The sequence below is a fragment of the Rhineura floridana genome, chromosome 3, assembly GCF_030035675.1.
Source record: "Rhineura floridana isolate rRhiFlo1 chromosome 3, rRhiFlo1.hap2, whole genome shotgun sequence".
Classification (NCBI taxonomy): Eukaryota; Metazoa; Chordata; class Lepidosauria; order Squamata; family Rhineuridae; genus Rhineura; species Rhineura floridana.
This window is the reverse complement of record NC_084482.1, coordinates 70,853,567-71,066,126: the sequence shown is the minus strand read 5'-3', so window position 1 is coordinate 71,066,126 and position 212,560 is coordinate 70,853,567. Positions and strand designations below refer to the sequence as shown.

The following is a 212,560-nucleotide window of genomic DNA, read 5'->3' as shown; positions in this document are numbered from 1 at the left end:
GTTTTGTTCACAAGAGTCTACCATGTTCATGTGACCAAGGCATCACTATGCATGGTAGTTCTTTTTTGCCTTCCTAGTTTGCTCAGTGATACAGCACTGCAAGCAAAAGGTCCCAAGCTGAATCCTTGACATCTCCAGGTAAGCCTGGAAATGTCCTCTGCTTGAAACCCTGGAGAGCCACTGCTAAGTTAGGTTAGACAATACTAAGCTAGAGGGACTAATGGTCTGACACAGTATACGGCAACTTCCTGTGTTCCCATGCTGTTTTGGCTATTGCAAGGCAACACCCTTATGATGTCAACAGAAAAAAACCATCTTTTTTAGATCAATAATTTTCAAGCATTTCCTGTGCTGGTTTTTCCAGAGGAGACCAGATGCCCAAAAGCTGCTTACATCTAGGGAGGGCTGAACAAGAAGACTCTTGATTGACACATCTTCTCCTTCCAGAACCCATCTTCTTTTTCAAAGGGATTATAGAGTACTTATCTTGGTTTGATCTAGGATTTCTCATCTTTGCATTATAACACCCACCCTGAAGCATTTTATTAGACGTTCACTACTCATTGTAGCATGGCCTAAAGCACATGCTCTAGAGACTGAAGTAGTGACTAAAAATGGATTTGCACAACTCTTTCCTGTATTGTCCTTGAGGTGGGTACATAAGTCTTAATGCAATTTTCTTCAGAAACCTGGTAATCTCATAGAAATACATTTCCCAGAATTTGGGTAGTCAACACGTATCAGAACTAAGTGGGCTGAGAACCATTAATCACAGAGGCAAAGTAACCAAAGGAAGTCTTTAAAATTCCCTAAACTTAAAAGTTCCTTGATCCATAGGAAAACAAAACAAAACAAAAAATGTAATGGCCGAGAATGAAATAATGATGAGCTCCAAAAGGGTAATGTAGAAATTAAGTAGTTTTTATTCAGACTTGTCACTGTGCTAAAATCAGTCAATCAAACTGGTACGTATGTAGCAAAATAATGATTTCTGGAGATGAATGAGCATTAAAGTGACTTTTTTGTATTGCCATTCTTTCTATTTTCATGTTTTCCCCCTGCTATTAATGTAGTTAGGGGAATGACTATACAACATAGTCTGTATTTTGAGACAGAAATATTATCTAACTTTCCAAACAATACCCATTCGCTATGGTTTATATAAATGAACAATTGTAGTTTTCTGCCTCAAACCAAAGATTATCCAGGATTTCTGAGCATCTGAAGGGTACCTGCAAATTTCCATGTGCAACAGAACTTCAATCACAGCAGTAGTTTGCTCCAAATCACGCCCAAATCCATTGCCATTTCATCCAGAATGAAGATGTATTAATTTCAGCTTCAAGAAGTCATGTTAGAAAGAAAACTCCAATACTTTCGCCTGGCACTCTAGAGAATAATAGTGGATCCCAGCTTGCATTCTCAAAAGCAGAGAGTTTGTCAGACACCACTTCTTGGGCCTTAATTGTATTTATGCCATATTCATTAGGAGATCTGTCCCCAACCAGTCACATTCTTGAAATACAAAGTCCTACTGGATAGAAAGTTTTGCAAAATGAAATCCTCCACCAGCTGTGCTTCTGCCAGTGTACTCAGAATGGGTCAAATAGAGCCAAGTCCACAGAAAGTGTAAACAAGATGGAAATGTTCTTGCATCAGAGTGCTATTGACAAGTTGTTGCAAAGGGATTGTGTCCATTGATTATTTTGTAGGCCACACAGCGACGACAATGATTGCAATCAGCAGCAATACGATCACCACCATCATCCCTGAAAGTAATCAAAACAAAATCTAATTATCTCTGTATTTACTTTTAAATTTCAAACAAACAAAACAGTTTCCAGAAATTTTTAAAGGAAAATCAATTCTAGAAGAATGGCTTCATTCATAAAAGACTTTTGTTTTTCAATTGTGCCATCTGAGTTCTGTATAGCAATTTTAAAGATAATTCATCAAGTGTTGGATTTGTTTGCTTGGAGCGAGTGAGCATATTACTGTATTTTATCAAACAAACTTTTGATTCTTCCCTTTGATTCATGTTAAATAGAAGTGGGAAGCTATGAAAACGGTGCTTCCTTCAAATATGTTGCTGCAGACAACAAATGAATCAGACCTGTGGCCCCTTCTTATGCTCTGCTGGTGGTATGGGGAGTTGCTGCAGTGCAACTTCTTCCCATGTACCTGATGTAACACAAGAAGGGGGCCTATGTGGATTCAGGTGCTTCCAGCCAAGGACTTTCAGCAAGCATCACTCACTCAGCCCTAGTTTGAAATGGAAACAAAACTGATCTCTGCTAATAAGGATACTATGACTGAAAGTCACATTAAAAGTTTAAAAGAGATTTGCATGTGAAAAATGCCATGTATACATTCTCAGTAATTGACAAAAGACAAATGAGTTCTAGAACTTAACTCTGATCTCAAGCAACTCAAGCATCTGGACCACTACTCTTCTCGTCCTGCCTCCCTGACCTGCAGGTTTACAGACAGATTCCACTGAAGATTGTAGACACTGAGCATATGAAAGCACTATATAAATGCTAGGCATAATACTAATTATTATTATTAGTAGTAGTAGTAGTAGGTTTGTGTGTAGAGACATAAGATATATTAATTAAGAATAAACTAAACAGAATAAAATATTTCTGCTAAAGTGGATTCTAAACCAAAACAGTTGTGCTGCTACCACATTAAAACAGATGATGCAATACCTGCCTCTTACTGACCCAGTTCCCAGGGATTCCATAATTATTTCCAACAGTAAATGATTTTGCTCTTAGAGCTAAAACAGTACTTCATTAAGCATTTAAAAGGAGTACAGCAGGTGGATTTGAAGCTGATATATTCAAAAAAGTTACCTAAATGTGAGCTTTTCAGCTCTATTCTCTAATAATAGAGTGAGGAAGAACAAAACTTCACATTTAGACAACTTTTATCATAGAATCATAGAATAGTAGAGTTGGAAGGGGCCTATAAGGCCATCAAGTACAACCCCCTGCTCAATGCAGGAATCCAGATCAAAGTATTCCCGACAGATATCTGTCCAACTGCCTCTTGAATGCCTCCAGTGTCGGAGAGCCCACTACCTCTTTAGGTAATTGGTTTCATAGTCGTATGGCTCTAACAGTTAGGACGTTTTTCCTGATGTCCAGTCGAAATCTGACTTCCTGCAACCTGAGCGCATTATTCTGTGTCCTGCACTCTGGGACGATCGAGAAGAGATCCCGGCCCTCCTCTGTGTGACTACCTTTCTTGTACTTGAAGAGTGCTATCATATCTACCCTCAGTCTTCTCTTCTCCAGGCTAAACATACCCAGTTCTTTCAGTCTCTCCTCATAGGGCTTTGTTTCCAGTCCCCTGATCTTCCTTGTTGCCCTCCTCTGAACCTGATCCAGTTTGTCTGCAACCTGCTTGAAGTGCAGAGACCAGAACTGGATGCAGTATTCAAGATGAGGCCTAACCAGTGCTGAATAGAGGGGAACTAATACTTCATGCGATTTGGAAACTATATTTCTGTTAATGCAGCCTAAAATAGCATTTTTTGCAGTCACATCGTGCTGTTGGCTCATGTTCAGCTTGTGATCAACAACAATTCCAAGATCCTTCTCACATATTGTGTTGCTGAGCCAAGTATCCCCCATCTTATAGCTGTGCATTTGGTTTCTTTTTCCTAGTGTAGAACTTTGCATTTATCCCTGTTGAATTTCATTCTGTTGTTTTCAGCCTAATGCTCCAGCCTATCAATGTCCCTTTGAATTTTGTTTCTGTCTTCCACGGTATTAGCTGTGCCCCCCAATTTTGTATCATCTGCAAATTTGAAAAGCATGCTCTGTACCTCCTCATCCAAATCATTAATAAAAATGTTGAAGAGCACTGGGCCCAGGACCGAGCCCTGTGGTACACCACTCGTTACTTCTGCCCAGTTTGAGAAGGAACCATTGATAAGCACTCTTTAAGTACGATTCTGGAGCCAGCTGTGGATCCACCTGATGGTTGTTCCATCCAGCCCACATTTAGCTAGTTTGCTAATCAGAATATCCTGTCAAAAGCTTGCTGAAGTTGAGATATATTATGTCCACAGCATTCCCACAGTCTACAAGGGAGGTTACCTGATCAAAAACCGAGGTAAGATTAATTTGGCAGGATTTGTTCTTCATAAATCCATGTTGGCTCCTAGTAATCACTGCATTGTTATCAAGGTGCTTACAGACTGACTGCTTTATAATCTGCTCCAGAGTTTTTCCAGGGATTGATATTAGGCTGACTGGTCTGTAGTTCTCCGGTTCCTCCTTTTTGAAGATAGGGACAACATTAGCTCTCCTCCAGTCATCCGGCACTTCACCAGTCTGCCATGATTTCGCAAAGATAATAGACAGCAGTTCTGAGACTTCTTCAGCCAGTTCCTTCAATACTCTGGGATGCAGTTTATCAGCCCTGCTGATTTGAACTCGTTCAAAGCTATTATGTTTTCCTTGACCATTTGTCTACTAATCTCAAACTCTAATTCTGCCCCTTCTACTTCATGTTTCCTGGGAGGGTCATAGATCCTTTTTTGGGAGAAGACTGAGCCAAAGTAGGAATTGAGCACTTCTGTCTTTTCTTTGTCATTTTGCTATCCTCATTGAGTAGCTGTGCCACCGTTTCCTTTCTCTGTCTTTTACTATGGACATACCTGAAGAAAGCTTTTTTTGTTGCTTTTAGCATCCCTTGCTAACCTCAGCTTATTCTCAGCTTTAGCCTTCCTGATGCCATCCCTGCAATTCCGCGATACCTGCCTGTACTCTTCCTTTGTGGCCTGGCCTTCTTTCCACTTCCTGTATGTGTCCTTTTTTGTTTTCAGGTCAGCTCTAAGCTTTTTGTGAAGCCACATTGGCTTCTTCTGTTGTTTTCCCCCTTTTTTCCTTGTTGGAATTGCTTGCCATTGCGCTTTTAGAATTTCCTTTTTTAGAAACTCCCACCCACCTTGGACTCCTTTTCTCATTAGGGTCGCTTGCCATGGAACCGTACTTACAATTGTTCTGAGTTTATTAAAATCAGCTGTCCTGAAGTCCAAGGTGTACTCTCAGCTTTTGCTTCTATTAAAATCAAGAATTCAAGTACAGTGTGGTCACTTTCCCCCAGAGTTCCTGTAACTGCCACTTCATCCACCAAATCATCTCTATTGGTTAGAATCAAGTCCAGGATAGCTGATCCTCTGGTTGCTTCCTCCACTTTCTGTAGGAGAAAGTTATCTCCAACACAAGTCAGACATTTCTTGGAGGGGGCATGTTTGGCAGAATTTGTCTCCCAACAGATATCGGGATAATTGAAGTCTCCCATTACTATAACATCATTCCTCCTCGAAACATTGGCAATTTGCTTTTTAAAAGTTACATTCTCATCTTCTCCTTGATTGGGTGGTCGGTAGTAGACTCCAAGCACCACATTCCTTGTATTACTTGCCCCATTATTTTTAATCCAGATACTCTCGGTGGAGCTACCAAGCTCATCTTCCTGTATTTCTGTGAAGGGATATATATTTTTAACATATAGCGTGAGTGCACCTCCCTTTTTATTCCTTTGGTTCTTTTTGAACAAGTTATATCCTTCGTATATCAGCTTCTATATCAGCTTCAAATCTACCTGCTACTGTTCATTTTAAGTGGTTATTGAAGTACTGTTTTAGCTGAATAGTTGCTTTTAAAATAATTTTGTACACTTAAATGTTGTTTTTTAAAGAGATAAATTGTGGCTTCAGAGTAAACTGAAGAAACTGTTATTGACAAAAATGGTCAGAACAGAGTCCCTGGATATATCAGACAACTCTCACAGAACACTGATCTCATATTTCTGTGATGGATGTTGGCGTGAGAGAGGTTGGGGAACTTTAAAAAAACATATTCAGGAGAAAAAAGGTACTATTCTGTACAAAAACTCAAACTCAGTACAATCTGAATTATTTCCAACCTGATATAACATCGTGGACCCAGTTCTCACTGAGGTAGTAAATCTGTTTCTGGGCTGTACCACTTCAGCTAGCAGATGAGCACATTCACATAAATGAATGATCCTCTATACCAAACAAATGCCCTCCACAGAAAGTATGAGCATGTCAGTAAGAAGATCCCCCTCCACAAAATGTGCAGAGATTTAAATATATATATATAAGGAAGAAGAATATTCAGTCATGTGAGCTGCCATCTTGCAGCTTGAAGTATGATTATTATTAGCAGCTGCTTGTTACAGAAAAAGTCTCCAGCCCTGATATAAAATCATTGCCTCAGAAAAATTCTAAGGCCAAACTATACATGATTTTGGAGATTCATAATTGCATCTCCTGGCTCGTTTTCTCAAATTATATGCCCCAGTCTCCAAAGTGGCAATTGTCTGGCTGGGGAAAAATACATGAGCCTTTTTCAGGATGCGTGTGCAGGTGTTAGAAGGCAAACCTGTGCAAAGGGAATGGCTGAAGACCCCCATTCCCTCAAAGCAGAGTCCTAGAGAAAGGGATAAGCAGTGATGATACCAAATTGTCCAGGGTGGTTAAAACAAAGAGGAATTGCAAGTTGTCCCAAAATGATCTGTCTAAACTGGGTGATTGGGCAGTAAAATGGCAAATGCAATTTAATGGAAACAAGTATAAAGGGATGCACATCAGAGCAATTTTTGTTTTGTAATTTCACATAAATGCTTTCTGGTGACTGATCAGGAATGAGAGACCTTGGGGTTGTAATGGATAGCTCTGTGAAAATATTGACCCAGTGTGCAGCACCTGCAAAAAAAAAAAAAGGGATGGAACCAGACTGTTGGCGCTGAAAATTGAAAAGGTGTTAGCTTTTAAACTGATGGAGGTGGGAAAGCCAACAGGAACTGAAGAGGGTCTAGTTTGGAACAAATCTCCCCCTTGGAATAAAGACAAAAAGAAAAAGAAAAAAAGAAAATGTAAATGGCATAAGCCCAGAACTAGGCATTGTGAGTGTAGGGCAAGGGATAGCAAACCAAAAGTGCCAAAGATACTTGAAAAGAGATACCGTATACAAGGGTTTGTATGCTAATGCCAAAAGTCTCCAAGACAAGATGGGAGAACTGGAGTGCTTGGCCTTAAGAGGACAGCACTAATACAGTGAGCATTATGGTGGAATGGAGAAAACCAGTGGGACATAGTTATTGGAAGGGCAGGGGAGGACGTATTGGAGGAGGCGTATACCGCAGATCAGAAAAGTGCCTCCAGGGCCAAGAGGATGCTGTCATGGTTAACAAGCAGAGTCAAACAAGCTATAATTAGAGGCTAGTAGAGGCAAGAAGGCTTCCTTCAAAAAATGAAAGTCTTGACTGAGTGAGAAAAACAAAAAGGAACACAAGCCACCCTGAGCTCCTACTGGGAGGAAGGGTGGGATATACATCTAATAAATAAATAAATGAATGAATAAATAAACAAAAATACGCCTGGACTATAAAATGAATGTATAAGCCTAATTTTAACTCCAAGTCACCCAAAGAGGCAAATATAAACCCCTCTTCCTGCCTGCCATTTTCCTGAGATTAAGTACCCAATTTGTATCACCTCTGCAATTATTTTAACCAAAATCCCACACTCTCATGGTGGCTTATTTGTAAATACCCTCCCCCCCCTCCCCTGATTCTTAGTCTTTTATTAAACTGCAGTACTAGGGGATTGGAGAAGACCTGCCCTGGGAGTGAGTACTTGACCATCTGGGTGCTTGCCTGCTTGCTCCCCTGGGTTGCTTTCTCTTGAGACAGCTGAGGTCCCTGGTAGGGGCTGTAAGGACAGGGACCCCCTGTCTGACTCTGAATCCAGAGAGAGGCTGCAGTCAATCTTGCAGCCTCTTGCATCAGCTCTTGGCTGGGTCAGGGGTCATAAAAGCCTGGTAACGTTTGGGTGGTGGGTCTGCTGCTGCCAGGCTCACCACTGAAGGGACGACACCAAAGGGGATCATCCCTTGGGGATCCGAGACTCCTGAGGGCAAACGTTCTTCCCCTTCTATTTTTAAGAAAACCCAATCTAGAGGAGATTGGTAGCGGGGACGGTATAAGGGGCATGTATCGTTCCTGCGCAGGGTGAGAGCCTGTGCAGTGAACTGAATGAAAGGGGAAAGTCGCCAGATGCAGAATGAAAGTCTGCAACTGGCAGAAGGCTGGCCCTCCCTGGGTGTGAGATGGTGATGGTGTAGATGTGCCCTGTGTGAAGATATTGAGTGAGTATGGTTGTTCCCAATTCCCTCAGAGGCATACTGAGATAACTGGTTCTGGCAGGTTTTGTTGGTAGGCTCTTGTGTCCATATGAGGTGTTTAGGAGGAGTCTTGGAAAGGAAGAACATGGGTGATATCACCCCAATTGCAGTGATCATGGGTAGAGGGAGGTTTAGACATGGGGAGGTGATGGGCTACCATAGAAGATGAGAGCAAGTCTACCTACACCTTTTTCCTTGCTCTTACTCCTCCCATGTACAGGTTCCTGGTTGCTCATCTGCTGGGCCTACCAGCCTGTGTGTGCTGTTGTTTAACATAAGATCTGTACACAAGAAACTCACACCCATCATGGATGAATGTGCCAGTCTGGTGTGCGTTACTGAGACCTGGGTGGGTGAGCTGGGAGGAGTTGATCTGACCCAGCTTTGCCCATATGGGTACTTGGTGCAACACCAGCACAGGCTGCATGGATGGGGGGGAGGGGTTGCTGTAGTCCACAGAACTTCCATCTCTGTCACCAGTAATCCACTCTGTCTTGGAACTGGCTGCGAAAGCCTGCACCTGGTGTCAAGCCAAGGAGACAGTAAACTAGAGGAGAGGGCTTTTTCAATCGTGGCCCCCACCCTCTGGAACTTGCTTCCCTTTGACCTTCGGCATGCCCCCTCCCTGATGACCTTTCGCCACGCCTTAAAAACCTGGCTTTTCAGGCAGGCCTATGGGATCTCTGGGGTGGGTTAGGTTTTATACTGTATCAGTGTAGGATGGTTTTTTAGATGATATATTAATACTGTGATTGTTATGAATATGTTGATATTGTATTTTATATTGTGTACGTCGCCCAGAGTGTCCGTTAAGTCAGACAGATGGGCGACTAATAAATAAAATTTTATTATTATTATTATAGAGTTGCTGCTGGTGTACTGTCCCACCCTGCTGCCCAGCAGCTTCTCTGGTTGAGCTGGTGGAGGCCATCGCATCTGTGGTATTGGAGGAACCTGAACTGTTTGTCCATGCACTGGTAACCTCCAGGTTAATTAGTGTAATGCACTCTATTTGGGGCTGCCCTTGAGGTTGGTCCAGAAGCTGCAGCTGGTGCAAACTGCGGCAGCAAGACTAACTTATCACCCCACTGCTGAAAGAATTCCACCAGCTGTCCATTAGCTACTGGGCCAAGCTCAAGATTCTGGTTTTGTTCAAAGGGCTATACAGCTTGGAACAAGGATATCTGAAAGATCATGTTACCCCTTATATACCTAGTTGATCACTGCGCTCTGCAGGTGAGGGCCTCCTGCAGATACCATCTTATCAGGAGGTCCGTTCCGCACAACATAGGGAGTGGACTTTTAGTGTTGTGGCACCTACCCTTTGGAATACCCTCCTATTAAATATTTGACAGGCAACATCTGTGTTATCTTTTCAGCGCCTACTGAAGACATTCCTCTTTCAACAAGCCTTTTAAGTAGAGATCTCAGCCTGCATCTGCATTGGAATTGCTTTTTAAGATGTTTTTAAAGATGTTTTGTTTTAATATATTTTAAAGTCTGTTTTTAAGATGTTTTAGAGTATTTTTAGTGTTTTGTTTGCAGCTTTGGGCTCCTTCCGGTAGGAAGGGCAGGATATTAATTTTGTGGCAGCCCAATTCTTTCACCTGAATGAGGTGTCAGTATAAACATTTCCACTACACATATGACTCCTGCCCCAAAGAAACAGACATGTTATTACTTTTGACCTCCTTTTTAACTTACTGCTTGGGAAACAATGTTAACAATTGTTAACAATTTAGCCTCTCTGCCTTGGTATCAAGAACAGGCTTGGGTGACCGGCTGTTGAAGATTCAGAAAAATGGGTCTAATGGCAAACAAACTTGATGACTGTTATGGAAATTTGTATATATGCAGAGATCCTCAGCGTCTGAGCTGCATGTGTGCCAGTGTGTATTTACCTAAGAGGCAGGCTTTTACCCCGCATTCTCTGCTATCTCTGCTATCTTTTCAGTGCCTTTTATTTATTTAGTTATTTAGTTATTGCACTTGTATACCACCCCATAGCTGAAGCTCTCTGGGCGGTTTACAGCAATCAAAAACATTAAAACAAATACACAATTTAAAAACATATTTTAAAAACAATTTAAAATACAATTTTAAAATTCAAACCAATATAAAAACAATTTAAAAACACATGCTAAAACACCTGGGAGAAGAGGAAAGTCTTTGACCTGGTGCCGAAAAGATAACAGTGTTGGCGCCAGGCACACCTCGTCAAGAGAATAATTCCATAATTTGGGGGCCACCACTGAGAAGGCCCTCTCCCTTGTTGCCACCCTCCGAGCTTCCCTTGGAGTAGGCACGCAGAGGAGGGCCTTTGATCTTGAACCTAGTGTACGGGTGGGTTCGTATCGGGAGAGGCGTTCCATCAGGTATTGTGGTCCCAAGCCGTGTAAGGCTTTATAGGTCAAAACCAGCACCTTGAATCGAGCTCGGAAACATATAGGCAGCCAATGCAAAGGGGCCAGAATCGGTTTTATATGTTTGGACCGTCTGGTCCCTGTTACCAATCTGGCCGCTGCATTTTGCACAAGCTGCAGTTTCCGAACCGTCTTCAAAGGCAGCCCCACGTAGAGTGCATTGCAGCAATCTAATTTGGAGGTTACCAGAGCATGGACAACTGAAGCCAGGTTATCCCTGTCCAGATAGGGACTTAGTTGGGCCACCAACCGAAGTTGGTAGAAGGCATTCCGTGCCACCGAGGCTACCTGAGCCTCAAGTGACAGAGATGGTTCTAGGAGAACCCCCAAGCTACGAACCTGCTCCTTCAGGGGGAGTGCAACTCCATCCAGAACAGGTTGGACATCCACCATCTGGTCAGAAGAACCACCCACTAGCAGCATCTCAGTCTTGTCTGGATTGAGCCTCAGTTTATTAGCCCTCATCCAGTCCATTGTCGCAGCGAGGCACCGGTTCAGCACATTGACAGCCCCACCTGAAGAAGATGAAAAGGAGAAATACAGCTGTGTGTCATCAGCATACTGATGGCAACACACTCCAAAGCTCCGGATGACCGCACCCAACGGTTTCATGTAGATGTTGAACAGCATGGGTGACAGAACTGACCCCTGCAGAACCCCATACTGGAGAGTCCAGGGTGCTGAGTAATGTTCCCCAAGCACCACCTTCTGGAGGCGACCTGCTAAGTAGGAGTGGAACCACCACAATGCAGTCCCTCCCACTCCCAACTCAGCTAGTCTCCCCAGAAGGATACCATGGTCGATGGTATCGAAAGCTGCTGAGAGATCAAGGAGAATCAACAGAGTCACACTCCCCCTGTCTCTCTCCCGACAAAGGTCATCATACAGGGCAACCAAGGCTGTTTCCATGCCAAAACCAGGCCTGAAACCCGACTGAAATGGATCCAGATAATCGGTCTCATCCAAGAGTGTCTGGAGCTGGCGTGCAACCACTCGTTCCAGGACCTTGCCCAGGAATGGAACATTTGCTACCAGCCTATAGTTATTAAGATTTTCTGGGTCCAGGGAGGGCCTCTTCAGGAGTGGTCTCACTACCACCTCTTTCAGGCAGCCAGGGACCACCCCCTCTCGCAGAGAGGCATTAATCACCTCCCTGGCCCAGCCGGCTGTTCCATCCCTGCTAGCTTTTATTAGCCAAGAAGGGCAAGGATCCAGCACAGGAGTGGTTGCACAAACCTGTCCAAGCACCTTTTCAATGTCCTCAAGCTGCACCAAATGAAACTCATCCAAGAAATTGGGACAAGGCTGCGCTCTGGATACCTCGCTTGATTCACCTGCTATAACACTGGAGTCTAAGTCCTGGCGGATGCTAAAGATTTTATCCTGGAAGTGCCTAGCAAATTCATTACAGCGGGCCTCTTGTTGAAAGACTTTCCTCTTTCAACAAGTCTTTTAAGTTGAGACCTATCCCAGTCTGTGTCTGTGTTAGAATTGCTTGTTAATATGTGTCTTTTTAATAATATGTCTTAGCCCTTTTCTAAAAGATGTTTTAAAGCTTTTTAAAAAAATGTTTTTAACATTTTGTTTTAATGTATTTCAAGGTCTGTTATGGATGTTTTAAAGTATTTTTAGCATTTCTGTTTGCCGCCCTGGGCTCCTGCTGGGAGGAAGGGTGGGATGTAAATCAAATAATTAATAAATAAATTTAGTTCACTGAAACTTAAGACTTAGTAAAATAAGAAAAGCTACTTTATTTATAGAAATAAATAGTAGGTAGGAAAGGTATGCCTAGCTCTAAATAAATAAATAAATAATCTAAATAAACAATTAAGTTAAGGCGCAATGCCCAAACGTGGGTATTGCCCTCATGGCTCAGGAGAGAGAGCAAAGACAAAGATGTCTCCTCTCTCCTCAGACAGTCGAAGAAGACGACAAAGGAAGGAGGGGCAGGTCAGCTTCCCTGAGCATATTCGTTTACAACAGAAGGAAGTTAGGTAGAGAACAGCACAGGTAAAGGTAGGCAAGCCTAGCCAGCTGGAGGACTCTAACTCTATCTTCCTTCTGGAATACAAACAAAAGAATGCAAACAGCAGGCGCTCTTGCCCCACTTTCAACAATGATGAAGGCCAATTCCTGGAGAATCAGGTTTTTGGGTTGACTCCTAACTCAATCCCCACATCTGCGGGTAAAGAGCAGGCCTTTCCTTATTCAATTATCTTTAAAAGAATCCAGGGTACAATTCACCCCAGAGGCAAGTCATATTCAAATCAGCCAACATTCTCTTGCACATTTCCCACCAGAGGTTCTGGGTAGATTTTGCTCCCAAAGTCAAATCTGTGATAAAGGAATACATTATTTTGCATCATTTTTAGAATGTGAAATTGGAAGTTGAAAAACTATTATATAAACAGTATATGTGATGCACAAATGGGCAACAGCCGCTGCCATGATGATAAAAAAATGGGATTGTTCTGTATTCTATTTTTCTTAAAGGCAAGTTTTGTGGCTTGACTACTGACCAAAGTATGAAAACATTCATTAAAGGATCCATATCCCAAAAGCTAAATAAAATAGTAAACATTTATTTATAAGCCATATGATTTTAAAGTAAATATTATGGTTATATTTGAAGTTAGCACTGCCACAGCATCCCCTCTAATATGAAGGGGTTTGTCAAATCTAACACACTGTGCAAGACTTAAGTGAAGCCATTGTTTCTTCCATGTTTAAAAGGTGAAAGTTAAGAGTATTTGTATGTATATTACTAATACATTTTCTGCAACACCTGTGGATGCTAGCTGGAACTACAAATCAAGTTTGCAACACAGGTTGGTTGACAAGCACTTAATCAGAGACTGGTGCTCTTGCTACAATTCTCCCTGCCTTTAGTCAGATAAATGCAGATGTTGTGCAATATTATTTTTAAACCATTTATCTTTTTGGCACTTTTATATTTCTTAACCATATAAATAAATATATAAACTGGTATTTCAATTAATGGCTGAGCCCCTCCAACAAACAAACAAACAAACCCCTATATGAATTATCAATTCTAGTCTTGCACTGGAAATCTCTAAAGCCACCAGAGAATAAATGCAGTATTTTCCTCAGGTTTGAACTGCCATTTTTCTTTCATTTTTATTGAGATTTTAAATGACTATAATACTTTCATAAAATAGCCACAGTCTCCAACTCAGGATATATTGTAAAATAGTTCTCATTGTGCTAGGCGCTGTACACAACCCAAGTGTGAGACAGAGTCTGTCCAGAGAGGTTACAACCTGCACCTCTGATTTAATAACATCTTCCTCCAACTTCACCATCACCTTTGTTGTACTAGCCATTGGCCCTGGCAGCTCCTCTAAGGTCAAACATGTAAAGCTGCATCCTTTCATCACAGAAGCACCTGAGTTTCTTTTATAAATCTATTTCTTATCTCCATTCCAGTATGAAAGATTAAACTTGTTTAAAGCTAGAATTGCTCAACAGGAATGGTGATCAGAAATAAATGTGTGCCGATACAATAGAGTCTCAAAATTTTCACAGCACCATGCAAAAGTTAGCAAGCAAAGCTCTCTGCTTTTTCACTGAGACTGGCTGGCAAAGAATACAGAATATGAGAAAATAAAAAGCAGAAGTCCAAGAGAATTCCTACAAGTTAAAACTCGGTCAGAAAAAGTGTTCAGTGAATTTTCAGTCCAAAATGTTTATTGCATCTATGATGAAATAACCCCTAGAATTTATGGTCCCAAACCACAGGCACAACCCGACTGAATGAGAGGAAATGAGATAAGTGTTTCCCCTCATCTATCATTGTTAGACCTCCATTTCTGGTTCTTTATTTATTTTTTTTAAAAAAATGTTGCTACTTTTGTAAAAGAGAAATCAATGCCAGATAATATGCACTGCTATTTCCAACTGGAATTTCAAAGCCTTTCCATTCTCTTTCCAGAAACAAGCGTTACTAAAAACCCTCCATTTTGAAGAAGCCTTTCCAGTCAAAGGATTGCTTGCTTTGAGCATATTTTAAAACATTTCCATCCTTGTACTGGTCCAGTCAATACCACTTTGTCTCTCTCTCATAATTTGGATACCCAGAATATGTGTATTTGAAATCCTTGCTGTGTATTTGTTCCCCTCCCTTTCTTTGTTGTCCTCATTTTATTTTATTTAGATTAAAATCCTTTTGGGGCCAGGTTTTGCTTTTATTGTTTTATTTTATGTACAGAGCCATGTGTATCTGATGGCATTATGTAAACAAACAATATATATATATACACACACACCCCTCTATTTTTAAAATGAAAAGAAACTAAACAAAGACAACAAATATGATTCAGAGACAACTATATAAGGAGGTTAAACAAAAGCAGCCACTTACTGGATAGCATCACAGCAACTTCTGTATGGCTTACAGGAAAAGGAATAGTTTCAAATTACTATAACCTACAGTCCAGAGCTCCACACTGCTGGCTATTGAATGGGCAAAGCCATGAACAATTATGGGTGATTGTTGACCACCACCACCACCAAGCGTAGAAGCGGCAACACAAGTGCACATGTAAATAAACTCACTACTGCCAGTTAAGATCCACTGGAGACCATGAGAACCACTTTTTCCTGTACTTACCTCGTCTTTTAGCAGGTAAGGATGGGAGTAGCATGTGCCCACCCTTGGAAAGATACAGCACTTTCCACTTCCCACCTCCATGTGCTGGAGATAACAAGTGGGCTTCCTGTGATGGCGCTGGGGACAGAAGTAGGACATACAGACTCAGACTAATTTTGGCCTTGGGATCATTGCCAAGGCCCAAGACACAATGCTTCCAAAGACAGCACTTGCATACCATTCCATGGCTGCTGGGGACACTCTGCTGTGGTTAGAGCAAAGCATGCATACTCTTTCCTCGACTACCACGGTTTGGGGATGGAAGGAATCTATTTGACTCCTTGCTATTTTTCTTTTCTTTTCTAAAGGCACAGAGATAGAGACCCTTCCTTGACTTAGGAACCCCCTTCCAGACTGCCTTCCTAACTTGTTGAGGGTGATATTCTCACACTGATTTTGGAAACAGGTAAAGTCCTAAGCTATCTTCATATGCTGCTTACACCAGTGAAAAGCACTGGCAAAAAGAATTTAAGCCAATATCCTCAACCCCATTCCTCCACTCTGGGATTGTTTTAATGACGAGGTAGCTATTGCCTAAATAAATAAATATATCTGAACACACCAGTTACAGGAGTGTACGACTCCATCCAGAACAATATTGGAAGTTTAGTAAATGCATTCAAGCATGCACACATATGCGAGTTCTGCTTTGCATGCATTCTTGTGGACTCAACTACTCATTTCGACATCCAAACTTTACAGTTATTTAGTATAAGAGAATAACTGTGCAGGCTTAAGAGACATCCTTTGGTTACATTCCCCTGCTGAGCTAGCAGCCATGAAGCACTAACGTGAAGATGCTGCATGTATGAACTAGCACCCCCACATGAGGACTGTTCATGTGGCCATCACAGAAGCCCTTTTTTGAGCTACAATTGCTCAGATTGGAGCGGTGATGAGTCCCCAGGACACCCCCATGACACCTCCAGTTCCGGGTTCAGCAATAGCCAGGCATACTCCCAAGTACATAGTGGGCTACTTGCAATCCGGTCTCTATTCCTTCCCCCCCCCCAAAAAAAAATCACAAATGTAACGAGAACACTAAGCTACAGAGGAGACATATCTTTTCTAGAATTATTGTCTTCTTAATATGCAACATATTAAGACACATGTAGACATTCCAACAAACAAAAGAATTAGCCATGACTCATGCCATGTATCAGCACAACAAAAAGAAAATATACTTTGGGAGAAATATATTGGGTGATTTTAAAAAAATATCAATGCATAAAAGACTATATCCAAATTGGGGGGCGGTATCTTGAAAATATTAGATCCTTATGGGCCTTGTGGTCCCTGGAACACTTTTACATTCTTGATTACAACATGACAATGGAAGTGATTTCTCTTTAATGCATTCTGTGTTATTGGAATACTAAAAATATCCCTCAAGCCTGATACTACTCTGTTCTCTTTTACCAAGACACAACTTCATCCTAATATAAAAGACAGCAATAAATATTTCAGCATGGGATGCCCAGTCCCCAATCTCATATTCTCTATTGCCATCACAGACCCGTTATCATAAATGAAAAACTCTTAGCCTCATTGCCATTATAAATCAGTTTCTCAGAAACTAAGCATGAAAAATTCTAGTTATACAGGTTTCCTTTTTGAAGAGTATAAATGTGTGAAACAGGCTCTTGTGAAATGGATGAATGCACTCATTCAATAGGAAATATAAATATATTATGAATCAATTCTGCTATCAGAACTATCATACACTTTGGGTTTGTGTTTGGTCTGACAATAAGAAGTTACTCTGCAAGACAGAAATGAAGGCACCATATGGAAGCAACAGAACACAAGTACATTATCTAATTGTCAATATTTTTGTTCGTAAGTCCTTATTGATAAAACTGGTGAAACCCCTAAGACCATCAACACAAAAAAATGGAAATGGACTGCCTTCAAGTCAATTCCGACTTATGGCGACCATATGAATAGGGTTTTAATGGTAGGCAGTATTCAGAGGGGGTTTACCATTGCCTTCCTCTGAGGCTGAGAGGCAGTGACTGGCCCAAAGTCACCCAGTGAGCTTCATGGCTGAGTATTCGAACCCTGGTCTCCCAGGTCGTAGTCCTACACCTTAACCACTACACCACACTGGCTCTACCCATCAACACTAGCACAAGCCTAATGCAAGAGGGGAACTGAATCCAGTATCGCTGGTTGCCAAGTGTTAATGTCCCGCTCAATAAGAATCAAACAGACTGGGATGCAATTTTTTCCAAAGCACACAAGTGAGATTTTCCTGGAATATCCAAATTGATTTGTTTCAGGCAATGTTCCTTTACTTTTCGTTTCATCAGGGCTGGAAGAATGCACAGATCACATCAACTTGGCTTCAAGAGCCATAGAATGAATCTAGACAATATAAGCCCACACCTTATCTTTACTAAGGTTTAATTATATTTGGAGGTGTTGGTATTTTGTTTTTATACCATAAAACCAAAAACATAGTCCCTCTATCACCCCTTCCCCTCCCACTTCCCACCCCACGATCTTACACCTCTGTGACTCATTTTATAAGTAGATTGCCTCAGCTCAATTTAAGATAAAATATATGCTACTTCATTTAATATACCTGCAGCTCTTAAAGGGGAACCACCAATACTTTCTAAAGTGAAGTCCCAAGAGAACCTTCTGCTGTGCTGTCCTCAATACCCATGACTGAAAGTTTGGCAGTGGCACCGCTGCAAGCCTCCTGTGACCTGCTACTGGATAATCAATACACATTAAGGAATCACTGGTCTATAAATTGTGCAACAATGCAATTCAGAGACATCTGGTACTCCAAGAATACACCTCAATTGTCTTAGAATACATGTGATAAAATGATACAGTTGTTTACGTCATTGCAAATTTGATCTCAGTTGTCTAAGAGCTTGTAACGGCTGTTACAAGTCAACTGACACAATTGCTTCAAACTCATATTCCACAACTGAACAGAATGACTTGAAATAATTCGCCTTAAACTGGTTTTTAGAATATTTTAGATAACTCAAACCAGTGCTAGCCATTCATACTACAATATGGCCTAGGCTGCACCAGCCTGTAGTTTTCCTGGAAACTGGGATGCTTTAAGCATTTAAGTTTCTATGTAAAGCTTTCAGTCATCAAGCAGATGCATCAGCATGATTATGTGCCGTCTAATAAATGTGCTGAAGACGTTAACACTTCTTCAGCAAGGGCAACTGCAATGCTTTTCAAGATAATTCTAAACTTAAATGAACTGCACACAGTTAAGTTATAGTATAGTACAATAGTCATCACCATTACCCTCTTCACAGAACGCTATGCAAAAGCTGCCTTTATATGCTGTCACATAACAATGCCTCCAAGGCAGCTTACCTATTTTAAAGTACATCAACTGTATCGGAATAAAATATTCCCCATCTCTGAGGGGAAATATTAGCTTCCTACCTTTTCATATCATGATCAGTGTCTATTCCTTTCTCACTTTACCTTTCAGATTTTGTCTGGAAGGGAGTTCTTGCCTACACATAAGTATAAATAGAGACAGTAATTTTGTTCATCATTTTTAATTGACTTACTGTAGTTTTCATCCCTCAGTTGTTACAAGCCACTTTGAACACATTGGAATAATGGCATATATATATATAGTTAAAATAAATAATTGAGCAAAGAAGAAGAGGAAAACAGGCCTTCTGAAAGTCCTAAAGAATGATTCAAATAATAAATTCTAAATCAGCAGTAAAAGATCCCCACAGCTAAATAATGTTGCCTATCTAAAGGCCACCTGAAACAGCTTTCTGAAAAGACTGGAGTGTAGCAGACTTCTCAACGTCAACAAGTAAGGAGTTCCAAAGGTATGGGGCCACCACCGAAAAAGCCTTCTCTCCTATGCCCACCAATTTGACAGACTTAGGTGGGTGGGCAAACAAGGAGGACCCCTGCTGTAGTCCTTACAGGATGGAAAAAAACTTTTATCCTTGATGATCCTCTCCATTAAAATAAATGTTCTTGATCATGCAAGCATACAATAATCTACACCAGTTAACATATGTGATATTTTTAAAAAAGGAAAAAAATGATGAAAGACCTTAAAACCACCTTAGCAAAAGATTTTTTATCCAAAAAAGAAAAAAAGACTATGCTAGAGTTCTCTCTCACACACACCCTAATCCCACCTTCCATACTTTTTCTGACAGATTCATTCATGGAGGAACCGTATGAAGAACCAGAAATTTTAGAATGAGAAGTAAAAGCTGCACTTAAAATACTTGGAAGAAACAAATCACCAGGAATAGATGGCATACCAATAGAGTTGCTACAAGTTACTGAGACTGAATCTGTCCAAATATTGACCAAATATTGTCAACAAATATGGAAAACTAAACAATGGCCCACAGACTGGAAGTGTTCAATATACATCCCAATTCCAAAGAAAGGGGATCCCAGGGAATGCAGTAATTATTGAACTATTGCCTTAATATCCCATGCTCAAGTAATGCTCAAGATTCTACAACAAAGCCTCTTACCATATATGGAGCAAGAAATGCCAGATGTCTAAGTTGGATTTAGATAGGGAAGAGGCACCAAAGATCATATTTCTTTTTTTTTTTACAATAATTTTTATTCAAATTTTCATAAAACATAGAAAACAAAATCATAAAACATTCAAAGACAAAAAACAAAACAAAACAAAAATGATTAAACAAAAAATAAAATAAAATGTTGACTTCCCATTTGTCACATATCAAATCAGTTATAGGTCTACAATATATAACAATCCTGTCTCTTAAATCATATTATAAAATCACTTTCCTCCAGTAGTTATCTTAATTAATCATCAAATCTCATAAACATTACTTTATTCTTTCCACAAAAAGTCAAAGAGAGGTTTCAATTCTTTAAGAAATATATCTATCAATTTTTCTCCAAATAAACATGTCAATTAATCCATCTCGTTAATAATTATAATAATCTTATTGTCATAATCATAGTCCAAATAAACATTTCGATTAATCCATCTCATCAGAATCTGTTAGGTCCAATAATTTCAATAGCCATTATTCCATTATCCCTATTAGTTCCATCTTCCATCTTCAATAGTCCTGTTAAGTCCAGTAATTTCAGTGTCCAATCTTCCATTATCAGTATTCCATAATAATCTTGCTGTTGTAGCCATAGTCATATAATAAGAGTCTGATGGGAATTTCCTCTATCCCAAATATTTTCTTGCCATCCATTCTGAATAAGTTGCTGAAACATTGTTGTAAATTCATATCTGTGTTCTTCTTTTTTAGAAAATGCACTGGCTCATCTCTTAAGAGTTTTTCCATTGTCACATGACTGCAGTTAATTCCATAGATTTTCTCTATATCAAGCTCCATCACATCATTCCAGTCCAGAAGATTATCCAAGCCATTGATAACTTTATCTCTAATATCTTCATTAATTTCTTCAGAGATAACGTTAAATTCCAAACAGTAGATTTTATTTCTAAAATCCATAAACTCCAGATCTTTTTCCAATTCCACATTTGTTCCAATCTCCAGGGCTTGTATCTTCCCTTTATTTTTTCTTTTCTCATCTCTGATCTCATTCTCCTCTCTCACAGGGTCCCCTATTTCTTTAAACTCCTGCGTCATTTTGCTCAGTTCAATTTTCAGCTCCTTACTACCCTGTCGCAGGGTTTGTTTCGTTATCTCAATCTCATCCATTATTTTCTGAAACATAATTACTTCCAGATTCTCAGCCACTTTCTTGATTGCCATTTTTAAAACCACGAAAACAAAGCAAAACAAAAATAAAGAAGAACCACTTCTTATTTCAGCAACAATTGGGTTAATATTCCAGGCTTGATAACATCACAGTATAAACAGAGCAACCTGCCTTATCTCTCTATGTTCAAGAATGCAAAATAAATTTAGTTCCCAGCATCAAAACAATTAGTGGCGTCGTGAAGAAGCAGATTCGTCAAAATAAAATAGACCAAAAAGAGAATAGTCCCAGACAATATAATATTCCTCGGAATAGAAATCAGGAATAGAAATCCCTCTTCTGTTTATTATCTTTAGAATGCACTTCCAGGACAGCTTTTTGCGACAGAAACAGAGATAAGCTGTTAATTTCGTGAATAACAGAGAAGAGCTATATCTCACCCAGAAGTTGTCCAAAGCCGATCAATCTGACAAATCTCCTTTTGCTGCAACAATTTAAACCAAGTAAAAAAAATAATAGAAAGAAGGGTGCTTGCCTGTTAGTCCGTTCTCTCTTTCAAGAAAAGATAAACGTATCGCTTAAGCAGATAGAGCTTGTTAGGAAGTCCGTCCGGCATTGTTGGCTGGACCTTATCTCATAAATTAATGAAATCCAGTCCTCCCAACAAAAACAGGCTTTGAGGTTGATCTCTACGTTTCTCCCTGCCCGGGAGAAATTTCATCAGTCAAAAAAAAAATGTTCTGACTGATTTATATCTGAATAAGCTTCTTTTGAGGCGGGAGCCCGTCCCAAAAGCAGGCACAAGCGAAGTCACCCTTCCCGGAAGTCTGCCAAAGATCATATTTCAAACAACAAAAGTTGTATAATGGAACAGACCAAGGAATTTCAGAGGAAAATCATGCTGTGTTTTATAGATTACAGCAAAGCCTTTGATTGTGTAGATCACAAAAAACTATGGAATGCTTTAAAAGAAATGGGGGTGCCACAGCATCTGATTGTCCTGATGTGCAACCTATACTCTGGACAAGAGGCTACTATAAGGACAGAATATGGAGAAACTGACTGGCTCCCCATCGGAAAGGGTGTGAGACAGCGGTGTATTTTATCACCCTGTTTGTTTAATTTATATCATAGAATCATACAATAGTAGTGTTGGAAGGAGCCTATAAGGCCTTCAAGTCCAACCCCCTGTTTAATGCAGGAATCCAAATCAAAGCATTCCCGACAGATGGCTGTCCAGCTGCCTCTTGAATGCCTCCAGTGTCGGACAGCCCACTACCTCTCTAGGTAATTGGTTCCATTGTCGTATGGCTCTAACAGTTAGGACGTTTTTCCTGATGTCCAATCGAAATCTGGCTTCCTGCAACTTGAGCCCATTATTCTGCGTCCTGCACTCTGGGACGATTGAGAAGAGATCCCGGCCCTCCTCTGTGTGACAACCTTTCTTGTACTTGAAGAGTGCTATCATATCTCCCCTCAGTCTTCTCCAGGCTAAACATGCCCAGTTCTTTCAGTCTCCTCACAGGGCTTTGTTTCCAGTCCCCTGATCATCCTTGTTGCCCAGAACTGGACGCAGTATTCAAGATGAGGCCTAGCCAGTGCTGAACAGAGGGGAACGAATACTTCACGCGATTTGGAAACGATACTTCTGTTAATGCAGCCTAAAATAGCATTTGCCTTTTTTGCAGCCACATCGCACTGTTGGCTCATATTCAGCTTGTGATCAATGACAATTCCAAGATCCTTCTCACATGTTGTGTTGCTGAGCCAAGTATCCCCCATCTTATAACTGTGCATTTGGTTTCTTTTTCCTAAGTGTAGAACTTTGCATTTATCCCTGTTGAATTTCATTCTGCTGTTTTCAGCCCAATGCTCCAGCCTATTAAGGTCCCTTTGAATTTTGTTTCTGTCTTCCGCAGTATTAGCTGTGCCCCCCAATTTTGTATCATCTGCAATACATCTGCAGAACATATCATACGAAAAGTGGGAATGGACCAAGATGAAGGAGATGTGAAAATTGGAGGGAGAAATATCAATAATTTAAGATATAAAGATGATACCATGCTCTCAGCAGAAAGCGGTAATAATCTGAAACGAATGCTGATGAAAGTTAAAGAGGAAAGCACAAAAGCAGGACTACAGCTGAATGTCAAGAAGCCCAAAGTAATGACAACAGAAGATTTATGTAACTTCAAAGTTGATAATGAGGAAACTGAACTTGTCAAGGATTATCAATACCTTGGCACAGTCCTTAACCAAAATGGAGACAATACTCAAGAAATCAGAAGACGGCTAGGACTGGGGAGGACAGCTATGACAGAACTAGAAAAAATCCACAAATGCAAAGCTATGTCACTGAACACTAAAGTCAGGATCATTCAGACCATGGTTTACTCGATCTCTATGTATCAATGTGAAAGTTGGACAGTGAAAAAAGCGGATAAGAGAAAAATCAACTCATTTGGAATGTGGTGTTGGAGGAGAGCTTTAAGCATACCATGGACTGCAAAAAAGACAAATAATTGGGTGTTAGAACAAATTAAATCAGGACTATCACTAGAAGCTAAAATGATGAACCTGAGGTTATCATACTTTGGACACATCATGAGAAGACATGATTCACTAGAAAAGACCACAATGCTGGAAAAAACAGAAGGGAGTAGAAAAAGAGGAAGATCAAACAAGAGATGGATTGATTCCATCAAGGAAGCCACAGACCTGAACTTATAAAATCTGAACAGGGTGGTTCATGACAGATGCTATTGGAGGTCACTGATTCATAGGGTAACCATAAGTCATAATGGAGCTGAAGGCACACCACACACACACTTTCTGAACTCTGACTCTTAAATGCCAACATGTAGTTGTTTGGGTTCTTAGAAACCTATCCTGTCCCTTTGTCAATTAGAATTCTTCCTTAAATATTACCACAGGATAAAATATACGAAACTACTGTATGAAAGGAGTGGTCGCCTTACTGCTGAAAAATAAAAATAAAAAATCTTCACACTTTAAAAAATCATTAATCTTCACACTTTTTAAAATCCTTGCTAGGTTTAATCGCTCATGGCTCTTTTCCTTGCCTTTATTCATGCCAATCAGAACCTGTCCAAACAGCTGCACACAGCTGGATATAAAGAAATAATTGCATTAAAAAAACGGAGCAAAACTTTCTGCATGACATAGTGCCAAACTCTAATGTTCATCCCCAACAACAACAATTTAATAAACTCTTAATTTCTGATCAATGTAGGTCAATCTCAGATTATCAAGAGAAATAAAGTTTACAATCAAATAGGCAACAAAAAACAAAATTCTTCTTATAGTAACACATTGAAAACTGTTCTCAGGCCACAAAAAGTGTGCAGCAAGAGCCACAAATACAGTAGGGCCCCACTCATATGGCAAGTTAGGTTCCAGACGCCAGCCGGAAAGTGAAAACCGCCGAAAAGTGGATCAGCTGTAGCACGGGGGTCTGGAACCTAACCCACTGATCACAGCAGAGGAAGAGAAGATCAGATCTTCCCCTCCTCGGGCGTGATCAGCTCCAGCGGAAGTCTGATTGCTCCAAAAGAGGAGCAGATCGGCTGTAGTGAGCTACAACTGATTTTCCCCTCCTCCGGTGCAATCAGCTGGAGTGCACAAGTCTGACCACCCCCAAGGAGAAGATCAGCTGTAGCGATCAGCTCGAGCGGAGGAGTCTGATCACGCCAGAAGAGATCGGCTCTACAGCTGATCTTCCCCTCCTCCAGAGTGATCCGCTAGAGTGTGAGAGTCTGACCACCCCCGAGGAGGAGAAGATCAGCTGTAGCACGCTACAATTGATCTTCCCCTCCTCTGGCGTGATCAGCTGGAGTGGAGGGAGCTCCAGCCCCCCCTCCAGCTGATCACCCCGCTAGCGCCGTATTAACGGAACGCCGAGAAGCGGGGTGCCAAGAAGTGGAGCTCTGCTGTATGTAAGGAGTCCCATATGACAGATAACTTGTAACTGAAAACATTAATATCCTAAAGAAAGAGAATATGAAATTAACTTGCCTTCTTGCTACATTGATTCCCCTACCAGTTTAGTTCAAAGTAATATTTTCTTATTTCTCTATGAATAGGCCAATCAGATGTGGTACGTGATCTGCCAGGTTTCTAATACATCTACTAAATTAGAGATGTCATACAAACTCTGTATTTTTCTCAAGTAGACAGCATAAGAAGCAGTCTCTTTTGTCAACTGTTCTACTCTGAGGGGTGTTAACCTTTGGCCCTCCAGTTGTCGATGGACTGGAGCTCCCATCACCTATCATTCCTGACCATTGGCCATGCTGGCCGGCCTGATGAGAGCTGGAGTCCAACATCATCTGGAGGACTACAGGGTCCACATCCCTATTCTAAACTCTGCTTTTAAAACTCAGCATACTTTAGGTCCAAGGTTACCTAGTGAATATTCAAGTCTGCTACCAGATAACTCTGAAGAATCAAATGCCTCCTATTTAAATTTAAGCAAAAGAAACAGGATGAACACAATACAGGGCTGCAGTTGTCTGGCTGATGGCTAAATGTCGAAGCTAAGATCCAAGAGGTTCCCACTTTTGAAGACTGCCCAATATTTCCACATAAGGTGACAAGGGTTCAGAGTACTGCAGAGGCAATAAAAACCGGGCATGAGGCTTCAAGGGTATCTGGTAACTGTGTGGCATCTGTTATGCTAGATTTCAAATCTCTCACCAACACCAGAACAACAACAAAAAAGGATATGAGTTTGCAGACTAATGAGGCACTGAAGAAATCAAAAAAATTAACCCAATGCTAGACAAGAGTGCACTAAAGATGTTTTAAAAAAATTATACCATAATCAATATGAATATTAAGAGTACCATTTGAACTGACATGACAAAAACTTAAACCAGATATGGAAATTCTGCTGAACCAACAGTTTTGCAGTAATTCATTGAGACCCATGCACCAGTTCATTCATTATTCCATTTATGGAACTGCTCAGTGTTAATAACAATGGAATATAGGATTGGACCCTTGATGTCTCCTTCTGACTCCATCTCCTCTCTCATTCCCTTATTCATTTTCTCACTTGCTTCACTCATACTAGCTCAACTGCAATAACCCCCTGTGGATTTTGTCTTATTCCATCAAATACGCTGGAAAGCCATGTAATAGGTACATTTATCAATGTAGCTCATTGGGTGATCTTGGACCAGTCATTATGTCTCAGCCTAACCTATCTTACAAGGATGCAGTAAGGATAAAATGGGTGGGGGAAGAGCACTGCTTCAAGCCCCTTGGATTCTATTTCTTATTAGATTATCCAGGCCTTCCTCCCAGTAGGAGCCCAGGGCAGCAAACAAAAGCACCCAAAACATCATAAAAACAGACTTTAAAATATATTTTAAAAAGCTTAAAAAATATATTAAAAGGGAATTCCAACACATATGCAGACTAGGATAAGGTCTCTACTTAAAAGGCTTGTTGAAAGAGGAAGGTCTTCAGCAAGCGCCGAAAAGATAACAGAGATGGTGGATGTTTATTTAAGGGGGGGGATTTCAAAGGGTAGGTGCCACTACACTAAAGGTCCACTTCCTATGTTGTGTGGAACAGACCTTCTGATAAGATGGTATCTGCAGGAGGCCCTCACCTGTAGAGTGTAGTGATTGACTGGGTATATAAGAGGTAAGATGGTCTTTCAGGTATCCTGGTCCCAAGCTGAATAGGGCTTTGTACACCAAAACCAGAACCTTGAACTTAGCCCAGTAGCTAATAGGTAGCCAGCAACATGTTGGCAATACCCTGCCCCAGTGAGCAATTTTGCTGCCGCATTTTGCACCAGCTGCGGCTTCCAGACCAACCTCAGATGAAGGGGGATGAAGGGAGGGGATAAACGTTCAATGTAATAAACACATTCCCTTGCCCTTTGTCTCGTGTGTGTGTGTCTCCTACATACACAGGTAAGTACTTTTATGTACAGTGAGATGGGGTTTGGTATGCACTCGGGTCCTGCTTGTGGGCTTCCCCCAGGCACCTGGTTGGCCACTGTGAGAACAGGATGCTGGACTAGATGGGCCACTGGCCTGATCCAGCAGGCTCTTCTTATGTTCTTATGTTCTTAATTACCACCTACAAATTACTCAGCTTACAGATTATTCTCCATAGTAGTTATAATGATGTTAAAAAATGTTAGACAAAAGAATATCTCCCAACTGATTTCTACTGCTTATATAGCAAGAGAAAATCCTGATGTACTATGCCCGCTATTCCTGCAAATCCATTTGCCTTAGAACATGGAGGACACTTTCCCCTAGACCAGAGAACAGTTATTAACATTTTGGCTCTTGAAACTCACAGTAATGCTCATTGCTGCACTTGAATGAAGGGTGCTTTTCAAGCTTCCTCCCTGAACTCACCAATGAACATGGGAAACCAATCTGCCACAATTAACTCTCGGTTTTCCCGTCAAAGGCTCAGAGAGTCTGAAGCTACTTATGCAAACAGCCTAGGAGCCTCATTTTCCTTGTGAGGCAACAGGAGAGGAAAACTACTGAGTTAAGTAGGTTATTGGGGAAGGAGTCACACTCAGCTACCTTATGAGATTAGACCCTGGGAAATGCATACTCCAAATCCTCTGCTCCTGACAGTGAACATTCATCAACTGCATTGGATAATCTGCAATCAAGAACCTTCACAGAAGTTTCTAATATTCTTCTCCCTGTGATATGGCAGGTGAAAACGAACATGTTTAATTTTGCAGAAAGAAAGCTTTATCACTAGCCAATGTGCTACTGCAAAAATAGCCTTTTCTAAAATGTGGATGCATCTCTGGCTAAATCAAAATATACAAATCCCCTTTGCACACAAGGGGTGTTCATCGGCGGGCATCATAGAGTTCAAGATCCAGAAATTCTTGCTAGCACTGGGCTTTCATCAAATCATATAACTCAAGAGGATGCCTTAAGAATGCTTCCTCCCACACAATCCCTTCCTCATTAATTGAGCTCTCCAATAGTGTGCAACTGCAATTGGAATTAAGACTGGTTTCTACTTGAAAAGAGACCCATTTTTGGAGATGGCACCCCTTCTATGTTATTTGCTCCTGTGAGAGCTTCATAAAACCTGACATATTAGTTAATTAGTTCACATAGTTCTCTTCTACAAACCACAAGCCAGATAAGCATGTTTCATCCCATTCTTGGCTCAGTTCCTTTGTTCTTAGATTGTTCTTACTTTATCTTTAATGATTCTTTAATCCTGGTTTTAAATGTTATATATTATTGTTTACATGATGTAAGCCCCTGCAAGGCTGACAAGTGGGAGACAAGTTTAGAAGAGCATAAATACAATGCAATGTATTCCCCTGAGCAGTTCCACTCCCCCAACTGTTCCAGCAAGCTCTTGAAAAAATTCACAAGTTTTCTGGTTCAGTAGGGGACATAGTTGAAGAGGAAATGGTTTGATGAAAGTCCATGTGGGCATGTAAATCACTTTGCTAGATCATGCCCACAAAAGTTTTTTTTAACCCTGCAAGAATGGATACTTTGAAGCAACTCTGCAGCTCAGGACTATCAAGCCAGTCTCCAATTACATTGCCTGATACTACCAGTTCTTTCCTCATTGTCATTTAGTTTCCAACCAACACTTTCAGCCACAAACTGAAACTCAAACATTCTCCCCACACCTTTTGTAATTTTCAACAGTTGCTTTGGTTGTCATTCTGTTAATACAGAAAATGAGGGAACAGGATCCCCCCCTCCAGTCCACACACACCCCATTTCCTCCGTGGTGCATTAAATGTGCATAGGATTTACCTGCAGCTGAATAACTGATAAGTCTCTTTATAAGATCTCTCTCTCTCTCTCTCTCTCTCTCACTCACACACACACACACACACACACACACACAGAAAAAGGTCAAAGCACAGTATGATGTGAAAATAGTTTGCTACTCATGTGTTATTCACCAGAAACTGTTCTACAGGAAGAGTTCAATAAAATGAAAGATTATCCATGAGAAGTAGATATGAACGGAAAGTATTCAGATAAGGATACTGAGAGGAAACCTAAACAACCTACCATAAGGAACTTCTTAAACACTTCTATGCAAGCTGCTAAGGACACTGAAGCGAGTCCAGAAGGACAAAAACAAACCAAAAGCCTTAAAGAAGTAAATCATACAGATTTTATAAAACAGACACAAAAGCGCAAACTGATTATTTAAAATTGCACTGCAATTTCCATGCCTCATTCATACCCAGTGATTGATTTTTATGCTTTCCATTTTGCCAAAGTGGGGCCTGACTTGCCCATGAGCTTCCAGCATCCAACACTTAATCCACTGAACCACCTTTCTGAAGGGAAGGAATTCAAGTACAGTGAAATGTAAGCAAGAAACCCTAAAGTGGGAAGCTGCTATTGTTGCAGAATATCAAACGCAGGGCCGGAGCAAAAGGATGGCCAGGTCGGGCCCTGGCCAAGGGCCCCTTGTTAGGGTGGGGGATTAGTGTTCCCTTTCCGCGATTCATAGTAGAGTCCCTGCCACGGATCGCAGGGACAGAGCTTTCAGGCTGCCTGCCTGCTTACTCGCTAGAACCTACCTCTCTTCTGCTTCTTCTGCTGTGCACGCAGGGCTGCCATTGACTAAGAGGGCAGCGGAGGCTTCTTTAAGGGGCTGATGCACCTACTGCCATATTGGTTGATGGCAGCCCTGCACATGGGCATAGCATACCGTGCAAGCGTGCCATCAACCAAGATGGTGGCAGGGGTATCAGCCCCTCAGACAAGTCTCTGCTGCCATCTTGGTTGATGGCAGCCCTGCACGCAGAGCCCACGCAGCACCAGGACACAGGAGAGGTTGGTGGAGCAGGAGCCACGTGCCCAGGGCAGGTTGGCTGTGTGCGTGTGGGTGCTGGGGCAGGCTGGTGCCCAAGGGCCCTGGCATGCCTGGAGCCAGCCCTGATCAAACTAGTACTATATAAGCTAAGAAATAGCATGGATCTATGTTCCGTACTTCAAACTCTTCAGATACATGAAAGATTTCCTCTACAATTCCTACAATTGCAGCACTAGGGGGGCTGAAGAAGACCTGCCTTGAGAGTGAGTACCTGAGCATCTGGGTGCTTGCTGCTCACTCCTTCGGGTTGCTGTCCCTCGAGACAGCTGAAGTCCCTGGTAAGTGCTGCAAGGACTGGGACCCCCTGCCTGACCCTGGCTCCAGAGTTAACCTTGCAGCCTCTTGCATCAGCATCTGGCTGGGTTCAGGGGGCATAAAAGCCCGTCTGCCCTTGGCGAGCCCCTTAGGGAGTGCCGAGGGCAAGGACACTACCCCTTCTCTTTCTTTCTTTCTTTCTTTCTTTCTTTCTTTCTTTCTTTCTTTCTTTCTTTCTTTCTTTCTTTCTTTCTTTCTTTCAACCAATCTAGAGGAGATTGGTAATGAGGAGGGTGTATGGCGAATGTGTAGTTCCTGCGCAGGGTGAGAGCCTTTGCAGTGAACTGAATGATAGGAGAAAGTCACCAGATGCCTTCAGAGTGAAAATCTGCAACTAGCAAAAGGCTGGCCTTCCCGGGGTGTGAAACGGGGGGGAGTAGATTTCCCCCGTGTGAAAGATATTGAGTGCATCTGACTGTTCCCAATTCTCTCAGGGGCCTACTGGGATAACTGAGTCAGGTAGGTTTTGTTGATGGGCTCTTGTTGTGTCCATATCAGGGGTTTAGGAGGAGTCTTAGTAAGGAGGAACAAGGGTGATGGCACTCCAATTGCAGTGATCATGGGTAGAGGGAGTTATAGCTATGGGGAGGTGGTGAACTACCATAGAAGACAAGGCCAAGGCTATCTATGCCTTGTTCCTTGCTCACACTCCTCTCATGGATGGGTTCCTGGTTGTTCATCTGCTGTGCCCATTGGCCTGTGTGTGTTGTTGTTTAATGCCAGATCGGTACACAATAACACCACACTCATCCATGATAAAATCATGGATGAAGGTGCCCATTTGGTGTGCATTACTGAGACCTGGGTGGGTGAGCTGGGAGGAGTTGATCTGACCCAGCTTTGCCCACCTGGATACTCAGTGCAACACCAGCACAGGTTGCAGGGGTGGGGGGGAGGAATTGTTGTGGTCTACAGAACTTCCATCTCTGTCACCAGGAAACCACTCTGTCTTGGAGCTGACTGTGAGGGCCTGCACCTGGTGTTGCGCCAAGGAGACAGTAAACTAAGGTTGCTAGTGATGTACCATCCACCCTGCTGCCCAGCAGCTTCTCTGACTGAGCTGGCAGAGGCCATCTCGGCTGTGGTATTGGAGGAGCCCAGAATGATTGTTCTGGGTGATTTCAATGTTCATGCTGAGGCTGCTTCTAGTGCTCCCGCTCAGGACTTCACGGCTTCCATGGTGACCATGGGGCTGTCTCAAGTTGTCACAGGCCCGATGCGTAGAGCAGGGCACACTCTCAACTTGATTTTTGCTCCAAGTGGAGGAAGGGTGGTCTGGAGATGGGGTGGTGGTGGATGTCACCCAATTGTCACAGTCAGAGTATGTCCTGGTGAAATTTATACTTATGGCTCTGATCCTCCCTTGGACATATTAAGATGGTCCAGCTTCGGAGACTAATGGAATCCACTGGATTCCTCAATGCCCTGGGGGAGTTCCCAGTAGATAGAGCAGGTGACCCTGTTGAAGCCCTTGTCACGCTTTGGAACAGCAAGGCATGTCGGGCTCTTGACACGGTTGCCCCAGAGTTCCCTCTCTGGCAATGTGGAGCCCTGTTTGCACCTTGGCACACCAGTGAGCTAAGGACAGTGAAACAGGCTGGACAATGGCTAGAGTACAAATGGCGAAAGACATGCTGTGAGGCTGATCGGTCACGAGTAAAACATCTTAACCATGCCTACCGTGTGGCACTGTGAATTGTTTGCAAGGCACTTTGAGGGTAAAGTTGCTTGCCTCTGTAGCAATCTTGATGCCTCTTCCACATTTACTGTAGTCCCAGTGAGATGTCCAGTGCAACGTCTGCTGCAACTTCTTGTCAATTATCAATACCTCGGCACGGTCATTAACCAAAATGGAGACAATACTCAAGAAAGCAGAAGAAGGCTAGGCTGGGGAGGGCAGCTATGAGAGAACTAGAAAAGGTCCTCAAATGCAAAGATGTATCACTGAACACTAAAGTCAGGATCATTCACACCATGGTATTCCTAATCACTATGTATCGATGTGAAAGTTGGACAGTGAAAAAAGCGGATAAGAGAAAAATCAACTCATTTCAAATGTGGTGTTGGAGGAGATCTTTGTGCATACCATAGACTGCAAAAAAGACAATTAATTGGGTGTTAGAACAAATTAAACCAGAACTGTCACTAGAAGCTAAAATGATGAAACTTTTGTCATACTTTGGATATATTCACTAGAAAAGACCATAATGCTGGGAAAAACAGAAGGAAGTAGAAAAAGAGGAAAACCAAACAAGAGATGGGTTGATTCCAACTCAGTCAGTCCATTGTAATGTTCTCCAGGCTTGCTAAATGTTCGGCCCTCAGAGATTGTAAGTTATGCTCCGCCTAGCGAAGGAGACTGTCGTCCTCGGAGATCAAGGTCGCCAACCTGGTTCCCCCTTGCTTGTCACATATGCTTTGGCACACATGTTGTCAGTGTGGACCAGAAGGTGGGCACCTCTGACTTCCGACGCCAAGGCCCTCAACCAGAGGCTTATCACCCTTAGCCCTAGAAAATTGATGCTGAGCCAAGACTCCACCTCTGACCAAGTTCCCTGCACAAAGCTTCGATGAGCTCCCCAGTCGTAAAGGCTCACGTCCGTGATGAGCACCAGACATTGAGGCTCCTCCAAGCTCACCCCTTCTGTTAGTCTCTGAGGTGCTAATCATCACTTCAACTCTTGTTTCAGTCTGTCTGGAACCTCCAGGAGTCTACGTCGATGGATCATTATCTGGTCCTAAAAGGGCAGCAAAAGATGCAGAAGGCTGAGTGAGTGGAATTGAGCACAACGGATGAGGTCGTAGGTTGAGACAAGGAGACTCTGCAGTCTCGCTAAGGACATCAGCTCCATCCTTGTCTGAATCACTGCTGTGGTGATCTTCTCCACCATCTCTGGGGTAAGAGAGATCCGGAAGGTGTTGTATCGATCTGGACCCCCAGATGAACAGTTCTTTGGGTTGGGCTCAGAAAGCTTTTTTCCCTGTTCACAATGAACCCCAGACACGGAAGACAGGACAGGGTGGTCTTGGTATCCCTTTCACAGGCATCCCAGGATGGACTTTGCACCAAAATGTCATCCAGATAAGGATGAAGGCGGACTAATCCTTTCCGGAGAAAGGCCACCAGGGCCACTAGTACTTTTGTGAAAACCCTCGGTGCTGAGGAGAGGCCGAAGAGTAATGCCTGATACTAAAAGTGCCACCCATCATACCTGAACCTGAGGAACTGATGATAGGAATTCTGTATAGGGATGTGAAGGTAAGTCTTGGACAGGTCAATAGAGGACATCCAGTCCTCCCTCTTTAGTGCTGACACAACTGACCTCAGAGTCTCCATCTTGAATCATTTTTTGGCTACCCAGGAATTTAGCCATTTGAGGTCTAGGAAAGCCCTGATATCACTGCTTTTTTTCAAGACCAAGAAAAAGATGGAATAGACCCCATATCTCCTCTCCAAGGGAGGGACCTCCTCTATGGCTAGAACGCTGATCAAATGTTTTATGGCCTGCACATAATTTTTGTGCTTGCCAGGGTCCTGGGAGTGTGGAGTGGGAACAAAGAGCTTGTGTAGTCTGTTGGTAAACTCTATGGCATACCCACGAGTGACTGTTTCCAAAACTCATCTGTCCAAGATCACCTCCCTCCATAGATGGGAGAACTGTAACAGGTGAGCCCCCAGCGGGGAACCCAGGGAGTCATGCCAAAGGGGCCTTCTTGGACAGTTTGGGAAACTTTGGAGAGAAGGAAGAGGATCCTCCTCCTCTGGCTGAGGGACAGCTGCCTCCCCTTCCTTGTTGGCCCCAATGTGGCTTGAAGGGTGGAAATTGGTGATAGGGATGAAAAAAATGCATCTGGCGTTCCTTATGCTCTTCCTTCGTAGTGGGTGGTAGGGCTTTCTCTTGTCTCTTCTCTCAACCAAATGCACCTGCAAGGGTGTTGGCCTATTATGCCTTCTGTGTTTCTCACAGAAAGAGATTCTGCAATAAAGGGGTTAAAAAGTACTGGAACTTGTACCTGGACTGTCAAGGCCAGCAGATGGTTGGCAAGGGCAACCGCTCAGATAAGAGGCATAACTCACGGACAGTTCAGTGTGGGGGATTGTGTATGGAAGGAGAACTGTGTCTAACAAACCTTAATGTCAGTAAAGGCTCTTAAAAGTACTTTGCCTAGCCTGGATCATTTCTAACCGATCTGCATTGGCACCTCTTTATGGATCACACACACACGCACTGCCAACAGAAGGGTTATGGGCCCAGGATCCGGTCCACAAACAGAGGTTCCGAAGCTGATCCAATCCGTAATTGAAGAGAAAAGGAGCAGTAAACGAAAGCAAAGCAAAGTAAAGGAGTGAGCAACATGGCGATAAACCTGTCAACCGGGATGCCGATGGAAAGATTGAGTGCCGTTAATTATGCCAGTTGGAAGTGGAGAATGAAAGCAGTTCTAGTCAAAGAGGATTTATATGACGTGGTGGAAAATCCCCCTCCGGCCGCTCCATCAGCAGCGTGGACGAAGAAAGACGAGAAAGCGAAAGCGTTTATTACTTTAGGGCTGTCTGATTCTCAACTGCTACACGTAAGGAATGAGCCGACAGCACATCAAATGTGGGAAACGTTAAGGGCTGCTCATGTGCAGCAAACAGCAGGGAGCCGGCTGTGTTTAGCGCGGAAATTATATCAGATGCGTTTTACAGAAGAAGTGACTATGAGTGAGCATCTTGCTGAATTTCGTCATTTGTTTGCTGAGTTACAGGACCGTGGAGTAAATCACAGCGATCTGCAAATGGTTTATATCGTGTTATCTTCATTTAATCAAAAATGGGACAATCTGGTTACTACTATGGAAACATTACCTGATGGGACATTAAATTTGGACTTTGTAGAACAAAAGTTGCAGCAGGAATGGAACAGAAGACAGGAGAGCAAAAGGACTGAGTCTAAAGAGGCTGAAACAGCACAACAGAATTACTCAAGAAACAGGCAAGAAATCAAAACGTGTTATTTTTGTGGTTCTCGAGGACATATCCAAAGAAATTGTTTGAGCAAGAAAAGAAGAAACAGGGACTATGGATGGCAGAATCCAAGTGTAAACTTTGTCACTAAGGAGAGCAATAAAACACTTAACTCTAAATGGCTCTTAGACAGCGGAGCGTCAAATTGCCTAATTACCGAAGCAAGACTGCTTCACACTTCAAAGCCTGTTCAGGAGAAGATTTGTTTAGCCGACGGATCGACGCGTGACGTAATTGCCAGGGGAACTTTAAGGCTGAGTAATCTTAAGACTATTATTACAGATGTACTTTTAGTGCCGAAATTAAATTATAATGTGCTTTCAGTGACGAAATTAACTGAAATAGGTTATAGAGTGGTGTTTGAAAGAAAGAAATGTTTTGTGCAGAAAGGCAATGAAATATGCATGCAAGGGAAATTGCAGGATGCAATGTTTATAATACAAAGTGAGCACGCTGAACTAGAATGTGCTTGGTTAAGAGTAAATAAACAAATACACGAAAATTGCATCCATGAGTGGCATAGAAAGCTGGGACACGCCAACTTTGAAAAGATTAAAAACACACCAAAGCATAGTAGTGACTTAACGCTGAAAAGTTGTGAGCATGTAGATGATTGTGATGCATGTTATAAAACAAAAATGACAGTGGCACCCATAAATAAGAGCGTTGAAAGCACTACCACTGAACCATATCAGCTTATTCATGTTGATTTAGCAGGACCTCTGCAGTGTTCCAAAGGAGGAGCGAGATTCTTCATAGTGATAGTGGATGATTTTTCTAGATTTAGTCACGTGTACTTATTGAAAAAGAAAAGTGAAGCAGAGGACAAATTACGCACATTCATACAGAAAACAGAGACACAACATGGGGTCGTTATTAAAAATATTAGATCAGACCAGGGGGGTGAATTCACGAGTAATGCATTGAAAAAATATCTGGAAAAGAAGGGAATAGTCCAAAGTCTCACTGCTCCCTTCTCCCCACATTCTAACGGATTGGCAGAGAGGAAAAACAGATCTCTGCAGGATTCCATGAGAGCTATGCTAGCAGATGCAGAATTAAACAACACATATTGGGGTGAATGTATTCTTTATGCTGTGTACATACAGAACCGTCTAATGCACAGAATGATAGGAATGTCTCCATACGAAAAGCTGACAGGGAGAAAGCCCAGACTAACACACATTGAACGTTTTGGCGCAAAATGTTGGGTTCATGTTCCTAAACAGAAAAGACGTGGAAAAATAGCTTCAAGGGCTCAAGAAGGCCGTGTTTTGGGGTTTCAGAATGCATTCTATAGAATCTGGGTTCCTGAAGCGCAACAAGTGGTACTTAGTAGAAGTATCAAAGTAATTGAGCATACATGGAAACAAAGTCAAACAGTTGATCTGGAAGACACACACAGACAGAGTGCAGCAGATGTACCACAAATACCTTTAAGAGATGCTTTAACAGATTTAATTAGAGGTGGCAAGCGCAACATTAAGAGAATTAGAAGTGAGGACATGGGAATGCAGGATACAGAAGTGCCAGGAACAAGTGCTAGCACAAGTGCAGGAGCAATAAAAGATGAGAGTGAAGAAATGGAAACAGATAGTTTAAGACGTTCAGAAAGAGCAAACAAAGGAAAACCACCACATAGGTTCACATTTAGTGTAACACAACACAAGGAAAATGAGACAGATGAATATCCTACAGAATGGAAAAAAGAAGGGCCTATAGATGCTGAAACAATGGATTTAATGTGGAAATGCTGTATGGAAGAATGAAATGTAAATTAATTCTGAGAAAAATGTTGTCAAATAAAATCCAACAGAAATGTATATTGTATGAATAAAGGAGAACAAGGAAAAAGAGACTGTATCAAAGTGATGGAAAACAAAATGATATGTAAAATTGTTTACTGAAATGAATTGAACTTGTATTATATTGTAAATGTAAAATAAGATAATGGTTATTTGTGCTTTCTGTGAGCAACAGGTGGAGGCTGTTTGCCTATTATGCCTTCTGTGTTTCTCACAGAAAGAGATTCTGCAATAAAGGGGTTAAAAAGTACTGGAACTTGTACCTGGACTGTCAAGGCCAGCAGATGGTTGGCAAGGGCAACCGCCCAGATAAGAGGCATAACTCACGGACAGTTCAGTGTGGGGGATTGTGTATGGAAGGAGAACTGTGTCTAACAAACCTTAATGTCAGTAAAGGCTCTTAAAAGTACTTTGCCTAGCCTGGATCATTTCTAACCGATCTGCATTGGCACCTCTTTATGGATCACACACACACGCACTGCCAACAAAGGGCTCGTTGAACAGTTTGTCACCTGAAAAAATCATACAAGTTTCAGTTGTGAGGCTGTCTCTACCTCCCACTGGAGGAGCCAGATATTACGCCTAGCCACTGTGGTAGCAGCCATACAGCAGGCATCAAACTGGAAAGCATCCTACACCACGTCCGCTGATAGGGCAGAAGAATGAGAGATCATTTTACATATATCCTTAACAGGCTTGGGAACATCCTCACGTGTGCCCAACTCCTTTGTCCACATAAACACAGCCCTAGAAAACAAGGATGCTGTGGCAGAGGCTGTGATGTTCCTATATATTAGTGTATATATGGTAAGTGCTGGTTGTTTAGAGTATACATGGTAAGTAGTGAAAGAGGAGGGGGAGTGAATGGGCAATAGAATGCTTGATGATTGGCTGAATGTTTAAAATGGCTGACAGTATAAATGAAAGGATGACAGGTAAATCTGGGGGAATGTGAGGTGGTGAATTGTGGAATCTGGGGGGAGAAGAGAAAGAGTGGATTGCTTGGTGGGGTTTAGAGAGTTGTTTACCAGGAGGGAGGTGGAGTTCGGATTAGTATTGAGTAAAACCATATGCTTATGTGCCTTAAGAAGAAATCTTGTTAATCTTGTTAGCTTTGTTATCTTTAATAAATACTTAATTTGGTTTACCAAAGGCCTGATCCTTGGCTGGAGTTTCACAGACCAGAAGGGAGGGTAAGGTAATGACCAAGGCTGAAGGGGAACTGTAACAAATGGTGGCAGCGGTGAAGAGAATAACAATACCAGTATTCAGAGTCTCTGGGAATACTAGTATTGGGACGTTACTGGTGGTTGCCTAGCAGGGGGATCTGTTGAGATCTGTGCTAGAGCGGGGAGAGAAAACATAAGAGAGAGCGGTCCGGACTGGTGGAGTCCCTGGTGGTGCCTAGAGACAGGCAGTAACCATGAGCAGGTAGGAACCTGACAGGGAGAGCCAGGGAAGGACGCATCACAGAGGCCCTAAAGGCCACTGTGTCCACCACAAAGCTGCACCCCAAAGAGGTCTCTACTCTCTTATCACAAGTGTCCTTGGGTCCTCCCTCCCCTTCAGAAGGCAGGACCATGGACGATGCCAGAGCTGCAACAGGAAGGTCCACTGCCGGGATGCGTAACTGTTGCATCACCTTATCACTAAAGGTATAATGCTTCTTTACGACCTTAGAAATCATTTCCCCCTTATTAGGGTGTGCCCATTCCGCTTTCTATGACGCATTAAAGGAACAGGAAAAGGGAACTAAAATGGGTTTAGACTGAGTGGAAGGAAAAGCTTTTTTAGTTCCAACAGAGTTAGTATCCACAGTCTCCTGTGGGGAAACCTCCTCGGCCGACAGTTGTAGGACCCTATAGGCCTTAACCAACAGTGGCTGCAAAACCTCCAAATTAAAGAGCCTAGGCTAATTGGAGGCTATCTCCAATTCTTCCTCTGATAGCTCTCCCTTCTCCTAGATGGTTGTGTGATTATCAACCTCAGAATCAGAAGCCCCTTCCTCAGCAGCTGCGTGGTGCACAGGAGGGATGTCTATTCTGCCTTGCTGAGAATGAGCTACCATTGCTGCTTCAGTAGCTGAAGTAGCAGCCGGTATATTGCTATTTGTCTGTGCACAGGTCAGTGTCACCCCCTCCTGTCTATATCTTTTGGGGGGAAGGGCCCCCAGAGGGTGGACTGGGTGAAGGGGAAGGAGATCTCGCAGAGCTGTTAGAAGAGGAAGATCTGTGCAATCTCCTTCTCCTGTGATGCTTAGAGCAAGTTTGTCTCTGTGTTTGAACCTGTGCCTCTCTTTGCCTGCAGGCCTTTGTTGTTCAGAAATGCCAGCTGCCCTCAAGGAGGATATGCAGGAGCACATCCATGACAGAAACCTAGGAAAGTCCCCCTCAGAAGGAAAGGAAGTTGGTGGCAAATGTGGAGGAGAGGCGCTGCCTGCCTCACTAAGTCTACCGAGTGGGAGGGAAATTGCACTGCGCTGATCAACCACACTGGGTGCTAGAATCAGAAATTTCCCCTTCTCTATGACCACATTGCTTTGCAGAACCGACTGGAGAAGACATGGTGCAGGTCTCAGTTTCCCCAGTACCTAAGCACAGATTGACAATTGTAGGTTTGTAGCATGCTCCACTCAGGAACAATGAGGGAGTCTGCCCATAGCAAACTTGATCACTTGTTAATCTGCCCCATTTGCCACAGGGGGGCAGGAACAAACAGACGAATCCGCTGAGTTCCTGAAGGGTGCAAAAAATCTGTCCCTGTCATGAATTTATCAGACTGCAGAACAAACAGGTGAATTGGCCAGACTGAAGGAGAGGTGGCTACCACCACTAGAATGCCTCTAGTGCGCGTTACCGCCAAAACAAAATGGCATTCCCACCTTTTTATGAGCTTCCCTGCTATAAACTGGCCAGGCTGAGTAGAGAAAGCATCCTCAAGAAGGCAACCAACACGCTTAAACACTGAAAAAATGGTGCTCCTGCCTTCCCTGAGGAAGCTCTAATTGCCTCCCTCAGCCTCTTCAGAATGCTCAAACGGAGTGAGGCATGAAGCTGCCAGTCAGAAAGCTATCTATAAGAGGCCGCAACCACCAGAGTGAGTGCTCTAAATGAAGCCTTTTTTGGTGCTCTGATTACAAAGCCTGAGGGAAGCTATCTAGAAGTGGCCACAACTGCCAGAGCTAGTGCTATATATATAACCTTTTTTAGCGCTCCGAACACCAAGCCTGAGGGAGGCTATCTGAAAGCGGCTGCAACTACCAGAGTGAGTACGCTCTGATTACAAAGGCTGATTGACCAATTGCCCCTGAATGCAGGGCAGACCCTGACAAGCAGCGGATAGGCAGATGGCTCTGCCTCAGGCACTACCAGTAGTTTAACAATAAAATACCAAACATAACACATAAACACACTCACACATGCAACCAAGGGAAAAAGGGAAGAGGAAACAAACTCGCAAGAGGCAAAGAACGTCTAAAGAAATTTAGACAAGGACCCTACTGTTAACGAACGCAGGCAGGGTCGAACTGGAGGGCAGGACAACTTCTGCCCCTGGAAGAGGAGGCAAAGGATTCTGGACCCTACCTGCAAGTCCAGTGGGAGGCATCTTCCCTGCAAGAGAATGTCCTCCACTGTCAACAGGTAAAAGAGAATTCACATACTGGGAAGTGTAGCTGCAATTGTTGTTGTTCCCAAGCTGCTGCCTGTGAAGGTAGACCAAACCATTTGTGTTTTTTGTCAATTATTACTGACTGAAATGGGGTTGGCTGTCAAAGTGAGTTTATAGCAGCCCACAGGGTAGACAGAAAAGGCTAGAGAATCTTCTTACTCTTACTCATTTCTCAAACTTCTTTCTGAAGTAAAGGGTCAAATCTGTAAAGAAGTTTGGAGCAGCCATGTTAAAGGTAGGGCAGAGCATTCCAGGCAAGGGGTTGCCAACCCTGCTTGGATAGGGATATCTTTTTAGAGGATCCCTACTCAAGCTTTACCAACAGCACAATCCAAACCATATCTACTCAGAAGTAAGTCCTATTGAGTTCTATTGGGCTTAGTAAGGGTGTTTAGAATTGCAGCCTTTGGGGCAACCATCATTTCTCTTTGAGTGCTCCCATCTAACACCTTCATGACACTAAGCTCCGTTCTTCCTACAATGACCTTCTGGTGACTGGCCTGGCCTGAGGACACTTAAATCCTTCTTGCCAGAGGCAAGTAGGCTAGATTAAATATTCCCTACCCAGGCTCCATCTTTTAGCTAAGATTTCTTAATTTCCAATCAGAGAAATGTTTTTTTTAATTGTATGCTCAGAGCAACTGTGGTTGATGCTTAATGTATCATGCTTAATGACATCACTTGGGACCGCCCCTGAAATCTCAGGGTTTGGGATGCTTCTCACCTGGCAACCCTAGTCACAAATCATACCCAATCTCTATAAAATATCACAGATTTTATTTTGAGCACTCATCCCTCAGACTAGGGCTTCCTCAATTAATCAGAAGTCTGTCTCTCTCCTGAAGGAATTATAAAAGGTTATTCAAAATATGGCTCATTGTGGAAATTGCATGGCAACAATTTAAGCCTCTGAATTCATCGCATGAGTAAGAATCCAAATGACTGTTAATTAGGGTCTCTGCCCAATCCAGTTGCCTTCTACCTCTCTTGCAAATGGCAATAAATTCTAGAATATGTTAATCTGTATGCAGAGATTTTTCTCTTTTCTGTGTGCACAAGTATCAGTAAAGAGAACTAAGGGCTACTGGAACTCAGCTACAGAGGGTAAACTTAGAACCCCCTGATTCTATTTTTAATACTGCTATAATAGCACAAAATTTCTTGAAACAAATGCCTCTACTAAATGCCTCCCTCTCTTCATAAAAAGAAATATACAGAGTAGGAGACTCCCTTTAAAATCTCCACATGTAGAACACTTTGATATGGCAGGTGTTCCTTGAGATACCTGTTGCCTAGCCATGCCGGGCTTAATGTATCCAATGGAATTGGTAAGTATACTGATAGTGCCAGAGATTTCATCATAGAAGGCACCGACCAGGAGAGTTTTGCGTAACAACGAGTGATTTCATTATGATTAAATACTAAAAATGAAAATTTGACTGATTCCTATACAACAACACTGTAAAGGGTATGAATTGAATATCTGGAATCATTAATACCTGGGCATGAAATTCCAGAGATTTCCCCACAGAGACAGACACAGAGCATTGACTCCTTGAGGAAAAGGGTTTGCCCTTTGTGGTTTACCCTCTGACCTTTATTAAAGCCAAACAATCACCCTGTGGAAAGTGTTATAAAACCTCTTCTACCTCCCACTGGCTTTTTGTTTACACATACGTACACACACACAAACATAAAGGTTGGTTATTCCCCAGTTCCTAAGAAAGACTCCCTCCAACTACTCCCGTTTTTCTCTTGGAAATGTGGGCTCACTTCTCTAAACAAGAGGATGACCTCAAGCAGCATGGGGTCTGCACTTGCTACTGTCTTCAGTTTGGCAACCCAATACAAAGGCAATGGACCTGTTATATACAATTTGGGGGGCAAGGCCCCTATTCACAAAACAGGCTCCCCAAGAGACAAAGCCGGCAAGGTTCTTAATTAAGTCTAAATGAAAGACAGCCTAACCACATCCCGCTCACATCTTCTGAGTACCTTCATTCTGGTCTTCAAACACCCCCAGAACACTGCCCATCAAGCACGCCATGGCATTCACAGCTAGCAACAAACAATTTTTTCTCTTTTAAAACATTGAAAGCCTAGTTTTCAGCACTGCCTCTTCAGCCTGCTCTAATTTTGTTGCTGATTTTAGACATGTCTCTGGTTTGTAAAACAGGAAACAAAGGGACTTCTTGTGTATCAGAAGCCCTCCAGAGGGTCTGCATTTCATTCCTCCCTCTCCAGGCAGTGTCTGGAGAGCTCTTTAGCCCATTTCGTCTCATTAACATTTTCATGAGGGATCAAAGAATATATTTTAAAAAATCTAAGTATTAAGTACAATTCCTGCTAGGGAAGCAGAATACACAGATATATTTAAGAAACCTGCCCAAATTCCTTTGCTTGACCCATTTCTTTATTAGATAATTGTTTCTTCATAAAAACAACAGCTTTTCTTTCCATTGAGATGCCTTTCTACAAATCCTGTGAAAATCTTGATAAATACCTTCCACTGAACACCCACTCCCCAAAACCAGCAAACAATTTCTGTTTTCCAAGCTTTGCTGTGATAATGTCCCTTGCAAACAGAAACCAATTATTTCCTGGCAGTAAGTCACCAGCGGTATGAATTGCTGTAATTTTGCCCCTTTTAGCAGCTGCTCAGGGTGGGCTGAGAGGTGGCCGTGGTAATGAAGCAAGGATGAATACTAAAGAAGCACTGAGGCATGGCATCCTGTGGAGCAGCAGCGTTGAATTTTTCTTGAAGTACTTTCTTGCTCCAGGAAGCAAATAAATGAGATTTACGTGTCAGAAAGGGAGCTTTCTACTGTATATTTGCATTCACAATCCCTACCAGAATACGAATTTCTATGCACCTGACTAGCTTGTAAAAAACTTTCACCTTATGTTTTAAAAGTGCTAATACACCCCTCCCCCTCTCTTCAATTCTTTGCTTTCTCATTAGGAATGCCCAGCAACATCCGCCAGACAAAGACACTGCAAACAAAGTGTATGGAAAAAAAAGAAGAGGGGGGGGGAATTAGAGAAAACAAAAAAGAAAGACGTGCAGAGGAATTCCTTTTTCACTGATCTGTGGAATACATTAATATCCCAAACTGTTGGCACAGACTCGAATGCTCAAATGCATGACAATACAAGCAATGACTCCGAGTCTGGGATCTTCAAATAAACCTCTGCTGCTGTCATGGCCACCGGGAAAGAGGCCGAGGGCAATATTAGCCAACCTTCATTTCGTTGTTTTACCAGACCTAACTGCTGGACCTTTGTTTGCCTGTTACTAGGAGTTCCTCTTTCAAAAATGTCAGCATTTCCTAGACGATACAAGAGCCAGTTTATTAGGTAAATAAACCCATCCTAAAGCAGTCTCTCCTGCTTTATGATGAGAATCCATGCACAGAAGAGACAAGCAGCAAATGTGAACCCTCAAAATGAAGCGGGAGACAAACCACAGCACTTTGAAGCATACTTTAAAGAAATCAGTGAATAGGCAAATGCCATATTGGGCCCTCAAAGAGTAAGGTCAGGAACAGTGAAAATTGGAATAAGAAAGCCTTTCTCAATAACCAATGGATATTTGTGTGGTTTATGGATCTTTTCATCAATCCATATGTAGCATAGAGGTCTCTGGCCTAGACCACACAGACCAGGGTGAATACTGGGATATGCGTCCTTTACTTCCAAACACTACTGCCCCACGGACATCTACAGAACAGACATAACGGATTCCCAGTGTCACTTAAGTCTGAAATTCTGTGTTGGCTATCTTAATCTGTTTGCAGTTATCTTTGTCTATTGGAGGTGCTGGACATTTATTCCATCCTTCCTTCTTTTTGAACACTCGCAAAGGTAGGATATGCAGCCGACAAAACACCATCAACAGCAGTAACAAATCAGTAAAAGCCACCATAAAATGCCATGTCTCCAAATGCAACCTTTCCATTTATTTGAAAAATGACCCAGCCCCATAGCCCAACTGGAGGCAGGGGTGGAATGGTGTGGCAAGCAGCAGCATGAGCTGGCCCCTCCCCTCTACCACACAAACAACTCCTTTAGTGTGAAACAGGCCCTCAGCATGAACAACAAACTGCACAGCCAGCCAGTTTATATAGAGACTGACCCACAGTTTTATTAAGGTTCAGATATCGTAGATCAAGCAACCTCTGTGCAGTCAGGCATTCATCAGGAAGGCCCAGTTCACATCAGATACTGCCTGTGCAGTGGAGGTGAAAACAAGCTCACTACTCCATAATGCTATTTCAATGCCACCTCCAGCCAATACTTTGAACTGGGGCTGAGCCTAATGATCTTTCAGTTTTGTTTGATATGAAAGCAAAGAGCTGCACACATGAAGGGGGAAAGGAAAAGTAGCAACAACAAAAGAACCGCAGATATTTTAAAAGCTTAAAATAAAATTTCCAAAGATTTTAGGGCAAATGTAGGTGTGGAGGGAAGTAAACAAAACCTTTTTTCATACTGGAAAGAATTAAATTATACAGACATAAGAGTGGCATGGATTTTTTGCATTCTGCAATGTTTATTATTTATTTATTTATTACATTTATATACCGCCCCATAGCCAAAGCTCTCTGGGTGGTTTACAGCAATTGAAAACAAATATACAAATTTTAAAACACAAAAAACAATTTAAAAACACAATTTAATTTTTTTTAAAAACAATTTAAAAACACATTTAAAAACACATGTTAAATTGAAAATGCCATTCTGATGCTTCCCATAATCTCATTTCAAAACAAAACCTTACAAACCTTGAACTCAGAAATGCTTGCTTAACAACCCTCAATTTTCATGGCGATACACAAAACAGTCAGAGAGAATCAAGAGTTCAAAGTGTAAAAAGAGAGAAAAACAACAACAGACCCCTGTTGGACATTTTTCTGTTAGTGTTCCCATAATTTGTTGAAATTAATTAAAAATCAGCCATATTCAGAGTACTAGTAATCCTACTACTGACCTTGCCCCATACTCTGACCTTCGTCTTCTGCTGCTTAAAAGTAAAAGAAATGCCTGGTTGATTTTTAATTAATTTAAGAAATTTAGCATTGAACTCAATGATAAGCCCGGGCATGCTCAGTAAGAACCAAATGTCAGTGTTTTAAAAGCCAGACTCACAGCTGCTTTGCTTGGTTAATCAGGAGGGCACACCCACACCAGACATTTATTTCACTTTAGACAGTCATGGCTGCCCTGAAAGAATCCTAGGAAATGTAGTTTGTGAAGAATGCTGAGAGGAGATTCCTATTCCCTTGACAGAGCTCCAGTGGCCAGAGTGGTTTAACAATCAGCAGCTCTGACTGAAGCTCTGTGAGGGCAACAGGGTGTCTCCTAGCAACTCTAAGCACCCTTCACTACACTTCCCAGGATTCTTTGGGAGAAGCAATGACTGTCTAAAGTGGAATAAAGGTCTGGTGTGGATATGGCCAATGAAAGCTTTGGTTTAAATTTAGGTGGGAGGCTACATGTGCCTGCTGTAAAATAAAAGATGGGGGAAACACTGAAAAGCAATGATACTGTTTCACAATGTTTTCCTTTTGGAAAGGAAAGGGGCTTCACTTCTGCCCAGTGCCCACCCATCCATCCAATCTCCTCCCCTTTCCCTTCCCCCTCCCCTCCCCTCCATGCCCCTCCCCCAGGTTAGTTTAAGCTATCCTAAGCGCGATTGCACATGAGTAAATTCCAGTGAACTCCAGAAGCATGCAAATGATCAAACCTGCCCTCCCCTCCTCCTCCTTCCTATTCCCTCCCTCTTGCCCCTTCCCTCTCCCCCCTCCTCCTCCCTCCTATTCCCTCCCTCTTGTCCCTTCCCTCTCCCTCCCCATTCCCCTTCCAACCCCCTTGTTACCCCTCCTCATCCTCCCCCCTCCCCCATGGTCAGTTTTGCCTATCTTAAGCATGATTGCATGGGACTAAATCCCACTGAACAATAAGCATGCAAATGATCAAACCTGCCCTCCTCCCTCCCATCACCTCGCTTTTGCCCCTTTCCCTCCTCCTTCCTTCACCCCTCCCCCCTTTATGGAAATATATATGCAGAGATCCTCAACAGTCTCAGCTGCTTGTATGCCAGTATGTATTTACCTAAGTAGCAGGTTTTACCCTGCATTTAGATAACTGAAATGTAAGCCTTGGTAAAATAAGAAAAGCTACTTTATTTATAGAAATACACAGTAGATAGGAAAGGCATACCTAGTTCTAACTAACTAAGTTGGGGGTGCAATGCCCAGACGTGGGTATTGCCCTCATGGCCCAGGAGAGAGAGCAAAGACAAAGATGTCTCCTCTCTCCTCAGACAGTCAAAGAAAAAGACAAAGGAAGGAGGGAGAGATAAGCGTCCCTGAGCATATCAGTTTACAACGGGAGGTAGGGGTAGAGAAGAGCACAGGTAAAGGTAGGGAAGCCTAGCCAGATGGAGGACCCTAACGCTATCTTCTTTCTGGAATACAAACAAAAGAACCCAAACGGGAGTTGCTCTTGCCCAACTTCCAACACCATCCCCTTCCAATCCCCTCCTTCTGCTCCCCCTCCTTCTGTTCCCCTCTCCCTTCCCTTCCTCTTTCCCTTTCCTCTCCTCTCCTCCATGGACAGTTTTACCTATCCTAACCATGATTGCACAGGAGTAAATCCCACTGGATTCAATAAGCATGCAAATGATCAGAACTGCCTTTTCCCTCTCCTCTCCCTCCCCTGGCCTCCCCTCTTCCTTCTTCCTCCTCTCCTGCCCACTCCAGTCCTCCCTCGCCTCCTCTTCTCCTCCTCACCCCCATGGACAGTTTTGCCTATCCTAAGCATGATTGCATGGGAGTAAATCCCACTGAATTCGATAAACATGCAAATGATCAAACCTGCTCTTCTTCTCCCCTCCCCCTCCTGCCTGCTCCCACCCCCCCTCTGCCCTTCCTTCCCTCCCTACTCTTCCCCTCCCCATCCCCAGTGGTCAGTGGTCAGTTTCACCTATCCCAAGCATGACTGCAAGGAAGTAAATCCCACTGAACTCAATCAGCATGCAAATGATCAATCCGTTCTCAGCAAACTTGCACAGGATCCCATTTCTTACCTTCTGGATTAAAAAGCAGAGAAATTCACTAACAGGCAAAAAACCTTGTGGTTTAAGAACATACCTATAGTCCACAGATATTTCTATCAAACTTTAAAAAGCAGGGAAATTGGGCAGCTATAGTGAATGCACCAGGGAAGCAGAGGCCTGACCTCCTCTCTCAGATATTGGACTGCCCTACAAATTTGTCAAAATGCAAACACAATTGGGTTGGTCTTTCACAGTTTAATCTACTTCCTGTGTGGCTTGGAAGAATTGGTAACATGTCCCTCTGAGCATATGGTGACTGGTGGCAACACCTGCCATCTCCAAAGATGGAGAATTACATTTGTGTATGTTTGTTGGTATTCTTCTTACTTTCGTATGTTTGTTGGTGTTCTTACTTACTTCTTCTTACTTACTATTAGTGAATAAGAATATGCAAGTAGGATTACCAACACTAGATCCTGAAATGGAAGAGATGCCTGAACCACCACAGCCAACATGCTGATGCCAAGAAGGTTCTGGCTGCATTTATGTAAGGTACTCTGGAAGAGTCACCATTCACTTGGTTTCAGTAATATTGTGTGGCAGCAGACAGGGAGCAGGACTAGGTAAAAATGTAAGCATATGTTAGAAAAATACTCTCTCATATCTTCTTTGAGGCTTGAGCACTTTATATTCACATGAAGGTGCATCAATGAGGCAAACCTTGTGAATCACAATGCAACTTGGTTCTGGCTATTAATCATTATAAACTTTCAATTTTTCTGAGAACTTGACTTGTATAAACCTGAAACAATCATCATCTCAGTGCAGAGACTGGTAGGTTGGATATGTGGCATCTTTCAAGTGAATCAAGGTATAGCTCATCCTTACTGGGTCAAGAAATCCTAAAGAATCAGCTTTAGGGTCCTTGCCTTTAGGAATGAAATGCTATGAAGCCTTGAAATCTCCATTGTGGGGGGTTGTGTGTGCCTTGAGATTGCTCTTATGGTGGGAAGATTCTTATACCAGGCCTGGATATTCACACAATGCCAGGTTTCCCCCTTTGTATTCAAATATAACTAATTACTTGGACTTTGAAATGATAGATGGTTGAGGAGGTGTCCTGGGGACTCACTGCAGCCCTCCAATGACAGAGCCAGACTGCAGGGTCCAACAGCTGCTCCAAATCCCCCACAAGGTGAGAGCAGGCACTGGCAAGGCTCTGTTTGAACAGCTGCATATGCAAATGTAATTAAGTAGGTGTTGCTGGCCTTTTCTGCTCACCCAGCCCTCAAAGGCATGTTAGGCTCCCCTTATCCATTTCCTTAAGGTGGGGGGGAAAAACCCACACAACAGTCTCTTCTCACTAGATATGTCAAATCTTCTACAGAGTTTAAAGAGTCATTAAAAAGGATAATTATGGGCATCTATACACTTAATCAGATCCAAACTGCCTAGCAGAGTAGCCCAGTCCCGGGTTTTATCAACTCTGAATTGTAGATTTCTGCTAGTGGAAGCACAATGAGATGAAATATTAACTGAACCTGGGGTTTATTTTTGTTTGGGGAGACTTTGGTGGTTGGAAAACGTTTACTGTCAAGACTATTTCTTTCTGAATGCTTTCACCATGGACTTCTGCCAACTGACAAAAAGGTTGTTCAGTGATTAAAGCATAGGGATAGAATTCCAGAGATACAGGTTTAATGAGAGCTATGCCATAGGCTGTTTGGGTGACCTTGGCAAGTCAAGTGACTTTTCCTTTATTCCACCAGGAGAGGAGAATGGGAAAAGGAGACAACACAGCTGATGGTGGTATGCTGGGGCACTTGATGCTCTTGATAAGATATATGGAAGAAATAAAAATGTATGAAATGACACTGTCCTGTGAGCATTCACTGCTGCTTAGAGTCCCGAACTCTGCAAATCATAGCACGCTGGGTAAAATTATCTGAGCTATGAAAGTTATTAACATACCACAGGTGTTGCAGACCTCAAATAGCACAAACATTTTGACAGGCATGAGGGGACGATATATTAATACAGGAGTCCTGGAGACTGAAGTAAATGCCAGCTCAGTAGTTGCAGGGCCTCAACTCAGCCACAGATCACTGTTGACCACCTGTCAGGTAAGCTCTCTTTATGCCCCAGGGCCAAATTAGGCTCCATGAATGCAATTTTTTAATTATGTAAATAGCAGTTGTGGGGAAGTTGGCGTAGCCTTAGGACCACGGGGGTAGCAATAGGAAGTTTTAACATATTTCTTGCCCTGCCACTCCTGCCAAAAATTGCCCCTCTGAAGCTACTATATGTATTTCAAGGGAAGCTCCTACCAATGACAAAGTGTAAATGTGTGCATATTGATTATTGCATTTAGGCAACTGAAGTCACATCTGGTTTGGCCCTCAGTTCCATTTGTGCTGAAGTAATCAAAACATCCTCCTCTCAAAAGAGGAAATTACTATGTATGTGTTTCTTCAAACCTGGCCTCATAGTTTATAAGTGTCAGCTTCAATATGGGAAGTGCCACACATTTTCGATAATAATTTAATGAAATAAGATGTACATATATCACAAGCAGAACTGCATTAACACCATGGAAAATGATCCAGAATACCCAGACAACTAGGGAACATGAAAAGAGGTAAAGGGAAAAAGAGGAACAGCTCATAAAGCAAGGAAAAAAGTTATTCGAGGAAAATCATCTTTTGGTTCCGATCCAAAGCAACTGTCCATACCGTTTTTGGAAGCAACACTGGCATAATCTTCTGGCGCACAGGCCACAGGAAAGGTTGACTTCATATCACACTAGATTAAGCTCTCCACTATACTAAAAATAAAGTGGATGGAGATTTTGCCCATCAAAACATATACACTTTACATTAGATGAACAAACCTGAATACTTGCAGTCCTGAATTTATCAAGCTAATTAACTTTCTGTGGGGAAAAAGACATCCAATGACAACAGGGAATGCACCAGAATGATGAATAAGGCAAGAACCTGTGCATACTATTAATTTCTAGGGAGATTCTCTTAGAATGTCACCTTGATTAAATAAATCTGCCAGTTTTTGGTTCTCTTTTTTTAAAAGTTTATAGCAAAGTTAACCTACTTTGAAGAGTAGGTTAAAAAACATAACATTCCTGTGACAAGATAATATAATGAAGCACATACTGATCAAGGTGGTAGAAATTAAAGCCATTATTTTTGTTCTCCCCCAAACTCTGTCAAAACTAAAAAGTGAAGAGGCATCTCACTGCAATGCCACCTTGTGGAATAGGAGAAAAAGGGAGACTTTAACACAACTGTTTCCTTACATGCATATACATTACTAGTGGGTTGGCAGAGTTAATGGGGGGAGCACACAGAGTGGGAAAAGTTGCCTTCAATCGTTTTTTGAAATCTTGGGTAGAAGATATCTTTGTTATCCAACTGTAGCATTTCCTAGGGCCAAATTAGTAGGCCAGATCAAATCAATTCTAAAAGCAAGTGTCCTTTGTTTTATGAAAGGTAAAAATATCATCAGCCTACACTACAGAATCCAATCTATCCATGACTAGGTAACGGCACAAATCCCTGCTTCCAGATTTAGGGTTTTGCTATATAATTTTTTTTTAAAAAAATTGTATCAAATTGCTACTTCTGCCAGGCATGAGATATCGATGCTAATAATACTACCACAAGTAACATGCTTCTAAAGCTCTCCCCCACTCCCATGATAAGGTTGTTGTTAATAAACGACATTTATAGTATCATCTAAGGCCTGGAGATTGTCATTTTCCACCAACATTCTCTTCTCCCTGCAGAGCCATCAGAAGTCACCACTATCTTGAAAAATACTTCTGCTTATTAAATATTAATTATCATTTACTATCAGCGGCATTAAAGGCTTTTTGTCAGGTAGAACATGGGATATAAATACTTTCAGCAAACACAATATTATTCTCTCTAAACATAAACAGTCTAGCAGTGTTGTCCCTCCTTTTTAGCTTAAACCACGTATGTAACATGTTTCTAGAGCAGAATGAGAGATTCAAGTAGAAGTGGCAAGTTAATACAAAGCTAAATGATGAAGATCCAAACATTTTTATCAACAAGTAGGGTTGTATCCAATGAAGTTATCCTGTTAGTGCAAGGACTTTCACCTACACAATGGGACTTCCTCCCCCACTCCTTGCACACCCATCCCAAATTTGCTCTGGAGGGCTGGGGAAAACCCAAGATCAGACTTGGTGGTGTGCATGGAGAGGAGGTTCTACTGTGCAGGTTGAAGTCATTGTACTAATGGGATGACTTGATTGGATACAGTCCTTTACTTTGAATTCAAGTCTCATAAAATTTGGCATGCACAGTTCTGTATATCTCTGAAACATGAAATGATTTTAGAGAACCATTTAATAATATTTCATCAGCCAGATCACAGTTTCATACTGTTTTGCACTAAAATGGAGTACTGTATGGTAATGAAATGGTGCTCAACAGGGCTGTCACCAGGCATGACTGGGCCCTTGGGCACCAGCCTGCCCCGGGCCCTTAGCGCACTAGCCCAAACCCCCAATACAGGCTGCGTGGGGCTAATAAGCCCACCTGCACGTCCCACCAACTCTCCTGTCCCTGTAAGTGACATGCGTGTTGTGTGCACATGCCTGCCATCAACCAAGATGGCAGCAAGGGTGTCAGTCCCTTAGGGAAGCTCCCATCACCATCTTAGTTAATGGCAGGCATGTGTGCACAGCACACACATCATTTACAGGGATTGGAGAGGTAAGTGGGGAATGTGTGTGGGCTTACTGAAGCCCACACTGACTATATAGGGGAGGTGGGGGTGCCTGGGAGCTCCCTCTCCGCGGCAGTGTCGGGAGCCAGTGCTGCCACGGATTGTGGAATGGGAGCTCTACCCTCTTACCCTAAGGAGGGGCCCTTCAGGGCCACAGGGGCCCTCAGCCAGGGTCCAACCTGGCCACCCTCTGGTGCCGACCTTGGTGCTAAATAACTATACATATCACCTGCCAGGAAAATACAAAAGTTTAAATTATCTATTTACATGGCTTAACTGGCAGCATATGATTTGCTGTGTTTGTCAATATGGAAAATATAACAGTAGAAACACAACTTGCAGCATAGGTGGCCTTCACACAGGAGAACCCTCTGCTTTGTAGAATAGCTGTATGAACAGAAATTTTACCAAATGAAATCCCTTCTATAAAGAACCCCCTTTCTCCACATGATACTGATTTTACTCCTCTTCCATCATGTCTCATTACTTTTTATCCTCACCCTCTTACTCAAAAGGAGTAGCCATTTAAATGTTCTTAATTAACTGCTACCCTGTAAACTATTTCTAGGAGTTGGTGAAAAATTAAGTAAAGGACAGTCTTGGTTAGAAACATTTTAGAGCGCTCTAAGCCAAGAATTGAAAAATGGACTGCCTTCACGGCGATTCCGACTTATGGCGACCCTATGAACAGGGTTTTCATGGTAAGCGGTACTCAGAGGGGGTTTACCATTGCCTCTCCCTGAGGCTGAGAGGCAGTGACTGGTCCAAGGTCACCCAGTGAGCTTCATGGCTGTGTGGGGATTTGAACCCTGGTCTCCCAGGTCATAGTCCAACACCTTAACCACTACACCACACTGAAGATACATAGCAGCCATTTTAAAGCCCCCCCCCCAAAAAAAATTAAGCCAAGCTGTATCTTACCACAGGAAGATGACTTTTTGTCCACCGCCATCACATGTCTGGTTTGGTTGCGCAACTTGTTGTCTGTATTGTCTACTAAATTGGCAAGATCATCGATGATTTCTAAAAAGAGTATCAAGGTATTATATTAATGTCTAATTTTCTCATCATCACACCCAAACAAAAGCAATTTTATCATTTTATGCCACCTTATTAGCATCTTAGTGCTCTGCAATTTTGATCTAGCTTATCTGCATAGCAACCCCATGAGGCAGATTAGCCAGAGGGCCATTTTAATTGTGATAGCAGCCATGCAGAAAGCACCATATATGTTTAAGTCTATGTAGATACTGAACTAACTAGCGTAATGGATTAAGAGCATGCTGACACATCTGTTGTTTTGGCCACACATAATTAGTACACAATGCTTTACAAGTTTAGAAGGGCGAAAATCTTATCTTGGCTGTTCGGAGAGCCTGCTCGGGTGAGTTTCTCCAAAACCATTTTTGCAATAGACAGTGATTTCTCAAAAGCTACCTGCAAATGAGCAGGGATTAGAAACTGGCCTTCCACATTCGGCCCTCATGCTACATTCACTGCACCAGATTGTCCCATATATTTGTCTAAACTTTCAAATGGAAAATATTTACATCTTTACATATTAGTATAATAAAATGTCTAAGGCTCAGATGTAGACAGGAAGAATCAAATAAGAATCATTGAGAATAACATCTGAAGCATGCTCCTGTTTAAACGGATTCCTTATAGAATATAGGCCTGATGAACTGCATCCCAGAGTACTGAAGGAACTTGCTGATGTACTCTCAGAACCTCTTGCCATCATCTTTGAGAAATCCTGGAGAACGGGAGAGGTGCCGGAGGATTGGAGACGGGCAAACGTCATCCCGCTCTTTAAAAAGGGTAAAAAAGAAGATCCGGGGAATTATAGGCTGGTCAGTCTGACTCCAATACCGGGAAAGATATGAGAACAGATAATAAAAGAGTCCATTGGCAACTATCTAGATGACAATGCTGTGATTGGTAGGAGCCAGCATGGGTTTGTCAAGAAAAAATCCTGTCAAACTAATCTCATTTCTTTTTTTGATCGGGTCACTAGCTTAGTAGATGGTGGAAATGCTGTAGATGTCATCTATCTAGATTTCAGCAAGGCGTTTGATAAAGTCCCCCACGACCTTTTGATTAGCAAACTGGTCAAATGCAGACTAGATGGAAATACTGTCAGGAGGATTCACAACTGGTTGGAAAACCGTACTCAAAGAGTGGTCGTCGGTGGCTCTGCTTCGGACTGGAAGGAGGTTTCGAGTGGAGTGCCACAGGGTTCTGTCCTGGGGCCGATACTCTTCAACATTTTTATCAATGACTTAGATGATGGGGTGGAGGGAATCCTTATTAAGTTTGCGGATGACACAAAACTGGAAGGGATAGCTAACACAATGGAAGACAGGAATAAGATCCAAAGGGACCTGGATAGACTAGAAAATTGGGCTGAAATTAATAAAATGAAATTCAATAAAGACAAATGCAAGATTCTGCACTTAGACCACAAAAACAAAATGCACGGGTACAGGATGGGAAATACCCGGCTTAGCAGTAGTGCGTGTGAGAAGGACCTTGGAATTGTAGTGGATCGCAGGTTGAACATGACCCAGCAGTGTGATGCTGCGGCAAAAAAGGCAAACGCGGTTTTGGGCTGCATAAACAGAGCTATAGTTTCCAGGTTGAGGGAAGTAATAGTCCCACTATATTCTGCATTAGTCAGGCCTCATCTGGAATACTGCATTCAGTTCTGGGCGCCTCATTTTAAGGAGGATATAGACAAGTTAGAGCGGGTTCAGAAGAGGGCGACGAGGATGATAGCCGGTATGGAGAATAAGTCTTATGAGGAAAGGTTGAAGGAACTTGGCATGTTCAGTCTGGTGAAGAGGAGGCTGAGGGGTGACATGATTGCACTCTTTAAGTACCTGAAGGGCTGTCACATAGAGGAGGGTACAGATTTGTTCTCTGCTGCCCCAGAGGGTAGGACTAGGTCTAATGGTTTTAAGTTGCAAGAGCATAGATTCAGACTGGATATTAGAAGGAACTTCTTGACAGTAAGGGCGGTTCGGCAATGGAACCGACTGCCTAGGGAGGTGGTGGGATCCCCTTCGCTGGATGTCTTCAAGCAGAGGCTGGACCGCTGTCTGCGGGAGATGCTCTAGCTGTGGATTTCCTGCTGTGAGCAGGGGGTTGGACTCGATGGCCTACAAGGCCCCTTCCAACTCTATGATTCTATCTCTGATGTTCGAACTTCTTTAACTCACTCCAATATTGCATTTTTCAGTAAGAGCAGCAACATCATGATTGTTGGCAAGTGTTAACCACACGGATATTATTTCCATATTAAAACATCATTACTTGCTTGTTTCCCAGCAAAACTCAAGGAGCAGGTACTTATATATATTAATAGCAAACTCAAATCTCCGAGAGTGGATTCATATGCATCCAAAATGGGAGTGGGGGCAGCCCAGTGAAGACTGAGCATGCTCAGTGACCACAGAATGCTGGCTGACTACAGGAAGGGGGGAGGGCGGATAGAAAACAGTGGGAAAGAGGAATGAAATGGAGTATCCTTAAAGAAGGCATGGCTGCCTGGCACACATTTTATTGTCAGTAAAAATATTGACTTGTTTTATTTATTTATTAAAAATGTATACTGGGTATAAAAATCTCTAAGTTGTAAGTAGATAAAAAGTTTGTTGTTCTAATTCCATATATTCTGTATCTGTGAAATAGTCTCTAATAGTTGCAAACTTACGAGCAGCATAGTATCAAGTGAAATTGGAAAACCCAAAGCACCATCCTTCATTGTTCTATTCAGCACTACAGATGAAACTGGGAGGAGGATGGCACCTTCAAGATTAACAAATTTATTATGGCCTAAGTATTTGTAGACTAGAGTCTACTTCATTACATTCATGAAACACAATCTTCAGTTCCAGATATGAACATACATGACACTGTGCTTATTTTATGCACATTCAAGCTGTAACTGAATTGCCACTGTGGTTTCTGCATTTTTTTAATCTGACCTCACCATTTACAATTCTTCCCCCCCCCCCATACATACACAGCATTATTTCACAGCTAGTGGGGATCCTATAAGCCTATAATAATTTAAGCTTAGACCACTGTTCAAGATCTATATTCATTTCTTTGTATGATTATTTATTTCTGCAAAATGGTTTAAAATCATCAGCAAGTCATACAACAAGGCTTTCTGACTTCCATGGGATGTTGCATAAGTCAGTTATGCAACTTTTTCTTGTAACGGCATATTAATCTTCCCAGATCCAATTATTTTTGTAGCTCTCCTTTTAGTTTCCACTGTCAAACTCTAATTCTTCTGTCCAAGGATTAGACATAGGTAGCTTTAGATAGCCTTTTGAATAGACAGAATAGCTTTATAAGTTTCCACAATTTTCAAGTATTGTACCCTATTTGGTGTATTAATCCAACCGTACGAGTTTACAGTTCTATTTTCTCTCACTTGCTCGTCCTCTAATTGTTGCTTTCTACTGGCTGTTTTAGTTCCTTGACCAATATTGCTCTAATAGGATCTACCACTCTTAAAGCATCTGCACTGGCTGCCCATCCACTACCGAACCAGGTTCAAGGTCCTTGTATTAATTTACAAAGCCCTGAACAACTTAGGTCCAGGGTATCTTAGGGACCACCAGAGCCCTTTTATCCCAGCTCCATCACTGAGATCATCTACAAGAGCAGCTTTGGTTGTCCCCTGAAGTGGCAAGGCTCATTTAGCATCAATAAGAAATCAAGCCTTCAGTATCATTGGCCCAGCTCTCTGGAATGCTCAGTCAGTAGAGTCTGAGCAGGTGTATTCTGTTTCTGATTTACTCTTTAAACACCTGCTGAAAACCTTTCTCTTCCACCAGGCTTATGCAGGCAATTAAGATGTCTTTTTACAATAGTTGACCTTTGTTTTTACTGTATTTTTAATGATTTTTATTGTAAGACTTTTTTTGTTCTAAACCACTTTGATTTAAAAAAAAACAAAATAGTAGTATACAAATATGTTTATAAATAAAATAAAAATAAATCTAATGCAGTAGTTGATTGAGATGCTTCATCCTTATCCAGTTTACATTCTTCTTTGGGAGAGGGGACATATTTGATATCTATCTATCTATGAAGCACTGTCTTAAATAGTTCCTAATAAATGAAGAAAATAAAGAGTTAAAATCATAGGTGCAATCTAAATTCTTCCAATGATGAGTTATGTTCCCTCTTAATATTACATTTTCTCTAATTGAAGTATTAAATTTTTTATATTTTACCCAAGTATAAACTTCAGCTTTAGCAGCACATAGAAAAATATACACTTTATATGCCAAAGAACTGCATGTTGATCAAAATATATTCTGATCATCAATTATATGAAAGAGCAAGTGCCCACAAAACCACTCATCAGGGAGAGTGCCCCAGGCCCTTTGGTGAGAATGCATACTTTTTGCTGACACTTCATCTCCATGTGCTCTATATTTTAAAGTAATATCGTAACACTTTAAATGGCCATGGCTTCCCCCAAAGAATCCTGGAAACTGATTTGCTAAGGGTGCTGAGAGTTGTTTGGAGATCCCTATTCTGTTCTACAATTCCTGGGAAGTAGGATTGCTTGTTAAGCCAATCTGAGAATGGTAACTCTGTGAGAGGAACTGGGGTTTCCTAACAACTCTCAGCACTCTTAACAAACTACAGTTCTCAGGATTCTTTGGGGAAAGCCACGGCTGTTGAAAGTGGTATGATACTATTTTAAATATATAGTGCAGATGGGGCCTTAGATATGTTAGTGCAAAAAAGACTCTTGCTATTTTATAAATTTTCCAAGTCTCAACACCTTCTTCCAAGAGAAAGAAGCACAATATTTCTTCATTTGTATTGAGGTTTGGAGAAGAAAAGAGTGCCAGAAGAAACAGTTTCTTACGTACTGCAAACTGCAAAAGTTTCCTTGCCTTCCTCCCTTAGTTCTCTGGTAACCTCAGCAAGAAGTTTGGGAGAGATGTGGGAATTTCTCTCATTTGTGCTGAAATTTGGATAAGACACCTCTATCCCAATACACATGAGAAAAATCACTGCCTCTAAACAGAAGCTCTCCAAGAGAGGAAAAATTACAGTAGATTTGTATTTTAGCTTGAGAGATGTTAACCTTGGCCTGAGACATGTGAAAGGGTGAGCCATTTCAATGGGTCTCCCAACCCTGCAGGGAAGAACTGCTACAGCCAACCCAAACCTCAACAGGGAATGATCCTCCCATGACAACATGCTCACTACAAGATCCTTACTAATGGCATTAAACCAGATGAAGCATATGTCTGGCCACATGGGTTGGGACACTGATGCACTGGGCAGCCCATGGTTGTCAGGGAGAGTCCCAATCCGCCACCCTAGAGACCACCTTGGTGTGAATGTTGAAGTTCCCCAACACAACAGTGGAGGAGTTCTCCAACACCACATCTGACCTCCACCAGGGAGGCTACAGTGCAGAGGGGTGGCCAGCACAGTAACAGCATCCAACACCATGAACCAGCCCCCCAAAACTAATTTCTGAGTGAACTGGCTTCCTGGCAAGAGAGATGGAATCCTTGTGGATGACTGCAACTTATCCCACCCCACCCCATCGATCAGGAGAAGCCCTGAGAAGTCTAAGAACATAAGCATATCTATAGAACAAGTTTAAAATTCTAGCATCTTCAAAGATACCCAGGTAAAGAGATCCTAGATAACAGGGCTGAAAGAAGAGTCTCCTAACGATCCTAAATATCCACTGCCAACAAATCAGGGGAAGGGGAGGCTAAGATTGCCTGCCTACGCCCTTCCTCCCACAACACTTGAGGTAGGCCGGTAATGTCCCAAAAATATCCAGTATGCTGCCACTACACTCCCCTTCTCAGCATCCTCTGCCCCCAGACAGGAGTGACTTTTGGGAGTCCAAGGTAATTACTTCTAAAGAGACAGCACCTCCTGCACTTCTCAAGCAATCCCCTTTCAACTTTCCAGGAAAACAGGGCTACATCCAGCTGCCTTTTCCCCTCTGGAGATGAGCACAGCTTGTTCTTTTCCCTCTTACTCATTCACACAAGTACTATGTGCCCAAAGTCTAGGCACATGGGAGAGTACAATAATCTAGATGGGATAAATAACAATAGCAGTAAGAACATACAGATAAGATTAGGTGAAGTTAAAAAATGCAGGAACAGATGTGACAAAAGACTGAGAGGAAAAATCAAGGTACCAAGTGGAGGGAGAGAGACAGACAGGGAAACTCACCCGAACCAGGGAAAGTGATTGAGAGGGTTGTGGCACATCAATTGCAAGAACTCTTGGATGAAACAGATTATCTTGACCCATTCCAAGCTGGGTTCAGGCCTGGTTATGGGACTGAATTGGCCTTGGTCGCCCTGATGAATGACCTTTATCGGGAGAAGGGCAGGGGGAGTGTTACCCTCTTATTCTTACTTGATCCCTCGACGGCTTTTGATACCATTGGCGATGGTATCCTTCTGGACCGACTTGATAAGATGGGTATTGGAGCCACTGTTTTACAGTGGTTCCAATACTATCTCCAAGGTTGTTTTCAGAGAATACCACTGGGTGATTGTCTTTTGGCCCCTGGCAGTTGTGCTGTGGGGTGCCGCAGGGTACCATCTTGTCCCCCATGCTATTTAACATCAATATGAAGCCCTTGGGAACGGTCATCAGGAGATTTGGGGTGAGGTGTCAGCAGTACACTGATGATACCCAGCTTTATTTCTCTGTAACATCTGAATCGGGAGAGGCCATGCAAGCCCTGGATCACTGTCTGGACTCGGGGGTGGGCTGGATGACGGCCAATAAACTGAGTCTGAATCCTAGCAAGACGGAGGCGCTGTGGGTTGGTTGTTCCTGAGTTCAGATAATTGGTCAGTTGTCTGCTATGGATGGGGTTGTACTTCCTCTGAAAGAGTAGGTCTGTAGTCTGGGGGTGCTCCTGGACCCATCTTTGTCACTAGAGCCCCAGATGACCTCAATGGCTAGGAGTGCCTTTTACCAGCTTCGGCTGGTAATACAGCTATGGCCATTTTTAGACTGGGATAGCCTGACCACTGTTGTCCACACACTGGTAACCTCCAGGCTGGATTACTATAATGCGCTCTATGTGGTACTACCCTTGAGGTTGGTCCAGAAGCTGCAGCTGGTGCAAAATGCAACGGCGAGACTGCTTACTGGGGCAGGGTATTGCTAACATGTTACTCCACTGCTGAAAGAATTGCACTGGTTACCTATTAGCTACCGGGCCAAGTTCAAGGTTCTAGTTTTGGTGTACAAAGCCCTATACAGCTTGGGATGAGGATACCCAAAACACAGTCTTATCCCTTATATACCCAGTTGATCACTGCGCTCTGAAGGTGAGGGCCTCTTGCAGATACGGTACCATCTTATCAGGAGGTCCATTCTGCACAACATAGGAAACGGACCTTTAGTGTAGTGGCATCTACCCTTTGGAATTCCCTCCCCTTAAATATTAGACAGGCACCATCTCTGCTATCTTTTCAACGCCTACTGAAGACTTTCCTCTTTCAACAAGCCTTTTGAGACCTTATCCCAGTCTTCATCTGTGTTGGAATTGCTTTTTAAGATGTTTTTAAACATTTTCTTTTCTTTTTTTAAAAGATATTTTTAAAGCTTTTTTAAAAATGTTTTTAAATATGTTGTATTTTAAAGTCTGTTTTTATGATGTTTTAAAGTGTTTTTAGTGCTTTTGTTTGCCGCCCTGGGCTCCTGCTGGGAGGAAGGGCAGGATAGAAATATAGTAATAACAACAACCAAAAGAGCATACTGAAAGGAGGAGGAGGAGGAGGAAGGAAAAACAGAAATCAAAACATTTAACTCAGGAAAAAGTCTGACTGAAAAAGCAAGTAAGAAAAGATCCAACCGTTACCAACTGCAGACAGAACTGGCCTGGTGAGCGGGCTGGCTTCTCCCCTTAGAGAGGAGGCAAAGGTTTTAGTGGACCCTGTCTGCTCCTTTCAGTAGGACGCATCATCCCTATCTGGAATGACATCCATCATCCTCAGGTAACGAACCTGCCAATCACAAGTCATGTCACGTCTGTCAGGTAGAGGCTTGACACCTTTTGGGTTTCGGGGGGAAGATAGTTCTCTCTGATATTAATTATCACCAGAATTTGTCTGTCTTTCTGCTAGACAGACTTAGTCAGTGACTTGTGGGTGTGACTTCTTTGCTAAAGCACAATGGAAGACAAGAGATCTGAGCTCTTTGCCACAACATGGACCACTGGGTGACTCTTTATATAAGGGTTGATTTCCATCATAGACCTTGCAGTGGACTGGGATGAAAAAATGAGTAAAATCATTAAGTAGTACAAAAAGTCGCAAAGGACAAGCTGCCAATATCTGAGTCAGGTTTCAACATGTAGTTACAAGTCTCTTGCTCTTGGCTATTGATCGACGTCTGGGCTCCTGCTGGGAGGAAGGGCGGGATATAAATCAAATAATAGATAAATAAATAAAATTCAATCGCCAGTCTCCACAGATACACTCAGTGGCAGGGGTAAGGCCAACTGGCAGGTGATAGGTTATGAAGTCATTTATGTTAAAAAGCTTATAGTATTAAGTTCACTCAGTTCAAATGATGAAAATTCAAAACTGATGGATTTCATTACACAGTAGCCCTGAACTTACCACCACCTCTTCCTCTCAGTAAGTGGCAATGATGGTGGTGCCAGGAAGCACTGGGTTTCTGAACTGTTCCATGTATAGGCAAAGAACAGCCTTAATTTCCTGTCCACATGCTTCATCTGCTCATTTCTTTTTGTACTTGTGGAAAACCTAACATGGTCCAATTTTTTGAGTCCCTCTTCCTTCAAAATTTTTACTTGAAGATCAACAACCATGTAGGAAATTTACAGAATTCAGCATGCAGCATTCCTAGGTCGGAGGCGAGGTATTCATGAGCAGCTGGTAAAGGAAGATGTTGGAGGGCAGCTTTTATCTTACACCACTTCACCAGGAAGCTCTCATACATGGCAAGTCTGGAAGTCCCTACTCCTTATGAACCCAAAATATGCAGTTTGTGTGAGGCACCAATCAGGAACCCAGGACATTACAAAATGTTAAGGAAATAAAGAGGCTTTCCTTCCATCATTCTTCTTTGTAATGGATTCACCAGGAAATAATTTGGAAGGGGAGATGGGTAGGCAGGGGAAACAGAACTGTTATGAAATTCAGGGCAGATGGGCAATGAAGAAGAAATGAAAACTGTTCAGCTTAAGAAAACAACATCTTTGTTCTGTAGGAAGTAAAGTGCTCCTTCTCTCCTCCCACACAGAAGAGGGAAGAGGATTTATTTGATTTACATTTTGTCACGCCCTGTCCTGAATCAGAGCTTCCTCCTGTGTGTTACTCAGGTGTGTCCTCTCCCAGAGACATGAGAGTTGTTATACTTCTGAGCCACACACAGAGTCCCAACAGTGGTGGAATTTCTACACCACACAGATGGAAAGCAGGCTGTTTGCCATATGACCTCTTTGTCTTTGTACTAATTGATTTTCTGATTTATTTAAAATATGTAAAAGCCTTTCATGGGTTTGGCAAGTGTCTTGAAGAACAGGCTTCACTGTTCCTGTCCTTTGAGTAAGCCAAATACAAACTGAATTTACAAAATGGGGGGAGGAAGGAAGGACATAGCAGCAGGGCTAGGTACAGGTCTGAGAGGTTCCTTGGCAAAGTGTCCTCCATGGGGCCTCTCCAATTATGATTTCCCCCACCCCTGCTGTGGGCTTACCTGGTGGCAACGGTAGGTGGCTACAAAGCACCATTTGGATGCCAGGCCTGGTTAGAAGTGTTTACTCTGGGCTGACCAAACACCCATCTCGTCTTGGAGTTTTTATCCACAAGATTTTTAGTTTCACTAGCTTGGGAAATGTTTGATACTACTTTTCTAGATTTAAATGTACTATTCTAAGACAAGTTGGGAAGACAAATGTTGCTTACAATGTTCAGTTTTCTACAAACCCCATGTAAAATGGGGTCCAAAAATCCTTGAAACATTAGCTTTCATTTTTAAAAGAGCAAACAGCAATTTACTATTCCATATTGATTGTGCAAACTTGAAAATAGTTTAATAGGTTTAAAGAGGAAACAACAAATACTTCCAAGATACTGCTTATGTCTCATGTGCAATGCAAATGGGCTACTCATTTGGTAAATGTGTTTATACATGATGGGGTATAAGTGAAACACTAATACAGACAAATATAAGTGTTCCACTCACACCCCATGTATAAACACATGTGATCATCATCACAGGAATTGTTTCCCCTACTTCCATCTGGGCTCAGGCAACCACTGCCATAACCTATAAAATAAATCCATGAGCAGTGAAGATCAAGACGAATCACATCTTAGCTAAAAACTGATTAAGACTATAGGGGTGAAGACAGGGTTTTATTTATTTATGTATCCCCCCCTTTCTTCCACACATGAGGTTCCCAGACAGGCTCTCAGTCAGGCACTGATGAAACCCAGGCCTGGTTAATTTCAGGACTTTTGGCACACCATATGTCCTTAGACCCATGTCCTGGGACCTGGCCATGAGCATAACTTACAATTCAAGGCTGGCATCTCACAAACAGATCAGATAGCAAACTCATTTCTTGAATATACCACTTCAGCCTGCAAGCAGAGGCTCACATGGACGGAATACTCTTCTATTTTATTTTTATGCCTGGGAATTTTTTTATATATATCTAGTTTTCTATGAGCAGGGAAGTTGCTGGTTTTAAAAAAATTGAGAAGCATTCAGTCACATGAACCTTCACTCACATCCAAGGTAGAAGAGTCAAGAAATGAGTTTATTGCCTCATCTGCTGTTTGTGAGAAGTAGATGCAAAAAACTGTTCCAAGGGCAAGGAACATTAGTGGGAAAAGGCAGGGCATGGCATTACCCTGAGTGCTGCAAATAACAGGTAATGGAGACAAAGAATGCCATTGTCCAAGAGAAGCATTATGCCAGCACCCCAAAGGCTTGGAGTAAAGACAGATGAAATATATGAAGGGGACAGAGCAGCTTCCTCCTAAATGATAAACATGCACACCAGCAAATCAAATACTGCTCCAAGATTCAGCTGTTCCCAAGCTGTGGAAAATTAAAAGTGCTCTGCAGCAGCAGCAATGAAGGCATAACTCCACCCCCTGATGTAGCATGTAAGCCAGATGCAAGAGGGCCATGGTGAACCTGGCCCTTTTTCTTCATACATAGAATCATAGAGTTGGAAGGGGCCTGCCTATAAGGCCAATTCAACCCTCTGTTCAGTGCAGGAATCAAATAGTATCTAGATGTGTGTATATATATTGATACAGAGCGGTGGTGGGAACCCTTTCGCCCTCCAGATGTTGTTTAGACCAGAGGTCCTCCAAATGTGGTCTGTGGACCACCACTGTTCATGCAGGTGATCCACAGTATGTCTACATTAAATATTCATGTTAATTTTTAATTGTATTTTATTGCTTCTTTTATTTCTTACATCGTATTTATTGTACTGCAGTTTGAATTGAATTGAAAAGAAATAAAAGAAGCAATAAAAATATAATTACAATAATGCTGCACCTAGCGCAGCACGCATTGCAATTGCTACAACTGGCAGAAAAGTCATTAGTCTACCAAGACCACCTGTGATTTTCAAGTGGTCCATGGGGGGGGGAAGTCTGGGTTTAGACTAAAACTCCCATCAGCCTTGACTGTGGTGGCTAGGACTGATGGGAGCTGTAGTGCAGCAACATCCAGAGGGCTAGAGGTTCTCCATTCCAATACAGACAAAAAAGCAGATTTGGGTGATATGGGCAGAGAAGCAGATGATGTGTGAAAGCCATTAACACCATACCATATTAGTATCGAGAGCCAGTGTGGTGTAGTGGTTAAGGTGTTGGACTACGACCTGGGAGACCAGGGTTTGAATCCCCACACAGCCTTGAAGCTCACTGGGTGACCTTGGGCCAGTCACTGCCTCTCAGCCTCATGAAAACCCTATTCGTAGGGTCACCATAAGTCGGAATCGACTTGAAGGCAGTACATTTACATTTTTTATATTAGTATCAGGGGTTTCTTGTGCTAATTTAGTGGCAAGAGAAGAGCACTCCATGCCTACTTTTCTGGGTACATGGAGTGGACAAATGAATTTGCTCTCAATGGGTGCCAAAACAGTCACCCTCTACATAAAGTATACCAATGGCACTGATATAGCTGGAATCAGGAAGCCTCCTAGTAGCTAGCTAGCTAGCTTAAAATCTCTTATGTTTATTCTGGAGACACACAGTGTAAAACCCTAGCTTTTCCCAATTGATCTGTATCAACAGAGTAATGTATATCTGTAAAATATACACTATAAAATTAGTCATGGAATATGGCAACTCTGTATGTACTGGAGCTAGATTTAAGAAAAACATCTTAAAACCTGAAGGTCAGAACTTTTCATATTGTACCAAGAACATTACAGTAAGACAAACTTAATCTGGAAGCAACCCAGGCTCCATAGCCACTGCCATCCAAGGGACCACCTTAGAGAAAAATGCCAAGGAAATGAAATCACACAAAATGCCAGGCTACACACATCAAAACAACACAACACTACACTCAATAGAAGAAAGCACACATTGTGCACCAGGCCAGTGATAAAAAAAGATTCCAGCAAATGTACATATACCAAGCAGAAGGCTTAAATACAGAGCCCCAAATGGAAACTAAAGCACGCACAAAAACCTAAATCCTAAAGCAAATGAAAGCCTTAAATTCTCATATATCCCCAAATAAGCTGTTAGCACCCAATTCTGGAAAATTTGAAAAACGTGTAAGAGGATGCAAACTGTAAACAGCACTTTACACAAGAGCTAATCTTAAATCATAGCAATCTGAAGCAAGTTATGCTGACGTAAACTTTGCTACCCTCAGCAAATGTTTAGTGGCAATGGGCTTGACATTATAAGATCATACAAAGAATCCTGCTGAAATCAGGCCAAAGGCCTATCCAGGCTAGCATCCTGTTCTCACAGCGGCCAACTAGATGCCAATGGGAAACCCATAAGCAGGACATGAGTGCAACGGCGCTTTCCCACACTGTGATTCCCAGCAATTGGTATTCAGAGGCATACTGCCTGCAATAGTGGAGGCAGAACATAAACGTTAGAGCTAGTAGCCACTGACAATCCTATCCTCCACGAATTTGTCTAATCCTCTTTTAAAGCAATCCAAGTTGGGGGTTATCACTACAACTTCTGGGAGCAAACTCCACTGTTCAACTATACCCTGTGTGAAGAAGTACTTTCTTTTGACTGTCTTGAATCTTCCAACATTCACCTTCATTGAATGGCCCTAGGATTATGGGGGGTGGGACCTCTCCCTATCCACTTTCTCCACACCATGCATAACTTTATATATATATATCATGTCCCCCCTTACTCGTTTTTTCTTTAAGCTAAAAAGCCCCACATGTTGTAACCTTTCCTCATAAGGGATTTGGTAGCAGCAGCAAAATTGGCTACCTCGCTGCTCACTCCAACTCTAGATTGTTCATGAACAAGTTAAAAAGCACAGGTCTCAAAACCAATCTTTGGGGGACTCCACTTTCTACATCCTTCCATTGGGAGGCTTGTCCATTTATTACTACTGTCTGCTTTCTTTTTCTTAATCAGTTACTGATCTACAAGAGGATCTCTCCTCTTACTCCATGACTCCTAAGCTTACTGTATGTGTTTGTTGACACTCTCAAAGAACTCTAAAAGATTAGTTAGGCAGGAATTACCTTTGCAGAAGCCATGCTGCTTCTGCTTCAGCAAGACTTGTTCTTCTATATGCTTTGTAATTCTGCCTTTAACAGTGCTTTCTACCAGTTTCCCCCCATAACCCTTTTTAAAAATTGGTGTTACGTTGGCCACTTTCCAGTCCTCAGGTACAGAGACCTAACTAGGAACCTATTTTTGTTAGAAGATCAGCAATTTCTCATTTGAGTTAAGAACTCTTGGGTGGATGCCATCTGCACCTAGTGAATTGTCAGTTTTTATTTTATCAATAAAAGCTAGAACTTCATCTCTCCTCACCACTACCTGTTTCAGTTCCTCAGATTCCTTTCCTGTGAAAGTTCAGGCACAGGGATCTGCCCTATATTTTCTGCTGTGAAGACAGATGCAAAAAAATTATTCAGCTTCTCTGCAATTTCTTTTTCCACCTTTAGCACACACCGTTGACTCCCTTCCTATCCAAAAGGTCCAACCACCATCCTAGTTGTTCTCCTGCTACTAATGTATTTAAATAGTTTCTTGCTGTTGGTCTTAATGTGCTTCTTTTTCAGCATCCCTTATTGTCTGCTTGAATTTCTTTTGCCAAAGTCGGGATACCTTTTTATTCTCCTCCTTTGGACAAGATTTGCATTTTCTATAGGAAGCCTTCTTGCCTCTAGTAGCTTCTTTGAGTCTGCTCATTAACCACACTGACATCCTCTTGGCCCTGGTAGTACCTTTCCTGGTCTGCAGTATACTTCTAGTATTCGGGTTTTAAACAACTCACAAACATTTTAAAGAGATATGGCCCTCGTCTTTCCTTTTCAGCTTCCTTTGTACCAATCCTCTCATTTCGGGGGGACACTTTCTCTTTTGAAGTCAGTTGTGACTGTGTTTTCTTGGCAACTGTCCATATACATGTATGTTGAATTTCATAACACTATGGTCACTGTTCCCAATTGGTTCAACAGCACTTACATGTCGCACCAGGTATTGGGCACCACTTGAGAGTAAGTCCAGGGTTGCTGCCCTTCTGGTAGACTAAATAACCAATTGTTTTAAGGCACAGTCTTTTAGGGTATCTAGAAATTTTACTTATTCACTGTGACTAGAACCATGTGCCTCTGAGCATATGGTGAGTGGTGGCAACACCTGCAATCAGCCCAAATAATAGAAAGAAGACATGTGCTGTGCCAATCTTGTTTTAGCAGGGAGGAAGCAACATTATTAAGACAGCTGATATAGTTCACATGGTCACTTTGAATATGTCTGATTTCCTTTGCAATTTTAGTGAAGTTTCCTATAGGAAATCATTTTCTTTTGCTTCTATTTTTGTGAATATGTGAAGTACAGCAACACTTTGCAAAATTTACACTAAAAATACTCCAAAAATAATTTTGGAATAATGGCACTGACTTCTGCAGAATAGTCTCCAGTGGACATCAGGAGTGTCTCAGTTTGCACAAGGTAAAACAGTGGCAGGTCAAATATATTCTAGCAAAATTCTAGGTGTGCTCTATGTTTTTAATTGACCGTGAACACCTTGCCTTAAATGAAGTGGTATAAACACAGTAGGCTAAAAACATGCATCCCCTTTTTTTCCAACAGCTAGAGTCATTGCTGAAGTAGCAACATATTGTAATCAGTCTGATTTTACATCAAACTGCAGTTTCAGATTCAACTGTTAATGCACCCAAAATAGAAATAGAACATAACCTCCAATTTGAAACACAAAAGGCTGTCTTCACCATCATATGACAGTGACCAATAAAAAGGCTTTGAAATTAATAAAAATAAATTTGACCCCGATTTCTATTTTCTAGGATGAATAATGAGGGAAATAAAGTTTTCTAGATTAGATTCTCTGTAGACACATTAGTAACACAGGAAAGAAGCAAAGTAAGAACACCAACAAACATACAAAAATATAATTCTCCATCTTTGGAGATGGCAGGTGTTGCCACCACTCACCATATGCTCAGAGGCACGTTACCAAATTCAAATATACAGGAAGTGAATTGGACTGTGAAAGACACCAAATGGTGTTTGAATTTTGACAAATTTGTAGGGCTGTACAATATCTCAGAGAGGAGGTCAGGTCTCCTGTTCCCCCGGTGCATTCACTATAGCTGTCCAACTTCCCTGCTTTTTAAAGTTTTGATAGAAATATCTGTGGGCTATAGGTACGTTCTTAAACCGCAAGGTTTTTTTTGCCTATTAGTTAATTCAACTCTTACTCTGAAGATGTGTCATCATTTGGTAGGGATGAGAACCTATATCTTCTCCCCATAAAGTTTATGTATGTATGCATGCATGCATCTCAACATATGAACCACTACCTGCACATACCACGTCTGAAAAAGCAGTGCTCACTAATGGATGAAAACATATGATGTCTCTAAGACAAATATGGATATAATATCCTATTGTCTTTTTCCTATATCACCAGCATAACCTCTATTCATCTGCTGCTATACTGTCACATTATATGTAGCAGATAAGTGTTGTTTTAGGTCACAAATAGGCCTGGCTACAGCAAATGGATGGAGCTACATCCATTCCACTGCTAACATGCAGTTCTGCCCACCTATATACACTTAAGAGATAGAAATACTTGTCTAAAGCTCCAGTCATATTGCTTACCTTTGCTATGGACAATGACCAATCTCTTGGGTAAGATATGTGAACTGGGTTATAAGCCATAGTATTAAATTTTCAGATTAAGAAACCTCAACCATCTCATGTTCCAAGTACAGCAATTAAAACAGGGATGTAGAACCTGTGGCTTTCCAGACATGGTTGCACTTCAACTCCCGTCAACCAGCTGCCATGATCAATGGTCAGGAACAATGGGAATAGGAGTCCAGTAACATCTGGAGGACCATGGGTTTCCCACCCCTAAATTAAAGTAATTATTTATATTTGCAAAAGCAAAAAGAGTGTTAGACTACAACCTGGGAATTCCCACACAGCCATGAAGCTCACTGGGTGACCTTGGGCCAGGCACTGCCTCTCAGCCTCAGAGGAAGGCAATGGTAAACCACCTCTGAATATCGCTTATCATGAAAACCCTATTCATAGGGTTGCCATAAGTCGGGATCGACTTATTTTACTACATTTTACTAAAGAATGGCAAAAAAATAGTCCTACACCATCAGCTATAGCTATATTCATCATTCAGAATCAATACTTGCTAGAAGGTAGAGTGCCGGGGAGAACACTGAGCTCAGAATCCATGAATATTAACTGGAGCCCTTGCTCTCCAACATGCACCAGGGATTTTCTTTTCCAGCTGCTTATTTTGTTTTATTCAAACAAAACACACAAGCATTAATTTTAGTTGTATTTAATTGAATAATTTCCCAGGAGAATAGTTCCGGAGAGTTTTACAGCAGCTTGTTTCCAAAACCCATTACCGACTGGCATATACCACAGCATCTGCATGCCAACCAAAATAGGATGCTTTAATATTACTGGAACTACTGTCGTTCCAGATGTGCTGAGAACTCTTGGCGATATAATGCAGGCAATAGCTATATTTACACAAGGTAGTATTTTGAGTATCCTTTTCCAGTTATCTTGGATAACAGTCCCCTTAATTGGAAGCATTTGAATATAAAGCAAGGTCACTTGTTTCTCCCCCTCATTCTTAACATTTTGCTTCTGACTAAAATTGAATGTGATACAGACCAACAGTTACTAAAGCAATGGACTATAAAAACATGAACATCTGCAATCTAAAATGCTGTAGCAAGAAGCATTGCATGGGCCATTCCAACTCATGGGGCACAATGTTGTGGCAGCATCATCTTATGGAACTCCTCAAAATAAAAGGGCCAAATCAGACATGATGCTAAACACATCTCTGCACATTTGGAACCAATGGGGGAATTTCCTTCCAACACAAAAAGCAGTTTCAGAGAAATGGTTTTCACCAAGATCGCAGCTGGGGAGAAAAGGGTTAAATTTCCCCTTCTTGCCTTCTGCAATCCCAATAATTTCCAGGAAGTCCCCCAGGTGCTATTTGCATTTTTTAAGGTGTACACGTTAAAGGCAAAAATACATTTAACATGACATCTAGTTTGACCCTTAGATGTACAGCAGCAGCCGAATTAGTTTTAGTGCTTGAGCAAGGGAAAGTTCAGGTCTCCTTTGCTTATTAAACAGAACACTACTTGACCAACGTGGCTTTGCAACAAGCTAGGACAGGGGTGGGAAACCTTTTTCAGTCTGAGGGCCACTTTCCCTTCTAGGCAACCTTTTGGGGGCCACATGCCAGTGGTGGGCAGGGCCAACAGCAAAAGTGGGTGGGGCAATGAATGTTAATTTTGCCTTTGTACAGTAGGCTAGTTTATCCCTCTCTGTCCTCCATCCAGACAAGGAAGCATTATCAGACATCAGGGATACATTCTAGCCAGACCAACACACTCGAGGAAGTTGCAAAACAGGGTCAGTGAGGGGTGTGGCCTGGGGAGAGTCCCAAGGATCAGATAGAGAGGCCTGGATGGTGATGTTCCCTATCCCCACACTAGGAAATCTTCTGATTTCAGGATGTAGCTTAAATCAGTAATGAAAGATCACTAGAGTTGGGCAGTTTTTGACCATAATCCTAGATGCAAATAAAATGAAACATGTGAAGGTGAACAAAGTAATCCTGAGTTTAAACATTAAAACTAATCTACTCAATTCTAATTTTCAAATCTAGACATCATTGTATGTTCCAGCTACAACACATGCGATACCAGCCTTCCCCAATCTGGTGCCCTCCAGATGTTTTGGACTACAACTTCCATCAGCTGCACATATATTATAATTTATTGGAAGAACTTACAATTTAATATAAAAATAATTGCTGTACCCTAACCATGACCTTGCGTCTCATGACCATGTTCATGCTTGCCCTTTTTAAAAAAGGTTTTACTGACAGCAGCTGTTGCTACTAAAGGTACATAAGAAGAGCCCTGCTAGATCAGGCCAATCTAGTCCAGCAGTCTGTTCTCACAGTAGCTAATCAGATGCCTTGTGCGCTGGAAAAGGTTCAACATAGAGCAACTGAAAAAAAACAAGCAATAGTGGCTGGTGAAGTAGCGAGTGTGGGGCTCCACTGCTCTCCCAGCTTCCAAATATGATGGGTCGCTGTTGATAGACAGGGAGAGGAGTGGGAAGCTCTATACAGTGTGGTAGGAGCAATGGATTGGCTCAGCCACAGCACACCATGCTCCCTGCGCCTTGCCCGCCCCCCTCTTGGTTAGCAGCAGTACCCCCACCCCCAGGTGTTTGGAAGCTGGGAGAGCAAGAGAGCCCCACTGGCCACTATTAGGATGAAGGGATTGGAGCATCTCTCCTATGCTGTTACAATATTTGGGGCTTTTTGGTTTAGGGCAGCCTTTCCCAACTAGTGGGCCACCAGATGTTGTTGGACCACAACTCCCATCAGCCTCAGCCAGCATTGCCAATGGTCAGGAAAGATGGGAATTGTGGTCCAACAACATCTGGTGGCCCACTAGTTGGGAAAGGCTGGTTTTGGGGGGGGGAAGAGTAAGGGAGGGCATGGTTGTAGTGTATAAAATAATGGATGGTATGAGGAAAGTGGATAGGGAGATGTTTTCCGCCCTCTCTCATAATACTAGAATTTGCGGCCATCAAACGCTGAACGTTGAAAGATTCAGAACAGGCAAAAGAAAGTACTTCTTCATACAGGGCATAGTTTAAATTGTGGCATTTGCTCCCAGAAGTTGAAGTGATGGTCTCCAACTTGGATGGCTTTAAAAGAGGATTAGAAAATTCGTGGATGATACATGTTAAAAGCTACTAGCTATGATGGCTTAATTGTACATTTGCTGTCAGAGACAGTAGTCTATGAACACCAACTGCTTGGAATTACAAGTGGGAAGAGTGCCAGTGCACTCATGTCCTGCTTGTGGGCTTCCATTGGCATCTAGTTGACCACTGTGAGAACAAAATGCTGTACTAAATGGGCCTTAAGACTGATCCAGCAGGGTTCTTCTTCTTATACAGCCAAGAGCAGCTTCAGACAATGTTTTTGGCAGGAAATAGCATGGGCCTCCTCCCACCATTTCATGATCAGACAGACGTAGTAATTTTAAACAAAATTTTTAATCACATGTTTAAACTGCCAGTTTGACCCTCAAGAATTTATTTATGGGCAAACTATTGTACACATTTATAACAAAGTTGCAGCCCATCTTTCCAGCTATGTATGGTCTCTCTACTGCTCCACTCTGGGCACACAAATCAAAACATAGAGCCATACAGATAGCAGCTGCAACAAAAGTAATTGAAACTAGTTTATTCTAAAGAATCAATGGGATTTAGGTGCTCAAATCCTATTTAATCCCAAATGGGATGCAGATGCTTTAACCCTGACTGCAGTCCATATTAAGCAACACTAACCCAAAACTGGTACATGCAAAGAATAAGGAACAGATTCCAGAAATCAAGACCAGTCCCTGGTAACATATCTCCCTTCTTTCAGGAATTTTTAAAAATATTCTGCCACTATGATAAGAAAGTTTGAAAACATGAATAGTGTCTGCCAACAGGTCAGAAATCAGAATAGATTTGAGGTGGTCTTCTAGTAATTCCTAGTTCTGCACAACTCTGTCCTGTCTATGCCCTCAATACCCATAATTGTCTCATGCTGTAGCGTACTTATGAACCTAAACTGCAGATGTGCCCACATTGTGCAAAACCCCAGATTTTGGACCTGGATTAAAATGAGCATCTAATATGTACAACTCCAGTCCACACACCTTACATTTCTCATTGCAGAACTCTTGGTAAGTACGCAACAGAAATGTACATTTATCCTTTAGTCAATGAGCTATTAAATCTGTTTTGAAATTACATTGTCTCCTCCTGGATAGTCCTTCATGAAGTATGAAAGAAGGTGGCCCCAAAGCCAATACATATATAAACTTCAAGGGGCAACAACAGATTCAGTCCAATAAATCCCCCCAGCAGTCTGAGTTGCTGGCCTGTCTGGCAATATATCACCAGTGAAAGGGCCATTAGAAAACACTCTGTGGTCAGCAAGACACAGATGTGAACTCTTCTGTTTGACCTGCCTTGGCACTGAGTGATGAAAGATATGCACTGATTGATAACTCACAAAAGGCAGGAATCCAGCTGTAATACAAAGACCTTGCCACATGGGAGTACAGTGATAGCATCTCGAACACCTTGCAAGCAGTTTACTTTGACTAGATCAAAGTAAACATCATTAGCTGCAGAACCAAGAGCTTTAAGTCACTGATTAGAGTGCTCATATCATTCTTTCCCTCAAGAAAAATTACTGGAACAATTGTCTGTGCTTGAAGACCATATTGCAATACTTAAAAGCCTTCACTTTCAAACCAGATGAGGGACAGACTCAGCTTCTGGAAAGACCTGAATTAAGAAGGCAAAGACAAGCAAGAATAAACCTGGAATTCCTGAGAAATAAGAGGGGAACTAATTTTCTTTAAAAAAAAATACAGACTCAAACAAGCACTGGGGGTTCTATAGATAAAGATGCATTACACCTCATCTGATTCCTCAACTGAAGGACATTCCAAACATGGCAGTGAATACACAGGAAATTGAAATTTAAGACTCATACATTCCAAGACACCCTGACTGCTAGTAACGTCAGAAAGGAAGTTCATACTCTCCCCCTCAAAACTTGGGATATGAAGTCTGTCTCAGCCGTAGGCAGCATGCCAGCAAAGTTCCTAAAGCAAAGGTAGGAGTGATACTTGAATCCACCTCTTTTAGAGGGAGGGGGAAACATGTAGTGGCAGCAGGAAAGAAAATCTGAAAATGGTGCAAGCAGCACATTTTGGGGAAATTTCCCTTTAATATACTTTAACAATCCTCAGGCCAGGAAGGGAATATCCTGTGGCAGCCAGGAATGTCCTCGCTTTGGAATGCAAGCTACAGATCCCAATGTCAATGTACTGCCTTCAAGTCAATTCCAACTTATGGCGACCCTATGACTAGGATTTTCATGAGGCTGAGAGGCAGTGACTGGCCCAAGGTCACCCAGTGCGCTTCATGGCTATGTGGGGATTCGAACCCTGGTCTAACTTTCAGGTAACCAGATGCTAGATTAAAACCCCTATTGTCAATGTTTATTCATAGATTATCTTAATGAAACATTACTGCTGTTTGCTGCCAAAGACAATTTGCCAATAAGGCAGATTTTGAGGCGCTAACAAAATAGATGAAACAGATGGAAGAGAGAACATTTGGCACTCAGGAATTGTAGGGGCCCTTCAAAAATATTGACAAAATATAATGCAAAAAGGCAAGTGGCACCTGCAAGCATCCAACAGGTCACAGCTCCATAGAATCCATGATCTTTGGAAACAGATTTTCAAGGGGCTATTGCTAGAAGGGGAAAAAAATGAAAAGTCCCACACACTCCTGACCACATAAGATCACAAAGGCCCTTGAGATACTGGCCAGGTCTGGCACCAGAGGAAGGCTAGACTGGGCACTGGTTGAGGGCCCAGGGGCTCAGAAGACTCCCTCATCAGCATGATTGGGCTACTCTACCACTCGCTGCCCTCTCAACTGGGCCCCTGGATAGTTGTTTTATTGGTAGACTGGCAGCAGTGAAAACAAATGAAAACAAATGCTTGTTGAATGAAAACAAAGCTTGGCTCCTAGCCGCAGAGCTCACTCACCAACTTCATTGACATAAAATGCAATGCCCCACTCTATAGATCTATAAAATCTATAGATTTCATATATCTAAGGTTGTGAAGGGCTATAAATTTCATAGATCAATAGGTCATGACACTGCATAACGGGCCAAGTTCAAGGTTCTAGTTTTGGTGTATAAAGCCCTATACAGCTTGGGACCAGGATACCTGAAAGATCATCTTACTCCTTAAATACCCAGTCGATCACTACACTCTGCAGGTGAGGGCCTCCTGCAGATACTATCTTATCAGGAGGTCCATTCCGCATAACATAAGCGGCCTTTAGTGTAGTGGCACTTACCCTTTGGAATTCCCTCCCCTCAAATATTAGACAGGTGCCATCTCTGTTATCTTTCTGGCACCTACTGAAGGTGTTCCTCTTTCAACAAGCCTTTTAAGTTGAGACCTATCCCAGTCTGCGTCTGTGTTAGAATTGCTTGTTAATATGTTTTTTAATATGTTTTAACCCCTTTTTAAAATGTTTTTAAAGTTTTTTTAAAAAATGTTTTTAACGTTGTTTTGTTTTAATGTATTTTAAGGTCTGTTTTTATGATGTTTTAAAGTGTTTTTAGCATTTCTGTTTGCAGCCCTGGGCTCCTGCTGGGAGGAAGGGCAGGATATAAATCAAATAATAAATAAATAAATAAAATTTTGGAAGCCACCACAGATGGGAGCTAGAATGCTAACTGGGGGTGGGGGTCATGGTGGGGGTATGGAGGGCAGACAGTGGTGTTGCTGCTGCCACTGGAAAAAAAATTACTGATAAGCTGTGGCTGTGTAGGTCATGGGACTATGGGAAGGACCCCCTGAGGTCTGGTGCTGGCCTTTGTTTTATACAAAATCTGTTTTTGCTAGCTTTATTTGTGTTATATTTTTAAACTACATAGTCTTGGGCACAAAAGGGAATTAAGAAATAACTATGAAGCATTAATTAAAAGATTTGGTGGCCTTCCCTCTGGTGCATACACTGGGAAAGACACAACAGGAACACTTTTATTTTAGTACTGTTAAGAAAAAATGCCTGCTACATATTTAAATAACTGCAGCTGAAGTCTACAGGTTCTCTCTGAACCAACATGAACATTTGAGGGGATTTCTTTTGCAGTGCACATTTCCAAAACATTGATTTCACACTAGAACCCTCATCAGAGAAGATTCACTATGATCACTACCTGCGTCCTAGCATCCACCACAAATGATGATACTAGCCCATTCTCATTTAAGTCTATCATTAGCCATAGGACTCCTTTTTATATAATTCAGCACTTGGTACTGAACAAAATGTTTTCTTTTTAAAAAGTCAACTGTCATATCTGAAAGATAGCTGGAAATAATAAGTATAGAGCTTCAAGTCACATTTTTAGCCTTCAAACACACACACACACACACACACACCTAATTTAATCCTTCACTTTCTTTTTAAAGGAATGGTCTGACATCTGGACGGACAATCTGCATTCCAAAGTTTCAGCCCATCACAAATTGAAACAGCTGAGTTATAAATCTTTAGGAAGAAAGTGACTGGTCATGGAAAACAGCAAACGTGCACTTAAAAACAAGCCCAGGTTGGAAAGGACATAAAACCCATGGAGCAGCTAGCTTTTCCTGGGATACCTTCTGTGAGGGACTTGAGAAAATTAACCTGACTCTTGAAAATAAATCCTGTACCTGACATCAGTAAAGTTACATCTGATCTCACAGTAGCTTGTTTCCTCCTTGTTTTTAATTAACAACAGTGCAAAACAAGCCAGGAACCTCTCCATCTGGTTGCTAAACAACTGTCACAGATATTCCTCCTCATTCCCACCCTCATATAATATATACATTGCTGATTTCTCAAGAGCCCTTTACCAAATTATTTTTATGGCATGGAATATACTTGTGTGTACATGAGAAAGGTTCAAACACATTATTACCTTGAAGAAAAACATGGGTTCTTAAGAAGGTCTAAGCTTGACTGAAGTAGCTTTTTCATGGAAGCAGTAATGAACATTACCTTTTCCCTATGGAGGGTCCACATTTTTAAGCAAACCAACCTAATTTGTAGCTCTAAGACCAGTGCACGATCAGAAAAAAGTTATTACTCAGACTGCACATTTCCAAATTTTGCAATGCAGTTTTCTTTCAAAAGATGTGCACAAAGAAATACAGTTTTAGCTATCCCTACAATTCCTAAGTGATTACTTAGAAATCCGAGTGAATTATTAAAAGCACTCTTCCCCTGTAAAAGCATATGCTGGCATAGAGTCTTGATAAATGTGAGTACTCATCTCCCACGAGCATCCCAGTGCTTCTTACTGCTTGTGCCACAATCCTGAAAATAACACTTTCCCCAGGCACTCAGTGTCACTAGAATGATGGAACAAGCAGTACAAACAGCAGAATGCCTTTGGTCCTGATAACACTATTTTCAGTGTCTGGGTGTGGGTTTGGCAAGTGTCATGGCACAGTGGACGAGCATCTGCTTTGCATGCAGAAGGTCACAGGTTCAATCCGCAGCATCTCCAGGTAGGGCTGGGACAGAACCCTGTCCAAAGCCCTGGAGAACCACTGCCAGCCAGCGTACTCATACTGAGCTAGATGGATCACTGGTTTGTCTCAGTGTAAAGCAGCTTCCCACATTCCTATGCAACAGGACTTCAGAGTCCTTTGGAGAATTTCTGCCCTTCTTCTTAGTCCAGCACCCTGGTAAAGTGGACTGTACCTCTGTGAGGGAAATAGGGGTCTCCTAACAATTCTCAGCATCCTTAACAAAATACAGTTTCCAGGATTCTTGGGGGAAGCCATGACCATTTAAAGAGGTATAATACAGCTGTATATGTGTAGTGCAGATAGGGCCTTGATTAGAGAAGATCAATAGCAAGCAACGGTGGGAAATCAACTCTCTGTAGAGAAAGTGCAGCATGGAAGCTGGAGAGAACAGATTTTGCTAACTCCAGACTGAAGACAACTTAAACAAACTTGCCCTATATATTTAAAAGGAACAGTCGGTTGGAAGTAGCCTGAGGGCACGAGATGATATAGGAAGACAGGAGAAATCATGGGGAATGAGATGATTCTCACCCAAGGTTTTTGGTAGAATGCATTTTCTTAGTAAGAGCAACCTGGAGTTTAAACAGTTCCCAGGTATTAGCATCTATACTCACACCCCTCCCCCATGCAGAACATAAAGCAAGACATGTTGTTAGTCCCAACTATGCTTTAGGAAAACAAGACAACTTTAAACTGTGATTTACAATCCCGGCTTGTTTTCCTAATTGTAGTTAAGATTAGCCACAGTTCCAGGTTTGGATGTAACAATGAGCCACAGTTAATTGGAAACTATCTATTTATTTATTTGATTTATATCCCGCCCTTCCTCCCAGTAGGAGCCCAGGGCAGCAAACAAAAGCACTAAAAACACTCTAAACACCATAAAAACAAACTTTAAAAAGCAATTCCAACACAGACACAGACTAGGATAAGGTCTCTACTTAAAAGGCTTGTTGAAAGAGGAACATCTTCAGTAGGCGCCAAAAAGATAACAGAGATGGCACCTGTCTAATATTTGAGGGGAGGGAATTCCAAAGGGTAAGTGCCACTACACTAAAGGTCCACTTCCTATGTTGTGCAGAATGGATGTCCTGATAAGATGGTATCTGCAGGAGGCCCTCACCTGCCGAGCACAGTGATCGACTGGGTATATAAAGGGATAAGACGGTCTTTCAGTTATCCTGGTCCCAAGCTGTGTAGGACTTTTTACACCGAAACCAGAACCTTGAACTTAGCCCAGTAGTGAATAGGTAGCCAATGCAATTATTTCAGCAGTGGGGTGACATGTTAGCAATACCCTGCCCCAGTGAGCAGCCTCGCTGCCACGTTATGCACCAGCTTTACCTTCTGGACCAATTTCAAGGGGAGCCCCACATAGAGTAGTAATCCAGCCTGAAGGTTGCATGGACAACAGTGGCCAGGCTATCCCAGTACAGAAATGGCTGCAGCTATCTCACCAGCTAAAGCTGGTAAAAGGCACTCCTAGCCACTGAAGTCACCTGGGCCTCTAGCAACAAAGATGGATCCAGGAGCACCCCCACACTACGGACCTGCTCTTTCAAAGGGAGTATGACCCCATCCAAAACAGACAACTGACCAATTATCTGAACTTGGCAACCACCATCCCACAGCGCCTCCGTCTTGCTAGGATTCAGACTCAGTTTGCCGGCCCTCATCCAGCCCACCACTGAGTCCAGGCAGAGGTCCAGGGCTTGCACAGCCTCTCCCGATTCAGATGTTACAGAGAAATAGAGCTGGGTATTGTCAGCGTACTGCTGACATCTCACACCAAATCTCCTGATGACTGCTCCCAAGGGTTTCATATAGATGTTAAAAGAGCATGGAAGACAAGATGGTACCCCGCAGCACCCCACAGCACAATTTCCAGGGGGCCGAAAGACAATCACCCAGTACTATTCTCTGAAAATGACCTTGAAGATAGGATCAGAACCATTGCAAAACAGTGCCTCTGATACCCATCTTACCAAGTCGGCCCAGAAGAATATCACGGTCAATGGTATCAAAAACTGCTGAGAGATCTAGTAAAAATAACAAAATCAGACTCCCCCTGTCTTTCTCCCAATAAAAGTCTTCCATCAGGGTGACCAAGGCCGATTCAGTCCCATAAGGAGGTCTGAACCCAGACTGGAATGGGTCAAGACAATCTGTTTCATCCAAAAATACTTGCAATTGCTGCACCACAACCCTCTCAATCACCTTACCTAAAAAGGGGGTATTTGTGACCGGGCGGTAGTCGTCACAAGCCAATGCGTCCAGGGTGGGCTTTTTCAGGAGTGGTCAGATCACTGCCTATTTCAGGGCAGCTGGAACCACTCTGTCCCACGACTATGTGTTGACCACACCCTGGATCCCCCCGGTCAGACCCCCTTGGCAAGCTTTAATAAGCAAAGAAGGGCAAGAGTGGAGAGGACACGTTACTGGCTGCATCATCACAAGCACCTTGTTCACATCATCAAGCCGCATCAACTGAAAGCGTTCCCAAGAAGTTGCAGCAGACATTGCACTGCACAGCACACTGGGGACTACAGTAGATGTGGATGGGACATCAAGATTGCTACAGAGGCGAGCAACTTTACCTAAAGCAAACTAAAAGCAAACTAAAGCAAAACCTTCCAAACCTTTTCCTCACAGCTACACTGAAAGAAGAGAGGGGAAGCACACTATCCCACTACTTCTACACTGTATAGCTGGTGGAAGACACATACCCTTACAAAAACTCAAAACTAAATAGTGGGTAAATAATCTGATTTAATAAGAGGTGCTAAGGCCCCATTATACATTTAAAGCAGTATCATACCACTTTAAACAGTCATGGGTTCTCTCAAAGAATGCTGGGAACTGTAATTAGTTGAGGGTGCTGACTCTTGTTCCCCTCACAGAGCTACAATTCCCAGAGTTCCCTGGAAAGGGGGATTAATTGTTAAAGCACTCTGGAACTGTAGCTCTGCGAGGGGAATAGGGGTCTCCTAATAACTCTCAGCAACATTCACGAAATACAGTTCCTCCTATTCTTTGGGGGAAGCCAATACTGTTTAAAGTGGTATGATACTGCTTTAAATGTACTGTGCAGACGGAGCCCAAGTCTTGGCATGTATCAAGCAAATGGCCTCTTCATTAGAGAATGCTAAGTGTTAATTATAGAATCTAATTCTATAATTAGTATTATCTAACTTATTTACTTATTATATAAATAAAATATAAGTAAATAAGTTAGATAATCCTAACTAAAGAATTACAGTATTTACATAAACAAATTTAAAAGCAATACAAGACAATAATTAAAATGACTGGCTGTGCAAGAGACATTTTAAACAGATACATAGGTCTGTCAAGAAAGTCAAAAGTGAGGATGCCAAATCTCTGCTGGAAGAGTGTTCCACATAATGGGGCCTGCAATACTAAATGTCTGACTTCTGATTGAGGCCAGTCAGACGTTTGTAATATTGGGGACAATTAACAGCTTTTATTTATTTATTTATAATATTTCGATCCTGCCCTTCTACCCTATAATTGGGCACTCAGGGAAGATTACAAAAATAAAATCAAAATGTACATAATAAAATTGTAAACAATAAAATCACAAAAACACTAAAATACATTAAAATACATAAAATTAAAATACATAAAATACAATATATATACACACACACACACACACACACATATACATATATATAGGGATTGGTACTAAAGGAACTACAAAGGTAAAATTTAACGTAGAAGGCTTTCCTCTGGATGATCTCAGTGATTGGGCTGGGTTATAAGGATTCAGGTGGTCCTTATGGTATCCTGGTCCTGAGTTGTTCAGGGCTTTGTTTATCAACACAAGAGCCTTGAACCTGGCCCGGTAGAATATGGCCAGCCAGTGCAGATGTTTTAGCAGAGGTGACATGCTATCAGCTGTCTGCCCCCATTATTAATGACATCGGTGTTGAGGGCAAATCTGTATGCCTGGTGAAGCTGATCAAAAGCTATGGAATGGAATGGAAGAAAACCTTGGTCAAGAGACTCTGGCTCATGATGGAAATAGGTCTGAATGCTTGTCTTGAGGGCAAAAATGTTCGTCTGTCTGGAGTGTGTGAGAAGCAGAAATGCTGGCAAGGCCTGAGTTGAGCTAAGACAATGCACCAGTAGGAAAAAGGTACAACATTTGTTACTCCACGTGGCTAACACTGTCGAATGTTCTTTGTGGGTATCCCTGTACCCCTAAAAGGCTTGGAATCACATCAACCCCTAAAACAATGGAAAACTGTTTCTATAGGTGTTTGTCCTGTGACCTGTTATTTACCAAGACTAAACTAATTTTAGTTGTGAGCAAGGGGCAAATAAAAAAGGAGCCAATCCACACACAGGAATGGGTTGCTGAGATGTTGCTAAACATCTTGGGACTCCATTTTAGCTTTCTGTCTTCTCTAGACAAGCAGGTTTTTCTGATTTTTTTTGTGCTATAATTTATCTCTTCTCTGGAACCCACACATAGAGAAGAAAATGTTGCTTTTGGATTCCATTCTTGCTGCTTGTAATAATTTTACAGAGGGTTACGTTTTCCTGTGTTGAGTTTTCCAGATACTTTTTGTATAGCTCTGATTATTTTGTTCCTTGGGTGAGGTTCAGACTTCACTATTTTATTTTTAAACATTTTTCTTTAATTTTTACCTGGACTAATTTCCAGGCTCAATAATATCCTGGGCATCAGATTGATTATACAGCCACAAGAGTGGTTGTATACTATAGTCAGCATGGGTTTTTCACATTCTGCTATGAAAATACCCTCTATGCCATTCTGCTGCTTCCCATAATCTCATTTCAAAACAAAATCTTATAAAATGTATAGGCCAGAACTCAGAAATGCTTGCTTAACAACCCTCCTAGTTTTCATGGTGATACACAGAACACTCAGAGAGAATCCAGAGTTCAAAGTCTAAAACAAGAGTAAAATAATCCACACCTGTTGCCTTTTTTCTGTCAGTGGTCTCAATATGTTGAAATTACATAAAAATCAGCCATGTTCACAGGTTATCTGTAATCCTATTACTCATCTTGCCCCATACTCTTACCTTTATCTTCTACAGTTTAAAAGTTTTTAAAAATGCATGGCTCATTTTTTATTAAGTTAAGAAAATTAACTTGGAGTTTATGATAGTGCATGCATGCTCAGCAGAAACCGAGTATCAGTGTTCTAAAAGCCAGACTAAAAGCTGTTTGGCTAAGTTAATCAGGGGGCCCACACCCACGTCAGACATTTATTCCACTTTAAACAGACACAGTTCCAGTGGCCAAAGTGGTGTAACAATCAGCCTCTCTTCCCAGAGAATTCTGGTGATTGTAGGTCTGTGAGGGGAATAGGGTGTCTCCTAACAAGTCTCAGCACCCTTCAGAAACTACACTTCCCAGGATTCTTTGGGGGAATCCATGACTGTTTAAAGTGAAATAAAGGTCTGGTGGGGAGGTGGCCAGGGACAGCTTTGGTTTAAATTTGGGTGGGAGACTACATCTGTCAACTGTAAAATAAAATGGTGGGAGAAACCCTGAAAAATAATGATGCTGTTAACAATGTTTTCCTTTTGGAAAGAAAGTGGCTTTCCCTCTGCTCAGTGCCCACCCACCAAATCTCCTCCTCTCCCCACCCACCCTTCCTGCCCCTCCCCTAGGTCAGTTTCACCTATCCTAAGCATGATTGCACAGTAGATCCCATTGAACTCAATAAGCATGCAAATAATCAAATCTGCCCTCCCATCCTCCCCCTCCTATCCCCTCCCACCCCTAAATTGTGTGCATTTTTACAAATTTGTAGGGCAGTACAATATAGAGGAGGTCAGGTCTCCTGCTTCCCTGGTGCATTCAGTACAGCTGCCCAATTTCCCTGCTTTTTACAGTTTGATAGAAATATCTGTTGGCTATAGGTACGTTCTTAAACCACAAGGGTTTTTTGCCTATTAGTGAATCTCTACTGCCATGTATCAAAGACCACCGATTCCTGGAATGTTACTCTGGACTTGTAACTAAATTCTTCATTTAAAATAAAGGCCATGTTATTAGGACAACTGGTATAGCATAGGAAGCTTTAACTAGAAAGCTGGTGGAGTTTAGGTGGACCAATGTAGGATTCAGCAATAGTTAAGTTGTAGTTAATTTTAGTCCTGCATATTGTTATTTTGAGTAGAGCTAAGTTTATAAGTTACGCTGCATATTCATATTCTATTTTATTTTTATTCTGTTTTATAATCACTATTTGCATATACTGTTCCTTATCTTCCCCTTCCCCAAGATTCAATTATGTATAATGTATATTATACAGTTATGTAGAATGGGCTATTGATTTCCGTTTGGTATTATTATGCTCATGTCTTTCATAAACTGAAATGCATTCACTGGTCTCCTGTTGATGTATTTAAAATAAACCTTTCCAAACAGATTTTAACCTCTTGAGCCTTGTCTTGTCACCACCCTCTTGTCCGTTAGGACAATTTAAGAACCTCATTTTCACCCAGCAGCAGTCTAACCATGGTATTCTGCACCAGCTGGAGCTTCTGGACAGGCCCAAGGGCAACCCCACACAAATCCCAGTATAGTAGTCTCGAGACTACCAATGCATAGACTACAGTGGCTAAATTATCCCAATCCAGATACAACCTACAGTTAAGAGTTAGATTATAAAAGCCTAGTCCTGGCAACTCTTGATGAGCATTTGCTTGTCATATATTGGCACCTCTTATTAAATCATTTTGGTACCCTAAATGTAATGACTTTTTGTCTTCACTTGGATAAAGTAGAACCACCCTCCCTCTTGGCTCATTCTGTAGACACACCATTGCCAAGCTCTTGCCAATTTTACCTACAGGTAAGGAATGTAACATAAAACATCTCTTATGGAACATAAAGCATCACTTATGTGCTACAAACCAATTACACATACCATTTACTCTAATGACAGTTTAAGTGAAAAGCATAATGATCCTTACAACTCTATCAGCAGAGGAAATAATCTAAAGCTAGGGAAACTTGCATTCACAGGCCACAATATACTGTTTAGAATGCAATCCTTTGAAGATCAACAGGGGAAAATAAAAAGGATTTTTTTTAGTCGTTTTGTGTAATTTGTTTTTAACTAACAAAAAGTGATGCACACTAGTCTGATACGTAAAGAGGTGACCTCATCGGGCTGGTAACCCAACTAAAAAGCAAGATCACCCCATGCAAGAAGATGTGCTTCTTACATACAGTTGCTTTGGACTTTGAGTGGCATTACCATTAACAGAGTATAAATGCATGCTTCATTACACAGGCAGAACATGGCGCATAGATTTCAGTCTTCCGCAAACAGTTCAACGACATTGAAAAGTGGAATTTCAGACTAGTGTCTCACGTTTTTCCCCATTTATGCTCAGACTATAGTAAGTCTTGCTGATGTATTGCTAGAAACACTGCCTGTATTATGAATTCATACAACAAAAGATGCCTTGTAAAAGGTAGCAGGCAGTGAAAGAGAAGAGTGGGGGTGGCACTTTCAGGCTCAGCAAGAATTGGAGAGAGTGGGCCACACATTATTGCCTTTAATTTTTCAATCTGGGCCACACATTTCTGCTGTTTTTTTGGGGGGGTGGAAGCTGTAAAATGAACACACTTTTAATAGGTACTGGAGCATCTATTTAAAAGAATTTGGGGGGGAGGTCAACTTTAGAACTATATGTGTGAATTGTTTGGGGTGGAAATTTTCCCCAATGCTTTATTTTTCCACAGAAAATTTTCCATTTGGCGCATTAGCAAAGAGATGCCAATTACCGTATATTCCGGCGTATAAGACGACTGGGCGTATAAGACGACCCCCAACTTTTGAGAAGATTTTCCTGGGTTAAAAAGTCATCTTATACGCCGGAATAACAGCCCCCCAACCACAGCCACAACTCTTCAACCCGCTTGCCCCCATAGCAACCCGCCCCCAGCCGCAAGAAAGACCCTGATCCCCGTTTAAAAAGCCAGCGTCCCTCTCCCCTTTCTTCCCTGCGTGGCCAGCGCCCCCTCGCCCCACAGCCCGCACCGACCTTTGCCCACCAAGAAGTGGATGTCGCTGAGCACCTCGTTCTTGAAGAGGAAGGCGAAGCACTCCTGCAGCGTCGGCTTCGTCGCCTGCCAGTTGTAGGCCGGCTCCCGCGGCGCCAGCAGGCCGGAGGCGGAGGCGGCGGTGGAGGGCGCCAAGGAGGAGGCCGCAGGGGCAGCTGTCGGCAGCGGGTTCCCGCCTCCGCTGCCTCCCGCTGCTGCTGCTGCTGCTGCCGCCCGGTGGTTGTGCGTCAGTGGAGGCGCCGGCGTGGCCTGCGGCGGCAAGAGCAGCAAAAGCGGCCCGCCGTTGGCCACCCGAGGAGGAGCAGCTGCCGCAGCCGCGGCCCCGTTGCTCGCCTGAGCAGCCGCGGGCGGAGGAGCAGCAGCAGCGGCGGGAGGCAGCGCAGGCGAGGCCGCCACGGAGGAGAAGGACGCGGGGAAGCTGCTGCTGCTGCTGCTGCCGCCCGGTGGTTCTGCGTCAGCGGAGGCGCCGGCGCGGCCTGCGGCGGCGAGAACAATGAAAGCGGCCCGCCGTTGGCCGCCCGAGGAGGAGCAGCCACCGCCGCCGCGGCCCCGTCGCTCGCCTGAGCAGCCGCGGGCGGAGGAGCAGCAGCAGCGGCGGGAGGCGGCGCAGGCGAGGCCGCCACGGAGGAGAAGGACGCGGGGAGGCTGCTGCTGCTGCTCCCCACCCCGGCCACCATTTTGCGGAGGAGGAGGCCGCGCAGGAGATGGCGGGGACGGAGGAGCAATGGGGATTCCCCTCAGGGGAGGGGACGCCGGGCCAGGCTGCAAGCAGGAGAAATACTATATTCCGGCGTATAAGACGACACCCGGCGTATAAGACGACCCCCAACTTTTGTGAAGATTTTCCTGGGTTAAAAAGTCGTCTTATACGCCGGAATATACGGTACAAATAAACTATTAGACAAGCTTGGCAGTTTCAAAGTTTTTGACTTGTTTATTAAGTAAAGTAAAATAAAAATGCTAAATTAGATCACTCAAGGAATTGGAAAACCTTCGAATACAAAGAGAAACTTCCCCAATTCAAATTACCTGGTGCAAATGACCTGAATTTGTATAGGAAGAAATTCAAGAAATTTCCCCAATTCAAAAGCTTTTCCAAAAACCCCACATCACTGATGTTAGCTGGTGACAGAATTCAGCAGTTTGACTTTAAGATTACAGAAGACCTTACATCAGCCACACTCCACCCCCTTCTCGTGCCCATCTGCTCTTAATATTACAACCTTTTATTTTAACTACCGTATATTCCGGCGTATAAGACGACTTTTTAACCCAGGAAAATCTTCTCAAAAGTTGGGGGTCGTCTTATACGCCCAGTCGTCTTATACGCCGGAATATACGGTACCTAAACAATGTAATGAATCTCTTCATCCAGTTACTTTTAATTTCCATTAAAACAACTGGGAGCATGAAAAGCTAACAGTTTTGAAAAGGAAGCTTAATGAGGGATATGCATACAGTTCTTCTAGTACTATGAAAAAATAAACTTTAACCAGTTCTAAGGTGCAGAAAACGCCCCTCGTAGGGAGACTGCAATGCCTGTTCTGTACGCCTGTGAAACATCGACAATTTATAAATGCCACTCCCAACATCTTGAAAGATTCCACCAACGCTGCCTCCAGAAAATTCTGCAAATTACTTGGGAAGACAGATGGACTAATGTTAGCGTTTTGGAAGAAGCAAAGACTACCAGTGTTGAAGCAATGATCCTTCAACATCAACTTCGCTGGACTGGCCATGTTGTTCAAATGTCTGATCACTGTCTTCCAAAGCAGCTACTTTACTCCCAAACTGGAAAACGGAATATCGGTGGACAGCAAAAGAGGTTTAAAGATATTCTTAAAGCTAATCTACAAAAATGTAACATGAGCATTGAGACATGGGAAGCTTTGGCCCATGAGCATCCCAATTGGAGGCGGCTATTAGGTGCTATGGACTTTGAAGCAGCACGAGTACAGGGTGAAAGGGATAAACAAGCTAAGCGGAAGGCACATCAAGCAAATTCTCATTGTGACTGTCTTCCATCTGGAAACCTATGTCCTCACTGTGGGAGGCTGTATGGATCTAGAATTGGCTTCCACAGTCACTCACGGACCCACAGTTAAAGACCTTATCTCGGAAGACAATCTTACTAGTCCATGAGTGAGAGCCAAGAAATGAATGACCATATGATCAAGTCAACAGAAACATGTGCAAGAGCATTAGAAAATGCTGGCACCTGTTGGATGACATTCCGGACTACAGAAAACAAACCCTATTTGCTTTTAAACGGACAAAGAACCAGAGGAATTGGCTTGTTCACCAGCAACACCAGCCTTCCCTGGGGTCCCTCTCAGTCCACTTTAGGAGGAGCCTCCCTTCCCATACAACATCATGCATGCGGCCATTATACGTTTTGCAAATACACCTGCAAGTGTTTCTCTTTCTCCAATCCTTTGGACAATATGGTCTACTTTTTACGCCATTTTTCCACATGTAGCAGTGCCTCTGTAGTTTATGCAATTGAGCGTCCCTGTAAAAAACTTTACATATGGCAAACTAAGAGACCCCCTAAAAAACACATTGGTGAGCACCTTAGTAATATTCATAACAATAGAGTGGGCTCTCCGTTGGTGACCCATTTTCAGATGCAGAGACATGCTCCCAGTGATTTGGTTTGCTGGGTCATAGCAAAAGTACAATGTGCCAATAATCAGATTTTATTGAAAAAGGAACTTTTTTGGATTCTCCAGCCTAGGTGTGTATCCCCCAAAGGTTTAAATGAAGACCTAGAAATAGCTCCCCTGCTATAGCTAGTCCTATCACATGGACTTTCACCTTTCCTCCCCCTCATTAGTTCTAATGAAGATTTCAGATCATCGCCTTTGTTGCATTTATTTTTTACCGTACACTCCAGTTAGTGCCACATATATGGATGTTTGTATCTACCTTTAAGAAGTAGTCACTCTCATTGAAATCAGGATCATATACCTTTCAGAATTCAGAAACCATCCTCCCTTCAGTAAGTGGCTACACCATGTGTTCTTTGTCTTTCTTCTTTTAAAAGCCAGCTGCTTTTAAGAATTTAGTTTGTTACATTTATGAGAAATCAGCTTGTTATTTGCACAAGGTATTCCGAACCATCTATTCTAAACCTTTTTTCCATTTTCTTTATTATGGTTTATCTTAATTAATTAATACCTCTGTTTAAATTTTCTGTGTTGAGTTCAAGTGTAACCAGTTTTGGTTTTTGAAAGGTTTTTAAGTGTTCATTTTTCATGTTTCATTTTGGGTGTCCTTATTAATTTTAGTATTTGGCCAGCATCATGCAGAGTGTTGTTTTGTTTACTTGGAGCAGATATAAGTATGTAGTTCTTTTCATATTTTAGATTTTTAGAATGTAATTGATTTTAATGGTGTTTGTATATATACTTTTGCAGATTGTCCTTGACAAAGGGTTGTGTCAACACCCGAAAGGAGTTGGGCTGCAATAAAAATTTCTCATACCCAGCTGTTTGCTGTTTTAATTTTAAAACATTTTTAAACTTTAAAGGTGGCTAGCATGAAAACCCTGGAGCAATCCACCTGCATTGTAGCAGGTTTAATCCCCTATATAGCAACTACCATGTCTCCACATTTTGTCTGTAGATAAAAAAAAGGCTATGGGCACTGCACTTTTGCAATGTTAGTACAAATCTCCAGAAATCCCATTGACTATCTGGATTGTGATCTGGATCTAGATCCAAATCAGATCGGATCGGATCTGAATTTTTACAGAACGGATTGGGCCTGATCTATCTTTGCAAATCAGAGCCACAGATTGGATGGGGGGTACATATACAGCCCTAAAAATGACATAGACACAGAATGGAAATTAGCATAAGGAGAAAACATGCCATTGGTATCAGTGAGAGGTTTTTTCCAAATGCTAATTGCTGAAAAGGGGGGAATGCTACTGAGATCACAGCTGGCAAGGGAAGGCTTAAACTTCACCTCCTGTGCACTGCCAATTATTATCTACCCCCCCAAACACCTGTGTCTATTTAATTTTGAGGAAAAAGATATTTGCTAACTGTATCTTTCCATCCCATGTTGTTAGACTGTTATTTTGCTGCTTTTTCTTCAAGGTTTTCAGATTTTAAGATATCAAATTCTACTCTAAGTGGTGTTGATATTTTGAAAGTTTTAAAAGACTGCAGTTTATATGGGCTTTTAAAAAATGTTTACGTATGTTTTGGCATGATTTGTAGAAGAACACCTTTTAATGCATAAATAAAACTCCATTTAATTTTCAGACTGGCTTTTTCTTGCTGTAATGCACTGGGCAAAAACAGTCCATAATATGTTCTAAATCTGATTACATAATTGTCAAATAACAAGGGTGTTTGAGGATTTTTTTTTTAAAGAAACTGAAGTTGTCTTCCTGAAGTGATGGTTCTGTGTGTTCAGTTTGAGTCTCGATGGGATATGCACAAAGGTGGCTTCATGACTGTTACTTAAAACACATTTTTTTAAAAAACAAGTCCAACTTTTTTTTTTAAAAAAAACCAACCCTCTACAGAGAAAAGGAAATGTTTATTGATCTCTTTCAAAGCCATTTTCACCTGAGTAAACTTTTAAGATGTGTGAGGACATATCTACTTCCCCAAACAAAGAATCAGGAGTTTGTGACAAGACCCTGCAGCAATGCATGGTGGGATAGGTCTTCATTCCAAACTAACAGAACAATTAACTAAGTAGGGGGAGCAACAGCAACCACAGAATACCACTAAACCAGTGATGATCACCTTTATTACTGCACTTTAGAACACATTTAAAGAAACAGGCAAGCTTCCCCATATTTATTACTTGGCGAGTTGATCCTCTGCATTCACCCTAACTCCCATTAAATTAACAGGCATCAAAGCCATTCCAGAAGAGTATCAAGATGGTCCACGAAAAAGTAGTAAACCAGAGACATCCTGTTGGCAGCCATTTTTTCCTTAATGTATTAGAACAGCCTTTCCCAACCTTTGGGTCCCCAGATGTTGCTGGACTACAACTCCCATCAGCCCCAGCCAGCATAGCCAATGGTCAGGAATGATGGGAACTGTAATCCAGCAACATCTGGGGACCCAAAAGTTGGGAAAGGCTGTATTAGAGGATATGAAGCTGAGATACATTAGAAAAGGCCGGTACCAGAAAACACAAGACTGACAGTACCTTGCAACCCTGGAACACAGTTTAAGCAGAAGGTTCTAGATTTCCCCAAATGCTGCTGCTAGGAATGGGCTCTTTCCTAGGCCAAAGAGATTCTTACCATAGCTATGCAGCCCAACAACATTCTGCAGATTTCCTATCTCAGCTTCTTAATGAGGTACACATGGCAAGGCTTCAGTATCCTGTTGCAGCAGCTTTTATGGAACATCTGGATTAGGGAGCTGGACTGGACTTAATTACACCCAGATGACTTCCAACTATACATTATTCAGTTCAGGTTGGAAGACCAGAATCACTGCTTCCATGTATCAAGCTGCTCTTACTAGACAGTTTGAGAAGAATACAATCATGGTTACACAAGCCTTGGTTTCAACCTCTGGAAGGTGAAAGGTATGCATAAATGGTAAAACCTATAAAAAGATACCCAGCTGTCCATTCCTATTTCCTACATTTTGACATACCAAGAGTTCTAGATTAGATCTGAAGCAAATCAATGTTAAAAAATTATAGAGCACAATGAATGCTCATGCTTATCAGGAGCTCAATGAAACTCTTCCCTTGTCATTGACTGTGTGGATTGCACAGGCTTCATATTTCTGCACCTCATATCTTCCATGATCAGGAAAGGATAATACTCGCCTGTCTAGCAAAAAATCATTTGCAAACATACAAGAAAAGCATTAATCCAACAGGTGGACCAAGTGATATATCGTAAGGCTACTGTCAGTAAACAGATCCGATTAAAGGCCACACTTTCATTTTACTGAGGTCTGATTGCTTCTTCTCTGGCTCATTGCTGTGGTTTTCACAGAACTGCTTCCAACAGTCGGCAGACTATTCAGAGCAACTGCTAAATGAAAATTTAAAGAGTGTATTTTCAATCAAACAAGAGGGATTTTACCTTCTGTGTCAGAACATGTGACACCAATTCTGGCCGGCTTGCACTGGCTGCCTATATGTTTCCGGGTCCAATTCAAGGTGCTGGTTTTGACCTATAAAGCCTTACATGGCACAGGCCCACAATACCTGGTGGATCGTCTCTCCCGATATGAACCCACCCGTGCACTACGCTCAACATCGAAGGCCCTCCTCCGGGTGCCTACTCAGAAAGACGCCCGGAAGGCAACTACAAGAAAGAGGGCCTTCTCGGTAGTGGCCCCCGAACTATGGAACACCCTTCCTGACGAGGTACGCCTGGCGCCTACTTTACTATCCTTTTGGTGCCAGGTGAAAACCTTCCTCTTTGCCCAGGCATTTTAATATTTTTAATATTTTTAATATTTTAGTATTTTAGTATCTGTATTATTGTTGTATGTCAGTTACATGTTTCATCTGTTTGTTTAATTGTTGATTTGATGATTATGTGGTTTTAAAATTGAAATGTAAATTTATATTTTTATTGTTGTACACCGCCCAGAGAGCTTTGCTATGGGCGGTATAAAAATTGAATTAAATAAATAAATAAATAAATGGTTGTTTCCAATGAGTTCCTGCTGCAAACCAGGGTGGTAATGTTACGCCAGTATGGATGGGATTGTTGAGGAAGAGCAAGTATGGCCATATATTTGGCCCATATGGAGAGGACTACAGTGCACCAACCAAAAGCTCCAGTGCTCCCAAGAGAGTCACCTAGCAGTCTAAATCTCTTCACTTTTCCCCATCCAGTCAGAGTATATGGAAAGTACCAGGAAAGCTAATGCTAAGTATGTCAGGCTGCTTCTGCACCAGACACAAAAAGGAAACAGGAAAGCTATGCATACATACAGATATAGAGACTGTATTAAGTAGCACAAACCAGAAGACACAACCCACTGTGCACCCATGACAGCAGTGCTATATGCAAGGACATTTCTGGGCCAGGATGGAACCAAGTTTTGAAGTGGACAACATGGCTGGAGCTCAATGCTGGGATACTAATACTCAGAAGACTCTCTTCTTATTGGATGCGCTACATACGAAGCATACTGATTTGATGGCAGCCTCTTACCAACAGTCTTGTGTTGTCTACAAGAGACAGTACTGACTAAGCTGCCCGACTAAGCATCTAATTCCACAAGGAGAATTTCGCTATCTGCATCCTACAATATTACTAAAATACTACAATAACCATGGGAACAAGGAACTTCATTAAATAAATGACAGATTATATAGCACAGTAGTTCTTACCCTTTTTTGGGCCATGGGACCCTTTGAGAATCTAATGAAAGTTATGGACCCTCATAAAATAAATACATACATAATTTATTGTATTGTATTGGAAATGGAGGAGGCTGTGCTTAGTTCACGGACCCCCAAGGATTCATGGACCCAGGTTAAGAGCCCCTGCTCTAGCATAAACTAGAGCGAACTCCTCACCTACAGCAGGCCCTTCTCATGACCACAACTAAAGATGGAATTATAGACTAGTGGTGAAATTGTATTTTTTAAAATCCTGGAGAGGGTTGCACGGTCTGGTGTACACTCAGGATCTAAAGCAGGGACAAGTAATATGATGGACTACAACGCCAATCACCCCTGATCATGCTGGCCGGGACTGATGAGACTTGGAGTCCAACAAATTCTGGAGCACCACAGGTTTCTCATCCCACATCTAAAGAGTTGGAGTTAGGAAACAATAATCCAAATTGCACTGGCTATTGATATTTGCCTTAGTGGGTAGCCCAAAAAGAAAAACTAAGGTTATAAATACGCCATATACTTTCATATATGCTAAAGTGTTGAACAGAACATGACTACAGATCTTGGATATGCATTTCAGGCACTGGGGGCTTGACGTCTGTGCTCAAGTCTCCCAAACTCTCTCTCTCTGTGGACCTTATCTGTTCACTGGCACTTGAGGTTTCTTGCCTTTCATAAGCCCTTACCAAAATACTCTTAATTTTTACAGAGGCAAAAAACCTAATTTGGACTATCCATGATGCAGTGTTTGGGCTTCCATAGTATAGGCTTTGCACTCAGCCCAAGCCCAAAGAGCTCGAAACATTTGGGAGTACTCAGCATACTGAAAATATTGACACAGATACATCACCTTCTTCCCACTGAGCCGGTGGCAAGATTAAAGTGCCCACACCCCACATTTTGGCAAGCATAAAACCAATCCCCTTATATGTTGGATACTCTCATAAGCACTTTTGGATATTGTATCTAATCAACATGCTCTCTGAGCAACCTGGAGATAGGATTAGACTGCACAGTTCAAGCAGCTGAAGTGATGACAAGAAGGAAGCTGCCAATATTCACTTCCAAAACAGGACATGATATGATTGCTTTTGCCTCCAGTGTACATAGACCTAATTTAACAGTTAACCTGAAAGATCCTTTTAACTGTTGCTTTGTTTTGTTTTTTTTAGTCATCCATCTTTCACAGCACAAATCACCCCAAGAAAGCTACCAAAACGGTCCAGTAGCTAATTCAGGATAATTTGAGATGAACACTGTTTCATGCAATCCATGGCAAGTCTTTCTAAATCCTTTTGCAGATGCAAGTACAAAGAATACATTTAGCAATTTTATAGTGCAAGAGACACAGGTCAAGCACTCAGTTTGAGTGCCCAAAGCACAATTCTTGCTTGATAAAGAATGTAAAATACGGTATTCTTAAGAATCTGCTACATTCATATTGGGGGGTGAAAAGAGGCCAATGGTATTAATTCATTAAGACAGATTAATGCAGCCTCAACTCACCTGCCCCCAACTGTATAAATGCAATTATGACTTTCCTTGATTGGCTGCCAATGTGATATAAGTCTAGGAGAAATTAACCTTTTCTACTGAGACAGAACAATAAATGGATTTCCTTGAATACAGTGGTTGAGGAATCCAAGTTCCTGACCTCAAATGTTTTACTAGTAGTGCTCTATGCAGTGGGGAACAATCAGAATGACATTTGCTGAAACGCGGGTGATTTACGATATAATTGGTTCTGCATATGTGCCAACAGTAAAACTCCTAAACCCAACAAAAATCAAGATTAATTACCGATTAACATATGAAAAGGGAACAATGTGATACAGGTGGCGCAACAAGCTTGCTCCCCATGGCAAACTTGTGATTAAGGAAGCCAGTTCTGCCTGATGCATCTTCCATTGCATTCTCCCTGGGAAAAGGGAGAAGAGCTGCTACTCAGCTTTTTCGCTACATGCTTTGGACTTCCATAAACAAATGCTAGGCAGGCTTTTCAGAGGCAGCAACAGAACAGGGTGAATGAGGGAAGTCAGAATGAGGAAGGTGCTTATGAATGCCTAGTCTCTACTGTTGAAACTACCTGCGTTGTGTGGGGAAATAATTATATTCATCCCAGAAATATAATCTCCCCCCAAAAAAGAAAGGCAGCTTTGATTCACTTATTGTTCCAGACCAAGTAAACCAGTTTTTAGTTTGCTTGCCCTAAAAGGGAGTTAGATAGCTACAATCACATGAGACCATCTGCAACATAAATGTCTAAAGCAGAATTTAATTGCTGAACAACACTGTGAAGGATCTGTTTCAACTAACCTTTAGTATGCAAAGAAGCAAGATAGTGCTGAAATACCATTTACTAATCTGCTTTGGAAACATTTAGCATTGCATGTAGAGACTCTCTATTGTTCTTATGACAATATCATAAGATTCATTGATATTGTGAAACATCGTAACTATATTATGTGGGATGAATTAAAAAGAATTTTAGAGTAAAGTCATCCCCACTGGTTTCAAATTTGCCAAATGAAAACCATGTACCTATGGAGAGAAGAAAAAAAGAATGTATTATTCAGGATTTCAAAACTTAGTTTTAATAACACCTAATACTAAGGGGCGGTCATAAAACTCTACCCATGTCTAATGAATTAAGAGTTACAGAAAAAAATATTTGAGAGAGTGATGGGTAAAATGACTGGCACTATGTGACTAGAAATCTGTTTTTACTGGCGCAGCAGACACTGCCATCTGTGCCAATTCAAAAGTTTTTTTAACCTAAACTGTAATATGGCTGGTGTTTAACTGCAAATAAATTAAATAAAAATGATAAGAACAAAACATATGGATGTTGGAAATGTGGACAAACAGCAGCTGATGATCTCCATATGTCCCAAAATTCAAGAAACTGGAGTCAAACGAAAGGGAGATGTTCAAACAATTACTGGTTATTATTTAAAGCTGGGACAAAATATAATACTTCTTTATTGTACACCACTTAGAATGCTCTTTGATTAAGCAGTTTATAAACCTTCTAAATAAAATATTTCCTCATAATGTACGTGAATGGAGTCTGAACTGGTGGTGACTGACTAGGATCATAACTGATAGCTCAATGAAGACATTGACCCACTGCACAGCAGCTGTTAAAAAGGTGAATTCCGTGTTATTTATTTTTGTTTATTTCTCACATTTATAATCCACCTTTCCTCCAGGAAGCTCAAGGTGGTATACCTGACTCTCCCCTCCCCATTTTATCCTCTCAACAACCCTGTGAGATAGGGTAGGCTGAGAGACAGTGACTGTCCTAAGGTCACCTAGTGAGATAGATGTTAGGGATATTTGGAAAGGGATTGATATTTAGAAAGGGATTGAAAATAAAACTGCCCATATCATGCCATTATTTAAATCTATGGTACATCCACACTTGGAATAGTGTATACAGTTCTGGTCACCAGATCTCAAAAATAAAACTGTAAAGTTGGAAAAGATTCAGAACAGGGCAACCAAAATTATCAAGGGGCTGGACAACATCCTTATGAAGAAAGGTTACAACACCTGGCACTTTTTAGTTAAGAAAGAAGGCAAGTAGCATGAAGCTTGATGGGGGGGGGATGTGACAGCATGTATCAGATTATGCATGGACAGAGAGGATTTTTTCTCCCTTTCTCATAATATTAGAACCTGGGATCATCCAATGAAGCTGACTATTAGAAGATTCAGAATGTACTTCCACACACAGGACACAGTCACTTGAAGGCACATAACAACAACAAAACCCAAGATGTAGCTGGGGATCATGAGCAGGAGAGTGCTAATGTGCTCATGTCCAGCTTACAGGTTACCCATAGGCATCTGGTTGATCATTGTGAAAAAAGGATGCTGGACTACAGGGGCCTTTGGTCTGATCTAGCAGAGCTCTTCTTATGTTCCTATGAGATTACTGTTGAAATACATATTCGTGTAATTATTTCCTGAATACTTAATAGCAGCTAAATTGATTATAGCAAAAAACTGGAAAAATGAAAAATTCTTTGAAGATTCAAGACAGACGAAATAAAGTATGCAAAAAAGACATAATAGGTGGCATGTCTCAGCCAGAGGATTCCTCATCAGAGGATGACCTGAACCCCCCATTACTTAGCAATCTCAACTAGATCTGAAGGTGAGGAAGAAGTAGAACTCTCCCATCGCATGGACAGCCCCATGGCTGCCTGGTCCAAGAGTCCTGCCTGTTCCTCCTCTTTAGATCTAAATAGATCCTGTGCTTTGCCAAATAATAGATGCTTCAGGTCATCCTCTGATGAGGAATCCTGTGGCTGAGGCATGACACCAGGACTGGGCCTTTATTATGATGGGTTTTGATAGCAGCCAAATACTTAGTGTAACATTTAATCTTGCCCTTAAATGGTCAACTCTTCCATCTAGCACATTTCTACTCTTGCTACACAAGAATATGAAAAATGTCCTTGTAATCTCGTAAGATCCCCCCCATTAATCCAGTTCAATCATCCTCTCCTCTCTAAAGTTCACATCAATATATCACTAGCAGTTAAGCAAAATAGAAAAAAATCAAAGTTATTGCAAGCATGCAGTGGAATGGATTTGGTAATTATCAGGAGAGTGATTTGTATTTAAACAGCAATATGGACCTCTAGAGGGAGTAACATGCCCTTTTTAAAAAAATTACATAATGTTGATTATGTGCTTGGGTAAGAACAAAGAAGGTAATGTTGCGACCATAATCAACTCTTTAAATGTCTTCCTGCAAACTGAAATTATTTTTACTGGATATGTAGCTTGCCCCATCCTGAAGGCTTGGGGCAGGTGACAAAATATTAATTGACAAGTAAAAACACAAAGCAAAATAGTAACATTTCAAAACATGTAACATGTCACCTGATCTATAGCCATCCCAGAAAAGCCAAAATGAAGGCATTTTACACTATTTCTGGAATACACGCCACATACCAGTTTCTTCAGGGGGAGTGCTACCCCCACCAGAACAAGTTGTCTTCCTAATTTCCAGACCCAGAAACTGCCTATTCACATCATCTCCATCTTGTCAGGATTCAGCCTCAGTTTATTGGCCCTCATGCAGCCCTTCACTGCCTCCATATACGGCCCAGCACTTGCACATCTCCTCCAATTCAAATGGAATGGAGAGCTAGAACAGGCATCATCTGCACATTGGTGAAACAACATTCCAAATCCCTGGATGATAGCAGGCCAGGAGAAACATGCAGGGGAACCAAAACTGTAGAGTTACAGAAGGTCAATTTCTCCCAAACAGTACTTAAGCTATTTCATAAATGAAAGACATTAATCAGAAGCAACTGCAACATGTAATTATCTATAGAAGAATGAATCATATGTGAATCATTCATTTGGGTAATTTTGATTTTTTTTAAAAAAAAACTTTTGGGATAGGCAAGTCAAGCTAGGCAACAGGTCTATGCCAAGGAAGTTTCATGAAAAGGCAATTGCACTAGTTGGGAATGCCAACATATATCCCTTTTAAGGTAGAGAAACACTGACAGTGGTGAGACAAAGTATTTTTGAAAAATAGTGATATAAAGAGAACAGCCAGCAACAGAGGGGCATGGCCATTTTCAACTCACTGTCGCACAAACACAAATAGGGAGTATTTACAATGTAATATCCATAATTTTGCTATTCTATTAAAGAAGTTTTACCTGTACTGACTTTATCAAGAACACCACCAATAATTGAAAAGGAAAACTTTTACCCCACTGATTACTGCCTACCAGCCACATTTGGAAATGCACAGTTAAGAAACAGACCAAGATATGAAAGGCTTGAAGCTAGTTCAATGGCAGCATTCCAAAGAGGTGTACCAATGGGGCCAACCACTTCTGGGGTGGGAGTTGTATTCTCAGCATCAGCTCTCCCTGCCACATGGAAAGGGCCTTTTGAGAGTCAGTAGACTTTTAAAAGCAAATTGGGATTGGCAGTAAAGCCCCCCCTCCCCAAGAAAACCCACTGGGGATGCCCAAACCCTTTGGTCACCCTAAAATAGCTTAAGGATCCTGGCCAATTTGTACAGCAGATCAATTTGCAGAAACTGCAGCATACCAGGTTAAGATTAAGGCACTGGATTCTTCAGATACTGGTTTTAGAATTTAAAAAATTACATTCCTTTTTTTAAAACCACAATAGAAACAGTTACATTGGTTTATTGACCTCATTAATCCAACATTATAATATTAAAATCTGGTGACACAGTTATTATATTTTGGAAATTTAATCCTATATATTTATAATGCCTCATTTCAAACAGATATTTTTGTATCTTAAAAACAGCTCTATGTTTAAAGTAGTACTGATCTCATTGTCAATTATCAAATGTAGTATGAACTGTCAAGCACATACTGCTAATATTTTGTTTTTTCACAAAATTTTCATCATTCCCCCACCCCCCACACAGTGGGAAAAGGTTTTTTAAATGCTGCTAACATTTCCAGAAATTTTACATCTCTGCTATAGTAAATAGATCTCAAATATATAAAATGTGGGAAGGGAAATGGACGAGGTCATTCATTCATTTTTTTATCCTCTAATAAATGAGACCTACTGACATGAGGATGGATGGAAAAACAGGACAGACATTTGTTTGAAGACATGGAGTATTCTCTCTACTGTCAAACACATATTTACACCTTCAGATGTTCTGCAGAATAGGAGCCCCAATACCAGCAGTAATGGAAATTTTACTTTTTGATGACAGGTATAAAAAGCTCTCCTTCATCCTACCTTCTGTCCCTCCACTCCACCCAAAATTATTTTCGTTTTTAGCCCTTGTACCACCAATTATTTATGTAACTGGAAAAGAGACAGACCCTCTTCTTCCCAAGTGATTTAAAGTGCTCTAGTGTTAAAAGTAAAACAAAGAACACAAAGACATTAAAATATTAATCATCTTGTGCAGCATCTACTGGGAGTAAGTGAAAAATGCAATGCTTTGCAATCTGTTGGCCTCACTCCCTTGCTATGTACAAAGAGACTCCCTTTCCTGCACATATGGAGAATAATAGGGAAAGAATTTACCTCAAGGGCCATTTTAATCCGTAGTTCAGTCTTCCATGTGAAAAAGACCATAGTATCCATTCCTGAGAGCTGGTACCTGTTCCAGAATGCCTAAAATATGCTTTGGAACATACACCCTTCAGAGGTACTACCACCAAGAATGTATACTGAAAACCTGAGAGGACTGAAGAAAATAAATGAATAAATGAACACCCCTGATTTGGGAATATGATAGTCAAACAAGTTACAGGCCCACACTTGCTCAGGTAGTCTAGGCATGGAGACAACAACTTTATAGAGAATATGTACCAAGTACCATGGAAATGAGATAACAATTTTCCAAAATTACATTCCCAAGAACCACCTGCAACTCTTGGTAAATACCAACTCATGCCTTGTAGTTTCTAGACAACCCCCAGCATAAATTTTAAAGCCCAATACAATGACCTATGTGTCTGTAATTAAATGAGAAGTCAGCAGAAAAGATTAAATTGAAAACAAAGGAGAAATGCAAATATCCAACCCTTACACACTAGCAGAAGCCAATATCTAAATATGCATGGGAGAAAACCAATCTTAAAGGTTGCAAAGTCTAAACCATATCCTGCTTTGTAAATTAAATTCACCCCTTGAATTGCACCAAGGAACCGATCAAAAGTTAATGCAGACCACAAAGCTAAACTGCAACGTCATCTCTATAGCCAAATGAATCAAATTGAAATTATATAATACATACATTCCACAGCCATCTGCTGTCAACTATCTTCCAGAAATGCCAATAGTCAGTGCTGATCTACTAGGAAAAAAGTGAGCCGGTAACAACATATCTGGAATAACAGGCATATAGTGCAAGGTTGAGTTTTCAAATACTCAAGTCAAAGGACACATTCCCCTCCTCACTCATCCCCAATCAACTGTACAGTTGGCTGCTGGGCTTTTTTGAGGAAATGAAAGCAAGGGAGGTTTGCATATGCTGAAAATGACAGAATAACAGGTTTGACGAATCAACAGCTTTGGTCAGTATGGCATTCCCTGCTCCAAAAAGTGCCTATAAAACAGAAGATAAGTATTATATGCGGTGCTTAAAAGCAAGGGGGGGGAAACTTTTGAAAGAAAATGTTTGCCACTCTCCTCCTCAAAGCATTTTATTTCAAATAACCTTTGGTAATGGGAAAAGATGAAGGATTGTGTGGGGAGGGAGGGTGGTGACCGACAAATTAACTTTGCATGAAACGGCTGTTCACTCTCAAAACAACGATTTCAGCTTCCAATAAGAATAATTAAACAGCTCTTGAATTTATAAAGCATTGCAAATTCCTAAAGAAATGGAGGGAGGGAGGGAGGGAGGGATCTTCTCTTGCTTTAAGTTCTGTGGGATTATAGGATGTGGGAACCTATAAGGCAGGGATGGAGACCCTATAGCTGTCCAGATGTCATTGGGACTCTAACTCCCATCAGCCCAGCTGGCATGGTCAACAATCAGGGATGATGGGAGCTGTCGTCCAACAACATACGGAGGGCCACAGGTTCCCCGTCCCTGCTGGAAGGGCTTAAACTAAAGCCCACAGATTTAGAATTCAGAGCAAATCATCATGGAGTTTAATTCCTTTCCAACGCTAGTTAGTCATTGGACTGAAACTTGGCCAGATCGGTTAAGAAAAACTTTCCAACTCCACTCACTGTCATCAACAAATGAATCAGGGTTCATTCTCACCAAGCATGCTTCAAGAAAACAAATAACCCAATAGTCACTGCTTGGGTTTTCCATTTCTCCTGTGAGCTCATCCATGTTGATACAAGGCAGGGAGCTTCTCTTTCAGAATGAGTGCACATCTTCTGTTATGTGCAAGCAGCTTCAGCCTTCAATTCCTGGCACCACACATAGCAGAAAAAGAATATCCACTACAAGACAAACGGTTCCTCTAGCTTTATCAGTATGGTTTCAGAGGACAAGAAATGAAGCAAGATCTCAGTGGTTTAAGCTGTTCGGCTATGGGAATTGCTACCTCATTATTGGAGTGTGAACAGCTAGGATTTAAGAGTATTACCATTCACTCTTCACATAAAACTGAGCATGTTTGTACTGGCACAGTTCTGCTAATGTACCCATGGCAATGTACATTAAGCCCCATATTTGACCTCAAAATGGGTTCAGTCACATTGACAGCATGGTAAGTAACCAAGATACAGGAGCAATGTCTATGCAAGGTTAATCCTGTCCCACAAAGAAATATCCTGATCCCACAATGGGTCATTTTGGAGAATATTTCTTAGTAGGATCATAGCAGGAATTCAAAGCCCAGGTTTCCTTGGCTTACTTACTATCTCCTCCTCAAAGTAAGCGATATAGAGGGTGCAGCAGAAGAGGGAGCACTAAAAGCTAAGACCCACTCTTGACCTCACTCAGGTACAGTCCCAGGGCTGAAGTGTACTTTGTCTCCATGTAAAGAGGAATCGCTATCTCTCTAGATGGTAATATGCGAGTGAGGGAAGACTGCAGGTTTCTAACAACTGAGTGCAAAAGCTCACTGAGAAGGAAGCCATTGTGAGCTGTGAAAGCAAAAGGACAAAGTGCCCATCTTCTCAAGTGCCCATCAGTTTCTCCTCCCAGTTTGGGAGATGCCAAAGTCTGGCTGTGCAAACAGTTAAAACTATTTTAACCTGTAAACTGAGTGGTGGAACAAGAGAACGATGAGCAATTAGAACCAGATAGAAGCTGTTATTACCTGTGTATAAAATACGGGGCAAGATACAATGAAACAATCACTAGTGACATGTATGTACTATTTATAAACTCTCTGCAGAGCAAGTTGAAGGAAAAATAGAACAGCAGGCAACCAGTGCTTTTGAGAACAAACAATATGTAGTACTTATGCACCCCCTTTTTCCTCAGACCACTTCAGACGCACAATTTCAGCAATCCTTCCAACAATCCTGTAAGGAAGACCATTATCATCCTACTCCTATTACAGATGAGAGAGCTGAGGCTGAGAGATAATGGCTCATCCAAGGCCACCTAGCTCTGGCTGTGGTTAAGGTTAGATTTGAGCTGAGGACTTCCCAGCTCATTTTATTCAGTATGCTACATTAGCTGTCATATAAAAGCCTAGTTTTGATAGATTAATGAACTTACTAGTATATAATTGATTACCTCACTGGAACAAATGTTGCAGTATCATAGGTGAGGTTAAAGACGTTTAATAAAAAGTTAACTTTAAAACAAAATATCCAACTTTAGACCAATGGAGAACTGTTTTTTAACAGCATTGTATGAATCGAGATACATGATTATACACAACATAATCAACACCTAATATTTTTACACTGGATTAAAATTCTATCTTGACCTCTCCATTTGTAAATCTACAATTAAATAGTTTCTAGCGCCACTTAATACTTTTAGTGGACGCAAAGACATTCGACAAACCATCAGGGCAGAATGTAAATGTGTTAAAAATCTGTTGCAAGGAAATCTTTTTTAAAAAAGTAACTAACTTTCCTTTCCCCCTGTAATTACTACTAAAGGAATTATTCAAAAGCTTTTACATTTCCAAAAACAAATCTCTTGCTAATGTCAACAACCATAGTTCCTATATAAAGCTTTTTACAGGATACAGGAACAATTATTTTTCTCTTACTGAATATGATTTTAGTAGGAAGAAGCCATATAGTACTGATTAATAAAACCAGCTTGTTTTTAAACTCCATTTTCACAATTTGTTTTACTTGGACTTGATTAAAATATTATTAGAATTCTTTAATATTTATTAAATAATATTTTAAGTCCCCCAAAACTCTGATATAAAAGATGTTATTGTACATCTTCGCTCTTAGCTTGGGAAAACAAAGAGCTGTGTAGCCAGAAACCTGGAACTCCCCAAGTCCCAAACTAATTCTTCTCTCTGGTGTTAAAGCCACAAAGCATCATTTACCTCACTTTTTGAGTGGCTGGGTATATTGCCACATCCTGTCCTTCATTCTTACAACAACAAAATACCTCCACTGTCTAAAAACTTACTAAGCTAATGTTTATGCTTATGCTTAAATACCTACTACCTGATTGAAATAAACAATGCCAAGAGACTCTAGACAGTTGTCACAAGGATGCCCACTGCCAGATTTGCCACTTGAAATACCATGCTGGTATAACTAGCAAGCATGTGGACCTCATCACAAGTTCTCCACACTACCCCTCAAATAGCAGGTTGAGGCACATACCAATGAGACAAATCTGCTCTGAAATGGGCAACTCTAGCTAGAATACTCCTTAACATCAGATCTGCTCTTGATGCGTGTGTGTGAGTGAGTGAGAGAGATGCTTGTGTGCATTATTTACAAATAATTCCTGTGTTCTTTGGGACTTAATGTACAAACGGCAAGGCTGACATTGTATCCTGGAAAAGAAGTCTGCTGGTGTGAATACAGTCTAAGATGGCAGCTAATAGTCCAAGCACTCCATTCGTTTTATCTCTGGCTTTACAGATCTCAACGTTTTAACCATCCAGTCATAATACTTCCATTCAGGCAAGGAAGGCAATAATTTATGGCAAATTAAAGATCAAAGAGCCAGACCATTGTTAAAATAGGCAACAAAGATTTGAAAAATAAACAATAGCACATACATGCCAAATTCATAAAAAATAGCAATTTCCTAGATATGTTTAAAAACAAAATGTTAAGGGGCTTGGAACTGTCAGCATTATAAAATCCTTGGGATGCTAGATTAGTCAGCAATCAAGGACTCTACTCAACCACTAGAATGTGTATTTCCTATTACAAAACAAAACAGTACAATTTAAGGGTGTCCCATTTGAGGTTATACCCATTAGATATATTACACAAATGTCTTTATCACTGAGTTACTGTAAGTGACACAATGTGACTAAGAGACTCAACACTTTGTGGGTGCTGAATTCTGAGTACCCAAATTGTTCCTGTTAACACCTCATGGCAAAAGCTGGTCCAAAGATTCAGGCTTGATTAGCTGTCTATTTTGTTACTGTTCGTCCTTGGGAAGGGTATGGTTACACATCATCTTGGGAAAATATTAAGTAGACTCAGAACAGTCAAAATCCACTTCAGTGAGGTCACTAGGATGCAAGCAACTATTAATACGTCAAACTCTTAGCCTTTGGTGTGCAAGCTAAGTGCTGGGGCAAAAAAATAGGCTACCTATCACTACATGATATTCAGTAGGGCTCCGCTTTACGGTGCTTTGCTTTACGGTCTTAATTAGACGCAATGAGAGTAAAGTCCCACTCATACGGTGTTTGTTCCACTTTTATGGCGGTTTTCAGGCATTGCATGCCATTCTATTCAATGAGTTCTGCTTTTCAGCGGTTTTCGCTTTTCGGCAGGGGTCCGGAACATAGCCCGCCATATGAGTGGGGCCCTACTGTAGTGTGTCATGATATGGGGGGGAGGGAAGTATTGCAAGGGTCAATTCTGTTGATGCAGTGCTGAGATTTGCTTTCTTTAAGAGTTCGTAACAAAGGTGATGAAAAAGTAGTGGTAACAAAGCCACATCAGGTAATGTATCGTACGGTCCTCTTATTATGAGTACTTTGTGAATATATTAAACTACTTGACTATTGCTTCCTCCTTCATTTCTACACACAGTGAGGTCAAAAGCAGATCTTAGCATTGATCCCCTTCCTGCAGGAGTGGCTAACCCTGTATGGGCCAAAGGCCTCCCTGACTCATGGTCAATACTATTAAGGTGGGCATGACCAAAGTATACAAGTAGGCATGGCTAAAGTGTAAAAGTGGGTGTGGCCATTAATATTTTTTTTTAAGGATACATTTGGGGGATGACTTGGAGGCCCACAAAAAATATTTTCCTATCACAGTGGGTAGACCTATGAGATAAGTTGGTAAAAAACAATATCACATTTTAAAAAAATAAAAAATGAAGATGGGCACAAAACAACCTATTGGCATCATGGCATCAAAACAGGGGACCCAGGGAAACACTAAAAAAAAGATGTATTTGGGGGCACCTTGGGGGTAACATGCAGCCCAAGGGTCACAGATTAGCCCTCCCCCTACCTTACTACATGTATAAGTGAGTGCTAAAGATGAGGCATCTTACATGTGTTTATACAACCCTGGATATTGTATTTGTTTTGAAAAATAGTTCAGATTTTTAGGCAGAGGAAAAGAGAGTGATAAAGGGACATCACATGCTCCAATAAAAGTGGGATTTATTGGCTAGTACATTCACAAGCAAAGAGAAGCAAAGGCAAACAGCAGAAGTGGAAGGAAGCACACTGCTCCAAAAAATCCCTGTCTCATCATACGTTACAGAAGTGAAATAACATCTGAACAGCCCTACTGTACTCTCTCATATCCCAAAGTATGTTGGGATGTTTATTTATGCAAACACTCCTAATCTTTCTTATAATCTTGATTATAAGAGTCTTAAAAATCTTCAGAGAACGTCCTGGAAGTTTAATCCAGGAGTAAGAGAAAGAAAATGTTTGAAGCACAGATGGCTGAAACCATTCCCAAACTTTCGTTATTGAAAAAGAGACCCACCACTAACATATTCCCTTGGTTTGGGACCCTCAGATCTTGACACTCTCACAACTTCATGTCCTAGCACCTGCTAGGAAGGAGAATCCATGAAAGTTGTGATGCACACGCACACATGCATGCACACACAATGTATCTGGACATTTAAAGCTTGCTTAGTACTTGCACTAATCTAGAGAGAGGAAACAGTTTACCACCACCACCACCACAAATGCTTCCCACAACATGTGCTTCAAACATACTTGGCAAGTTTCCTACCAGTTGTGCCAACTTTCCCTAACCGGGTTCCCTCCAGATGTTTTGGACCACAAGTCCCATCAACCCCAGCCAGCACAGTCATGCTGGGTGGGGATGATGGGAGTTATAATCCAACACATCTGGAGGGCATCAGGTTGGGGAAAGCTACTCTATGCCATTTTATAATGCTTCATTCTCCCTCTGAGTGAAGTCTGAAATAATGCAACTTATTTCAGTGCTGATCAAATTTTGTCTCATATCAATTACCCAATAATAAGAACAGTAACAAAACAAATTGCCTTCCTTATTCTCAAAACAGTTTCTCTCAGTACTGTAAATAAGGCAGTCTGTTCTACTCCACTTCTCTGCTTGGATGACAAGGTAAACAGGAAATAAATTATTTGTGTGTGTGTGGATTTAAATTGGTATGGTGCTCTGAAAAAAAGGTAGACATAAAAGATCCAGCTGGCAACATATTTCCCTCTTCAGAATTTATCTCTTGGTTTCCCTTTTTTTCTTTGAACATGAAAAATGGCTCCTATGCTCACAACAATACTGGCCACCCTGGGCTCCTGCTGGGAGAAAGGGCGGGACAGAAACCTAATAAATAAACAATACAATGCAGAAGAAATGGATGCACAACATTTTTATTCAGAGGATTTAAAACTCTGGAGTTAATTTAGAGTTAGCACATCTATCCCAGTTTCAACAGATTGACAGAAAAGCTCCATTAAAAATAACAACCAGAAGAAACCTACACATTTTTCCCACTTAAATTATTTTACACTTAAATATGAACCTGAATATGAAAAAGAAAGAGCTTCAATATGACAGGCCTGCTATTAAAGTAAAACAAAAAGGAGAAATCATTTTTGAAATGTTCATTTTCCCTATGTGTGTATTTAAAAATATAGAAAAAAACATGACAATTACTATTGCTTTTGCTTGACTGCATATCTTTAAGATGGAAGAAGGAAGGCTTCATACTCCTTTCTTCCTACTGAACAAATATAGCTTACTTCAGAAATGTATCATCATGGCAATGAAAGTTCATATAACTAAGGACTTAACAAGATGTTACTGGGGCAGAACTCACAGCTTAGAATGCAGGCCATGTCACACAGCTGTAAAGAAGGATGTGTAGGCAACAGAACCATACTTAAACATCCCAAAAGAAGGAAAACTTTAAATACACCACACGGACTAGGACATTCACAGAATAAGGATGTATATAAAGTTCACCTTTTTGAAAGATATTACTTTCAACACTCTTCAAATCACTGTAGATTGTTTACCTGTCCTTTAAAAAGGGGAAAAGGCATCAGTTCGGAAAAGCATACTTACTATGCTATCACTGCACACAACACTAATTAATTTTCCTTTTCATTTCTAACTCACCCTTCTGAGGGCAGTATACACTACCACTTTTACCCTCACAACAACCCAGTTAAGTAGGTTGGGCGGACAGCGAGTAGCCCAAGGTGCACAGTGAGCTTTGTGGGGATTTGAATTGGGAACTCCCTACTCCTATGACTATGTGGGCAGAGGGTGGATAGTTCTGTTCACTGCAGTTTGCATTATCATTATTATCATGCTCTTGGGGAGTGACAAGATCTACGGGAGCTCATTTCATAAGCCCAGCTCGCAATGCCTTTTTCCTGCAGGCTGTTACAAATTCCTCTTGCTCCAAACATTCACTGTTGTTTTTATACTCTTCAGAGATTACATGTTATGAAAATGGACTCAATACAAACAAGTACTTGAGAAATGCAAGAATACACAGATGAGGGAACAATGTTTTTTGTCCAAGACAGATCACTAGATTTATTTGTGGAAGGATTTAGATTTCTCTTTGCTGCAGCTCAAATGGCTATTCCATGATAAGCATATATAGATATTTGCATGTCCTTCATTTAATGCCAATGTAACAGTTGGGAAATTCCAAGCTGAAGCACTAAATTAACTGCCCAGCTTAGTTTCAACTCCCTGCAAGTTCCTGACTGCTAGGCTCATTCCTCTCTTCACTCAGCTATAAAGATGGCAACCATTTCAGCTTGTCAGTTTACACTTTTTGAGCTAAGAGTTGTTCCTTATAGAATGACAATTTGTACAGATACTGAGTTGGCATTAATCAAGGTGAGAACACTTCTGGAAGAAGAAGAGGCCCACATCGCACCCCAGGCTAATCAGAGGTCCCACATGGGGAATTCTGATGATGTGTCAAAAAAAAACCAACTACTACCTGCATCCACCGATTTTGACACTGAAACTCTGAGCCTCATTACCAAAGCGCTGCATTTCTTTCAAAGGCAATGGTTCGGTTTCAGTCATTACAATTGATGGGTTAACTCTCCTTGGGTAATTACGAGTTTTTAGCAAGCTTTCTACTGGGAGAAAACCTGTCTGTTTCTAAGAATTCTCTCTGGGCTAGGAGCATGTGCACTGGTGGTGCCAGGTGTAAGCACCATCAATTACCTAGGAATAGTAGTAGTTCCCAGCAATAGCTATGGAAGAGAGATACTTTGACATTCAACCACTCCAACTCTGTCCAAACAAACATACCCAGGAACAGCAGAAGGTTTTAAGAGGTGAACTGAGAGGAATGGGAATGAAAGCTGCCATACAGAAGAGAGGTTGGGAACTACTGGCTCACAAGCTAAATTTGGCCCGGCAGGGGTCGATTCTTTGCAAATCACACCCATCCACCCAACACCTGACATCATATGTGATATCAGGTGTGGGGCAGGTACCCACATGGCTACAAAGGACCAATTGAGAGCTTAAAGTGAGCTTTTGATTGCTCCTTTGCTGGAGCAAGGAACACTCCCACCACACAAAGCTATTTTCCATCAAGACCACCGCTAAAATGGGAAAGCTCTGTTTTAGCAGCAGTATAATGAAAGCTTAAGACAGGTAGGCATCATCTGATGTCAGGTGATTGACAAGAGGGTCATCTCCCCCACCTAACAAAGTTGGCCTGCACAGGTGAGGACAGATAAAGCATTTGGACTGTTTGTGTAAACCGCTTTGAGCACATGTGTATTTGTGGAAAATGTGGTATATAAATAAATTGAATAAAAATAATAAGATCAGACACCCCCCCAGATAGAACATCTACCAGAAGCGACTAGAGACGGTTGATCCAAATTGAAGATTCTCAGCAAACTGCAGGCTGCACAGTTGCACCCCAAGCCACTTAGTTTTACAGCAAACCATAAGAGTTAGTAGCTAACATTCCAGAACATTCATGTATACTGCTGTAAAGCACCTGGTCAGTCCAAAAGCAAATCATGTATGAGCAAAATCTCAGCTTGTATTCTGAACTGGAGTAGAATTTCTAGGGGAAAGGATGCTTGATCTGTAATACATCTGAGCACTAAGAACCAGGTAATAAGGAACTTCAGCAACATCTCTAGCTTTTACCCAAGCAGTTTTTATGATAATTAAAAGCTAAAAGCAATCAACTGCCAAAATCCATTTTTCAAGCAAGCATGTTTCTCATAGGTATCAGTAATACATGCTGAGAAAGCCTCCATTATATCTGAATCAGGTCCATGGAAGAGTATAGCAAGCCAGACAAAAGTATTCAGTACCCTCAAAACAAAGGATAGTGTAGAACTTTAGGTGTGAACACAAGCATAGCATAAATTAAGAGTTCACAGAGGTCCGGTGATTGCCTATGTTGGAAACTGATGAAAGTTCTTCAGTACTGAATGATCATGTTCAATGCAGTGTTGTTTTTCAAATGGTATTTTAATCCCATTGGACTTTTTTGAAAAAAATGTAAAGCATTTTTTACCCTATTCTTCAGCAGAGGACATGGGGACCTAAAGGTTGGGAAAGGCTGATATAGAAAATTACCTTCCCTCAGAACTCTACAGTAATGCTGAGAATCTTCAATTTGGATCTACTGTCCGTAGTTGTTTCTGGCAGATGTTCTATTTGGGGGAGGGGGTCTGATATTTATCTGGCCTCACCCCTGCAGGCCAACTTTGTCAGGTGGGGGAGACAACCCTCTTGTCAATCACCTGACATCATTATGACATCAGATGATTGCCACATGGCTTGTCCCACCCACCTGTGTTACATTTTCATTGATACTGCTCCTAAAACAGAGCTTTCCCATTCTAGCAGTGGTCTTGATAGAAAAAAGGCTCTTCTGCACACATTTTTTCTGTGTTCCATGGTGGTTCTTTAAAGTTACATTAAGATTGAATATTTTTCCCCATTGTTGTTGTTTTGCTTCAATTTTGCCATCTCAAGAGCTGGGTTTTTAATCTGTTTGTGGGCTGAGGTTAGAGAATTGCTTTAAAAACAATTTCCAAATTCAAATCTGGCAGGCCAGTAAAGTAGCTGTAGGCTAGGACAACTTTTGTGAACTTATTTTCAAAGCTGATCTCACTCCATCATGGCCTCAATACATCACAAATGAATAAACCCGGAGACACGTGAGCAGATACACCTATTAATGTTTGTGGAATGATTACCAGGCTGAATATATATCTCAGAATGTATGGAAAAAAACAGGCTTAGATTTGGGGTAGAAAAGGAGAAAAACAGGGAATGATGCTACTAAATGCACACTTGACTACTAAGCTATTAGTAAGCCATAATAATGAAGAAGGTGCTCAGCAAAGATTAATTAAATGGGCAAGTATCAGAACTGCTGCCTTCTCAGATGCTCAGTGTTCATGTTCTCTAGGAGCAGACCAGATGGATTACATCTTTGTAGAGGTCACACAGCTGGCAGCATTTCAAAGTTCTAGCTTTGCTTCCCCATGCTGTAAGAAAAGGAAAAGCTAAAAAAAATGGATTTGCTCCTATGGGGTCATTTTAACAAATGAGTGATACAGTATGTTTTAACTTCAAATCTGTCTCTCAGATTGGTCCAAGAGGGTGAAAAGGGTGTGCATTATCAGACTTTGACAAGCTCCATAAATGCAACATCAAATCAATCCCATTAAAATCTCAGGACTGAAATTATTTGCTGAAAATGCAGGTGTTTGCCTGGGTCACCACAAGCAACAAGGCATTCCATCCAGGTAAGTGAACAGACTGGCAGCGGAGGAAGTAAAGTGTCTACTTCTCCAGCCAGCATGGAAATACAGCCCTCCATGAACCTGCTGTTTTCTTTTCTAGCCACAAAAGAAGGGGCCTCTTCTTGCATTTCCCTGCTGGATGCAGAGGAAAGTAAGGCGCTTTCTCTACAGCTAGCAGGGAAATCACGTGGCCTGAAGGGATGGATCAACTCTTCCCTCCTCCAGAGGCGCACAGTGCTTCCATGGTGGGTGCTGGGTTAGACTCTTCCTCTGTAGCCAACATGGAAACCATGTAGGCTGGCAGACAGGGGACAGAGAAAACTGTCCCTACTCCACCAGCCACTTAGTAGTAGACTTTTTTTTAAAAAAGTAGCCTGCTAATGTTGTGATCCATCCATAGCAGGCAGGCCTGAGGCAGGGTGGTAAGGCAGGCCAGTGGCTGAAGCACCTGGGAAAGCTCCAAGTGAGCAAAGGGTGGAGATCAACTGCACCATGTAGTCACTCCATCATGTCTACCTCTCCTAAACTCCACCCACCTGTTGGATGACCTTTAAAAGGCCTAACACCCTGGCTTGAAGAAGAGTGCTGCTGCTCCTTCCTGTGGCCTCCTGCCAGGCGTGCTTCTGGCGCCATTATGGAGGTGCAGTGAAACAGGAGACACTTGACTCCTCAGGCAAATCAGGTTCAAGGGAAGGGGTCCATGAGGGACCTGGCTCAGGTTCCACACATTCCCAACTACTACCCTCACGTTCAGTGTCAGGAACCCAGTCCGGTTTCCCAGTAGGTGGAAGCCACAGACTCAGCCAGCTCATCCTCCTGACTCTGCCGTCAAGGCTGGGACCATGGGAGCTAACAGACTTGTTTAAGAATAGTATCAGGCTACTAACTTTTCAGGCCTTATATAGAAGGCTGCCCTAATCACTGGTTATAGATGGGACCACGTAAATGCAAAAGGAAAGGGAAACATACTCACGGACCAAGACTGGTAGAATTCAAAGACAAACTACAAGTAAATATAAAGCTAAGCTAAAAAGTGTGTTATACAGCTCCAGGGGGAAAAGAACCACCAATCATGTGCTTAGAAAACTCAAGAACCAATCATGGGCTGGCCCTAGGTAAGATAAAAGGAGAAAAGAAAGAAGCTAGAAAGCAGAACTGGGGCTTCTCTGCTCTGCAGGTGAAGCAAAAAGAGCCCCCCCCCCAATCTTGGAGAGACTTGGGCGACTCAGCCATGATGAAGGTGAGGAACCAAGAGCTAAAGAACAAGGCATCTTTCTGTCCTCTGCTGCCACCTACTGGCTTATAAAGGAATAATCAAACAGCTAATCTGTTTAGTTCTCTCAGTCATGGAAGGCTCCTTTGACGGACCAGCACACAATCACCCTACCTGTCTCTTAAATGAATGTATCACAGTTCCTGGGATATATCACTGCTGTAAATAAACCTTCTTCCTTCTACAGCTCCCCTAGACGTAAGAGGCAGACTTCCAGCATGGGTACCACTTCCATGTTCTTAAGGCCAATTATGTGTGCAGCCTTCTTTTCTCATCTTCCTTTATAATCTACACCAGTGTACTTTGGTTAATTTTTCAATTGACAAGGAGAAGGGTATGCAGATTAGAGATTTTATGACACAATGGTATCTAGGCCATACCACAACATACCTAAGATAATGATTCAGGCAGATATGGGCAAAGTGAATAAGGGACACAAAACAATTCCCCACTTTCTGCAGTATTTTTTTACTCCTCTAGGATCTGTCCCTCAATGACTTGAAAATTCAGTGCTCTCCCTTTCCCAGTGATGTGCCTGACCCCACGGCTAGGAAAAACCAGCAAATTCTGCCAGCCAATTCACTTTTATACCATCACAAACCATGGCTTTTCTACGATTGTTTTGGGGGAACAATAGTTGAGAGGGATTAATAAAGATGCAGCAGATACAATGCACTAAAGCTTTTCAGTAAAAGGTGCCTTCTCACAGTTCTAACAGGGTTCTCCAAAGCCCTTCACAAATAATGTCTATGTGCTTTCATGTCTTGTTGGGCTAACAGTGAGTCCAAGAAATACCATCAAATTCTGAAAACTGCATGGTCCTTACCATTCTGTTCCTCTAATTCATTCCCAATTTCCTGTCCCATCTGTTTTTGACGGGATAAAATAGAAGAGAGAGCATCAAGACCAGCATCTTGATCTGCACAGGGGAGAAAACAAAAGTCAATCAAGAAAAATGCTGATACTACATCTCAGATTTATAAACCACAAAAGCTGAGCGAAACTATGAATGCCTGCATTCAAAGCATTAAGACGTACTGACCCAAAGACACCTCACCAATGGCATAATAATGAATTCCTAAATAGTCAGATTGTAAGAAACTAGGGTAAGATGCTGACAGTGCTGGGTACATTTCTTAGAAAAGTAAATTTAGCCAAGAGTCCCAAACCCTTCAGGAACTGGATGTGCAGCTGCTCCACAATCATAAGTGCACTGGATTTTCTGGCACAGGCATATAGTCTCCTGATTAAGCCTTTTTGATTTTCCAGGGAAAGTTTAACATGACTGAGAAACAAATAGGTGATGCAAGCACCCAGGAATCCAAAGGGTTTTTCAAGCTGCGTAGAAATGTAGCATTCACAGGAGAGATAATCCAACTCTTGGCAGAAGGAGATATAGCAAGCATAGCCACAATACAAATCTCCCTGTAGTCTTACAAAATACCCCCTATTGTAATCTAGAGCACATGGCATTACCACACCCTTGGTCCCCAAATGGCACTGAATTACACTTCAACTGTACAGAGCTCTCTTTTGTACTGGACCTCTCTTGCCTGCAAATGTAGAGTTATTGGGTATTTTCCCTTCAAAGATATTACAATCAACCAACAATCAACTACTGTTAATAGCATTTGAAAGAAACAGGGAGGGAGGTCTTTTACAGGTGCAGGAGAGGTTATGTGCCAACTGCTGTTTAAGTAAGAGGGCAAGAGATTAACAGCTAACTGATGGCTCAATAGATCTTTCTGCAGAAGTTGATTGGGTTGGGGTTTTTTTAACCACCACCCCACTTGACAACATATACAATTTGTTGAAATGCACCGTGTGTCCATGAGATTTTAAGACCAAAATGGCCTTGTGGGCTAAATGCCAAGCCTAATAAGGCCCATGGGCTGGAGATTCTCCGCCCCTAGATTATATGGAGAAGCCTGGCCACAGGGAAGGATCCAATCTAGTTATATGAGAGAGTAGGGTAGACCTACACATCCTGAGGCTCACCAAGCTAACACAGCCCACCAGGCTTATATTGTTGCTTGAGTGTTGCTTGACAACCCTATTGTAAGGTCCAGCACCAATACCAAGACATACAGCTTACTGAGCCCCTAATAAGCCACATTTCCTTGGTGGGTCACAAGTTACACAAGCCAATTCTAAGCTCATAATGATGTAACAGCTCAGACAGGATGCCTGGGTGAGCCCAGACTATGGTTGTTTCAGGTTAAGAGTAGTCTATAAGAAAGATCAAGTCGGCCTATAAGAATTTTTATCCCAATAATACAAGACTGGATAAGAATGAGATTTCCCCATCTGAAAAGTGACATAGGTTAGCCTGATTAGTGTGAAGTATCTCCAAGATTTTCTGCCAGCAACCCAGGACACCAATATTTTCTAAGAAGCCTAGAAAAGTCAGGTACTGAAACTCCACCAACACTTAAAGTCAGATCCCTAATTATATGAGGTATCTTAAGGAATTCATGTTTGACAAGCTAGCCCTTAGCTACACATTGAAGTATTTTTCAAATGCTGAGTGTGTGAACTTAAGGAGAGAAATACCCCTGCAGTCAAAACAAATATTCAACTAAGGGTTCAAATATTTTGGATAATCAGAGGCAAAACAAGTTCAACACAGGAAAGTGATACCTCATTCCTATACAAAAGAAGGAGAAGATGGAAGATTTTCTGATCCAGGTCACTGGAGTAGATGGATGTGACCAACATGAATGGCTATCAGGCATGACACGTATGCGTAGGGCCTGAGATACGATTAAGGCTTCAAAAACAAGAAGGACTTACCTTCTATAATTCTCTGTTGTTGCTGCTGGATTTCATGAAAGCCTAGTGCCCTTGTTTCCTCAGGCTCCTCCATAAGCCATGGGTTTATTACACCTTGTCTGACCCCTCCTGCCATTAAGCTAGACCTAAAAACATTTTTTTTAAAAGGGTTACCATTTGAAAATAATTTCTTAAAAGAAAATAAAGTTCAGCTCATAGCTATTCTTTGTAAAACATCACGTGTGACATCAAACATGCTGTATACTATAGTCAGCATGGATTTTTTACATTCTGCAATGTTAAAGTGAAAATATCCCCCATGCCATTCTGATGCTTCCCATAAGCTCATTTCAAAACAAAACCTTACAAAACTTAAGAGTCCTGAACTCAGAAACACTTGCTTCACAACCCTCTAAATTTTCATGGCAATACACAAAACTGTCAGAATCAAGAGTTTAAAGTGTAAAAAGAGAGAGAGAAAAACAGACCCATTCTGGACTTCTTTCTGTCAGAATTCTCATAATTGGTTGAAATTAATTAAAAATCAGCCATGTTCACAGAGTACCTGTTATCCTGTGACTGACCTTGCCCCATACTCTGACCTTCATCTTCTGTGGTTGAAAAGTTTAAAATATACCTGGCTGATTTTTAATTAATTTAAGAAATTTAGCATTGAACTCAATGATAATGTCGGGCATGCTCAGTAAGGACCAACTGCCAGTGTTCTAAAAGCCAAACTCACAGCTGCTGGGCTTGGCTAATCAGGGGGCCACAACTACACCAGACCTTTATTTCACTTGAGACAGTCATGGTTTCCCGCAAAGAATCCTGGAAAGTGTACTTTGTGAAGGGTGCTGAGAGGAGACTCCTATTCCCAACAGAGCTCCAGTGGCCAGAGTGGTTTAACAGTCAGCTGCTCTGATTGAAGTTCTCTGAGGGGAACAGGGCCTCTCATAGCAACTCTCAGCACCCTTCACTAACTATACTTCCCAGGATTCTTTGGGATAAGCCATGACTGTCTAAAGTGGAATAAAAGTCTGGTGTGGATTTGGCCAGGGACAGCTTTGGTTTCAATTTGGGTGAGAGGCTACATGTGTCTGATGTAGAATAAAAAGATGGGGGAAACCCTGAAAAAGAATGATACTGTTCACAATGTTTTCCTTGTGGAAAGGAAAGGGGCTTCCCCTCTACCTAGTGTCCACCCATCCCATCTCCTCCCCTCCTCCTCCCCTTCCTGCCCTCCTCTTCCACCTTCCTCCCTCCCTTCCCTCCCTGCCCCTTCACCAGGTCAGTTTCACCTATCCTAAGGATCATTGCACAGGAGTAAATCCCACTGAACTCAAAAAGCATGTGAATGATCAAACCTGTCCTCCCTCTTCTTCCAAGCTACACAGGAAGTGGATTGGACTGTGAAAGACCAACGCAAATTGTGTTTGCATTTTGACAAATTTGTAGGGCAGTACAATATCTCAGAGAGGAGACCAGGTCTCCTGCTCCACTGGTACACTCACTATAGCTGCCCAACTTCCCTGCTTTTTAAAATTTGATAGAAATATCTGTTGGCCATAGGTACGTTCTTAAACTGCAAGGTTTTTTGCCTCTTAGTGAATATTCATGTGTTTCCACACAAAGAATTGTATTCAACATGGCAACAAGGAGTTTGTTCCATCAACAAAAGCATTTCTGCTTGCCCAAAGGAACAATCTTCCCTCTCCTCTCCCCACATGCTATTCTGGGGGTTCTCCTGACCCTCTGGAGTAGATTGGGGAGGGTGCAGGGGGCACATTGGGGGAGGAGAAGGGGAACTCCCATTGCTCTAGCAGGAATCGTTGCCCTGGCTTCTGCTACAACGAGTTAGTTGAATATGGCCCAAATTCTGCAATCAGCATCTGACAGCAGGGCATTTGGAATTCTTTCTCTATCATAACAGCATGCATCTCCTAGAATGGGCAACACAGCTTGAAAATAAACTGTTTCAGAGGAGATCTAGACATGAACTTCGTTAGCAATGGTAGCCACAAATGTAGAACTCAGGAAGTAACAAAGAAAAGCCACCTGATCATGAGGCTTAGAGCTACCATTGCTGGCTCCACATTTGAACTATGTGTGAATAACACAGGATGCACAAGTGATATCTGGCTTTGAGGATCTAGTATATCATAGAACCAGTCACCTGTAAAACCACCGGGGGATGTCAGATATTTGGAAGGATCCATAGGCAAAAGCAGTGCAGTGCTTATTCTGTGAAGGGTCCGATTTCAGCATTTTAAGTGCATAAGCAAAACATCTATAATTGGAGCAGATGTTTTCTTTAAAACTCTGCATTCTAAAGATAAGGCCCAGATGAAAATATAATGTCCAGTTGAAAATACAAATACCGATATAGCTTTGCTAAATCAGAGAAATGCAGTCTTAATCCCAATCAATTGAAAATAAGCCCCATTAACTTCAGTAGATCTTACTTCTAAGTAAAAATATATACAATAAGTCTGGAAGCCATTCCAAAGCCTCAGCATCTGACACTGAAGGGGTTCTCCCCGTTCCCCGCCACCGCCATCCCTTGTAGGGTTTTAACTTAGAGAAGGCTGAGAAGAACTTTTCAGAATGTCTACGAAATGCACTTCCACAACACAGAGAAGTTTTCAGGATGAGGGAGACCCCCACTGGCTAAAAATGAAACTTGCATGGCTGCAAGCCCTTCATATACGTCAGGGAACTTGTGGTCCTCCGAACACTGTTGGACTTCAACTCTCATCAGCCCCACCCAGTATGGCTAATGACCAAGGATGATAAGAGCTGGCGTCCAACCACATTGGGGTGTGTGTGTGGGGGGGGAGACAAGTTCCTCATCCCTCAGATACTTTTCAGTTCTCTCTCTAAACATATGCCACACTAAAAAAAATCTATAAAGTATTACTTCAGTATACACCTTGAAAGAGGTTGCGCTGATGTAAGAGCTCTGGACTGGAGCAGACAATACCCATCTGCCAGATGAATTTCATGTTAGTGGTGAGGAGGGAGAACATGCTTTCTTTCAACAGGCCCCCATGAAGGGTGCAACATTCCAACAGGCCACAGGTGCATAAAATCTAATGTATGTAGGTCCATTGCATAGGCAATATTTAAGGTGAAAAATCTAGGAATCAAACATGCAATTTGGGCTTTTACACACTGGATTTATTCACCTTTACCTTCATTTAATATTCCACCTCCCAAAGGATATCCAATGAAGTTGACAACACAGCAGGTATGCTAGATAGGCAGAGCGTGAAGATGCACTCTCCCTCCAAACATGCTTAAGTGACAGGTATCATATGAACCAGCCTTCACTTGCATACTAGAGTGAGTTTATGCTAGATCAGCGCATTATATATTTGTTATAGACCTCATTTTTGGTTGTTAGTGAGTGATTGAGCAGACAACACAAGAATGTTTGGACCAACTGAAACTTTGTGCTATTCTCCTATCTTGACCAAAGCTATAAAGCAACTTCTGATTTCATGCAATACCTCCTAAGCTAACTTAAGGAAGGGCCATGGATCATTTGGAAGAGCATCTGTTTTGAATGCACAAAGTCCCAGATTCAATCCCTGGCATCTCCAGACAGGGCTGGGAGAGACCCGACTGATATCCTGGAGAGGTGCCACCAGTCACTGTTGAGTCCCCTGGGATGGCGAACCCATGGCCTGGTCCCAGCCCATGAAGCTGTCTTTAAGTGGGTCACAACTCTCTTCCAAAACTGGGCATTCCTTCCTGTTTGCCAAGCCTTTCTCAGACCTTCTAATGATGGCAACACACCACAGAAGGAAGTGGCGCTTCCAAACGTAAGAAGAGGCATCAAATTTTAGAAGGGCTTTCCTCCCCATTGCAGCGTTGGGGTAGGGGGAGGAGAGGAACCTCTCTTCCTAGATCTGCACTACAGTGTGGAGAAACCCCTCCTCCTCTGCTATCTGTGTCTGCGCAAAAAAGAGTGAGTGTGTGTTGGCCACACTTATAAGAACATAAGAACATAAGAAGAGCCTGCTGGATCAGGCCAATGGCCCATCTAGTCCAGCATCCTGTTCTCACAGTGGCCAACCAGGTGCCTGGGGAAGCCCGCAAGCAGGACCCGAGTGCAAGAACACTCTCCCCCCCTGAGGCTTCCGGCAACTAGTTTTCAGAAGCATGCTGCCTCTGACTAGGGTGGCAGAGCACAGCCATCATGACTAGTAGCCATTGATAGCCCTGTCCTCCATGAATTTGTCTAATCTTCTTTTAAAGCCATCCAAGCTGGTGGCCATTACTGCATCTTGTGGGAGCAAATTCCATAGTTTAACTATGCGCTGAGTAAAGAAGTACTTCCTTTTGTCTGTCCTGAATCTTCCAACATTCAGCTTCTTTGAATGTCCACGAGTTCTAGTATTATGAGAGAGGGAGAAGAACTTTTCTCTATCCACTTTCTCAATGCCATGCATAATTTTATACACTTCTATCATGTCTCCTATGACCTGCCTTTTCTCTAAACTAAAAAGCCCCAAATGCTGCAACCTTTCCTCGTAAGGGAGTTGCTCCATCCCCTTGATCATTCTGGTTGCCCTCTTCTGAACCTTTTCCAACTCTATAATATCCTTTTTGAGATGAGGTGACCAGAACTGTACACAGTATTCCAAATGCGGCCGCACCACAGATTTATACAACGGCATTATGATATCGGCTGTTTTATTTTCAATACCTTTCCTAATTATCCCTAGCATGGAATTTGCCTTTTTTACAGCTGCCGCACACTGAGTCAACATTTTCATTGTGCTGTCCACTACAACCCCATGACATGTGGCCCTCAGGCCAAAAAGGGTTAAGGATTTGTCTACAGCAGGGGTGGCTGAGCTAGATGAACCAATGATGTACCTTGTTATAAAGCAGCTTTTCTAGGTTATATATTTAACCCCCTTCTAACCTGCCAGCCACCAAACACAATAGATAAATTTTATATATCAATCAGCTGGCAGATGCCAATATTTTATACACTGATGAAATTATTCAGAGGCATATAAAGAGGCAGGGAGTCCCAGCTTATGAAAGCTCATACAACAATAAGTTAGTCAGGTTTTAAGATGCCACAGGGTCCTTTGTCTTTTTAGCTGTACTAGGCATCTAATTTTGAGGAACCTAATAGCTGATCTCCAGATAAAAAAGGAAGTTGTTATATTAAAGCCACTATTATTAAGTTGGTCATTCCATCTGCCATTTATTATCAATGCCAGCTTTACAAGGACAGAAGGCACCTGAATGTCAATTAGCTATTTGTTATGTGTTGAGATAAAACTATCTTCACTTAGGAAGCTCTAAAACGACTGATCTGAAACATTCAGATGATTACTGTGTGCTTCAAGAGGAGAACCTGAGCAAGCAAGGCACCAAGTCTCATGAGAGGGAAAATATATATTTATATTTTGCAAAACAAATCTCAATGGCTTCAACTAGAATGTCGTGTACAGTGGGAGTGTGTCTTTTTTTAAAGGGCACCAGCCAGACTCCCCTAAGGGGTATTTCCAAAACCCCAGTTAAATATTGTCACACTAAAATGGAGAACCCCTTCTCAGAGTTTCCCCATGAGAAGATTTTTTTTCTAGCCAAATCTTCTTCTCCAAAATTTGTAGTAGTGGCTCTACTATCTCAAAGGAGAAAAACTGTTTGCCATTTCAAATTGTCAGTGCAAAAGAGAGAAGAGAGTCTAGTGCAATGGCACAAATTTACCCCCAGCCAGGGCTTCTAGTTTTGGTTGTGAGAAGTGACATTTTAAAAATATTTTTTCTGACACGTTTGGTAGCTCTCCTCCCACCTAGCATAGCCCAGGACTTCCTCTTTCCTCTGATCTTCCTCTGTCTCATTTTGGCACTGTGAAGATTAAAGTTTATCCAATTAGCCACCCACTGCCTTTGCCAAGTTAATCACTTAAATCTTTGAAATCGTCAGAGCACAGTGAAGTGTGCAGATAGCTTTTGATTATAGGAGCAGATTTAACTAATTAAAAGGCTTAGCACTGTGCCCAAATATAAAGGATGTTGGAGAGCTCTAATCAAGGGTTGTGCCTCTGCTTAACAAACAGCAGCTAATCTTCCCAAATGCATTGTTTCACTAGTTAATTCTTACAAAATTTCCCAAGAAACACAAATTAGTCAAACAGACCTTTCCCTAGACCATGGCCACACATGAAGGCTTTCAAGCCTTAGAGCAATCAGCAAGAGTGATTTAAAACAAAACCCAGGTCACGTAACATTGGGCTGTGTGATTAAGTACATTTCCCAGTGTGAATATGACAATGCAATAATAATATCTGAAGTGTTTTCAATACCTCAGTTTGGATACACAAACTGCTGTTAAATGTGGCTTATGCATTCTAAAAAACATCAGGTATAAAGCACTTAAAACACTCTGTATGACAATATAGTGAATATTTTCATTTTACAGTATATGGTGCTACTTTCATTTTATTTGCTATATTGATGCAATGGAATATATTAACATAATCACAGAATTATGGAGTTGAAAGGGATGTTGGAGGTCATCTAGTCCAGCCCCTGGCTGAATGCAGGATCTGCAGTGCAGGATGCAACTACAGCATCCCTGACAGGCGGCCCTCCAATCTCTGCTTAGATGCCTCCAGCAAAGGAAAATCTACCTCTTCCTGAAACAGTCTGTTACACTGTCAAACAGCTTGTACTGTTAGGAAGTTATTTCTAATGTTTAGCTGAAATCTGCTTCTCTGCAGTTTCCACCCATTGATTCAAGCTGTCTCTGGAGCAAAAGAGAACAAGTCTGTTCCATCTTCTGCATCTTCAATTTATTTGAAGACCACTATCATGCCTCTCCCTTAATCTTCTCTTTTCCAGGCTAAACATAGCCAGGACTTTCAACTGTTCCTCATAGGACTTGTTTCCAGGCCCTTCACTATCTTGGTCACCCTCCTCTGGACATGCTCCAGTTTGTCCATCTCTGCTTAAAATGTAGCACCCAGAACTGGACACAGTACTCTGGATGTGGCCTGACCAGAGTGGAACTATTTCTTCTATTGATGCAACCTACAGTTCCATTAGCTTCTTTAGCAGCCACATTGCACTACTGGATCATGTTCAGCTTGTGATCCACTAAGACACCTAGAAGCTTTTCACACGCATTGCTGCCAAGCTAGATGTCCCCCATCCTCCTTTGATTTTTATTTATACGTTTAAATCTAAATGCAGGACTTTATGTTGATTTAATTTCATTTTGTCAGTTTCCGGTAATGTCCCAACCTGTCAAGATAATTTTGAATCCTGATTCTGCCTTCTGCTGAGGCTCTTGGCAGACCACTTCATGATTTTTCTGCCTGTTGTAGCAATTGTAAATTCCACAGAATTCAAATTGTAATACAATAAAATACAATATATGAAATAAAAGAAACAATAGAAATACAATCAAAAATCAAAAAGAATATTTAATGCAAAGGATGTGTCACCTCCCATATTCAACCACAAAAATCACATGCCGCGGAACACCTAGTGAAAGCTCGCAGAACACTGGTGGTCTACAGACCACAGTTTGGGAAACTCTGTTCTAGAGCACTAATAATCAGATTACTGAAATCTATTAACTGCTTGCATCTCAAAGCCTTGGGATTACCAACATTTAGTGTGCATAAAAGCACACACAACGCACACAAATTAGGTAGTTCAAAGGACAATACAGATGCTAAGCACCCTTCCTGTAGAAGCACCCTACCTGTAACTAAAAGCTAGCTACAAATAAACCTTTTCAGAGCTTCTGAAAGATACTCAGCTTGGGCTCTGGCATGGCTCCAATGGTAGAAAAGAGTTCCATAATTCTGTGGTGGCTTTGTAAAAAGGGGGAGGTTCCCAGGCAGCAGGTTTGAATCATTACTGTGGCTAGCATTAGTCTGTGCTTTCACTTTGGGAAATATTAACTTCTTACAGGTGACATACACCATCTCATCACCGCCTTTTTAATTTTATTTCCCACTTTTACTTGAGTAGCAACATACTCTCCAAGCAACAAGAAGACACATCAAATCCCCTTCTTATAACACAAAGAGACCACCACATCATTTCATTTGCCATTAACCACTATATTGTTCTACCTGATTCTTCCCTTTCAACTTAAGAGTACAGTGGGAAGGTTGGTGCTCAGCTGAGGAAAAGTGTCCTGAGTCTCTTAGACATTCACTGACAAGATAAGGATGCACTTAAGAGAGTTCGTAATTCAAGAGAGTAGGCTGGAATAATGCCATTATTTCCAGTGGTATCTGTGACACCTGCCACAACCAAGGCTACAGAAAGCTAGAGACAGGGGCTTAGGACAAAGTAGAGCCTTTTCTCTAACTGCATTATAAAAGCTCTGCTATGCAGCCTCACTCTCGCCTTTAGCAAAAGCTGCATTATTAGTTTTGCAGGAAGGATGCATGGGACTTTTGACTTTTATTCTGTTAAAGGATGTCAATACCCATTTAATTACAGCTTAATTCATTGATTACGGGATGAGAGGTGGATGGGAGTGGGGGAAAGTGAACAGGGTTTCTGAAAATGTGGGATGTACTTTATAGGATGGATCAGATAAAAGAAAGGTGGTGTTAGCATACAGGAACAGGAAGAGGGAAAGATAATGCCTACTCACATTCAAAATAACCACCATGTCTCTACTATATCCAACCTACATGTCACAAGACTTCTAAATTCTGAAAAGGAAATACGAAAATAGAAATATACATGGCTGTGATGGGACAGAATTTGGCCTGTAATACAGAATGTGTGTTTTGTTTTGTTTTTAAATACACACTCATGAAGGAAGGAGCCATAGATCAACAGCAAGTACAGCCACATGAGAAGGGATGCAGATCTAATCACCAAGGACATGTATTTTCAAATAAAAAGTAAGAGTTAGTTTTAACTATCTTGACTGGCCAAGAGAGATCCACAGCAACCTCCATGGCCCAACAGAATTTGAGCACTAACAGTCTCTAACCAATATCTACATTTTTTGGCACAATAACATCCCAGTCTGCATCTGTGTTAGAATTGCTTGTTAATATGTGGTTTTTTTAATAATATGTTTTAACCCTTTTTTAAAAGATGTTTTTAAAGCTTTTTTTTTAATGTTTTTAGCGTTGTTTTGTTTTAATGTATTTTAAGGTCTGTTTTTATGATGTTTTAAAGTGTTTTTAGTGTTTCTGTTTGCCACCCTGGGCTCCTGCTGGGAGGAAGGGCGGGATAGAAATCAAATAATAAATAATAAAATAACATGCCCAGTACTTAATTTATTTTTTATTCAGAAGAGTAAGTATAGGAGGGAAAATGATAAAAACTTTAAAAGTTAAAAGGAATCTTGTGTAAGGTGCAATGCATATTTGAGGGTTCAGGGACAGAGAAATCTGTTCAACAATGATACCCTCTCCCCAGATGGCAGTTCAGTTGTACTGAAATCAATATGATAGTAAGGAGACATTTCTCAAGAAAATGTTTCATAGACTCACTTTGTGCTGTTGCTGGAGCATGAAATAAACAACAACTCAGCTCAGACAATCCATCAACATGCAAGTCTTTGCCTGATTGATTTACCATGCTAAGTTAAACTAGCCAAATGCAAAATCCTGCACACAGGCGAGCCGGAAGGATTTGCACTGCTTGCCAGTGGATTACAAGGCCATAAAAACAATTAATGGATTAGATATTCTTCTACCATTCTTCTCTCAACAACACAGACAATCCAAAATATATTTTCTTCACTTTAAATGTGTTAGGTTATGCATATATGCTTTAACAATGTCAAACCTCTATGTAGGAGTAGCAAAAAGAGAATGAGATAGTTCATCAAAACCCAGCTAGCAACCGGAATCATTTTTAAAATGACTATTGCTTCTTTTTCCTTTAGCTCAGAACAAGTGGCAACAGTTTAAAAATTAAAATGAAATACAATCATTAATATTAACATACAGCCATTAAGTATCACTAAATAAACAGTATCAGTAATGTAAAAATTACACCTTGCACTGATTTGCCTGATCAATACTGTGCCACCTTTCCGAATTTCTATTGCAACTAGCTTTCTTATTAAAGCATAGATCTCCACAGCTCCCATATTCAGACAGCTAAGAGCAACACTGCAAGGGAAACACTCTAAATCACAGGCCACCTGTGGCATTGGACCACATTACTGTATTTCTTCTGATTAGCCAGAATTTCTTGTCTGTGGCCTAAAAGAATTCCAAAGCACATCGCCATCCTGTGTAGATCAACTACATGCCACTGCCTCTTTTTTTCTCATCTCCCTTCCTCCCCCATCCCACACACCATTTTACTTTTAAATTCCAATCCATGCTTGCTTTTCCTGTGGTCATTGCTGGTTGAAGTTCCGCCTTGTGTGACTTACGAGGCCATCTCTAACCCATCTCTGTTAAAGTCTGCTTTGGCTTGACCTTAGCTCTGAACCATTTAGAGAGTGGTAATACTCAAACCTTTTAGAATGACTAGCTTTAATGTGACCTCCAGCTCTGATTTTTCACTCAATTCTCAATGCAGTATTTGACACTCAGTTTAGCAAGTCTATAGTCCGTGAATACAGCAGCTACAATGCTGTAGCCATGGGCTAGAGGCATAGACACTAGAACCCTCAGCTGAGTCTAATACTGTAAACTGGTCAAGGTACTCAGAGAAGGCATGAAAATGAATATTCTGAGGAAAAGCAAAAATGACCACACACAAAGTTCCTATAAACCGAGCAGGAGAGATCTGTGTAAAGACAGGATACAGAAGGGGTGCATCCTTTTCCCCATCATCCCCAGTCAGTATGACAGGTCATCAGGGATTATGAGAGTTGTAGTCTGGCAACATTGGAGGGCCACAGGTTCCCCACTCCTGGGGTAGAGGCACACAGGTGTTTCAGAGATGCATTTGAGACACAGTACTCTCATGCATGCCTCATTTAGAAGTGGCAGTACTATACCTTATCACATCTGGTTCTGTGCCTTCATTTTTTAAAGATGCCTGAAGATGTCGATGTCGCGTGAGAAGATCATCCACTAAGTTCTGCCGTCTGTCTCCTTCAAGTTGTGTTCTGCAGGAACTGGGTTAAGGCTGATTGTCAGAAAGAAATGAGAAAATCTCTCATCCCTTATATCCCTGTCCCATCACCGAGATCTTCAGGACAGTAACTTCTAGTGCTCTCCCACACCACAGACGCATGGCTAGAATCAACTAGGAGCTGCGTGTTCAGTGTTGTGGGCCTAGTTTTATGGAACATCCTTCCAGTTGAGGTCAGACAGGCCCATCATTACTGAATTTCAGGTGCCCGCTGAAGACTTTGTTTATTCCAGCATGCTTTTTAATTGAACTCTGATTTTATTGTTTTAACTCTTTTTAGCTCCATTGCTTTGACTCTTCTGTACACTGCTTAAAGACTACTGTAATTAAGCGGTATTTAAATTGTCAAAATATACATAAAGTAATAAATGCCTACACCTCATATTTTTGGTATTAAAAAGCAAAACAAATCAAGCCACCTAGGAATGTTCGATTCATCCAGCCAGGAAGAACCACACACATACCTGTCAGCACAAGAAGTATCATGCTGGATTTAGACCAGAGTTACGATATCTCAGTTCTGTGATGTCTAAATAAGGAACTGTTGTTATCTGTCCTGAGCACTGAATTGAGGACAGGCTGCTATCATTTTTATAGAACTTTTCCATATGTAATTTTTTTTTACAACTCCTACATCATTTTATAAGTATATAAAACACATACAATATATTAAAAAACAACAATAAGGTGACAGAAGTCAGAACTACTCAGTTATTCTTAGCAGAAGCCTGACTCACGCATGTAGCTACCTAAAGCAGTGTTGACTTGTAACACAACCAGATGGGCACAGCTTCCAAGTATACACCCACTTAGGTGGTTGCATATGTAAAGTGGGCCCCAGTCGGATCTAAAATAACACTTGCTACAGCCCATTTAGTTAGGAATGCCTCAGTGAAGTGCTTTCATATGCTGCACAAACACCTGAAATAAAACGAAGACTGCAAATATTTCTCCTGTACTTGGTTTTTCCCCAAGTTGCTGAGGATGTTTTAAAAACACATAACACAATTTAATGGTCTAGTTACTTTTCCAAAATAGGAAGGGCTGCACCCACTCTCGTCTCAGGAGCTTCCCTGGTATCACAGCTGTTTACATGGATACATCTGACGTGTTGATACAGAGTGAAGCAACATGTCCTTCAGACGATCAGTCTTTTCTTTGAGATTTTGCAACAGGAACCTGATGGCAACATCGAGCTGAAGGGAGACAGGAAAGAAGGTAAGTAAGTGAGATCATCTCATCAGTGCTGCAATAAATTAGCAGATGAGACCTTCCAAAACATGGGGGCAATAATAAAAACAGCATATAGCTTCTTATTATTACCCCATCAAAGAGAGAACAGCTACCTATATAGAATAGGGTTTTAAAAAATAAATAAATAAATCTATCAGAGCTTCAGGCAGCTAAACCAGAAGGTACACCTATAGACTTACTCATGTCTCTGAGTTGTTATTGGCCTGCTGGCTTCTAATTCAACTATGGGTTTTGTGAGACAATGTCTTCCAAAGTTTTCAAAACACAAGGAATTTATGAAAAAGGAAGCCAGTTGTAAGCAATGGGCTTCGAAAAAGGCTACTCAACATAGATAAGTTTCCCCACTTTGGATCCATCCATAAAGCCCATCAATTTTAACCGAAGAGCTACAGTCGACCCTCGTGACAATGCCATAATGCCAAGGAGCCTCAGTTGGCCCTGGACAGCCGGGCTGCACAGCCCAATAAAGAGAGCCAGCCATCTCAGGAAGACAGCATAAACAGCACAGGGCTCCTTCTTACCCACAGGGAACTGCAAATTTGTGGGGGACTTGGTGCTAAACCAGTATCTCATTCTGGGTCAGAACTTCATACACAACAGTATAGCTCTCTGGTTGCGATCTGTTGAAAGTCAAAAGCATCAAACTATGCTAAAGTGGCATAAGCTGACCGCTAACCCTGTTAATGTCCAGGAACCCCCCAGAATCTTATGTCACTATAATCCAAGATAATGAACCAATACCATCCACTCACAAGACCTTTCCCAGGCTACAATTCCTTGAGAACTAGCAGCTCCCACAGCCATCCAGTGCCTTTGTAACACAACAATATAAACAACAGACCTGATTTATGTACATGTTGGATCTAAAAGCAAAATAAGGATGGATGGCAGATTTCATTAACACCCCTACACTAAGTGCATTTACTTGGAAGTAAGATTCATTGGTTTTTTTAATGTGATTTACTTCCAAATAAATCTTAACTTCTCAGGAATACGGAGCTGCTGCATCAGGACAAGGCGGCTGGAAGAGGTTAAGGAAACAGAAACAATATTCAGTTTGAGGTCACAATACACTAGAAGAAGTTTCTGCAAAACAAGATCAATTTTAAATACAGGAGTTGTACAAGCACCTGTGCTCTTATGTTAATATAATTCATAAGAAAGGGAAGTATTCTTGATAGATTCCTGTCCTGTGTGGACTTACAGTAACTAACCCCCCTTTATTAATGTATACTTTTTATTGTAAAAAGCTCCCAATGTTCTTCACACAAACACTACAAATTTTATCAACCAACAAAACAAAAGATGAGGGGGAAGAAAAAGAGTAGAAGATAAACACATTTTAAAGGTGGCACACAATTTCTTTGCCTCTCAGTCACAATGGGAGTAGAATTGCTCAGTTTTCTCACTACATTTTTTTAAAAAAACACTCGTGCATAAAAGTGGCAAAATCTCAGAAAAGCAAGACACAGCTGACATTTTCCCTACTTGGCATATATGACAGAAGGACATTTTTCTTCATTAAAACTTTCCCTGGCCACAGACAACATGACTGAGCTGCTGAATGTTTTTCAACATCAGCCCATAACATCAGCTGTTATGACAATAAATATTGCAATTGTTGGAAGCTTGTTTACACTGGACTCAAATGCTGGCTTCCTACTTGCTCACTTAGCAACTGCCTCCAGCTCTGCTCATGCACAAACATGGAAAGTTTTCTTCACAGAACCATTTGTCAATGGAGCAGTGTATTTTGTAACACGAACCACTGTTCCCACAGCATGGCGAGAGTGCAAAGGAACATTAGGAGGCCCTGACACATCTGCACTAGGTTGCTGCTCTAGTTAAGGATTCCTCCTTACAGGATCAAGCTCTCAAAAATATCGAACAGACTGTTGTCCAAAAGGAGACAAAGGAGTGCTTGCAAAACAATTAACCGATTCTGGAAGAGCAAAAAAAACAAACCCATCACTGGAACAGGACTGAGATTGAAGCCAGAGAGTTTCATTATAAAATGTAGCTGAGTTTCCTATCTCTAGAAGCCCGGATTTGATTCAACACAGCAAGCATGAGTGCCACAGACTCACCAGTACTATGCTATCATTTTCCACAGCAATTACTTCAGTGTGACAGGGACACATCGATATTCACTTGTGTCAGAGAACAGTAGACCAGTCAGGCTTCAAAGGCAAGCACAGCCATGCAAACACACATTTCAAGATATACATCCTTCTTTCACACTTGTGCTGTCTCCTGTGTGAAACACAAGTATACCCACAGCACACACACACTGCATGAAGTGCAAAGCAGTCCTAAATGAGCAGGGGTTCTCACCTTACCTCTGGATTCTCCTGTCAAGTGAAAGTATAATGGGTTTTGCAATCTTACATAATGCGAGTCATTTCAGTCAGGTTTATAAAAGATTTTCCAGCATGAGCTGGCCCTTTACCTGACAGCCAGGGCTTAACTTCCATATTTTAGGATTAATAGCATGGAAATGAGAAGCTCAGTCCTGTCGCAACACTGAATTTGTTCTGGTGCTGTTGCCTCCTGTTAAGGGAGAGCTGAAAGTACTCACTTGACTGAGAGGGAACAGAATTGCAGTAGATGTCCAGAACAACCATTTTACCTCACAACAATACTATGTAAAAGTACTATGCCCATGTCCTGGGACAGAGATGCTTATCCTAAATCAAGAACGCCATCTTTCCAACCGATATTAGGTGTATGTATCCTAAACTTGTAAGACAAAGCAAGCCACTGTAAAAAATTTCCAGAAATATTTGTTCCAATTTTTATCTCTTTCTGTCACTAGGACTCAACAACAGGGTAGTAACCAGTTACCAGTCTCTACAGACCCAGCCTCTCTGAGCACTTAGGTTCAAAGTGTTTGATGAGCCTTTAAACAGCAGCAGCTACCATGAACACCTTCCATGGATCTTAGAGGTTTGAAATTTATTTATTTATTTAACTTGTATCCTGCCCTGTCCCAGCAGGACCCCAGGGCGGCAAACAAAGCACTAAAACACTTTAAAACATCATAAAAACAAATCTTAAAATACATTAAAACAAAACAGCATTAAAAACATTTTTAAAAAACAACCTTAAAAAAGGGTTAAAAACATTATTAAAAAACATATTAAACAATTCTGACACAGATGCAGACTGGGATAGGTCTCAACTTAAAAGGCTTGTTGAAAGAGGAAAGTCTTCAAAAGGCGCTGAAAATATAGCAGAGATGGTGCCTGCCTAATATTCAAAGGGAGGGAATTCCACAGGGAAGGTGCCACCACACTAAAGGTCTGTTTCCTATATTGTGCAGAACGAACGTCCTGATAAGATGGTATCTGCAGGAGGCCCTCACCTGCAGAGCACAGTGATTGACTGGGTATATAAGGGGTAAGATGGTCTTTCAGGTATCCTGGTCCCGAGCTGTATAGGGCTTTGTACACCAAAACTAGAACCTTGAACCTGGCCCAGTAGCAAATGGACAGCCAGTGCAATTCTTTCAGCAGCGGGGTGACATGTTGGCGATACCCTGCTCCAGTGAGCAGTCTCGCCGCCGCATTTTGCACCAGCTGCAGCTTCCAGACCAACCTCAAGGGCAGCCCCACATAGAGCGCATTACAGTAATCCAGCCTAGAGGTAACCAGTGTGTGGACAACAGTGGTCAGGCTATCCCGGTCCAGAAACGGCTGCAGCTGTCTCACCAGCCAAAGCTGGTAAAAGGCACTCCTAGCCACTGAGGTACCTGGGCCTCTAGCGACCCCCAGGCTACGGACCTGCTCTTACAGAGGGAGTACAACCCCATCCAAAGCAGGCAACTGACCAATTATCCAAACTCAGGAACCACCAACCCACAGCGCCTCCGTCTTGCTAGGATTCAGACTCAGTTTATTGGCCCTCATCCAGCCCACCACCAAGTCCAGGCAGCAGTCCAGGGCTTGCACGGCCTCTCCCGATTCAGAGGTTAGAGAAATAGAGCTGGGTATCATCAGCATACTGCTGACACCTCACCCCAAAGCTCCTGATGACTGCTCCCAAGGCCTTCATATAGATGTTAAACAGCATGGGGGACAAGATGGTAGCCTGCGGCACCCCACAGCACAGCTGCCAGGGGGCTGAAAGACAGTCACCCAATGCTATTCTCTGCGAATGACCTTGGAGATAGGATCGGAACCACTGTAAAACAGTGCCTCCAATACCCATCTCACCAAGTCGGCCCAGAAGGGTACCATGGTCAATGGTATCAAAAGCCGCTGAGAGATCAAGTAAGAACAACAGGGTCGCACTCCTCCTGTCCTTCTCCCGATAAAGGTCATCCATCAGGGTGACCAAGGCCGATTCAGTCCCATAACCAGGCCTGAACCCAGACTGGGATGGGTCAAGATAATCTGTTTCATCCAAGAGTACTTGCAATTGCTGCGCCACAACCCTTTCCATCACCTTCCCTAAGAAGGGGGTATTTGCAACCGGTTGGTAGTTGTCACAAACTAATGGGTCCAGGGTGGGCTTTTTCAGGAGTGGTCGAATCACCGCCTCTTTCAAGGTGGCTGGAACCACTCCCTCTTGCAATGATGCGTTGACCACACCCTGGATCCACTCAGTCAGACCCCCTTGTCCACGTCATCAGGCCACATCAACGGAAACCGTTCCCAAGAAGTTGCAGTAGACGTTGCACTGGACACCTCATTGGGGACTACAGTAGATGTGGATGGGGCATCAAGACTGCTACGGAGGCAAGCAACTTTACCCTCAAAGTGCCTTGCAAACAATTCACAGTGGGCCTCCGAAGGGTCTAAGACTCCATTTCCTGGAGTTGATGTCAACAGACCCCTAACAATACGGAAAAGCTCCACCGGACGGCTACTTGAGGATGCGATGGAGGCAGAGAAGTGGGCCTTCTTCGCCACCCTCACTGCCACACAGTAGGCATGGTTATGATGTTCTACTCGTGCCCGATCAGCCTCACAGCACATCTTTCGCCACTTGCACTCTAGCCATTGTCCAGCCTGTTTCATTGCCCTTAGCTCACTGGTGTACCAAGGTGCACGCCGGGCTCCACAGTGCCGGAGAGAGCGCTCGGGGGCAACCGTGTTGAGAGCCCAACGCGCCTTGCTGTTCCACAGCGTGACCAGGGCTTCAACAGGGTCACCTGCTCTATCTACTGGGAACTCCCCCAGGGCATTCAGGAATCCAGTGGATTCCATTAGGCTCCAGGGGCAGACCATCTTAATCTGTCCACCACCCCTGCAAGGAACGATCGGAGCCATAAGTCTAAACTTCACCTGGAAGTGATCTGACCATGACAATGGGGTGACATCCACCCCCGCTATCTCCAGACCACCCCTTCCTCCATCTGGAGCAAAAACCAAGTTGAGGGTGTGCCCTGCCCTATGTGTTGGGCCAGTAACAAGTTGAGACAGCCCCATGGTCGTCATGGAGGCCATGAAGTCCCGAGCAGGAACACTAGAGGTCTTCCTCAGTCCCCTCGTGCTGCAGCTGTGAAATTGAACAAGCTGTGTGCTAATCAAGAGGACACTCACTGTTAATTTTAATGGATATAAGACAAATGTTAAGCAAGGGAGAGGATGGTCCCTGAGGTATGCAGTACCTTAACTGTACTTTCACCATTCCTCTGATATCTGTTGCGTTCTTGAATTTTTTCAGCAACCTCTTGGGCAGTGTGGCAAGTGGAATCATACATCGATGACCTAAAAAAATGATACATTTTAGATAAATACACATATGCTTCTCACTCATAATTTCATCTTTATTGTTCATCAGAACCAGTTTATTCAGTCTTTTACTACTGGCTCCCAGGCCAGTAAAAATGGCTGCTTCAAGTCAAGGACAGCTTATACTTAAAAGAACATCCTTCTAATTTAGAACATAGCTAAAAAAGCCAACAGAACAAATACCCAATAGAGACTCCAAGACATTGAACAGCCACAAAGTTTAAAGGAGTCACAACACAGAAGATACTGAAAAACACTTGAGGGTTTTCAGCACACTATCACAATTGGCAGCAAGGGGTGATATTATATGTATTTATTTATTTCCTATCCCTCCTTTCCTCTCAAAGGAGCCCAGGGTAGCATCTTCAAACACTGAGAATGGTCATGGTTTATACACATCTACTAGGTGCTTGAAGGTGTACATCACCCCTAAATGCTTTAAGTATTCCCCATAGAAAACATAGGCGTAAACATAGCAAACATGCTGACTGCTGTGAAGTGTGGATCAGTGCTCCGTTTCCCCATGTAACGCATGAAGTTAAAAATAATCCTAGATACCAATTGCTTCCAACATGCAAACACTATGTGTTACAATTCCCTGAGTTCTCTGGGAAGAGGAACTGACTGACAATTGCAACTCTGTGAGGGGAACAAGGGTCTCAGGCCATGGCTGTTGAAAGTGGAATAACAGTGGAATAAATGTATGGTGTGAATGTGGCCAAAGTTATTCATGTAACATGTGGGGTAAATAGTACACATTATAACATATATACTTAAAACCCAATAAACAGCACTTCCGGGAAGGGTGACTTAGCCTGTGCCTGCTTTTGAGACGGGCTCCTGCCTCAAAAGAAGCTTATTCAGATATATCAGTCAGTTTTTTCTTTTTTTTTTGACTGATTAAACTTCTCCCGGGTAGGGAGAAACGAAGAGATTAACCTCAAAGCCTATTTTTGTTGGGACGACCAGATCTCATTAATTTATGGGACGAGGTCCAGCCGACGAAGGTGGGACGGATTTTTAACAGCAAGCTCTATCTGATAAAGCGAACGTTCACCTTATCTTCTAAGAGAGAACGCACTAACAGGCAAGCACCCTTCTTTCTATATTTTTCTTTTACTTGACTTAAATTGTTGCTGTTTAAAAGAGATTTGCCAGATTGATCAGTTTTTGACATCTCACTGGGGAGCCATAACTTCTCTCTGCTACGCACTAATTAATAGCTTATCTCTGTTTTTGTTGCAAAAAGCTGTCCTGGATTTGCATTCTAAAGATATACACAGAAGAGGGATTTCTATTCCAGATTTTTATTTTGAAAAATATTATACTGTTTTGAGACTACTCTCTTTTTGGTCTATTTTATTTTGACGAATCTGTTTCTTGACGATTGCCATTAATTGTTTCGATCCTGGGAACTGCATTTTGTTTACTTAACTATTGGAGAGATAAGGCTGTCTGCTCTGTTTATACTGTGATGTCACCAAGTTTGGAGTATTAACCCAATTGTTGCTGAAATAAGAAGTGGTTTTCCTATATTTTTCTTTTAAAATGGCAATTAAGAAAGTGGCTGAAAATCTGGAAATAACTATGTTTCAGAAAATAATGGATGAGATTGAGATAATGAAAATTGAATTGAGTAAAATGAAGCAGGAGATTAAAGATATAAGGGTCCCTGTGAGAGAGGTGACCCTGGAAGGGGTCCCTGTGAGAGAGGAGACCCCGGAGATTGGAACAGGGGTCCCTGTGAGAGAGGTGACCCTGGAGACTGGAATAGGGGTCCCTGTGAGAGAGGAGATCCCGGAGATTGGAACCAACGTGGAACAGGAACAAGATTTGGAGTCTATGGACTTTAGAAATAAAATCTATTGTTTGGAACTCAATGTTATCTCTGAAGAAATGAATGAAGATTCTAGAGATAAAGTTATCAATGGCATGGATAATCTTCTGGACTGGAATGATGTGATGGAGCCCAATATAGAGAAAATCTATGGAATTAACTGCAGCCATGTGACAATGGAAAAACTTTTAAGAGATGACCCAGTGTATTTTGAAAAAAAGAACAGAGATATGATTTTACAGCAGTATTTCAGCAACCTATTCAGAATGGATGGCAAGAAAATATTTGGGATAGAGGTAATCCCCATCAGACTCTTACTATATGACTATGGCTTTGACAGCAAGATTATTATGGAATACTGATAATGGAAGATTGGATATTGAAATTACTGGACTTAACAAGACTACTGAAGATGGAAGATGGAAAATGGAACTAATAGAGATAATAGAACAATGGCTACTGAAATTATTGAACCTAACAGATTCTGATGTGATGGATTAATTGAAATGTTTATTTTGACTATGGTTATGACAATAAGATTATCATAATTAGTAATGAGATGGATTAATCGATATGCTTATCTGGAAAAAAAAATTGATAGATATATTTCTTAAAGAATTGAAACCTCTCTTTGACTTTTTGTGGAAAGAATAAAGTAATGTTTATGAGATTTGATGATTAAGTAAGATAACTACTGGAGGAAAGTGATTTTATAATATGACTTAAGAGACAGGATTGTTATATATTATAGACTTATAACTGATTTGATCTTTGACAAATGGGAAGTCAATATTTTACTCTTTATTTTTTATTTTTGTTTTTTTTTTTTTTCTTTTTTTTCTTTTTGTTTAACTATTTTTGATTTTGTTTTTTGTCTTTGAATGTTTTATGATTTTGTCTTGTATGTTTTATGAAAATCTGAATAAAAATTATTGAAAAAAAAAAAAAAAACCCAATAAACAGAACTCATTAAACTACTACTTGCATTTTTATACTATTTCCTAAACACCCAAATGTAGAACCTGATTTAACATACTCACCTTTATTTGACCAAGTCGTCTTTTTGCTACTCTAGAAATTGTAACTTTTGTAATTTAACTTGAAGATAATCTGCACTGCACTTCATATACCATTTTGTTTAGTAAAATATTTATACCCAGCCTTTCCATTAAAAAACAAATAAACAATGCTCAAGGTGGCCACAGAAGGATCAAATTAGTTACATTTTTATCAGGATAAATTATTATCTGGTTAATTGATCCATTTGAGTCCACATCTACTTATGGTATTATTAATCGTGAAATATTTAAAAATCAATCACAGTGTTCATTTAATACTCCTGTTCAGCTAATTTATTGAAAAATAATGGCAAATTCTTCTGAAATCAGCAGGATTTAACAATACTTAAGGACCCAATTACTCATGCTCTCAGCTTTACTGCCATGTATCAATCATTGTTGCTTAATAAGGGAATGCAGGTTTGTTGTCAGCAATGAGCATGATCAGACACCACTGGAGTCCATGGACCAGCAGGGGGGGCATAGACAGAGACAATGGGAAATACTAATGCGCTACCACCTCTGAGAGGACTCATGAGCATTCTCAGATACATATACAAGACTGTAGGCTGCCTCAGGTGGCTAATATGGAACAAGAGAGATCTAGTTTGCTGTGGCAGCATCTTTGACCATTGAAAGCACTTATTTGCTTCACCAGACCACAGATATTATGGGGGTATGGCGATGCTGGTCAAGCACAAGCCAGTCCAACTTTTGCAGCAGCTGCTGCCACACTAAACTCTAGCATTAGTCTCCTGCATCCTTCTGCTGCTCCGAGAAATGGCAGTGCTAAGGTCTGAACCTCTGACAAGCAGTGGTGAAGATGTCTTTTGGGAGCTGACTGAGGACAGTGGGCTTGGGTCAAGCACACATACAACTGTGGGAGAAGGGAATACTACAGATCTCTGGCTCAGGACTCACAAAACCTAGAGACAACCCCCATTAGTTTACAGCTAAGGTTATTTTATCAATTCAAGCCTCGCTGCCCATTTTCCCATTTGATTCTTTCTTTCCCACATATGCAAGCTTGTAAAGCACTTTAGCAGTCTAATACCACTATATTGTGAAATGCTCTATATGACACACTGTGCCAAAGTTAAGGAGAGTAAGCTTATTTATAGCTGAATATTAACTGCAATGTGTGTAGGCCCCATTTACAGTCTCTGGATGATAAAAGTCATCGGCTATCTACAACATCATAAGGATATATAAAATTGTACAGCAATATAACCACATTTCAGACACTTCAGATCAAGGTCTTGTTCCTAACATATAAAACATTAAACAGCTCAGAAGGAGGTTACCTGAAGGACCGCCTACCCCTATATAGACCAATAAGATCACTTAGATCATCTAAGGAAATTATACTCATGGCACTGCACCCTACAGAATATCATAGAGTGGAGGAACTAAAAACAGGCATTTTCCACTGTAGCCCCTACAATTTGGAATGTCCTTCCCTCTGCCATACATGAAGGACCATCAATTATATTATTTGCTCAAATCTTTTTGCACAGGCTTTCTTTGATCCATAATTTTGAATCCTGTATCACTGGATTTCTATTTTCTTCTGCTGTTTTAATATTGATCTGTAGTGTTTGTACACCACTTAGACATGTTTTATTGTTAAGCATTTTAGAAATATTTTAAATAAATAAGGATCAACATTTTGTGTTCCTTGGTTTTATAAGCAACCAAGAGTCAATTCATACATGCTGTATGAAAGTATGGGGCAACTGTCTTAAACACTTCCTGCTAAAATCTACAATATAGACTGAAAAGTAAACATAAAAAATTGTTACTGGTGCCCATGACAACAAACTTAAAAAACTAATCTGCCAGTAACATATTGTGATTTTAGCTGAACAAAAAGAGATGCGTAGAGTAGTTATGTGAACTAGTCCTAATTTGCTTGACTTACCATTAAATGCAACAGGGCTAGTGATAGACAAACTCGCCTTGACTACCTCAATTTCTACCCCCCACCAAAACAACTTTCTTTGCAAGAGCTCAAGGGGAAAAAGAGTCTCAAGTCCTTATGAACACTTGCAAGATGAGCTTGGGAAAAAATAAGTGAATTAGGATCAAACTACATAGTATATTAATTGTTTAGTTTGCTCATGCATGTTAGTGTTTCTCTTCTTTTAAAAGAGCAGCTACAGGGGAGATTTAACTCTTTCTTCCCATTTAATTGTCCTGACAAAAATCAAACTCCACCAACACCCAGACCTATTTAGCACAGGAGAGAAGCTGCCGCTGGCTTCTCCATAAGTGGATGACTCTGAGCTTTCTGAGTGATCCTCATCCCCTTCCACAAGAAATGGTGCATTGCTGGCAAAGCAACTTGAGGAACTAGCGCAAACTCCACAGCAAGCAAGACCTGAATTCATAGATCATAGAATCATAGAACTGTAGAGTTGGAAGGAGCCTATAAGGCCATCAAGTCCAACCCCTTGCTCAATGCAGGAATCCAAATCAAAGCATTCCCGACAGATATCTATCCAGCTGCCTCTTGAATGCCTCCAGTGTTGGAGAGCCCACTACCACTCTAGGTAATTGGTTCCATTGTTGTATGGCTCTAACAGTTAGGATGTTTTTCCTGATGTTCAGTTGAAATCTGGCTTCCTGCAACTTGAGCCCATTATTCTGTGTCCTGCACTCTGGGACAATCAAGAAGAGATCCCGGCCCTCCTCTATGTGACAACCTTTCGTTTACTTGAACAGTGCTATCCTATCTCCCCTCAGTCTTCTCCAGGCTAAACAGGCCCAGTTCTTTCAGTCTCTCCTCATAGGGCTTTGTTTCCAGTCCCCTGATCATCCTTGCTGCCCTCCTCTGAACCTGTTCGTTTGTCTGCATCCTTTTTGATGTGTGGAGTCCAAAACTGGATGCAGTATTCAAGATGAGGCCTAACCAGTGCTGAATAGAGAGGAATTAATACTTCACGTAATTTAGAAACTACACTTCTGTTAATGCAGCCTAATATAGCATTTGCCTTTTTTGCAGCCACATCACACTGTTGGCTCATATTCAGCTTGTGATCAATGACAATTCCAAGATCCTTCTCACATGTCATAATGCCGAGCCAACTATTCCCCATCTTATAACTGTGCCTTTGGTTTCTTTTTCCTACATGTAGAACTTTGCATTTATCCCTGTTGAATTTCATTCTGTTGTTTTCAGTGCAATGCTCCAGCCTATCAAGGTCCCTTTGAATTTTCTTTCTGTCTTCCACAGTATTAGATATTGTATCATCTGCAAATTTGATAAGCATGCTCTGTACCTCCTCATCCAAGTCGTTAATAAAAATGTTGAAGAGCACTGGGCCCAGGACCGAGCCCTGTGGTACCCCTCTCGTTACTTCCACCCAGTTTGAGAAGGAACCATTGATAAGCACTCTTTGAGTACGATTCTGGAGCCAGCTGTGGATCCACCTGATAGTTGTTCCATGCAGCCCACATTTAGCTAGCCTGCTAATCAGAATATCCTGGGGCACTTTGTCAAAAGCCTTGCTGAATTTGAGGTATATTATGTCCACAGCATTCCCACCATCTACAAGGGAGGTTACCTGATCAAAAAATGAGAGAAGATTCGTTTGGCAGGATTTGTTCTTCATAAATCCGTGTTGGCTCCTAGTAATCACTGCATTGTTTTCAAGGTGCTTACAGATTGACTGCTTTATGATTTGATCTAGAGTTTTTCCAGGGATTGATGTTAGGCTGACTGGTCTCTAGTTCCCCGGTTCCTCCTTTTTGAAGATAGGGACAACATTAGCTCTCCTCCAGTCATCCAGCACTCCACCAGTCCTCCACGATTTTGAATAGACAGCGGTTCTGAGAGGTCTACAGCCAGTTCCTTCAATACTCTAGGATGCAGTTTATCGGGCCCTGCTGCTTTGAACTCATTCAAAGTGATTGGGTATTCCTTGACCGTTTATCAATCTCAAGCTCCAATCCTGCCCCTTCTACTTCATGTTTCCCTGGAGGGTCACAGATCCTTTTTTGGGAGAAGACTGAGCCAAAATGGGAATTGAGCACTTCTGCCTTTTCTTTGTCATCTGTTATCATTTTGCCTTCCTCATTGAGTAGCTGTGCCACCATTTCTTTTCTCGGTATTTTACTATGGATGTACCTGAAGAATGCTTTTTTGTTGCTTTTAGCATCCCTCGCTAACCTCAGTTCATTCTCAGCTTTAGCCTTCCTGACACCATCCCTGCAATTCCGTGATACCTGCCTGTACTCTTCCTGTGTGGCCTGGCCTTCTTGCCACTTCCTGTATGTGTCCTTTTTTTGTTTTCAGGTCAGCTCTAAGCTTTTTGTGAAGCCACATTGGCTTCTTCTGTTGTTTCCCCCATTTTTTCCTTGTTGGAATTGCTTGCCATTGTGCTTTTAGAATTTCCTTTTTTAGAAATTCCCACCCATCTTGGACTCCTTTTCTCATTAGGGTCGCTTGTCATGGAACCATACTTACAATTGTTCTGAGTTTATTAAAATCAGTTTTCCTGAAGTCCTGGTGCTCGTATGGCTACTCTCAGCTTTTGCTTCTGTTCAAATCAAGAATTCAAGTATGGTGTGGTCACTTTCCCCCAGAGTTCCCGTAACTGCCACTTCATCCACCAAATCATCTCTATTGGTTAGAATCAAGTCCAGGATAGCTGATCCTCTGGTTGCTTCCTCCACTTTCTGTAGGAGAAAGTTATCTCCAACACAAGTCAGACATTTCTTGGAGGGGGCATGTTTGGCAGAATTTGTCTCCCAACAGATATAGGGATAATTAAAATCCCCCATTACTACTACATCATGCCTCCTCGAAACATTGGCAATTTGCTTTTCAAAAGTTACAGTCTCATCTTCTCCTTGATTGGTAGTAGTAGACTCCAAGCACCACATTCCTTTTATTACTTGCCCCGTTAATTTTAATCCAGATACTCTTGGTGGAGCTACCAAGCTCATCTTCCTTTATTTCTGTGCAGGGATATATATATTTTAACATATAGCGCGACTCCAACTCCCTTTTTATTCCTTCTGTTCTTTTTGAACAAGTTATATCCTTCAATTGCTGTATTCCAGTCATGGGAGTCATCCCACCAAGTTTCAGTTATACCTATCAAGTCGTAATAGCCCTCCTGTATTCAAGTTCATCCTGCTTGTTTCCCACGCTCTGCGCATTAGTATACAGACATCGAAGACCATGTGATTTATAGCTTGGCTTCCTTACTACATTTTTCTGAGGACTATTACTGGTCCCTATTACAGCTGATCTCTCTGTTCCTGTTACTGTGCACAAGCCTTCATCAGTCGTTACCACCAAGTTTACCTCTCCCTCCGCCCTTAGGATTCAGTTTAAAGCCCTCCTGATGAACTTCTCCATGCTGTGGCCAAACACATTCTTCCCAGTCCTTGTGAGATGCAACCCCATCACTTGCCAGCAATCCATCTTCCAGGAAGCATAGCCCATGGTCCCAGAATCCAAATCTCTCACATTGGCACCACCTTCTTAGCCATTCATTCATATGGAATATTTTTCTTTCCCTTTCTACTCCTCTTCTAAGTACTGGAAGGATGGATGAAAAAACTATCTGGGCCCCAAAGTCCTTGAGTTTCCTTCCCAGAGCTTCGAAGTCTGATGTGATTTCTTCATAGCTCCATTTGGCAGTATCATTTGTTCCTACATGGATGAGGAGAAAGGGATACCTGTCGGTGGGCTTGATGAGTGATGGCAACCCTTCTGTCACATCTCTAATCCGTCCTCCTGGTAGACAGCATACCTAGCGAGTCCACAAATCTTCTCTGCATACTTGGGTTTTGATCCCACATAGTAGGGAGTCTCCCACTACTAGTACTCTTCTCCAGGGCTGTGGAGTCGGAGTCGGAGTCGTGGAGTCGGAGTCGGGAGCAATTTTGGGTGGAGTTGGAGTTCGAAGCAATTTCGGGTGGAGTCGGAGTCAGTAGAAATGTACCAACTCTGACTTCCAAATAAATTTTGATTGACAAGAAGCAATTTTGGGTGGAGTCGGAGTCGGACAGTGGAAAAATAGAGGAGTCGGAGTCGGACAGTGGAAAAATAGAGGAGTCGGAGTCGAAGGTTTGGCATACTGACTCCACAGCCCTGCTCTTCTCTTCTTGTTGTGGGGCGAGGTTTCACTGGCCCTGCTTGATTGAGCTTCAGCCTCTTGCTCGTTGTCACACAGGGTCTTCAAAGAGGTTAGGCCTCTAACCCCAATGGGGTAAGGCCTTCTTAACTGAAGGAGTTCACCCAGCTCTTATCCAAATGCCCTGTCATGTGAAGAAAACAGGAGGAAACCAGGGAGACAGCCTTTTCAGCGGTGGCTCCTGACCTGTGAAAAGTGCTCCCCAGGGAGGGCTGCCTGGTCCAACCCCACAATGCCTGGCCCTGAATAACAAACACATTCTCTTTCCTTGGGCTTTTTAATCTTTTACTCCTATTAGCTTTTGTGAGTTTAATTTTTAATTGAAGGTTTATCCTGCTCTGAGCCATTTTATTATTACTCTGGATATTTTTATAACACTGTATTTATTCCTCTCTCTCTAAACCACCCTGGGAATGCCAGTGACACTAAAAGTCAGTGTGAATTTTTTGGAAATATACTAAATATTCCAAACTCCCCAATTTAAGTCCCCGTCACAAAAGTCCTAACCAGAACTGCCCAGAATGTCTCACTCAGCATACAAAACATATAATTTATTTAGATTTTTAATCCATTTTATCCAAATAAAGACATCCAATGAAGCTGAATGTTGGAAAATTCAGGACAGCAAAAGAAAGTACCTCCCTCCTACAGGAAGCAGTAACCAGCTTGGATGACTTTAAAAAAGGATTAAACAAATACATGGAGGATAAGGCTAACAGTGGCTACTAGCCATGATGCCTGTGCTTTGCCTCCAGAGTCAGAAGCAGTATGCTTCTGAATACTAGTTGCTGGAAGCAGCAGGAGGAAAGTGTTCTCTTGTATTCAGGTCCTGCTCTCAGGCTTCCCATGGGCATCTGGTTGGCCACTGTGAGAACAGGATGCCAGACTAGATGGGCCACTGGCCTGATCCAGAGGCACATCTTATGTTCTTAAATATTTAATTTATTTATCTATCTATAAAAATATTTGTATACCACTATTTCGTTAAAAACATCAAAGCAGTTTACAAAACGTTAAAGAAAAAAACGACCACCACAGAAAAAAACATTAATACAATAAAAACAAAGGTCAACTTTTGCAAAAAAAAAAAAGCATCTTCTTAATTGCCTGCATAAGCCTGGAGGAACAGAAAAGTTTTCAGCAGGCACTTAAAAGTTAAAACAGAAAGCACTTGCTGAATCTCTGTTGGCAGAGCATTCCAAAGAGCTGGGCCGATGACACTGAAGGCTTGATTTTGTATCAATGTTAAATGAGCCTTGCCAACTTGGGGGATAACCAAACCACTCCTGCAGATGATCTCAAATGATCAAGCTGGGATGTAAGGGTTCAGACAGTCCCTAAGATACCCTGGACTTAAATTATTCACGGCTTTGTAAATTAATAAAAGGACCTTGAACCTGGCTCAGTAGTGGATGGGCAGGCAGTGCAGATGTATTAAAAGTGGTGACACATATTGTCAGTCATGTGCTCCCATCAGGAATCCGGCCACTCCATTCTGCACCAGCTGGAACTTCCGAACCAGAGCCAAGAGTCCATTGCAGTAATCCAGCCTCGAGGTTACCAACACATGGACTACAGAGGTCAGGCTCTTCCTGTCCAGGAACAGCCGTAGCTGATGAACCAGACAAAGCTGGTAAAAGGCACTCCTAGCCACAGAGGATATTTGGGCCTCACGTGACAAACATGAATCCAGGAGTACACCAAGGCTACGGACCTAGTCCTTCAGACGGATCATGACCCCATCCAGAACAGGTAATCTGCAGGACATGGGAACCATCTACCCATACCCAACAGCCTACATCTTCCCAGGATTCAAGCACAGTTTATTGGCCCTGATCCAGTCCACTACAGCATTCAGACACTGTTCCAGAGCATTCAGTCTTTCCTGATTCAGATGCTATGGAGAAATAAAGCTGCATGTCATCAGCATATTTTTGACAACTTGCTCCAAAACTCCTAATGACTGCTCCCAAAGGCTTCACATAGATGTTGAATAGCACTGGGGAGAGATTAATACCCTGCAGAACCCTGTAGCGCAAGAACCAGGGGGCCAAGAAACACTCACCCAGTGTTACTCTCTGAACATGACCCTGAAGGTAAGAGTGAAACTACCATAAACAGTGCCTCTAATACTCATCCCACTAAGTCAGTCTAAGAGGATACCATGGTCAATGGTATCAAATGCCGCTGAGAGACAGAGCAGAACTAACAGGGTCGTACTCCCCGTCTCTCTCATGATAAAGGTCATCCATCAGGGCAATCAAGGCTGATTCTGTTCTAAAACCAGGTCTGAATCCAGACTGTGATGGATCTAGATAATCAGTCTCATCCAGGAATACCTGAAATTGCTCTATAACCACCTTCTCCTCCACCTTTGCCAAGAAAGGGGTGTTTGCAACTGGTCTATAGTTGTTATACTCCACTAGGTCCAATGTGGGCTTTTTAAGAAGTGGATGGACCACCGCCCCTTTAAGGGCAGCGGGCATCACACAAAGATGTGTTTACTACACCTGGGACCCATTCAGTCACTCCACTCCGGCTAGCTTTAATAAGCAAGAATGGACAAGGATCTAATGAGCAAGTGGTTGGGCGCATCACTGCAAGTATCTTGTTCACATCATCTAATCCTTGCCCGGTCTGTTTCATCAACCACAGCTCCTCAGTATACCAAGGAGCAAAACTGTCTCCACAGCATAACAGGCAAATGGGTACGTAAACCCCCAAAATAGATTTAGTCTAACACAAATATCTGTATGTGTGTTTAATGGAAAAGAATCTTGTCATAAGCAATTGACAAGTAGTACAAATATATTACACTTCAAAGGAGGAATTTTGACAGTTTGTCACATAAGAAAAACCTGTTAAATTTAGCTCTGCAATCCTGTGCAACTATCCAAGACACAGGAGACCTGCCTTTCTTTATTCCAATCGCACTAGGTGCAGACTTTTTTCTTTATTGCTACAGTTCCACGATGGATGAAGCTGCATCTACAGAAATTCTCCCATCTATACAGCAGTACCCCATACTGGAGTAGTGATGGTGAGGGCAGAGAGGGGCAGACCCCACACAGCGGGAATGGGGGACCTGTGGTGCTCCGTAGGCTACAACTCCCATAATCCCTAACCAATGGTTGTGCGGACTGATGGGAGCTGTAGTCCAACAACATCTGGAGGGACCACAGTTCCTCCATTCCTACCATAAGGGGGGGGAGCGCCGGTATACAACACACACACCCCGCCTGCCACCTCGTGAAGGTAAGCAGGTGTATTAAGGGGGCGGGGAGAGAATAAGAGGTATTCACGACGCTGCGTTGAAGGAGGAGGAGGAGGAGGAAGCAGCTGGCTGACACCAGGCCCAGACCAAAGTCCACTCTTCTTCCACCGCCAGCCCCTCTTAAGTTAAAGGTAACACCCCAAAAGGAAAGTCTCGGCCTCTTCAACCGGCCCACCCAAGCAGCTGCTGCTCGCTCGCTCACCAAGGGTCCGGAGCCATCGCGGCGCCCAGCAACCGTGGACTTTAAAAATCTTCTACTTCGGGTTCTTTGCCGGCAACAGTTCCTAGTCAAGTCACCTGACTACAGCGAGCGCAGAGGCTCACACAACCAAAGAGACGGCGGAAAGCGCGACCCTCTGACGGGTTTATTTCGAGCCGACGGGCGGGGAGTAAGCTAAAGAGAAAGGGGAGGGAGGAAGGAGGCCGAGTAGCTTAAACTGAAAAAGCGCGTGCGCATACCTGCACACCAACCAACGCTCTGCGCTGGGGTTTTGTAGACTGCCTTCTTCAACGAACGTTGATAGGAGCACTAGAGTTTTGAGATGCACCGCTCATCCTCTTCTGCGCTCAGAGATTTGAAGCACGTACATTCATACACATGTACTTCTGTGCCTACCGGAGAACGCTGCCTTTTATGTGGGCATCGTCTGATGAAGAATTCTATGCAATTCAGAAACTTGCATATGGTTATTGGTTCTATTAACAATATAAATTCCTTATTAAGAATTTATCCTTCCATCCTTGGAAGTACAAGTCTCTTTACAACCATAAGGGCTCACAGGATCCATTTTTGTTGTCCATCTGTTAGCCCCCACATTACAGAAATACAATTTAAAAGTGTGATTGTGTGTGTATATTATCCCCCCTTTCCAGTAAAAAATGCCCAAGGTTGCATCAAGGATTTTTCCAAAATAAAGAATACAAACAACAATTTCTAACTAGAAAGAAGACACCACAAAGAGACATTATCAGCATTATATCACCAGCATCTACCTGAAATAGCTAGTTCCTTCCTATAAAGGCACTGTGGAGTCCAATAGACCCAGAACATGAAATGTTGTTGAATGAATATCAATTGTAACTCTAACAGATGCTAAAGCAACTTTACATTGATTGAGCAGAGCTGAACAGAACATTCAAGCTCCCCATTCTGTTTGTCTCTAAGATCCTGAACATCCAATTTACAACATTCCAATAAGCATTTTATAAACAATTATGTCAGATTTAACTTTATGTATTTTTTCCCTCCAGCAATACAGGAGATGCTGAGGCACTCAAACCTCACTGCCCATAAATAGACACAAAAAGGTGCTGTAACAAGATATTGCCATTCAGCACTATCAGGTAAGTGGTATTTAAACTACAATATTGCAAATGACAACAATTATCCATCAAAAATCCTATTAACTGGAGGTCTGTGGGACTTCCCGGAAGGAGTGCTGGCTGGTGATTGTCTCTGAGTGAGCTCTATCTCAGAGGAAGCTTATTTCAGTTAAAAGCCAGTCAAGAGGAATTTTTGACTGGCGTAAATGTTCTCCAAGATAAAAGGGGAACCGAAGAGATTTTCCACGGAACTCCGTCGAGCTGTAGATTGCTAGATTTGATCAGGAATCCCCCTGAGATAAGAAGTTTTTTCTAGCAGCGGAAGACTGAGTCTGGATTTCCAACAAGCTGTGCTGAAAGTAAGCGAGACTTTTTTTCTTTCTCTTTGAAAAACGTTTTTAACGAGCTAGCCTCCTTCTGTCTAAATCTTATCAACTAACTTAAATTACTATCGTAAAAGAGACTTGTTTACGAATCGGCAACTCAGAAACTTGGGTGACTCACACTTTTTTCGTATTATACAAAGCTAAGGAAGAAGGGAGCAATTCAAAGAACCTGCTTTATTTTTTATGACAAAAAGCTGGCTTAAAGCTGGAATTACAAAGATTAAACGGATAAGAGGCAACTTATTAGATAAGATGATTTGATTATTTGAAGGAAATATATCTGAGAATATTTTTTTTTATTTTGGATTAAAAAAAATTTTTTTTTAACGAATCTGCTGTTCGTGTATCTTACTAACTGGTGGATGCTGAGAACTGGATTTGTTTTACATTCTTGAATGTGCTGGAGATAAGAACTGTGTTGGTTAAACAGGCCTGGAATATTAACTTTTTTGTTGCTGGGAGAAAAGAAACTGTTTGCCTCTACATTGGCTAATAATAGAAAAGTTTTTTTTTTTTTCAAGAATGACAACTAGGAAAACAGCCAAAGTTTTGGAGCGAAGAGTTTCAATTGATACACAGGAAGGGATGGACATGTTCCAGAAAATTATGGAGGGATTTAGTGATTTTAAACAAGAGTTGAAACAAGAGATGAAACAGGACAGACAACAACTTAAAGATGAATTTTGCAATATGAAAAAGGATTTAAAGATTTACAAGATCATATTAAAACAGAAGTGGGTGAGATTAAAAATAACATTGGGCAATTAACACAGGATGTGAAAAATGTTAAAGATAATAATAATAATAATAATAATAATAATAATAATAATGATAAATTTAATTTATGTGTCGCCTATCTGGCCAATGGCCACTCTAGGCGACGTACATACAATAAATATGGCAGAGTACAATATAAAAATACAGTGAAATATATAAATTATAAGAGCAAACAATACATAATAGGAGGCATTTAAAACAGAAGAATATTAAGCCTCCCCAGAAGTCCCGAAAGCCTGCTGAAAAAGCCAGGTCTTTAAGGCCTTGCGGAACATATTCAGGGAAGAGATGTGCCGAAGATCTTGTGGGAGGGAGTTCCAGAGGGTGGGGGCCGCCACTGAAAAGGGCTTCTCTCTAGTGCCCGCCAACCTAGCTGCTTTGGCTGGCGGGACTGAGAGAAGGCCTTGTGTGGCCGATCTTGTCAGGCGGCATGATTGGTGGCGTTGTAGGCGCTTCTTTAGATAAACTGGGCCGAGACCGTGTAGGGATTTAAAGGTTAAAACCAACACCTTGAATTGGGCCCGGAAAACAACTGGAAGCCAGTGTAGATCGAACAACACTGGCGTGATGTGGTCCCGGCGACGACTGTTTGTGAGTAATCGAGCCGCCGCATTTTGAATAAGTTGTAGTTTCTGGACCGTTTTCAAGGGTAACCCCACGTAGAGCGCATTACAGTAATCTAATCGAGAGGTGACCAGGGCATGTACTACCAGTGGGAGCTGATGAACAGGAAGGTAGGGTTGCAGCCTACGTATAAGGTGTAGTTGGTACCAAGCTGCCCGGCTCACAGCCGAAATCTGAGCCTCCATGGACAGCTTGGAATCAAGTACAACCCCGAGGCTGCGGACCTGGTCCTTTAGGGGTAAACTCACCCCACTGAACTTCAGGTCAACGGTTCCCAACCTTCTCTTGTCCCCCACGAGCAGTATCTCGGTCTTGTCGGGGTTCAGTTCAGTGCAAACCTTAGAGAATAGAATAGATATTACAAATATGGAATTGGAAAAAAATTTGGACTATATTGCTGTTATGGAACTTAGAGATAAAGAACATTGCTTGAGATTCCGTGCAATTCCTGAGGAAACAGGTGAAGATATGAGAGAGAAAATTGTTAATGTTTTGGCAAAATCCTTCGACAGGAACGAAGATCGGATGGAATTTGAAATAGACAAAGTTTATAGAATTAATTCCAGATATGCAACAATAAAAAAAATCCCAAGAGATGTACTTGTTTATTTTTTAAAAAAGAGGACCAGAGATATGGTTTTGCAACATCATTTTAACAATGTCTTCAAAATTGACGGTAAAGAAATACAGGTGATGAAGGAAATTCCTGTTAGGCTTCTACGTAAGAGAAAAGATTACGCTTTCTTCACAGAAAAACTTAAACAATGTAAAATTCAATTTAGATGGGATGTTCCAGAGGGAGTGATTTTTACACTTAGACAACAAAAGTATCGATTAAATACTGTTCAAAAAGCAAGGGATTTCTTGAGAAAAGCTTCAAAAGACATGGAAGAAGATAAACTCAAAGATATGGATATAATTCCTGGGAAACAAAGTCAACAGAAACAGGTAGAGGAAGAAAAGGATGATGATGGATCAAAGGGAGCAACAGGCACAGACTTTTCTAAAATACATGCTTAAAAATGGATTACAAATATCTAACTTGGAATATAAATGGAGCTAATTCGTCGCAGAAGAGAAAGTATTTCATTATTTGAAAAAATTAAAATTGGATATAATTTGATTACAAGAAACTCATATTAAGAAGAAAGATTCTAAATATTTAATTTGTAAAAATTTGGGTGAAGAATTTATTTCGGCAGGATTCAAAAAAAAAATGGTGTGGTTCTTTATATTAATTCACAATTGTCTCCTAAATTGATATTATTGGATGATAGTGGCAGATTTGTGGGAGTTGAAATCACCATTCAGGGTACAAAAATTTTGATAGTGGGCATTTATGCTCCTAATGAAGATAAAACAAGGTTTTATACTGGACTTATGGAAAAACTATCTGAGTTTGCATATGATCATTGGTGTGTCATGGGTGATTGGAATGGGGTAATTTCACCAAAAATGGATAGACTTTCTGAGAAAAATATTAAAGAGACACAGGGCAAATTGCCGAAGATCTGTTTCGAATTGATGGAAAATTTAGAATTGGTGGATGCTTGGAGATATATAAATGACAATGCAAAGGAATTTACTTACTTTTCAGAAAGACATAAAACATTTTCGAGGATTGATATGATTTGGATGTCTAAAAATTTAGTGAAAGATATTTCCAAGATGGATGTGTTACCAAAAACCTTTTCGGATCATAATCCAGTGATATTGACTTTTAAAAAAAAAATCTTGGATTTAGATGGAGACTAAATGAATCTTTATTACAGAATGATAAAATAGTGTAGGAATGTAAGAAGAAATTAAAAGAGTTTTTTGAACACAATTTACATAAAGGAACAGATGAAAACATTGTTTGGGATACAAGTAAAGCATTTATGAGGGGATATTTTATTAAATGTAATTCTGAATTAAAAAAGAAGAAACAACAGAAAATGCAATTGATCTTGGAAGAAATAAAACAAAAAGAGGAAGAATTGAAAAAGAATCCAACTAAAGCTTCTACTGTAAATCAAATTAAAATGTTACAGAAACAAGTGTCAATGTTGACAGTTAGAGAAATTGAAAGGAAATTAAATTTTGCTAAACAAAGGACTTTTGAATTTGCAAATAAACCGGGGAAATTGCTAGCATATAAATTAAGAAAAGAACGACAAAAAAATCTTATTTTAAAGATACAAGAAGGAGATGAGATGTTGACAGACAATTTAAAAATCCAAAGGGTTTTCCATCAATATTATTCAACTTTGTACAAGTGTCAGGAAATTCCCTCAGAAAAAATAGAAGAGTATATATCCAAACAGAATTTGCCCAAAATTACAGATCTTCAGAGACAAGCTATTAATGGTCCTATTACGTCAAGAGAAATATCTGAGGCTATAAGTAAAATTAAATTAGGAAAGGCGCCAGGACCGGATGGACTATCAGCAATGTATTATAAATGCTTGGAGGAGGAACTTTTACTACCTTTACAGTATACAATGAATTCTATTTTACAAGAGGGGAAGATACCGGATAGTTGGAAAAATGCCAATATAACATTAATACCTAAAGAGGAGCAGGATTTAACTAAAACAAAAAATTATCGGCCAATATCTTTACTGAATAATGACTATAAAATTTTTACAATGATTTTGGCTGAAAGAATGAAAATAATATTGCAACAATTTATTCAGGAAGATCAAGCGGGGTTTTTACCTAAAAGACAATTACGTGATAACGTCAGGAATGTTTTGAATGTGTTGGAATATCTAGAACAACGAAATGACATACAAGCTGCTTTGATTTTCTTGGATGCTGAGAAAGCATTTGATAATTTGAATTGGAAATTTATGTTTAAGGTTGTAGAGCAAATGGACTTTGGAGATAATTTTATAAAATGGATCAGATCGATTTATACATCACAGAAGGCACAGATAATTGTCAATGGGGATTTAACGGACTCATGTGAAATACAAAAGGGTACAAGACAGGGATGTCCATTGTCCCCCCTTCTATTTATTCTGGTTTTAGAAGTGCTGCTTAGAGACATAAGGCAAGACAAAAGGATTTCGGGAATAAAGATAAAAAAAGAGGAATATAAATTGAGAGCATTTGCTGATGACTTGATAATTGTATTAGAAAATCCCTTGGAAGGAATCAAAAGTATTGATGGATAAATTAGAAGAATTTGGACCATTAGCAGGATCTAAGATCAATAATCAAAAAACGAAGATGCTGGTGAAAAATTTATCTTTAAGAGATCAAAAAGAGTTAATGGAGAAGATAGATTTTAAAATAGAAGAAAAGGTGAAATATTTAGGTATTATTATGACAAATAAAAATTCAAAGTTGTTTCATAATAATTATGAAAAACTATGGACAGAGATTAAGAAAGATTTGTTAAAATGGGATAAATTACAGTTGTCATTAATGGGTAGAATATCTGTAATAAAAATGAATGTATTGCCGAGAATGATGTTTCTATTTCAAACAATACATGTCATATCCTCTGATCTACCTTTCAAACAATGGCAAAAAGATATTTCTAAATTTGTTTGGCAGGGGAAAAAACCAAGAGTTAAATTTAAATTATTACAAGACGCCAAAGAAAGAGGAGGGCTGGGATTACCAAATTTGAGACTTTATTTTGCTGCTTGTTGCTTAGTCTGGATAAAGGAATGGATTCTATTGAGGAATAAAAGATTATTGGATTTGGAGGGTCACAACCTGAAGTGGGGATGGCATGGATATCTATGGTATGATAAAGTAAAAGTTAATGTGGATTTTAATAATCATTTTATAAGACGTCCTTTGTTGAATATATGGAATAAATACAAAACAAGTTTTTTTTCGAAAATACCTCTATGTGTTTCAAGTCAAGAAGCATTTTATCGAAGAGAAATGGCTGGAAAAGAGAAATGGTTAACTTACCAAGAACTATTAGAAAATGTGCATGGTGAATATATAATGAAAGAGAGAGAACAACTAATAAAGGAAGGATATAGTTCACAATGGTTTGCCTATTTACAATTGTTAGAAAGATTTAAAATGGACAAGAAAATGTATGGGTTTGAAATAAATAAATCTGATTTTGAAATAGGTTTGTGTACAAATGATGAATGCATAATTGCAAAAATGTATAATTTTTTATTAAAAATGGACATGGAAGAAGAACAAGTAAAAGAGTGTATGGTTAAGTGGGCAAAAATTTTGGTTATAATATACAAATGGATCAATGGGAAAATATGTGGAAAAAAGGTTTGAAATTTACATTATGTTATAATCTTAAAGAAAATTTTTATAAAATGATGTATCGTTGGTATATGACTCCAGAAAAGTTGTCAAAAATGTATAGTAATGTTTCTAATGTATGTTGGAAATGTAAACAACAAGAAGGATCTTTTTATCATATGTGGTGGTTGTGTAAACAGGCAAAATTATTTTGGGCACAGATAGGTAGGATGATGCAAAAAATCTTAAAGATAAATATTCAGTCAAAACCAGAATTTTTTTTATTGGGTTTTATGGATAAACAAAAGGAAAAGAAATATGGAAGAATAATATTATATATGATCACGGCAGCAAGATTACTATATGCACAAAAGTGGAAAATGGAATCGATACCAACAATGGAAGAATGGCTATTGAAATTAATGGACTTAGTTGAGATGGACAAATTGAGATGTCTTATTAGAGAAAAAATGACAGATACATTTCTTAAGGAATGGAAGCCTCTTTTGGACTTTTTGTTGAAAGAAAAAAATGAAATGATGATAATGGGATTTGACGATTAATTAAGATAGACTTTGGAAAAAAGTGAATTTCGTATGTTCTAGGAGACAGGTTTGATATATATTATATACTTATAGCTGATCTGTAACAAATCGGAAGTCAAGTTTTTCTTTTTCTTTTATTTTTTTCTGTTGTATTGTTTTTGTTGTATTTGTATTTGCTTTTATAAAAATTTGAATAATAAAAAAATTATTATATAAAAAAAATCCTATTAACTGGTCTAACATAAATCCCACTGTCAGCCCACTTCTTCTACAAAAAGGATTGCCCCTCTATTTTCAAATCTGGGTTACCCCATAGAGTTAATTTAGCATGGGTCAAGGCATTATACACCATGCCTCTCCAGCCGCTTGAAATTGCAGGTGGAAATAGTCCTTTTATATATGTGGGCCCTACCACCATCCATCCATAAAGGGGTGCCAAATATATCATCTTCAAAATTACCCATGTGGGAGTATTTGCAGAAAAAGAAGTTGGCAGTCATTTGTATGGGCTGAAAGTATGCCTTATGGCATGGACTAAGATTTGGAAGAAGGATTTCATTTTCCAGTATTGACAACTGCATTTATTAAAGTGAAAAAAACAAGGTGGGAAAGTTCCCCCCCCAAGCTTTTGAAATGCTGTATTAAAGTTTTGAAAATACACTTGGGGAACATGTAAAGAAATACCATAAAGCACATAAATTATCTGTTACAAAATATTCATCTTAAGTGTATTAACCTTACTCCAAATACTAAATCCAAGTAATGTCCATCTTTCTAAATCAAGAGACATCTGTTATTAATCTATTTAAATTCAGTTTAATCATTTGAGAAATATCTCTAGGAACCAAAATACATAAATATGTTAGAATGTCTGGGTACCAACAAAACTGCCAATTAGCGTATAAACTAGATAACTTAATAGTGCCCACTGGCATTAATTCAGATTTTAACCAATTAATCACATAGTCAGAAATCACACCAACATTATTAATCAGTTTTAATAGTTCCAGTATACCTGATTAGGGCATACTAATAAATAGTAACAAATCATCTGCATACATAGCTATTTTAAATTCCACTTGTTCAAACACAAAAACATGCCTCTCTCTGTTTTGTCTAATTGCACATGCCAGTGACTCTAAACAAAAATATCAAAGGAGAAAGTGGGCAGCACTCTGTCCTACCTCTCTCTAAATTTGGTCCGGCAAAGTGGTTTTGCCCAAATCATGCCCACCTGCCCCACACTTGACATCATATGTGACATCGGTGTGGGGTAGATAGAGATGTGGCTGGATCAGCTGTGCAACCAAGTTCCCCATGGAGAATTCAGACATGTAGCCAATCCTGCAGAAAGCTGGGTTGAAGTCAGTACTCCTCAACTGACGGGCAATGAGTTAAAGCCTGTTGGATTGGCTGCATGTCCAGGTTCCCCACAGAGAGCTCAGTCGCGTACCTGATCCCTGCAGAAAGCAGCTTTGCCAGCCAATTGCTTGATATGTTGCTGAGCATAGGGCTGGCAAAGCTCCTTGTGCTGTGGTTCCCAAGTGCTCAGCAATCAGCTGCTGTTGGGCGAATGGGAAGTGGAGCACAAGGGACTTTGATAGGTAGACAGGACACCCATCTGTCACTCATAATGATGTCATATGATCAGCAGGTAGGTTGTCCCACCCACCTGTCAAGGTTGGCCCATGAAGCCGGGCACATATAACTATCTGGCCCACCAGCCCAAAAAGATTCCCCACCGCTGCTGTAAACCAGACTCGCTCCAAAGAATTCAATTTGTCCTCACCTGTGGTTGGAGGAAAAGGCATAAGGTTCTATTTCAATTCATAAATTGCTGAGAAACCCAAATTTTTTCAAAGTAACCAAAATAAACTGTCAATGCCAATATATTTTGTCAAATGCTTTTTCAGTATTAAGAGAAATAATTGAAGCCACATCAGTTCTTTTATCATACAAAGCAACCAGATATGCTACCAACCTTAAATTATCTGATCCCTGCCTTTGTTGAATAAAACCCACCTGATCTGGGTGTACTAACATTCTAATAACAGTCTGAGGTCTGTTTGCAAGTAATGTTAAAATCTTGGCATCTGCATTAAGTATATTGGCCTATAATTTGCACACTAAACTAAACCAGAATATTGGTCTATCCTTATACTAGGCAAACTAACAGAGCAAAACTTACTCCTGTGATCACTTCTGACCTCCTGGCCTCCAAGAGGTCTTTTGTATATTTAAAAGTTGTGGAGAGGGGAGGGAGAATTCCACCTTGTGGTTTTTCCCATTACAAAGTTGCAAGAACACCTGCACTTGGCTGACTTTCTCTTCTCCTAAAGGTACAAGATCAGTGTCAGGCCAAGAACCTGGCAACCCTAAATCCAACAGCATCTGGAAGAACACATCTTCCCCACCTCTGCTGTAAATGATTCTTAGTTCAGAACTCCTCAGCATAGTTATCTGCAGGATAGGCACCCATCTAATTTCATGACCTTTTACCTTTATACTTTTTTTTACTGACAACCTAGAGTGCAGTCTCTGAGGAGACTGAAAAGTGAGCATCCATGCATGCAGTGCCTGTGTAATCAGTGTTTGGATCACAAACATGCAAGGGAGCGATCAGTTAAATTGTTACCACACTTTTATTTTTAATTTTGTTAATCCATTACTTCTTGACAAGTCTGGCACTCCTTTATAAATGACTCTACTCTCTCCTGGTTGTAAGGCATTGTGTTGTTTTCCTCCATGTTGTGATTACTGATTCTTATTGCTATTTTATACTAATTGTTATTGCTGTTTTAAAATTATAATGTGCTAAGCTCTGCTAATCTTTGAACTTGCAGCCACCATAACTGCGGCAAATGTATAGTGTTATGTGGACCCAGTCCTGTGCTTTTAATAGCAACCTGGCATGTGGAAATTTAGCCAGTGAAGCTTTTCTTGGCATGGAGATCAAGCAATGGCACAGGAAAGAGCCCTGTCAGCAGAAGTTGTTATTCCATGTAAAGTGCATCCCAAATCATAAATATGGTTTGAATTATGCTGCTATAATAATTGTGAATGGGAAAGTGCTGTACAGAGGGGAAATTATGTTCATTAGTAAATGTAATAATTTGTGTGTGTGCCGGAAACCTAAAAATAAACATTTTATTGATTACTACCGTTGTTACTAACCAGCCCTGCATGAAGATAAATTTATTGTGCCAATTAATAAAAATATATTGATATCATTTATTTTGTGAAGATGGTGTGGCTGGTGCAGTGCACAAAACAGAGTTGATAAATGGACAGGACAAAGACTAAGGGAATGGACAGACGTCAGTAAAGGAAGACAAGAATAAAGAGTAACTTGAGATAGGTACAAAAATGTTTTATGGAAGAAAGGAGGAGAGGGAGTGAGATTGACAGTTTCAGGAAGGGGATAGGGTTGCTACTCCCCCACCCCCTTTTCCCCCCACTGGTCCTTCTTCAGTACTCTTGACAATAACCTGACATGGGGAAATTTAGCAGAAGAACCTTTTCTAATTACTTTTAAATTTATGTACATCAAGCAGTTATCAAAGGTGCAGAGTTTTTTGTGTGTATGTGGGTTTGTTTAACATGATAATACCAGGCAGAAGAAATGCTTACGAGGGGTATTTCCCAACCTCAAGCTTAAAAAGAATAAACACAAATGTATTGCTCCAGACACAGCCACTATGTTACCAAGTTATATATTGTCAACTGTGGCTAACATCCAGATATCAATGAAGGATAAAATCCTTTGTATGCTTACTTGGAATTAAATCCCACTGAACTCTGGAACTTGCATCTATGAAAATTTTACAAAGGATTGAGAAGAGAGGATTCATACAACCACATTTTATTTACAGTAGTTGCATATAGCATATCCTAGCCTAGTCACTTGAAGCATCAGAGTTACTGTGTTGGACTTAGACTGGGAGACCTGGATGCGAATCTCCATACAACCACAACACTTATAAGAATGGACTATATTTCACCCTGCCTTACATTACAGCAATTAGTTCCACCAGGCCATTGTGGGCAAGCCATGCCAACCTTTCCCCACATTTGGTGTCTTGTATATCAGCAGTGGGAAACTTCAAGCCATCTAAAATGAAGAAGAATCAGGAGCACACTCTTTACTTCCTGTGAATCAAAAAGTTGCTGCTTTTTAAATTTGGTGCCTTATTCTGTCACCCTGCATTGCAAGGTTGTTGTGAGGATAAAAAGGGGAAGCCATTCTGTGTTCCATTGAGGAAGGGTGGGATATAAATATAATAATAATAATTAATAAATAATTTTGACATTCCTTAATCATTTCTGATAGAATTTAACACATATAAGCAGTAGCGTGGTGGCAAATTCAGAAATGCAGGGTCCCTTCATGAGAGTCACAAGCACATCTCACAGCTACACCCCCTTTCCACTTTCCCTTGCTTTCTGTGTTGTCTTCAAGTCTTCACTCCACTACAACAGACATCCCTAAGAGCCAATCAGCATGAAAGTGGAGGCTGTGTGTTAGCCACTGAGAAGAGTCTTCTAACTGACTTACCTTCTTTCACTCTAAAAGGACAAGGGCCCTTCTCAGAGGTGAACACACTCCTTCGACCCTAGATGACTACACCCCTGCATATAAGTTAAACACATATAACCATCAGTGGCAGAAACGTTCCATTCTATGACCTTAACTCCAAGTCAAAAAGGGAGACTAGGGCCTGGAGGAGAAAAGGTTCCTGTTGGATCTGTTTAAAGTAGGTTGTGGATGAAAGTGGTAGATGAAACCGATGCATTGTGTCAGTTGCTGAGCAGAGAACAACCTTGAAAAATGAAATGGATTGCCTTCAAGTCGATTCCAACTTATGGGCGACCCTATGAATAGGGTTTTCATGGTAAGTTGTATTCAGAGGTGGTTTCCCATTGCCTTCCTCTGAGGCTGAGAGGCAGTGACTGGCCCAAGGTCACCCAGTGAGCTTCATGGCTGTGTGGGGATTCGAACCCTGGTCTCCCAGGTCGTAGTCCAACACCTTAACCACTACACCACACTGGCTCTCGAGAACAACCTTAAACAAGCGTAAATGGATACCTATTAGCTATGGGCTCCAAATACCCTTTGTACTTGGAACTCTTTCACCTTACCCTCAGCAAGCCTGTTTCAAATAGATCATAACAGATAGGTCATGTGACAGTCTGTTTGAATACATTCATTCAACAAATTCATTGAGTACATTCATGACAAAGATGCTAATAATCATTAATAGGGTGTTTTGGCATCTCTCCTGTACTTGAAAGCAATCAGTCAAGAGTTTAAGAGCAGCAACGTTTACAGAAGCAAACTATATCCTTAATTATATCTTCTGGCCTCTTCCTTCTCCTTGCCACATTCCCACCCCATTGCTCATTCCCTGTGGTGCAACTGTATACTGCCCAAAATGGTAATTTCCCTGGAGGTTCTGTAGGAACGTATCTACATTATTTTGGTGATGTTGAAGAAATAAGTAAAAGCAAATGCTTGGAGGTGCAGAAAGTACGGAACACTTAGGGCCACACTACATGTTACATTAAATGAGTTGTTGCATTTAACATGACTGCTTTAAAAAAATAGCTGCCATGGGAACCTCTGATCAGGATCATGACCTGAAAAAGGAGGGAGAACTTAATCCTTCCTTCCTTCTGCCGTCCCATCATGGGATCAACAAAAATTGTCCCTCTGAAGCTACTATTTGTATTGTGAGGCCAGTCTGTAACTCACTAGTAGAGCACTCATATTGCAAGCGGAACATTGGAAGTTCAATTTCTAATATTTCCAGGTAGGACTGGGAAAGACCTTATCTGAAATCCAGGAGAGCATCTTCCAGTCACAGTTAAGACCAGGGATGAGAAAACTCCTTTTTCCCCCATGAAGGGATATTGACAAACAGAGTAAGTCTACTGGGGGCCACAGCTAATGGTGGGCAGAGCCAGAACCAAAAGGGCAGAACTTTCAGCACTATTATCTCTCTTTGCCACCCCATTTCTCCCTCCCCCTGAAGTGATTCCCAAAGGGGCAGTCCAGAGAACAAGAGTGTGGCCACAGCATCTGGTGGGCCACTTGAAATAAGGCTGAGGGTCGCAGGTTCCCCACCACTAGTGCAGACAATGCTGAACTAAATGGCCAATGGAGGTGTATACAATGGCTTCCTATAAGACTTCCTGTGAGTCTCCTTTCAAATGCAAATAGCAGCTTAGTTATCCTCAGAACACTTCTTCCATGAGGTAGGCCAGACCTACTGACCTTGTGACTGAGGATGAATGATTTGAAGAAAGATCTCCCATTTTGACAATCCAAGCCCAGCAATCCAATCCACTGCTCTGACCTGATCCTCCAGGTGCATTGATTTCATGACTGTCACCTATTCTTCCATGTATTCACAAACAGCTTTAATTTAGGCATTTCTGAACCACCCAATCAACTGTATCCTCTGGATGGTTCACAAATTAAAACCAATAGATAGAATACAAGAACAATCAACACAGGACTCAAAACAATCAATGTTGAAAAGCAACACCAGCACAAAGTTAATAAAAAGCAGCATGAAACCATCCGGTGGCATAAAATCAGTAAGCAGCACTCAGCAGGGGGAAGACAAAATAGTTCTAAAAACTAAAAGCATGGGGGGGGTTAACATTTATCTGGGGAGACATTCAAAATAGGATACTGATATGAAAATTCTTTTGTTCTCATAATGTAGGAGATTACCATTTGTCAGCTTTGGCAAGGAGCTCTTTTCTGGTCATTCTATTTTTGGACTTCCCTGCCCTTCCTTGTTAATTCTTTTGTAAATGTTTCTACTTGGCACTCACACCCTGGGATCACAGAAACAGTGAGGTTTTACCTTTGTATGTTACTCCATGATAATTTTTAGAGAGCTCAATGATTCCTCTTGGTAAACAAAGGGTAGGTCACTGATTAAGCTTTGCAGGATGAGAGAGATGGATGAATCCCAAATGAGTGTTTGCTCACTTAGCAGTAACAACAGACACATCAACCACAAAAAGAAAAATCTATGGTGCCCTCTTCTTTATAAGTTACATGGCAGTATTTATTTTTCTCATCCATTTTAACTTTGAAAGCTGAACCTGAGAGATTATGATACACCCAAGGTCACACATGGTTTGCACATAATACTAAACCATAATTTATTCATCTATGGTTTATTAAACCAAGGCTTAGCATTATATGTGAACCCAGCCAAGTAGCTTCTGGGGTTAGGGTTGCTCGTTAACCAAGCTTTGTAGCTGGTTTATAAGCCTTCATTAATTAAAGTTAATCATAGCTTAAATTCCATGTGAACTTAGACCTCCTCTTTAACTACGGTTAAGAAGCCATCACTCCCTATATCATGTTCTGGTCTGTTGCTGGATCCTATGGAGAAAGCGGCTGGTGTGGATGCAAGGCTACCAGACCATGGATAGCTCCAACTGAGCAACTTGCTCCAACAAAGGTTTGGAGTAGACTGAGCCCTTTCAAGTCTCCAGACTACTAATCCAGGCTCCAACCCCTTGTAGAGAATACCAGAACCTTGAAGGGCCAAACCTCTGGTCTTAAGATAGGCACTCCTTCTCCACTGCATAGCCTCTCTCACGGTGTCTCAAGTACAATGGTCTCCCTACCTTTAGCAGTCAGCATTGAGTCCTTACTCAGCTCCTCAGCTGGCACTCCTGCAGCCTCTGACTCTGTGTCCAGATCACTGCTAGATTTAGGGGTTATGACAGCCCAGAGGCTACAGAGCCGTGAATGAAAAGTAGCAAAAAAATAAAATTCACACCACTTTTCAGTCTCAGCTGCTGTCACTGGTGCTTTAAATCAGGCTGTGCAAATGTACCCAATCCAACCTGAATTTAGCCCCTAATCAATTGGGGAGCAGACCTAATTAAACATATGGTTGAGAGGGGGCAGGGCAAGGAGACACTGCATCTCCTTCCCTCCCAACTGCACTGCAGAGAGCAAGAGGGTTCAGTCCTGCTGGCTGCTGCTTCACCAGTACATTCACTGTGCGGAACATGCTGGTGAAGCAGACTCCTGCAGCCAGCAGGATGTTACCCTTAGCAGGTGGCTCCTGCCTGCTGCAGCCTGTGCTCAGCTGCCATACCTGCCCTGCTTGCCCTCCCCTCTTTCCCCCCTCCCCATGCCACTGCTACCAACATGTCCTAGCTCAGTGCAGTTCAGGCCCCAGCCATCCCCACTGCTGCCACCGCCACTGATGATGCTACCGCCTTCCACTCCAAAGTCGCCCCTTACCTGGCTGCTGTCACTGTTGCTGCAAACAACATGTTGTGGGAAGTGGTTATCTAAGGTGGACCTATCTCACTTGCTGTGGCTGCCCAAGCCAACTCTTGCATCACTGGGGGCAGTCATGGGCTGTGTCCTTCCATCCATTCTTCTCCCCATCCACTTCCTGTGATGGTTCCAGACTGGGCACCCTTCCTGTGATCTCCCTTCCCAGGTAGGACCTTCCCAATCTGGCTTTTTTGTCAATCATGCTCAGTCTCTACCCTTCCCCACTTTTTACTTCAGCCCTTGTATAGCCAGTTCTTCTCTCCTTCTCTTCCCAACCCCCAGACTCAGGGTTAGGTCTTCTCTTCCCACCTTGGGACCTCTGCAGTCTCAGCCACCCTTTTTCAATGATCCTGGGGTCTGCTTCCACAATGCATTCCCTGCGGGGGAACACACTAGCAAAGCACCCTCCTCCAGCCAGCAGGATTATACCCTCCTCCCACTAACTAGTGAGTGGAGGGTTCAACCCTCCTCAGTTTGATGATGTGTGTGTGTGCATGTATTCCCTTGCTGGGAACAGATGCCTGCAGCCTAACCTACTTCTTTCTGCCTGCTCCATACTCTGTCAGCCCCAGATCACTCTAGAAGGCCCAACCTGACTGTTCTGGGGCTGCACCCACCCAACATAGGTCCCCCAAATTGGCCCGATCCAGCACTACCTTTAACTATTCTGTGATGTAATAAAACCAAGTTTAAGTGATAATCTGCCAAATGCCTCAGCTTTAACTATGGCCTATTGACAATTGTTAATGTGTCATGGTTTAGCACTATGTGTGAACCAAGCCAATGAATCCATGCTGAGCATGATTTTTTAATTTATTTTTTGTATCCTAATGTAGTGGCCAAGAGCATCAACTTCATGCTGGAAATCCCCAGCTGAAATCAGAGCTCAGCCAAGTGTTCAGATGATGCCCTTAAATCTCAAAAGTGTGCTCCACTGAATGCCCTTGTTCCCCATGCTACTGTCAGAGCACATACTACATGGAACACTGATTACTCTGCTAGTGGCAGTAGCATCTATTCTTTCTCTCTCTCATTCTCCTGTAACAAGATTGATCTCAACACACCATGCATCACAATTTTCTTTTCCCTCTTCACTTTTTTGGAACCCTTTAGCAAAGTGGATTAAGAAGATGCAGGGCTCAGTTCTTCTCTTTGGATATTTGACGTGAAGTAATCGTGAAATATTAATTATGTTCAGCTGCATTCCTCATCTGGAGGGAACGGGGCATCTGCATATTTCATTTCTTCCCCATTAAAATCTCATGAAAAAGTGATCCCTTGCTCACAATTCTTTAATTAGTTCCTTTTATCTACCTCCATTTGGCTTGCTCCAATTCATCTGGAAGAGCTCAAGGAAATGATCCTCCATATTGCTGCATGTCAGGAATATACAAGAAAGAATGTATTTGGCAATCTTCTCTATGTATGTTTGATTAGTGGTACTTACTTCTGAGTAGATATTCAAACATGTCATGATGATGCAAACTTAGAGTGTGGCTACAACAGCAAGCAAGACTGGAAAAGAAAGTAGTTTGTTTGGGGCCGTTGTGTGGCACTGGCAACAGGTACCATGTAAAAAAACCCAAACACGTCTCTCTTCCTGTTCTTTTAACATCAGCTTGACCTACAGAAATCTTAACATCAGCTTGTCTCTAGAGGCTGTGAAAAGCTCCACCTGATGATTTCTGTCGATTAAGATGCTGTTAAAGGAACAGGAGCATGCTAGGCTGTGTATTTCTGATCAGCTGGCAACTCTAGTGCCAGCCCTCTAAGCAGCCCTGTAGGCAACCTTCCTAGTCAAGTGGGGCAGCCACATTTCTAGGTGGAGCATGGGGGGGGGAGAGGCACATAGCGTCAGCCAACCCCTCCGTCCCCGCTGGTGGAGAGAATGTGAGAGCCAGGCCAGGGGAAGGGAAAGGCAGTAACCTTCCCCGGCGCTCCTCCTACATCCAGAGAGTGTGTTAACTTGCATGAAGTCTGTCTTACTCTTTTTTGAGAGATCCCCAGGAATACCAGACTCAAAAGATTGACTTTGCTTATAGCTGCAGTCCTCTTTCACCTCTGATCTGTCCCTGTGTTTTGATTCTTCGTGAACTGAACTACTTTGGTAAAGACAGTGTGCTCCTGAGCTTGGCTTTGATGCTGCATTAAGTATCTCAGTTTTAGATTCCATCTGAAAAACAAACTTGTCCATACTACAAGTTTATGGAAGGGCAGAGAGAAAATAAATACTATAGGGTGTGTTCAACTCCTCCTTGAGAGTCCCTCCTACTATCTGGGTTGGTTTTTCTGTCTAGGTGAAATTGTGAAAAGGCCTTATGTTGAGCTTCACATATTGGGAGTATCAGAAATTAGGTCTGAGTTATAGCCTAGCTAGCTAACTGTAGTGTATACAGCAATATTTCTATTCCTCTAGGGCTGGTTTCATCCTTTGCCATCAAGTAATCAAGAAAAAGAAGGAAAGAATTGTCACTATGATTGTGAGTATAGGGAGTGCTTTAAAAGAGTAAAGAGTCGCCATTTTTTCAGATCACTTTAAGTTATTTCTTTATTACACCCATTAACAATAACCACCCAATGCTGCTCTATTCATTATAACTTCAAAATAAACAAACTCTTACTTCTTTCTGCAAGCAAACATGCTTCTTTATTGCGGGCTGGGCATACAGCACAACTGAAACTGAAAAGCAAAGGAAAGTCGAAGGGGTGGAGTGTAACTCTAGCCCATAATACAAAGTTCTAATATTTAACTCTTCAAGGATCATGTTACTACACAGACTGTTTTTTCAGGATCACTTAAATAATTACAGGGTAATTGTGATAATGAAAAATCCACCCTCAGTCAGGTAAAGTCTTGAGCGAGCAGACTTTGGGGGGGAATCTTCCAGATGAGGCTTTTGTTGTGCACTTGCCCTGCCTTATTCACTAAATATTTCAGAGGTCCTAATTCTTAAATTGTTCCTGTTCTTAAAACAAGCTATCCTTCTTTAAACAGAGGTTGTCATTGCTTATCATGTCATAAATTAAAAAGAACACATTTTTTTAAAAAAAAGGGGGGGGGTAAAGCATCCATCCCTGCTTCAGGCCTGTCTCTAGGATTTGGATGAATGCTTTAAGAAAGTTTGTAGGGAGAAGATTATATTGTGATTAGGAGGGTTGGAATGCCTTGGGGATTGTCTGTGGCAAATTGAAGGTTGTGTTTGGTTTAGCAAGGTTTTTAAAGAGGCAAAATCATTGCACCCTTAACAAAAAAAAAACTATGCCATCGTTTCTGCACAGATTGATGTACTACACAGATTATACATTGCATTAGCAGCAGGAGGTCACTCTAGTAGTGAATGATTCCCAGTGATTATATTCCCTTTCCCATCTTACATTCCCACCTTCATTCCCAATTAGGGAGGGGGGGGTTCAATTCAGCAAGTACTTAAAGCCGAATCTATCTAATTTGCACTTTCCAAAACACTATGCGAACCGAAACACAGCCATCCTTCAGAATTCGCACACATTTTGTCATTCAGTTCTCCAACAAAGTTGTTTACCAAACTGCATATATTAGGGGAAAACGTGTGTTAAAATGAATATATCAGTGAAAATAACATAAAAATACATTCTATTAGAATAAATTGTTTGCAAAAATGTGTGCGTGAGTCAAAGCTGCATGTAGGAGAAATTTGCATGAAAATGATGAATTTTCATGAGAATTTTTTTTTACAAAATCGCTGACTGCTGCAGAAATGTGGATATTTGAATTTTAGGCCCCATCTACGCTATACATGTATAACAGCATGATACCACTAGCAACAGTCGTGGCTTCCCCCAAAGAATCCTGGAAACTGTAGTTTGTTAAGAGTGCTTAGAGAAGCCCTCTATTCCCCTCAGAGAGCTACAGTTTCCAGAGTGGTTTAACAATCAAACCCTTTCCCCAGGGAACTCTGAGAATTGTACCTCTGTAAGGGAAACAGGAATCTCTTCCCAAGGAGGAACAGCCCAACAACATCTGGATAGCCATAGGTTGCCCACCGCTTCTTTAAAATAGATTCGGCAGAGCTACAATTTCCAGAGTTCTCTGGGAAGAGGGACTGATTTAAACCACACTGAGAATTGTAGCTCTCTGAGGGGGAAAAGGGAGTCTCCTAACAACTCTCAACACCCTTCACAAACTACACTTCCCAGAATTCTTTAGGGGAAGCCATGACTGTTTAAAGTAGAATAATAGTGGTGTGAATAAATAATGGTGTGAATGTGGCCTGGGAGAACCAAAACTGATATATGCTTCCATCCCTATTCCCAGTGCAAGTATTACAGTCACTTCAGCACTTGCTGTGCTTTCCAAGGTTAGATAAAGCTCAAATGACAGTCTTGCACTTTCTGACAATGTGTTGGCCCACTTGTATTCCTCTCAAAATTACATGTTAAGCCCATGTCCTGTTAAGTAAAAGCCTTCCCCAGCCTAGTCCTGTTCTACATTTATATCAGCTCCTCCCTTCCCCCTTTGATTTTATAGACTCCGAACCTCACAGCTTTGTCAGTTAAAACACTTGGCATTCACTGCTCACATGATTCTATTTCTGTCTTCGAGCAGAAACAAAGGAACCAGCGGGAAGCAGTTTTGAGAGCCAGGTTTTGTGTTTACGTTCTGTTAGTTCAAGGACATTTAATCATCAAAAGAACAGAAATCGAGACACCACCTCTTCCCCCCCTCCCCCTTCCCCCTCCATCCATGTACAGTATGTGTATTTGTTTGTCTGGTACACATGGGACTAGTTTTCTTATGACATTGCAAGGGGCACACAGGAAAATAAAGTTTACCCTTGGAAAAATAAATGATTGTTTTTAATGGTCCTGTTGATATTTTGATCAGTATCTTGCATATTTACATCTTGCTTGTCAGAGGGACATATGGCAGGCATGGATGAGTGAGTAGGTGGGGGAACGTTTTACCACTGTTTACACCAAATAAGTATCTCCTTTAGGGGAGGCATTGGCTGCACAGGAGGCCTCTGGTCCAATAAATTAGGCCCAGGAAAAGAGCTTAAGCCAGCTCATTCAAACAAGGCCAAAGGATGCTACAGATTGGGTTGAGCTGTCCCAGCCCTGCTGGGAGTCACAGAGCAGATTTCCCTTTGGACAAAACAGGGACAAGGAAAAGAGCAAATGCCAATGAAGACAACCTGGAGGCCACACAAGGTAAGGCATTTCCTGGAGGGGCCACACCCACAGCTTCCTCAGATCATCAGGAAAAGAGTATATAGAGTCACTCCAGATTTTACCATACAGCATCTATATGTTAGAAGGTGGCTTGAGCAGTCCAGGCTGGCAGGCTGGGATTGTTACTTACTCTTAGTGGATGGTTAATTGTAATGGTATATTAGAACTTGTGTGTTGCAGAGTTTTGTGTTTGGATGAGGAAGACACAAGTTCTCTTATTTTCCCGGGACTGGTGCACACATTGTGAGGCAATGGGTGCATGCTGGCTACTGTGTTGTCAGGTGGTGCAGAGCCACAGCTGAGACATTTGCCTTCCACAGTGCCTGTTCCATACAACTTGAAAGAAGCAGGATCCTCTGTGACACTGCAAAGAGGACAATGTTTGTTTCCTGGCACATGTAATACTCTGTTTCCAAATACATGCTTGACATATGGATCCATTACATCTTTATACATGGATGCCTTTGCAACGTTTGTTACGTGCACACATTATTTTATGTGTACATTTAAAACAATGTAAAAACAATGTATTAAGTTGCCCCATTCATGAAGCTCACTTGGACTGCAATCTTATATGCTCTTGCCTGGAATTAAGCCCCATCGAACTCAGTGGGGCCTAATTCTGAGTAGGCATGTAGAAGATTGAACTAATTGTTATTTTGGGGTAGATACTCAGCTGTGAAGTACCTACTTTACAAGGCTGTGTTAAGGATAAAGGAGACAAAAACTGTAAAACATTATATATTATTTTAGAAAAGGATCTGTAGAAATGTCGATGCCATACAGCAATGATCCATAAAAGGGCATTTTTTGCTGTTGTCCCTGTTATTTAGAATGCCACCATTCAGGAAGTGCCATCAGTTACCTGCTTCAGGCATCTTGAAGACAATTCATTTTATCCCTCCAGGCTTTCCCTGATAAATAAGCTGGACCCTATATCTTTGTATATTACAACATTTTATTGTATTTTACTGCTGTTTTAATGGTTTTACTGTATATGTGTTGTTGAACATTGCTTAGAGATTTTTATGTAATTAGGTGGTGTTGATGTGGTTTGAAATAAAATGTTACAGAATAACTTAAATAAAAGAAATGATAGGCGATCCAGATGTTGCTGGACTGTTCCTCCCATCATCTCTGACCATTATTGGCCATGTGGGCTGGGGCTGATGAGTGTTGGAATCCTACAGCATCTGGACAGCCATAAGTCCCCCATCCCTGAACTACATACAGCACCAGGGCAGGGCAGGGCAAGCAAGAGTGTGGCTCCTTTCAAAACCTCCAGACCCGCCTTCCCGAATGTTGCTAGAGATGTGCTTAGTAGAGAGAACCATACAAGGTGCATGCATTTACAGATTGTTTCTATTCCAGCACAATTCAAATATACGTATTTTTATTAGCATAATATGGTTATATGGTACTAAGGAAAGTGTTCAGCGATTTAGTCTAACCTGACCATTCTTTCTGAACACGGGCAAGGCATGTAGATATGGAACATATGTTGTATAAACTAGCTTTCCAAACATGATCTGAATTAGCAAATCCTTAAATACAGAAGTGCACAAGCTGCAGAACATAATGTTATCTAAAACAGATCTATCTACTTATCCACAAGTATTCAGCACTGATGAGGTCACAACTCTTTTCAGCAATAGCATAGGATTACCTCCAGGGGGAACTCTATTTCAACTTCAGGACTGAAGAATTTGCCAACAGCACATTTAACTTTCAAGTGTTTTTTTTTCCAGATGCAGGATTAGGGTTTAGCAGATTAGGGTTTACATGGCACCCTGGGTCTGCAGACAACTATGATGGTCTCCCCAGCATAGTTTAGCCTTCCCAAATTTATATCAATAAACCCTTGGCCTGATTTTACATCTCAACATGTTTTTCCCAACATGCTTTGTCTACCTCATCTTCTGAGTAATTTTCCTTTGCCATCTAACTTTTTTGTTCCCAAGAACTTCCATATGGTTTATGGAAGTGGTACATAGGGACCCCCACTATCTAGATCTTTTCCACTCCAGGTGTCAGTCTGCTTGGTCAGTTGCTTGCTTTCAGTTAATTGATTTCTATATTCTTACCTGCTCCCTGCTTTCCAAGTGATAAGCACAGCGTCAGTCCTATCATTACACAAAGCAGATGCAGCCAATTAGAGAAACAGAATGTGAGTGTGATGTAGCCTTGTTAAGGCTTTTTTTTGTCTCTGTCTTTCCTGGGGGAGAAGTAATTGCTGCCTCATAGAAAGCAACTCAGGAATCCAAGATGCTGTGTAGCTGCAATCAAGCAGTAGTGTTTCTACCTAAAAACAAAAGATAGCAACATAGATAGCAGTTCATGAATTTTCTAACTCCAGTCTTTTTCTTTTTTAATGTGAGCCTTCCCTCCCCCTGAATTTGTAAACATAAAAAAAGCCCAATGTAGAGAAAGCACATCACTTTTATACATTACCCAAATTGTCTGGGGTTCTGGTGGTTGAGAGTGTGTGCATTATACCAGCTCTGCACCCAGTCTTGGCTTACCTGTTTTACTGGGGGAAGAGTACTGTAGGACAACCATGCTGTGTAGACCAGTATTGTTATCCTGGTTTGTGGTTTAGGGAAATGCAGAGGGGGAGCTGGGAAGTTGAATGTAACAGCAGTGCAACGGATTAAGGGCTGCAAGGGTGAAGGGAGACAGGGAAAAAATTGAGTTGTAGACAGAAATATGTTATCCAGATCTAGATGGCTAGCAGGTCTACCCATTGAGAGACAGTGAAAGGGTAGAGCTGGTAACTAGTTTCTCAAAGGCCAGGCCTACTCAGCTTAGTAGACCTTGTGCCTAGGCATTGCCACTATTTAGTCACCAGATCTACCAGAAATGGTATACAGTAGGGCCCCACTCATACAGCGGGTTACGATCCAGACCCCTGCTGTAAAGCGAAAACCGCTGTAAAGTGGAACCCATTGACTAACATTGATCAAAATGGCGCCTGACAGCAAAAAAAGCCGTAAAAGCGGAACAAGCACTGTAAGAGCGGGGCCTTTCTGCAATTGACAACCGCTGCATTAGCGGAACGCTGTAGTGAAGCGCTGTAAAGTGGGGTCCTACTGTAGCTGTTCTCTGATGCTAGTTATATATGCATATATATTCTCCCCCTCAAATGCCTGCAGATGCCAATGAACTGGAATGTGTCACCTTCCAAAACTCTGATGAATATTACAATGCAAGGCTGGAAACAAATTCCCAGCTATCAAAGAATATTAACATTCTTTTGTTAAATGCATGAGGCCCACACTTTAGGGAAAACTATAACTAGACTTGCTAACAGTAATCAAGATCTCCAGACTCGCAACACCATCTTCACGTCTGAGGAAAGTAACAATTTCCAGATAGTTTTTGCATTTGATTGCCACTTGCTACTCTTCCCTCTTTCCCCATCCCCCAGCACTGAGCCATTGCAGCTGACACCCATGTTTCTGTTCCAGCATTTCTATTTCTGTAGAATCTCTGCAGTACAAATTAATAATATAACAATGCTATAAATTGTTAGACGACAGGTGTTAACTGAATGCTTAGTATAATTTAACTTGCAGCTATTATGAAAGATTCTGGGGAAACAGTTTTGAACCCTATCATCTCCAAGCCTACAACAGCAAACGTGCTGATCTGTTATTCCTTCCACCTGCAGGACCATGCACAATCACACCTCTTGTATTTCAGCTTCAGCTCTCACTATTCGGCCTCTATAGGGCTTCAGTAATTACTCTTCCCAATGAATCTTGCCTTGTGCAGAGACAAACAGCATTAGGACTTGGGCACCCAGTCCCCTTGTTTCAGAGTAGGGTTGCCAGGTTCAGGGCCTGAGACTGATCCTGTATCTTTAGGAAAAGAGAAAGTCAGCCAAGTGCAGGTGTTCTTGCAACACTGTAATGGGAAAAACCACAAGGTGGAATCCTCCCTTCCCCCTGCACAACTTTTAAAGATACAAAAGACCTCTTGGTTGCCAGGCCCAGCCTCCCATTTTTCCCATCATGGTGTAGCAAGAACACCTGCACTTGGCTGACTTTCTCTTCTCCTAAAGATACAGGATCAGTCTCAGGCCCTGAACCTGGCAACCCTATTTCAGAGGCATATTGTGTAAAACAGATCTGGCATATTTTGGTAAAGATGGACCAGTTCTTACTCTGTCACATCATATACATGTAGGGGAGGGAACACCTAGTCAACTGTGTTTGGGAAGTCAAAAGAATAGCAGCCCCTTGAACGGCTTAGCAGGGAACATTCACGTTTCTTTTGCAAAACATTCTGTAAGTCTCAGTTGTAGTCCCCCCAATTTTTAAATAAGGAGCCAAAGTGATGGAATGTTATCTTTGTGCTAAACGCAACTGCCTCTTAATCCTGAAGTAATCTGTCTTTGACTGCTTATGTGAATACTGGCAGGAGCATCTTCAAAAAGGCTTATGTACATTCCACTGAGCCAACCTGGTCCACCATTAGGGAACCCTAGGTGTAGATCACCTTTAATGTATATCCTCACTCCATAAATAGAGCACACGGTGTTTGCATTCCTAGCTGTACTAAGGGAATTAATGCAGAGATAGGGTTGCCAGGTTCAGGGCCTGATCCTGTATCTTTAGGAGAAGAGAAAGTCAGCCAAGTGCAGGTGTTCTTGCTACACTGTGATGGGAAAAATGGGAGGCTGGGCCTGGCAACCAAGAGGTCTTTCGTATCTTTAACAGTTGTGCAGGGGGAAGGGAGAATTCCACCTTGTGATTTTTCCCATTACAGTGTTGCAAGAACACCTGCACTTGGCTGACTTTCTCTTCTCCTAAAGATACAGGATCAGTCTCAGGCCCTGAGCCTGGCAACCCTATGTAGAGAACAATGGGCACACAGTGTAGGATCCAGCTGTGCAGACCAAAAGTTTCTGGCACCAGATCATGTCCCCTGCATTGGTGGGACCATAAAGAATGATGGCAATTAGGGAAGGATGCCAGAAGAGCTGAAATGAAAAGCTGTATATTTAACAATACTTGCATGGGGCTTTCCAGTGCAACCCAAATTCTATTTCATTTAACTAACAAATAACTTTATCATTTACTTTTTAGGAGATCAGAAAGTAGGGTCAATTAAACATTAAACCTGCAGTTATTAATGTGACCTATATTCATCTTGATTTCTGAGTTTGGCCAGTTTTACATTCTGTCTTCTATTTTAGAAAGCCCAAACTCCATCCTGGGGAATCAACAAAGTAACCCATCTGTTTATTTTGGAGCTATGGGCAGGGCATATCTTTTCTCCCGACACAGCCTTTCCAGGAAGTGACTATTCAGTGTCAGCCTGCCTGTCCCCAAGTCTGTCTCATTTAAATGATAATCTACCTTGTTACTTAGAGAAGATGCAGTTGCCTAGCTTACACTACATGATATTATTGAGGCCTTGATTGGCTTCTCATGAGCTATCCTCCGGAAAATTGCCTGGCCCATGTAATCAAGCAGGTGGATACCTTTTTGCCCAGTGTTGGCAGTGCCACATCATTAAAAGAAAAGGTTCTACTATCCAGGAGATTTCATATTTAATTTGAGGTGGAGCTTTCTATTAGAAAATATGGCTGTGGAATAAGTTTCAGGTTTCTGAACTCTTTATTCACTTCAATAATATGTACATGGGCATAATGGAAGCTGGCAATTTAGGCTCTAGATAGGCTTTAGCTTTGAAAAATGGACACTGAAAAAACTTGTAACTTTGCAAATATTTGTTTTTGTCTTTTCATACCATCTGAAGTTTGGTTTATAAACCAGTTTTAGAATACTTTTTAAAAAAATGCCTAATGATTTTGATTTCCTAATGATTGAACCTACTTTTGTCTATTGTAAACTGTGTTTATGGATTTAAACTCTCTGTGCCAGGAGTGGGGAAACCTTTTTCAGCCCAAGGGCCACATTCTCTTTGGGGGTGATCACCTGCCAGTACTGAGCGAGGACAGAGGCAATAATGGCTTGGGCAATGAATGGAGATTTTACACACACACATACACACACGCGCACACACATCTCCAGGTAAGCAAGAGGCATAGTCAAGAGTTACTTAGGGGGGCTAAATGAAAGCCTTTGACGTGACAAGCGATAACATTATTGGTGATTGTGTTTGAATTTTAAAAGGGAGTTGTCTGAGGGTGCAAGTCATGAGAGATTGATTTAAAATACCACTGCTTTTAACTCACAGTTTTCAGGCAAGATTTAAGCAATCTGTCAAATGGTGACACAAATTGTGCTAAATATAGTGGTGTTTTGGTTCTACAGAGACAGCCAATCCGTCTAAACTCCCCTTACAAATCCCCTCCATGGTTGAGCCGTGGGACAATGACACAAGCTCCTGCCTAGGATGCAGTGAATTTGCGGACCAGAACAAGATTCCCAAGTTGACTGAGCAGCAGGACATTAATGAGCAGCTCTTTGGCAAGTCTATGAAGGAGCTTAAAAGGTTGGCAAGGGAAGGACACTGGGCCAGAAGTCATGCTCTACGAGCACAAGCTTACCAGCACATTGTCCAGCACATTCCATGTCGGCTCATGACCCCTGATGCCCAAGTCTACAATGATGTTGCCAGCAAACTGTTTGGAAACCAGAGTGAGAGCACTGATCCTTTGCCTGAATTCCTGACAGGAAGCATCATGCCAGAATACTGCCTCACCAAAGAAGGGGTAACTGCTATGAAAAAGATACTCATCTGCATTTCCAACCTGTATCCTGACATCACTTATTGTCCCCTGCTTCCCGCTGTGACCGCCCTGATACTCCACTACAGCCGAGATGAGGCCCAATGTTTTGAGGACACTTGCCGGCTCCTCTACTGCAATGCGCCCCACACCTCCTACATAGACCACTCGTTCCTCACCTATGAGGCCTCATGCATGACCTTTGGTGACTTAGCCAACAAACACTGCCCAGCTGCCCACCGACTGATAGCGAGCTCATCGGATAACATATTTGAAGTGTATTCTGATTGGCTGGTCTGGCTCTTTGATGGCCTCCCATTTGATTATGTTATCCGCATATTTGATGTGTACCTTCTAGAGGGGCAGAAAGTCCTTTACCGAATTGCTCTGGCCCTGCTGAGGCAGTACCAGCTCTCCGTGGCTTCAAAAGGCTTGGAGGTGACAGATATCAAGGGGAGCTTGCAGGTTTTCATGTGGGACATTCATGAGCACATGACAGCTGACAAGCTTCTAGAGAAGGCGTTTGGCATTCGGCTTTTCTCTCGCAAAGAAATCTGGCTTCTTCAAATGGCGAACAGGAAGGCCCTAGTGGAGAAAGGAGTAACCACAGTGCAGCACAGGTACAAGAATCTCATTTATACCTTGTTGTTGTTGTTGTTATGTGCCTTCAAGTCGATTACGACTTATAGCGACCCTATGAATCAGTGACCTCCAAGAGCATCTGTCATGAACCACTGTGTTCAGATCTTGTAAGTTCAGGTCTGTGGCTTCCTTTATGGAATCAATCCATCTCTTGTTTGGCCTTCCTCTTTTTCTACTCCCTTCTGTTTTTCCCAGCATTATTGTCTTTTCTAGTGAATCATGTCTTCTCATGATGTGTCCAAAGTATGATAACCTTAGTTTCAACATTTTAGCTTCAAGTGACAGTTCTGCTTTAATTTGTTCAAACACCCAATTATTTGTCTTTTTCGCAGTCCATGGTATGCACAAAGCTCTCCTCCAACACCACATTTCAAATGAGTTTTTTTTCTCTTATCCACCTTTTTCACTGTCCAACTTTCACATCCATACATAGAGATTGGAAATACCATGGTCTGAATGATCCTGACTTTGGTGTTCAGTGATACATCTTTGCATTTGAGGATCTTTTCCAGTTCTCTCACAGCTGCCATTTATACCTAGGGATGGACAAATCTGTCAATTTTGGTTTCTCATTTTTCCCAGCTTAAATTCAGTTCTCCACATTTTCACATTAGCTTGAAACTTCTTAAAGAAAAAGTCCACATGAAAATTCATCAGTATTTTAGTGCAAATTTCTCCTAATATACACGTTTTTATGCATTTTGCTTAACATGCACATTTTTGCAAAGCAATTTCACCCATTATAATGCATTTTTGTATTTTACTTTCACTAATATATACATTTTTATGCACAGTTTACCCCAGTATAGGCATTTTTGTACACTCTAGGTGGCTGGACTGCACTGCAAAATTTGGAGATGTGCACATTCTAAAGCATGACTATGTTTCAGTTGATTAATTGTTTCAGAAAGTGTGAATTAGGTCTCAACCCAAAATGAAATTAACAGGACAACAGCTCATGCATGGCTCCTAGAGATGTGTTTCTGCTCAAGCTACATGTGATAGCAGCAAGAGTGTCTGGGGTGCACCTGGGTTTAAACAATCTGGTATAAAATGATGGTTGGGACCTAAAGAGCAAAAGAGGTGAGGGGAACTGACTCCTCCAAAGGCTCACATTTCTGTGGTCAATTGCCAGAACTACTTTTGCTCCTGGTGGAATGGAAAAAGAGCCCAAGGTGACAGACTGTGGGGAGGTAAGCTACTGGAAGTAGCAGGGTTCAGCTACCCATCCACCCCAATCAGTGCATCTCTTTTGCTCTTTAAATCAGGCAGACTCAGATGTTTTATATGTGTATGTGTGTGTGTGTGTGTGTGTGTGTGTGCGCATGCGTGCGTGTACACACATCTCCCACCATTATATGTGCTTCGAGCCTCACTGGGAAGGCTTTGAACCAGGATAATGCAAGTGTGATCAAACAGGGCTTAATTTGAGCCGAGGTTCACTGGAGTCTACCTTGGAGCAGGGGTAGCCAATGTGGTACTTTTAGACTGCAATTCTCATCATCACTGATTATTGGCCAGGTTGAGGCTGATGGGAGCTGTAGTCCACAACATCTGGTGGGCACCGTGTTGGCTACCATGTTCCAAAAATGTGTTATCATTGCCAAGGCTGAGCTACAAAAATGTGTGGAATGGAATATGCATAGGTTTCTCCTGTTGAGGTTGAACTTTCAAGGCTCTTCCCTATTTCCTGATTCGACTGCTATTATTCTACAGGAATATACAGAGCTACATAACAGAATCTTCTTGCTGTCTTCAGGTTGGTCCCCACTTGAGGGGGGTATAGTGTGTGTCTGAATGTATGTGTCCCACCACATCACACGCATGCATGCCTTCCGGATAAGTGTATGTCGACATACGATTCTGTAGCAAGTTCAATTTAAAGGATGGGCCTCAATGCTTAATATCAGCTCATCGGTATCAGATTCTGGAATCTGTTCATTCAAGAAGGCATGTGTGACCTATAAAAATTACTCAGTCTCATTTCAGTTCTGTAACCACTGCCAGGGTGGGGCCAGGGGGTGCATTGTTCCATCTAAAATACAGCTTTGACCCACTTAATTTTTTGGGGGGGAGGGAGGAATTGGCTTTTAAAATTTGTTGCACAACTGCCTCCACTTAAGGATAAAATTTGTTTTAAGAACTTGAACAATTGTTCTCCCTGCCCCCATAAGCCCCCCATTGTTCCATCCCACATGGTTCAGGAGGGTCACCCGAGGCCATAGGTAGCTTCAGAGGGAAGAGGGGACAGGAAACTCTCCCTCCATGAGCTTCCTTAAGTTAACTTATCTTAGGATCCAAGGCACTTTCTTGGGTTTGGAAAACTAGCGAAGCATTATAAAAGTTTATGCTGGTTCTGAACAGATCAACAATTTTCTGTTAATTTATTTGAAGCCCTACCCAGAAATGTGGCTGCCCCATCTAGCAATGGAGGCTGGCTATAGCCCTGTCTGGTTTGGTGTAGCATCAGCTCACTTGCTTATCAAAATGAGGAAAGCTACACATTAAATGACTGGCATCTCATGTCAGGGGAAGGGCCATAACTCAGTGGTACAGCACATGCTTTGCATGCAAAAGGTCCCAGTTCAGTCCCTGGCATCTCCAGGAAGAGCTACGAAACAGCCTCCGTTTGAATTCCTCTGCAAGTCAGCATAGACAATATTTAGCCGGATGGACTAATCGTCTGGTTTGGTGTAAGGCAGTTTTTGTGTGTCATTATCAAACATAAACAAGTCTGAGGAGATTGCCCCCACTTTAGGACTTTTCTGTCACTTTTATAAAAAAAAAAAAGTAGATACCATATTGATCTGAACTGGAGTAATAATAATAGGTTAATCTTGTACTGATATTCATCACATTGTTCCATCTTTAGTTATAATTTAGTATAAAAGTGCAAAAGGGGTCAGGATTGCCCCAGTGACAAAGAAGTTTAGAAAACGCATAGGTCCATGACTATGACAGTGGTAAAGTTATATTTTTGGATTAGCTTTTATAGATAAATGAATCTATACCACAATGCAGGTTGTTGCTTTCATTCTCTCCTACAAAAGAAAAGGGTTTCACCGTAGCTAAATTGGATCTCATTTTGTGGAACTAACACAATAATCTCTTATGCCTACTAGCATTGGACATAAGACATCAAGAGCTGGCTGTGTGTTCAGCTAGTTGTATGTTTGCAAGAAAGTCCTTATCTGCTCTAAAGATCAGGATCCATGGAGCCGCTTACAGTACTGGACTGATTATTCTTTCCTCTGTTGCACAGGCAACCATTCCACCTCACTGTGAACGCACATAATTTCACTTCCACCATTGTCACTGCTCAGGAAATGCGCATTGTGTGGTCCTGGATCCCTGAACGGTTTTCTTTGTTCTCACCTCTCCTCTTATTCTCAACTTCTGAAGATGGCTACAGCTTGCAAAGGTAAGGTGGCATCTGCAAAATCAGTCTCAAACCATCAGAATCTCATCAGAATAAAGAAAATGAACTGAAATATTATAACATTTGGGGCTTTTTTGTTTAGAAAAAGGTGAGTAAGGGGGAAGATAATTGAGTTATATGAAATTATGCATGGTGAGGAGAAAATTGACAAAGATAACTTTTTCTCAATATCTCGTAATATTAGAACCTTGGGCCATTCAATAAAGCCAAATGTTGGAAGATTCCGGACAGATAAAAGGAAATACTTCTTCATTTGGTGTCTAGTTAAACTATGGCATTCTCTGTCACAAGATGAAGCAATGATCACTGATGTGCATGGCTTTAAAAGAAGATTAGACAAATTCATGGAGGATAAGGCTACCAATGACTGCTAGCCACAGTGGCTATAACTTCACTGTTGGAAGCAATCTGCCACTGAATACCAGTTGCTGGGAATCACAAGTGGGGAGAGTGCTGTTAGGCTGCATTTAACTCCCTCCTATACTGAAAGTGGCTAGTAGTCATGAGGGATGCCCAAGAAAGCATGGCAGACAGGGCATACTGTAAGTGTGCTCAACAGCATATTATCTCTACAGATCGCTTATGGGTTTTATGGCATGCTTTAGGATTCTTAATTTTGGAGATAAGATGTCCTTACAGAGTGCATGTGATGCACAGAGTCTGCAGATGTGGGAATGGGTCTATGCTTGCTGCTTGTCCTCTGTCTGCCCATCAGACTGATGTAGACCATTGTGGGCTGCATAGAAGCTGTACAACCCACTTCACACTTTTGGTGTGGGAGGGCCTGCCTGCCTAGGACAATTCCCATGTTTCCAAACGTGTGCTCCATAGTGCTCAACTGATAGCATTGCCAAGCTGCTGTGGAAACATACCACCAGGATGGCTTGCTAATTACTCATATTGTGAGCATATGAGAGGGGGGGGCACAAAGAGATGCAGGTCAAGGAAAGGGGAGCCCTTGAGGTGAGGTGCCAAGCTAATAAACAAAATGCAGGGTTGATGAGGTAATAAAGACAATTTATTATGGCCCAACACGTTTCGGGTGATTACCCTTTGTCAAGGGTAATATGTAAAAGTAAATGAGTACAACATCAGAGTAAAATAAATATAAATAATTAAGCTAGCAAGCTAGTATATTGCAAGCTAGGTTCAAAAATGCTCACAAAACAACACACTTCATTGTAAAACAAAACTTTTGGAAGAGACAACCAAAGTGGTGACAGTTTTAAAAGAAAAACTCATTTACTTTAGAAAGGTTTAGAGATAATTCCTTATAGAATTAAAAAGTTAAATGCCAAGAAGAAGAATGGTCTTTTTGGTTGTCCTTGTAAAGTTTTTTACAAGGGCACTCAATTGTGTACACAACCCAGGCACTACTACCTGTGGAAAAATGGCAAACTCTGTTGTCAACAGGATTTAGGAAAGACAGGCACCTGTGGGTGTATTTACAGAAAGTAAAATGAAAGTAAAATGACCACATGGTTGGTGCCCTATAGGTGCAGAAGCACAGCTTAGGACTAACTGTTGAGGACCAGAAGGAAGGCTTGTATTACTGTGTACAAGTCGCCAATCCTTCAAATTCTTTGTCAGTTTAAATGAAAATACAGATTGTTTCCTACATTCTGGAATATCATCTAGAAGGTGCCAATATTTCCTGATGCTGTTGCTGTTATTGATGCAATAAAAGGGCATCATGGTCTCATTCCTTCCTTCTACTACTCAACAGATATATAGCCAAAGATGTGCCCAGAGCAATGGTGAACGTGCAGGACCAGGGTCTTTGGTGGTTTCAGCCAGTTTGGCAGCTGCAAGCCTGCAAATATGATGTTGGAAGAGATCAGAGGTTTCTCGGTCTTAGAGGTTGTGGGCTGATTTTGGAGACCTGTGACAATGAGATTTTCAACCAGCAGAATTTCAGCTGTTGCTTATTCTTCTGGACATTTATCTAGGCTTAAGAAGGATTTCAGTAGTTTGAGAATGAGCCCCAAGGATCCTTTTGCAAAGGAATTGCCATAAGGCTAATGTTTTTTGTTTTTTTAAAATATTTCTACCTCTCTCTTCAGCCAAAAAGCTTCCCAGAGCTGCTTTCGTGAGATCAGTAACAGTGCCTGCCCTCAGGCTTACAATCTAAAAAAATGGCACAAAAGGAAAAATGGACGAGGAAGGAAGTAGAAAACATGCAAGCTCCAGAAGCAGTTTTTAAAGCTTTTATAAGGATCATTTGGGATGGAAACAGTGCAAGGAGAGGAGCAAAATGGAGCTGATCTCTCTGCAGGGTCAATGGAAAGGCCTTGTTTCCCATCTCTTCCTCTGCTGCAGGATGATGGAAAGGGCATGTTCCTATACTTCTGAGCCATATCATTTACACTGCTACTTGCAGAAACCCAGAAAAGGCAAAAGGCAAAAAAGCCACATGATATTATGTTATGATTTCAATACAACAGACAAATTAATGAGGGGGAAAATTGCTTAAATTTGCTCCACAGGTCTTTGGATACTGCTGCCAGTGTTGTATTTTCCCAGCTATGCTTTGAAAATGTGTATGTGGATCTGGCTGAAGGGATGTGTTCTGGTTAGAGCTTGGAAAAGTTACTTTTTTAAACTACAACTCCCATCAGCCCCAGCCAGCATGGCCACTGGATTGGGCTGATGGGAGTTGTAGATCAAAAAAGTAACTTTTCCAAGCTTGTAATGTCAAAAGGGTCAAACATGAATATGTGACGATCACTTTGGAAAGTTCCCAGTACCTGTTCTACAGTTTTTGCATCTCGCACTAGAACCTAGTCATTTTGTCATTACAAAGAGATGTGCCTCCAGCAATTTTCTATCTACTTTCCTAACTGCTTTTCCAAAATGAAAGAAGGCAAATATTAAGGTCCAGCCACGCACACTGGGGTGCAGAGAGCAACAACAAATCATGTTAGGAAATAACCCTGAGGGTCTACTTGGTAGCAGAAGTGTGAAAACTCCCCTAGCCCTCTCAGAAGATGTATAGTAGAATCTGACCAGAGACCTGCATTGCTGCAGCCTGGGGCAAATCAAAGACTTAAGACACGCTCGCATCCAAACAAATACACTTTCACAATAATAATTAAGTTGTCTGACTTCAGGTGTGGGAATCTATGTCAAGATCCTGTGTGTGCCACTGAGATTATGTTGTGTTTAAGGTTTTATCTGAGCAATTGCCTGCTTCACTAAGCAAAAATTATGGCTTCCAAATCCCCATAACTTGCCTGCTTTCACAGTGGGGAGGAGAGCCTGGCTGGAAATCCAGTGACTGTGAGTTCAAATCCCCACTCATGTCTCCTGGGTGTAAAGGGCCAGCTAAAGATCACCACCACAATGAGTGGCTCAGGGTTTACGTGCCCTGCCACCTGTGCAGCAGTGGGCAAGCTGCATAGTCCCAAGGAGGCCAGTTGCCCCCCAGCTGGCAGTTGCAGATAAGGAAGGGGCTGGCTTGTGCAGCTGAGGCAAGCTGAGCAGGCCCTAGCCAGCTGGGGAGAACTAGCCTCAGAGGAAGACAATGGTAAACCCCCTCTGAATACCTCTTACCATGAAAACCCTATTCATGGGGTAGCCATAAATTGGGATTGACTTGAAGGCAGTCCATCTCAGTTATTACACAACTCTAAACAATACTGGGGATGACCAAAGGAGTGTTTTTGCCATCTCTTCTTTATGAGTTTGCAAAGGCAGCCTGCTTAACATAGCACTAGTATGCGTGGCGTGACTGTTGACAATCACTGCAGGATACTGTTCCACCCAGTATTTTAAGTAGTCATCTCAAAGAAAGAGATGCTCTGACAGATTTCTCTGTGATGCAAGTAAACTCCAAAGAGATGAAGTTCTGAGTTTTGCAGAGGCCTTACAATGTTAATACTGCAATTGGAAGATAATCCTGCTTTTCTCCTTCTTTCAACAGCAGTGGACTTGATCCAGAAAATCTTCACCCAAACCCAGGCAGCAAGATGTAAAGCATCATGAGGTCTATCCCAAGGAGAGACAGTCAATCATAGTGTAGTGATGGACATTTAGGTGGAAAATATAACACCATCCAAAACTACTCATAAAGAAAGGAGAAGGGACATTACAAATTCAGAGTGATGTGGCTATGAGAATTGCGAAAGGGTCATTGTAGCAGTACAAAAGAAGCACAATCTGCTCCTTGGACTACGCCAGTGGGGCCTGTGGTCCTCCATATATTTGTTGGACTCCAACTCCCATCAGCCCTAACCAGCATGACCAATGGTCAGGGATTATGGGAGTTGTAGTCCAACAACATTGATGGCCCACAGGTTCTCCCACCTCTGGTCTACACACACGAGAAATAGCTTCTGCTGGTGTGTCTTAGTAGTCCTATCCTGACTCAAAGGGTAGAGACACACTCACAGTTCTGCTGGTTCCAGTGCATCTCCACCTCTCTTTTCTGAAAACAGGGCACACAATACTGGTCAAACCGCTCCCTTTTTACTGTAAAACCTGATCAGATCAGATTGGCAGTGCATTTTCAATTCACTTCAAATAGATTTTGCAATTCATCGGCAGATCAACCAGTTGCTCCTCCAGGTGTGGCCAATGGAAACTCTTTGCTCTAGCCAACTAGTGTGCTTGCAGCCAAACAGTGGTATTCTGAAAAATTCCTGAATAGCCTGAAGACAATGGTATAGTGATTTGTCTGAGCACATTCATTTGGATCAGAAGATCCAAAGTTTAGATGAATGGGGATATCTCTAGCATGTGTTAGTAGTAGTATTACATGGACACGAGACAATAGTTAAACTATGGAGCTTAATTAATCTGTTGAATTTACTCCCACAAGATGTAGCGATGGCCAGCAACTTGGATGGTTTTAAAAGATTAGACAAATACATAGAGGTTAAGGCTATCAGTAGCTACTAACCATGATGGCTATGCTCTGCCTCCAGGGATGGAGGCAGTATGCTTGCTGGGGATTGCAAGTGAGGAAAGTGCTGTTGTACTCTTCAAGTCCTGCTGGCTGGCTTCCCTTAGGCATCTGGTTGGTCACTCTGAGAACAGGATCCCGGACTAGATGGGTCTTTGCTCTGATCCAGCAGGGCTCTTTTTTGCTCTTAATGTGGAAAGCATGCAGGAGATCTGCATGATCAAGGGCCTTTCATATTATGTGGCAGGCCTGTTTTGCTTGCATCTCTCTGCTTTCCTTGCCCCAGGCTTCCTAATAATGCACTAAAACAGAATGTGCTGTGTTGACAGGTCACAGTCCATTCCACTCCCACCTCAGTGCTATGATGGAATTGCTTTCCCTGACATTAGCACCAGGCTCAGCTCCTCCTTTTTGTTTCTTGCAGGTTTTATTCCTGCTGTGAAGGCTATGAACCAACAGTATTTCTGTTAAAAACTACACTGGGGGAAGTAAGTGTCTTTTGAGCATCCCAAAGAACTGTGAGTGGGGCCTTTCTTCTCTGGGGCTAGGATGGAAATGCAAAAATAAGACACTATATGCAGAATATTCTGGACTGGCAACAAGCTCTGAAATTCTGTGCTAAAGGGTGCTCACTGAAAAGCCAACACAAACTGGCATTTATTTATATATGCAATTAACTCTGATGTCTGTGTGCTAGTGCTTTCCAAATCAGAAATATTTTTGGAAGAATGGGGATGGTGGAGGGAAATAGAGATCTGGATTAGAATGGTTAGTAAGACTATAAAGACTGGGGGGAGGGAGGATATAGGAAAGTATAGAGTGATTTTTTTCCCCTGTGATAGAGATGCTTCCATACAGTACTGTCCTTTGGGACTTCCCTTGAGTCACTCTCCAAGACAGTGATACTGGGCACTGGGCAAATTTTGTCATCACAAATGAACAAGTGAATTTATTCATAACAACACTTCTTTAGACTTCAGTTGCATGCCAACTGCGTATCTGTTTCACTCCTGAGCAACAAAAAGGACCCTAACTCAAGTTCTGTTCCACCCTGTTCACATACTGAACAGGGAGCTGCAGCCAATGCCTGTATGATAGTGCATTTTCTTCCACTCATACTGGAATTTCTTTCCGCTCACAATCTTAAGGGTACACTTTAAAATGTAACATGTGAAATGATGCAGACTTGCTTTTAATTATAGTAAAGGGACATTAACCTTTTAGTGGTGATGCTTACCTTTATGGCTAGGTATCTGACCAGAAGGAACACCCATTTCCACATCAACCAGCCCAGGCACTTTTTAGGAATTTGTGGAGGCCTCCCTCTGTCTGAGTAACTGGTGGTGACTCAGGAGAGGCCTTTTCCGTTATGGTGCTTTGCCTCTAGAATGCTCTCCCCAAGGAGCCTTGCCTGATGTTTTACTTGCATCTTTTTAGTACTAATAAATACCTTTTTCATTCTTCATTTAAACTCCTGTGTTGTTTTTTTGTGCTCTTTAAAGTTTTAAACATTTTAAGGTTGGTTTTATGCTGTGTAGCAGTCACCCTAAAAAAAAAAAGTTTAAATTGTTGTGTATAATTTATGTTTCCTTACTTTGTTAGTCACCCTAGAAATGCACATAATTGAAAGGCAGGGCACATTTAAAATTTAATTAATTAACAGAGAGAGACCATAAACTGCAGTTCTTAAACTCTATCAAAAGTCCCAATCTGAATGATTTGCTCCAGTTTATGTGCCTATGATGCTATCATAAAATGGTTAAAAGTCTGTGATAATACCATATTTTGTGGCAGTATCTCTTTTGGTATATATCCATTTTCCAGTTATGGCTGTGCTGCTCAAATTAAAGCGTTTAAAGGGAGGATGAACTTACCCATCTTCTGTGATAAAATATTCCCTTGGCTCCTTAGCTCTTTCTGATATCTACTAATCATAAACGATAAAGAGTTTCTCACTTCTCATCTCTTCCCCCATACAGGTATGTGGAGCATTCCTGTCCTCCGACTGGAGTGAAAGAAAAAAAAGTGGGGGAGCATCAAGTTTCTTTGGAACAGGAGAATGCTTTGTTTTCACAGTGAGTCCACAATTCACTTTCATAATGGAGATTTGGTTTTTAACCAGTGGGTGACAGTCTTGCCATTCCTGGATCCCAGAATACCCTAAACTAGGTCCACCAGCAACACCCTCACCACAGAAATATGCAGTAAAAATTGAGGGTGGCATTCAGTGCTAGTCCTACTAAACGAAATTCACAGACATGACTAACTTAGGTTCATTTATTTCAGTGGGCCTACTCTGAGTAGGATTTAGCTGAAAACAATCCTAAGATGTGGGCCTCAAAATGCATTTTGAGGCTAAAGGTAAGTCTTAGGTCTTGAAAAGGTTCGGTCTATCCTGAAATATAGAGGTGTGCCTTAACACCACTATACCAGGTAGGGTGGCCAGCTGCAATAGCGGGCAGAATTCCTGTTGCATTAGTAGTTGTGCTGAAGAAGAATATTCAGCAGCAGGTATAGCTTGCCATATAAGCTACACTTCTGAAATTCACTCTTCTATGCAGCTATGGAAAGGTGCAGGAACCCCATTCTCCTTTACATCTAGGCACCATATCACCAGCACCATCTCCTCCACCAATTGTACTAAGAGAAGACCACACTGGTTACTTTTACATAGTTGCCTCGTGTTAATAAGAATCATCATCAAATTGAACCAGACTGCCACCTTGTTCTGAAGGTGTTGCTTGGTATATGAACACTTTGAGCTTCCTGCATGAATATAAGTTGCTAAGCCAACTGTCCTGAGCAGCAAACCAATCAATTCTGCTGCATCCTTTGGGAAACTGTGTGTTATGAAAACCCCTTCACTGGAGGTATTTAAGCCGAGGCTGGATGGCTATCTGGATATGCAAGATTTCTGCACTGAGCAGGGAGTTGGCCTAGATGACCACCAAGGTACCCGCTCCAAGTCTAACATTCTATGTGCTATGTGTTCATATCAAGGTCACCAGGAGCTCTGTCAGAATCAGTTCCGGTAAGAAGTCATCTCATAGGGGAAAGGCCATAGCTCAATGGTAGTGCACCTGCTTTGCATGTAGAAGGTCCCAGGTTTAATCCTCGGCATCTCCTTGGAGAGACCCCTGCCTGAAATCCTGGAGACCCACTGCCAGTCAGTGCAGACAGTACTGAGCTAGATGGACCAATGGTATGAATCTATATGAGGCATATGATTCTATATGCCTCCTATTCATATATTGCCCTAGCAGAGCATCAAGAATGGACACCGTTAGAATATACTTGACTTGTGTCATCTTTCTTTGAAAGGTGCATCCTGAAATTGAGCGATATGAGTGGGTATTCATCAAGAAGCCAGAACAAGCTAAAGCTCTGTCTCGGTCACCACGCCAGCGCTCTCCATCTCCCTTTTCTTCAGAGGGTCACTCAACAAGTAGCTCAAACCACCTCACTGTGCCAAAGTTAGACATGATTAAATACCGCCTCTCTCCATTCTTGGCAGTTCGACACTTCAAGTTGCCTTCCAAAACAGCCTCCATGTTCATATCTGGAACTCAGGAAGGAATCATCATAGGTAATTATGCTACTACTATAGCTGTCATAGAGGTCACTGTGACACAAACATTTCTGGCACCCAGGATCAGCCCTACCATTAGGCAGAGTGAGGCAGCTGGCTCAAACAGCAGAAGTTGGTAGGGAGGGGAGGCAGCAGTGGCAAGGTGTAGGAGGGGCAGAGCTGAGTGATGCCCCCCCCAGCAAGCCCGTTGCCCTCAGGTGCTGTGGAAGATGCTCTCCCATCTCTAGGGCTGAAGTAAGATTCAGCTGCCAGTCTGATTGACTTTTGTATATGGATTGGGGGTGCACCATCTTGTCCTTTGCCTCAGGCAGCAAAATGTTTTGGGCCATCCCTGCTGGCACCCCAGATTCAGCTAAACTCAGCTTTCCCCCCAGTTTTGACATAAGTGAACTTACAGTTGCTCTCACTGACCTCAGCCACCACAGGATGCAAGAAATCTCCTCTCAGGCTTTACCAGACTTGCCTTCCTTTATTTCCCTGTGAATTGCGGCCATGCCTGCCCTGAACCCAGATCCCTTCACAGTGCATAAGAAATAAGATAAAAAGGATTTCTGTGGTGAAAATAGGTTCTTAAAAGTTTGCTCCACTGAAGTTGTTCCAGTAAGCTAGTGGTGGTGATCAGAAAGAGACCAGAGTCGGACTAAAAATAAAATAAACTGGAAAGATTTATTTTTAAGGAAGTACAGAAGAGATAAAAATACACAAACTCAGCAGTAACTGAAATATAAGAATAACCAAACAGCTGCCAGTAAAGCATGTATATATTGTCCTAAGTCCTCAACTGCATCCTCCTAAAACTTCCACCAATCCAGTCTAGTTAAAGGCTTATTAAATTCCCTTCTTTATAGCAGTTCACCCTAAAGGTTAAGGAGGGAGAATTATACAGCCACGAGATAGGCTGTATACTATAGCCAGTGTGGATTTTTCACATTCCGCAATGTTAAATTGAAAATACCCCCCATGCCATTCTGATACTTCCCATAAGCTCATTTCAAAACAAAACCTTACAAAACGTATAGTCCTGAACTCAGAAACGCTTGCTTAACAACCCTGTAAATTTTCATGGCGATACACAAAACAGTAAGAGAGAACAGAGAGTTCAAAGTCTAAAAAGAGAGAAAAAAACCCAAAGCCTTTTTGGACTTTTCTGTCAGAGTTCTCATAATCTGTTGAAATTCATTAAAAATCAGTCATGTTCACAGAGTACCTGTAATCCTTTTACAGACCTTGCCCCATAATCTGACCTTCATCTTCTGCAGTTTAAAAGTTTAAAAAATGTCTGGTCGATTTTTAATTTATGAAAGTTTGGCTTGAACCCAATGATAGTGTCAGGCATCTCAGTAAGAACCAACTGTCAGTGTTCTAAAAGCCAGACTCACAGCTGCTTGGCTTGGCTAATCAGGGGGCCGCACCCACACCAGACTTTGATTTCACTTGAGACAGTCATGGCTTCCCGCAATGAATCCTAGGAAGTGTAGTTTGTGAAGGGTGCTGAGAGGAGACTCCTATTCCCCTCGCTGGATCATCACCTTGTAGTGGTGAGTGGGCTTGCGTGTTCCAATGAACCCTGTGAGCGATGCCATCGGGAGTCATGTACTCCCAGCAGGGTCACCCATGGTGGTAAGGTCAAGGGAGAGGAACCAGACAAAGAACGATCCAAGAAAGTCCTCAATGGCAGAACAGGCGGAGGATAACAATGTGTACGTTATAATGCCTGTGAAGGCGGATGAAGGCTGCATGAGATAAAAGACTTCCAATCATCATGTTATCCATGCCATTGGATCAAAGCCTTTTCCTGTCAAGATTGTGTGTTGATTGTCGTGGGCCAATCTCCCCACATAAAACAAATTCACACACAGGCGTCTTCCAAGTCACTTACAGACTCACTGTTAAAGACCTTATCTTGGAAGACAATCTTACTTGGCCACGAGTGATCGCCAATGATTCCACTGACAGAGCTCCACTGGCCAGACTGGTTTAACAGTCAGAGAAAAGTAAGAGGTCAAAAAACCAGAATGCTCAAGGGATGAAACTTTATTCTGTGCACCAAGGCACTATAGTAAAAAAATTCCTTTATAAAAAAAGTTCCTTTTGGAAATGCAAGAGCCCAACGCGTTTCAGCTTGTGGATTCAAGCCTTCATCAGGGGAGAAATTCACTCTTCAACAACATATAGAGACCAACTTTCACTGTTGTTTTCCTTATAGCTGTTAGCATGAAAGTTGGTCTCTATATGTTGTTGAAGAGTGAATTTCTCCCCTGATGAAGGCTTGAATCCACAAGCTGAAACGCATTGGGCTCTTGCATTTCCAAAAGGAACTTTTTTTATAAAGGAATTTTTTTACTATAGTGCCTTGGTGCACAGAATAAAGTTTCATCCCTTGAGCATTCTGGTTTTTTGACCTCTTACTTTTCTCTCTCCAGTGAATGCTTCACACTTTTGTTTTGCCATTGGTTTAACAGTCAGCCACTCTGATTGAAGGTCTGTGAGGGGAACAGGGCGTCTCCTAGCAACTCTCAGAATCCTTCACTAACTACACTTCCCAGGATTCTTTGAGAGAAGCCATGATTCTCCAAAGTGAAATAAAGGCCTAGTGTGGATGTGGCCAGAGACAGCTTTGGTTTAAATTTGGGCGGGAGGCTACATCTGCCTGCTATAGAATAAAAAGGTGGGGGAAACGCTGAAAAGCAATGATACTGTTCACGTTTTCCTTTTGGAAGGTAAGGGGCTTCCCCTCTGCCCAGCACCCACCCACCCAATGTCATCCCCTCCTCCTCCCCTCCCTGCCCCTCCCTCAGGTCAGTGCTGGACTACGACCTGGGAGACCAGGGTTTGAATCCCCACACAGCCATAAAGCTCACTGGGTGACCTTGGGCCAGTCACTACCTCTTAGCCTCAGAGGAAGGCAATGGTAAACCACCTCTGAATACCGTTTACCATGAAAACCCTATTCATAGGGTCGCCATAAGTCGGGATTGACTTGAAGGCAGTCCATTTCCATTTTCAAACTTGATTGCACAGAAATAAATCCCACTGAACTTAAAAAGTATGCAAATAATCAAACCACCCTCCCTTCTCCTCCCTCCTATCCCCTCCCTCTTTCCCCTTCCTTTGCCCCTCCCTACCCATCCCCATCCCCTTCCAATCCCCTTCTTCCCCTTCCCCCTCCTCCCCTCCCCTTCCTCCTCTCCATGGTCAGTTTTACCTATCTTAAGCATGATTGCACAGGAGTAAATCCCATTGAACTCAGCAAACATGAAAATGATCAGACCTGCCTTTCCCCTCCTTCCCCTCTCCTCTTCCTTCCTCCTCCCCAGCCTACTCCAGCCCTCCCTCCCAGTCAGTTTTACTTATCCTAAGCATGATTGCATGGGAGTAAATCCCACTGAACTCAATAAACATGCAAATGATCAAACCTGTCCTTCTCCTCCCCTCCCTCTCCTGCCTGCTCCCCTCCCCCTCCTCTCCTCTGCCCTTCCTCCCCTCCCTCCTCCTCCTCCTCCTCCTCCGCCCCATCCCGTGGTCAGTTTCACCTATCCTAAGCATGATTGCAGGGGAGTAAATCCCACTGAACTCAATAAGCATGCAAATGATCAGTCCATTCTCAGCAAACTTGGACAGGATCCCATTTCTTACCTCCCGGATTAAAAAGCAGGGAAACTCACTAACAGGCAAAAAACCTTGTGGTTTAAGAACGTACCTATAGCCCACAGATATTTCTATCAAACTTTAAAAAGCAGGGAAATTGGGCAGCTATAGTGAATGCACCAGGGAAGCAGAAGACCTGATCTCCTCTCTGAGATTTTGAACTGCCCTACAAATTTGTCAAAATGCAGCGTCCATCTGTGTTTTAAAAACTAAAATAGTCCCTCTGATTCTTTTTGGGGCACCAATTTGGTTTCCATATTTCAAGGGTTCACTCAAAGGAATTCAATCCTTTTTTCTTAGGTCCATCTTTGGTGTCCCAAGATGTGTCTCTGGAGCTACCTGTAATCTAGAGGCTGGCCTCAATTCCCTAAAATGCTTAGCCTGGACTTAGGCTATTCATCTCTGGCTTTGCTGCTATCTGGTGCTTACTCACAGCTCCCTTACATCTCAGGCAATGACAGATTATGCGGGGTCATCTTGGTCAAAGATAGTGGTGAAAAAAGTTACTTCAGTAGCCCTCCCTCCTTTTAATCTGCTTTCTATGGATTCTGAAAGCGCCAAAGGGATTGTCAAACAGAGGCTAGTGGATATTGATAACCAAGAGCTCTCTGCAGCCGCACAGGGTCATTGTTCTCCCCAGTCACTGGGTCTATCAGGTTTTCTTCGCAAAGACAGGATGCCCTACCTAAGCTGGTTGTTTATTCCCAAGTATAGGAGGGCATTCTCTTTGGCTCAATTTAATGTCCTACGCTCTAAACTTTTGGATGGCAGATATAAAAAAACTCCAAGAAAAAACAGATGTTGCCCCTGTGATAATGACGAAGTGGAGTCTCTTTCACATGTCCTGTTTAATTGTAGCTATTACAACCAGAAAAGACCTAATACAGTATAACCTATTATGCAGTCTTTCCCAGGCCGTTCTGTTGAGTCCCTTTTGACTGTTTTACTTGAGGGTTCAGATAAGGCAATTACTGAGCAAGTGGCAAAATTCTTAAACTTGGCCATCCGAACTGGACCCTGTATGATTGTCAATGGTAATTAAATAACTTGAGTTGTTTATATAATTCAGTTTGTTGCTCATTGTACCATGTGTTACTAAGTAATCTTGTTTTATAACTCCCAGCATTATGTTTTATATTTGTGGTCAATTGACTGTAAATAAAGATTGATGATGATGGTTAAACACCATTTGGATTGGTCTTTTACAGTCCAATCCACTTCCTGTGTAGCTTGCAAGAATTTGGTAACATGTGCCTCTGAGCATATGGTGAGTGGTGGCAATACCTGCAATCAGCCCAAATAATAGAAAGAAGACATGTGCTGTGCTGAACTTGTTTTAGCAGGGAGGAAGCAACATTATTAAGACAGAGAAATAAAATTTTCTAGATTAGATTCTCTGTAGAAACATTAGTAACACAGGAAAGAAGCAAAGTAAGAACACCACCAACAAACATACAAAAATATAATTCTCCATCTTTGGAGATGGCAGGTGTTGCCACCACTCACGGCTCAGAGGCACATGTTACCAAATTCTTCCAAGCTACACAGCAAGTTGGATTGGACCATGAAAGACCAACCCAAATGGTGTTTGGATTTTGACAAATGTGTAGGGCAGTCCAATATCTCAGAGAGGAGGTTAGGTGTCCTGCTCCCCTGGTGCATTCACTATAGCTGCCCAATTTCCCTGCTTTTTAAAGTTTGATAGAAATATCTGTGGGCTATAGGTACGTTCTTATACCGTAAGGTTTTTTGCCTATTAGTGAATTATGGCAATCAATCCAAGCATGAATCTAAGGAACTGGCTTATGTGAACTCAGGGGGACAGATGAATATCCATGTTCCAGTGTAGAAGATCCAGCATGGTCCAAATGGGAAACAAGTTCAGGTAAAAAAAGAGGGGAAGTGGTTAAAATCAGAATGGAGAAGTCTGAGTCTTATAAAGGAATAAACAGAAAGTAAAAGAAAAATTAATATATTTTTAGGTTTTAAAAAATATATATAAAAACTGCATCTATTCAAAACTGTTCATGAGTTAAATATCCAGGCCCAAAAAGGCTGGCTCAGAAAAACTGGTCAAGAGCAGCTTCTTCTCTAAAAGAGAAAGCCAAAAGGCAAACTGGGCTCCAAAAACATCCAAAGGCCTCAGAATAAGCATGAATATATTAGAAAAACTTGGAGTTAAGCAAAAATAGCATTAAACAAAGATGAAAAAAAAAGTCTTAGCTCAACTAAGGGCTTGTCAGCATTTCTGCTTCTCACACTCTGGACAGAAAAACGTTTCTGCCCTCAGGACAGACATTCAGCCCTACTTCAGCCAATATTCAGAGCTTCTTGATCAAAGTTATTCTTCCATTCCACTCCACAGCTTCACCATGCTTGCAGATTTTGCTTCCAAAACTGAAAACCCCATTCATAGGTTCGCTGTAAGTCAAAATCGACTTGAAGGCAGTACATTTACACTGACCAGTCTACTTCAGTGCGCTGATGACAACTATACAATATTTCATGTTTAACCAACGTGAATCATTGATAAAGTTTGTTATTGATAGGGAGGAACAGTTGAGTTGAGTAAGAGGAGTATGGAACAACGTTGTTCAGCAACTGCACTATAAGGGTAGCCTAACTACACTTGTACTTCTAATTGAAGAATGCTATTAGTATCCTAGAGGAAGGCATGGCTGGCTAGAACCCTTAACAACAACATTCCTCTTAGGGATTGAGGATACACAGAAACATTTTGTTGCAGGTCTCATTTGTACAGACATAAATCAGTGAAATGTTTTTCATAAGGAAAATGAGTGATAAGAAGTCCTGCAATGACATCAGCTAAAGCTCTATGTAAGGTAGCAGAAAGAAAATCAATTGGACAGCCTACTAGTGATGATATAATGAACCCTGACTGCTTGTATGTAGCAATATACCTAAGCTGTGAGCATGCCAAATAAGGCACTGATCTACCCTGGGATCTTTGTCCTTATATATACTGCAGTGATATTGTGCTGTAGGTGAGCAATCTGGCAGCACATGCAGCTTGAGAATACTATGCTGCTGAGAAGACAGCCACTAGGAGGCTACATATCAGCACAGAAAATATGTGTATGATAGACATAAACCTTCCAAGTTTAAAAGCTTTTTTTTTTAACTTCTTGCAACATTTTGCAAACAGTGTTGAAATTTAGGTCAGGTTTAGTCTCTGTAAATGCAAGATTAATACTTTCACTGTCTTTCACCGGTTAAATTTAGATGAAGCCATCTGAATAGGTGTTTTATTTATTTATTTATTTATTTATTAGATTTATTAGATGCCCATCTGGCAAGATGACCCCCCACTCTGGATGACGTACAGTAAGAAAACATATAGTACACTCAATATAAAAGCATATACAGAAAGGTTAAAATCACAACTAATAACTGCCAAACCTGATAAAACTTAGCCCACCTCGACAGCCTGATTGAAGAGCCAGGTCTTCAAGGCCCGGCAGAAGCACATCAAAGAGGGGGCCTGGCGAAGGTCAATTGGTAAAGAATTCCAAAGGTGGGGGCCACAACTGAAAAGGCTCTCGCCCTAGTCCTCACCAGTCTAGCTGCTTTAACTGGTGGGATATCGAGTAGGCCTTTCGTGGTCAATCTTGTTAAACGGCCCCCCTGGTGTTATTGTAGGCGTTCTTTTAGGTAGACTGGGCCAGCATCATATAGGGTCTTAAAAGTTAAGTGTTAAGTAAAAGTGTTACTATGCTTTGGCAGGTGGTTCTCTCACAAAGTACAGTAGGGCCCCACTCATACGGCAGGTTACGTTCCAGACCACCGCCTAAAAGCAAAACCCGCCAAAAAGTGGAACTCCTTCAATAAAATGGCACCCGATGCCCCAAAAACGCCATAAAAGTGGAACAAGCACCGTATGAGTGGGACATTACTCTAATTTTAGCCACCATATTAGCAGAACATCGAAAAGCGCGCTGCCGAAAAGCGGGGCCCTACTGTACCAGTTCATGTGCTTCATTTTGAAAAGAAGATAAATGGCAGCAAGTTTTGCAAAATAACAAATTTGGGGCCAATATACACAAACATCTGTTTTCTATGCCCTACATATGTCATTCACCTCCAATCAAATTGTTTAAGATTTAACTTCCTAGTAGTTAAATCTGTTAGAGATCATACAATACTGGGTACTATTTAGAGTTGTGTTTGATAACATAGTGAGCAAGAGCCCTCAACAATCTATGTTCATTTTTCTCAGGTGGTGGTGGAGGTCAGGCTCTGTATATTGATGCTAATCTACATCATGGGAGAACTGAACACTGTGAAACATTTGACAACCCACCTCTCTGCCAAGAAAACTTCCAGGTGCAGCTTCTAGAAGTCTGGGGCTTTCAGATCTCCTGATCACGCCCATGAGATGCAATATTTCAGACTGAGATTCCTCTTCACAGCACTGGGCATTACAACTGGTAGAGAAATAAAAGACATCAGATGACATTTGGTAATGTTGAGCATCAGGAACAGATCTTTTTATTTTGGGAACTGTCCATTAATACAATATTTTAAGACTTTCTAGTGATAATAAAAATAGATGTTACAGGATATCATTTACTACAGGGATGGGGAACCTGTGGCTCTTAGATGTTGCTGGACAACTCCTGCCATCCTTGACTATTAGCCATGCTGACCAGACTGATGGGAGTTGGAGTCCAACGAGACAACGATGGTCTCGGGGAAGGGGAGCATCCAGCTGAGGAAGAGGGAAACGATCCCTTAGAAGGGACCCATTCCTTGGGGGATGAGCAGCTATCCTCTCGTGCCGAGGATATATCTCCAGGGGGTGGAGGGATCCTTGTAGTGGGTGATTCGATCATTAGGAACATAGACAGTGGGGTGTGTGATGGGCGTGTAGACCGCAAGGTGTTTTGCCTGCCTGGTGCGAAGGTTGCGGATATCGCCCGTCGTTTAGATAGTTTGGTAGACAGTGCTGGGAAGGAGTCAGTGGTCGTGGTGCACGTTAGCACCAACGACATGGGGAAATGCAGCCGTGAGGTCCTGGAAGCAAAATTTAGGTTGCTAGGTAGGATGCTGAAAGCCAGGACCTCCAAGGTGGCTTTCTCTGAAATGCTACCAGTTCCACGCGCAGGACCAGCCAGACAGGACCAGCTTCGCAGTCTCAATGCGTGGATGAGACGATGGTGTCGGGTGGAAGGGTTCGGATTTGTTAGGCACTGGGGAACATTTTGGGACAAGCCGGGCCTGTACAAAAGGGACGGGCTCCACTTGAACCAGAATGGAACCAGACTGCTGGCACTTAAAATTAAAAAGGTAGCAGAGCAGCTTTTAAACTGACTGAGGGGGGAAACCCGACAGGAGCTGAGAAAGGTCCGGTTCGGAATAAACCTCCCCCCCTGGGATAAAAACCAAAGAAATGATGAAATTTTAAAAGGGGTAGGCCTAGAAGTAGGCATTGTGAGAGCAGGAGCACAGGATATAAATTCAGAAGAGCAAAATTACCACAGGCCTAACCACAAGTGCCAAAGACACTTGAAGAGAGACACTGCTTACAAGTGCCTGTACGCTAATGCTAGGAGCCTCCGAACCAAGATGGGAGAACTGGAGTGCTTGGTCTTAGAGAAGAGCATTGATATAGTGAGCATAACCGAGACCTGGTGGAATGGAGAAAACCAGTGGGATACGGTTATCCCTGGATATAAACTATATCGGAAGGACAGGGAAGGACGTATTGGTGGCGGAGTCGCTCTATACGTGAAAGAAGGCATTGAATCCAGCAAGCTCGAAACCCCAAAAGAGGCAGACTCCTCCACAGAATCGTTGTGGGTGGTGATACCGTGCCCCAGGAGGGACTTAATACTGGGAACGATCTATCGTCCCCCTGATCAAAATGCTCAGGGAGACCTGGAGATGAGATATGAAATTGAGGAAGCATCCAAACTAGGAAATGTGGTAGTAATGGGTGACTTCAACTACCCGGACATAGACTGGCTGCATATGTGTTCCAGTCATGACAAAGAAGCAAAGTTTCTAGATATTCTAAATGACTATTCCCTAGACCAGTTGGTCATGGAACCGACCAGAGGGACGGCAACCCTGGACTTAATCCTCAGTGGGGACCGGGACCTGGTGCGAGATGTAAGTGTTGTTGAACCGATTGGGAGCAGTGACCACAGTGCTATTAAATTAAACATACATGTAACTGGCCAATTGCCAAGAAAATCCAACACGGTCACATTTGACTTCAAAAGAGGAAACTTCACAAAAATGAGGGGATTGGTAAAAAGAAAGCTGAAAAACAAAGTCCAGAGGGTCACATCACTCGAAAATGCTTGGAAGTTGTTTAAAAACACTATATTAGAAGCTCAACTGGAGTGCATACCGCAGATCAGAAAAGGTACCGCCAGGGCCAAGAAGATGCCAGCATGGTTAACGAGCAAAGTCAAGGAAGCTCTTAGAGGCAAAAAGTCTTCCTTCAGAAAATGGAAGTCTTGTCCGAATGAAGAAAATAAAAAAGAACACAAACTCTGGCAAAAGAAATGCAAGAAGACAATAAGGGATGCTAAAAAAGAATTTGAGGAGCACATTGCTAAGAACATAAAAACCAACAACAAAAAATTCTATAAATACATTCAAAGCAGGAGACCATCTAGGGAGACAATTGGACCCTTGGATGATAACGGAGTCAAAGGTGTCCTAAAGAACGATAAGGAGATTGCAGAGAAGCTAAATGAATTCTTTGCATCTGTCTTCACAGTGGAAGATATAGGGCAGATCCCTGAACCTGAACTAACATTTGCAGGAAGGGATTCTGAGGAACTAAGACAAATAGTGGTAACGAGAGAGGAAGTTCTAAGCTTAATGGACAATATAAAAACTGACAAATCACCGGGCCCGGATGGCATCCACCCGAGAGTTCTCAAAGAACTCAAAGGTGAAATTGCTGATCTGCTAACTAAAATATGTAACTTGTCCCTCGGGTCCTCCTCCGTGTCTGAGGACTGGAAAGTGGCAAATGTAATGCCAATCTTCAAAAAGGGATCCAGAGGGGATCCTGGAAATTACAGGTCAGTTAGCTTAACTTCTGTCCCTGGAAAACTGGTAGAAAGTATTATTAAAGCTAGATTAACTTAGCACATAGAAGAACAAGCCTTGCTGAAGCAGAGCCAGCATGGCTTCTGCAAGGGAAAGTCCTGTCTCAGTAACCTATTAGAATTCTTTGAGAGTGTCAACAAGCATATAGATAGAGGTGATCCAGTGGACATAGTGTACTTAGACTTTCAAAAAGCGTTTGACAAGGTACCTCACCAAAGGCTTCTGAGGAAGCTTAGCAGTCATGGAATAAGAGGAGAGGTCCTCTTGTGGATAAGGAATTGGTTAAGAAGCAGAAAGCAGAGAGTAGGAATAAACGGACAGTTCTCCCAATGGAGGGCTGTAGAAAGTGGAGTCCCTCAAGGATCGGTATTGGGACCTGTACTTTTCAACTTGTTCATTAATGACATAGAATTAGGAATGAGCAGTGAAGTGGCCAAGTTTGCTGACGACACTAAATTGTTCAGGGTTGTTAAAACAAAAAGGGATTGCGAAGAGCTCCAAAAAGACCTCTCCAAACTGAGTGAATGGGCGGAAAAATGGCAAATGCAATTCAATATAAACAAGTGTAAAATTATGCATATTGGAGCACAAAATCTTCATTTCACATATACGCTCATGGGGTCTGAACTGGCGGTGACCGACCAGGAGAGAGACCTCGGGGTTGTAGTGGACAGCACGATGAAAATGTCGACCCAGTGTGCAGCAGCTGTGAAAAAGGCAAATTCCATGCTAGCAATAATTAGGAAAGGTATTGAAAATAAAACAGCCGATATCATAATGCCGTTGTATAAATCTATGGTGCGGCCGCATTTGGAATACTGTGTACAGTTCTGGTCGCCTCATCTCAAAAAGGATATTCTAGAGTTGGAAAAGGTTCAGAAGAGGGCAACCAGAATGATCAAGGGGATGGAGCGACTCCCTTACGAGGAAAGGTTGCAGCATTTGGGGCTTTTTAGTTTAGAGAAAAGGCGGGTCAGAGGAGACATGATAGAAGTGTATAAAATTATGCATGGCATTGAGAAAGTGGATAGAGAAAAGTTCTTCTCCCTCTCTCATAATACTAGAACTCGTGGACATTCAAAGAAGCTGAATGTTGGAAGATTCAGGACAGACAAAAGGAAGTACTTCTTTACTCAGCGCATAGTTAAACTATGGAATTTGCTCCCACAAGATGCAGTAATGGCCACCAGCTTGGATGGCTTTAAAAGAAGATTAGACAAATTCATGGAGGACAGGGCTATCAATGGCTACTAGCCATGATGGCTGTGCTCTGCCACCCTAGTCAGAGGCAGCATGCTTCTGAAAACTAGTTGCCAGAAGCCTCAGGAGGGGAGAGTGTTCTTGCACCCGGGTCGTGCTTGCGGGCTTCCCCCAGGCACCTGGTTGGCCACTGTGAGAACAGGATGCTGGACTAGATGGGCCACTGGCCTGATCCAGCAGGCTTTTCTTATGTTCTTATGTTCTTAACAACATTTGGAGAGCCACGGATTCCCTACCCCTGCTTTTACCAAAAACTGTTCTACTTATATGTTTTGTTAGGTTTAATTCTGAAGAAAGTATAGAAGTGGACACATTCTGCTCTTTTCTGTTACAGCAGGGGCTTCCAAACGACAGTCCGCAGACCACCAGTGGTCCATGAGTGTTCAGGTGGTCTGCAGCATGTCTGTAAAATACAATTAAAAATCATACAGCATCTAGCACAGCACATTATAATTGCTACAACAGGAAGAAAAATCATTACGTGGTCTGTCAAGACCCTCAGCAATTCTCAGGTGGTCCATGGGAAAAAAAGTTTGGGAACCACTGTGTTAAGAGAAACCAATGGAAATCTCCAAGAACTCTTTTTATATATGATTGTTATGGGCAAATACAGATGCCAGCTTTTTAAAAAAATCAAAAGTCACATACTATGAGAGCAAAAGAACAACATACAGATTTAATGTATAAATAATAAAAACAATAAATTCCAAGATAATGTATATCTATGTAATTTATTTTCCCCTGTATGACACATTTTTCATTGTGTCTTTTAATTATTTGAGATATGTATTGTTTCTTTTAATTTTGTTATAATAAATAATATCAAAATATTATTACACGCCCAATTTTGAAGGATGTTCTCGTGTGTCATGTTGATGCCATGTGCTCCACTGACAATCTCCTTTGTTTACATTTTCATTCTCCATATATGGAAAAGGTTAAAATGGGGGGGGGCTCTAGAGATAATAGCTAATCTTCATCTCCAACTCAATCTAAATCTAATGTTTCACCACTATTTATTCTTAATTGTTTTTGGTCACCCTCCAAACTTTCTCATCCCAACTGCAGACAGTCCTCTCATATAAGCTTTATTATAGCAACTCTATGTTTACAGTCCCTTCCTTTCAAAATAATCCTTCCTTATTTAAAATAATCTGGCACTATGAGAATTAGTATCATTCATTTCATTGGCGATCACTCGTGGCCGAGTAAGATTGTCTTCCATGATAAGGTCTTTAAGGGTGGATCCGTAAGTGACTGTGGAGGCCAATTCTGGATCCACACAGCTTCCCACAGTGAGGACATAGGTTTCCAGATGGAAGATGGTCACGATGATGATTTGCTTGACGTGTCTTCTGCTTAGCTCGTTTGTCCCGTTCGCCCTGTACTCGTGCTTCTTCAAAGTCCATAGCACCTTTGATAATAGCCGACCTCCAATTGGGACGCTCATGGGCCAAGACTTCCCAGTTCTCGATGCTTATGTTACATTTTTTTAGATTAGCTTTAAGAATATCTTTAAACCTCTTTTGCTGTCCACCAATATTCCATTTTCCATCCTTAAGTTGGGAGTAAAGTAGCTGCTTTGGAAGACGGTGATTAGGCATTCGAACAATATGGCCGGTCCAGCGAAGTTGATGTTGGAGGATCATTGTTTCAACACTGGTGGTCTTTGCTTCTTCCAATACGGTAACATTAGTCCGCCTATCTTCCCAAGTAATTTGCAGAATTTTCTAGAGGCAGCATTGGTGGAATCTTTCAAGAAGTTGGGAGTGGCGTTTATAGATGGTCCATGTTTCACAGGCGTACAGTAAGGTCGGTAGTACAATGGCTTTGTAAATAAGCATTTTGGTCTCCCTGCCAATATCCCAATCCTCGAACACTCTACACTTCATTCGGGAGAATGCGGCACTCGCAGAGCTCAGACAATGCTGAATTTCAGCATCAATGTCAGCTTTTACAGAGAGATGGCTGCCAAGATAAGAAAAGTGATTGACATTCTCCACTGTCGCACCATTAAGCTGGATTGATGGTGCTACAGAGGGATTGGTTTGCACTTGCTGATGAAGCACTTTGGTTTTTTTTTTATGTTAAGTGAGAGGCCAAGCTTTTCATATGCTTCTGCAAAGACATTTAGGATAGTTTGAAGATCTTCCTCTGAATGTGTGAAGACTATATTATCATCAGCATATTGAAGTTCTGTGACAGAGGTTGTAATTACCTTACTTTTTGCTTTCAGCCTACTGAGATTAAAAACCTTTCTATCTGTTCGATATGTGATTTCCATGCCAGTGGGAAGTTTCCCCTCAACAAGGTGTAGAATCATGGCGATGAAAATAGCAAATAAGGTCGGAGCAATGACACATCCCTGTTTGACACCTGATCCCACTTTGAATGGATCACTCTGAGAGCCATTGCTATCCAAAATTGCTGCCGTCATGTTGTCATGGAGGAGTCGCAAAATATTCACAAATTTATCGGCATCCAATTTTCAGAAGGATGGTCCAGAGAGCGGTTCGATTTACAGTATCAAAGGCCTTAGTCAGATCAATAAAAGCCATATACAGAGGTCGGTTTTGCTCCCTGCATTTTTCTTGAAGCTGTCGTGCAGTGAAGATCATGTCCACTGTCCCCCTGGAAGCTACCAACATGGCATTCCTGGCCGTTAATTTTTGCACCTCTTTTAAAATGCAAGACTGGAGAATAAATGCCACCTTTGTAGAGCTGCTGTTTCATTCAGCAGAACTTGTTCTGCAAACTTCTGTATCTCTGCATCTGCATGACAGGCTCTGCCAGATAATCAGTCAGCCTGTCCCTCTGCTCAAAACAAGATTTCAGAATGCCCTTGAGCCACCATAGACCTTCTAAAAAAAAGGCAGAAGACATCTGGTGACTGGGCTGCTCTCTAGACTACATTTTTTCTAACCAGTTCTGCAGCCCCTCTGGGCATCTCACTGGATATAATTAAGAAATGTCAGCAAAAGATTTGCCTTTTTTAAAAAAAGGCCCCTTCCTCTGAAAGAGTGAATACTTGTAGATTAGGGATGAGAACAGAGAACCTGCTTTCCTAATTCACCTACATGCTAAAGATGAAAGAAAATAAAACTGTCTCTGCCCTTCAGAGTTGCCAATTATTCCACATTTCAATCTGCACTGATTAATAAACAATGCTATGGCTTGTCTCATTGTCATCAAAGACAACTTAGCATTTATAACAGAGTGGTAGTATGGTTGTCACCAGATTTCCACAAATATTATTGGTATTCAAAATACAGAAGCACTACATATACATTGTGATTAAAGTACAGAGTCTATATATGTTGATAGTGTTGAAACATACAACAATGGGTTTTAGAGCCTATATGTTAAAACAATTGCATCCTGGAATGTCAAACAAGAGGTGTAAATGTTGCATCTGATGGAGGGGACTCCATTCCATAGATATCTATTTTTTAATAAATTGGTTAGACTTTAAGGTGTGATAGGACTCTTTCTAGTTTTAGGAGATTAGTACAACTACTCCTCTGGAAGATGTGTTCAATACCTATTTTCTTGATAGCAGCTCTTTTTTCTTGTTCTTATTTTCTTCATCTATTGAACACATAACTGACCATACACCTCAAAAGTAACACAGAGAGGCTATGGCAGAACAGGGTGAAAATGGCAAGTTGGACAAAGAAATGTAACAATGGTGCACAGAAGTCATAACTAAGGCCATGTAGTTTTCACAATTGTGAGATTATGGTAGGAACTTCCGGGAAGGGTGACTTAGCCTGTGCCTGCTTTTGAGACGGGCTCCTGCCTCAAAAGAAGCTTATTCAGATATATCAGTCAGTTTTTTCTTTTTTTTTTTGACTGATTAAACTTCTCCCGGGTAGGGAGAAACGAAGAGATTAACCTCAAAGCCTATTTTTGTTGGGACGACCAGATCTCATTAATTTATGGGACGAGGTCCAGCCGACGAAGGTGGGACGGATTTTTAACAGCAAGCTCTATCTGATAAAGCGAACGTTCACCTTATCTTCTAAGAGAGAACGCACTAACAGGCAAGCACCCTTCTTTCTATATTTTTCTTTTACTTGACTTAAATTGTTGCTGTTTAAAAGAGATTTGCCAGATTGATCAGTTTTTGACATCTCACTGGGGAGCCATAACTTCTCTCTGCTACGCACTAATTAATAGCTTATCTCTGTTTTTGTTGCAAAAAGCTGTCCTGGATTTGCATTCTAAAGATATACACAGAAGAGGGATTTCTATTCCAGATTTTTATTTTGAAAAATATTATACTGTTTTGAGACTACTCTCTTTTTGGTCTATTTTATTTTGACGAATCTGTTTCTTGACGATTGCCATTAATTGTTTCGATCCTGGGAACTGCATTTTGTTTACTTAACTATTGGAGAGATAAGGCTGTCTGCTCTGTTTATACTGTGATGTCACCAAGTTTGGAGTATTAACCCAATTGTTGCTGAAATAAGAAGTGGTTTTCCTATATTTTTCTTTTAAAATGGCAATTAAGAAAGTGGCTGAAAATCTGGAAATAACTATGTTTCAGAAAATAATGGATGAGATTGAGATAATGAAAATTGAATTGAGTAAAATGAAGCAGGAGATTAAAGATATAAGGGTCCCTGTGAGAGAGGTGACCCTGGAAGGGGTCCCTGTGAGAGAGGAGACCCCGGAGATTGGAACAGGGGTCCCTGTGAGAGAGGTGACCCTGGAGACTGGAATAGGGGTCCCTGTGAGAGAGGAGATCCCGGAGATTGGAACCAACGTGGAACAGGAACAAGATTTGGAGTCTATGGACTTTAGAAATAAAATCTATTGTTTGGAACTCAATGTTATCTCTGAAGAAATGAATGAAGATTCTAGAGATAAAGTTATCAATGGCATGGATAATCTTCTGGACTGGAATGATGTGATGGAGCCCAATATAGAGAAAATCTATGGAATTAACTGCAGCCATGTGACAATGGAAAAACTTTTAAGAGATGACCCAGTGTATTTTGAAAAAAAGAACAGAGATATGATTTTACAGCAGTATTTCAGCAACCTATTCAGAATGGATGGCAAGAAAATATTTGGGATAGAGGTAATCCCCATCAGACTCTTACTATATGACTATGGCTTTGACAGCAAGATTATTATGGAATACTGATAATGGAAGATTGGATATTGAAATTACTGGACTTAACAAGACTACTGAAGATGGAAGATGGAAAATGGAACTAATAGAGATAATAGAACAATGGCTACTGAAATTATTGAACCTAACAGATTCTGATGTGATGGATTAATTGAAATGTTTATTTTGACTATGGTTATGACAATAAGATTATCATAATTAGTAATGAGATGGATTAATCGATATGCTTATCTGGAAAAAAAAATTGATAGATATATTTCTTAAAGAATTGAAACCTCTCTTTGACTTTTTGTGGAAAGAATAAAGTAATGTTTATGAGATTTGATGATTAAGTAAGATAACTACTGGAGGAAAGTGATTTTATAATATGACTTAAGAGACAGGATTGTTATATATTATAGACTTATAACTGATTTGATCTTTGACAAATGGGAAGTCAATATTTTACTCTTTATTTTTTATTTTTGTTTTTTTTCTTTTCTTTTTTTCTTTTTGTTTAACTATTTTTGATTTTGTTTTTTGTCTTTGAATGTTTTATGATTTTGTCTTGTATGTTTTATGAAAATCTGAATAAAAATTATTGAAAAAAAAAAAATTGTGAGATTATGGTCAAGTGGCAGATGCAGATATAATAGTTCCAACATGGATGATCTAAAAAAGGAGCTCTAGCACACTGTTAATGAGAGGAAAATGACAGAATAGTATGGTGAAGATCTCTTGAGGGGATATATTTGAACGACGGACCAAAATGGTAGAGGAATGCCATGAAAATACTGACAGGAAAAAATAAGGTTCACATTGGATGTGCATGGCAATCAATAGTGAGAAGTGAAGTTTGACATGATCATTTTAGTCCAGATTTAAGCTGTGCAAAAATATTATTGAGTATATTGTAAACTAGAAACTGCATCTCCTGGGAGACTTTATAATTTAGACAACATGTGTTATCTACTTAATGTACTATTGGAATACTTCGGTGCATTCTAATACAAACAAACAAAAAACGTGTCTACATGGCCTCAGCGTCTGAATGCTTTGGGAACAAGTTTTTTAAAGGGATCTTTCCAAAATGCACAATTTTGTGAGTAGCCATAAGTTATGGATGACTGAGGTTGTTTCCAAAGTGTGTGTGTGGAGATTGTTGTGTTTTCTAGGTGTACTAGAAAGACTTCTTAAAATAAAATCGATCTAGTTCAGAATATTTAAAAAAGAAACAAAGCAGGATAGTTGTAAGGAATTTAGGGGGAATAAAGTTCTAAAGATGTTTAGTTAATGCCTAGGAATTGGTGGGTTGCAGTACAGGCTCTGAGGGACAAATGAACTATATCAAAAACATTGACTAGCAGCAGAATTGACATTACTTGACCCTCTTACTGGATGTCCCAAATGCAGGATGAAAAGGGCCACGAGACTTGCCCGTGCTTAGCAGTATGCCCAGTATAGTTTGGGGGGAGTTAGCCTGTTCCCTTCCTTTTATTCAGTATAACTGTAAGAAGGAATGTATACAATTTATCCTAACAAAAATCCAAGGGAGTTATATAATAAACTGATTTGTCCAGAACCATCTCTTCTGCAACCTCCTCACTCATTGCTAATGATGAACTCCACAAATTATATGCACACTGTTACAATTATTCCAGACTGTGTCTGTTCACCAGCTTCCTCTGCTCATGTTTTGACACTTTATACAGCATTAGCAGTGAAGGCGGTGTTCTTGGAAAAGACAGGTACCTCTTCTCCCAAGAGACCCCCCCACCTACACTGCGAAGCTGATTTTGCATACTCCAGCTATTGCTGTTCTTGCAAGCACCCCCAATACCTGCAACATTAGCCTAGCAGAAGAAATTGGCACATGTGGGCTCCAGAGATCAGATGTGATGAATAAAGGCAACTTATTCAGCTTGGGGAACAAGACTACCTAGGTCAGGTGTTGGTTTCAGGTGCCCAAATTCATTCTCTAATGCTGGAGCAATGTCTAAAATGTGAGACATTGATTCTCAAAATAAATCTTAAGGTCCAAAAACTCTTGATGAGCAGCCAGGATTTTGCCATGATAGCTAGAAGAGGCAGCATGATTCTTTAAAAATGGAAGCAAATTGTAAATGTCCCTGCCCAAGAGAGATGCTTAAGAGGTATAATTCTTGAGTGTCAGTGTGCTAGACCAGTTTGAGTGCTGTATTGGGTGGGCGGGTGGGGGATGTAAGTTTAAATGCCTGCACAGCCATGAAAATGTAAATTCAACTCTCACAGAGTTGGTATCCCATGAATGAAATCTTTAAGCTTTTTAGAGAAAATGTTAGTTATAAATGTAGCAAAACCTTTGAAAGACTAGTAGGAATAAAATACTCGTCCTTTACAAAGAAGGCATAATCAATACCAGAGATTGATGGGAGTCAGGCAGTGGCCATCAACCAAGAATTAACAACACTATCTTGATTTAACTTGATGTGAACTGAGCCCAGCAAAGTTAAGGGCAGCACTTGGACAGTTACGCACATGGATGAAACACCTGGACAGTGTCAGCTCTAGATTTTGGTAGGCCCTTGGGCAAGAGGCCCTCAGTGAGAGCCCCTATCCTGAGTGGGTCACCTTCCTTGCCACTGTCCTGAGGTGCAGCGACAGTAGTTTTCCTTCCAATTTGACCTGGGGTGCCTATATGAATCTATCTGCTTGTATGTACATGTGTCTGCATGCATACATGCACAAACTTGGCTACACCCACTTTTGCTTTGGCCATGCTCATCACTGGCATGCAGCCTTTGGAGGGTTGGCCAACAGTAAATGTGGCCTTTTTAAAAAAAAAATATGTGTTGACGTTCAGGATGATTAGACTTTAAGCTTTGTTTCAGAAGTCCCCTAACCATTGTTGTCATATTGCTGATTACTGTTGCATCTCGACACTGACAACATGCAATCTAAAATGACACAAAACTCTGTATAACTGAAGAGGGAAAGTTAAGGTTGACAAAAGAACCCAGCCTTTGCCTTTCTTGACTTTGATGAGCGTGTAAAACAGCAATGCTGTACTGATGTGAAGGTACCCCTAGTTGCTTCCTAAAAGAACAGCCCAAATCCTCAGAGCAAATAGAAAGTTCAGGCACCTTACATAAATTACAAAGCATGTACCAGATGCCGATAGTCATAACTCAGTGGTACAACATCTGCTTTGCAAGCAAAAGGTTCCTGGTTCAAACTCTGACATCTTCAGGTAGGGCTCAAAATGTTCTGCCTGAAAACTCCGGAGAGCCACTGCCTGTCAGTACAGGCAATACTGAGCTAGACAGACCTATGGTCTGACCTGGTATAGGGCAGAGTCCTATGTTCCTACATTTGGTCAGGTATTATGACTGCCTATTAACTTTCAGCTACCATTAGTTTCTGGTTCTTGTTTTTAAGTAAGAATCAATTCTGACAAACAAACTGTAGACAAAAAGAACAATACCTCAATCCAGCTCTGCTTGTGTTCATTGCATTTCAGGACAATTTGCTCTATTAAGGTAGGTGAGATGCCTCATTCACATTAGGCATATAGGAAGGCAAACAGTTTCTTGTAGATGTTATGTCCGGCGCTCTGTTAACTGAGCAACACATATAGGAAATGTGCAACTATATAAGGTCTTCCACACGTGGCTTGGCCGCATTCAGGCCAGGTAGGCAGTGATTGTCAGGGTTACCCCAATCTGCAGCTGGTTGTTCTACTAACTGCCAGGAGGGAACTTTTCCATGCTGTCATGACTGGTGGTGGACAGACTTGTTTTTCACCTTGTTTGTGGTACTGCCTTTGGATGAAATTTAGCAGTTATTGTTACTGACGCAATCATTTCATTACAGATAGAACAGGCAGAACAGGTAGGGGAGATAACGATAATAGATGGTGACCACCCTGCAGATTTTGGGCAACTGTGGGGGCCAGAACTTGGCTTGGCGAACTGGAGGGCCCAATGAATTGTGTGCCTCTTCCCCAACACAGAGCTTCACCATTGAGCATATGAACATCAGAAGAGCCCCGCTGGATTAGGTCAAAGGCCTATCTAGTCCAGCATTCTATCCTCACGGGGGCCAACCAGATGCCTGCGGGAAGCATGCAAGCAGGACCTAAGTACAACAGCACTCTCCCCAATTTTGATTCCCAGCAGCTGATGTAGGCAGGAGCTCAGGTGTGAGGTGACAGGGCAATTGTGCCATGGGGAGCTAGGTAGATTAACAGCACAGGCAGCAGGCTGCTTCTCCCCCCCCTTTTTTTTTTAACTGCTACTGACTTGAATTGATTTGCCTGTAGTTAATCAAATAACAATTGTGGCCTGTTGTATTCCATGACCATTGTCTGTCACTTTCTTGCCTAATAGCAGCTTGCTCAATTTCTCACAGACGTTATGTCTAGTGCTCCATGAATTGAGAAACACATCAGCTCCTTAACTAGGCTTAGAAGGCATCGTCAGGGAGGATGCAGGCTGTTCAGTCTCCGCAAAGCACGCAGATACTCCTGATGAGAAAGCGTTCCTTTCGCTGGAGCTGGTATAGATGCCTGATAAAGTAGGACACACGCATACACACACCCAGCACATGCCAAAGATAGCATAATTGGCTGCCTGTCCTACCTTAGGAAAAGCAAAAAGTGGCAGCTTGCCTGAAAGTAGGACAGCCCCTATCAAAAGCGGCACTCTCTCTCCCACTGTAGTTGGAAGAAAAGGAGACAGGTCAAGTGAAAGAGAGAGAGTTATTCAAGACATTTTAGTTTATAAAAAAGATTGCTTTGCTCCAAGTGAAAGAAAAAGCACCCAGAATGTAAACTTGAGAATGAACCACCAAATCCAGCTAAGAGCCTTGCCACGTTCCAGCTCCCCTTAGTGGCACTTTGAGTGAATTTGATAGCAGTCTCTCTATAAATATTTGATCCTGGTGTTACTCTCTCAACAGAATCCTGAAAATATGGATGAAACAGCAGCCTGGACAATTTTGTCCATTTACAGCTTGAGCGGAACGGGAACCCTAAGAAGCTGCAGCAATCCCAACACTCCTAGCTATAACCAGAGGAAAACAGGGGTTCTCCCCAAAACATTCCTTGACACTGGAGCATTTTTCTAACCTAGTGGCTGAGTGAGTCAGGTGTCCTGCTGCATAGGTTAGCAAAAATAAAAACTTGTCTGGGGCCTGATTCCAGCCAGGATTTAGCTTCCAGCATGTCAGGCTCTACATTATTTTCAATGTAAATTTTGACATTTATATACCACTCATTCAAAAATAATGCCTCTGAGCAATTCACAAAACAATACAGTATAAGAGCATACAAACACATAAAAGCATATTTGAAAACTCTATTAATACAACTAAGATGAAAACATCAACATAAGAAGAAGTCAAAATCCATATATAAAAAAAACAGAACAGGAAAAAAAATATAAAGAGCTGAGGTTATCATACTTTGGACACATCATGAGAAGACATGATTCACTAGAAAAGACAATAATGCTGGGAAAAACAGCAGGGAGTAGAAAAAGAGGAAGGCCAAACAAGAGATGGACTGATTCCATAAAGGAAGCCACAGACCTGAACTTACAAGATCTGAAAAGGGTGGTTCACGACAGATGCTCTTGGAGATTGCTGATTCATAGGGTCGCTATAAGTCGTAGTTGACTTGAACACACATAACTACAGCAACAACATTGGAATTCTCTATCTCCTCATTGTTCTTCTCTCTGTCTGTGGTAGAAGGTAGGTGGTGGGACCCTGGGATTTCCCCGAAAGACAAGATTTAACATTCAGGAATCTTATCTCAGAAACTTAATCTTGTTATCAGTATCTGGAATACTCTGTTAATGCTTTGTTCAGTTATCCAGTGTCTCAAAAACATTTGGAATGGACAGACAAGTGGCATGTATCATGAAGAGTGAGGATGAGGTTTCTAACACTGTAATCCTTTACCACTTACATAGGAGTAAGTTCCCATTGAACTCATTAAGACTTTTTTCTGAGTAAAAAACCCCACAGAATTACACTGTAAGCCCCAGAATCCTAGCTTCTTGGGAGATGAGGGGGAAAGTAGCTCTTATTCCCTATTTCTTCAAAGGGACCAAGTTCCTCCATAATATGAGAAGTGAATCTGAATAGGTGAGAAGCACAGACTAACCATGATTTCTTGGAGTCATGAAGTTTGCATTAGTACATATTCTACTCCACATTTTCACATATTATGAAAGCCCACCAAGCATTATGAAAGCCCACCAAGCCTAGACATTGTGATGTAGAGAAGATTTTCACAGGGTGTCAAGAAACCTAGCTGCAGAAAGTATTATTTTTTCCTAACTCCGATGATTTTAAATTTAAGCAAGAGTGGGAGGTTTTGATCCCCAGCCTTTTCCCTTGGAACAGTGTCCACCCTAAGGCTGCAGTCACTTACTTCTGGGTAGACATGTACTCATTGCAGCGTATATCTCCCTGTGTGTACAGCTGATCAATATTTAGCCACAATTATGGCTAAAAAAAGCAGAGACCTTTATTTCTCTCTGTATTGGAGAGGTGATTGGGGAGCATGACTCTGAGCCCTTCTGCTTCATACGTCAACAAATGCCACAGTACAGTGAAGTCAGGGGCACTGTTTAGGAAACAAAAAATCCATCGCATATTTCAGACTGCATGTATGTATTCAGGAGCACTTGAATATCTGGTTGTTATGTGGTGTAAAAAAAGAAGTAACCATGGTAACCTTTCAAAAAGATTTTGGAAGCAACCTTTTAAAAAGTTATTTTGAAGCAGTCATTTAATGGATCCTGTGCTCCTTTTTTGAGTCTGATGGTTTTAACTGCTGCATTCATAATTGGATGTCTATTTTGTTTGTTATTGATTTTGATTGTTAAATATTACGTTTTTAGCACTGATTATAAACTGCCAAAATAAATAAACAGAACCAGAGAGTTGGAAGGGGGGTGGCTAGTAGGCAATTTAATCCAACACTGTTTGATGCAGGAAATCCAGAGCTAGAGCATCCCCAAATAGATGGCTCTGCTTGAAGACCTCCAGTGAGGGAAAGCCTCCCCACTCCTCCAGGTAATAGTCTCTATTGTTGAACTGCCCTTCTCAAAAAGACGTTTCTCCCAAAGATCCAGTTCCCCGTTAGATCCAATACTGCACTCTATGTCAGCAAAGAACAAGTCTTTGCCCTTTTATACGTAACAACAATTCTTTGGGTATTCAAAGAAGAAAGTGCTGTCATGTCTCTTCCCACCCCCACCCCGTCTTCTCGTCTCCGGGCCGAACACACCTAGTTCCTTCAACCTTTCCATATAGGACTTGCATAAGCCCCAGTCAACACAATTCAACTTCCTTCTGAGTAAACATGCCCAGAATCGCACTGTTCAAACAATCACATCCTTTTGAGGGGAGGATTTGAGGGGAATACAGTAAAGAGCAGACGTCTGAATCGTTCTGTGAATCCTGTCTACATCGCTGAAGTTTGTGGCCTCTTAGAACATGGATG

At 41.6% G+C, this 212,560-nt stretch overlaps 2 protein-coding genes across 7 annotated transcripts; one reads left to right on the top strand and one right to left on the bottom strand.

Annotated features, from left to right (window-relative positions):
* Positions 1-900: 900 nt before the first annotated feature.
* Positions 901-170,788, bottom strand: STX8 (syntaxin 8). Of its 4 annotated transcripts, none has more exons than XM_061616501.1 (9): positions 170,758-170,788; positions 134,831-134,930; positions 129,064-129,158; positions 127,826-127,936; positions 116,876-117,000; positions 114,909-115,001; positions 53,452-53,553; positions 10,994-11,169; positions 901-1,769 (listed from the first exon to the last, which is right to left on the bottom strand). In XM_061616501.1, the coding sequence occupies exons 2-9, from the start codon at positions 134,921-134,923 to the stop codon at positions 1,764-1,766; spliced, it is 801 nt and encodes a 266-aa protein (XP_061472485.1). In that variant the 5' UTR covers positions 134,924-134,930; positions 170,758-170,788; the 3' UTR covers positions 901-1,763. The 4 variants fall into 4 exon arrangements, with proteins under 4 accessions (XP_061472485.1, XP_061472484.1, XP_061472483.1 ...); XM_061616500.1 differs by lacking the exon at positions 170,758-170,788 and adding an exon at positions 164,910-165,059; XM_061616499.1 differs by lacking the exon at positions 170,758-170,788 and adding an exon at positions 147,475-147,698.
* On the top strand, positions 168,478-200,638 carry LOC133380035 (TBC1 domain family member 24-like). Of its 3 annotated transcripts, XR_009761345.1 has the most exons (8): positions 168,478-168,652; positions 174,958-175,993; positions 179,278-179,436; positions 184,782-184,845; positions 186,337-186,432; positions 187,679-187,943; positions 195,832-196,074; positions 200,278-200,638. XR_009761345.1 is itself a non-coding variant. In XM_061616497.1 (7 exons), exons 1-7 carry the CDS (start codon positions 168,529-168,531, stop codon positions 195,975-195,977), a joined length of 1,890 nt encoding a protein of 629 aa, XP_061472481.1. In that variant the 5' UTR covers positions 168,478-168,528; the 3' UTR covers positions 195,978-196,736. The 3 variants fall into 3 exon arrangements, 2 of the variants coding, with proteins under 2 accessions (XP_061472481.1, XP_061472482.1); XM_061616497.1 differs by lacking the exon at positions 200,278-200,638 and having other exon boundaries at positions 195,832-196,736; XM_061616498.1 differs by lacking the exon at positions 200,278-200,638 and having other exon boundaries at positions 187,872-187,943; positions 195,832-195,920.
* Positions 200,639-212,560: the final 11,922 nt, after the last annotated feature.

Excerpts from the sequence above, each read along its gene's own strand:
- STX8 (XM_061616499.1), bottom strand. Across the intron at positions 53,554-114,908 it reads TGAATTAGAGGAACAGAATG|AAATCATCGATGATCTTGCC; the intron begins GTAAGGACCATG and ends TACTCTTTTTAG. Across the intron at positions 11,170-53,451 it reads CAAAAAGTCATCTTCCTGTG|GTGGGGCTGTCAATGTGCTG; the intron begins GTAAGATACAGC and ends CATCTTCTTCAG.
- LOC133380035 (XM_061616497.1), top strand. The coding sequence starts at position 168,529 with ATGCTACAGATTGGGTTGAGCTGTCCCAGCCCTGCTGGGAGTCACAGA. Across the intron at positions 168,653-174,957 it reads CAACCTGGAGGCCACACAAG|AGACAGCCAATCCGTCTAAA; the intron begins GTAAGGCATTTC and ends TTGGTTCTACAG. Across the intron at positions 187,944-195,831 it reads TCAGGAAGGAATCATCATAG|GTGGTGGTGGAGGTCAGGCT; the intron begins GTAATTATGCTA and ends CATTTTTCTCAG.